Source organism: Acanthaster planci, linkage group LG16 (genome assembly GCF_054643075.1).
Source record: "Acanthaster planci isolate LZ-2023a linkage group LG16, COTS_SCS, whole genome shotgun sequence".
Taxonomy (NCBI): domain Eukaryota; kingdom Metazoa; phylum Echinodermata; class Asteroidea; order Valvatida; family Acanthasteridae; genus Acanthaster; species Acanthaster planci.
In genome coordinates, this window is record NC_141792.1 from 5,916,099 (window position 1) to 6,159,891 (window position 243,793).

Consider the following 243,793-nt stretch of genomic DNA (forward strand, 5'->3'; position numbering starts at 1 on the left):
GACCCAACCAACCCCGCCTATCACTGTCGTCCTCCCAGCTGAGCTGCTTCAACATCAAGGCCTCCATCCGATTGCCCCTCATCCCCCAGACCAGCAGGTAGCAGCTGACGGCAAAGTCCCAAGAAGTACAGCATGCTACAGGCGCCATGCTACTGAGGAGGCTGCTGCTGGAGCTCCTAAGAAGAAATTCAACCCGCGGACGAGGATCTCCAACTGCAGTCAGTGTGGGCAACCGAGGGATCCAGCAAGCCACACACAGTATTATGGCAGCTGGTACTGTGCTAACATGGCAGAGGAAACCTTCGAGGAGTGGAGGGCAAGGATGGAAGCAAGACGAAAGGAGCGTCGTTGGCCGAAGGAGAAAGGACAGTGGTAGTCGTGGTGGCTGGAGTGGTTGCTGAGGACCATGCGGGTGGTTCCACCAACCAAAAAAAAAAATTTGTTTTTAATGCTGCCGAATTCAAAGCAAAGATAGACACATTCATATGATGTGTGCACAAACAATGTGGAATAAAAACTCATTAACATTTATACGCATTAAAATATTGGAGCTGTGCAGAGACCTCCAACACTGACCGCGCCTGGTGAGCACCGTCCCTTCCAGTACAGGGTTCTGGAGGCACCGCAGGGAAGGGAACCCTGAAGGCGACGAGGACAACACCAACGCCCAGGCCAGTCCAACTCCAATGCCCGTGGCTTGACTTCGGCCACCCTCGACCCAACCAACCCCGCCTATCACTGTCGTCCTCCCAGCTGAGCTGCTTCAACATCAAGGCCTCCATCCGATTGCCCCTCATCCCCCAGACCAGCAGGTAGCAGCTGACGGCAAAGTCCCAAGAAGTACAGCATGCTACAGGCGCCATGCTACTGAGGAGGCTGCTGCTGGAGCTCCTAAGAAGAAATTCAACCCGCGGACGAGGATCTCCAACTGCAGTCAGTGTGGGCAACCGAGGGATCCAGCAAGCCACACACAGTATTATGGCAGCTGGTACTGTGCTAACATGGCAGAGGAAACCTTCGAGGAGTGGAGGGCAAGGATGGAAGCAAGACGAAAGGAGCGTCGTTGGCCGAAGGAGAAAGGACAGTGGTAGTCGTGGTGGCTGGAGTGGTTGCTGAGGACCATGCGGGTGGTTCCACCAACCAAAAAAAAAAATTTGTTTTTAATGCTGCCGAATTCAAAGCAAAGATAGACACATTCATATGATGTGTGCACAAACAATGTGGAATAAAAACTCATTAACATTTATACGCATTAAAATATTGGAGCTGTGCAGAGACCTCCAACACTGACCGCGCCTGGTGAGCACCGTCCCTTCCAGTACAGGGTTCTGGAGGCACCGCAGGGAAGGGAACCCTGAAGGCGACGAGGACAACACCAACGCCCAGGCCAGTCCAACTCCAATGCCCGTGGCTTGACTTCGGCCACCCTCGACCCAACCAACCCCGCCTATCACTGTCGTCCTCCCAGCTGAGCTGCTTCAACATCAAGGCCTCCATCCGATTGCCCCTCATCCCCCAGACCAGCAGGTAGCAGCTGACGGCAATGCCAAAGTCCCAAGAAGTACAGCATGCTACAGGCGCCATGCTACTGAGGAGGCTGCTGCTGGAGCTCCTAAGAAGAAATTCAACCCGCGGACGAGGATCTCCAACTGCAGTCAGTGTGGGCAACCGAGGGATCCAGCAAGCCACACACAGTATTATGGCAGCTGGTACTGTGCTAACATGGCAGAAGAAACCTTCAAGGAGTGGAGGGCAAGGATGGAAGCAAGACGAAAGGAGCGTCGTTGGCCGAAGGAGAAAGGACAGTGGTAGTCGTGGTGGCTGGAGTGGTTGCTGAGGACCATGCGGGTGGGTTCCACCAACCAAAAAAAAAAAAATTTGTTTTTAATGCTGCCGAATTCAAAGCAAAGATAGACACATTCATATGATGTGTGCACAAACAATGTGGAATAAAAACTCATTAACATTTATACGCATTAAAATATTGGAGCTGTGCAGAGACCTCCAACACTGACCGCGCCTGGTGAGCACCGTCCCTTCCAGTACAGGGTTTCTGAGGACACCGCGGGAAAGGGGACCCTGAAGGTGAAAGTTTTCAACATACATTAATACACGGTTATACCCTTGTACTTTGCTAAGGTTTGAATGCTTGTAAGTTGCATAACATGCTTATCTACTGCAGGAGGAGACTATGGGCTCGACAGCATGCCTAGCTATGAGATAGTCGAGAACCAGTGATTGAACAGTGAGTTAATGAAAAGGAATGAGGCTGAGAATTACATTCAAGAGAAGAATCTGACTAAACAAGACCAAAAGTAGTTCCATGTTGTATTCAGCAGTTTACAACGACTATGAGCCTGCTATGCAGTACATCTTGAAAACATGGTACTTATCCCTGCAACTTTTGGCACATGCACTGGAAGTTCTTTTAAAAGAGAACACTGGAAGTTCTTTTAAAAGAGAAAGTACTAGAGAATCAATCAAAGAGAATATAGTAGGGAACTATTACAGAAAGCCAAGCAAGCTACATCATAACATGTCAAGCAAAGGGAAAAGATTAAAGGAAAAGGTGCAAGAGCACATTGCCCCACCATCTACTTCAACTTCTTCACCGAGCAGGCAACAACAGAACTACAGTAGAAGTGGAGCAAATGCGAGGTAATTGAAGCTGAAACCAATGTAAAATGGGTTCTTCCATTTCATCAACAATCTCTCCTTGTGAGAGATTTGAAAACCATGCCAAATTGATTAGATTAGTTATTATTATTATTCAAGGAAAAGGTGCAAGAGCACATTGACCCACCATCTACTTCAACTTCTTCACCGAGCAGGCAACAACAGAACTTGAAGTGTAGCACATGCGAGGTAATTGAAGCTGAAACCAGTGTAAAATGGGTTCTTCCATTTCATCAACAATCTCTCCTTGTGAGAGATTTGAAAACCATGCCAAATTGATTAGATTAGTATGTTTTGTTCATCCCATCCATACATATTTTCTTAATTTCATCAGGATTTCTCACTTAATTATTTGAGATAAAACAAATGGAACAGCCCAGCCTTATTCTTGTGCTATTTTGTGTCTTAACGACCCATCTTGTGTTATTTCTGTGTATATTTAAACATATATTTATTTCCTTCATTTTGGTTGTTTTTAGAAACAAAAAAGCTAAAATATACAGTATTTAAGTAATTTTCCTTTTTGTGCATAGTTTGCCTTGATATTTGTTTTATTTCACAAACCTTGAGATTTTACTTTTCCAAACTAATTTGCATACATGCAATAATAAGCGAACCATCCAACTTAAAATTAAGCCACATCATTTAATGGGGTGCAGCTTATTCATGAATAGTTTACTTACATGTAACGTTTTACTTCATTTTTACAGGAGAATCAGAATACAGGATCGTCAGGCGATAGACCTTCACCAAGCTGTGGAAGCAGTCCACTCCAGTTATTTTGACAACCAAGCTGATGAGCGACTTTTGTTGGCAGTGCCAACAAAACAACAATGGGGTCTATTGCAAAGCCAATCTTTCAGGGGACAAGAAGCTCCAAAGCCTTTGATGCCAGGAGGAGCACCTGCGTCTGGTCACCATCGAGAGAAACCTAGAACATAACATAGTAGAAGAGGCCAAGGTAGTAGTTGATGTGAACGAGAAGCTTGGCCACATGTACCTGCAGCAGACCTGGTCAAATGCATTATGCATTTGACTTTGCACAGCAGGTACACTTCTGATTTAATTGAAGTACTGTACCCATGAAAATGCGAGCGAGTAAGTGGACTTATGAGCGTTAAAGTGTGTTTACGAGATCTCGTAACCGCTTGAGATGTCTCACAAATCCTCGCATTTTTTTGCCCTCACACGAACTCGCTTGATTATCCTCGCGCCCGCACGTAAAACGCACAACTGTAAAACGAGCGACTACGAGGGCCCATTGACCCGTGTAAACTTTGGCTGACTTCCCAAGCACGAACAAGCTTTCAGTATGTGACTGTGATCAGGTCAGGTTGCGGTTACGTCCGTAATTGTGGTCGACATGAGAATGGCTCGCTTCACCATGGTTTACCCATGCATTTTTTTCTGTTCAATTGCTTATACAATTTGAGTGGAAAGTGCGAAGATTAGACTATTCCTGTCTCCAAATTGACATTTACTGTAGTGACTGGATTGTGGAAGCATGATTTTCAACAAAAGGAACTGTCCTCGTGTTCGTTTGGGATCAAACTGTAATATATTTGTACAGTGTGTTTGCCTTTCATCGTTATCAACAAACGAGGGACTTTGCCCCTTGCGTTGTCCGTCAGGTCGTGTCGGCAAGTAAAATAACTAGTGTATATCTGCATTTGAAAGTTGGTATTCCGTACATATTTTCGTACATGCTGTGTTCTTTCCAGAAGGATTTTTCCATGCAGGCATTCGGTATTACCCAATCGACGATCTGTTTATATTAATACATGTCAGTTCCGTCAGGCATGTGGACTTAATTGTCTGGGAAGGGGTGGTGGGTAACTGACGTGGATTTTTAATTTTGTGATTACCTGAAGGTGGGCTTCCATTTTAATATATGTATGTACATGCTCCCTTAGCAAATTCACTAGAACAGTGCTCAGTTTTTAGCAGGCGGTGTTTCTGTTTGAAGGTCACGTCATCCGTCCCGGAAGAACCCAACCTTGATTTTAAGTCCGTGATGATGATCCAAATGTGTTGTAAAAAGAATTAAAATTAAGCAATTGGCCTATTAAAGATTGTATAAAACCTGTTGGCAAACCTTTTGTTAACGGATACATGGGCACTAATTATGTGTTATTGCTGGTGTTCGGGGTGATATACAAGTACATGTACAACGTGCTTGAGTGATGTACATGTACCTTTGATAACGATGAATTTAGTTGATGTACATGAATGTGTTTTAGCCTGAACAACTAAGCCTGAAGGTTGCAAAAAGGGTTTTTTTTTTTTTTTGCGAAAAATTAAATACTATTTTGATTTCTAGAATTTTCAATTTTTATGAGAAGGTTCAGGGTAGGCCCTGTAGGTCTACATAAAAAAGTGCTACATGTTGTTCAGAAATGTTTCGAACCAAAGCCATTTTCCCACCACTGAAATATTGTTCATCATATTTGGCATTCCAGTACATGTAGGCCAATGTGTCTGTTTTTGGAGGGGTTGGATCAAATTCTCTCTTTTTTTAATGAAACTATTGGTACGTAATACTGAAAACTAGTACGTCGAATTAACGCCTTTTCCCAACTTCTGAAACCTTTTTCAGAATTTCTAAAGATCTAATAATGGATTCAAATAATTGAGACAACAGACGCATATATTTCTCCCATTTAAACAAATCTGTGTTTGACCTCTCCAAGTTCGAAAGCAAGCATCCAATCTGAAATGACAGCTTTCCCAAACAGACATATTTTTTATAACCCCCTTGTGGTTATCTACCACGATCTTGCCCTTATAACCTCTCCTACATACCTAGGTAAAAAGTATTATGCAGGGATCTGCCGCTGCCGGTCGGCGCCGATCGGGCCCGACCGGCACGCAGAATTGCCGACCACCATAATCTGCCAAAACAACTTTTCCGACCGGCACGAATTCCCGATAAAAATCCAAATAAAAGAGACAACTTGCAAGCCACAGGTATTGAAATACGAACCTTCGTAGCGTGTGTGAATTATACTAACATTATTGAATCATATCATAGAGCAAGGAACACGACCAACGTAGCGGTGAAACGTGTAGGATACATGAACGTCACCGGCCGCGTGCTCCGCTGGTACCTTCTAGGCTGCGATCACGTAACTCACTAGAGTGACAACAATCTCACGATGTCGAGGCGCGCGCGTGTACGTGTGGAGTGAATTAGTCGTTTTCAAGTTTGCCATTTTTTGTCCTAAAATGTGTGAATTTGTTTTTGATGAGACATGTTAGGATTAAAGAAAGACTGCTATCCCCCCCCCCAAAAAAATAGTAAAGTGAGTATTGTGGTATTACAATGCCATTTTACGAGGTGTCGATCCACTTCGTGTTCTCAGTTTATTTTTTTCAGCGCCCACTGATTTCTACATTCGGTATTCTTTAGAAAACGGTATAATTATAAAATAATTTGCTTTTAACATTGTGTGGTTTGTGCATCCAACAACTTCACACGGCCTAAGCATTTTGAAGGCTGAAATTCGTTGAAGAATTGAAGTTTCGAACCGAAGAGTCCACTTGAAACGTGTGATGGGACCATACAAAACGTTACCGTCGATCACGTGCACATCCAGCGCGGTTTGTTTTCACTCCAGAGCATGGCTGCTGTACGGTTGCTATGCATATTTGACTTCGGTTCACGAAAGTGCCCGGATGTTCGACCGAAGTGCTTTAGGCTTGCGTGTGACAGCTGATTCAGCTCCAAGAGAGGGAGAGGAGAATATTTTTCTGGAAGTTGTTCGAGTGACTGTGTTGGCATAGTGTCGATAAGTCAAAGCGGATGAAGCTTGGAACGCTGGACAAGTTTTTCAGGTGAGACTAGGGACTGGTGAGAAAAATGTTTTCGTAGACTTTCTCCACCTATATCGACGATAATGGAGTAACGTTACATGATTCTCATGGACACGTACAGATCTTAGATAGAAGTTAAAGATCTGAACGTTGTGTTCAAATTTCTCAAAAACTGCTTCCCTGAAACCTCCTAAAATATCTACCAACTGTGATTACTTTTCCTTCGAGAAAATTTGCAGTAAAAATCTTTCTCATACACACGATATGCCCGGGCCGAGATTACCTCCAGAATTGTGGGGCCCAACGTGGCAGCGGAGTGGACGTCGGGCCCTACAGTTCTGGGGGTAGGCCGAGATTTCAGTCATACGCGTACGGTGTGGCACACACTATGAATGTCAACAGTGCATACGAACTTTCGTTCGTTGCTCGGTCGGTCTTTTTGTGAAGCTGTACACGTGACTTTGGCACGGTCCACTTTAGAAATGGGGAGGGGGTATAAAGAAAATAAGGAAAATATTTTGCCAAGATTTTTCATGTTTTGCCTTATTTTAAACACAAAAAAATGAAAAATAATGTGGAAAAGTATGGGCAACATAGAGATACGAATTAATTTAATATTTATGGGATTTACAGAATAGAATCAATTTATTTCATACATTTGTTTTTGTATGCACATGGATAAAGGTACCTCTTGAAATAATGTATACGATGCTTACAGATGAAGTGAATTCTGGCTCCAAAACTATCTCAAACAAAAACAGGAAATTTTAGCGATTCTATTGGGACAAAAAGAAACATTATTTTGGCAATAATACATGCATTGTTTAATGTTGACCAAATTTTATTACAAAATTTTCTTCAGATACTGGAATCAACATTATTAAAATGACGCAATGATTTGGTGAACTTTTGGGGGAGGATCAGCATTGTAGAGTACTAAAATAGCTGCAAACTAACACACACTCTGTGTTGATTTCACTACAGGAAATAGACATCCTCGGTTAGGGAGAACCACCCTGCAACTGGGGCTGCCCATGTTCCACAACCAGGACCATCTGCTAGGGATGGTGACACCAACACTGGGGATGATACACACCATCAGCCTAATCCTTTTTCCCTGGGAGATCCTGGTTCTGACTCCCCTGATCAGTCTACCCCATCAACGAGTGGAGTTAAAAAGACTAAGGGTAAACAGGCCAACTACTTCCACCCGGAATGGAAAAAAAAATCGACCTTGGCTGCACCATGAACCCGGTGTTGGAATGTTTTGTCTTTTATGCCAAAAGTACAAGAAGATGCCATATGGTCGACCAAAATGGAACACTGCCCCCTGTATTCGTATGAGAGAGGGCTCTGTGAAAGAGCATGAAGAGTGTGAATCCCATAAGGATGCAATGCAGAGGGATAGGGAGAACATGCTCATGCAAGATATCAGGGAGGCCTCTAACCCTGCCGTCTCCCTTTCGGCTATAAATAAGGCATTCACATCCTTGTACTTTCTGGTGCAGAGGCGGGTTGCACACATCACTAACTTTGAACCTTTACTTGATTTTCTATCATTCCTGGGACTAAAAGTGAAGGAGCAGATTCGTGTTGCAAAAAATGCCACATATACATCAGATAAAACGGTTCAAGAGATGTTGTATGTGCTATCTGAGGTCTTGGAAGATGACACTTTGAAAGAGCTCGCAACCTCAGATCACTTTGCCCTGATATTCGATGAGTCTAGCGATTGTACAAATATTGAACAATTGGCTCTCCATGCACGATACTTGAATTCTGATGGTGACCTTCAAGTGAAATTTCTGAAGATTGTTGATGTTTTGCTGCCTGAAATAGATGCCATATCCAGAGCTGCCAGGAGTGGTGATGGTTATCCTAATGAGGCAGGGATAATCTCTTTGAATGCTGAGGTCATCACAAAAAGGGTCAAGGAATACATTGAGAAAGCAGGTATTGATATGCAAAGAATGAGGGGGGTTGGAACAGATGGAGCTGCTGTGATGACTGGGAGGAAGTGTGGTGTAGTTAAGGGACTGAAAGACGACGTTCCCTGCCTAATTGGTGTACACTGCACTGCCCATCGTTTGAACCTTGCCTCTTCTCAAGCTGCAAAATGTATCAAAGATGTTGACCAGTTTGAAAATGTCCTTAGACATTTGTTTGACTTTTTTGATAATAGCAATGTAAGAACCGCAGGGTTTCTGGCTGTCCAAAACATCCTGCTGCCTCAGAAAGAAGGTGAAGGGAAAACTGATACCCCTGGTAAGCTTCTTGAGCCTTCTACAACCAGGTGGTTGTCAATTGGGAACAGTGAAGAGAGGGTGAAGAAAGCTTTCCCTGATCGGATTGTAACCCTGCAGAGGGAAGGCACTGAGAGGACAGATACAAGGGCTCTGGGGCTGAATAGGTTAGTCACAACATATAAATTCACTGCTACCATGCTCCTGCTGTGTGATGTCCTCCCACACATCAATGCTTTATCCAAAGCTTTCCAAAAGAAAGATTCAGATTACACTTTAGTACATGAACTTGTCACATCCACCATCACCACTCTGAAATCTTTGAAGGAAACAGATGGGGTTAATCTGGCAAGGCTTCCTGAATTCCTGGCCATTGCAAAACTAGGCCCTCAAAATCCATCTGATGAAACACATTTCAGGAATAATGTCAGGGGGAGGTACATTGATGCTCTTACTGAAAACCTCCAAGATCGATTCAATGGGGAGGATGTACAGGGTATGAGTTTGCTTCTCTCACTGTTCAAGCTTTCTGAGATTCATTTGACACCTACAAGCCAGTTGCCAGACTATGGCAAAAGTACTGTCACTGCTGCACATGGCTTCTTTGAAGCTTCTAATGTCTTAGGAACTCTTGATGAGTTGCAACAGGAGTGGATGTCTCTCAAGAATTACACCAAGCAGGTTTCTGAGATGTCAGACACAGACCTCATTCAGAGGCTGTGCACAAGGCAAGCATTGCAGGCTGTGTATCCTAACTTCAGTCAAAGATCCTTAGGGTCATTCCTACAAACACAGCTGATCCAGAGAGAACATTCTCACAATTGAAGCTGGTTAAAACTAAGGTCAGAAACAGAATGGTAGAACAGACACTTGATGCAATTCTTAGAGTTGTGATAGAAGGTCCTCCCTTGGAAAACTTCCCTTTCAGAGGAGCAGTGCAACTCTGGGCTAGGAGGAAAAATCGTAGACTCACACACTGCTAAGTGGTCAGAATTAGCAATCATTGCTGTGATTTATTAAAATATTGCATGAGGAAAAATCGTAGACTCACACACTGCTAAGTGGTCAGAATTAGCAATCATTGCTGTGATTTATTAAAATACTGTATGAATGAATGGAAGTGCATAATTCGTTATGATTCTAGTCTTTATTTAAGAGTGTTTCAGAGTGAATTCAACTGTCCATCTAGAATGATTACCTCATCCTATCTGACAAAAATTATAAATTTTCAAAGATTTTTTTCCTGATTACACAGCTGAAAACACTCAGAAAGTGCCGTTTTTGGCCATCTGGGGGGCTTTGAAATTCAAAAAATTTTCTTGTACGCTCCTCGCCAACCCATGGTGGCGCTCCGCTTAGATAGTCCTGCCGGCACTGAAACCATCCTGGGCAGAACCCTGATTATGACTTATCTTGGCATGGTCAGCGGTGGGGCAATAGGAAGTCAGTAGATTGATCATTTGTAGGAGGCATGGCATACTTTAATTCCCACATGTAGCATGTGGGGAGATTTTAAATGAGGGAAATTTGTAATGACATATCAAAAGATTTACGATTAAATATTTACTTTTAAAATTAAGCTACACAGTAGTATCACAGAGCCTCTACTCAACCTCAACAAAACACATTGTCAATTACCACTCCATAGAGGCTGCAGGAAGAGATGCGTCATGAAAGGGTCTTTGTTGGTACTCATGGCTTTATTGCCCAACGGTACAGGGTTAAACCTCCATCGTATGTTGCATGGTGGCTTTGATACGTGGAGATAAGAGCGATTGGGTGGGCATACAAGCGATAATGTGGGGTTGGGTGCATCAATGTGCTCGTCCATGAAGTTCACGCAAGCAGTGTTACTTCAGCCTTCAGGGAAGGCTTTGCACGTTTAACAACAAACTAATTTTTCAAGACCATTTTGCAAATGTAAATGCCATTGTTATTTTCGTTCTTTTATTTTTCTGTGTCTTGGTTTTTTAGTAAAAGTTCTCGGGGTAATCCAAATAACCAAAAAATTGAAAAGTGTTAAAAACGTTCGCACATGTAGTCCAGCTCACCTCTCTTAACATTTAGGACAGCCCGGATATTCACGCATTCATCCCAAAATAAATACTGTTAAATCAGTACCCCGATGTACAAACCTGTATGGGGCAAATATCTTGTTCCCGATTGGCAAAGTCAGGTTTTTGTGGCTGTGAAACTAACATAAAGGAAGCATCCATCCGGGGCAAATGTACCCCAGTTGTTTTGTATGATTTGGTTCTTTTTGTTTTTCATATTTTCTTGCTTGTTTTTCACAAAGAATACTTTATTGGTGAATGGGAAAGAAAGATGCTCAAGTCACTAGGTCACAGGCAATCAAGCCACAGCCACATGTACATGTACAGTGTTCAGTATAATACAAACACGTGTATATGTACATGTACATGTATGTACACGTACAGGTTTATGTACGTGTACAATGTATAAGAGTACGTTAGCACAAGCGCAAAGCGTGATTGTCATACGGCCGATGTGACTCGACAGTCGGAAACCAGTGTGTTAAAAAAACACTGGCACGCTGGTGTCCTTGTTCGCTCGCTGGTGTCCTTGTTCACTGTGTATATTGCGCTGGCCATTTCTCACCGGGGGGGAATTTATGCACGTGTAGCAAGTTTGTATGTTGTCGAAGGCGTTCGTATGTTGTCGAAGGCAGTCGTCCATTTTTTTGCATTAATTAGCAGGTTTTAGTTCAGGATATTTTCTTTCGCATCACCTGAACATGGATTTTTCACACATTTGACACAGCCAGATTCCGTAACATACTTCCACGTTATGTTCCGCCTGATACATGTAATCCGATCACAGGACGGAAACGGCATGGCACTAGCAACATTGAAGTTTGAAAAATCAAACCTGCGGCAGCCAGGTAGGCCTACGTTCCACTTGCACTGTCTGGTGTACATCAAACTACACCGCTTACGAATTATGTTGATCAGTTTATAGCAGAAATTATTTTGGCGCATTGTAATTTTCTTACTGTTTTCCGAACCTAATCGCTCGAAAAGGAAACCTCGCCTTTGTATTTCCGATTCATAGCCTATAGGCCTATTTTTAGAAAAAGTGCATTTTTGAAAGGATGCAAATTTCGTCTTGTACTATTTTTCCCAAAGATTTCTTCAAGAGGGATTTGGGCCGGATTTTCAAACACTTTGACATGATCGGTCGGTTTGGAAGAAACAGGGGTGGGAACACCACCAAAAATTCTTGGCATCATTCCCATCGATCCCAGTTCACAGTCATAGGGGATGATATCTGGCTTTGAATGTCTGTCGCATCCAAGTGACTTTCAAAGTCTCCTTTTTAAAAGCATTTACTGAAAGCAAACAAAGATCTACATTTATTTTTTGCTGCTGGTTTTGGATCACATGTACACACGTGCTGGACTTAATTCACTACTAGTGCATGCGTAACAAATTCGTATTTGACGGCATGGATTTGTTTGTTGGAAAATGAAAGAATCTTTACATTCTCCACTATGAAAAAGTAGGATGGCTCCATTACACAATTCCCTTGGTCAAAATATTACAAACTACAAGGAGACCGTGGTGTAGGCCTACACATTCCCGAATAACGATTCCTTTGTTATTGTTAGCAACGGTAGAAAGAAATTCCAAACCTTTCAAGTACTATAAAAACAGATTACTTGACATGAACGTTGTTCTTTCAGTTGCAGGTCCGTCGATTTATGGCCACGAATTTCCAGCATGTAACTGTCATGTAGGCCTAGAGGGCCTCTATAAATGCACATGTACATGTAGGCCTATAATGAAATTTAAAAAAATAGGTGTAGCCTGGGAAGGCTACACGAACGATGTCCTGGTCCTTTTCCAGTCTATTATGTCAAATCGGTGACGAATGCCGAATATACCCTACCATGCATGTAGGTAGAACTATAGCAGGAATGAAATGAGCAGCATGTGCAAAATACTGAAAAATATATAAAAAATAGAGGGTTCCGTAAGGATAAAAAACTTCGATTCTGGGGAAAAATCAATACCAAACAATGGTAGAAATTCGTAGCAAATCGAATGCACATGAAACATTCTCGTTAAGTCAAGTACACAGTCCACGTGTATAGCTTTCCAAAACTAAGCTTTCAAAATGAAAGGATGACCCAAGGTCATAAATACTCCACATAGCATAATAATACACTTCAAGAATAGGCCCCCCTTTATCTTGATGTACAGCTGAACATTGACAGTTACCCAAGTTGTACGTTTTAATTCAATGATGTCCCAAGATATGAATTGATTTTTCTCTAAATGAAGAAATTCTTCAATGAAAAATCAGCTTTTTTCATAAACAGATTTCCCTCATGTTTACTCTTTATTATACATGTAGCTGCCGTGGTGTGTGCATTCTTTGGTTTCATGCACTTCAAGTTATAAGAATCCGTGTTGCGTCTATCTCACATCGAGTTGGCAAATGGAGTTCCCCATTTATCAGCGCTGACTTCCTTCCCATACAGTGAAAATAACAAAACCGACTCCCCTCAAAGAATTCAACTACATGTAAATGTCACCAACAACCCGGATTTTTATCCATTAACAACCTTGCACGAGTATGTATCATGTCGTCCATCGGGCCTTGGCCCTCTCTTTTGCCCATTCATAGGTCTGTACTGAATGCATAGCAATTTCAAACTCGAACTTGAAGAAAACAGTGGCTTTCTGTAGAAAAGAAGAGCTCACTCATTTCGCACTGGGGCCGCCACAACTGCTTACGAATTGAGTTTTCAACCCATTGAGATGAAAGGATGGGGTATTGGCGGTCCGGAGTGGCGTTAACTTGAGTTGCCCGTGGTCACCATATAAAGGTTGAGTACCTGAGGCTTGACCTCAATATTCTTTCGGTCATTTATCCGTCTTCACGGTGCCAGAAGGGATCACTGGGGATTCAGTGTTAAGTTTTGGGGACGCAAGACCCCTCAAAAAAGTTCAGGACATTGAAAAAAATAATTGCATGGCTTTAATTTAACCCAAGGAAGGGTAAAATCTGGAACTACCCAAATACGGGCTGTGTTGACCCAATTTTAGGATGAGAATTACTTTGTGTTTCATATTTCAACCACCAAATGAGTGGATATCAACATTGTTTGTAAACCAGAAATCTATTTCAAACACCCATAATATTGGGTTGAAACAACCTAAAGTAATGAGTACTTGCAGTTTTCACCTTCCCTGGGGTTAAAATTTAACCCAGGCAATTTTTTATTGTCCTGGAAGTGCCTGTATATGACCCGACGAGATTGATTACAGGATATGAGAGGGCCTCTTGTGGTTCATTCAGGCACTAATGTGTCAAGTTGATTTCTTCTCAATACGACAGAGGCGTTATGTTTGTTCATAGCAGCAGAGAGCTTGACCCCCTAACATTCTTGCCCTTGTCCGAAATCCATCCCACCAGCATTTTACTTTGGGGCTAACCCCCAGGAGGCAATCGACAGGCATGGTAGAGCTGTCAACAAGTGGGCCCGCTCTTGTTTCCCAACATCTTTGTGTCTTTTTGATAAAGCACAACTAATTTCACAGGGCATTTTTCAACCTTTATAGGCCAGATGGCATCCATTTGTTTCTGGAAGAAAAGTATTTTCAGAGGAAATTATAGCAATTTTACTACCTGTTATGGAGTAAGGATTTCATGAATGGGTTTTTTCTTTCTTGGGCCGTGCATTGCGCGTGGGGCAATTTCTTTAAAGCGGATAAAACACCAACTTAATTTATGAACGATTCCTTACTGTTAACATTATAAAAATAATAGAGTAGATAAAATACTGTGCTGTGCATTGTATGACAAAGTCGAAGGAGTAGCTAGTGTCTAACAGTTGTTGCGACCATGTCTTCCCTTAAGTAAGTGCAACAGGGGAGTGCAAACAAAGAAAGTTAATTAAAGAACGGTGTCTGGAAACATGAGTTGACATTAGATATGTACATAGAATCATTTCAGTTTGGTGAAGTTTTGAATTGTTCTGGCACTGTCTTAACGAATTGTTGTTTCAACCTGGCGCTCTTTGGCCTCGGTGGAAGCCCAAACATTGATTTATGATGGCATTCCAAGTCAATGGTGCTTCAAACTATGGTAGTCTGCCTTTATGGGTGCTCAAAGATATGGGGCTCCAAGTCAAATGGTGCTTGGAACTTTTTTTTTCTTTTCTGGTCTTAGTGGGTGCCCAAACAATAAATATGTGTTGTGTGCAGGATTAGTCGGTTGTTCAAATTTTGGTACCCGACACACAATGATGAAGAAAGTAATTTTAATTTTTGATCTTTTTAATTTAATGTCATTAATACCGATTCCGACGATTTCTCTCTCTCTCCTCCCCTGTGATGTTCAATATCCCATAAAGTGGTCTCAAGATGATTTTTTTTGGATTTTCCCCTTTGTCTAACAAATTCTTGCTGCTATTTGCTAATTTTTTATTTAAGGGGGAAGGGGAAACGGCACAGTGATCGCATCACTCATGCTCAGTGATTGCATGCAGACACGTTGTACAGATACAAAAGTATAATTTTGTATGATTAATAAGACGGTCTTAACGTCGTGTAATTTCAACAATCTCAGTTTCTGTTCATTCCTCTTAAGCATCTTCATATTCTTTGAAATTCTAATATTGAAATCGGGATTTCCATGCAAAATGGCTGTGTTGCTGATACGTACAATGTATACTCAAATACTGTGCAAGGGTTTCGCAGACATGCGGGAAATTACGAGTGCCTGAGTGGACTTACGGGCGAGTGCGTGAAAAGGGAAAACGGGTGCATCTAACCCTAACTTAAGCAAAACCTAAATTCTGGTTCTCCAAAAAAAAATACATGTAGGTCTATATTGTTGGATGGGGAGTATATGTACATTATACTTACGCGGACGGACGGGTACACATATATTTTGTAAGGGTATTTTCACAGGCACACTTGAATTGAGTGAACATACATGTTTGAGTGCTAGGATGGACATACGGGCAAGTGCGTGAAATGCGGGAGGGCTAGGGATGTGTCTAGTTATAAAAATAGAGTATAGAGTGTATATGTACATTACTGTATTTGTATGCCTACTGTACAATGTACATGCCCGCACCCCAGTGACCAATCATGTTTCGTGGCTTTAAAGTCGCTAAGAGCTCAACCATCCCCCCCCCCGCAAAAAAGAGGACCTTTGAAAATGTAACATATTTGGACAGTCTGCAATGCATATATGGGAAGGACGAGCACAAGGTGATTGCCTCTGTTACCCAGGACTATGTGTTGTGTTCCGATGTCCCTACCTACGTTTGTCATTAATATTTTTTCCTCTTGACATGACTGGAAACGAATGTAAAGGAGGGTACAAGCCCATACCCATAACTATTATCAGCTATTATGATTTCAAGTCATATGGAAATGTATGCAATGGAAATTTTAATTGAGGGACAAATTGCCTATACCTCTTAATTGGAACTTTACACGTAAACTGGTGAGCGTTTGTTTAGGCTTATTTCTGGTAGATATTGTTGTCGTCTTTATTGAGGGGTTGAGGGGCTTTAGAAACGTATATGTCTTTCTGTTAATGATTTGGATCAATACGATCTTTGTAATTGAGAGTTGTCCCTTTCCTTTGTCCTTAGTTTATTAAGCATATATGGTTCCAGTTTGTAATGTTTGAGAATAGAAACCCATTTTTGATTTGTAAACAAATGAACTTAAGTGGTTTTTTGGCAATGGTCATAACTATTGTACATGTGTCTCATTGAGCTTAAGACCTTTGGACTTATCGCAAAAACTGTTCATATATTCCTTTTTTATTGAGGATTTTTGGAGGTTACTTTGGGGGGGGGTTCGATTTGAATGTGACAAATGTGACTGGGGACAAAGTGTGGCGGCTAGTAACCACAATCCTCATGTTATTTTAAAAGTGAGAAAATAAAAAGTTTATGTTAAGAAGTTAGTCAGGCTCAATTTATAAAAGAAGTATATCGAGTGGTTTCATGGATTCCTCGTTGCTCTCTAGGTTTTGAAATGTAACCCCAGAATAATCACGAATGACAAGAATTCTATTTCATTTTTGAAGGTGTGTTGGCTCTGAAAAGCGAGCCGGTTGGTTCTTTAGCTGATTCAAAATCCCGTTGCTCGCCCACTGCCTTCTATCACTGCGGGAATAACTTTTTTCAGGTGGTTGATGTACCGTGTGCAGGACTCTACTGTCATCTTGGTTCGCCAGAAGAGGTGAATTCCTTCGATGAGTTCATCTTTGCTCGCTAGTTTAACCTTGCGTCGAAGAAAGTGCTTGAGTTCGTGCCACAGACATTCTATGGGGTTAAGATCAGGCGATTCTACGGGTAAAGGAAACCAGTTGATCCCGGTCTGCTGCATAAATTCTTTAGTTTCTCGAGCTGTATGCTTGGGATCGTTGTCCTGCTGGAAGCGATGCCCACGTGGGAAGCGCTTCTGGATGAAAGGGAGAAGTGTTTTCTCCAGAATTTCCTCCCGGTAGAATTGACTGTCCATTATGTCTTGAAAGACAACGATGGGAGTCTTCCCCCACTTTGAAATGCCAGCCCAGACATGCAGCTTAACTGGGTGTTTGGCTTTTGGCTTGAGTTTCCTTGGACATCCTTTCTTTCGAAACGTTAACTTGCTGTGCCTGTCGAGCTGCACCGTACACTCATCTGTGAAAAAAACGTCGTCGAAGGTGTCACCATGACCTACAGCATCACGGCAGAAATCAAGGCGTGCTTGCTTGTTGGGGTCACGTATTAGTTGGCAGTAGGCCGGTCCACTCGCTACCCCACCTAACTTTAAACGATTCTGATTTAAGTTGATTCTGCCACCTCAAGACCAAATATGTTATACAAAATAAGGCTGACATCACGAGAAGTTAGCTCGTCGTCATTTTCGTACAAATCGTGAATTAGCTGATTTAGGGATGCTGGAAATTTTCGAGGACGCCCACACCCCGCTCTATTCACGAAAGATCCCGTTGTTTTAAATTTCTTTAAATAGCTGTACCGTTCGTCGAGTTACGACTATGCCGTCCTTCTTTAGGTCTTCGATGATCTGTTTTTGGCGAGCCCCGGAAGAATCTAGCAGACAGATGCGAGACTTCGCGTACAGAGAAAGTCTTCGGACCATGTTGCTCTCGCCAAGATAAACTCGAAATGGGAGCCTATAGTGGGAGTAAGGTTCACAACACTCAAAACGGGTTTTCACTTCTGGTAGACAGTTGCACACTTCGCAAAGGAAATGCCTCATGTATAGGTCTGCCCATGCACGCACTTCAGGCAGCTCACTCAGGATCTGGACTGGTTCCCGTCACGTAATTATGTACATGTATATTGTGTAGTCTTTGTACGTCATACAGGCGTCTGACTACTCTGTCGCAGTTTTTATGTAAATGAGCTGAGGCCCGCTCAAAGCACATTTAGGAGTTAATGGGATATTTCGCTTTACGTGTATTTATCTACAGTTCAACAAAATAAACACACATTTAAAATAAATTGCCCCAAATCAATTACTAATGACATTCGCTTAAAAAATAACACATGGTGATCAAGAGAGAATTAATGTATTTGTGTATTTTTCACTTAATATCGCTGTTGGCCTGCCAAAAAGTTGTATATTTAGCATCCAAGCAGCTAGCAACTGGTCCTTATCAATAAGCACCGGGATCAGTCCAATCCAGGATCTCGTATTTCCCCTCGCGACAAAAATCCAAGGTGTTAAAGATTATAATTATGACCGTGACGTGAAGTGTATACACATAATACGGGCCTTAGCCTGGCACACCAATTATTTCATACTTTAACAGTCCAGAAATATGTGGGAATTAACGCGCATGCACATTTATTTGGGGGGGGGAACACTCTTTTATTATTAGCAGTGAACTTCGGAAAATGCAAGCACAGCCGGCAAAAAATCAATTTTCTTACAATGCTTTAAAAAAAAAAAAATAAAAACCCTGACTTTAGATCTTTCTGTTGAATTCATTTCTGCAGATATTTGAAAAAAAAAATGTTCACCTGAAGATGACTGCGGCATGCAAACATATTGGCAAAAAAGGATGGGCTCATCAAGAAAATCAATAACAGTAATCAATTAACATTAACGCCGTCCTATGAATGTATCGTTTGTATCTACATGTACAGTACATGTATTTGCCACTTACGAACTTTAATTTTTGGCTATTTCTGAGTAAATGTGAATTTAGGCCAAAAATAAACACGCAAAAAAATGAAATCGAACTACATGTACACTTAGCTAAAGTACGGTTGTCATTACCTAAAATATAAATGCAGACTACTGAAATATCAAGGAAGAATTAAGTCACATTTGTTTACAATTAATGGAAACGATAGAGTCAGTATAGATAAGAGAATAATATACAGGCTTTTAGATTTTAAAATTAGCCATTATAAAACAATAAAAAATAACCACGTTTATAAAAACCATTTACTCACGAATTATCCAAATGCTTAACACGTGCATGGAAAGGGACCATGTCATCCAAGCTCGACTTAATAAAATCCCAAACTTATCTTTCCCCATCCCAAAAAAACACAAAGTATAGAAAGGAATTGAATATCACCTGATATACGGTAATTCGTCTTCCTTAACTTGATCGGGGCTGATGCTTGAAAGATTCACATGAGTCACGATCGCATTTTTCCAATGATGCGTGGTTTATTTCAGTATTGCACCACTTGCTTTGACCGGCTCCATTAATTTCCAAATGAACTCGGAAAAAATCATCCAAAGTTTGTTTCCACGTTCCACCCATTCTCATCGCCATGAGTTTTTGCTGCCTTTGTAGATCAACTTAATATGTCCCTCTCCTTCCCAATGAATGGCTTCTTTGCGAACCGTGTTGGTAACGCTGTAGTCTATCTACCGTCTATACTTTTGGAAAACAGCGATCGCTGACACACGCTGAACCGCGCAAGAATACTCTTCACACAGTGAATGTCATTGGTCCGTTTGCAATGTTACCATTTCTTGTCCATAAAAGAGCCAATGAAAACCGATGTCTCAAATTATATTTATCCTACCCAGGCATCAGGTCTGTGCGACGGCATTGTACGGAACCGGCCACGCCACGTGCGCTTTGCTCGTGCAACTGGTGCATCAGAATAATTACGCTGTACCTGTACAGTACAGTACTGTACAATGTACATATGTACATGTATGCGTGGGATACATGCTGAGCACTAGTACACGCACTATGTATGTGTACATGTACCACAGTCAGTGCGCAACGTACTCATTAATGAAGTACGCACCGATACTTTATTTGCAGCGTGTTCACGGTCTCGGACCGCTTGCAATTTTTCGAGATTTTGTGTGCGTTTGGTAGTAACCCTGGAAAAAAGGAGAGGGAACCCGTCAGTGGGCAGTGATGGGCCAACATGGAGTGGTAAGTGAATGTTGGAATTCTCAGCTGTATTTTGATATATAATTTTATACTTGGAAATGCGTGAAAAGTGGTTAACTTACCAATAAGAATGCAGTTATAATCCTTGACATTTTCGGGAAGGGCTTTTCTTTTTTGGTGCTCCTGACTGTTTCGAGAAACTTACGAGAAAACAGTGCTGTTTCAACACTGAATTCGCTAATGCAAGTTGTTTTATGACGTTTTAATTTGCTGTCAAACGTTATAAAAAAAACTTGATATTTCGTATGTTTGCCATTGGCCGATGACGTCACAACAGTGCACTGGGTTTTTTCGCATCGGTCGCAAGGTCCCGCGCCATGCGTTCTTCCAGTGTCGACAATAGGGCCTTTGGGCTGACTCGTGCACTTAAAATGCAGCTTGGCATGGTTGACAGCACAATCGAACATGATGTACCATTCATGTATGCATGGTCGGTCGTGAATAGGCCAAAATAATTTTTTTTTATAAATGGTAGTGGGATTATCTGTCAGTAGTTAGTCATGAACATGTAGGGCCTAGTACAGTAGTCAATTTGTGACAATTGGGCGAGTTTTTAAAATATGGCCTAGGCCTACATCATGTACCCACATGAATTTCACTTGTTTTAGGCTTATCTCGAATCCATGACAATAAATTTACCAATGTTTATGTCAGCAGAATTTTTTTTTGCTAAAACCCTTATTTGTTGTTCTTGAGATCTTCTTTTCAAACCGAACCATTTCCATCTCTGCAGATCCTGTATGCAAATATCTATTTTAATGCCACATTCTGATGAGAGTTTCAAAATTACACTGAGGGCCTGATTACACCCCATAATGTGTGATATCCATGACGTCAACAGCCTTTTTTTTATGTCAACGCGACACACATGCTTGTTTTGGGAGAGCTATTACATGATTAGGTGTTGCAGAAGCCCTTCGGTTGTAGACTTTCTATCAGGCAAAGTATTGTAGGCCTACATGTACATGTTGGCTCACCCTTTCGAGAGAGGGACAGTTATTGGACCTGGAATGGCCTAAGGAGACATAGACAAAATAGATTTTATGAGTAATTCATGTTTGTTTACAAAGGAGAGAAAAAATTGTATTGTTTTTTCCATCTTAGATAAGCCTATTTTTCATTTTTCATGTAGGCGTTCCTGTTGTATCAGCAGAGTACTTAAATTTTAAAAAATAATTGCCAAAAATACTCCTGTTATTTCTGTTATTTATTAAGGGCTTTTAAAAATTTTCTTAGATTGCAATAATAATTGGTCAAAGTGATACATGATTCAGATACATAATCTATTCCACAGAAATATGAGTACGGTAAACTGGTTCATCAATTGAACAAATATTTGTATGTTGTAGTATGAATACAGTTTGTCTTGTAATGTCTTCAACAACAACGTTTAACATTAATAATAGTAGCTTCTTTTACTCCTGTGCACACTTTCAGCTTGTTGGTGCATTGATCATCCTATAAACCACTTTAAAGCAATTTACGTCATTTTGTTCAGGGGATTAAAAGAATATGCATTGTTAGATCAAGCACCAACTCAAATGAATGAATTATTACTTTAAATTGACAAATAATTTTGATTGATGCCTTTGCTCATTATTCTGGCACTTGTGAAATTCCATTCTGTTATCTGTCGACACTTACAATTAATACCTCAGCATAACTCTTTAGTAATCACTATAACAATGGATCTTGTTCTTGTCACAATATTTTGACACGTACACTTATTTATTTTCATTTTCTGTGTCTGTATATTCTCTTTTCACAGGCCCAGCACACAGAGTCAGCTGCCCTGGTTTCGTGTCAAGATACTGGGTGATTCAATCACAAGATTCTTGCCTTATAACCTCGACAGTGATTGGTTTGTGCCAGAGGTTGTAACCAAGCCAGGGAGCACCACTTCATGGCTCTGTCAAACCTTGAGGGATTTATTTTGTCATGATGAATCTCAGTCTGCCCATGTTGTCGTTATACATGTAGGCACGAATGACTTGTGGAAAGAGTTTTTGCACCCCTTTCTGAAGCAGTACCAAAAACTGCTACAGATAGCCAGACATAAACACCCATCAGCTCATATTCTTGTGAGTGGGATTTTGCCCCGCCATGATAGTGAAGATTTTGCCCTGAAGGCTGACGTTTTCAATGGGCACTTGGCGAAATTGTGCTCAAGCATTGCTGGATGCAGATTTCTTAGTCACCATAACCACTTCCAACGTCATCATTTTGCACATGATGGAGTCCATCTGAATTGGTGTGGGAACCGCCTCTTTGGTGAAGTGTTGCAGACGGCAGTGGAAAACATGCTTGTTCGCACCATCCCAGGAAGCGCAACTGAATGCAAGATCCCCAAAGAGTTGAAGGTAATTTATCTTAATTTTAGAATTAGCCAGATCTGCGTAAACCACTGTACATGTATTTTGCACTGATCTTTTGAAAGATGATGCGTTAATGCTGTACGGTCAGGCTAAATAGAATGGTCAACCCTGATCAATCCTTTTCTACTAAATTCCTGAACTGACTGTCATCCACTGACGTTAAACTTGAATGCATGTAAAATTTTGTTTCATCTAAATGTTTCATCCAAAGCCTCATGCACATGTACATGAAGTTTTTCCAACAGTTTGTCCAATTAGACACAAGATGATCAGTTTTATTTTAAACAGATGAACAAATCAGGCTAAAAAATTGTAAAGAGGAGCAACACTATAAAAGTCAAGTAAGGTTTGCTACATGTTAACGAAATTTTTACAGCTGATGACCAGATGCAGACATTTGAGACGTCAGCAACTGGGACCCTCAGTCCCACCACCAGCACCAGGACCAACAGCCTTGCCGCCAGCACCGGGACCCACAGCCCCATGGCCAGCACCAGGACCCATAGCCCCACCGCCAGCACCGGGACCCACTGTCCCACCATCACCAGCTCTGGGACCCCAAGCCTCACCGCCAGAAGCACTGGGATCCCTATCCAAACCATCAGCCAGGAAAAAACTTCCATCAGCATGTTCTGTAAAGAAGAAACTGATGAGGATGAAAATTCAATGGGATAGGGAGGGTAATGAGGGGTTTGTGCAAATTGGCTTTTGCAAAAGACTTCTGCAGGCTGATCCAGTCATCACTCAGTATTCTCAGCCTTTGAATTTCATCTTCAACTCTGCCTCGGCAAAGCCTCGTGCTTCTCATTCTTCAGATGTCCGTGCCCCTCAAGCACCCACTCTGTATGTGAGAAGAAAGCAAGAGGGCAAAAGGAAGCGCCGGAAAATCAACAAAGTAAGACAACGAAGGAGGAGACACAACCGCAGAGCACAATCCTGGTTGGAACAGCACTCCAGTACACTGCAGGGGTAAACATGGGTAAGGGGGGGACCAAACGTACTAATGTGGCCCCTCCTTGTGGGAAAACCCAATGCGGTCCATGTTCACGTTGTGGAAGGAAAAGCTTTTCATATTTCCATTTGGGCACTTTACAGAACGAAAAGATTAGATACTGGTTTCGCACACAAGCAAATTTGTCAGAGACAGACTGCATTTGCAAGGCATGCAAAGTATCTGTAACAAAGAAACAATCAGATCCCAAATACACATCTGAAAAATCAAGAAAAAGGAAACGTTTGCCATGTGCCCTTAATGATTTTTATCAGTGCAAATTAAATGTACTTTCAACGCACAATATGGACTGTCCTGCAGAAACATTCAATGCTTGTTTTTCTGTTGAATGCAACATGGACACGTGTGTTTTTCCACTATGTAAACAACATTACAATATATTATGGAAATATAGATTTGAATATAAATGCAGTGCTTGCAAAGTTACAATACCAGCATCCAGCAAAAAATATTTGTGCTCATCATTGGAAATGGGGTTACCTGCTGCTTCAGAAATCTTAAAAACAATGTTTGGTGACACAGATATACATCTTGAAGGATATCTTTGTTTTTCGTGCTACACAATTGTGTCTGGGAAAGTATCATCTGTGAACTCTCTGTAGGAAATGAGAAGTTTGTTTCAAAATAGTTTGTCCAATGACATAACTAACGAAAATCAACTAGTTGAACAATGTCTGCTGAAAGTTTACATTCAGGTTATTGATGACTCGCTTGAAAATAATGCTCTGCTTTTAACAGACCTTTATGATTTTTATAAAGATAATGTTAGAACTCTTTTAAAAATCCATAAAGACCTGGATTTTGATGGGAATTATTAGGTACGCACAACACGTTGGCTTTTGTCCTCTATCATGAGCACATTTGGAGACCTGCTAACTGTGCATCGATTGGATGCAAGGAAACAGAGTACACTGATTATGTACTCACTCGTTGATTTGAAAAAGGCCTTGCACCAGGCTCTTGCTAAAAACCGGTCACTTAGACTGAAAGATCAGAAAGAAAGTGGAAGTTTGACAGAGACTTCATCATCTCAAAGTGGGAGATTTGATAGTTTAACATGTCAGTGCAGCACATTTTACCAGAAATGCGTGGAAGGTTAAAGTCTCAGTCAAAGAAAATAACAGAATTTTATAAACAAAATCAACTGTCTGTAGTAAACTTTCATTATGACGATTTACTGAAAATGATGGATCCTGTGCTCTTCAACTTTATAAGTTTCATGACCATGAGTGACCAAGAAAAGAAACGAGTATCAGAATTTCCATGCAATTCATATGTCTTCTCTGAAGCTGCAGAAGGCCATGCAAAGTTTCAGTTACACAGACGCATTAATGCCATTCTCATTTTGCAATTTATTCAAAGTGAGAGCAACACTTACCCTTTGCATGTAATAACCGCAAACTGCATTCGCCGCTTGTCCAATTCAACTAGACTTATGCAAATTTTTAACCAAGCTGGACTTTCAGTCTCCAGAGATACATTAGACAGGTTTCTTGAAGAGGTCAAAGAATGCAGATATGGCAAAAGTCCCTTTTCAAATTTACAGGAGTCAGCATTCACCATTTTGTCTGTTGATAACATAGATGTCCTTGCTTCTTATGAGGCTGTTACATCTAAAGGCCTTGAAAGAAGTTGGCATGGTACATCTATCATGGCTCAACAACCAAAGCCCTCTGAAACATGGTATCAGTATGAAAAATTGGCCAAGAGTCCTTCAGATTTTAATGTATTGCACATTCATGGAGATGGTGCATGTTTTTACCGTTGTCTTACAGTATATGGGGATGTACAATTGTTACAATGTGCAAGAGACTCTGTTGGGCTTCCATTGGAGGATAGGTATCTGAAACGGGAAAATGCCATCACTTCACTGATAAGAAACAGTGTATGTGACATACTAGAAAGTCATTTATCCATTTTGGATTTTCTGCCGGATGCAGAAAGGCAACATCTTCTGGAAATAGATCACAATAGGTCATACTTAGATTTTATATCGCGAATTGAAGATGATAGGAGGATGAGCACTTATGCAGGTCACCTTGAGATTTGTGCAGCATCTTTTATTGCAAAAACAGCAATAAGGCTATATCAAAAAACAAATAGTGGGCTCAAGGAAGTTGCAAGGTATCCTGTAAAACTTGTCTCTTCTGTCTGATGATTATCATGTTTGCTTATTGTACACACCAGGTAAAGTTGCTTTGTGTGGCCATTTTGATTTACTGATGAGCGACTGTTGTAGACCAAATAACATCACTCTCATCAGTGACGAAGCCATTGAATCTGGCAATATTTTTGCAGACTGGCATTTCCCTATTTTAAGAAACATAGGCATGTTAAGTCTCCTTCACTATTTTGAGAGCAGTGATATTAATGATGTTCTGACAACTCATGAATGTCCTGAAGCGGCGGAAGAATTCAGAGATGTCGCTGTGCAAATTATACCTCCCAGGCCAAAAAACCTAGTGTGCGGAGGAGAATTAACAAAGAATTTTCAGAAATAGTAACGCCTCAACCATCTGATCTCGATGCTCCAGTTTACAAAACTTTCATTTCCAGTCAGTTAAGTTTTGAATCTTTTGAGCTGAAGGAAAAAGAAAAAGAAGAGACTAGTAAGCTGAAGGAGGAGATTTTTGCCTACATTTTACAGCATTATCCAAGTATGCTGGAAATGATAAATAAAAGTATTCCAGGATTGAAATGTAAATTGGCCTTGAGCAGCACTGCAGAATGTGAAAAGTCTAATTTCAGTTATGTGTTGAATGAAAAGGCCGATTCTGCAGAAACTGAAAAAATGCTGGGGCTACTTTACACTTCATTTGGAGTAGCGAAGAAAATTAATCATCTTGTCATAGCAGGTGATGGAGCCACTGTCAAATTGTTGTCTGAAATACAATATGAATACGGGGAGTCACTTGGCTGGGTTATTCCATATCTTGGAGACTGGCACCTATTGAAAAATTTCCAAGAGATATTAATAAAAATATACTGGGATGCCGGGCTTAAGGATATTGCTAAAACAACTCATAAGCAAGGCACATTGCAACGCCTTCAGGCTTGTGGTAGTTTTAAAATGACGCACAGATTTTTCTTACAGGTGTATGAATCAGTGTATGCATATCAGTTTAAAACATTTCTTGACTACAGGGATCAACATCTTGACCTGGCTTTTGATGGACTCACTAATGAACAAATCCTAAGTATTCTTTGCAAACCTTTATTTCTGTCACAAAGTAGTGATTCTTCTGATGACATTGGTGTAAAAAAGCAGTGGTTCAAGCAGTTAACCCAGCAGATTTCGCAGTGGCCCTCTTCAAAGCTGATCAGGGAGGCTGAGTTGTACTGGATAAAACAAGCACAAAGAGACATCAACTTCCAGGATCCAAACGTCTTGAAGCTTGATCCGTTCTTCGACAAAGATGACCAGGTTTACCGTGTTGGTGGACGCCTGAGTAAAGCACCGTTATCCTATGATATCCGGCACCCATACCTACTACCCGGAAGGAGTCACGTGAGCCTGTTGATTGTTCGAGACAGACACGCTCAGGCCCTTCACATGGGCCACCGGAGGACAGCTGCTGAGGTTAGGAAGAAATACTGGATCGTTGGGGATATTCGCATCTCGAAGCACGTCGTGCACGAATGCATCACTTGTAGACGACACAGGGGAAAACCAATCCAGCAGAAGATGGCCGACCTGCCAGACTTCAGAGTCAGTCCCTGTTCACCCCCAGTCCGAACGACGTTGGTAGACTACCTCGGTCCAGTGAATGTGAAGATGAATCGCAACACTACTACCAAAGGCTACTGCGCTGTCTTCACATGTGCAGTAACTAGAGCTCTGCACCTAACATGCGTACAAGACCTGTCAACCCCAGCGTTTCTTCAGGCTTTGGAACGGTTCATAAGTATCAGGGGAGCCCCATCTCTGTTGGTCAGTGACAACGCTACCTGCTTCAGAGGAGCTGACAACACCATAAACAAGTTGAACTTAAAGTTGGACCAGACTCAACTGAGGGAACATTGTCAGCGCTACAACGCTCAGTGGAAGTTCGGCCCTCCAGGAGGACCCCACCATCAGGGAGCTGTGGAACGCAAGGTGCAGGAGGTAAAGAAAGGGATGAGACACTTGGTGAAGGCGGACCGTCTGACGTTCGTCGAGTGGGAGACTGTTTTCTGCCAGATATCCGCTCTCATCAATAGTCGACCTCTCACTGCTAAGTCATCCTCACCACTGGACCATCCACCGCTGACGCCAAATCATTTCCTGATTGGAAGAGGAGACTTGCCAAGCCCAGAAGTCCCGTGTGAGGATTACAAGGGAAATGCGCAGAAACGCAGGGAGCTCTGTAAAACTATGGTAGACGGTTTCTGGAAACGCTGGATGGAATACATCCACAAGCTCTCACCACGCCTGAAGTGGGAACAGTCGACACAATGCGTACAAGAGGGAGACGTTGTACATGTACTTGTCGTCAACGAAGACAATGGGCGAGGGTCTTGGAGGTTGGCCGAGGTTGTTGGTACTTACCCAGGAAAGGACGACCTTGTCCGAATAGTGGACATCAAGTTTGCCTGTGGCACCAGCGTTAAGAGGCCTGTGACGAAGCTTGTTCTCCTGATGAAGAAGTCCGAACGAACTGACCTTTAGTTTCTAGAGTTCATGTTGCTTAGCGGCACGGACTTTATCGGAGTCCTGAATCCCAAGTTTCAGTTGTACTGTTTGGACACAGTTTTCTTTTTGGACCTTTCAGCTAGAATAGTAGTTTAGACCAAGTTTGTATTTGCTAATCAGTTTGCTATAGTTAGTTTTGGCTTTGTGACATTCCGTCACGTCTAGGGGGTTGGGATGTCACGGCGCATTTGTTTTTCTTGTCAGTCCTAGTGAGGGCGCTCCGCTATACCCGTAGCTCTATTTCAGACTTGAGCGGAGTCCACTTTTTTCTTTGTCTAGCCCGAAAGTTCATTCACGTTGCAAAGTTCCATCAAGATTGTGATTTTTTAACTGATTTTCTTTGCCAAGGTATGTGAAATTTATTCCTTTGTTTCCACACTTGTTCCGTGATTCCTGTAATTAGGATTTTTTTCTATACAAGTCAGAATTAGCCTCACAGTGAGATTTTTCCTCGTGTGCTGAGGAGCTGACGTGGCACATGCCTGTTTATTGTAGTTTAGCAAAGTTTTTTCGATGCTGTGCATTCGATAAACTTTAACCCCTCGATTTCCTAAGCTGTAGTTCTAGAGATTGTGCATCAGTTTTTTACCTTTGGGAAATGTATTTCTTCCCTGTCTCATCTTTGTTGTCATACAATGGTTTAGATTTAGGCCCTATATTTTTACTCGCGAATTAGTCACTGTGATCTGTTAATTTACCCAGTTCCCCAATATTTTTTCCTCAATCTAGATTATATCTACATGTAATTTTCCTTTATTTTATTTTTCAGACCATCATCACACAGTTGTTGAATACTGAATTTCATTTGGCTACACTACTGTTGTCGTCCAAATAACAACATGACAATGGAGTTCAGCTCATTTGGATCAATTGCAACAACGTGTTCATTTCTTTGATTTCGTAACAGCCAGATTGGCTGCTCTGAAAAACATTGGCCCTCTTTTTCATGCATTTGATCGACAGAATTATTCACGTCTCATCCCACGGCATTTAAGCCAAATGTATGCTCTTCCTAAACCAGTTTTGGAGCACTTTGAGAGAGGAGCATTTGTTACGAGTATTAAGGGTTTCTCCTTTTCTAGTGTTGCTGTGGACGAAGCTCATGAGATGTTAATCAACAAAGATTGTAAAAATGCTCCTTCTCACAGCCTCCCAACTGACATGCATAAGGTTTCCCAAACATTGGAGTTTCAGTCGCAAGTCATAGCCAATTTTCAAAATCAGTTTGGCTCCGTTAAAAGTAATTTTCAGCGAGACTTGTCTGAAGCAGTTATTGCTAGTGAACTAGCAAATTCCAAAAGCTACTTTGTAAAACTGCAAGAGAGTGGTATTTTTGACACCGCTCAGTCTCCTTCCCTGTTTCAAGCTTTTTCAAGAAGAAGTGCATCAAAAGTACAGCAGCAAAACCTCCTCGCATATAGAGATATTGGCAGAGATTCTTTTCATCTTTTTATTAAATCAAACCTTTTGAAAGATGTAAGTGTGGAAAAACCAAGAATAAGGAGACATAATTTGCAAACTTTTGCCAAGAAAAAGATCACACGGCGAACAATCAACTATCTTGAAAAGGAGAAGCGTCTTATTACTATGTGTTATAAGCGCACCATTGCATATTCTGAAGAGAACCAGTTGCCTGTGGGGAAGTTGTGCCCATTTCTTGAGACACCAAGAGCAATATGCTTACCCAATGGCATGCCTTATCAAGGCTCAAAGTCTGTCATATATGACCTTTTTGCAAAATGGTATAATGAAATAATAACAAATTCCTTGGTGTTTTCCAAAAATGATTCTGTGGGTTTAATTGCAGAGGGCATGAATATTATCTACACTTTACCCCTTGGATATCAGAAAACATTTTCGGAATATGGAGAAATGTTGGCTTCTCGTTGGATTAAACAGTTTTTCAACAAGGGGTATACTGAAGTGAGAATTCTGTTTGATCAGGTTGATACACAAGGATTGTCTCCCAAGTTGCTTGAACGCACTCGGAGAGACGGTGATACTCAATGTGAAGACAAGCTTTATGACAGCATACAGGATGATACAAAGCTTCCAAGTACAAAATGGATTGAATTTCTTAAGAACAGAAGAAATAAGCAACTATTATGTAATTACTTGTTGTAATGCAATTAATTGTTTTGCCATGGCTTACTTCTCCAGAGCAGAAATTTGTTACTGCTGGTGGATTTCAATCCGATTGTGGATTCACTGGAATTGAGGTTACATTGGAAAAACAGTCGTATTGTGCACGAAACAACCACGAAGAGTCTGATACTCAGATTTGGATCCATGCAAATGAGTCTACGTGTTCAATTATTCACATTTATTCAATTGATCGTGACATTGCAATGATAGGCCTCCCATTGTCTATACCGAACAAAGAAATCATTATTCAGTATAGGGCCAAGCAAGGAGATGTCAAGTGCAAGTGTATTTGCAGAAATTAAAGAATTGTTTTGAGAGGGATCCAGATTTGGCAAGTACAGTTGAAGGAGGCTACAACTTGTTAAAAATTATTCAGGTCCTGTTTATCTGTAGTGGGTGTGACTTTGTGTCATATTTTGTTCACCTTGGAAAACGTTCATTTTTCAACACTTTCTTCCAATATTCCTCATTCATATGCGGGTTATTATTACATGATGGTATTGCAGGACAGTTGTCAAATACCAGCATCACTGAAGACATTGATTTGGGAATGTTATCATTTTACAGACTCATTGGTTGTGTTTACTTCTCCATCCACAGAAGTTGCCTAAATAAGTATACCTCACCTGTAGAGCTTTTTCAGTCTGTAGATTCATTGTCAATCCTTGAACATCACATTAATTTTTTAGATGTAATCAGAAAGGCTACGTGGAAGGGAACATATGAAGATGAGTTACTTCTGTCAGCTGAAGCACTGAAATTTCACTGGCTTAGGTCATGCTGGGTCAGTACAGTTTGGGGAAGAGCTCTTCAACATATATTCGAGTATCCTGATGTTTGTGACTATGGTTGGATTGTTGAAGAGTCTGACTCTTTGAAAGTCCTGTGGGAAACTGAGGAAAATGTAGAGAGGATCAGGACAAATGTTAGATTCCTTATAAGGGGATGTTCTTGTGCTAAAAGCCATTGTAAGACAAGGGTATACAAGTGCAAAAAAGAAGATCGGTTTTGTAGTCCAAGATGTTCATGTGAGGAATGTGAAAATGTACATGTAGCATCTGCACCTTCTGACTGTAGCCCAAACAGAACTGAGTATGTTGATATTTCTGACTGTGATGAAGAATCAGAAAATGATAGCAGCTCCATAGATGATTTTGAACGTGACTTATTAGGGAGTGATGGAGATGTTGGTGATGATATTGAGAAAAATTTGAACTCTTCAGTCCATGGGGTGTTTGAACAGTTTCCTTTTGCTCCATGTTTTGAAGGAAATGAGAAAGAAGAGGATAGTGACTATGAAGATTAACAAGTAGCTACATGTTATGTACATGTGTTCATTTAATTATTTTCTTGGCAATTTTGTGTAAGTTGCATGTCCATGGTCCAAGCAGAAAGTGAGAGCAGTTTCTATCAGGTGCATTTGTTTTACTTGTGTTACAGAAATACTGTACACGGTCATGTATGTCAAATATTTAATAGTGCACATATATTTATTCAGTTTACTTTTATTAATGATCTTGCCTTCGAAGATTTTGTTATATACTTTTTTCAGCATGTTCTGGTATTTGTTAAGATATGGTACATTCTCTTTGTTCTTGCCTAAATGCACATCAATTCAAACTTACTGTGCATGCCAAGGGTAAACAAATGTTAAATTTTAGTGTACTGGACATTCCTTTTGTATGTGAAACATAGTACTTGACTACATGCCTTGTTCGTTCATCTTCATCATTCAGGGTTCTTCAGTAGGAACATGAAACGGGCAAGTGCGATTCAAAACTTTTATTATGTGCCGTGGGCTACTCAAAGCCAAAAGTAATTTCTTGGTTTTCCTCCAATCCCCCACCCTATCTGTAACAACTCACATCTCAGGAATGATTTGAGGAAATTTGTGCTCAGGAATTACCTACTTTGTTAATGATAATTATTTTGTACACTTTTTACAACATGCAACTTTTGTTATAAGTAACAACGGGTTTCATAAAAGTTTTTCATTAAGTTATAAGCAGGTTTATTTTTTCAGTCTGCATCCACAATGCCAAAGTGTAATTTAAGTTTAATGCTCTATTTGCCAAGTGTGAATATGCTTATTCACTTTCAGGCATTGCCACTGATACGTACTTTAGTCAGATATTTTTATTTTTGGCAAGATTTTAGTGTCTGTAGAAATAGTAAGTTTATGTGTAGTTCTTTATTTTTAAAATGTGCAGTTTACAGGTTTTACGAAGCAAAATTTGCAGTATTAACATCAGATACATGTTCGTTCATCCAACAAATTGCAGCTGAATAAAATGGAAATGTGTACATAAATTTTAAGAAAATGAAGAACTACATTTGTCTTCCATTTGTTTCATGTTCTGCATTTATAACACAGTATGATATGGAGTTTTCGTGAACAGCAAAAGATTTTAAAATGCAATAACGCAATAATTCGTTGCAAAGTACATGAGGTCCTTAAAAAAGAGAACTACATTAAGTTGGAGCTTGCCTTAAAATAGCATTAGTTTATTGTACCGGACCATGCAACATTGCATGGCAAAGCCTAGTAGTAGTAGGTATCACAGGAAACTGCTTGAGTGTGTGTGTCCCAGTAGCACTTAGTGGCCAGTTGGGTTCGTTTTCAATAAATTATAAAATGTTCAAAACATCATCGTTTTTATTCAAATAAAGGCAAAAATGAAAGCCCTGTTCATTCTCTTCCTTTCTGTGTCTGTTTTTTGCCCATATTAGTGATATTTGTGACTCTACGAGCCTCCAAAAATGTCGGGTTTCACGCACCGCGATACGCGTTGAACGTAAATTTTTGGGGGACGGTTTCGGAGTGCTTCGTTTTTATGAATGGCGCATTCGCGCGGATGAATATACGAAAGCAGATTGAGTGTCAAAGGTTGAAGTAGTTTGAAAGCTTCATTTTCATGTCAAATTTATGGGGGTTCAGGGGTTTCGTTTTGGAAAAAATATCGAAATATTTCAAAGGCCCTTATTATGACGTTTTAGTGAACTAACCCCCCTGAAAAATATACCAAAATGAAGCGTATTTCATCGAGAATATAGTTCTGTCCTCGGTGCCTTTGCACCTATCACAGCAAACGTGCGCAAAGCCATCGAATGAAGCCGGTTTACACCGATTACTTCAGATATACTGCATAAAGATGCGACACCAAAAGTCGTGGACAGATGTTGTTGCATGGATGGGCAAGCTTTTTCCAGACTACCCATCTTCAAAATGCCGACATTTAGTAGAGACCACAGTCAACCGTGTCCTTCGTCATGAGTCAGCCAGTCGTCAGGATTTCTATAAGGAGCCAGTTGATCTCAACTTCATAGGTAATTGATCAAATGAAGCCTTTTTTATTTATTTATTTTTTAAAAATAGTTTTAACCCTCCTGCTTCTTAACAAGTTGAAAATCAATTTTTCAAAAAATTCTCATCACCAGTCCTTGCATGACTCTTTGCTTAAATGGTCCTTGCATAAACTGCTTCAAAATTAATATCACGGAAATATATCTTAAAGTGTTTAAGTCATTTGTACAATAGAATAAAGAGACACTAAATATCTTGTATTACAATTTACATTCATTTAATTGTGATTTCCCCTATTTTATTGTTTTTAAAGGGCCAATGTGTGCAGCAGCAGACATCACTCGTAAAACCTTCAACCAGCCACCAGTTTTGAGGAGCTCTCCGCTGACAAGAGGGATTCTGTTAGAGCTTGGGAGTTGCTACGGCGGAGATTGTTTTTCAGCCATCAGCCACATCTATGGAGGAAAGTACAACAGAAGGACAGTCAGTACAGAACTGAAAAGAACAAAAACAGTTTACACTAAACTTAACAAATCTAAATCTAGGAGTAATTCTGCACATACCTTCTTGAGTGAGGCAGTTAGTCCGGATATTGATGAGCAAGCTGGAACCAGTAGAAGTAGTAGTGGTACTAAAAGTAGCAGTAATAGTAGTGTACATGTAAGTAGTACTGAAAATGTAGTGAAAGAAAGTGTCAAACCAACTGCAACTACATGTAAACTTGAGAAACTAATGCGTAAGACAGACAGCAAGCTTAAAGATCAAAGTGCAGAGATTAAAACCTTGCAGGAAAAAGAAGCTGTTCTGACCGATCTTTGTAGGGAAAAATCTGAACATATCCGCCACTTAGAAAATCTGCAAGGTGCCCTCAAAAAGACTGTAGATCATAAATCTGCTAAAGTGGCCAAACTGGAGAACCAGATGGAGGTCCTGAAAACACAACTTCATGAGAAGAGTGAAATGATAACTCGGTTGAAATCCACAACTCTATATCAGAAACTGAGACGAAGGAACCATTACATCAGCCAGAAAGAGAAACGCATAAAACTAGAAGCCAAGAAAGAGGAAGACATGAGAAAGAAAGTGAAGAGACTACAACAGAAGTGCAGAGTCCAAAAAAAAAGATAGCAAGTATGAAAACTAGTAAAAGAGAAGTGTGCATGGAGCTGAAGTCAGTCAAAACTGAACTGGCAATATTGGAAGCTGACCACAGCATGATGATTTCAGAAAAACTAGAGCTGAGACAAGATGTGCCCGGTAGACCATATACTAATGATGTGGACAAGTGCATAATGGAACTATGCTGTGAACTAAATGTGCCTACAACAAAGGTTGGCGAAGTCATTGGTGCAGTATGTAGGCATATATTCAAAAAGGACAACATTGATAATCTGCCGTCTGCTTCCACAGCGAACAATATGGTAGACCAAGCACACGTTCTTAGTAAGCTCCAGATGGCTGAGGGCATCATCGGATCTGAGAGATGGGACCTTCATGGGGATGGCACTTCGAGAGATGGAAAGAAAATCCTTGGGCAACAAGTCACACTAAATTCTGGTAAAACTTTGTCAGGAGGGTTTTCAGCAGTGGCGGTAGAAGATGGGGTCACTCTTCTAGACAACATAATTGCTATGATGGAGGAACTTAGTGATTTGTATGGTGGTGAAGAAAAAGAGGAGGTCTATAAGGAAAGATGAAGAAAATGTTTGCAACAATGTCTGACAGGTCCAGTGTCAACAAGGCATTCAACAATCGACTGGAATCATACAGGGCATCACTACTTGGGGACAAATCTGTAGGGCTGCACTTTTTGTACTGCAATGCACATTTTTTGCTTGGTTTGTCAAAAAATTGTGAAGGTGTTTTAAAGGAGCTGCAGAAGGACCTTGTGAATGAGAAGGGTCAAGGAATCGGTAGAGATGCGGAGGTAAAATTTGGACGTTTCAGTTCATCAGGTGAATCAGCTGCAGCAAGGAACATCAGAACTGCATGTGATGTGTTGGGACCAAGGGGTGACCAGAAGAATGGTTGCAGGACTAAATGGGTGGCATTCTGTTCAGAAACCCTGGGAGTGAACTCTGAAGTGTCCAGTTTTCGGATGAATCTTTTCAATAATTTCTTTAAAGGAGCAGCAGGGTTATTCTTTCACAGGACCCAAATCCATGATTTTCTTCATAATTTTTGTGACTCCATTAACATGAAGCTTGAAAGTGTGAAGCTTGACTGTGACAGCAACAAAGTTCAAAGTCTTGTCAGAGCCCTTGGCATCGTGTACTACGTCATTACTGGTCCATTTTGGAATCTGTTGCAGCGTGATGTACACTACCTAGACCAGTACAAGTATGTCCAGGAGATGTTGAAGAAATTTAAAGGGTGGTCACATGACAGCAGCATGTTGTTGACTGATCCAGTGAGTGTTTTCCCTGATTTTGCAGTTCCATTTGACAAGATATGGAAATGTTTGCTGGATGGTAATGCGTCAGGTCGTACTTTGACCAGAACTGCATTGGAAAAGAGCATGGCAGGTTTTGTCAAGGTAACAAAGAAACAGCTGGCAGATTTCTTGCCAGAAGGGTTATATGGGACAGCTCCGGAAGGTGATCTTCGTGAGAAGATGATGCACTGCAAGCTCACTAATCTAGTGTCAGAATATGAATTTGGGGACCTTGATTTCAGCCAGTTCAGACGAAGACATGCATCACTGCACTATCATTCAAGCGTTCAGATGGTGAAAAGAAACAAGACTATCTCTGGCTGGCTGAAATCCAAGCCTGACAAGGAACAAGAAAGGTTGTTGGAGGTTGCTCGTAAAAAAAGTTCAGAGCTCAAACAGAAACACAGAGAGGCAGAGAGGGAAGTTGTTAGGAAGACAGAGGAGCGATTAATGGAGACAAACCGCAAGAAAAAAGAAAAAGAAGCACTAAACCTTGAACAAAAGAAAAAACTCATTGAAGTTGTGAAACAACATGGGGGCCCCTGTGTTAGGCCAAACGATGTAGATATTGCAGTACGAAAAAAGCAAAAACTTGATATAATTAAGGACGAGATCAGATATCTCAAAAGTGTACTTGGCATTGTAGATAAGCGTCTTGTTTTCGGAAACAAAAGTGCCAACAAACTAATGTCAGACCTAAAAGAAGTTCTGAAGATGTCACTGGCTGAAGATGGACCCACTTCAACCCACACCGATAGTAACTTTCATAACATTGGGGAAAAACGAAAACAATTGGATGATTCAGGTGACCTCACTTGTAGTAAAAAAGCAAAGTTATCTCAGGGGAGTGATGACAACACAGAATTTTCTTATAGTTTTAAATCACAGGGAGAGTGGGTAGCAGTGGCATATGAAACAGAGTGGTTTATTGGTAGTGTGTTAGAAGTAATTTCTTCAGAAAAAGCCATTATCCAGTTCATGAGCAGGGGCCATCAACACACATATCGCTGGCCGAGAGTTGATGACATTGACACAGTGGAGAGTAAATTTGTGTTTGCTAATGATTTTGATGTGTGTACTTCAAATGGCAGAACATGGTCAGTTCCTGAATGCGAATATCTGCAGGAGCTTTTCAAAAATTATTGCTCTTTATACTTTGTTGATCCTCTTATTGACTTATAAAATTTGTCCCCCCGCCAAAAAAAGAAATTCTAGGAGTGCAATTAAATGAATTATCAAGGTTATTCTGCCTATGTTGATTTCAAAGATTAAACTTAAACTGATTTCAACTTAAACTGTAACCTGTAACAGCAAATATGAAAAAAAAATGTTACATGTGCGATAATCCACTTTTTTAACCAAAAAGTGTGTTTTTTGGCTCATTTTTTAATTAATATTTGAGAAAATTTATTGTCCTGTTTCATTAATAATCATATTTTGAACTCCACACACTTCAAATGATCATTCCTGGAAATAAGAGCATCAGTGTAGTTGAAAAAACCTATAATGAAGATGACTTGATTGCAGTGAGATATGTGTAGTATAGTTTGTGTGCATTTTCACATGTGAAAAATGATGAAATTGCCATTTTTAGAAATTCATAACTAAATATATGAATTTTCAGCAATGTTGAAAAAAATAAAGAGCAAAGAAATGCCACATTTAAACAGCTTCAGAAAGTTTCAATTTTTTCAAGCATGTAGTTTTGAAGATGTGAGGTCTCAAAAATGGGGTATAACCATTTTGTGCTAATTTACATATTTTCGACTCATTATTGTATATATTGAAATTGCCATAACTTTAGAAGGGAACATCACACATTGACAAATGAGGTATCAAATTGCTTCTTTTCTTAAGTACTTTCGCCTTGGCCACAAAGGAACTGAGTTCTACACACTTCAAAAAATTCATTGTGATACCTACTAAATATTTCTCAAGCTGCATGAATGTCTGCATGGGAAACCAAGTTTTCCAACACAAGTCCAGTGAAAAGAGGGTCATCTGCCAAGATTCCAATTAAAGTTACTGGTGATGATGTCTTCAACAGATGTTCCTTTATATGTCCATATGGAATAAAAAAAGTCATCTTCTTGTTTGGTGAGCTCAAGTTGTACGTACACATGGTACCAGTTTCCTGTGTGCCATATTGACCTGGATGTGGTACATGTACCAGTATCTTCTCTTCTTGTTGGAGTGCCTTTATTTGTCAACATTAATTCTACCATTTGAACTTACATTCTTACAGTTGCAGCAAAAGTGTAATTACTCAAGGAAGAAAACAAAAAGCCCTCTGTGAAAACACCTCCATGATGGAGGTTGAGTGTGTCAGAAAGATGATGAAAGGGAGAAAGTTATGTGATGAATCCCAAGAAGCACTGCTATGGGGAAGAACAAAAGAGAGCCATCCAAAGTGCTAAAGGGATGAGATACCAGTACATGTGGCATCCTACCTTGATTATTTTGTACTACCCTCCCAAAATGAATCACTGTCGGCCAACAATCTGCTCCTCGACCATCCTAAATTCCCCCTGGCCATTGCAATACATTGGGGCCTACCCCTGCATAGCCAATAACCCCCCTTCCCCTGCTCCTGTGGACACACCCACCAGAGGAACATTTTTAAAGGGTGATGCGTAAAAAGAAAGCTAAGGGGCCAGATTGATAAACAGCAAGTACATGTAGGTTTGCAAGTAGGTTCATTTGTAAACAGAGTAGCATGAGGTTTACGCAGATGGCAAGGACATCACATGTACATGTACTTGAATCCTGGTAGAAGTGACAAACATACATTGTACATGTACACTGTACATGTAGGAAGGATTCAGGAGAGTAGACAGGTTCCACTCATAAAGCATTCCTAAACAGCTTGAAAAATGATGGATAACTGAACTAAAATAAATTGTTCCCAAATTGAAGACTTGGCATGAGCCCTTAAAAAATCCCACCAAAATAATGGCTTAAACATTGGAGTAAGATTTGTGATGAAGTGTATACATAAACATGTTATGTATTGGGAACATTATGATAAATTTCATGGCTTTGAAAATTTATGAGTACCTGTACATACGCTCAACTCTGGAAACATTTTTCTCTTAAATCTGTTGCTACATGTATGCCCGCAGTTGCAACCTTCAATTTCATGTGTTCATTCATGATGCAAACTGTTATTTGCGAAAGCTGTTGAATGAAAATCCTAGACATTATGCTGAAAATACTGTTTTTAACCAAAAGGATAACATGTTGAGTTAAATGCATTAAAATATACAGCAAAGAGCAGACAAGACCATGTTCAACATCATCTTAAGAATTCAAATTTCCACATACTTAAAATCTAAGAGGGAAATAATCAACTATGTTACTCATCACCATCTCAACACTTGATTTGGTGACCAGCAGTGGTGACAATGAACTTCAGATGGAGATTTTACAATTCAAAATGACACATAGAAAATTTGCACTTACATGTACATGTAAGTTTGAACGCATGCAAGAAGAAACTTTAAAAACTATATTTCAAATACTGTTCACAAAAAGTGCTTTTCCAACTGAAATTTGACACATTGTGGTAAGCACATTTCCACTTTGCATAAAACCTAAAAGAGCCAGGGGAATGAGCTAGAATCAACCCTTTGTCAACCTTTGCTCTGATACTTTCACAGTGCACTAAATCTCGATGCCGAGCCTTTGGCTGTTCTCCTAGTAATGTCTGGCGACAATGCTGATTTTTTTTAGAAAATGGGACAAGTCTTGTAAAACGCTCAAAAGACAAGTCTACCAAAACTGTTAACTTTTTCACTGATATGCTCAATTTACACAGGCTGATATCTTTAAAGCTGTGAACTCTAAGTGACCCTGACAACAAAATTCTATCTAGTGTTGAATCAAAATTTCACTGAAGTGCTAAAATGAATGTCTGGGTGAGGGTCTCAGAACCCTGGCTCTTTTATGATTATAATGTATAATGAAAAAAAAAAACAAATCAGCTGCTAGGTACCCATGGATGTGGACATGAACCTAACATTGCTGTGATTAGGCAGTACCAGCATAAAAAAACAACTTTAAAACTACAGGCTTCATTAAACATCAACAGTACACTGTACCTTGCAATGAGTACATGGACTGCAATGAGTGTTACAAGCATACATACATTTCATTTCGCCATCCTTGCACAGCTTCTCCTCGGACTGACAAGAAGGTTGTTATAACTTACATATTCATCTGTGATGTCAGCGTGGTCATAGTGTTGTACTCCAGGAAGAGTGGAGACACTCCCTCCTTTGCCTTGTCCAACAAGAAGGAATGTCACAGCATGAGGGGTGCTGATGACTGTTGTGGTACATGATGCGTTGTGAACTCCCACCAGAAGGGTCAACACAAGTTCCTTATGCAAGCTAGGAGGCACAGGTAGCATCAGCTACCAATGTTATGGGGAGTCTATTCCTCATCTGAAGTACAGATCGTTGAGTGAACTGCCACTCTTCAAGGGTGTGGATGGGTAGGTTCTAAAAATTGACGCAACAAATAAAGAGACATGTTATGTATAATGGTATTTTAAAATATAGTAGTTTAACCCTAACTGCCCAAAACCTGCCATACTCCAACAGCAGGTTTGGTACCGTACCTGAGGAACTTGTTGTTGAATTTTGTGAGACTTGGGATGAAAGGTCCAGGGAGATGGTGTTGGATTCTGTGTGAGTTGGGACACACACGGGTCACTGTGTGCTGTGTCTGGCTTGCTGTACCAATTGTTGGACTATGCTTGATTTTGTCAGGTTTGGTACTGTTCAGTGCAAGTCATCCTACACTGCATCGACCCATCCATACCATATCACTCAAACTCCAACGGGCTCATTCTGTTGGAGTTTATCAGGTTTGGTACACTAACCTGCATGTACAAGTACATAGACAAGTACATGAACCTGTTGGATTTTGTGAGGTTCAGTATGCTTTCTAGTGCAGGAGCCTAGGGGGTTAGGGTTAAAGCAGGAGGCTCCTGTAAAAACTCGCCCTTTTCTGATTACAAACCCAGTTGATTTCCTGTTTGGTTAGGGTCATTCCATGAAGTTGGAAAATGCCTGGTTATTTGCCCACAGTCTGAAGACTTTGGAGTACATCACATGGCTACTTTCCATCCATACACAAATAGTAGCGTTATGTCAGAAACAGGAGTTTGGTTTTTGGACCTGGAAAATAATTGCTAACTACATCACCAGGGTTTGAAAACTAAAACCCACATGTACTTTTTCCACACTCGGCATTCGCTGCTGTATTTCAGTTCAAAAGAAATAATTTGTTCTTGTCAGAATGCCAAACGTGGTTTCTGCAGCCATTCTGTTGCGTTTACAACCCTTGGTGTTTTGTAACAGGTGTTCTGTAATACGGAAGTGTTACGCTAAGGTCTGTCAATATTTCGATAATATCCAATATATCAATTTTGCTTTGATATCAATATGACCGATATCACTTTAAAATTGAAATCGATATATCGAAAGCACTGATATAATGAAAAAATTATAATAAATTAGTTGTCGTTACAGACAATGTGTCCGTTTTTTTGTGGCCAAGATTAGCAGTCTGCAAATTTACTTTTGATTTGCTTTTCCTCTTCACAAAAGCTTATAAATAGTGGTACATGTAAAAAGTAAACAGGTATGTGGTGTACAATGATTTTTTGCATCGTTACTCACTTGTTCATGTAAAAACTCGCGTGCATTTATAAGCATGATATACATTTAGCAGGGCAACCTTCAACACAAAGGCAGATACGTCCACAAATAAACTGTAAAATACAGTCAACTCTCGTTATTACAAAATCTGCGGGACCCAGAGAAAATGTTAGTTGTATCCGAAATTCGCTGTATGCGGAGCTCCATGCAATAGCTTCGAAGTACACGCACATGTATGAATAGTCCTATTATGTTACTGTACAAGTACATGTACACGTACATGCACCTGACATGCACACACGTGAACGACATGATGTCAACAAAGATCTCTCAGTTATAATAAATGAAACAAATGTACGTTGTGTGTTTAGAATAATAAAACTCAATGTTTTATATGAAAATGTATTTGATGTACAAGTGAGAGAAAATGGGAATAAAAGCATCGTGACAGGGATTTTTAAAGACTGTCGATCGTAACGGATGAGAACGATGCCAACGTAACAACAGCATACCTGCTTGAATTGAAGGCCTATCTACTGAAGCCCCATCCATGTAAGTAGTCTCTCCAGCACAAATTGTGTCTCCGAGAGACGTTTCTATGTTATTTTTCGTCTTTCTTTTTCAATACTGGCTGCATAATCACCATTGATCACGTCTTTGAGTTCACATTTTGCACCTATTCCTGCAGCGTGGCACAGCCGCGATCTGGCATTGTGATTGGATAGCTATGCATTGCAAAATACACGTCACATGAGCACAATTTCATTGGCAGGTGCGGCTGTTGTTTCACAGCAATATGAATAATTCAGTGTTGGGTGATCAGTCCTGTTGTGACATTTGAGCCTCGGGCTGTAGGCAATCTCCATGTACATTCGTCCCTAAAAAGAACACATTTATTTGGGTTGTACACTGCCTAATTTTTCTCGGAATCGGGAATAATTTTGTTTCTGGGGTTGCAATTGTTCTGTTCATGGGCCACTGCAGAGAGGTGACTGCATTTGGGCATACTTTATCGGAACTGGGAAGGGAGTGCATTTTGTTCTGGCCTTACGGGGGTTTGGATTTGTAATTTTGTTTGAATAAAAAATATATTTTATCGCCTGTTATGGCATATCTATCTCTTTTGAAAATGTGGTGGCTCTGAAAAGAGCCATGGGATTTTATTTATCTGGAAGTTACAGCTTGAAAAAAACTGTTATCTTCTGCTGTGCGAGGATTTAGATTTATAATTTTGTTTTATTAAAAAATATATTTTATTGCCTTATTCTTAATTGGGAGCAGGGAAGGGTTCTTTCCTTTTTCGGGGGGTGGGGGGTAAGGGGTTCTGGACCTTTATTTGACAGGAGCATATCTATCTCTTTTTGGAAAATGTGGTGGCTCTGATAAGAGCCGTGGGGTTTTATTTGTCTGGAAGTTACAGCTTGAAGAAATCTGTTATCTTCCGCACTGTGCAAACTTGTCTTGCTGCCTATGGGACAGGTATTGGAGGACTCTTGCTGCATGGCCATAGACTTCATCATCCATGTCAGGCTGGTTGCAGAGGAAGTGTCAAACATGCTGCATCGGTGCCAGACATTCGCTGACATTTCTTGGCCCTTGATCCTCAGAGGTCGGTGGCTACTCCTCTCCCTTATCTTCTGCTTCTCCTTTTGCCACTTCGCCAGATCTCTCAGCTGCCACAGTGTCAGCTTTCTCATTATGTGTGGGCTCATCTCTGCATTGAATACCGGCATCAGACTACAGGTACTGGTTGAAGGACTGGGGTAGCTGGATATGCTGGGCTAAACGGCTCCAGATGTTATCAGGCCAGTCTTGATCTTGTTCTTGACCTGGATCTTGAACTTCGTGATCTTGATCGGGACGGCCAGAGACGAAACCTACCTTGGCAAAACAGCGGACGATGCCATCGACCTTGACGTTTCTCCATACCAAGTCAGTCATCTCTATGGCTTCTTTCACATTGACAGGTTCGGGAGTGGCACCTGACTCATAGCTCTGGAGAATATGTTGGAGCAGCAGGCGATGGTAGTTGACTTTGAAGTTCACGATGACCCCCTGGTCCATAGGCTGTGGGTGCAACATGGTGTTTGGAGGAAGGAACTGCAGGGTGATGGCATCGAGGTTGGTGATGTGAGGATGTGCCGTGCAGTTGTCGACAAACATCAGGACTTTGCGCTTCTGTCTTGCAAAGCGATGGTCGAGGCGATGTATCCATTCGCTGAACAGGTCTGAGACCATCCAGGCTTTTCGGTTAGCACGGTACGTCACTGGAAGGTAGTTGACATTCTTGAAACATCTTGGGTTCTTGAACTTCCCGATGACCACCGGCTTCATCTTCTCAGACCCATCCATGTTAGCACAGAGGACAGTGACCCACTCCTTACTTTGCTTGCCGCTGTGGCATTGCTCGCCTTTTGAATGCCATCATCTTGTCAGAAGTCAAACGGAAGAATAGCCCTGTTTCATCCGCGTTGAAGATGTCCTTGGGCAGGAATCCACGAAGAAGACTCGGGAGGGTGTTCTTGATCCACTCGTCAATGAGGCCCTCATTGACACTGTTGCTCTCCCCACACACCCACTCAAACGTGATGCCGTGTCACTCCTTAAAACAGGAAAGCCAGCCAGAACTTGCAAAGAATGCCTCACGGCCCAAAAGCTTCGCTAACTGGTCTGCTGTCTCGCGGAGAAGAGGGTTGTTGATTGGTAAATTCCTGGAGCAGTTTCCTTACAACCAGCGGAGAAGGGCCTCCTTGACATCCCCATAGGCTGCGTTCTGGAATCGCTGTCTTGAGGGTTCAAACGTGGACAACTCGAATTTTGTCATGATGTCATGCTTGTTCTTCAGGACTGTGGACAATGTGCTTGGAACAATTCCAAACTCTCGTGCGATGTCAGCCTTCTTGGGCCCGGCTTCCGTTGCTTTGATGATTTCCATCTTGGTGGTGAGGAACAGTCCCTTACGTTTAATCTTGATAGAGGTCATGTTGACACAGTGGAAGTATGATAATTGTATGATCATTTGTCAAAATCTACAACCCTTAAATCCGAAACATGCCACTCTTGCCAAAAAGATTCCCATTTTGCTTATGAAAGCCTATAGTAATTAGAAGCTTGAAAGGCCTATTGTAAAAGGGCTGTCGTTAACTTTAAATGAATTACCCGGGGCTGTGAGTGCGTGACGCGGATGATTGGCACACGTCACAGGTGCACTTTGATGACAATCATTTTGATGTCTTCCGCGCATCGCCGGCACTCTTTAATGACTGTCTGTGGTTGGAAGCTGAAATGGCGATTAGCGACTGTGCAGTCCTACCAATTATCACCTCCCATGAACAGATTTTGAGTCGGCAAGATTAAACAACTGACACGAGAGACATGCACCTGTTTATGACTAACTCTGCTTTCAATTTCGCAATCCAGGATTTGTGAAATGCTCGTTATAAATGGATCATAAACAATGGTTTTTCAGGCAACGGGGTCAAAGAAACCCTTTGTTGTAAAAGGAATTTCGTACAATGCGATTTCGCTGTAATAGATTTTCTTCCCATAGAAATGTGCACATTATTTGTTATAACCAGAATTTCATTCTAGCTGATTTTGTAATAACGAGAGCCCACTGTACCCTTGTGTCTGGGTACCAAACTTCATTGGTTACTGCACCCATGCGCGCAGCGGAGCTTTGACAGTCAGAAGCTCGAAGATTGTTTTGCATGTGGCTGTGACTTCAACACTGGTGAATTTTGCCTGGTACTTGTGTGTGTACTTTTTGCATAGACACCAGGTGAAATCATTGCGTGGTTGAGAATTAGCTGTTGCCCGAACTTGTATGAATGATGCATACACACAACAGTGGGGGGTTAAGTATATTCATGTGGTATTGTGGTGAGCAATTTTATCAATGGTGATTAGTTGAGGGAGGAATGAGCAACTAAACCAGGGTTTGGGCAAGTGAAATTTATATTGAAATGAGGCATATCATCAATGAAGCCGATCGCTCAGATGGGACAAGCCTGGTAAAGATCAAAACAAATATTGCCATCCATGAAGCTGTATGTGGCCACAGAGTTTGCTAAGCCAACCACGCCGACCGAATATGGAAAACTGCTCAGCCCAACTGCACTGTAGCTAGTCTGAAAAATTCTACAAAAACGAGTACATGTACATACCCTGACATTCGTTCTTATGGTATATTCCCTTCTTTATTGTTTTATTTTTGTTGGGATACTTGCCATAACCATGATGACAAAAAAGTCTTTATAACATACTGCAACTTGGAGAATTCTTCACTGTGCACTGAAACTCTGTGATTTCCATGTTACATCCACAACCAGCTGCATGTCGCATAATACCCAAGTACATTGTACATGTACAGTATTTCCTTGTCTGCCTTAGTTGCTGCAGAAGTTAGTTATGAGAAACACAGTTGATAATGTGTCAAAACCTGGGGGAAAATGACACATAAGGGAATTTGAAATTTCAGCTCCTCTGTCACACTTTGTTATCCAACTTCATGGAATGACCCGTATACAGTTTTGTTTGCATCGTACAAATGCTCAAAATTCTAAATTTCAGATTTAACTCCAAAACATGTAAAATGGCTTCCCTAACAATGCACCAAGAAGTTTCTGTAAGACATGACCATACAGTAGAGGGAATGGAGTTCACTGCTTGAGCTCAGTGTATGTCCAACCATTCATTGGACACTTCCTTACGCTCAGACTCCAAAGTTAATACATAAAATCTGTGCAGAAAAGCATAGCAAAATCTGTAAACAAACTAGCACGTACATTTGTGATAGTTTGGGCAATTTCATGTTGGTCAAGATGTCAAGGTCCAATGTCGTTTATGTCAATGCAGGTGTCACTGATGCCCAGCTCTTTCATGTTGTTCCTGTTCTTTTATCATGCACGCATAATACTTTCACCACACCATGGGTCAATGCAAGTTGCTTTGTGGGAGGAAAAGGCAAGTTGCCCCCCCCCCGAGTTAAAACAATTCTATTATATGCACCCATGTGAGTGCAAATATTTCAAGTTGTGCAGGTACAATCCCAAGATTTTACCATAAAAGAGATCCTTTGTGGTTCTAGTACCTTGATTAACAAGTGCATCTTCCACTGAGAGGCCTCAGGTTTTCAGCTACTCTAGACTTCTTACAGGGGTAGAACTCCCTTCAGTGTACAGATGTAGAAACTGTAGATGAGATGTGTCGTGAATCCTGTCAAAGAAACCCCAAAGAATGCTACATAACATGAATTCCTTCATAGAATTGTTGCAAATTTTGGACATTCTACTCTACCAGTCACAGTTTAGATTGGAAGCTGAAGAATAAAATACAGTGTGAAAACTATCAAAGCTTTAACGATCACCATTGATGAGGGTTTACAGCCACTAAAGTTAGCTAAGTCATTTCAGATGGAACTATCCCGCATAAGAACTTATTCCTGGTGCAGTACTTTTCCAAGCCCAAAGAATGACTTCTTCCCTGGTGCGGTACTTTTCCGAGCCTAAAAAATGACTTCTTCCCTGGTGCCTTACTTTTCCAAGACCAAAGAATGACTTCTTCCCTGGTGCGGCACTCTTCCAAGCCCAAAGAAAGACTTCTTCAAATGACAAGATACCATCACAGTGATCACTTTTAGAGTTGGCCTTTAAAATGCCAACCCTTGGTGGTCACTTGTTAAAGATACTCGTACATGTATGTGTCATTTCTTTTTGGCACTGTCACTTTTCTGAAACTAAAAGACAGTGTCACAGAATGCAACCAGTATTTGGCATGTTCTTCATAAAATGGACAAAAATGGAACTCGAGATGTCATTTATGAAAACTTCTAAAAGAGGGACTTTGATCATGTAAAATACAAATTAGCACCTTAAGATTTATAAAAATGATTATTTGGGGATAAAAAGGCATAATGTGTACATCTGATGGACATTTGGTCAACTACCAGTTGCCGTTGCATTCATTTTAAGTTTTACATGTACGTCAAAGTGTTTGCACCAGAGGACTTGATTTCAAAACTTCTCTCAACACGGAAAATTCAGTATATTTTCCAACTGATGTACAAATGTATTTTAAAGCACCTCAGAAATAATTTTAACCACTTGCCCCCTGGAGCCTAGTTTTGGGAACATATTTATATGCGTAGCCAGGGTCTCCAAAATCAGAATCAAAAGACCGTACTCATAACAAAAGACCAGGCTGCTGGGGATTACCAACATTTTTTCACTCTCAATAGTGGAGAAAATCCAACATTTTTTTGAAACAGTATACCACAGTCTGGGGCATTCACAATGAGCGGATTACCACCAGGGACAAAACCACTAGCAGCGATGAGCCACACAGTAAAACTGCATGCTAACCTGGCCCCTATTGAAAAGAGGCCAGCAGCACACTGTGCCAGTTTCGTGAACAAAAAAAAATTACGTAACACTGCACAATCTGGGCTCTGTTTACAAGGCAGCAGGCCTGGCTGAAATACTCCAGGATCAATAGATGTTGTCTGTCAGATTAGAGTAAAAACCAGACAGTCCTTCGTGTGGGTGTTAAATGTCCAGTAAATGAAAATATGAATTTTTAAAGAATTTTGAAAACAGACAAAATATGAAAATTAACGATCCCAGCATCATCAACATACATAAATGCCCCTGGCGTAATATGGTTAAAAAAATATGAGCCATGAAAAAAGAGCACAAAATTGAATTGAGCACAAAAAGGTGAGATGTTTGGCTCTCTTCATTCTCTTGCCGTTTATAATCACTCTCACTATACCAGCATATATGCCAGGTCTTATACCTTTCAACCACCGAAAATTATGTTTAAGTTTGGCTGCATCAATAATGTATAATGAGTACAATATGCTCATTGCGAACGTCATATTTGACAGAATTTTGATGACATTCAAGAATTTTGACAAAGAATGCATGACGTTCAAGAATGCCGAAAACACTGTCACATGTAGTGCTTGAAAGTTCAATGCATAATGTTCACTTAGCTGTTTATTTTGGAGATATCCCTGCTGAAAATTACATTAAAATTATTAACTTTGCGCATTAGATTTTCATCATGAATCATGCCGGTATTTTTTGTCTTGGATGTCTTTCTTGTGGAACATCATTCAGTATGACCGATTTTCTTTCAAGAAACCTTGGCCTGAAGAGAAAAAACCCAGAGTGTCGCCATTCCATGGAGGGGCTCATGAACATCCAATGAAAAAGAAGGTGCACTATCTGGGTTGATGTCAAAGGTCAAACAGGCCAAGATGCAGCAAAACGTATTATCTTTTAATTTTGTGATTATGGTTTTAATATGTGTAAACATTATTACCTTTCACCACATATAAATCTCTGTAAAATAACCATGGGGATTATCAGTCCTAGGTAAAATTTAATGGCTAGGATTTCAACAGGTTGTTCACGTCCATCAAAAATGCTGACGTTCGAGACTTTGATTAATTAACTCCAAATAAGTTGAAAGATAGACTAAGTCATCATTGTTCCAAATATCAGCCATGACTTCCCTCATTACAGACATTGGGAATTAATTCATTGCTGTTCACTTCAGGGAAAATGAACCCCAAAGTTGAACATTATCTAATGGTCCATATTTTGAGGAACCTGCCATTTGCTACCAAGCCCCACTTACACTCTCGAACTCTACAGACAAGCTCAAATCTGTATGTGTGAATAAATTAATGGGTATGACTCAAGAGTGGAGACTCATACAGGTGCCATTTGCTACTGGCTATATGCTATTCCCCCTCCAAAAAAAATCTTGATCTTTGAACAGTTTTTAGATGCCATATCCTGGACAAGCAGAACTATTTTTATTATATTTTTAGCATGTTTAGGGGCCCCAAATATATGTAAAATATGGAAATTAAAGAGTTTCAAAAATTTTAAATTAACCCAAAATGGAATAAGCTCATATGTATGGGAGATGATGGGGTTATCAGAATATAAATACAGTACTGCAAACCTACATATGTACGGCTGGGACCTGAATCCAATTTTTTTGTAATCTAGTTTTGACTAAACTATCTGATTAAATTTTAGGATATAAAAACTGACTGCAAACTGCTTGCTACCCAGTGATCTAAAAAACATATCAAATAAGTACCGGTAGGAGGGACTGATGTTTCGATCCTAGCAGAGTCTTTCTTAAAAGGCAAAATAACTGGGTGTGCAGTGTTCAGCATGTACATGTACATAGAAGCCTTGGATTGAACAACCCCGGACAATACAACCCCATGGCCTGAACATCTAAGAGGCAAGTACCACATGTACTTAACACTCTTTTCTCTCCCTTACTTTTGTCTGCAGACAATCCCCCCCAAATTGGGGTCCACTACCTTCTCATGTTATTATTCTGTTATCTTTTCCTACCTCACCTCTCTTTGTTCCTGAATTAACCATGTGTTTTTACACAGCCCCCTTTACCTCCTGCCCTTTTATCGAGGCACTAGTTTTCTACCCCTTCCTGTTGTCCTGCATTCATCCATACGCAAAACATAATTTACTCAGATTTTTTCCCGAGAATTTATTGGCAAATACCATATTTTTCGGAACATAAGCCACCACTTCAACATTGATTCTCATGCTGAAAAATGTCTCTGCAGCTTATACGCCAGGCGACTTATATGGCAAACTCTGAAGGATAAAATCAGTCACAAAAGCCGCGGCCAGACCACATGCAACATGTGCCCATAGTGCAGTCATCTTTTTGTTGGTAGCTATTTACATCTGAAAATTTGAACTTCCGAGAATAAATAAAAATTTGAGTTGTCCAGATTTCGAATTATTAACAGAATTCCCTGAGTCCTGGAGTCACGGAAAACATTCATAAAATGAGTACGTAATCTTAAACTTTACTTGCTCTGCTGTGGCAACATTTCTGAGTGACTATTTTCCAACTTTTTATTAATTCTCATCATGTATTTTTTGCAAATGAATAAGCATTTTACTAGGACTTTCTTATGAATGTAACCTGAAGATTTTTCTACCACTAAATAAAAATCAACCGCTTCAATGGTGTACCTCTGTGTGACAGGTTTTGTCTTTGTGCCGGTTGTGTTCAGTGTGACATGCCACAGAATTTTGGGGTTTTTCGCTTGGGTTTCTGACGACAACACTTTCTGTGGTCACGTGGTTATCGGAAAGAGTCAGTCAGTGACTGGACTGTCCATGAACGGGTCTGCGGTAGCAGTCAGGCCAGCCTGAAAACAGGATCTGTGCTATCACGGTGGTAGGTGCTGAGTGTGTTTGCCATGCCACATGCAGCATGCATGAGCACAAGTGATTACAGGTCTTGTGGTGGATTTTTCATTTTTGAGGCGATCTGGAGGTGTATTTTTGATCAGCATCACAAAACCTCAAGATAACCAGATGCAGTGTCGTGGACATTTACAGAGGTATTTTTTATACAAAAGCCTATTCTTTTGGCAAGACATGGTCGCCCTACAAGATATAACAATCTTTCGATTTACCCAACTTCAAGTTACCAAGATTTGATTGTACGTCCCCGACGATGTTAACTTTTGCTGGCTGCTGGAAAAAAGGCAAGAGCTGGAGCATGGCTAGTGCAGGACCACCATGCAACCTGCAAAAAGTATTAAATTTGAAGACTTAAACTCACTTTTTATGGTGACACTCATTTGCATTTTGCTTACTTTTATTAGTATTGCACGTGTAGTGGAATCACTGACGTACTGTACATGCTGTATTGGCGCTTCAGAATGCAGCACGATGACCTTTGTGGTTGGATCGTCAGCGCAGTGGTGCAGCTTATACGCTGGTGGTGCGACTTACATGTACATGTATACGCCGACTTTAAATCTTAATTTGCCAATTTTTGCATGCTGTGGCTTATACACTGTACATGTACATCAGATGGCTTATAATCCGAAAATTACGGTAAGTAAGGAAGCAAAGGAAAAGGTTGCTTGCCTTTCGGAAATATTGTGTTTATGTTTACAGTGGCAGATTTGGGTACAAAAAAATCTACTAAATGGAACTGGGTACCTGTAATCAGCTGTTGGGTTGCGGGTACCTGGGTATTTTCATTTCAAGTACAGAATGTGGTAGATGTTTACGTACAAAACAACTGTACCTATTCACTACCAGCAGATGCCATTCGATGTCTGGCAAACCTCCTTGATGGCTTGAACTGGTGAAATGCAACTCGACTGAGGATGTTGGCAATGTCAGTGAATCTTGGGGCATAATTGGGGTGTCTTCAGTTTTTGCTGGTGTACCAGTAATTTTACATCCTGAAGTTGTTCAGACTTGGTCGCCTGGAAATGTACAAAAAATAAACAATAAACCGGCAAATAAGTATTCTATGACTTTAAATCAATTCAGTTTTAAAATTTGATAAGAAATGAGCCCTTTCCCATACCTGAAATTGTACAATGATTAGCTCTTACACATGTACTTGTATCTTGTCTATTGCCATCCTGTGATTTTTTGGATAATGCACTATTAAACGGAACAAATAATTAGGGCTTGCGTATGGGTCAATTGGTTGAGACCAAATGCTAAATGGGAAGTAACCAACATTATTCAATGCAGCCTGTGCCACAGTTCCAGGTCACTTCCATTAACCCAACAGAATCCAACAACCAAGGATAAGTTCAGACAGGGTGCCAAATTAGGAAGCGACTTAATACTAGCCCGTGAAACCTGGTGCGCTACTTTTTTTCAGTAGCTGGGGTGACAAATGATTCATGAAGAGGGGACAATGCAATACACCATTTAAGACATTTCAAAAACGCGAATCCATTACGTCGCTTCGATAGCTTAGTTAGTAGTGATTTGAACTACAGATCTATAGACCCTGGTTCGAATCCGACCCATTTATGCTATTCATTTTCCAATTTTATCATTGTGTTTGGGATTTCCTTTTTCAATTGATGCAGAAACAGAGTCCAAGCATGAACCCTCTAAGAGTCTTGAGAAAAATAGCAGACCAGGTTTCAGGGGTTAGTATCTAGTCATTTCCGCCAAATTACGGATGATCCAAAAATATTCAGATACCCCTCTGCTTGAAATAAGCATTAGTACATGTACATGTGCCTCCCCAGTGCACATGTAAGTGTGTGTTATCAGGAGCATACAAACATCTGTCATGATCACTGGCATCTGAAAAATGGAATCCTAAGTCTGCACACACCTCGAATTGACAAAGTTGATGTGTACATGTACATGAGTTTGCATGCGCATGTACATTAGGCCTAATGTGCAGGTATAGGTACCCAAGAAAGCTCGTGTTCCTAAATCATGACCACCAAGCTACAGTGTAATGTACATACACCTGTACATGTACCAACAACACTTCACATGCTCGAGGCCCTGTACACAAACCTGAGGCTAGTAAAGTAGTATGTAGGCCTACTACTTTACCTGCCTGAAGTGGAATTGGAAAAAACCTACGATAGCTAGGGCCTAATGTTTTCTATGTAAATGTTTCAGAACTTTCATGGCTAAATTTCACTTTTTATGACGTCATCACTTTCTAACGGCTGTTATAAATTAGTGTTGTCCATGTACATGTATGCAGCTCTTTCCATACCGAGTATTACGATCACCATGCTTGTTTGAAAATCGCGCTTTACACAAGGTGCGTGGCTGTAAACGGCAAATCTGAAACGGCCTTGTGAATGCCAGAACACGTACACTGTACATGTACATACATGTACGAAGCACGTGATGTAAGCCTGGCTCGAAGAACTCAACTCACCATGCTCACATAGCCTACCACTGTACCTGTGCACACTCGGCTGCTGAGTGAACGGTGGTTTGACTGCCTCGACCTGTTTCTACTCCAGCTCGCGCTCGAGGGCAGAGTTTTTGACTTCAAATGAATCCAAATGCATCCTAAGTTGGGTTTCCAAAACACGTCGCCAGCTCTGCAACCAGCCAGCTTCCACTTCAACGAAGCCAAAACAGGCCCAACACACATACACAGTGTAGGCGCTGCGAGACTTGTTCGTATGACATGTCATGTACTGTACATGTACAGCTAGCTATAGCTAGATATGTGCGTCAAGCTTGCTAGCCACGTGCGCCTGTGCCCAAGTACGGTGCGCGCGCAGCAGCTAGCGCGCTAGATCGACCCGGACCTGTGCCCTTTTCCAATATTCGACTTGGGCCTCGTCTCAGGCTTCATTCCCAAAACCAATCCCCGATTGTGGGCCTGAAGCGTTTAAATTAAATTAGACTACTGTAATTTCTGGCTCTCTTGCATCTTATTTGATGTTTTGTGGCACTATTAAACTAATTACTGCACTCACAGCTTCAACGTCAGCTAGTTAAAAAACAGTTGAAGCCTCAAACGGAGCCGAATTGAGTATTGGAAAACGGCCCTGGGCGCTGTTCAGACCATCTATTACATAAGGTTAAGTCCAGTATGCGCACCCCCCCCCACTTAATTATGTGGACACATTTACATTTGGGTAAGTTCAGTATGTGCACCCCCAATTGTACAGAAGGGGCCCACGTATTCACACTCGCGCCACTGTATGTGACGAGATGTGTGGCTATTCGTAAAAACGAAAATCTTATTTGACCATTGACCTACTTTTCTGCCCTTCCAGTCGATACGTTTTGTTCGCGTACGAGGGACAGTAAGATTTGTTTTTTCGTGAACACAAAATGCACCTAACGAGATTTTGGCCTGTAACATGAACGTGATTGAGATCGAGAAAATGCTACTTTTGACATGAGTGGCTCCTTGTGAAAACGGTGACGAATAGCATGCAACTATACTTAACCCCTGTGCAATAATGTTTCACTCCATGCACGCGTGGTACTTTGCTCTGGCTTCATTTGACAACGTACGAATTCTTTTCGCTTTTTAAAGCTTGATCTGACTTCATTTAACAACGTACACAGTCTTTTACCTTTTTAAAACTTTTTCATCGATTTTTGTCGCGCAGTTCGAATTCAACATTGTTCCCGGCAATGCTGGTTATGGTGTCGTCTGGACGGATGAGTGCCCACGCCACATCATGCACCTCATGGAGGCAGCGCGGTGCAAGTGCGCATGCGTACCGTAATAGCCTTTTGTTGTTAACGTACATATGAACAGGAGTGTTACATGCTGAGCAAATATTCCTGTTGTTAAGGCAGAATGTATGATTTTCTTTAGCATTTTGATCTTATAGTGGTGAAAACCTACGAAAGCCCATTGGTGCCATTGCAATATACATGTATGTGTTCATAATTCATTATTACGGATTATTAATTCGTCATTACGGAATATTAATTCGTTATCACGGATTATTTATTTCATCATTATGGATTGGTCAGGCGTTCCTGCAAGTGGCACGACGACAGCGTGAGCTGTTTATTCGACGCTACTTCCTCAGTTCTGAGTCTAGCTTACGAGGAAATTATTAATATCTCCCTGATTAATCACAACGTATTAATAGGTAAGCGAACGCTCTGTCGAAACTTGCAAAATCTTGGTCTCTTTTGTAGAAAAAAATCACAATGTGATAGATGTTGCCTGTTTTCTACAAGAACAGTCGCAAAAGCCTGCAAGCTTACACGGTTACCGATGGATGCACCTGAAGCGCATCCCAACTGGCTTGAACACAGATAAGAAACCACGCCGGTTGCTTGAAATTTTAGATCCAGATGGAGTCGAAACGAGGGCAAGGAAGAGATTGCAAAGACGACTATATCAAGTTCGTAGTCCAGATTATATGTGGCACGTTGACGCTTACGATAAGCTTAAACCTTATTACGGAATCTGCTTTAATGGATCATGTAGGCCCATTGATAATTCCTCGAGGCGTATTTTGTGGCTCGAAGCATACACAACGAGCAGTGACCCTGCTGTCATTGCGGGATATTACGTAAACACGATACGCTCTACCATAGGATGCCCAAGAATCATAAGAGCTGATCTTGAAACTGAAAACACTCACATCCGACAGATATAGCAGTTTCTTAGAAGGGTTCATGATGATTCATTTGCTGAAGACAAGAGTCATGCAGGGAACCAGTCATAATAACCAAAGGATTGAGTGTTGGTGGGGCATGCTTAGCTAACACTTCATTCAATTTTGGAGACCTCTTCTGCCAACTGAGAGATGAAGGCTATTTCAGTGGAGATCTCGAGACAAATAACTTCTGGAGCTTTGCTTACTGAATATGATCCAGTGGTGAGTTCCACATGAACTAGTCTTGGAAAGTTTGATTTATGCACAGCATTCAGGCTGGTGTATGAAGGTTATCAATATTATGTTATTATAACTTAAATTTAAATTTCACAAACTTTCAGGGAGAACTGGACACTGTTGTAAAGGAGTGGAATGCCCATCGTACATGTATAACCCCCTCAGGAAATCGCCATGGCCCATTTGGACGTCCATGCTAATGCCGCAATACCACAACTCTATCATGAGCAAATAACCTCCTGGTATGCAGCAGTGAGGGCGTCTACAGAGGTTGTTCGATGCCCTTGCGATAAATTCCTGTTCGAGCTCTGTACAATCCTGACAGAAGAGCGTCATGTGTCTGTGCCTGTTTCTGTTGAAGAAGGAATGAACTTGTGTACCAAAGCCTAAGAAAAATTATTCTGGATGAGGTAGACCACCATGCAGTGTTATCAAGGTATGTTAAACATACCTTGATGTATAACTGGTTATGTTCTCGCAACAAATATTTAGTTAATGGACATGTGATTTCAATTTTCAAAAGCCTTTTAAATGAATCACAATAATTACATGATTGGTAGATGGTGCATTTAGTAGGAAAGTAGGAATTCTAATTCAATGGTATAACTGGAACAATAAACAAAAAGGAAGTGAGATGTCAAATAAATTCTCTTTATTGTTACAACAGTTTTGTAAAAATGTAATATTTTGAAACATTTTGTAAAACTTGAAAATTATGCTCGAAGTATTTTTGTGATTCTGTAACAATGAACGGTTTGGGCAATTTTCCCTTCAATCTTAATGCGGCGAGTAATTAGTATATAGAATATTATAAACTCTATTTTACTGGATATTGTTTATGATGGAAAATGGACAAAATTTGAACAAATATATGCCTCAACTTACCGATTAGTATACAAAAGTCTTGAAAAATTCCTGAAGAACTGTAAAAAAAAGTTATTGTGAAAGATGTTAATAAAATTATGCAACCCGCATGTCACACATATCATTCATGTTACAAGGTCAGTTGAAGGTCCCTTGCAAACAACCAACATTTTTAATGTGATGTATGTAATTGAAGATTAAAATGTAAACCTACTGTGTGTTTTACTGACACGTTTGTTTGATGACAAAATGCCCACCCTTTTTTAAGCAAAGTGGTGATTACGAGTAGGATAAAACAGCCACATTGGTATTCTACCTTTCAGTAAGAATAAAATCTGTGTCTTTTCAGAAAGACTTTAAACACCAGGCACATCTTGAAGCCTACGTAGACTTCTACAACTTTCCTCTTTCCCTCAAATACATTTTGAATGGTAACAGTTATCATTATGATTAGCCGCTTTCCGCAATTTTACGATGAGTGCAGAGTATATGAGTAATCTATATTTCACAGATTTGGAATCTTTGAAACATGCCCTCATTTTATTTTGAGAAACCATTTACAGTAAACTGCTCCTTATATGATACTTAACTGTGATCATCAATGATTTTGGGATGCTACAGAAGAAAAAATACATCCATCTTTCAATGGTACGATAAAATTCAGTCTTTGATACCTTTGGGGTTAAATCCAAAGGACCAAGCTAACGATTAAAGCATGTAAAAACTTGGTAAACAGTGGTGAGCATAGTGTGGCGGTTTCTCCTCCGTAGTCAGTGAACCCTTGGCTCGCCCGGCCACTCAGCCCGGTCGCTGCGCCGCTCGCGCGTGATTTGGCCAGGTCCTGGATCCGTTTGGGTGGAAATATACCGCCAGTTGCAGTAAGGACAAGGGACGCTGAACGAAATGGCACGCCCGGCAAAGATACGTGTAATACCGCCTGCTTCTAGCTGGTTTATTCACTTCCACTCACTTCCTCAACGCGTGAGGTACCCTAACAAAATAATGCTGAACATTTACAAACGGCAAGGAGGGGGCATGAGGACCCATCGCGCACCCCCTCGCCCTGCCGAGATGCACTGTCATAAAATTAGTAAAGGTACAGTACTGGTTCATGTACTCACATGAATTAGTTACAAACGTCCCGTCAGTACCCAATCCTTGTGTACAATCCAAGATAAACTAACAATTCAGTCACAATCGTCTACACATTAACTAAATCCCGGTACCAAAGTTGTGTCAGTCGATCCAATCTGAACTCCTCGGCAGCTCGGCTTAGACTGACTAATTTTCCCAATTCTAACATTATTTAATTCCCTCCCCGGCCCTGTTTTCCACAGTCATGAAAACACCATCCTAGCACAAAAATGCAAAACAATGGTCCACAATACCCATTTCAACCTTTCTTCCACTTACTATTTGTTTTTTCGACCGACGGACTTTAATATCTCAAGTGGTAAAAGAAATGAGAACCACAGAATTTAATAAGGGCGCCCTAATGCATGTTGTCAGTGTGGTCACTTGTTTCTCGGTCAAATTCTTCCATTCCTGCTTCTAAAAAATGCAGGCTCCCCCTAAAAATCGAAGGAAAGAAATATCCATGTTATTTCAATTTGTATGTGGGAAAAGACGCCAAATATTCGTTTTTATGTTGAGCTTGACATTGCAGTTGTTTTAATACGGCTAAAAACTGTGTCTTTCTGTAGGTATAAACTAGATGCTGTTGGTTTGAAGTAATTGACCTTCATAAATTGTGCCTCCCTGACCGCCTGTGTCTTCTGTTTGCGCTCTGCAATATTCAGGAATGACTCTCTGGAGGTTTATGGTGCAGACTGGATTTCACCAAGTGGAGTCCTTTCTCGGGTGTACTTAATCACTGTGTCGAGGTCAGTGTGAAACTGTCAAGCTGCTGTCGGTACTGATGGATAAACAACCACAGTGCAGGCTGGCCCCAAAAGGTTTGAGTTTTTTTGGTAACTTTTTTGTCTGGTTTGTTTCAGTAAGCCATTAGTTTATTGGGTAGATGCTGGTTCCTTTGTTTACCAAAGCAGGTGGTGTCCATCTGTCCAAGTTTTATGACTTTCTTCCAGGTAGATGGATTAGTGTAGTAGGTGGAGTTAGCACCTTTTTAATCAGCCGTCTATTTCTTTTTTCCCCATCCCTGTTAAGTCAGACGTTTTATTTTTTTATGTTTAGAACTCACTGTTTAATTTCCAATGAAAATCTAAACCAATGAAAAAATTAAAATAATTTGAATCAATTTTAGTGATATGTCCCTTGCCAAACTTGTCAGATGGCATGCATGTCAGAGTTAACTGGGACAGAAAAATGTCCCACTTTGGACTCCATCAAGCTAATGTGTACATAATCTAGGGTAATCTTGAGGTAACGCGAGTCACATTGATTATTTGTGTTTTTTTCCTAAACTGGTTGGGAAATGCATATCATTTTAGTTGATGTAGAAATGGTATTGAGTTGTGAGTTTCTGATAACTATTCATTGTTTTCTCCAATTCATAGTTTGAGGAAAAATTTGATTTAAATCTAAGTCACGCTACAATTACAATGCAATAAAGGTGTTTTTATCTATTGTAAGTACCTACAGAGTAAAGGTTTACACGATACACGATATTGCGTGTGTGCGTGGAAGACACGCTCTTTATAACGTGTGTGCAAGAACGCAATACACGCAGTTGCGGTTAGCCCGGATAGACCTCTAAGCCCCAACCAACTCGAGCCAATTAAAGTCAACCACAATCTCCGCGTGCGTCGCCGAACACGATACACGAATAAGCAGTCGACAAACATTGTCAAATTCACATATTTAACAGCTCATATTCAGCGCGATACACGAAGAAACATGCAATGCCTTACGGACAATATTTCAGTGTCTTGTGTGAGATCAAAATTGTCCGTGATCGAAACAGAGATTCACAACCCCTAAAGGAAAGGATTGTCAGAAGCAGCCCAGCGGCTGGATGAACCCCCACACATTTATTTCAATTATTTGACAGGTAAAATTTAACAAAGCTATTTCCGTTGAAGTGGTCACTTCACGAAAAAAAGCTGACAGAATGTTTCCGTAAAATATAAATTTGTACGAGAAAAAGAATATACCCAATCCCCAAATATGATTTTGCAAACATTTTTAAATGATTATTTTTCCTAGCTGCACGATCACGCAAACGGATTTTTGGCAGAAAGCAAAGCCGTAATTTCTTTGAATTTATTGAAACCATTTCATGCTCGGCGGATTTAATGCAACTCGTGGGGTTGGTTGTCGTCACTGAAATCATTGGACAGGTAACCAACCACCCGATCGACCCTGTGGCTTCGATCGCCGAAAAATATTTTCTTTATGCAACCGACCCCGTCATTTTCCTTTAAAAAAATACGATAACCTTCAAAATTGTGTGAACAAGGACGTAATTTCTCACCAAAATTGTTTCTTACCCAACCGACCTAACCGGACGATAAACGACCAGGCGTTCGGCAAACTGGCGTTAAGTTCACTTATTTTCAGCCCATATTAGTGCAATCCACGAAAACACACAGCCTAAAAGGAAGTGTTTGGTGTCCTGAGTGGGACTGAGAACAAACATCTAGACTGTAAAACTGTCAGTGATCAAAGCAAATGAATTGACAACTATTTGCGTTGGAAGTATCCACTTCACGGAAAGCTGACAGAATGTTTCTGTAAATATAAACTTGTATGAGAACAAATATCATATCCCCAGCTACATATCTGTAAATGCAAACATCCTCAAGTACAGTTATACAAACGAATTTTTGGTGGACATAATGCGACACGTAATTTGATTGGCCGATTCAATATCAGCGTGAACAAATTTATCCACTGGGGATAGACGACCGGCCGACAACCTTCTGGCCTACGTTGAGAAAAAAAACATTCAGTGCTGCTGATTCTTCCTTGAAATTCCTGGAAGAAATGATAAACTACAGATTTCTGGGGACAAGGAAGCAATTGTTCACCCGTGTTTTTCCCCGATTGACCTCACCAGACGCGAAACACAAGCACGCGATGTTGAATTCAATTTATTTTTCGGCCCTGGTCCTGTGATCCAGCACGATACACGAGAAAACTAGCAGAAAATACTTCGACATCCTGCGTGAGAAAACACAACTGCAAAGTTATGAGCTAGCAACTTTGTTTGTACGAAAGGATTTCTTTTTAGAGCCCAGGTCCTACGAACTCCCAAACATTTCAGAAAAGCTGATAAAAATTCATGCAAACATGAAAAATTTACACAGATTTTCATGCATAGGATAAAATGTGAAGCGATGCAAACCTTGTCACTACTAGATCGGGCTTTGTTGCAGGATCTGGCCGAGTCTTCTGGATAACTGTTTTCGCAAACGATTGGCTTTCCCTGGTTTCTTGTCTGCCACGTATTCCGGCGAATTTCATGGAAATTGTAAACCTACTGTCTCGCTTCAATAGACGAAAAACTTTTTCCTTTTTTTTTTACATGTTTAATAGAACTAAATTCCTTACAATCCTTATGGGGCAAGGGAATCAAGAGTAGGTGTGCATAGCATGGTTTAGTTTGTGGTATTGAGCCCCTGCTAGTACGCTGTAAATGACTTGAGAAACTTCCATGTTCTGGGTATTGAAAGAATTTATAAAAGATGCCAGGTTCATACGTTCATAGTTCCATTTTTAAATTTCTAGTGATGAAAAGATATCAGAATTCATATATTTAATTCAAACCTGTCTCGTTGAAACAAGCACCTTTCACCTAATGATCCAGAGCCTATCACATGTGGGGTTTTTCCTTGTCGCCTGTATATTACACTTGACACGGCCGTGAGCTGGAATTAGCAGGAATGGAGAAGGGTCCTTTCGCGAATCACTCTTGGAAGTTTAGAGTTAAGCTGAGCGTTTACTGTGATAAATAAGAGCTGCACCATTTTTATGAAAGAACTGTTAGTGCTCAACTAATTTTTGTGTGCTCAAAATCAGAAATTTAGGCTAAAGGCCAATTGTAACTTTTAAGGTGCGGTTTTAAAAGATGTGGCAATAATATATATGCTGTCCTTTCTCTGACTTACCTTTTTTCATTTAGGATTATAAACCCTCGAACTCTTCCTGTGACACAGATGTTCAATAGAAATGCTGAAGAACCGGATGAAGCTGCTAGCCCTAGCTTTGGCTTTTATTTGGCAAAAATGCTTGTTCAATTTTAATGAAATAATTTAAGAGGGAAAAATATTGCAACCATTTTCAGAAGCCTTTTGTCACGATGAAATCTTGAACTTAGATTCAATGCTTTACAAAAAAGTACATACAAGTCAGTGACACAAACTTGCTGAAGAAATTGGTAATCAGATAAAAAATCTGATGGCCGCAAAAGCAACGATGAACCACTTTCTGAAAATTTAAAGGAAATACACGTAGGCTGAAACTCACTGAGTACGTCCACATGACTACACGTACATGCAACACGGTCTGAAAATAGTGTTTTTTAGCTGATCACAATAAATTTTTAAGTCACCGCCCACATCGACCCCTTTTCCCCATCCCCGATTTGTTTCTTATTTGATATTTTTTTATTTAAAGCACATCAATCCCACAATTTTTCATTTATCTGTCCTTAAACTTGTTTCAATAAACTTACTCAAGTAAAACCAACGCCACACAACATTTGTTCTCTTTTCAAAACAGAAAAATTCAGAAATTACAGAAAAGTCCATTTTAAGTGTTTCTTGACTTTGGTCCTATATTGTTTTGTCTATTAACTGCCCTGCGCCTCGGCAATCATCGAGGCTGCTTTTCCTCATGAGCCAGCTTGTCACCTAAATGGAAAAAAAGATGAACGGATTTGTAAAGAATTGCACATGCTAATTAAACTAATTTTAAAACATGAGCTCGATACATGCACACAAAAAACAATCAACTTACCTGCAGAACTATTGCCCAAGTTTCTTACATGTAGGCCTTGACAAGAGTTTTTATGTTCTGAATTAAAATGCATGGAAGTGATAAAAAAGTTTGTTACTGAAAGTCATGTTGAAAATAGTCAATATCTGTTATCAAATTAAAAGCAGCATTTTTTCCACCGTGGCGATGACTGAAAAGGCCAAACTTTCCAAAATACATTTACATTTATGGGCATCTTGCGCATGTACGGTAGATGACTATTCGCCTGGGAGTCACGCGGACGATCGCTCATTGAAGTTGTAGTCCAGAGCCACATGTCGCTTTGCAAAGGCTTTGTAGAAAGAATACAGATTGGTAGCTATTATGTCCCAAAATCGGCCCCGAGTATGCCCACTTAAGTATTGCAAACACAGTGGGATTGCCGCCGCGCAGTAAAAAATTGTTTATACACGCCGCCATGATGAATTGCAAGAGATTCAACTTGCTACAACTCTAGTTTTTACAGACTACATTCCCTGGAAATTCTTTTCAGATAGTTGATTATGAGAAGACTCCATAATGGCGAAACCCGTTCTTCAATTTTCACGCTAGGCCTAGACTACGCCCGTCGCAAAAGACAGTGAAAATCCAGCATTTTTTTCCAGTCGGAAACGTGATGCATTGCCTTTGGTGAGGGTGCCCAGGAAAATGTAGACTGAGGCGTTTCCTGGCCACTTTCCTCAGGCTCTTACAAACAAATCTACAAGATTTAAATTTATGGGAGGTGCATTTGGCTATCAGAAGTCAATTTTTGACGGGCATTATTTTTTTTATTTGATTCTTTTTTTAATTTATTTTTTGAGGCGAATATACATGTAGTACCGGTGAACAGCCCTGACGCGGCGCGGATTAGCATTTATCCAGAGGGAAAGGAAACTCGTATTTAAGGCAAAGCTGGCTCTCCATGCAACAAAGTGAATGAATATCGAATCAAATGGCTATAAGTTAAAAATGGTACTTTAATTTATCCTAAAGACTGACATTCTGGCCTTGTTAATGTTCGCAATACATATCGCCTATCCAGCTACACGGGCATAATCAATTTTGTGTGACGTCAGGGCTATGCGCGTACGTAATTGGTCAATCGGTGGTACAGTGGCTTGTTCTTACACTGTACCACTGATTATTCAGATGAAGGGCCGTGTTCATAGTTAAACCATCGTACATAATACTTGTGAATTTTTCAAAAATATACACACAATTGAGTTTTGTTTTAGAGTCTATAAAATTTCGTTAAACGACCAAAATTAAATGCTTTGCCAGGAAATCTGCTTTTGTTGGGTGGTTCTGACTGATAGGATTTCTCACTTTCTAGCTTGATTTTTTTGTCCGAACTTGCTGATCCAGATAATTATAAACCGATCCAGAAAATGTCAGCGGCGCTTTCGACAGTCCTGTATATCTCAAATTAAAAGCTTTAAATTTGAAAAATCTCCTTCACACAAGGTGGACGATTAAGTTGTGGATTGTCCGTTCGTAGTCGAAGTTTTGCGATCCGAAACTACGAAAATATTTTTTGTTTTTCATGGGACATACTGTTTTTTGTACGTTGCGTCCACATGTAGAGACGGTACTGCATAATTCCCAATATTAACGCCGACAAACTCCTTGTGTTCATTCCAACGTAGCGCAATAAACTACTTCGTACTTTGGAAACTTAGGACAGCAGAATGGGGGGAAATCCAGAGGATATAATCGGGGCGGTGAAAATTGTAGCAGAGCGGCGCAGGCATACAATTTTCGTCAGGGCGTCCCACAGCGGGCCCTGCATAAAAAAATACTCCAGTTGCCACGAGCGTTTTTTTTTTATTTACCTTGACCAACATTTTCTTGAAAAGAATGTTAATGCTTGATTTTTCTATCTGTGTGTTAGTTGGTTCGATCTGCTGAAGAAACGAATGCCCCAGTAGATTAACTTTGTCATTTTTCATGTACAGAGATGTACTGTACGATGACCCGTCAGGAAAGTGGCATTGGTATTCCTGATGATATCGTACAATCCAGATCATTTCGGGGCGGCAGAGATATCTTTTTCACAAAAGGTGGACCGTTAATCCCATTTCATGAGATTACGTGAATCAGTTGTGCCGAATCAAATCAAGCCAGCACTCTTCGTAAACAGACTGCTTGGTAGTGACAGTAATATCTGCACCACAGGTGCACCGATCGATGTCGAAAGCTCATTAATGCAGGTTAGACAACTCAGTGTAGTTCGTTGTGCATCGTGATCGGATTCTTAACATTGCGATCGTGAATTTAATAGGGGTTTAACGCGTACGCCACGATTTTAAAGACATGCCAACATGCATGTAATTGCAGTGAACGGAATGCAGTGCCCTTGTACAAGCGTTCGGCATTCCCCTTCTTCACGTTCACAGGTCAGTGACACTATTGCGGGTGCGGTTTACTCAATACACGTTTCCGCTGTCGGGCGAACCCTCTTTATTAGTGCGTATATTGAGGACACCCTGCACGGTATATCAGGAAGCGTGTATTGTGTTGACGTGTGTGTGATCAATGTATTGTGCCATCGCGTGAACCTTCACTCTTCCAGTAAGTGGAATTTTAACTGCTACATTGTAGTATGTGTGTGGTTATAAAAGTTTCAAAATGAACTAAAATGTAACGCAAGTCACCGTGAAAATGCCCTGACACAAAAAGTGACCACTCTGCTGTTTCAACCCAGTTGACCTTAGTGATTGAAAATGAACTGTGCATAATTTTTGGCGGAGTTGGAATTGTCATATGAACAGTTCGCTTGGCTTTCAGTATTCACTGTACAATTTCAATTTCAACCTTGTACAGGAGCAACCTTCAAGTGGCTAGTGGAAAATGACTTGGGCTACTGCGCCTATCTGGTGGCTACACTTGTGAATGAGCCCAAATCATCGTCCTTCTTGAGTGTAAACAAGTTTGCATTCAAGGAGTATTTGGAGGCTTTTCCTGAGGGAGTGGAGGCGGTGGAGATGAAAGCGGGAGAGGCCCCACGAAGATCTGGCCGTCTTGCGAGCAAGCCCCGTCCCACTTTCAAGGAAGAGGAACTCACCAACGAAGAACTGATGGAGGCCATGGAGGAATTTGACCCTGCCGATGCTATGGGACCAGGTTAGAACCATGCTCCTTGGACATTTTAAGTGAACATTAAATTTATAAAGCCCCTCTGCATGTTCTGAATGCTATCATTTTGCTTGTTTTATATGTTCCATGCATCCTCAGGTTTTCATTTCATTCAGGCGACAAGGCTTCTGGAGGTGGTGGAGGTACCACTAGTCGCAGACAGCCGCCATCTGCTAGCAGCAAGCCCCCACCCTCCTCCAGTAGAAGACCCCAAACATCCCCCGGATCTGAGAAGTACCTTGGTTGCACAGGCAGACAGGCAAGGTTGGTACAGTTTGGAGAAAAAAAAAGAGTACAACCACTAATGATACATTCATGATGTACAAAAACTAATGTGAATGTGTAGCACTAAAAAATGTCAAAGTGTTGTTCAAAAATGATCCTCATTACAGAGTGTGTTCTGACCGATGAATGGAGGTAGAGTCTCCCAGAAGTGGACCACCACTGGGTCTCCCAGGCAATCTTCAAGCTTTCCCAAAAGGGAAAGCCGGAGATCGACTACAGCAAAGTCAACCGCATGTGGTACGACCCTCCTTTGCCATGCTCCATCTATGGTCAGCCCCCAAACCGGTGTTTTTTTATACTCACCGGCTCTTCCTGTGGATACCTCATCGGCTTTGGGGGATACGGCTGGTCCGTCCGACTGACTCTTGCAGTGATCAAGAACTCCACTCAGCGGGCATGTATCCTCGTGTCCATCAGGTTGTGGACCTTGACGGGTTGTACAACCTGGCAGCTGAGTACCTGGAGTGCTCTCACTGCAAGAAGAAGTTCATTGGCTGGAGCCAGCCTATCCTGGAGCAGCTGGATGTGGGACACCGTGTCCAGTTCCCGGCAATCAAGCAGGCGTGTGACATCAAGGTTGTCCGACTCCTGCACACTAGAGGAGTGGGAAATGGTCCCCACCAGCTGCAGCGAAAACTACAGGAACAACACAGCGAGGCCTGGCTCCAGAGGACAGCCCAGTACCTGTCTGCATGCGACGCATTCATCAAAGCCAGTGAGAGACAGCTCATACAGAAGCCTACCTTTGACCCACCCCCAAAGATGACCCCTGTCCCCACCTACCAGTGGCTGCTGCAGGTCTGTTGCAACGATGTTCTGCAGCACATTGATGAAACCAAGGCAGCCATCACATCCACCTTGGCAGGATCTTAAAAATGGACTCCACCAAGAAGGTGAGAAAAGATTTTGTTTGGCACAGTCATCGATTCAGACACTGACCTGCTGTATTTGTATTTTTTTGTAATGGCAATCTCATGTGGAAACACTTCCACAATATATTTGTGTGTGTTTCTTTAAACTCCAGATCACCAGAAAACAAGCAGGACTCGCATAAGTTGTACCCCTTCTTCCTCCGAGAACTCTCGGCCTGCATCTTCTTGTGGAGTGCCGATGATGTCCAGAAGTTAAGGGAAGCCAAGCGGGTCCAGCTCCTTACAGCCAAGCATCACCAGCCATCTGAGGCAGTGGTCAACAACAGCCTCAGCAAGAGGGAGCTGACCCGCCATTGCAGAAGGATGACACGGGGAGAGGTGACGACCACCCGACTCATATAGGCTCTGCTCACCAACCTTGATGGGAAGCAGGGGTGTGACACCCTGGGAGTGCCACTTTTTGACTCGGCCTGCATGTGGGAGATCTGGTCATCCCAGAAACAGCACATCTCCTGTATTCAAGCCCCCCCCCGGTGTGCAGCTTTACACCCAGACTGGGGAGAGAGTTGTGGGTTACCCTACCATTCTACATATGTTCTTGTGGGTTGACGTTATTGGAGTCATTCCATCTGCATCTCAGCAACTTCATTCCTGGTAAGACACCAGTAATCTTGCATGTCATTATTGCAGTAACACTCCTTGGTCAGCAGTTCTTCGAGTGTGTTGTCTTTCATTTGTTATTGCAGAGACGCAAGCAAACGACGTGCACTTCCAGGCGTACCTGATGGAGGGGCTGGCGCAGTGGAATGCAGATCGTGCTGCAGAGGCCATAAACACCAAGGCACTCTGGCCATCTGCAATATTATGTGGATCAACTGGGGCAGCGTGTGCTCGGCAAGAGAATCAACCCAACACACACCACACCCCAGAAGTACACTGGTAGGGTATATCTTTGTTTTCACAGAAATGACTGAGCAGAGACTAAGTGGCCAAACAGATTCTACTAATACGGTGCATGTTAATTCTTACGTTTATATTTTGAACCATTTTTTCATGACCTGAAGAGCTCTTCGGGGTTAGTACTTGTACCAACGACCAATAAAGTGCTCGATGCATACATCCCTGATGATACTGGGGGTGACGAAGAGGACGAGGACGACTACCAGGAGGAGGAGACGGAGCTTGACCACACCATCCCCCAAGTCCATCACAGATGTTCCTGAAGCTCCCTCAATAGCCAAGCGATAAGCGTAAGTGAAATACAATGTACAAAGCAAACATACTGGTATTCTCTGCTAAGAACTACAATCTTAAATGATACTTTTTCCGTCACATTACAGTCACCTCACCCCCTCGTCTGCAGGCCTTCAAAAGAACACATGTGCCACTGACACGGCCTGGGTCATCATATTCTCCTCCTCCTCTGCCAGAGCCATCCTCTACATATAGCCCCACCAGTCCTCCAAGACACACCGATCCTTGCCGAACTAAGCCTGCCACGCTGTCCCGCAGACCGCCCACCCCTCCACCGGCGGACATGCCCCCTTTGTCTCCTATCCCTGACCCACCAGTCCTACAAGAGCAACTGGGCGTACCACCCCAGCCTACCCTTGATGATCCTGATGATGAAAAAGTAAGTAGCAAAGTTTCAAACCAAATATAACAGATGATGAACCGTTGCACTTTGTTCAGGTTTGAATGCTTCTAACTTACATACTTATGCTTATGTACTGCAGGACGAGACACTTGGACCTGATAGCATGCCCGGCTACGAGAGAGTGGAGGCTCTTGCAAGTTATTTGGACCATTTTTGTCAAGACAGGGGAGTAATCACAAACCAACAGGGCAACAGAATTATCGAGCTGTGGAATGCTCTACACCGTTCGGATAAGACTGTGAGGGTACCTCCCCATCATCAGCAAAAATTTACCAAGGGTAGGTTCAAGCATTTCAGGGGAATGACAGTGATTCCTGGCAATGACGGCACTTGTCGGTAAGTGAAAATTTCATATCACTTCCCCCCCCCCCAAAAGAAAAATCACTGATCTTTTCCTTGGCACACTGCCGATCATTGATTATTATTTTACAGGTGATTCTTGGGGGAAAATACTGGCCCAGCTGTACCTGGCCTGATGCCAACAGGTACACGGAGTGCATCATTGACAAGCTGTGCTCTAATGTACCCTGGCCAGGTTCGACATCGGGGCCACAGCATTCAGGGATGGTCACTCATCATGACAGCCTACAAGAACATCCGTGACAAAGTGCTGTCCTCCTCACCAGGCACACTCAGCTCCAGCTGATGGAGATCAACCAGAGGTCTCTCATTCAGTGGTAAATATTTATCTTCATTGCTGTGGATGCAGTGTGCTTTTTTGAACTTGTAACTTGATTGTTTTGTCTGTCTTGCATTTGATAACATTTACAGGTTCAATGCTAAATCAAAAAAAAGGAGAGGCAAGTCCTAAAGATAGGCACCTCGATGCCGCGGCCTCCAATGACCACTTCAGGGCCCCTCCCTGAGGCTGTGCAGAGACCTCCAACACTGACTGCACCTGGTGAGCGCCGTCCCTTCCAATACAGGGTTCCGGAGGTCACCGCAGGGAAGGGAACCCTGAAGGCGACGAGGACAACGCCAACGCCCCGGCCAGTCCCAACTCCAATGCCCGTGGCTGGGCTTTGGCCACCCTCGACCCAACCAACCCCACCTATCACTGTCGTCCTCCCAGCTGAGCTGCTTCATCATCAAGGCCTCCATCCAATTGCCCCTCATCCCGCAGACCAGCAGGTAGCAGCTGACGGCAAAGTCCCAAGAAGTACAGCATGCTACAGGCGCCATGCTACTGAGGAGGCTGCTGCTGGAGCTCCTAAGAAGAAATTCAACCCGCGGACGAGGATCTCCAACTGCAGTCAGTGTGGGCAACCGAGGGATCCAGCAAGCCACACACAGTATTATAGAAGCTGGTACTGTGCTAACATGGCAGAGGAAACCTTCGAGGAGTGGAGGGCAAGGATGGAAGCAAGAAGAAAGGAGCATCGTTGGCCGAAGGAGAAAGGACAGTGGTAGTCGTGGTGGCTGGAGTGGTTGTTGAGGACCATGCGGGTGGTTCCACCAACCAAAAAAAAAAAATTTGTTTTTAATGCTGCCGAATTCAAAGCAAAGATAGACACATTCGTATGATGTGTGCACAAACAATGTGGAATAAAAACTCATCAACATTTATACGCATTAAAATATTGGAACAAACAGGAAGTTTTTGCCTTAGATTTGATGGTCCCAAGCCCTTACTCAAAGCAGAGGGAAACCATTATCTGAAAAGGTAAACCAAAAGGTAAGAACCTCCAAGGTATAAATATTGTCATTTAGGACTTGATGAATTGGGAAGTTTAAATGCTGAAGGATACAAATATCATCCAGTTGCTTTGCTAAGATTTTTTTGAAAGTTTCAGGACAGTGACAAAAAAGGATAGTTCTTTTGACAAATTCTTATGTTTTCAGGCACTCAGCTTTATTTCCCACATGTGGTGAGAGTCTTATTATGGCGATTGCCAAATAAGACAAGCTTATGGGCCTTTCTCACAAGGGATGCATTGCAACAAAATCTTAAAGGAAAACTGTTAATTCTAGATACATGTATGAACCCATCATTATCATGAGGGCAAGCTTAGTTCTTTGCTGCATACACATAATGCCTCTCTTTTGAAGTTTATTTGAAAAGCTATCAGTAATGCTTAATGTGGATGACAATTTAAAACGATTCCATCAAGCAAAAGAAAACTGATTACCTTATTGGCCAAATTATTCGTAGCTTTAATATCGGCTCTCAAAATGAGATACCCATTCATGGGTTATATCCCATGCAATAATTTTGAATGGATACAAACTCTTGATATGTCATTTTTATTTGGAATGAAACATGTCAATGGATTTACATTCTAATATGCATTAATAAACAGAAATGTCAGTTAAACAAGCTGGAAATTTAAGGGTGGAGCATTTGGCTGTGGCTGACCTTAACATCAGTATCATTTTCCATGAACTTGAGGTTTCTCCGAAGCACACAAAAGGGGTAATGAATCTGGTACAAAAAAAATGCTAGAGAACAGTAGCCTATGAAACCTCTCTAAATGCCACGGTGCTTCTTGTAATCACTATCATGCTTGACTGCACACGACTCCCTGTCCAAGCTGAATAAAGAGACAAAAAACAACAGGAGGCAAATCAGAAATCCTGTTTTGGGTGGGGGTGGCAAAACTGAACAATCAACAATTGATGCCACCAATCAAAAATTTTATTTAAAAGCACTGACTTCCATTTGTTTTGGCTCATTAGTTTTTGCACTTGCACTTGTGTCTTTTTCTACCTCCTTTCTGGGCAAGTAAATACGTGTACAATCAAATACATGAAAACTCATAACAGTTGTGTACCCAAATGAACTTCAGTTTCCATGGTTTTCAAGTGCTTTCAATTTCTTTCATATCAGAGTATGTGAATTGTTTTGTCTAAAATAAATCCCTAGTCTGTGAAGAATGTGAATAAAGTTTGACAGTTTCCCATTCTTTGGTGAACCTGATAAATTTGCGTCCAAAAAAACATCTTTTCACTAATCTTCTCATTTGGTAGCTTTGCTAGTTCGCTTCATAAAAATGCAGTCGATAATGATGTGAGCACAGTCAACTGACATCACAGAGAACACTGCTAAAACAAATACAAGGAAATATTTCAAGAATCCACATTTCTTAATAGATGCTTTGCTATGTTTTTCCCAATTTTTTGTTATAATATAGTCATGCAGTAAACAAAGTAATATGCTGGATCTTACAAGAGTTGACTGTACTTTCTCCGAAAAATCTTGACTCTCTGCCATTTTAAATGGTTTTGAACAAAACAAACCTAAGGTCTTGAGAATTGCAATTTCCAAGCTCCTCTAAAACAATGAAGTTTTAGGATGTCAATAGAGTCCTCCATGACTTCATACACATTGCATCCATCACATTTGCAGATGCATTCTCTGAAAAGTGCACTCCTTACCTCTTTACCAATGGTTTTCCCTCTGCTTTTGTATAAGGGCTTGGGACCTTCAAATCCAAGGCAAAATGATACCAACAGAGTTTATTTTCAGAACTGACAGCGAGTGAAAACTGTTTTGGGTCACTAATTAGTGCCAAACCTGTGCTCGACCAGCACTTTAGTAAGATCACGACTTTTCCATTCATACTCTATTTTTATTATTGCATGTGGATTTGGCAGCATTACAAACCATGTCTTTAACCATGAGCTGAAGTTGATGGATAATTTCCGCCTTGCTATCCGGGAATTATTTTCCTACAACCTTGTTACTTTAGTTGCAGGGGTACACAACCCTCATCCCCTCTCCTACATGCACTTCCACCTGAAAAAAATTACTTCTCAGCATAAACAGTACATTAAAACATAAGAGAACTCATTACATAGTGTAGTTGCTCTTGCTCTAAGGGTAAGTTTAACATTTGGCTTGTTTGTAACCATCTTTCATTAACTCAAGTTTACACATAAATGGTTTTACGAGTAACAAGGATTTCCCATTTATTTTACCTTCAAAAAATGTGCTGGAATTGTTGAACTGTTGTTGAACAAAATATTCAGTTGTTTTCAGACATTGTCAAATAAAGAAAAGCTGAAAGATAAAAAAATTCAAAGGCCCTGGCCTATGCACACATGCAACAAATTCCCTCCCCCCCATGAAAATTATGTATGGAACAGACAAAAGTTGAACAAAACATTCGGTTGTGTTGATATATTGTACAAAAAAAGCAAGGGGAAAAATAAAGAAAACAAATCTTAGCCAAGTATCACAAGGAGTAACAAAAAACTAACATGTCATTTTATCACAAAACGAACCATTTGTGAACAGAACATCACTCCAAGGCCCAAAAGCATAACAATCAATTGCATCTGTTCCTTCAATGTCAGCATGGTATGCTAATGAAGGCCCAAATTCCAAAAGAGCAAAAGAAATCAATTCCTAAGTAGGCCCTGCGGAAGGAAAAAAGGAAAACAATTCTAAGTGGAATCTCACAAGCAGTAGGCCCAAGAAAAAATTTCATATTATTAACTAAACAGACGTTTATCATCCAGAACAAGAACTCCAACTTCCAAGGCTCAAAAGAATAAAAAAGAATTTTTTAAAATTCCTTCAACATCTGCATGTTGGCCCAAAAACCCAAAAGTAGGCCCTGCGGGGGGGGAATTCTAAGTGTAATTTCACAAGAAGTAAGAACCATTTTCATGATTGTCAGTTTATTAACAAAACTGATGTTCCAAGGCCCAATAAAAAATCAATTCCTTCGACATCAGCATGGTCTGTCATAGCCTCACTAGTGTGGCACAGACTCTCACTCCCGCTCCATCCTTAGCCACACATCTGTATGCGCAGTTTCGTGTCAGCGTTCTAAACATTTTCGCCGTACCTACTGATCATCGTGGGCGCAATTTCTTTTGCACACAGAGATGATCCTTTGCCTCTCCGCTCTCTTAGCGCCATTTATTGAATGATATCTTGACATGGAGCAGCCATCATATCTAATACACGCACTGAGCGATAAGATACATGTACCAATGGGCTCTTCCAAAACTTTGGCAGCAGTTTAGATGTTTTGACATGGAACAGCCGTCGAGACGATGAGGGGTCAAATGATGTAATGTTCAACGTCCTTATTTTAAAGATGGCGACTGTGAGAGCGAGTATGTGAGGTTGAATGGGTGAAGGCAAAATGACTGGAAAATACCAGAATGTGAGTGAAATTGTTCAATAAATGGCGCTAAGAAAGCAGACAGGCTAAGAATCATCTCTATGTGCTGGCCGACACGAAATTGCATATACGGATGTGTGGCTAAGGATGGAGTGGGAGTGGGAGTCCGTGCCACACTAGTGGGGCTAGGTCTATCATGTTTGTGAACGTAGTGGCCCTAATTCCGAAAGGACCCCAAAACAATTAGCAAGGGTCACTTGCCTACAAACTCACATTTGGTAATTTTTCCAACATCTTTAAGCATTGAATTAGATTCAATCTAACGGCCTCGATCTCAATGTCGCCATCTTTAAAATAAGGTTGTTGAACATTACGTAACTTGACCCCTTATCTTCTCGACGGCTGTTCCATGTCAAAACATCTAAACTTCTGCCAAAGTTTTGGAAGAGCCCATTGGTACATGTATCTTATCGCTCAGACCATGTACATGTATTATATGTCTCGACATGGAACAGCTGTCGAGAAAATAAGGGGTCAAGTGACATAATGTACAATGACCTTATTTTAAAAATGGCGACTGTGAGAGCGAGCCTGTTAGATTGAATGGATAAAGGCAAAAAGACTGGAAAATACCTGAATAACGTCAGAAAGCGGAAAGGTCAAGGAAAGGATCATGTCCGCGTGCAAAAGAAATTGCGCCCACGATACGTGGGTGCACCGAAAATGTTCAGTCCACCGACACGAAATTGCACATACGGATGTGTGGCTAAGGATGGATCGAGAGTGAAAGTCCGTGCCACACTAGTGGGGCTAATCGATCGAATCCAAGGCAGACATGTTCACTTCACATCTATCAACAATCAAGTATAATGTCTATTCGTTCAACGTAGGGTGGGCCACATTCCAGAGCTCAGAGAGCCCCATTTCCGACAGACAAAAACACACATTCCCGATGTCATTTGGGCCACACAATCTGACAAGAAACATTTCCAAACCTTCAGTCTGAAAAGCCACCACGTCTCTGCGAAAATCGCCGGCCGGATAGCCCAGGTTTCATCGAGGAAAATCGGGCGACAACGCGCGGACGGAGGGCCGCCATTTTTACGCACAGAAACATAGCCTGTTTTCCAATACTCAATTCGGCTCCGTCGCAGCCTTCACCTGTTTTATAACTAGCTGACTTTGAAGCCGAAGCCCAGTAATGAGTCTAATAGTGCCACAGAACATCAAATAAGATGCGAGAGAGCCAGAAATTCCAGTAATCCCATTTAATTGAAACGATTCAGGCCCACAATAGGGGATTGGTTTTGGGAACCATGTGGGAACGAAGCCACAGATGGAGCCCAAGTCGAATATTGGAAAAGGGCCATGGACTGCCCAAGCACATCCACGTACCCATTCGCTCACACAGTAGTCGGCCGCGGTAAAGTAGAACGGCCCCGAAATTATAAACAGAGAAGGAGGTTATGGTGCGCCAATCGTAACCATATAACCATGTACAAAATGTACATGTGCAAATAACCATGTGCAAAAAGCGGTGGTTCCAATTGTTCCAATTTTGGGAATGGCAGTTTGTGATTGGTCGAAGTGGTTCCAATTCTTGTTCCAATTCTTACTCAAAGGTCGGGGGAAATTAGGCGCAAGCCCCGGCCGCAAGTTTCCCTTTTTCGGGCAGAAGTTACATGAATTCCTATCGCGTTGCACACATGTTCACTTCGCTTCCATTCGTTCAACGTAGAGTGGGCCAAATTCCGGACAGCACAATCTTCAGCGGACAAAAAAGATACATTTCCCGGGTCGTTTTATCCAGAAAAGAGACAAGAAACATTTGAAAACTTTCAGTCTGAAAAGCCACCACGTATCTGCAAAAATCACCGGCCAAATAGCCCTACTTTCCTGGTTAAAAATCGGGCGACAACGCGCGGACGGCGGGCCGCCACGTTAACGCACTGAAGGGTGCAGACCACTAATTATAGTGAGAATTTCTGGCCAGCTCATTAGCATTAAAAGTGCCGCCCTCCCCAGTATCTTTTGAAAAAGGAGATTGTTTGGTCTCCAAAATGGTGAGATTGTGTAAATCCTTGCAAGGATCAACTCCCTGGGTCTTTGAGCTTTCATATGAGAGCAGAATGACTAAAAACTACGGTTGAAAAATGGTGCCCGAGAAAGTTGATGGTTGCCACTTGAAAAACAGCTGCAATCAGACTTCGGGAAAAATCACTTTTTCGGTGGTGATTTTGTTTTGTAGGAATAAATAAAAATGTAATTGATTAACGCACAAAAAATTGAAAAGAAATTAAAAGATAAGTGACCAGACAAGAATTTCATTTGAGTTTCAGAAATCTCAGGGATGTTGGCCTGCATGAAGTTGGGGCTTGAATTAGTGGACTGTACCCTGAAACAGACTGCCCAAGCACATCCAGATCCATTCGCTGCTCACTCGTCCCATCGGCCACGAAATTTAACAGGGAGAAGGAGATTATAGAGCGCCAATCGTACAAAACAGCATGTGCAAAAAGCGGTGGTTCCAATTGTTCCAATTTTGGGAATGGCGGTTTGTGATTGGTCGAAATGTTCCAATTCTTACTCGAAGATTGAGAATTGGAACCAGAATTGGAACCTTTCGACCAATCACAAACCGCCATTCCCAAAATTGGAACAATTGGAACCACCACTTTTTGCACATGCTTATTTGTCGAACGGCGCTCCATAACCTCCTTCTCCGTGTATAATTTCGGTAACGGTCTACTCCACCAACTACTGTGTAAGCGAATGGGTAAGTGGATGTGCTTGGGCAGTGCATGTTTCTGTGTGTGAAAATGGCTGCCCGACGTCCGCGCGTTGTGGCCTTTATGTGGCCTGTTTTTCCGCGATGAAACCTGGGCTATTTTGCCGTTGATTTTCGGAGGGACGTGGTGGTTTTTCAGATTGAAGGTTTGGAAATGTTTCTCGTCGTTTTTTGTGGCCCAAATGACGCCTGGAATGTGTGTTTTTGTCTGTCAAAAATGGGCCTGTCCGGAATCTGGCCCACCCTACGTTGAACGAACGAATGCGAAGTGAACATGTTTGCCTTGGATGTGACGGGAGTTCATGTAACTTCTGCCCGAAAAAGGGTACCTTAGGGGCGGGGAATTTCATAAAGACGTTCGAAAAATTACCAAATGTGAAGTTGTAGGCGAGTGACCCTTCCTATTTTTTGGGGGGGGGTCCTTTCTGAATTAGGGCCACTACGTTCACAGACCATGCTGTATGGTGAAGGAATTGAAAGATTTTTTTATTGGGCGTTGTAAAGTCTGTTTTGTTAATAAAGCGACACTGGTTGTTACTTCTTATGAAATTAGACTTTGTTTTTTTCCCTTTTTGGAGTTTGGGACAACATGCTGACGTTGAAGGAATGGGAAAAATTTTTTTTTTGAACCTTGGAGTTCTTGTTCTTAGGCCTAGGCCTACTTCTTTTGAGATGCGACTTGGAATTGTCTTCCTTTTATTTCCCCTCCTTTTTTTTCAGGGCCTACTTAAGAATTGATGTCTTCGGCCGTTTGGAGTTTGGGTTTACGTTTGCTCGACATGCTGACATTAAAGGAATGGATGCAATTTATTCTTTTTCTTTTTGGCCTTTGTTTTGAGTAATGTTCTGCTCAGAAATGGTCCATTTTGGGAAAAAATGACATGTTAGTTTTTTGTTAGTCCTGGCATACTTGGAATTTTTTTTTAATTTGTTATTGCTTTCTTTTGGTACAATCTATCAACCCAACTGAATGATTTCTTCAACTTTTGTCTGTTCCATACAGAATTTGTCTGTGGGGTCGGGGATAAATTTGTCGCATGTGTGCATAGTCAATGTCCTTCCTTTGAATTTGTTGTGTTTTTTTCTTATCTGTTCTGTATTTGACAATGTCTGAAAGCAATTGAATATTTTGTTCAACAGTTGGAATTTTTTGCACCTCTTTTGAAGGTAGAATAAATTGGAAATCCTTGTTACTTAGGACATGCTTTTTGTGTAAAATGTAGTAAAAATGAGAAATGGTTACAAACAAGCCAAACTTGAAACTTACTGTTGGAGCAAGAGCAACTACACTATATAATGAGTTCTTGTATGTTTAAGTACTGTTCATACTGAGAAGTCTGTGTTTTTGTTTTTTTTTCAGGTGGATTACATGGAGAGTTGCTTAGGGTTGTGTACAACTGCGACGAAAGTAACAAGGTCTGATGGCAAGGCGGAAATTATCCATCATGTTTGAGTCGTGGAAGAAGACATGGTTTTTAATGCTGCCAAATCCATGTGCAATGATAAAAACAAAGTATGAATGGAAAAATCATGTGATCTTTCTACAGTGCTGGTTGATCACAAGTTTGGCACTGATTTTTAACCCAAAAGTCTTTGCTCACGGTCAGCTCTGAGAGAATACTCTGTTTGTATCTTTTTGCCTGGATTTGAAGGTCCCAAGCCCTTAGACAAAAGCAGAGGGAAAACCATTGCTGCAGAGGTAAGGAGTGCAGTTTTTTGTTCAGCGAATGCATCTGCAAATGTGATGGATTGAATGTGTATGAAGTCATGGGGGAATCTATTGACATCATAAAATTCCAGTGTTTGTACAAAGGGTCTAGGTAAAAGCAACTCCCAAGACCTTTTTTTTTTCAAAACCATTCAAAAAGAGCCAAGAGTCTCCAATTTTTGAGAAAGTATTGTCAACTCTTGTAAGATTCAACATATTACTCTACTGCTCAATTGTAATAAAGAAATTGGGAAGAATAGAGCAAAGCTGCCAGTAACGAATGGGAATTCTTGAAAGATCTCCCAGTGTTATGTTTTAGCAGTGTTTTCTTTGATGTCAGTTGACTGTACTCACATCATTATCAACCAATTTTTTTAGCTACTAAAGGAAAAGATTGTTGAAAAGATGGATGGTTTATTTGGGCACCAATTTATCAGGTTTACCAAAGAAAGGGAAATTGTCAACTTTTATTCACATTCTCCACAGACTATGGCTGTATTTCGGACAAGGCAATTCACACACTCTCATATGAAATAATCGAAAGCACTTGAAAACCATGGAAACTGCAGTTCATTTGGGTACACAACGGTTCTGAGTTTTCATGTATTTGATTGTACATATATTTACTCGCCCAGAAAGGAGGTAGAAAAAGACACAAGTGCAAGTGCTAAAATTTATGACCACAAATAAAAGTAAGTCAGTGCTTATAAATGAAATATGTCATGTTGGCATGTATTGCTGATTGTTCAGTTTTGCCACCCCCACCCAACACAGGATTTCTGATTTGCCTCCTGTTGTTTTTTGTCTCTTTATTCAGCTTGGACAGGGAGTCGTGTGCAGTCAAGCATGATAGTGATTACAAGAAGCACTATGGCATTTAGAGAGGTTTCATAGCCTACCAGTTTTTTGTACCAGCTTCATTACCCCCGTTGTGCGCTTTGGAGAAATCTAATTTCATGAAAAATAACGCCTCTGTTTAAGGTCAGCCACAGCCAAATGATGCGCCCTTCAATTTCCGGCATTTTTTAACAGACATTTTAGTGTATTAATTGACGTAGGAATATAAATCCATTGAATTGTTTCATTCTAAATAGAAATAGCTTATGGAGAGTTTGTATTCATTACAAATGATTGCATGGTATATAGCCCATGAATGGGTATCTCATTTTGAGAGCAGATATTTTAGCAAGCTATGACAAATTTGGTCATTAAGTTAATAATATTTCTTTGCTTGTTTTCTTTTGCTTTGCAGAATACTGGTTCATTGTCATCAACATTAAGCATTCCGGATAGCTTTTCAAATAAATCTTCCCACGGAAGGCAGTGTGTGTATGCAACAAAGAACTAAGTTTGCCCCTCCTAAATATAAGTTCATATCTATAATGAACAGTTGAGCTTTAAGATTTTGTTCCAATGCATCACTGGTGAGTAAGGCATATTTGGCTAGTCTTTGTTCCATCATCGTATGTGAAAGTGACCACATGTGGGAAATAAAGCTGAGTGCCTGAAAACATAACAATTATTCCCAAGAATGCTTCTTTTTCTGTCATTGTCCTGAAACTTGTTCAAAATTATCAGCAAAGCAACTTGATGATATCAACGCACTCGATTCATAGAGTCCTAACAGACAATATATTTACCTTGGAGGTTCATACCTTTTGGTGTCCCTGTTCAGATAATGGCTTTCCCTCTGCTTTGTGTAAGGGCTTGGGACCTTCAAATCCAAGGCAAAGATGGACATAAAATGAAACTTTCTGTTGTTTAAGTATTTCAATGCGTGTAAATGTTGATTCTGTGTTTTTATCCCCCATCATACAATTGTGTCCATCTTTGCCCTGAATTCGGCAGCATTAAAAACCATTTTTTTTTTTTTTGGGTGGAACCACCAGCACGGCTCCTATCCTCAACAACCACTCCAGCCACCACGACTATCACTGTCCTTCCTCCTTTGGCCGACGGCGCTCCTTTCGTCTTGCTTCCATCCTTGCTCTCCACTCCTCGAAGGTTTCCTCTGCCATGTTAGCACAGTACCAGCTGCCATAATACTGTGTGTGGCTTGCTGGATCCCTCGGTTGCCCACACTGACTGCAGTTGGAGATCCTCGTCCGCGGGTTGAATTTCTTCTTAGGAGCTCCAGCAGCAGCCTCCTCAGTAGCATGGCGCCTGTAGCATGCTGTACTTCTTGGGACTTTGGCATTGCCGTCAGCTGCTACCTGCTGGTCTGCGGGATGCGGGGTAATCGGATGGAGGCCTAGATCTTGAATCCGCTCAGCTGGGAGGACGACAGTGATAGGTGGGGTTGGTTGGGTCGAGGGTGGCCGAAGCCCAGCCACGGGCATTGGAGTTGGACTGGCCGGGGCGTTGGTGTTGTCCTCGTCGCCTTCAGGGTTCCCTTCCCTGCAGTGTCCTCCGGAATGCTGTATTGGAAGGGATGGTCCTCACCAGGCACGGTCAATGTTTGAGGTCTCTGCACAGGCTCGGGGAGGGGCCCTGAAGTGGTCATTAGAGGGATGGGCAGCGAGATGCCCATCTCCAGGACCTGCCTCTCCTTTTTTTTTGGAGTTTGCATTGAACCTGTAAATGTTACCACATGCAAGAAAGACAAAACATTCAAGCAACAAGTTCAGAAAGCACACTGCATCTACAGCAATGAAGAGATATATTTACCACTGAATGAGAGACCTCTGGTTGATCTCCATCAGCTGGAGCTAAGTGTGCCTAGTGAGGAGGGCATTTGACAGCACCTTGTTCCGGATGTTTCTGTAGGCCGCCATCAACAGGAACCATCTTTGAACGTTGTGACCCCGCTGTCGAACCTGGCCTGGGTACATGGAGCACAACTTGTCAATGATGCACTCCATGTACCTGTTGGCATCAGGCCAGGTCGCTGGGCCTGTATTTTCCCCCAAGAAACATCTGGGAAAAAAAAAAAAAAACGGTGATTGGCAGTGTGCCAAGGGTAAGATAAGTGTTTTTTCCCTTTTTGGGGGGGGGGGAGTGATATTAAATTTTCACTTACCGACGGGTGCTGTCAGTGCCAGGAATCACAGTTATTCCCTTGAAACGCTTGAACCTACCCTTGGTCAATTGTTCCTGATGATGGGGAGGTCGCCTAACAGTCTTATCAGAAATGTGAAGAGCACTCCACAGCTTGATGATTCTGTCGGCCTGTTGGTTCGTTATAACCCCTTTGCCCTGACGAAAATGGACCAGATAGCTTGCAAGGGCCTCCACATTCTCATAGCCCGGCACACTATCTGGTCCAAGTGTCTGGTCCTGCGGTACATAAGCAGAGTATGAAAGTTAGAAGCATTCAAACCTGAACAAAGTGCAACGGTTCATCCTCTGTTATATTTGGCTTGAAACTTTGCTACTTACATTTTCATCATCAGGATCATCAAGGGTAGGCTCCGGCGTTTCGTCCAATTGCTCTGGTAGGACATGTCCACCGGTAGGGGGCATGTCCACCGGTGGAGGGGTGGGCGGTCTCCGGGACAGCGTGGCAGGCTTGGCTCAGCGAGGATCAGTGTGCCTGGGAGGACGGGTGGGGCTATACGAAGAGGACGGCTCAGGCAAAGGAGGAGGAGAATAAGACGACCCCGGCCGTGTCAGCGGCACAGGTGCTCTTTTGAACGCTCTCCGACGGGGGGGTAAGCTGGCTGTAATGTGACAGAAAAAGTGTCATTCAAGATTGTTGTTCTTTGCAGAGAATACCAATCTGTTCTCTTTGTACTTTTTTTTCACTTACGCTTAGCACCTGGCCCGTGAGGCACTGAGGAAGCTTGTGGAACTTCCGTAGTGGGCTTGGAATCCTCCACGGGGGGGATTGTGTTGTCCAGCTCTGTCTCCTCCTCCTGGTAGTCATCCTCGTCCTCTTCGTCGCCCTCAGCATCATCGGGGATGTACTCGTCGATCACTTTATTCGTTTGTTGGTACAAGTACTCAACCCCGATGCGCTCTCCTGGGCCATGAAAAAAATGGTTCACAATATGAATGTAAGACTTAACATCCACCATATTACTTGAATTTGATTGGCCACTTAGACTGTGATCAGTCATTTCTGTGAAAACAAAGACATATCCTACCTGTGTACTTCTGGGGTGTGATGTGTGATGGGTTGATCCTCTTGCCAAGCACACGCTGCCCCAGTTGATCCACAGAGTACTGCAGATGGCCGGAGTACACCCGATGTTCAGGTGCCTCGGTAGTGATGGCCTCTGCAGCACGATCTTCATTCCACCTCGCCAGCCCCTCCAGCAGGTATGCCTGAAAGTGCACGTCGTTCGCTTGCGTCCCTGAAAAAAAGATGGAAGACAACACACTCAAAGAACTGCTGACCAAGGAGTGTTACTGCAATAATGACATGCAAGATTACTGGTGTCTTACCAGGAATGAAGTTCCTGAGATGGAGATGGAACGACTCCAATGACGTCAACCCACGAGCACATCTGTAGAATGGTAGGGTGACTCCACCCACCACTCTCTCCCCAGTCTGGGTGTAAAGTTGCACACCAGGGGGGTCTTGAATACAGGAGATGTGTTGTTTCTGGGACTCCCAGATCTCCCAGATGCGGGCCGAGTCAAAAAGTGGCACTCCAAGGGTGTCACGCCCCTGCTCCCCATCAAGGGTGGTGATCAGGGCCTGCATTAGTTGGGTGGTCGTCACCTCTCCCCGTGTCATCCTTCTGCAATGGCGGGCCAGCTCCCTCTTGCTGATGCTGTTGTTTACCTCTGTCTCAGACGGCTGGTGATGCTTGGCCTCAAGGAGCTGGGTCCGTTTGGCCTCCCGTAACTTCTGGACATCATCGGCACTCCACGAGAAGATGCAGGCTGAGAGTTGTCGGAGAAAGAAGGGGTACAACTGATGAGAGTCAGTTGTACACCCTGTTGCAAACCTCCTCATGAAGTGCCAGATGTCAAGACGGACCTGCAGGTTGGGCCAGCCGGGGAAGAGGTGCGACTTACCCTTACAGCATTCCCTGTCTACATAGAGAAGTGCGGGAGGAGGCACGTTGGCAGCTTGGTAGCGTGCAACAAGGCCCTTGGTCATGTGGTCAAGGCCATGGCCTTCTGCAGCTGTCAGCACGCTCATCAAAACTTGCCCGTGCTCATTCCCGACGTTTGTTGCCCACGCTGCCGTCCCTCGGGTGGATCCTGCTAGTTTTCTGGTGATCTGGAGTTTAAAGAGACACACACAAATATATTGTGGAAGTGTTTCCACATGATTTACCACAACATACACATACAGTGGGTTTGTGGCTGAATCAACAACTGTGCCAAACAAAATCTTTTCTCACCTTCTTGGTGGAGTCCATTTTTAAGATCTTGCCAAAGGTGGATGTGATGGCTGCCTTGGTCTCATCGATGCGCTGCAGAACATCGTTGCAATAGACCTGCAGCAGCCACTGGTATGTGGGGACAGGGGTCATCTTTGGGGGTGGGTCAAAGGTAGGCTTCTGTATGAGCTGTCTCTCACTGGCTTTGATGAATGCGTCGCATGCAGACAGGTACTGGGCTGTCCTCTGGAGCCAGGCCTCGCTGTGTTGTTCCTGTAGTTTTCGCTGCAGCTGGTGGGGACCATTTCCCACTCCTCTCGTGCGCAGGAGTCGGACGACCTTGATGTCACACGCCTGCTTGTACGTCAAGATTGCAGGGAATTGGACACGGTGTCCCACATCCAGCTGCTCCAGGATAGGCTGGCTCCAGCCAATGAACTTCTTCTTGCAGTGAGAGCACTCCAGGTACTCAGCTGCCAGGTTGTAGAACCCGTCAAGGTCCACAACCTGACGGACATGAGGATACATGCCCGCTGAGTACAGTTCTCGATCACTGCAAGAGTCAGTCGGACAGACCAGTCGCATGCCCCAAAGCCGACGAGGCATCCACAGCAAGAGTCGGTGTGCATAAAACAACACCGGTTTGGGGGGTTGACCATGGACGGTACGTGGCGGAGGAGGGTCGTACCACAGGCGGTTGATTTTGCTGTAGTCGATCTCCGGCTTTCCCTTTTGGGAAAGCTTGAAGATTGCCCGGGAGACCCAGTGGTGGTCCACTTCTGGAAGACTCCGCCTCCATCCATCGGTAAGAACACACTCTGTAATGAGTATCATTTTGGAGAAACATTTGGACGTTTTTTTTAATGCTACACATGCACACTTGTACAACATGAATGTATCAATAGTCGTTGCACTCCTTTTTTTCCAAACTGTACCAACCTTGCCTGTCTGCCTGTGCAACCAAGGTAGTCTCAGATCTGGGGGATTTTTGGGGTCTACTACTGGAGGAGGGTGGGGGCTTGCTGCTGGCAGATGGTGGCCGTTTGCGACTCCTGGTGGGAGCATCTCCTCCACTTCCGGAAGCCTTGTTGCCTAAATTAAAGGAACGCCAGAATATGCATAGCGCATATAATAAAACAAAAGAAAACCCAAACAAAAATTTATAGAGCCCAGGGGCTCTATTGATTGTTACATTCACGTAAATTGTGTGTTCTAACCTGATCCCATAGCCTCAGCAGGGTCAAACTCCTCCATGGCCTCTATAAGTTCCTCGTCGGTGAGCTCTTCCTTGAAAGTGGGACGGGGCTTGCTCGCAAGACGGCCAGATCTTCGTGGGGCCTCTCCCGCCTTCATCTCCACCGCCTCCACTCCCTCAGGAAAAGCCTCCAAATACTCCTTGAATGCAAACTTGTTTACACTCAAGGGGGATGATGACTTGGGCTCATTCACAAGTGTAGCAACCAGATAGGCACAGTAGCCCAAGTCATTTTCCACTAGCCACTTGAAGGTTGCTCCTGTATAAAGTTACAATTTAGATTATTCAGTGAATATTAAAATCCAAGCAAACTCATCTGACAATCCCACCAACCCCTCTCCCCAAAATATACATATACCAGCCGAGGTGTAAGGTTTTGTTTCATATCTCCAGACCATTTGGAGACAGTACGAAATACATATGTGGCTTCATGCTAAATTTTTCTCCTCTTTTGCATGCAAATACTATAATATACTCATGATCTTGAGGAGCACACAATTTCCCCCTTGTGGGCTAATTTTTTAACAGGTTCAAGGAATATATACAAACGCCTGCCCGCAGTTTCTTTAAATGTGGCTACTCCTGATATTTTCCAAATGTAAAACCACCAATTCGAGCGCAAATGTTACACTACAACTGATTGCTATAACTACATGGAAGTAAACCTCAGTTTGGGTATATAATGGTGGATAATAAACATTGTTGTATTTAACAGTGTTGTCTTCATTAACCTGCAGGATTGGACAGTCTCTTAGTAGAAACAAAGTGGATTAGACATGGAAAAAAAATCAAGAGAATCATGCTTTCCCCTCATGCTAATTACATTAAATAAACATAAGTCCAATTTTTCGTTTGTGCACTTTGCTGTCGAGTAGCACTAGTTCTTACATGCATCACTTATTCCTTTTCCTTCTTCAAGAGTGCAACTATGCACCAAGCAGATGTATGTGTGTCATTCTATGAATTTGGGCTGGGTTCCAAAGTAGGAAATTTTTCTCTCCCAGTTACATCTGACATGGATGCCATTTCAAAAGTATGGCAAGGGATGTATCACTAAAATTGATTTCAAATGATTTATAATTCTTTTCGTTGGTTGAGATTTTCAGTGCAAACTAAACAGCGAGTTCTAAACAAAAATACAAAACATCTCACTTAACAGGGATCGTAAAAAAAGAAATGGCCCCCAATTCATTTCGTGACCCACATGTACTATACACAATATGTGTGTGTTGTTTCTGCATGCGGGGTATGTGACCTTGCTAGGGCCACATGCTTACTGTAGACTGTTTCTCTGTGTTTTCGAAGGTAAGAGCGTCAATGTTCATTGTCATCAGTCTGAGAATCAACCCAAGACGTTTAGATCTTTGTTTCTTTCTAAATGATGTCACTTCAACTAAATCCTTATGCAAGATAATGAGAACACTATCTTTCTGGACTCTTGCCATAAGAACAGATTGTTGAATTTGAGGTGTCAGGTCAACTCGCCCCCTGACCGACTCACCCCTTACCGACTCGCCCCCTGACCGACTCGCCTCCTGGCCAACTCGCCCCCTGACTGACTTGCCCCCTGGCCGACTCGCCCCCTCGGAACGTCAAGCAAATATGGCCGGCCCAATGTATTAAAAAAAAACAACAATGGTTCTAACCAACGACGCGACACGAACGACTCACGGACAATGATGGCTATTTAGACATCACCACTAATCACTTATTTATTCAAACGCTTCTACGTCCACTGTCTGATTAGGTTATTTGTACATCCAACATACCCTCAGGATCAACAACTTCGAACCCTCCGTCCCATTAATATTTGGGTATGTGACTGTATCTTCTTGAAGTGACCCGATATCCAGTTAGTTAGTTAGTTATAGTGTTCTTTTGCTAATTCACTCAACTGGGACCTGACATATACTGCGAAAATTGATTTAGGTTCTTGAATATACGCTTTTTGTGTGATGTATAAAGTCATAGTGGTACATTGTACACTAATGTCAATTTTTAACGCCCCATTATTAATTTTTTTATTTGCGTAATTTTTATTCCTGTTTTGGAATTGAATATCTCTGAGAGTGTTCTTAATTTGTTTACAAGTAACGGGCACCAGATCATGCTGGGATATAATTCAATATGGCCGATCAACAATGTGATCCTTGATGACTGTACTCACCAAATAAATCAGTATTTAGTATTAATTGTGAACTAATAAATGCATCCTGTGAAGTTATCGGAACCTGAAAGTGTGTAGCGACCGTTACACCCTTTGTCATAAATCATGTGTCCTTAACACTTCCGTAGGTTTGCGTCGCCGGGCATTATGCCTTATATGTACCATTTTTTTATCTGAAATAATTCGCAAAGTTAATTAATATGGTAGGGTGTTGGTGTTGTGGCGCACGAAATCCCATAGACAATACACAGGAAACGCTGCGCCATGACCCATACACACGATAATACTGAATTAGTTTTACCAATATAAAAAAAATATTGTTACCCCCAATTTCACACGAAGGGAATATCAACTAAGCTAAACAAACTCAACTTTGCGTGCCAGCTGCAAACCCCAGAACCTATTTTTAAGGGCAGCAATCACCGATTCCATCTCTGACTGATTGTATTTTTTTTAAATGGTGAATGGGCCGGCCATACGTGCTTGGCAAACTTAGGGGGCGAGTCGGTCAGGCGGCAAGTCGGTCAGGGGGCGAGTCGGTAAGGGGGCGAGTTGGCTAGGGGGCAAGTTGGTAAGGGGCGAGTCGGCTAGGGGGCGAGTCGGTCAGGGGACGAGTTGGTAAGGGGCGAGCTGGTAAGGGGCGAGTCGGCCAGGGGGCGAGTTGACCTACAATCGAATTTGACCACATATTTCCCCATCTCCTCCAGATTCATTACCCAGTTATGTGCGCTGTGGTGGGAATGATTGTCTGTTGTTCGAAGAATGATGAGAGGATGTCGCCCAATTTCTTCTCCTACATTTCATATTTAGGTTGGTGGTTTGCTAAGTTGAATTCCCCTACTTCTTTCTTTCCAATTTTTAAGAGCAACACATGTTCTTCTGTCGTGGCATGCATTTCATTTTAACATGCACATTTCAGGTGCCATGGGTAAATCTCAAAAGAGTGATGGGGCAAGTATTCTTGCATCCATTTCAGGTAAATCAAGTGATTAAAAAGCTTTCCAACTATGAACAGTGCTGGCAATTGGCATCTTCTTTCAACCAAAAAACAATTCACATGACAACGCAACATGTCTCTTCTCTTTCGTTACTGAACTTTTCCATTGATTAGTGTGCTCTTACATGAACATGTAATACTTGGCACAATACAGTCCTAATAGTACACATTTCTTTTTTATGTAAAAGGACTCTGATGCTGCACTTACCTTGATACTTGCCGAACTGTATTTCAGTGAATGCCAAAATTGTTAGTCGATGTTGGGTGTCCCCTCTTTCCCTCTTCACCCTTTTCACTGCCTCCTTCTTGACATCCTCTGGCAAGCAGCAGGGTCTTCTTTCCTTCCCCTGGTTGGCCAAGGCAAAGGAACAGGCCTCGCTAGTTGTACCCAGAGTCAAGATTCCATGGAAACGCTTGAACCGAGGGGCATACATGCTGGTAGGCTGCTGCGGTGGCTGGTGGTCTCAAATGCAAAAAAAAAAGAATTCAGGAAGACTGGCTTCAAGAGTTTGCAAGACCGTCTCACTCTTCTTAACATCAGAATCGGAGTGACACCAATCTCTGAAAATCTGCATCCTCGTGCCCAAACACCGTAAAACTTGCTCTGGCTTCAGCACATGGGAACCGAGACATGCTATTGGTCAGATGTGTATCCACAACGACCTTGCCAGCTGCTAATTGGCTAGGTCTGAATTGAAATCATGGGATGGGGCTGATTAAAAAGGTGCTAACTCCACCCACTACACTAATCCATCTACCTGGAAAAAGGTCATAAAACTTGGACTGATACACACCACCTGCTTTGGTAAACAAAGGAACCAGTATCCATCAAATAAACAGATGGCTTACTGCAACAACCTAGACAAAAAAGTTACAAAATAACTCAAACCTTTTGGGGCCAGCCTGCACTGTGGTTGTCTATCCCTCAATACCGACATCGGCTTGACCGTGCACAATGACCTCCACACAGTAATTAAGTACCCCCAAGAAAGGACTCCATTTGGTGACATCTGGACCATAAAACTCCAGAGAGTCATTTCCAAATACTGCAAAGCCCAAACTCAAGACACAAGCGGTCAGTGAGGCACAATTATGAAGGTCAATTACTTCAAACCAACAGCAACTAGTTTACACACACTGTTCAGAAAGACGCAACTTTTGGTCTTTTAAAATCAATTGCAAAGTCAAGCTCCACAAAATCCCACATTTGGTGTCTTTTCCCCTCATAAAAATTCAAATGACATGGTTTTTCTTTTTTTCGATTTTTTGATGGGGAAAGTGCAATTTCTCAAGTTCCGCTTGTTAGAAGCAGGAATGAAAATAGGCGACAGAGAAACACAGACCAAAAGGCATTATGCATAAAACAGTTTTGCTCACTCCCCCCCCCCGACCGTGAAGGGTGGGTGTCTCCCCAACTGAACCGGGAACACGTCACGATTGCCGGGGTGCGAGTTCCGAGGCTCCTTCCTATCCTGACCTTATTGGCCAACAATTATACAGGTCACGCATACGTCATCGCACCACCGCATCTGCATGGCCTGGGAGAGGACGGCAAAAACGTCTGAAAACGGCGTTTCCGTCAAAAACGGGCGGAAGATCCTCTGGCCCGGGGTGAGGGCCGAAAACTCCAGGAATGCAACGGAAAAAAGTTTCGGTGGAGCACTCAGGCGCTTTTGCGCAGCTTTGCGCTGCCCTTTTTCGTTTTTGCGCTACAGAGAAGAACGAACGGAATTTCGGGAGAAAATGTGAGCCAATCTTAACTTCTCTGTAGCGCAAAAACGAAAAAAAAACGGTGCAAACAGGGCGAAATGGGTTTACGGAGGCCCAAAATACACTAATTTGACTCAATTTGCCAAATCTTGACGTCTTCAAGTTTGTAGAGAAAAAAGAGGTACGTGTGCGAATTTCAAACGCGCTGTTTGGTCATTTTGGTCCTCTCTCAGTTTTTGTACGCGTTGCAATGGTTCTGTTGATTTTGTCGACCTTTGACTTTCCTTAGGTTTCTCTTCCAGATTGGAATGAACCGATGGCCAATAAGGGTACAGTCCACTAGTTCAAGCCCCCACCGTACGTAGTTTTTAGCCATTCTGCTCTCATATGAAAACTCAAAGACCCAAGGAGTTGATCCTGGTAAGGATTTACACAATCTCACCATTTTGGGGGCCAAACAATCTCCTTTTTCAAAAGATACTGCGGGGGGGGGGAACATTTAATGCTAATGGTTGGCCAGAAATGTTCACTTAAATTAGTGGTCTGCAGCCATAAAAGTCTATGCATATACTGGCGACAGCGCCCTCACTGAGGTCAAGCAAGCTTGTAATATTTTTTCCAGCGCGCCTGGCGCGGCCATTTAATTTCGTGGACACTCACTATTCAAATTATTAGTAGCCCTACCAGCGGGAGTCCGTGCTACACTAGTGAAGCTATATTCAAAGTTTTTTTTTGTTGGATTAGGCCTGTTAATTTTTGGTGTTCATCGTCATTCTCCATTAACCATTAATTACTGGAATGTGGAATACTGTTGCTGCGTGGTTGGCTGTTCCAGCCGAAGACGAGATAAGAGGGTCTGTCCATGGAGGAAAGAACATGGTCTGTCGTTCCACTGCATTCTGGTCGTGGTAAAATCTCAGGGCCGAGAAGTCGAAACATTATATTATTGACGGCTAGAAGATTGAAGTCGTTGAGCAACATCAAGCGACACGGATGGTCACCCTCCAAGTTTTCGGGAGTGTGTTCAGCACACTTTATCTCAGGTGAGCCAAATATTCATTAATTACTTGCCCTTGTTCGATGAAGTGAAAGCACAGGTTTTTACGATAAAGACTTGGCTTAACGGATAGAGTTCGATAAACATAGTGATACGAGTGGGACGACACTTTATCATGTGTTCAACGTTCGTGCGGAACTGGTCAAATAAAAAACTCGGGAAAGAAGCCGTTCCTTATACGGACATCACTTGACTCCCTGTGTTAAAACCCCGTTGGACTGGTCTGACCATGGTCTAACAAATTCGAAGTGCTTTCTTAGTAAATGCTTCAGTATTTTTCTTACTAAATTTGTCTTTTTACTTTTGGACATATTATCGGTCTCTGACAGCAGACATAGGCCTACCAGTACTGTTGTGAAAAATTAGTGATGTCTGTATATGCAACTCATGATAAACCTCATAGCCAGGTACAAGTCAAAGTGTCACACTCTTAAGGGATTTTCACCAACTGACCGGTGAAATATTTTTGGACTCCCTCATTGAAATTTTTTGATCAATTTTTTTTAACCAAGTAGAGATTAAGATTGGGAAAATTGTTCTCTCAGAATTAATTCAACAACACTGAAAAGCAGCAGTAAGGGGCTTGTAAATTGTTACTTTTGTGCAAAGCCGCTTGAAGACAATTCAGTAGCAAAACTGTTGGCTTCAAAGCATAAAATGAATTTAGACTGATATCAAATTCAGATGATACTGGTATGTTTATTTATTTATTTATTTATTTTATTACACTTTTCCACTGGCTATTGTAAAGACAAAAAATTAATACATTACAAACATATACATAAAACATTTGACATGACACAACAATCAGATGACAGGTATAAAAAACAACGTGCTAAAAAGCCAGTGAATGGCAAGATGGAACAGCACAGGTGACCAGCACCTCTACAGAGCTATCCTACCGCATGACGACCTCCTCCCCCCCAAGAAAAATAAGACAAGTGGGAATTTATTAATATTTACAGCCAGCACAGCGACAGTTAGACACCCAAGTACATATATTATCTGATTTAAAGCTAGAGCTGAACTTTGTTTCATAAAATTCCAAAATTTGGGTCTTGAAAGATGAAAATGAAGAATCTGATCTGGCTCCCAAGTAGTTAAAAATGTATGGTTTCTATCCGAACTTCACAAGAATATTAGGCCTATATTATTTTAATTATTTATTTTTTAATTTATTTAATTATTTTAAATGCCTACTGTCTGTACAGATATCAAGTCTCAAACTTGTATTTCCTCACGTGTATGGTCGCTCGGTGTCGACATACAAACGAATCACTCCACTTTACTTGTGGAATGACAGCCGGCGATACATCCAGGTCCTTGGCATCGAGATAATATGGATCTTTATCCAAGCCACTGCTTGCCAGTTTTTGTGCGTACCTGGCTTTTTCGGCCCCTGGAAGATCTTCTGCATACTTTGACAACCTAGTCATGATGTTAACGGTCCCTATAGCCCAACGAGCCAGCGATCATGGAGCTACTGCAACAGATCGCAAGCACGGTGCAAACGGTGCAAGCAAGTACTTGCCAAATATGTGGTCTGTCAGGTATCAAGAAAATGTAAACAAGTTGCACAACCTTTGCACGAGTGGCATGCAAGTGATTTGACCAGTTGACCTCAGTAATGGCGGCTCCGCGGTTTGTTGGGCTTTTGCTATCTTTGTGTGTTGCGCACGTGACGTCCGTGCATAGCCTGTATTGCGAAAAACTTTCAGCCAATGAGAGTGGCGGTTTACCGGCGAAAAGTATACATTTGAACTTGCCACGGTTAGGTAAGATATAGTGCCATATATCGTACAGCACCCGGAGGTAAGAAGAATAACTTGTAAGTTTTGGATGGATTTGAGCTATGCAATCACATGTATGAAGCCAAACCACGGTTCACAACCAAGCACAATGCATGACATCAAGATGCTCAACCAACCATAAAAACTTCACGTGTGAAATTAGGCTCCTATAACATTCAGGCTTTATTTTCCTTTAAAAAACCTCCCTGCCCACAATTTTGACCCGTGATTCGAAGCCACACCCCATGCATCACAAACCATTATGCTGTATGTAACCGCTTGTCTACCGCAATTCACAGAGGTTGGCGGTGTTTTTACTGTTGATATACCGATGAACGGCTGCAACCTGAGTCTAATACATATTGGGCATGCGCAATACAAACACAACAACCGTATGGTTGCATATATATCTCTGGCTTTGAAGTTTTTTTGACAATTCGCTTTAAGCCAAGCACTTGCAACCATTGGGGGATATCGCTGGCCTCAAAGACCTAAATGTGTGAAATGCTTTTACGCGAACTGTTTACTGGGAAGGACATTTCCCTCTAAAGAATTGACTAGACCTGGGGCCTAACAGCAGATGGTCTGTAACAAATGACAGTCCCATTCCTCCCCCAGCCAGGCTGAAGTAAACATGCAATTCCCTCCCCCTTCCATAATGGTGAACACATGGCTGGCTAGCTGACAAATCATGTAGCCTTCCCCCCACTCAGTGTTTAATATCTGAACCAGAGAGGTGCAAGATATGATTGTTGTGTTATAGCTCCATGGTCTGGCAGTCAGCTTTGACACAGGCATCATTGTTTTTGGACTGCCTGTTTCTTCTTTGTTTGTGCCCTTGTAAATATTGACTATACAGGAGAGTTTTATTTCCCATTTGTGGGTAGGAAGTTTAATGGGGTGACACCCCCCACCCCACTGCCCTTTCCACTGGCATGCCATAAATTGTCCTAGGTAAGCAGTTGTCCAATCCCAAAAAATGTGTGTGTGTGGCATTTCAGCTGTCTAATTTATTCAATGACAGTTGAGATTGTGCAGTTATTGTTTTCACAGCTGCAGTAACAGAAGTTCTTTCTTCAGGAATCCTTGATTTAGTTAAGTGCCACATCCTTGAGGCTTGAGGTAAATTAAAGCTATAGCCTATAGCTAAGGTGTATCGTCAGGGTGTTTTTTTTCCTTTTTCTTGTAAGGTTTGATTTTTTAGATGTTTCTTTCTGGTAGTGTTCATATTTACACTGTCAAATGCGGCTTCTCAACATGTTTACCGTCTCATGATTCCACCGCACAATTAGTGAGACTTATGTTCTAATATTTGTTTGACATTTTCTTCTTTTTGGTAGTGTTGTTAGTGCATACAGAAAAACTGGCATAGCATGTATACTTAGTTTGTGACAATTGCCTCATTGTACTTTTTTCCTTTCAGTGTTCTTTCTTCCCACAGGTCAACATAACCAGGTTGAAATGTTTGATTCGATGTCACTGTGCTTGAATTAGTCTTTCTTTCTCCACTTCTGGCCTCTGTTTGTAATTTTTTGTTAGTAGAGATCATGGAATTTCCATGATTTAGCAGGATAGGGAGCAGGATCAGCCTTGGTACAAGTCAGGAGGCCCAGAGTTTTTTGGCAGCTCACCAAGGCAAGTTGAAGCCCCACGGCATGGATCCGGAGCTTGTACGAAAGGATGCAGTCCGCCGTGTGAGGGAGCAGGGGGGCAATGTGGATAACAAGCTTGCCATTTTGGCCATGACCCAACTTCAGTTTACGTTGCAAAGTAAATTGCTAAAACAAAGAATGGAAATCTCACTTTGTTTTGGGCCAACTGTGTTAATTGCAAATACAATGTCATGTAAACCTATTGCCCAGAGTGTCTTTGTCTTGTTGCTTTATTTTCATCTTGACATATACACTTGAATTCCATTTGAAAAGGCTGACAAGTAAGTTTGACATGATCAGAGGGTTTATTCTAAATCCCCCGGCAACACATACTTGGCTCTGTCTGGAGGTATGTAATGCTCACTGCATTCATAAACTGTTACCTGTACATGCACTGATGTTGGCTTTCTTTGAAAGGGGGGATTTTTTTGTGTTGCTTTTTTTTTTCATGCAAAGGCCAATCCTTCCACTGAGCCGTGGAAAACGATCTAGGGTATTGTGCCTACTTGTGCTGATCAGTCAGCAAGGAAAAGCCTTGTGGATCCCCTATCAGCGCCAACAAATTTGCACTGAAGGAGTATGTCGAGTCATTTCCGGAAGGATGTGAGGCAGTTGAGATGAAAAGGAAGGAGAAACAGCCACGTCTTGGTGGTCCCAGCCGGCTGGCTTCTTCATCTATGCCGGCTGCTGCTTCAGTTGCCCCGGTAATTTGTACTCCATCTCCTTCGGTGCCCTCATCACCTGCTCGACCACGGTGAGGTATGTGTGTATTGTGTGCGTCCCTCTGTAGTTTATTGAGGTTTATGTGTGTTAATGCTTACACTTGTTGAAATGTTTCTTTGGTATTTGCTTTGTTTTCACAGAGGCTCGTCGTAAGGCTCATCCTGATGAGCTAACCGAGGATGAGCTGGCCCTTGCCCTCGAGCAGGTCGACCCCCTCATGACCCCTCCCACACCCCATGAAGCAGGGCAGGGTGAGTTCTTCCACACCACGTTCTATGTTTTCCGTTATATGGGATGAAATCCGCTTTGCTATTCCTGACTAACGAGGCCCCCCTTCCTTTTCCTTTGAGACATATATTTGTTCCATTTTTTTCCCCCTTTGTATGCACCGCTTTAGAGCTCAAGCCGTCAACTACTGGCCAAGCAGTTTCAGTGGGAGAGTCTAGCAGCGTGGCGAGTCAAGGTCAGTAAAAAAAAGAAGAAAATGGAAGTGACTTGTCTGGAAATGCATAAGTAACATTTTTATGATTTATCTATTTCATCGGAGAGTGTCTCTTGACAGAGGGATGGCGGCAGACACTGCCGCAGGAGGATCACCTATGGGTGTCCAGGGCCCTCTTCAAGTCATCGAAGAGGGGGACACCAGAGATTGACTACCAACGGGTGAATCGCCTCTGGTTCCATCCCCCCGAGCCTCGGCCCATCCATGGCCAGCCACCCAAGACTGCCCAGTTCTTTACCCACCGCCTCCTTGTTTGGATGCCCCGGAACTGTGGGCCTTGCGGCTCACCTGCCCATCCCCCTCTTGCAGTGATCAAGAGCTCTTCTCGGCAGGCATGTACCCGCACGTGCGTCAGGTTGTAGACATCGACAGATACTACAACCTGGCAGCCGAGTACCTTGAGTGCTCTCACTGCAAGAAAAAAGTCATCAGTTGGAGCCAAGCTGTCCTGGAGCAGCTGGACATCGGGCACCGAGTGCAGTTTCCTGCCATCTTGACCTACAGGCTAGCTTGTGACATCAAGGTGGTGCCCTCCTCCAGTCCCGAGGGCTGGGCAACAGCCCCTCCCAGCTGCAGAGGAAGCTGCATGAGCAACACAGTGAAGCCTGGCTCCATCGAACAGCACACTACCTTTCACAGTGCCAGGAGTTCACCAAGGCTAGTGAGCGGGGCCTTATTTCCCCCCCCCCAGCTTTGATAAGCCCCCCCCATGACACCCATCCCCACCTACATTTGGCTGCTGACAGTCTATGTCACTGATGTTCTGCAGCGCATCGGTGAAACGAAGGCAGCCATTACATCTACTTTTGGGCATGTGCTCAAAGTGGATTCCACCAAGAAGATGATAATGTGTTACTTTAAAAAAGCGTAGTAGTCCGCTTACATACTTAACCCAGCAATTGTTTCCTAAGTTTGTGAATGCTATATATTTTAAGTCGAGTTTGTAGCGTAGGTTCCTGTTTTGTATCGTTCTTCTTGAGGCTAATTTTCTCTTTAAATATTTAATGCAGGTCGCAAGGAAACTTGCTGGCCATTCTCGAGGTACCGCAGCATGGGCCACCAACGTTGGCAATGAACACGGCCAAGTCCTGATGAGCGTCTTGACAGCTGCAGAAGGCCAAGGTCTACGCAAGATAACCCGCGGCCTTGTCAAGCGGTACCAGGATGCCGGTGTGCCCCCCCCCCCCGGAGGTAGTTTACGTAGACAGAGACTGCTGCGGTACCAGGTGAGGCAGGCATGATTTGTGGTCAATTTTAGTAATGTCTTTCTCTTTCTTGGGAACCAAATATCACCAAACAATTTATGGAAAATGTAACAACAGAGTTATGGACTTATTTTGCCTACAAAGGACATCCGGACTCTTCAGTGGCTGGCCAAATCTGCAAGTCCGTCTTGACATCTGGCACTTCATGAGGAGATTTGCCTCCACCTGCTCAACGGAGTCCCATCAACTGTACCCGTTCTTCCTGTGGCGACTTTCTGCACGCATCTTCTCATGGAGTGCAGAGGATGTCAACCGTCTGAGAGAGGCAAAGATGAATCAGCTGATGGCCCGGAACATCAGCAGGCCCTCAGATGAAGACGTGACCAACAGTATGGGCAAGAGAGCCCTGGCCTGCTACTGCAGACGGACAACCCGTGGTGTAGAGGAGACTACTTGCCTCATCAAGGACCTCATCACTACCTTGGACGGCGAGCAGGGGCGCGACACCATGGGCATTCCTCTGTTTGACTCGGCCCGCATCTGGGACATCTGGGAGTCCCAGAAAAAGCACATCGTTTGCATCCAGGACCCACTTGGGGTGCAACTGTACACAAAGACAGGGAAGGCCTGCATAGGTTTTGTAGAACTCCCCACCTACCGAGGGTCCTTCCACAACCACCTTAACCGATTCATTCCTGGTAAAACTTCACTTGTTTTGTTTATAGAGATTTTTCACTACTGTACACAGCCATTCTAGGTTTTGCATTGGCATACAAGCAGGAACCCCAAGCTTTGATTAAATTTTGGACTTAAATTTGCAGGGACCACCGCCAACGACGTGCATTACCAAGCATATCTCATGGATGGACTAGTCCGTTGGAACACAGACCGAGCAGCAGACGCCATCGCCGCTGATGCCCCTGAACACCGGGTCTACAGCGGCTACCTGCAGCATGCTGTGGACCAACTGGGACAACGTTTGCTCGGCAAAGCCATCAACCCCACCCACAGCATCTCCCAGAAGTACACTGGTATGCAATAAAATTCCTAGTTCTTTGGACAACTCCATTTTGTAATGGCAGATTCTTGTATGTAGGTTCATTGTCTTCATGCAGACCAAATTAGCTGTGCATCTTCCGAAGAAAAAAACAAAAAACATCTTGCTTTTTCTCTGGACTTACGACAGCTCATTGGGGTTGAGTACCTCTACAATCAGACCAATACGGTCCTTGGAGAGTACTCCCCGATGACGCTGAGGTTGACTAGATTGATGGCGACGATGAGGCCTACCAGGAGGATGAGGCAGAGTTGGACCCCACCATCCCTCCACTGGATGAGGCAGTGGAGCCACCCCTAAAAGTGGTACCGCCAACAGCAAGTAAGTATCGTTTTTTTCTTTGTTCTTGTAACCACTGTAACAGTTTTCCTACAACACAAACAGTACTTGAAAAATTAAATGCCTGCCTCGTTTTTGGTTTTTTCTCCTGCAGTGCTGGGCCGTAGGATGTCATTTTAGAGACCTATTGGAACCAACTTCCCGGCCAGTTGTGCTGCCTATTGACAAGCTGGAGCAACCACTGCCAACTCCAAACCAGGGCCACCCAACAGACATTCATCCTCCTGGAGCAGGTGATGCAGCATCGTCATCAAGCAAGATCAATGCACCCAGGGCCTCATCAAGTCCACGCCGAGCCAAGCCAACCACGCTGTCTCAAAGACCACCAAGTCCATCAGATGCCGACCAACCAGTGACCACCCAGCCTCCCCTTGACTATGAACTTCTCCTTGTCCTTGTACCACCAGTCATCGAAGAAGCCGCGGAGCTTGAGGACCCACCTGATTACAAAGAAGAGCCTGTAAGTACAATGTAAAACAACTGAGTTCATGGACAGACCTTGAGCCATTATATTGTATGCAGAAATAGAAAATGTCACTACTGCTTCATGTTTTGTATCTGAAAATTCCACTTAATTCTTGTCTTTTTTGCAGGACGACAGCATTGATGTACACAACATTCCTGGGTACAACAGGGTGGAGGCTCTCACAGACTGCCTCTTTCAGTTCCGGCACGAAAGTGGTGTCATCAGCCAGAGCCTTTCGGACAACATTATCAAACTGTGGAATGCACTCCACAGTTTTGACAAGACTGTTCGCCGCAAACCCCACCACCAGCCTAAGCTCTCAAAGGGGAGGTTCAAACAGTCAAAAGGGACTTCTGTGATTGCTGGCATTGGCAACACTAGAAGGTATGGACGAGTCAACAAGTCATACATGTACCAATTCATAGTTGATTCTCTTCAATAAGAGGTCTTCAATAAGAGTTTCTTTGTCATGAATAAAAAACAAAGAATTTGGCCTACACAAACATCCGACAAAAAGTCCTGTTGATGGAAATCAACCAGCGAACCCTCATCCACTGGTGTGATTTGTTAATTCATTTTAATGTGGTGTGAGTCAATGCGAATAAAAGGAAAGGTTCCTAAGGCAGAGAGCACTGAAATGTTTGATCGGCCATCACTCCCCCCCCCACGCCAAAGGGGGACAAAAAAGATACACTGTCATTGGGTGAAAATAGGTTATTACATGCCAACCCTCATGCAATTTATCCAGAGATTGTGACATGCGGAAAAAAGGAAAAGTAACGATCTAATCCAAACATTCGGTTACGAAGTACAGTTTCTAATGTCAGGAGGGTACAAAGTTCAACAGAGTCTGTGCTAAATTGATAGCAAACAATCACCTATTCAAACCATATCATTTCTTTCTTCAATCAGGCACAACAAGAAATCAAAGGGGCAGGAGCAGGTGGTGCTCGAGATGGGCGTCAATCTGCCTCGGCCCCCCTCACATTGCCAGAGCCCCCACCAGCGGAGAGGCCCACCATCATCCTGCAACCCCCTATCAGGGAACCCCCACGTTTATCACATTCTACCAAACACAGCTGAGGAGGCAACACTCATGCCATTGAAAACTGGAAAACACTGTACAGAGTATTGTGAAGATTTTAATTTCCTCATTTTTGCCAAGTCCAAGTTTCATACCTGTTCAAAGAAAACTGGACTTTCATTTGGAACTTCATAATTAAGATTTCTTCCCAAATTTTCCAGGACGTTTACAGGTACAAAGAAAAATTCTTAGGACAAATTTTCATTTTTTTCAAGCACTCAGCTTTATTTCGTAACATGGGGTGACTGCTCGGGAATGGTAGCCTGTGGAACCTCTCTACATTCATGAAATCACTATCATGGTTGACTTCACACGACTGCCTGTCCAAGCTGATTTAAGAGAACATTAAGAGGCCAACCGGAACAGAAATCCTTTTTGGGTGGGGTGGAAAAACTGCAAACTCAACATTACAATCCACCAATGACAATTTCCAGTTGAAAACACTGCATTCCATCAGCAAATCAAATCAGAAAACATCAGAAAACTCAACAAAGTAGTGTACACATATGAACTTATGTAACCCATGACTCAAATGCTTTCAATTTCTTGCGTATAAGAATGTGACAAATGCTTCTTCTGAAATAAAAACCATGGTCTTTGAATGATGTGAACAACTGGTGAGAGTTTTGCTTTCTTTGGTGAACCGGTTACATTTCCAATTCGGTAGCTTTGCTAGTTCACTTCCACAAATTTGTTAATAATGGTGTGAATACAGTCAACTCACATCACACAAAAACAATGCTAAAACAAAATGCATGTACACGTACTACTTTGAATCCCCATTTTTTAATGGATGCTTTTCTACATTTTTCCAAGTTGTTTTTGATAGTCATGCAGTAAACAAAGTAATATGTCGAGAGTTGACTGTACTTTTTCAAAAAAAAGCTCTACTGTCTTTCATTTAAAGTGGTGTTGAACAAAAAAACCTTAGGAATTGCAATTTCCTACGTTTTTCAACAAACGGCTAGAATTTTACGATGTCAAGAGTCTTCCATGATTTCCAACACATTCAATCCATCACACTTGCAGGTGCATTCTCAGGAAAATAAAGTGCACTCCTTACTTCTGTAGCAATGGTTTTCCCTCTGCTTTTGTCTAAGGGCTTGGGACCTTCAAATCCAAGGCTAAATGATAACAGAGTATTCTTTCAGAGCTGACAGTGAGCTAAGACTATTTTGGGTTAGAAATCAGTGCCAAACTTGTGATCAACCAGTACTTTAGAAAGATCACATGATTTTTCCATTCATACTCTGTTTTTATCATTGCACATGGATCTGCCATGTCTTCAGCCACTTGTCGAGGTTGATGGATAAATTCAGGCTCGCCATCCAGGGTCTAACAATGGATGCTATCAGTGCCTCCAACAGTAGCACGGATTGCCCATTTATTCTGCCTTCAAAAAGGGCAGGAATTACAACACTTCAACACAACATTCACTTTAATATTTTCAACCACTGTTTAAACAAACAAAAATAATAATTTAAAGCCCCTATGCATACACACAAACATTTTTACCACTCTCCCCCCCCCCAAAAAAATGCATATGGGTCAAACAGTTGAACAAAACATTCGGTTGTGTTGATATATAATTTGTACCAAATAAAAGAAAGGAGACAAAAAATAAAAATTCTACGTCTCGTCTCATCTCACACAAGAACAAAGATTTTCATTTTAATAACAAAAACAAACATGAACTCCAAGGCCCAAAAGAATTTTTACAAACTTTATTTCAAGTCAACATTGGCAGGGTCTACAAACGTACATGTAGACCTTAATTACAAAAGGGCCACACGAATCACTTACGAAGTAGGCCTTGCCGATTTACTGTTTTCCGAGTACTTTAAAGTTTTTAAGGTAAGCACTGTAAAATGTTTGTATTGCCGAACTGTATGCACCGATCGTACTAATTAACGTCAACGCAACTCGACACACCGTCAACTCACCCAAAGCACCTTCTAAGTTAACAAATACTCAATTCGATAGCATTAGGCCTATTATGCCTAAAATACAATTTGGCCAACAACAGTAGGCGACATTGGGGGGGGGGGAGCCGTTTTATTTCACGAAAATAACACCCTCCGCACAACCACGAAAGACGGTGGCCGGTAGCCATGTTGCATCGATCAGACGGACCATATCATTACCCTACCGGGGGTCACCTTTATACAGTAAACCACGGTTCAGTCCAAATGCCGTGAGAAGGCAAGATGGCGGCGAACAGCGGCGCTGCCCAGAGACAATTTTTTGCGTGAAAAAAACCCCTTGAAATGTAGTAAAATGTAAACTTGATGAAATAGAAATTATTCCTGAGCGTATACATTACAGTTCGATACGTCTGGTTTCAATGCATTTTGTAAGTGTTGGTGGTGTGTTGACGTTACTATCAATGTGTTGACGTGTGTTGACGGTGTGTTGACGCTGATTAGTACGACTAGTATGCGCTTGTCCTACACCGTATATTGATACATAAATCGTGGGCCCGGGGCCCCGATTTCGAGGGGCCCTGTTTTCGCACTCTTACCTACTGTGTTGCGCCGCACGATGTAAGCTTTGAGTAAGGCAAAATACCACCAAACGTGCCGAAGAAGTCCTATTCTCCTCGCTCATCGAACTAAGTGGAAAGTTAAGGCCCTACCGACAAGTTGCACTCGTAATTATCTAAAGTTGATGTATTTAGGCCTGTAGTATCCAAGCTTCAAAAACATTTTACCTTGCGGGGCAATTAAAATATTCGTTAGTGTCACTAAAAGTTTCAGATTACTTTTCAAAAACGTTGTTCGTGTATTACTGAAGTCACGTGACTCAATTGACAACTAAGAATGCGGAGAAACATACGAAAAATACACATTCGTTACATCATTTTCTTAATGCTTGAAAAATTAATGCCTGAAAGGTTGTGCAATCACACATGGGATGAATTAACATATTGCAATATGCTTATATTTCCCATGAAAATAATTTTTAAAAAATATAAGCACATAGATGCTTAAGGCGTAGACTGATACATTTTAAAGAAAGGTAATTCACAATGGCTTTTGGCTTTCGTTGATTAGACAAAGTTATTGTAATTATAGTTAATTATTAGGGATTCAGCCCTTAGATCTTGCTCTCTTGATCCTATGCCAACAGCTTTAGTGGTTGATTGTATTGATGTCTTACTTCCAGCTATTACTAGAAATATCAATAGTTCGCTTACTTCTGGCACTTTTCCCACTGAGTGGAAGAAGTCCTTAGTTACATCTATTTTGAAAAAGCATCTTGAGCAGGTGTTAGAAAACTACCGGCCGGTTAGCAATCTTTCATTTGTGTCAAAATTGATTGAAAGGGCTGTTTTTAACCAAGTGCATTGTTGGACCCTGTTAGAATGCCACTTAAAGATGTTGGTTCCGACTAAGTGTCATTCCCACGGAAGTGTGTTGACCACAGCACACCCCTCTCCAAGAAGGCCGGACGGGAGAAACCATCTGCCTAATCTATGTGTTTCCACTTTTCCCGTGTTTTTTTCCTTTTCCGACTGACTATATGTTTTCTTGACCAATGCATCTAAGAAATGGGCGAATAACCTTAAACTGACTATAAAATTGAGACCACATCCTGGTACGTGATCTTTAGAAAGTCTTAATTACGAAAGACGAGATCATTCCTTATCCAAGAAAACTTAGTGACTAAAGACCATACTGCATCAATTGTTCCGAGCACATGGCCCACCCGTTATAGGAGGCCCAGGGCACCCTGTCCTCCTCAGAAGCGATCTCAGACCTGATGAGAAGGCTGTCTCCAAGTGCTGTCTGCACTTTGCTGGTTAGACAAAAGTTGTTGAAACTTTTCTCCCTTTCTCCTTCTCATCACTGACCTGTGTGCTCTGTTGGTGCAGGGTACTTACCCATAGGTCATGTCGCTTTGGGGAGCCGACCCGGTTTGTCTCTCTATCGTCTTCACTTTCCCCCTTTTCCCCATCATCATGCTGGATCGGTGAGTCTATTGACCTAGCGAAGGACTACCAAGGACTCGGAGCTTCACCCATGTCCACTGGTCAAGTTGGATCAAGCAAGATCAAGATCACAGCTAAGCCTGATTTAGTTTTTTTTTTTTATTTCTTGATTGTATAAGGGATTGCATTTTTTATGTAGAAGTCGTTTTGGTTCTATGACAACCGAGAGCCAACTTGTGACAGCATGATTAAACAACTGTTAATAAACTGTGTCCGCTACTTCAGTCTGCCTGTCGCAAAAATCACAGTACTGAAACGGCTCTCATCAAGGTTTACAATGACATTCTTATGAAAATGAGCAGTCAGCATGTCGTTATACTTACTTTACTACACTTAAAGTGCTGCGTTTGATACTGTTGATCACACTATAGGTCCAAATTTGGCATATGTGGTCTTGCACTGGATTGGTTCTCATCTTATCTAATCGGCAGAGGTCAACGTGTGGTGATACAGGGATCCGAGTTAGACAAGTTTGATCTTACCTGTGGTGTTCTACAAGATTCCTGTCTTGGAACTCCGTTGTTCGTCATGTACTCTCATCCTCAGGGTTATTTTATATCATTGACACTCATTTACCTGATGTGCATTGCTACGCGGATGATACACAATTGCATATCTTTTAAACCTGATAACTTAATTAATCAACAGGTTGCCGTCTGAGCAATGGAGAGTTGCCTCCGAGGTATTAGAGAGTGGATGCTGCATAACAGACTGATGTTAAATGACAGTATAAGACTGAGTTTATTGTCCTTGGTTCCAAACAACAATTGTCCGAAGTTAATGTTCCTTATATCACAGTTGGTAACACAAAGATCGTGCCCGTGAACATTCGGAGGAATCTTGGCTTCTTGTTTGACTTCAATTTATCTGTGTGTTCCCACATTACGAAAGTCTGTTCTACTAGCTTTTATCATCTCCATAGCATAAAACGCAAAATTCTCGTTATTTTAATTCATGCTTTCATCACTGGCAAGTTGGATTATTGTAATAGCCTGTTTTATGATTTGCCACATGTTCAACTTAACAAATTACAAAGAGTTCAAATTGCTGCGGCAAGACTAGTTGCTGTGGCAAGACTCGTTTTTAAATGTATTCACTCCTCAGCACCTAATTATCTGTGTGACCTCCTGGAACTATTCATCATCAGCGGTAACAAACACATCAGGCAAGTTGTTGATGAGAACGAGTCAGTTTGCAGCGCTGCAAGGTTGTTTGGTGTCCCAGAGACCACACTGCAGGATCACATTCAGGGGAAAGTTGATCCAGAAGTTACCAGGTCGGGACCAGCTCCTCTGTTCATCCTCGAGGAGAACAACCTGGTCAGTCACCTGAAGAAGATGACTCTACTGGGCTATGGATACAGCAGAGCTGAAGTCATTGACGTAGCCACAAATTATGCAGTCAGTCTTAATAACGGGGTGAAGATCATCGAATCAGCCTCAAGTGGTCCCGTGGCTTTATGTCAAGATGGCTTGAACTGAGGGTGAAGAAGCCACGAAGTCTTGATCTGTACAGAGCAAAGGCAACCTTTGAAAAAAAGGTGAAGGCATACTTCACTGGGCTTGAAGAGGTGATGACAGCATAAAAATTGGAGAATGCATCAGAGCGCATGTTCAATGTGGATGAGACGGGTGTCAAACAAGACCGTTCCCCACCTTTCATCGTTAATTGGCTCAGCCTCATCATCCAACCCACTTGCCATGACAAGTGGTAAAGGAATGACGGTTACCATCATCGGTGCAGGTAATGCTCTGGGACAGCAACTACCGCCATACTTTGTATTCCAAGGACAACGTATGAGACAGGAGCTACTTAACGGTTGCTTAGCTGGTACAGTTGGGACCGTAAGCGACAGTGGCTAGTCCACTTCCATCTTCATGATATGAGACTTCCATCTTCATGATATACCTCTCATCACACTTCTTGAAATACGTCTCAAGAAGCCGATGAAAAGACGAGCCAATATTCCTTTATGATGGCCATCGATCTCACATAAACGTAACACTGATGACTGGGCAAGAGACCGAAAGACTTTGCTGTTTGTCTTGCAGCCACTTGATCTGGCATGTTTTGATACCATTTGAGAGCATATATAATTCCCTCTGCCACCGACACATGCGGGCTAACTCAACAACAGGGATCGACCAATACTCAATCTGTGAGATTGTATACAATGCATACGCAGAGGCCCTTTCACCCCAGAACTTGAGGAGCTCCTTCAAGAAAGCTGGAATCTACCCATTGAATGGTGGTGTAGTTGATCATGCCATGTATGCACCAGCCAAAGCTCTCAACAAGTGTGCCACTTCTAACCCGGAAACAAAAGGGAAAAAAGGTGATGCCTCCCAGGTGGTTGGCCCCCAAGGTGACCGTGTATCTGCCGACCTTCCTGATTCAAGACCAGATCTGTGTGAGGAGAAGAAGTTTTTTTAAAATCCCAATCGCTGTTGTTAACAAGCCAAATTTGTTTTCTCTCGTCATTGAAAGATCCCGAAAAAGAGACGATGTCTGAGCTCGATTGTGTCGGGCAAGCTCATCACAGAAGATAACACGAGATATAAGATCTCAGAGTATTGGGCCAGCAACAAGACGTCATCCAAAGGGAAAACAAAATCAACCAAGCCCAGCACAGCTTCTCCTTTAAGCCTGGTCCAAGTCGTCCTTCTGTACGGGAACACATTGCTTCGGCTTTAGCACTACCAACGCCAACTGATGATGACAGCGACGTAAATGTTGATAACAGTGGCAAGGGGTGTATTTGCCGCCGATTTCGGCCAAATGAACATGCCTACTCCATCTACCTATTAAACGTCGTGGGGCCAGTGCATGTTTGAAAACTGCTTGCACTGGACACACATCAAGTACTGTTGCAGTGTCACCCGTCCACGTGCAAGGGATACATTTTATTGTCCTTGTCAAGGTCTCCCATGCCTCCAGCCCACAGAGGAGTAAAGTTTATGAATACAGTTTCATTTTTTCGTCAGATTTCCAAGGGAGAATTATAAGCACATAATCTCCATTGTCAGCGCTAAACCTTTCGTTTGTTTCGGTTTTAGAAATAAAAAAACGTGTGTCCAATTGAAAACATTTGTCATTTTATCACTTTCAATGGTTTCCCGTTCAATGAAAAAATAAACAGCGGCTTACAGGTGAAAAAAGTGGGAAGCTTTTGGAGTTAAAAGAAAGGAACACCTGCAATAGTGTTATCTTTTTATTTCTGATAAGAAATTTAAAATCATAATAATATTTTGCCAGGTAAAAAGAAGCTATTTTACGGAAAAAAGACTCCCCATAGTAAAGGATGAGCTGCCATTTTTTCCAGCCCTGCCGGAGACGTGCTCGTCCGGAGTAACTTTTCAACTATTTTCGGCAGTTTCGCTGTGTTTAGTAACCTGATTTGTGAAACTGGTTCTAGATGTCCATTTAGCCACGGTAGCCAGGCTGTGCCATTACTGGGGGATTTTTTGGAGATCATCTACGTTCTCCCTGTTATTGAACGGCACATTCAAAGAACCTCAAGATGAATGTCTCTCGTCGCATCATCAGTTTGATGCCCAGTCCTACCCCCTACGCCCCATCGCTTTAGATTTATGTCAGTTTTACAGCATTTAGTGTGTACAGTTTCCTGCTTTATGATATCAATTATAAATCTTATGTCATCCAGTTCGACTGCATCTGTTGTGAACTGCATCTGTTGTAGACTGTATCTGTTAACGAACTGCTGGTTGTTGCTGAACTGATGGACGGTGTATCTGATAAGTAAGTTTGAATCTTCTGTTCGATATGACACACGCATCGTAACGATCAGATTATTATTGTGAAGATCATAATGTTGTTTAAAAATTGAAATGACTTTGTTGCAACAAATTTACCAGAAATGGTTTATCCAGACGGCTCGGATTGATTTAACGCAATGTCACTCATAAGTATGTCCATTTTTGTTCTTTGCAGAATTAAATGATGATTTTGATGATTTATTCAAATGAATCTTCATACAACGTACTCTGTTCTTTATTCATTGTTTTTGAGCCCACTAAAACCCGACCGGCATCTGGCATGGACTTTTTACTTGGAAACAGAGAAGACAATGCACAGACAAAGGTTGATGCAGCTGCAGTAGCTCAAGCAGAGTTTGATGCATACATGTGCGGACCCTCTTTGAACAATGAAGCAGACCCCATTAACTGGTGGCGAGATAAGAGTATTCTCTTCTCTCATATGTCAAAGTTAGCACGGAAATTCCTCACTATCCCCCGACATCTCTTCCCTCAGAGTGTGTATTTTCGGCTGCTGGAAATATTGTCAACAGCAAAAGAAGCGTTTTGCTTCCGGCAAACGTCAACATGCTAATATTCTTTAATAAGTCAAAGAATGATACAAGAAGAGTGTCATCCTCACAAAATGACCAACCTTTGTAATTTTCATCCAATCTCAGCAATTTAGTAAACTGCACTTCCAATGCATCTAGTTTCACTTGGAGAAAGAAGAGCAGTGCCGATAATGCAATGTTGACTTTTAAGATCGGAATTAATTTCGCGCAGAGTCGTGGGGGCCAGTTGGAGATAAATGTAATCATTACCCAAGTTACTTTTTGTAGACTACTCAAGTTTGCAAAAGTGAAAAGAAACAGCAGGACACGTTTTTGTGCTTGTTTTATCGGTGGGGTGTTTTATGTGAGAAATAAACGTTTTTTTAACTTGAATATTATGTTCATGTGTTGCATTTAATTAATAGGCAGAGGCTCGTAGCAGAAATTTAGACTTTGCTTTTATACAAAACAGGTGACCTTGCGCCGCGTGAAAATCACTGTTGCTGCAAAACACGGACCAAAGGTAAAAATTCTTGGAGCTAGCCAGTCTAGCCTGAAAGTACCCTGCCCAAGGGAATTATCTCCGATGCTCTCACGAACGCGCCGTCCGTCGCTGACTGTGACATATTTTCGAGGGTTGAACAGAGGTACAGTGCCCAAGTGAAGCCATGCATGAAATAAATATTTCTTGTCGTGTGGCGCGTCTTGTGCGACTTCATCTTATCCTTTATAGTCGGAAGTCGTCTTTTCAAAATCAATTTTTTTTCTACTTACAAAACATTGAAATGATTCTGAATTTCAAATTAGAAATAAAGAGAAAATTATTGCAGGTGTTCCTTTGTTTTCAACTCTAAAATTTCCTGGGGTTTTTTCCCCACCTGTCCTGTTAATTTTCTCATTAAACATGAAATTAATAAATTGGCGAACGTTTTAAATTGAACAAACTTTCATTTACTTCTAAAACTTAAACAAACATGTTCTAGTGCTTACTGTGGAGATTTCATTGCCCATAATTTACTTGACAAAATAATAAAGATGCTTAAACTGAAAAAAACTCAAGGTTTACTTTTTGTAAACATTGAACAAAAATATTCAGCTGTTTTATCACTTAATGTCATGATTTTATCTGACTTGGATGCCAATACACCAAAAATACGTGGGGAGAACTGATTATTTTCAAGTGGCTCGGCAAGTCCCGATGAAAAAAACTTTCAAAAATAAATCCTTCCAAGCTCTGCAGAAAAGGAAACCTCCCAAGGAGTGACTGACAGCTCTATTGTTCCGTTAGACACAAAGGCCGAGTTCGGGCGGCTTGTTCCCGTTTGTTCACGAACAGTCGATTTGTTATTCGCGGGTCGGCCGCTCGAACGCCGGAAACAATTAACTGGTTATCGCTGGTAGTTAGTGACAAGCAACATTCAATATGGCGGCGTCCATGTAGGCTACGTTATTCGAGAGTTAATGTATTTTGGATGGGCTGAACTTTTTTCTATATAAACAGGAACATTCATTTCTGTGTTAAGGAAAATAATTAATGTTAAATTTTGCAAACACTTCCCATTTTCTATGGCTTTGGAAGCCATCTCTCTACTTTTGCAGCTGTTCAAAAATCAGAATCTCACGAGTTTTTCCGTGTGTTCCTGTAAAACCCTGACGAGGAGGTGGGTGTGTGATCCTATTCCAAGAACAGTGTTCTTGAGTCATGTTCCCGCCGTTTGAGCGCGAGAACAAGAAACCCGTGCCAAGAACAGGCCGCCCAAACTCGATCAATGTATATTTTTAAGTACTTGGGTCTGGGTCACATATCAGATGCTGCTATTTCTAGGAAGACTTGCTGGGCAGATGCATTGATCGTAAATCCTTATCCAATAAATAAGTTGATTCTTTGAAAGCAAAGCGGTCATTGGTGGCATTGTTTACTTTTAGGCAGTCCCAGAATTATGCCATTGTTGCCAAGAAACACTATTACCATGGAATATCAAGGGGCCCCCCGAACACGCTGCCTGACCGCTGCCTTTGCCGCTAGCCAGGATTTTTTTCAGCAGTGAGTGGATTACCATTTTGCTGTACAGCCCTAGATAAATGAAAAGGCATTAACAGAAATATTTTAATAAACTGCACCAAAACCCTAGAAATTGCACCTCCGGGTTTCAATTAACCTGATTTAAAATTTTTGTTTTGCAATTTTTTTTTTAGTTTTGATTTTTTTTATGCTAATTCATATTTGCATATCCATGAGCAACACTATGATGTCATCAGAGGCACTCATTTGTGCACAGAAAATTTCAAGATTTTTTTAAACACTACGATCGTAGATTTCATTTCCTTTTGCAATTTATAGTGTAAGTATATAGCAAGCAAGCAACCTTTGCACAGCCTTTTCAGATAGCAAATTTGGAGTTCACAATTTGAACATAAAAACATGCAAACTGAACCATGTCTTCCTTGATTTACATCATAGGAAAAAAGCCCTCGCTTGTTCAGAAATGCTTGGGTCATTTTGGAATGTTTAAAAAGTGCATTTTTCAGTTCACGTAACTCAAAAGAAGTCACGCGGTCTTCATATATTTAAGAAGAGTACAGAGACACACAAAAAGTGAGTCTGAGAAAACGTCATTTCATGGATCCTTTAATAATTCTTGAAACATTCTACTGAACAGGCCAAATGAATATATTCCTCCTACCTACACAGTGATAAATTGCATCCTCCGTTCTCTCTCTCTCTTTTTTTTTGTTGAAAGTCCTATGTCGTCAAAAATAGGGCATTGGCATACACTCGGACGACCACAAATGCCCATTGTTGTTGAGCTACATATCTGCATTAAAAAACCCAGGCGGAAACGGAGCTGACATCCGGCGGCCTTTATTGTTTGTTGGCCAAACGGTTAAATGGCAAATTGAAATGTTGCTAAACGTTTTGCAAATTCAACGTAAATTCTGACCCTTACTCGAACCCAGTAAAACCTACCTACTCCTCAGCACAAAAGGAAGTAACTTTTAGTGTGAACTGGTTCGATGACACTGGAGTTTTCTGGAACGGTTTCAATGCCTTAGGTGCGCAGAAAAGGAAAATCGAAGATACACCAATACACTGTCAAGTTGCACGTTGTTGAATAGGGAAACTGTCTGAGTTTATAAATGTCATTTGATGCTCTTGCTACCCGCCGGTGGAGCGCCCTGACCCGTGTCTTTAGTAAATGTAGAACACTGGGCGTGCTCGGGGAATTACTTCTATTTTGGGGTTCTATTGTTCGGGTTACGTGGGATTTGACAAAGTTCCAGGGCGGGGAAAATTATACGAAGTTATCCGCTCCGAGCAGGAACAAAAGAGGGCATGTTCTGAAATGAAACTTACAGTCTTTTGTTTGGTAGGCATTCACCGCACAGGCGCACGGGTTTATACGCGTTTGACCTGTAGAAATTTAATCTAGTGTGAATGGTCTTTGTGTGCACGCCGAACGCGTGCAAGAACCCGGTTGGAGAACTTAAGTCCCATCTGTCTTTCTTTTATAGGTGAGGGTGCACTTCAGCTCAGGGCGGATCACAGCTATCGTAACGCATAGACCGCCAGTCTTGAACATATAATAACCGTGATTTTAAAAAGTATGGGCAAACGGTGGGCTAAACGGTGGATGGCAGCGCGTTCAGTGCGCATTACGCGCAACGCACTTACATTGCTTGTATTTGTTTCCATGTGCTTCTGAATACGTTCCCTTTTTTTATTCTTCGGTACTGCTATCTCTTCTTCTTTTTTCATTGTTGCAACCGCATTGTTTCAAATCCCTATGGGAGAGAATGAGGATTTTTTTACAATCGAAAAATGGCATCATGGAATTTTATGGCTGGAATTCTTCGGCTGTGCGTAAATAGGGCAGCCTTGTCCAAGGCAGTTTAAGGACCAGGCAGGGCAAGGCACGCACGTGAGCAAGGTGAGAGTGCCGCAACTGCTTCAAGGTCACTCACAAAGCATAACGGCCCGAGTGCAATGTACCGTCCGTGTTAAAAGCAAACCTGCTGCAGCGAAGGGTATTGCGCAACATACCGTGCAGTGTTTTCGCCACGCACGTACAGCAGGGCTGACGGCCGGGGTTGTCAAAATCATCGCCAGTCTTTCAGGGCAAGAGCCCCGATAGTTCACGCTACAGTACGAAGTGAAATTGCGGCAAAAGGTGTTGGAACGTGGTGTACAATATCCATCTACTCAACGACGCTTTGCAAAACGTTATATCGGCCTACCGTTCAAGTAACCGTTTTCTTGAAGCCACACGTACATTTTCAAGAAAAGCTGGTTTTCTAGAAATCGCCCTAGAAGCTTCTTCTATTTCAAAAATGCAAAAGTACCGATATAGCACAAGTTAATGCAATAAAAAAACTCAATGATTTTCTGAGGTAAACTTTTGCCTGAACCAGCTAATTAAAATGAACACAAAGGTTAATTAGCCGAAATCAATTATCAAGATGCGCGTCTGATCGTGAAATCGAAAATCCATGTTTTCCTACTTTTTGGCTCATCTGTGTAATGTAATTTTCCATAGGGAACGGGGAAAAAGTAACCACTGTATATAACAAGATGTGTGGCTCTTCGTGAAAACGAAAATCTTATTTGACCTACTTTTCTGCCCTTCCAGTCAATACGTTCTGTTCGTTTACGAGGGGCAGTAACATTTGTCTCTTCGTGAAACACAAAATGCACTTAACGAGATTGTGGCCTGTAACATGAATGTAATCGAAATCGAGAAAATGCTACTTTTTACATGTCTGCCTCTTGGTGAAAACGGTAACGCATATCATGAAAATAAATTGAACCCCTGTGCAATAATGGTTCACTCCACGCATGCGTGGTACTTTGCTCTGGCTTCATTTGACAACGTACATAGTCTTTTCGCTTTTTAAAACCTTGATCTGACTTCCTTTAACAACGCACACAGTCTTTTTGCTTCTTAAAGCTTTTTCATCGATTTTTCACGCAGTTCGAATTCAACATTGTTCCCGGCAATGCTGGGTATGGTGTCGTTGTATTATTAGGTAACTGGACGGATGAGTACCCACGGCACCTCAAAAAGGCTACGCCGTGCGAGCGCGCATGCGTACCATAATAGCCTTTTGTTGTTAACGGTAGTGTTTAATGCTGAACAAATATTCCTGTTCTGAAGGCAGAATGTATGATTTTCTTTTAGCATTTTGATCTTATAGTAGTGAAAATCAATGTCTTCAACACAAAATATAAATCTCGAATGTATAATGTTGAATACAACAGTTAAAGGCTGATATGTACAATTTTACGTATCTTATCATACGGTACCGTGATCTAAAACGTAGTCTAATTTGTGGCAGATAAATTACAGGGTGATTAACACCTTAATTGTGCTAGCTCCGGCTGCACATATACTAAAATTGGAACGATACAGAGAAGATTAGCATGGCCCCTGCGCAAAGAATGGCCGCCAATCTTCTCTGTAGCGCAAAAAACGCGCAAAAAGGGTGCAAACATGTCGAAATGGGTTAATGGAGACCCCAAATACGCTAATTTGACAGAAATTTGATAAATCTGGACGTCGTTGCAGTGGAAAAAGAGGCATTTGTGCGCATTTCAAACTCGGTTTTCGGCCATTTTGGTGCTTTCTCGGTTTGTGTACGCGTTGCTATGGTTCTGTTGATCTCGTCGAACTTTGACCTTTTGTAGTTGTATCTCCCGATTAGAACCGATGGCCAACTGCGGGAAACTTTCAGCCAATGAGAGGCGGCGGCGAAAAGTATATATTTGAAGGCGGAAAGTATACATTTGAAGTTACAACGGTTAGGTAAGATACAGTGCCATATACCGTACAGCAACCGGAGGTAAGAAGACTATCTGCTCTTTATTTTTGAATTTTTTTTGGGGGGGAGGGGAGAATTTGGTTAAAGCGGGTTCACTTGCAAACCTTTGGGAATATGGCTCGCCCCAAAGACCTTAAAGCTTGGCATGTTTTTTGCGGAATTATTTACTGGGAAGGAAATTTCCCTCTAAGCAAGCATGGTCTAAGGAATCGACCAGACCTCGGCCTAACACCAGATGGTCTTTAACAAATGACAGCCCCTTTGCCTCCCCCAGCCCGGCTGAAGTAAACATGCAATTCCCTCCCTACCCATTCCATAATGGAGAACACATGTTTGTTCCTCTGGCCGATTGAGAAATCCTGCGGCCTTCACCCTACTCAGAGTTTCCAGATATCATTGGTGTGTTAGCTATATGGTCTGACAGTCAGCCTTGACACAGACATCACTGTGTGTGGACTGCCGTTTTATTCTTTGTTTGTGCCCTTGTAATTGCCGACTGTTCAGGAGAGTTTTTTTCCCATTTGTGGGTAGGAAGTTTAATGGGGTGACACCCCCCACCCCACTGCCCCTTCCACTGGCATGCCATAAATTGTCCTAGGTATGCAGTTGACCAATCCCAAGAAGTGTGTGTGTGTGCGTGGCATTTCAGCTGCCCTATTTATTAAATGAGAGTGGAGATAGTGCAGTTATTGTTCTTACAGCTGCAGTCACGGGAAGTTCTTTCTTCAGGAATCCTTGATTCAGTCAAGTGCCACATCCTTAAGGCTCGAGGTAAATTAAAGCTATAGCCTATAGGGAAGGTGTATCATCGGGTAAGTTTTTTCCTTTTTCTTGTAAGGTTGGATTGTTCAGATGTTTCTTTCTACATGTTCAGATGTTTCTTTTTTCCCTGTCAAATGCGGCTTCTCAACATGTTTACCATCTCAGGATTCCACTGCACAATGAGTGAAACTTATGTTCTAATATTTGTTTGACATTTTCTTCTTTTTGGTAGTGTTGTTAGTGCATACAGAAAAACTGGCATAGCATGTATACTTAGTTGGTGATAATTGCCTCATAGTACTTTTTTCCTTTCAGTGTTCCTTCTTCCCACAGGTCAACATAACCAAGTTGAAATGTTAGATTCGACATCACTGTGCTTGAATTATTGTTTCTTTCTCCACTTCTGGCCTCTGTTTGTATTTTTTTTGTCGGTAGAGATCATGGAGTTTCCACGATTTAGCAGGATAGGTGGTAGGATCAGCCTTGGTACAAGTCAGGAGGCCCGGAGTTTTTTGGCAGCTCAACAAGGCAAGTTGAAGCCCCACAGTATGGATCCGGAGCTAGCACGAAAGGATGCAATCCGCCGTGTGAGGGAGCAGGGGGGCAATGTGGATAACAAGCTTGCCATTTTGGCCATGACCCAACTTCAATTCGGGAAGTACCAAGGTAAGATTGCCAGCTGTGCGTACGTTGCAAAGTAAATTGCAAAAACAAAGAAAGGAAATCTCACTTTGTTTTGGGCCAACCTGTTGCCTAGATTGTCTTTGTCTTGTTGTTTTTTTTTTCATCTTGACATATACACTCGAATTTCATTTGAAAAGGCTGACGAGTAAGTTTGACATGATCAGAGGGTTTATTCTAAATCCCCCGGCAACACGTACTTGGCTCTGTCTGGAGGTATGTAATTTTAGTTTTTGTGTATGCTCACTGCATTCATAAACTGTTACCTGTACATGCACTGATGTTGGCTTTCTTTGAAAGGGGGGATTTTTTTGTGTTACATTTTTTTTTCATGCAAAGGCCAATCCTTTCACTGGGCCGTGGAAAACGATCTAGGGTATTGTGCCTACCTGTGCTGGTCGGTCAGCAAGGAGAAGCCTTGTGGATCCCCTATCAGCGCCAACAAATTTGCACTCAAGGAGTATGTCGAGTCATTTCCGGAGGGACGTGAGGCAGTTGAGATGAAGATGAAGGAGAAACAGCCACGTCTTGGTGGTCCCAGACGGCTGGCCTCTTCATCTATGCCGGCTGCTGCTTCAGTTGCCCCGGTAATTTGTACTCCATCTCCTTCGGTGCCCTCATCACCTGCTCGACCACCGCGAGGTATGTTTGTATTGTGTGCGTCCCTCTGTATTTTATTGAGGTTTATGTGTGTTAATGCTTACACTTGTTGAAATGTTTCTTTGGTATTTGCTTTGTTTTCACAGAGGCTCGTCATAAGGCTCATCCTGATGAGCTAACCGACGATGAGCTGGCCCTTGCCCTCGAGCAGGTCGACCCCCTCATGACCCCTCCCACACCCCATGAAGCAGGGCAGGGTGAGTTCTTCCACACCACGTTCTATGTTTTCCGTTATATAGGATTAAATCCGCTTTGCTATTCCTGACTAACGAGGCCCCCCCTTCCTTTTCCTTTCAAACGTATATTTGTTCAATTTTTTCCGCTTTAGAGCTCAAGCCGTCAACTACTGGCCAAGCAGTTTCCGTGGGAGAGTGTAGCGGTGTGGGGAGTCAAGGTCAGTGAAAAGGGATTTTTTTCCCAAGAAAATGGAAGTGACTTGTCTGGAAATGCATAAGTAACATTTTTATGGTTTATCTATTTCATTGTAGGGTGTCTCTTGACAGAGGGATGGCGGCAGACACTGCCGCAGGAGGATCACCTCTGGGTGTCCAGGGCCCTCTTCAAGTCATCGAAGAGGGGGACACCAGAGATAGACTACCAACGGGTGAATCGCCTCTGGTTCCATCCCCCCGAGCCTCGGCCCATCCATGGCCAGCCACCCAAGACTGCCCAGTTCTTTACCCACCGCCTCCTTGTTTGGATGCCCCGGAAGCTGTGGGCTTTGCGGCTCACCTGCCCATCCCCCTCTTGCAGTGATCGAGAGCTCTACTCGGCAGGCATGTACCCGCACGTGCGTCAGGTTGTAGACATCGACGGATACTACAACCTGGCAGCCGAGTACCTTGAGTGCTCTCACTGTAAGAGGAAAGTCATCAGTTGGAGCCAAGCTGTCCTGGAGCAGCTGGACATCGGGCACCGAGTGCAGTTTCCTGCCATCTTGACCTACAGGCTAGCTTGTGACATCAAGGTGGTGCGCCTCCTCCGGTCCCGAGGGCTGGGCAACAGCCCCTCCCAGCTGCAGAGGAAGCTGCATGAGCAACACAGTGAAGCTTGGCTTCATCGAACAGCACACTACCTTTCACAGTGCCAGGAGTTCACCAAGGCTAGTGAGCGGGGCCTTATTTCCCCCCCCAGCTTTGATAAGCCCCCCCCCATGACACCCATCCCAACCTACAGTTGGCTGCTGACAGTCTATGTCACTGATGTTCTGCAGCGCATCGGTGAAACGAAGGCAGCCATTACATCTACTTTTGGGCACGTGCTCAAAGTGGATTCCACCAAGAAGGTGATAATGTGTTACTTTAAAAAAGCGTAGTAGTTTGCTTATATACTTTACCCAGCAATTGTTTCCTAAGTTTGTGAATGCTATATATTTTAAGTCGAGTTTGTAGAGTAGGTTAATGTTTTGTATCGTTCTTCTTGAGGCTAACTTTCCCTTTAAATATTTTATGCAGGTCGCAAGGAAACTTGCTGGCCATTCTCGAGGTACTGCAGCATGGGCCACCAACGTTGGGAACGAGCACGGCCAAGTCCTGATGAGCGTCTTGACAGCTGCAGAAGGCCAAGGTCTACACAAGATGACCCACGGCCTTGTCAAGCGGTACCAGGATGCCGGTGTGGCCCCCCCGGAGCTAGTTTACGTAGACAGAGACTGCTGCGGTACCAGGTGAGGCAGGCATGATTTGTGGTCAATTGTTGTAATGTCTTTCTCTTTCTTGTGAACAAAATATCACCCCAAAAATTATGGAAAATGTAACAACAGAGTTATGGACTTATTTTGCCTACAAAGGACATCCGGACTCTTCAGTGGCTGGCCAAATCTGCAAGTCCGTCTTGACATCTGGCACTTCATGAGGAGATTTGCCTCCGCCTGCACAACGGAGTCCCACCAACTGTATCCGTTCTTCTTGCGGCGACTATCTGCATGCATCTTCTCATGGAGTGCAGAGGATGTCAACCGTCTGAGACAGGCAAAGACAAATCAGCTGATGGCCCAGAACATCAGCAGGCCCTCAGATGAAGACGTGACGGACAGCATGGGCAAGAGAGCCCTGGCCCGCTACTGCAGACGAACAACCCGTGGTGTAGAGGAGACTACTCGCCTCATCAAGGACCTCATAACTACCTTGGATGGCGAGCAGGGGCGCGACACCATGGGTGTTCCTCTGTTCGACTCGGCCCGCATCTGGGACATCTGGGAGTCCCAGAAAAAGCACATCATCTGCATCCAGGATCCACCTGGCATGCAATTGTACACAAAGACAGGGGAGGCCTGCATAGGTGGTGTAGAACTCCCCACCTACCGATGTGCTCGCGGGTCGACGTCGTTAGAGTCCTTCCACAATCACCTGAACCGATTCATTCCTGGTAAGACTTCACTTGTTTTGTTTATAAAGGTTTTCAATACAGTGCACAGACATTTTAGGTTGTGCATGGGCATACAAGTATGCATTAACCCCAAGCTTTGATCAACTTTTGGACTTAAATTTGCAGGGACCACCGCCAACGACGTGCATTTCCAAGCATATCTCTTGGATGGGCTCGTCCGTTGGAACACAGACCGAGCAGCAGACGCCGTTGCCGCTGATACCCCTGAACACCGGGTCTACAGCGGCTACTTGCAGCATGCAGTGGACCAGCTGGGACAACTTGTGCTCGGCAAAGCCATCAACCCCACCCACAGCATCCCCCAGAAGTACACTGGTATGCAATAACATTCCAAGCTCTTTAGACAACTCCATTTTGTGATGGCAGATTCTTGTATTTAGGTTCACAGTAATCTTCCCAACCATATTAGCTGTCCATCTTCCCAAGAAAACAACACAAAAAAAACATGTCTTGCTTTTTTCTTGACTTAGGAGAGCTCATCGGGGTTGAGTACCTCTATGATCAGACCAATACAGTCCTTGGAGAGTACTCCCCCGATGACGCTGAGGGTGACAGGGTTGATGGCGATGATGAGGCCTACCAGGAGGATGAGGCAGAGTTGGACCCCACCATCCCTCCACCGGATGAGGCAGTGGAGCTTCCCCCAAAAGTGGTACCGCCAACAGCAAGTAAGTACAAATTTTTTCTTAGTTCATGTAAAAAGTGTCAAATTTTTTTGCTACAACACAAACAATACTAAAAAACTGAAATGCCTTCCTCGGCTTTTTCCAGTTTCACCTGCAGTGCTGGGCCGTAGGAGGTCATTTAAGAGACCTCCCATGGAACCTACTGCCCGGCCAGTTGCGTTACCTATTGACAAGCTGGAGCAACCACTGCCAACTCCAAACCAGGGCCACCCAACAGACATTCATCCTCCTGGAGCAGGTGATGCAGTATCGTCACCGAGCAAGATCAACGCACCCAGGGCCTCATCAAGTCCCTGCCGAGGTAAGCCAGCCACGTTGTCACGAAGACCACCGAGTCCATCAGATGCCGGCCAACCAGTGACTACGCAGCCTCCCCTTGACTATAAACGTCCCCTTCTCCATGAACCACCATCCATCGAAGAAGGCGCAGAGCTTGAGGACCCACCTGATTACAAAGATGAGCCTGTAAGTACAGTGCAAAAACAACTGGGTTCATGGACAGACCTTGAGCTATTATATTGTATGCAGAGAGAGAAAATGTCACAACTGCATCATGTTCTGTATCTGGACATTCCACTTTATTTTCTGGTCTTTTTTTTGCAGGACGACAGCGTCGGTGTACACAACATTCCCGGGTATGACAGGGTGGAGGCTCTGGCAGACTACCTCTTTCAGTTCCGGCACGAAAGTGGTGTCGTCAGCCAGAGCCAGGCGGATAACATCACGAAACTGTGGAATGCACTCCACAGTTTCGACAAGACTGTCCGCCGCAAACACCACCACCAGCTCAAGCTCTCAAAGGGGAGGTTCAAGCAGTCCAAAGGGACTTCAGTGATTGCTGGTGTTGACAGCACTAGAAGGTATGAAGAAGTCATAGCAATTTACAGTTGATTCCCTTCCAGAAGAGGTCTTCACTAAGAGGTTCCTTGTCATGAATAAAAAACAAGGAGTTTGAAACTGAGGTTGTCTTTGTTTTAAAAAAAAAAAACGTTAATTTTCAGCGCTCCTATTTACAAATTTTGATTGTAATACGCGTTCCCACATTTGCCACACAGTGTAGGGGCATAATAGTTTTTATATCTTCATGTACTCAATTGTTTCCTTTTTCACTTTTGATGACATAGATGTTTTTTAGGCGAGAACACTGGTCCAGCCACATGGCCGGACAGTAACCGGTACATGGAGTGTCTAATCAACAAGCTGTGCTCCCACTTTCCGGGACCGGTCCGAGGGCGGGGTAGGACCACACAGCGATGGACACTCGTGACCAAAGCCTACGCGAACATCCGGCAAAAAGTCCTGACGAATGCCAAAGTTGTCAGAAACACCCAGATGCAGCTTATGGAAATAAACCAGCGAACCCTCATCCATTGGTATGAATTATTCGTTCAATTTACTGTTGAGTGAGTCTCCGCGAATACAAACAAAGGTTCCAAAGGCAGAGAGCACTGAAATGTTTGGTCAGCCACCCCCCCTCCCGCAAAGGGTGAAAAAATATGCTGTCATTGGGTGAACATAGGTTATTACATGCTAGACATCATGCAATTGATCCAGAGCTTGTGACATGTTGAAAAAAGGAAAAGTAAGGATCAAACCCAAGCTTTTGGTAAAAAATTAAAGTTTCTTATGTCAGGAGTGTACAAAGGTCAACGGAGTTGGTGCTAAATTCATAGTAAACAATCACCATATTGTTTCTTCTTCAATTAGGTACAACAAGAAATCAAAGGGGCAGGAGCGAGTGGTGCTGGAAATGGGCGTCAGCCTGCCTCGGCCCCCCCTCACATCAACAGAGCCCTTGCCCCCGCCAGTGGAGAGGCCCACCATCAGCCTGCAACCCCCTATCGTGGAACCCCACATCTATCACACTCCACCAAACACAGCCGGGGAGGCGACAAGAAGGGAGAGGGGTTCCACCCCATTAACATTCATTGTACCAGTTCCCCTTGTCCCTATGCAGACTTCCCCCTCCAACACAACAACCCCATCTCCTACCAGGCCAATTCCCAAAAGCACGGCATGCTACAGACGTAGAAAGGCAGCTGAAGATGCAGAGGCAGCCATTCCGAGAAAGAAATATGCTGCACGCAACACTATTTCTAGATGCGGCAAGTGTCATCAGCCGAGAGAACCAGATACCCACTCACAGTACTACGGCCGGTGGTACTGCGCTCGCACCGCAGAGGAGAGTCTGGAGGAGTGGAAGGCGAGGATGTCAACAGAGCGGCAGCAGAAACGTCAGCAGCAAGCGGGGCAACAGTAGACAAGCATTTTGAGGCGGTAGGCTGCGATGGGGCCACTGGCCAGCCCATGCTCAACGGATTATGGACGATGGTGCTTAACAACACATAAATCGACTGGGGGTTCAACAAAATGGTTTTTAATGCTGCCAAACCCACGAGCAATGCATAAAAAAAAGAGTACAATTGGAAAAACAGTTAAATCCACTTTCGCCTACATTCCCAAAAACATAAGCCAATCAATTTCAGGAACTATTTCGTCAGTGCTCTTTTTTATCTATTTGCTCTGGATTTGAAGGTCCCAAGCCCTTAGAAAAAGCAGAGGGAAAACCATTATCACTTAAAGTAAACCTCCAACAGGATTGCAACTTTTCATCAAATCAGCTGATTTCCTCAGTTTCTACTCCACACTCATGCCATTGACAACTGGAAAACACTGTACAGAGTATTGTGAACATTTGCATTTTTTGCAATAAGTCCACGTTTCATGCCTATTCTAAGAAAACAGGATTTTCATTTGGGAATTCATAAATGATTATTTCCCAAAATCGAGAAAACATTGGGATTTCTTCAAACACTTTCCATGACAGTCACAATTACAAAGAAAAAATATAAGGACAAATTCTCATTTTTTCAAGCGCTCGGGTATTTTTCGTAACATGGGGTGACTGCTCAGGAACGGCAGCCTGTGGAACCTCTCCACATGCCGCGTTGGTTCATAAAAGCACTATCGTGGTGGACTTCACACGACTCCCTTTCCAAGCTGATTACAGAGAAAAAACAATAAGAGGCCAACTCGGACAGAAATCCTATTTTGGGAGGGGGTGGCAAAACTTTCAACTCAGCACTACAAGCCCACAAAGACAAATTCTTCATGAAAACACTGCAGTCCATGTTGTTTTGTCTTTAATTTCTGCATTTCGATGAGAGTAAATACAAGCGTACACGTTATCACATCAGAAAACTCTAAAAGTAGTGTACCCGTACGAACTTTTGTACCCCACGCCTGTCAAATGCTTTCTATTTCTTTCGTATAAGAATATCAGGAATGGTTTCTATGAAATAAGTATCATGGTCTTTGAATAATGTGAACAACCGGTGAGAGTTTCTTTGGTGAACTGGTTACAATTCTAATTCGGTATATATGCCAGTTCACTTCCACAAATTTGTTGATAATGATGGAAATACAGTCGACTCACACCACACGATAACAATAACACGAAATGCATGTACATGAACATGTACTACTTTGAATCCCCATTTCTTGACGGATGTTTTTCTACATTTTTCAAATTTGTCTTGGCACGGTCATGCAGTAAACAAGGTTATAATGTGTCAAGAGTTCACTGTCCTTTTTTAAAAAAAATTTACTGTCTTTGAACAGGAGGTGTTGGACAAAAGAAACCTTCTGAGGAATTGCAATTTCCGACATGTCTCAACATATGGCTCGAATTTTATGATGTCAAGAGTGTTCTAAGATTTTCAACACGTTCACACTTGCAGATGCATTCCCTGTTCAATAACGTGTGCTCCTTACCTCTGTAGCAATGGTTTTCCCTCTGCTTTTATGTAAGGGCTTGGGACCTTCAAATCCAAGGCAAAATGATACAAACAGAGTATTCTTTTAGAGCTGACCGTGAGCAAAGACTTAAAAATCAGTGCCAAACTTGTGGTCAACCACCACCTTAGAAAGATCTCATGATTTTTCCAGTCATACTCTTTTTCTATATTTGCACATGGATTTGGCAGCATTAAAAACCATGTCTTCAGCCACTTGTCGAAGTTGATGGATAAATTCAGGCTCGCCATCCAAGGTCCAACAATGGATGCTATCAGTGCCTCCAACAGTAGCAAGGATTGCCCATTTATTCTACTTTCAATAAGGGCAGGAATTACAACAGTTGAACACAACATTCACTTCAATATTTTCAATCACTATAAAAAAAAAAGATTGAAAAAAAAAAAAAAAAATCAAGCACCTTGCATGTGCATACACCCAACATTTTTACCAACTTCCCCCACCCCCCCCAAAAAATGCATAGGCTACGGGTCAAAAAGTTGAACTAAACATTCCGGTGTGTACATATATAACTTGTTACAAATACAAACAACAAAAATAAAACAAAAAAATCCCAGTCTCATTTCGCACAAGAAGATAGATTTTCATTTTTCAATCTGATATTGAAAAAAAACACGACAGCCAGGCAGAAAAAAAAATTTTTACAAAATTTTTTTCAAGTCAACATTAGCAGGGTCTAAAAACGTACATGTAGACTATAATTACAAAAGGTCCACACAAATCACTTCCAAAGTAGGTCTTGTGGGGGAAAAAATATTCCAGTCTAATCTCAAAAGAATTTACTTTAATAACAAGGGACGTTTTCATTCCTAGCATTAACTACAAGGACCAAAAGAATAACATAAATAAACAAGCAATGTGATTGTGTACAAACATGACTGTTCGGACCGGGTTATATTGATCTTAAACTTGACAACCTGTATCGAAATTCTTGTCCAAGTACTTACAAATATAATATTGCATAAGTTGAAAAAATGCAATCGAATCGATACACATCGACATGATCTGTGAATGTACTACTATCTATAGCCTATAACGTAGTGGCCCGAATTTCGAAAGAGAAAAAAAAATTATCAAACACAAAACAATCTACCTCACACCAAACAAATTTGTTTCCTTAATCAGGAAGATATCCAACATCTGTAAGCGATGCCCCGGCCGCAAGTGTCCCTTTTTCGAGCAGAAGTTTCACGGATTCACATCGCATCGAGTCGCAGATATGTACACTTCGCTTCCATTCGTTCAACGAAGGGTGTGCCAGAATCCGGACAACGCGATCTTCCACGGACAAAAAAGACACATTCGCCGGGTGATTTGGTCCCCAAAAGAGACAAGAAACAATCGCAAACCTTCAATCTGAAAAGCTACCGCGTACCTGCAAAAAAAAAGGCGAAATGGCCCTGCTTTCCCGGCTCAATCACCGGGCGACAACGCGCGGACGGCGGGCCGCCATTTTCACGCACTAAAACATGGACTGCCCAAGCACATCCACGTACCCATTCGCTCACATAGGAGTGCTATCGGCCACGAAATTACAGGGAGAAGGAGGTTATGGAGCGCCAATCGTACAAAACAGCATGTGCAAAAAGCGGTGGTTCCAATTGTTCCAATTTTGGGAATGGCAGTTTGTGATTGGTCGAGAGGTTCCAATTCTGGTTCCAATTCTTACTCGAAGATCGGGGGAAATTGGGCGCAAGGATGACACGCAAAATCGTGAAGCGTTCCATATTTTTTTCCCCTATAATAAAGTAACAGAAACATCAGCGATAAAAGAACTGTATTTCTATGGGAGGCGCCAAAAGGTTATTTTTGGCCAACAGTCTTGTACTCCTTTCCAATGTCCCAGTCACTCTTGATCTAATTCGTCATCTCATTGTCCCCACTTAGCAATTGCACCACACTTTGGTAGCCATGGCCATCACCATAACCAACATATCATCTCCACACTCGGCAGTATCAGCATATCTCATCAACTTCACGCATCAGCCTGTATTAACGGCACAGCATAATCAGAGGTAGCTTGCAGCAGCCACTGCAATAAATCAGCATCACTCACAGCAGCATCAAAATTATGTCAGCATCATTTCATCATCACCATCATTTTCAGCATCAGCAGAAATGGCACCATAAGCAGCAGCAGCAGCATCAACATCAAAAGAGTCAATGAGACTTAACATCATCCTCGAGTCGACATCTGTTATCCTCAGCATCAACTATAAAAATAAAATAAAAAATAAAACAAAATATTAAAGAATAAGAACATTTTAAACAAAACATACCAGAAAGAAAAAAGAAAACCTTTAACTGGTCCTTGCCCTATTGGGTGAACATGATTTGAGATCAATCAATATAAGAAAATGAAAAGTAAAAGTATGTAAAATAAATAATAAAATAAATAAAAAATGAAACCTAAATTAAAAAATACAAAACTTAAGAACAAATTTAAATAAAATTTTACAGAAAAGAAAAAAAGAACAACAAAACAAAGTGAAATAAAAAAACAAAGTACAGTACAATAAAGTAAATTAAGAGTAAAACAAAAAATACAGTTCAATGAAAGGAAACGAAAATAAACACAAATCCCACCAACCCTGCCGCACCCATAACACCTCAGCCCAGCCCATCCAAACTAAACATAAGAAACAAAACAAACCAGTATAAACAAAAGACAACAAAAAGGAACAAAGAACACAACAAAAGAAAACAAAGGAAAAACAAAAAAGACAAAAGAAACAAAATCCAAACCAAAACAAATATCAAAAACAAAACTAAAATTAATCGTTATCAGTGTTCTCATTATTTGCACTAACAGCAGCATAAGCAATGGAAGCATCACTAACATCAGCCATATCATTAAAGATAACCAGCACTATATCAACATTATTATCAACTGATCATCAGCCTTTTCAACAAAGCAAGTGTACCAGGAATCATCTTGTTCCACATCACTGTAATCACCCTGATCAACAGCAGAAACAGCTTTGTCAAAACCAGTAGCAAACAAGACACAGACAACATCATCTCAATGAGCAGCAACAGCAACACCACCAGGCTCAAAGTAGCCAAATCACCCCCACATCCTCAGCATCATCACCACCAGCATAAACTGAAACCACCATCACCATCCTCAAATGGTGGTATTTCATTAGCATCAGCAGCATTTGGAATGCATCACCAACAAAAGCAGCATGACCAACTATATAAGCAGCATCATCATTACCAGCAATACAATTAGTACCTTCACTAGACGTCAGTGAAAATTCTATGTTTTAATCATATTTACAACTTGTTTTCTCTACTTTTGGCAAAAATTAGATAAAACTTGTTTATTCCAGATTTCATTCATGACACAACTATTATCTTATCGGTGGAAATGTTTGTGTGCTTTAATGATCTTAGGAGCTATACTGGTGGGAGTAACTAGTACACATAGAATGACAAGTATGTCGAAGCCAGACAGAAATTAGTCCCCTGGTAGGTTGGACGTTGAGCAATTAACTTGGAACTCATTCTTGTAAAAACCTGCCTTAACCATACTCTAAATGAAAGTAACAAACTAGGACCTGACATAGTGGCATGCCAGATACCTTAGGATAACATCAGGTTCTCTGAGGAACAGAGCTCGATGACGTCTGTGGGTCAAAGCTAGAGTGTCAAAGTGTGACATCATTTAAAAATGGGAAGGGCAGGAAGTACATGTACAATGAATGGAGTATGCGCATGCATTCACACGCTGGTTCCTGCGCTAATGGTTTTTACGCACATAGTTGTGCGGTTGTGATGTACTCGGTACTCAGTAAAGAAGCTTGTCAACCGACTGAGTCACTTACAAAGTCAACAAGTCTGAATATTGGTGTAGTGAATAAAGGTACTGAAGCGTGACTTGACTGGGCGTCAACTAAAGCTGCCCAATCGACGGGTCAGACTTGTGAATAGCACCATACAGTTACATAGAACACTTTGTCTTTATTGTATACATGTACTTGCTGTGATTCCAAGACTCAGACCGGCCACTTGTCGGGATCCCCGGTAAGATAGCCAAATACTACATAGGCGACGAGGAAAATCTGTTTTTCTTAGATGCAATAATCATATTTGTCTCGGCATACATTTACACTGAGAGAATCACTTTTTTGGGACGAGTAACTGACATCTCTTAGATTTCTGACACACAGTTGAGTCCTCAACATTGTAAAAAAAAAGCTACCCGTTGATTCAACTCAACATTTAGCGGAAAATATTTTTTTGGCCTTCATTGCTGAGAAGTCTTATATTTGATAATTTCTTGTTGTGTTGAAATGTTTCTCAGCATTCCTCCTAAATTTGACAAATAAGAAATTTATTAATGTCTCTTGATTTTTAACTTCTGCCGAGAGACATTTAACTCATCAGCATCTGAAAAAGCACATGTTTTTCTTTCGATTGATGTAAGTTTCATATCTATATTCCTTTTAGTTTGGGAAATATCCGCGTAAGAAGGCTCTGCTGCTCGTTATTTTTCTGGAATTTCAGCTTTGTGTGCACATTATTGATCCTGTTCCCACCCAAAACTGGTTCCATATATCGCACCATAAAAGACTTGACAATTCTTCAAATCTGGCAATCTTGGTGGCATCTGAAAGGTCGAATGTTTCTCTTTCCATTGATTTAAGTTTGATATCCATATTGGTTTTAGTTTGGGAAATATCCCTAAAAGAAGACAGAAGATCTGATCTTACTAATTGCTACTTTGAGTAATTTTCCATTTGTCTCCACATTACAGATCGTGTTCTGGGGCAACGATGCCTCCATATGATGCATCATAAAAGACCTGAAAATTCCTCAAATCTTGTAATCTTGTAAAAATTAACAGGGTGTAACTCTTTCCGAGTTACACCCTGTTATAAAGTCGTGTTTACAGCTTACATTTTGTAACAACATGTATAGCTTAATTGTACTATCGATATGATCATCTTCTTGTATTGTAAATGTGTTGTACATCAGAAGCTGTTATATCCACAAGCCTCCAGAATCTATGTTGCAGCTCAAAAACAAATTTTGTGCAAAAACGCTGCCTCAGAAAATTACTTGCTAAAAATTTGCGATACTGTCAGTCAGGTCAAACTCTTGGGGCATCACTCCCAACAGGGGCACATTGACAGTATTTCAGTGACTGTTGCTGTATTCACCATGTGAAAATAACAGCTTCTTATACTCTTATTGGTACTGCAATTACATCTCTAATAATCCCTTCCCCCCCCCATGATGCAACATGGCAATTAATTTAAGCAAAGCTTCACCGAAAGAACTCGCTACACCTCTGGAAATTGGGATTAAATTTGCTCAGATCATAACAAGTACTAGGGCCGGAATAGGCAATGTTACGCATTAGGCATTGCTGTTGTTAGGCATTGATGACTTCCATGAGACGCCACCCCTTCAATCAAAATTGCACAAACGAACAAAAAAAGGGCTCATAACCACTGCCTACACTGAAACGGCCCCTGAGCACCAGAATACGGAAAACGGTAAAGATAATGAAAACTTAAAAGAAACCCAGACTGACGCAAAGACTCTTTTAGCAGCACAAATAAGTATTGTTAACCACTTCGGACCGGGGCATTTTTCAACGTTGAGGATGCTGGGCCGGCATGACTATCATTTTTTCCATTTTCAAAATCCTTCAACAATTCATCATTCCATTTAACAGTTGTTTATAGCCGCACGGAGTAATCTTCAGGCACTACTCTAAGTTGACAGCTGACCTTTATTGACGCCCAAATATTTCAGCCAGGCCTGCAGCCTTGTAAACAGAGCCCAGATTGTGCAGTGTTATACAGCTGTCTTTTGTTCACGAACCTGGCTCAGTGCACTGCTGACCTCTTTTCAATAGGGGCCAGATTAGCATGCAGCGGTACTGGGATGTGTGGCTCATCGCTGTGGTGGTGGAGAGCTTTTGTCCCTGGTGGTAATCCGCTTGCTCTAAATACCCCAAACCCTGGTATACACTTTCTAAATAATGCTGGATTATCACCACTTTTGAGAGCAAAAAATGCCGGTCATGCCCAGCAGCCTGGTCTTTTGTTCGGAGTACGGTCTTTTGTTACAGGGCCCTGTTTCCTTTGTCCGAGTTCGGAGACCCCGGCCACACATATAAACCATACGGCTCTGATCCCGGAGTCCCCGGCTGGTAGTGGTTAATCAAGGCAGTAGAGGTGAATACACATTACGTTACTAAAATCCTTCCATGAACTGTGCAAGAGCAGTAAGAATTTTGAAACTAAGATTTGAGATTCTTTTGTGAGGAAAAAACAGCCGCCCCGGCAAAATCAGAAAAGCACACACTTAAGTTTTCAAAAACAAAAGCCCTAACAGGAGACGCAACCATTGACACAACTCAAAGAGTCATCGGAGACAAAGCTCCTCCTGTACCCACCCCCCCACACACACAATTTAAATAACTTGCATTACAACACCATTGATAAAGCTCATCCAGTACAAAATGCCACGGAATATGTGAACTCCCAGAAGGAACAAAAGCCATTCATAATCCATGGCCCGTCTATGCAGTCTCCCAGACAAAGGCCATTCACTACCACGGCACAAAATCACAGGGCTGCCCAAGAGAGTGTGTACCACTAATTAGCCCTCCTATGCAAAGATGCATTCATGACACAGTTGTCATAACAGTCAAAATCAGTCAAATGACTCAGTCAAATGACTCCAATATGCCGCTCCTGCAATGACTACCACCCAGCCTCATGGGCCATGCCCTCCAAACCTAGCAATATCAAAACTGACCCAATACTATGGCACAAGCGATTTTCATGCATTTATCACTAAATTTGAGGTAATTGCCGACTGTTGTCTTAAATGAGGACATCAAATTCTTACGTTTGGTGGGTGCTCTCACCAGTAAGGCTTTAGATAGCTATGCCTGGAAAAAACCTGAGATTAGGGGCTGCTACAATCACTCGAAAGACCAGCTCCTCAAAATATTTGAAAAAATGAAAGATCCCATCATCCAGAGATCGGAGCTTGCCTCGATTTGTCAAAAAGATGACGAATTGCTAGAGTAGTTTGGTCAGCGAGTCAAGAGCATAACCACTCATGCTTACTCATCGGCTATTTTTCTAACCGTGATGTTTTTGAAACCTTCACCAAAGAAGCATTTTTGAAGGGTTAAAATGATGTAGACGCCACTAAAGTGGCGCTATATCGTGACTCGCAAACACTCCATTGAGCCGTCCAATACACACAGACAGCAGCCATAAGTTACTATCCCATACGGGAAAGCAAAGAGTTAGGCATGTTTCGTTTAATGACCAAAATTTGTTAGTAGACATCCCAACAATCCAAAGGGTTCAGATTAATCAACTGGGGTGGACAAGGTTGATATCCATCTTGACTGGTCGGAGAAAATCAAAATCTTACCATTTTCTTACCTTATACCATGTATACATTAGTTAGTTCAGGGCCTGACCGACCTAATTCAACTATTAGTCCCAAGTAAGCCAAGTTATTATCATTTGCCTACACAATGATGGAAACAGGTACATACACTTGAACAAGGGCTATATAGTCGACAGAGCTGAGGAAGTTGGCGAAGTCACTCCTGAATCACTGAGACCCTCATCTGTCAGTTGAAGAACTAGACCAACATTCGCTGGGTAGTTCCCAACTGTCATGAAGCAATTCTGAGTAAGGAACCACAAGTATGTAGGGGAAGGTCGTGGTCAATTAAGGCGGAAACTGGGCTCATGAGAAGGTCGTAAAAATGAAATCTAAGGGACTGGAAGTGGTGGGGGCTGACCACACTATATCCTGGACTGACCACACTGACCTTCTGGAAGTGTACAGATGTTTTCTTAGAAATTAGATGGGAATAAGATGGGATATAAAGAGGAGGAGAGAGAGAGGAAGAGGGTCTTCGAGATTTTAACTTGCTTTGTATCACATCTGCTAGTGCTACTGTAGAAATAAATAAGTATACATGTAGGTTAGCAGAGAAGCGTGATCGTGTGAGTTTGTCAGAAGTACAACGGTTTCGTCATAAAGAAGATGAAACTACATTACATGGTGGCAGCGGTAAAGAGTCCGTCAGATAGTCACAGCTACCACAGAAGAGATGTTCAACCGGTTGTCTGAGCTAAGACAAGACTGAGAAATGGACAAATTCATAGCACTGTGTGGTGAACGAGTCTTTTGCAGTCTTCTGCTATAAACTTTGAGCACCGTACTCAGCCTGATGTCTGTGATGGTCGAACTGGTGATGGTGAAGTGCACAGCACGGACGTTACTGATGATGCCAGGGTTGTTCCGTTAGTGGACGCCAAGCCAGGGAGTGAGCCGTACGACGGGGGAGCTGTGGTTGAAGACGCAGACCAAGACGGCGGGGGATCTGCCAGCAGTGATGACAAGAATTGTGATGCTGCAGAATCTAAAGATGGGGTGCTGAGGAGGATGGATGACAGCCGAGCATGCTGAAGTTGACTACTGAGTTCTGATGTATTTGGGCGTGGTGAGTGCGATGTATTGAATATATGAGAACAAGTCTCCACAAATTTTGAGATACATGTGACATGTGTAAGTAATCTAATGTTGCGTATGAATGTAGTTAAGTATAGTTGCTTCTATCACAGTTGTTTCATAAATTTTAGTAGTGCAGTTCATGATCTTTAGCATGCCCCAGCTTCGTTCGTCCACCAAGGCACATACCATGGAAATGAATCAAAGTGAAATCCCCAGTGACCAACAACAACCTGGGGCGAGTTCAAGTCCAAGTAGTACAGAACAAGTTGAAAATGATCAGATTGTATTGAGTGGAATTACACCAGCTGGTATTCCAGATGGTCTCCCCCAGAAATGTGGCTGGAATATCTTCGTATACAGTCTCACGAACGTATTCAAATGAAGCAAATGGAATTGGCACATGCACAAGCTCAAATGCCACCAAACATTGGCACACCTGGGTTCCAGGGACATTGTAGCTCTGATAAGATTAGGGTCCCAAAATTGAGAGACTCTGACGACATTGATGTGTATCTCAAGGCATTTGAGAACCTTGTCCACATGAATGGCTGGCCTGATGCACAGTGGTCGGCGAGGTTGGTACCCGAATTAACTGGGAAAGCTAGAGAGGCATATGCAGCATTACCTGTAGATGAAGCAGTTGATTATCATGTCCTTAAGAAAGCTATTTTGGATAGATATGAGATCAAAGCCGAAACATATCGCACAAATTTCCGTCAGCGTGCGCGAAAGGGCACGGAAACTGTTCGTGACTGGGTCAATGAACTTTCCCATCAATTCACAAATTGGTTGAAATTCGCTGAGATCGATGGTTCCAACCCATTCGAAATTATTGATCTAATAGTCATGGAACAGGCACTCAACAAACTACCTTATGACCTTAGACTCTATCTTAGAGATAAAAACCCTAAAACTTGCAAGGAATTAGCAGGCATGGCGGATGCCTATGTAGCAAACAGGGGAGGTTCAGAATACTGGCGTAAAGCCGATTTGTCAAAAAGTACGTGGCGATCTAGAAATCACCATTCTGGTCACAAGAGTGACTTTGGAAGTAGTAAGAAGTCAAATTCTGGTGAGCAGCCAGGAATGACTTCAGTAGATGGCATAAAAGTTGGTGGTACTGATATTGATGGACCCAGTAACGACAAAAACAAAAGAGATTATATGCAAGGGAAGAATGGTCGTGCGGGATCCAAGTATATTCCACTTAGTGAGAGGCAGTATTATCACTGTCATGAATATGGACATATAAGTCCCCTTTGCCCTTTAAGGTCGCAGGCCAATCAGGGTAGTAGTAGTAGTCTGGTGCAAGTAGAAGAAACAGCATCCAGGACAGACAACCCTAAGTTTCGTCAAAACAAGTCACTGACTAAAGAGGCGAATACTAAGTCAGTTAACAGATGTGAAGTAAGTGTAGCTCCAGGGGTTCAAACTGTGGTAAATGACCCCGCGGAAATTCAACTTCAAAAGTGTATGCTTGACGGTACTGTTGAAGGCAAGCAGGTCCAAATATTGCGAGATTCGGCTTGCACACAAACAGCAGTTAAGGCGACGTTAGTACCAGCCAAGTGTTGTACGCCAGGTAGACATGTCACATGTGATTGCACCTTTGGCCTTAGTAGACCTGAAATGTTCAGTAGTTTCAGGAAAAGTAGTAGTTGTAGCTCTTGATGGGCTGGAGAAAGATGTCTTGTTAGGACACGATTTCGATGAAAGTTGTGGAGAAATCCTAGCTAAAGAAATGTGTGTTTTGACCAGAGCACAGGCTCAGACAGAGTTAGAAGTTTATGTGCCAGGAGAATATGAATTAATGTTCGGTGATATTGAAGTACAACAGATCGCTGGTGAAGTACACAGTACAGATAGTAATGATGAAGGTGATGTACAGGTAGATGAACTGGGTATGCATAGATTGTCTTCACGTACAAATAGTAAGAGTAAAACCTTGAATGGCGATGTAAACACATCAACAATTGAGTACAAAGATGACAAAACCTTAAAAAACTCTCTCCAGTTTGGCAGAACAGCCTTAATCAACTTGCAACACAGTGATGAGAGTTTGCAAGGCATTAGGGACAGGCTAGTTCCTATGAGTGAGGTGGAAAAACACAGGGTGTGCTTTTATGATAGGGATGGATTGATCATGCGCAAATGGGAGAGGAAATCTGATCCAAGTGATATTGTGCATCAGATAGTGCTTCCACAACAGTGTAGGCTAGAAGTACTTCAGCTGGCACATGATGCTATTCTAGCAGGCCATTTGGGGGTATCCAAAACTAAAGATAGGGTACTCTCACATTTTTACTGGCCAGGTATATTCAAACAAGTTGCCGACTACTGTCGCAACTGTCAAGTTTGCCAATTCACTGACAAGACAAAACGTCCTCGTAAACACCCACTGTGCAATCTGCCTATCATTCAGACTCCATTCAAGAGGATAGGAATTGACATTGTAGGTCCTTTCCCAAGATCCATAAAAAGGAATAGGTACCTGTTGACAATTTCTGATTATGCGACACGATATCCCGAGGCGATCCCTTTACCAAATATTCGGGCTGACACGGCAGCAAATGCCCTGATCCAAGTATTTTCAAGAGTGGGATTGCCAAAGGAAATTGTGCATGACCAAGGTACAAACTTCATGTCTCAGATCATGAAAAATATGTGCAAGAGTCTACGGATACAACAAATCCCCACAACACCGTACAATCCACAAACCAATGGTTTGACTGAACGATTCCATGGCACGTTAAAGAACATGATCAAAACCTTAGATGACAAACAAATGAAAAGATGGGATGGGATCCAAGATAGAGGAGGTTGTGTTTCTAGGGGAAATTATGTAGTCGTCATGGAATCTCCCTAACCCATGTACATGTAGTATTGCTGTTGACAAAAGATGGCCTAGACACCAATGTCTAGTAAAGAAGTAGAAAAGTTAACTACCACAGGGCTCATAAAAGAACTTTGCAAATTTAGCAGGGCCACTGTATGAAACAACCAGAAAGAATGCTAAATTCAAATGGCTAGAAGAACATGAAAAGGCATTTCAGCAACTAGTCATTCTCCTGGACATGGACACATCAGACGTCGCTTTTGGAGCAGAGTTAATCCAGATCCAAGATGGATGTAAAAAAGTGATAGGTTATGGTAGTTATATTCTATCACATTCGCAAATTAAATACTGTACTACACGTAAAGAACTGTTGACAGTAGTACGATTCACACACCAATACCGTCATCACTTGCCGAGACGTAGATTTGACATTAGGCCAGACCATAGTAGTCTAGCTTGGCTCATGCATTTTAAGCTTCTCTTTGGTATTTTGGCTAGGTGAATAAAAGAGCTAAACCAATACGATATGGTTAATCTTCACAGAAAAGGAACAAAACACATAAATGCAGACTCTCAGTTTCCTGGATCCCTTGCAAAGTTGATTTCTGTAATTGTTATTGGGCTGGTTGTGACATTGCTATAGTCTTCCTTGTGGCGGCTGCAAATACTGTTCCCGCATACATTCCCATTGGAGAAAATCTGAAGAGGACATACATGTAGAAAATGTTCCTCTTACGGTACATCAAATCATTTCTAGTCCTAGCAATTATAAAGGCACAAGTACATGCACGGCAAAAAGTGATGATCTATGTGACAGTGACAAGAGGTCCAACCTAGATTCAGGCATTCGCTGGATGACATAGAGAATCTCTCCACCACTGCATGTGACCAGGACAACACATTATGGAAAACAACCAGTCCGACTTTCCTCTCATATTGAATGGAAAGGAGGTAGATTTAGAGGATAACCAGAATGATTTGTCCTCGATATTTAGTGTAGAGAAAGATCCATCCTCCACAACAATTACATCAAGAAGTGGGAAGTGATCCGTTTTAAGGATTAACAGAAATAAACAGTAAACAGAAATAACGTTCAGCCTGATAATAATGAGTACAAATTATTTAAAACTACCAAGTTTTAAATAACGTGAGGAAGATTACCCTCCAGAGTACATTTTTTTAAACTGGCTAAGAAAAGTTTGCCTTTACTTCAATTTTTGGAACGTGTATGTTTCAGTTTATTATACCACAGATATGGATTAGGAGGCAAGCTTTGTACCCGACTAGAATGAAGAGGGACTGGATGAATCCCCTTCACACTCCTCCCTGTCGGCTGATGCAGCTCGGAAGAGGAGCACTCAGGTGTGTCCCCATCCCCACTGCGTATTCACAACAAACCAAGCACCACATCGTGCGATGACATATCTCAGAGAGAGGATGGTGTCAATTAGCTCCAACTACACTCTTTAGTGTGTAAGACTTTAATTTTCAACTTGTGGTTCTTGTTGGCATGCAACCTGTCCAGTGTAGAAAGAATGCAACTGAATAACAAATTCTCTTGGCATGTATACATAGAAAGAGAATTACTATCTCATTGTCAGGGCCCCTGAGAAGCTGGTTGATATGGTAAGTGTGTGCAGTGAAGTGGGAGCAGGGTGTGGCTACATAAGGCATTGGTATGCGGGAGAGTTTCATTCACAGTCACCACGCCACACTGTTCACTTTTTTCACAAAGATGGATAACATGAACATGTTTTAATGTCTTTAAGTGACATCCGTAAGAGTTAAATAAGGTAGCAGCCCTGGAGCCGGGTATGCTTGATCGCCATCAGGGTCGGACAGGAATTTCCTTGAGTTTTTCTCCTTAGAATCACAAGACAAAGTTTTATCTATGGGTTTTCGCCTGCCCTAGGGTATTGCTTAACCACTTCGTGCCGGGGCATTTTTCAACGTTGAGGATGCTGGGCCGGCATGACTATCATTTTTTCCGTTTTCAAAATCCTTCAACAATTCATCATTCCATTTAACAGTTGTTTATAGCCACACAGAGTAATCTTTAGGCACTACTCTAAGTTGACAGGTGACCTTCATTGATGCTCGAATATTTCAGCCAGGCCTGCAGCCTTATAAACAGAGCCCAGATTGTGCGGTGTTGTACAACTGTCTTTTGTTCACGAACCTGGCTCAGTGCACTGCTGACCTCTTTTCAATAGTGGCCAGATTAGCATGCAGCGGTGCTGTGTGGCTCATCGCTGCGGTGGTGGTGAGCTTTTGTCCCCGGTGGTAATCTGCTTGCTCTAAATGCCCCAAACCCTGGTATACGGTTTCAAAATAACACTGGATTATCACCACTTTTGAGAGTGAAAAATGCCAGTAATGCCCAGCAGCCTGGTCTTTTGTTCGGAGTACGGTCTTTTGTTACAGGGCCCTGTTTCCTTTGTCCGAGGTCGGAGACCCCGGCCACACATATAAACCATACGGCTCTGATTTCGGAGTCCCCGGCTGGTAGTGGTTAATATCAAAAAGGATTTGTATTTAGCAACAGGTTTAATTGAAGCAGGATGTATTTTTTCTTTACAAGTAACGAAACTTTTGTTAGAGTTGGTGACTGTTTGCCACAGCAAGAGTAAAACAGTTATACTACAAATTTATCACAAATTTCAATTGGTTTGAATAGTAAATTTGGACCTTTTCTTAGTTGGACCATTTCAAGCCAATTGACACCATTTGAATGCCAATTCACAATCTAACTGTAACCAAAGAACCAATTGAAACCATTTCAATACCAATTCAAACAAATTTAGTCCCAGTTGAAAAATCCATTTGAAGGGGAAAACAAGCTGAAAGCAAACCAATTGGAACCAGTTACGTCTCATTTGAATTGTCAATTGATTGAGGAAAACAAACAGAGAGAAAGCATACCAAATGGAACCATTTGATGCCCATTTGAAATTCCAATTGATTGGAGAAAATAAACAGCAAAGAAAAAACACCAATTGAAACCAACTGCGTCCCATTTGAAATCTCCAATTGATGGGGAAAAACAAATGGGAGGGAAAACATACCAACTGAAACCAATTGAACACCAATTAGACCCCATTTATTTCAATTACATGTAAATCCAATTCAAAATCAATTTGTTTGAATATTCCATATTTAGTAGGGTGGTATTTCTTTTTAGTTTCCTTTGTGAAATAGTGTGTGTAAAAGGCTTAGATCCAGATAAGTGCCACATTGACACGATGGAGAGTGCTTGATCATGTTCAGTGCAGTGATGTGGACCTGATGCTAGAGAGACAGCACTGAAGGCCAAGACTTTTCCCAATAAAGCCATTGGATTTAAACTTTTGATGGCGGTTTCTTTACCCTTTGCAGGCATGCTGGATCTGTTTGAAGTCGCAGATTGGAAGACACTGCCACCTTCACGGCCCTGTCGACCCTGACCAACATCTCTCTGAATGAAAAGCCTGGTCAAGGTGTTTATTGATCTTGTATCCCGGATTCTAAGCCTGTCTTCTGCAGATGAGCTTCTGCAATTGGTAACCATCCGAAATCTGAGTTATGACATCTTAACAAAAAACCTCAAAGAACTTGACATCTGGGATTTGTATGACCGTACCATTGGTCTTCCCCGATAGTTTTTCAGAACCCCACATACTCAAAAAGAGATATATTTGTGGTGCTACTGCAAGCCTATCTAGTTTACCTAACAATACAGTTTTCCGGTGCTCATCTTCGGAAAACAAACTTTGGATCCAGGGGGAGGAAGTATGGTTATTCCATCAGAGGCGCATTGCCGGAAGCGCACGTTTTTTACCCAATCAGGCAATAGAATGCAGCACAGCAGGGGGCTGGCGCGGGAAGGCCCGCATTGTGTCTCGCGGTTCCACCACCTCCGTTTCGTCTATCAAAAATCTCAGCAAGATTTCATCAAAGGGCGCTTTTTAAGGCTACCTTTCGGCATGGTTCCGGGCGAATCTTGGTCATCGCAATGCCAAGAGGTCGTGGGAAAAAACGATGTGCTCAAGAGATGGCCGTAGCGGACATTGGAGCCTCTTTTCCGACAGATGACAGCACCGAAGTTTCTCACCACACAAGTTCGCAAGCCCGCGCCATGCGAGCACTGCTCAACCCACAGGGGCTTGCCAGCGCCGCCGGAGGCCAGGCCAGCGGCGGTTTGCCAGAGCGCCCTCTGTTGACAGGTTCAACGTCTTCGGCTTCAACGCGGAGCTTGCCGCGACAGCAATCCTAACGGAGCCGACAACGGGCGGTGGAGCAGCTTTCTTCCAGCCGATCCCTGCCTTCCGGCAACGACACAACCCTTTCTGCCCACACTGCCCCCCTTCCGGCAACTCAGTCTCTGGTGTCGACAGCCAACTCAGCGGCGAGGAGCACTTCCAGTTCGGCTATGCCTGGGCCAATGTTAGTCATGCCCCTCTCACTAGCAATGCCACTGCTTTGCCAACAACATCGGACATGTTCGAGCCGCCTTGCCCGGCGATCCACGAGGCCCGATCGCCCGACATGCTCCCAGGAGATCATCTTGTGGCAACCCAGTCTTCATCTTCATGGCCTACTTCTCCCTCCTCCCAGTTGGCAGCAGGGGGTCTGGCAGTCAATCGAGGCCCGCCAGCGGGACCCACCGTTAGTCATCGCCCACTTGGTGAGTGTTTGGGCAGCATCCCGGACTCGGGCTGCTGGCCTGTTTGGAATTCCTTTTCAGACAGTTCAGGCCAAGCGGGGCTGTCCTTTGGTAGGCCTAATTTTTCAAGTTGTTCAGTCTTCCTACTCAAAGTAGCGTTCCTTTCGTAGCAACACCATCAACCGCAGCAGCGGCTTATACTTCGCATTCAACCGCATGGGATGCTCCAATGCACAGTGCAAATATGCCCACAAATGCTCAGGGTGTTTGTCAACTGACCATGGAGGGTCCTCCTGCAAAGCGCAGAGCAAGCCCAGCGGCCAACATCGTCCCCCCACACAATAGCTCACTCATTCCAACAGAGCCCTGCACCCGGGACAGTAAATGCCTTTGCTGTCCTGGTCACTCCCCAGTAAAATTGCATGTGTTGTTGCCTCTCCTTGACAAATACCCCAAAAAAGACGAGGCAGAATGTTTACGTAATGGTTTTTCTTTTGGTTTCAAGTTGGGATACTCGGGGCCTCAGGAAGGCACACAGGCCTTAAACCCAAAGTCAGTTAATCAAAATCTTGACATAGCTCGTGAAAAATTGATGGATGAGGTTAAGCTGGGCCGGATGGCAGGGCCATTTGAAAAGCTGCCAATTCAAAACCTCAGGGTTTCCCCCATAGGGCTAATTCCCAAATCTCTGCCTGGCACATTCAGACTCATTCACAACTTGTCCTACCCAGAGTTTGATTCTGTAAATGAGGGTATTGACAAGGAACTATGCGCCGTCCATTATACTAATTTTGATGATGCAATCCAGCTTGTAGTCAGGGCTGGGAAGGATGCATTGCTTGCCAAGGCAGATCTAAAATCTGCTTTCCGCCTCCTCCCTATTCATCCCGCAGATTTCTGTCTTTTGGGTATTCACATCGGTAGCCATTACTTTGTGGATAAGGCCTTACCCATGGGGGCTTTATGCGCACCCGCTTTGTTTGAGACATTTCCACCTTTCTGGAGTGGGTTGTTCGAATGCAGTCCGGTACAGAAAGCATCTGTCATTATGCTGATGATTTTTTGTTCATTGGGGGGAAGAATCCGGTAGGCAAGTCATGTAAAGAACTTTTGGATTGTTTCCAAGATGTGTGCAGGGAGTTAGCGGTTCCGCTCGCGGAAGACGAAACAATTGAGCCTACTACATGCCTTACATTCTTGGGACTTCAGATAGATTCAGCAAGGCAAATGGTGTCAGTTCCCGAACAAAAAAATTCGGGGCATCTCAGAAAAAATCTCAGCTGCTCTCAATACCCCTAAGATCTCATTGAAATCCCTTCAATCCCTCATTGGCTCACTCTCTTTCATATGCCGAGCCGTGGCAACCGGTCAGGCATTTTTGCGCCGTCTAATAGATTTAACAAAAGGGGTTACGAAGCCTTGGCATAAAATTCAGATAACCATGGGGGCAAGGGCAGACCTGAATCTATGGCAAGTAATCCTTCAAGGGTTCAATGGAAAAGCGATGATCCCTGACCAGTTTTGGGTATTAGACTATGACCTCTAGCTTTTCACAGACGCAAGTGCCAGCATTGGGTTTGGGGGCTATTTTCAGGGCCAGTGGTTCCAGGAAATTTGGCCTCCCAATATCTTGTCCAGTGCACACTCCATTGCATGGTTAGAATTTTTTCCTGTAGTGGTAGCCCTGACCCTCTGGGGTAAGTGTCTGTCAGGCAAACGTATTTGGATTCGGTCTGACAACAAGGCAGTCATGGCCATCATCAACAAACAAACCTCAAAATGTCCCCTAATAATGAAATTAGTTCGATACTTTGTACTCATATGTCTTCGTGACGATGTTACCATCAAAGCCAAGCACATCCCAGGTGTTCAGAATAACATTGCCGATGCACTGTCCCGCTCACAGATGGCTCGATTCAGACACCTTGCCCCCTCCGTGGGGCAGTCAGGCCTGACGGTACCCAGTTTCCTTTGGCAGCTCTAAGTGCTGAGGCTGCACGGCTCCTCGGGCATCTGTGGCCAGCAGTACTTGGGCAAGCTATGAAAAGGGATTGATCCAGTTCCAACAGTTTCGCAACGAGACCAGGTTACAGCCTTCCTGGCCTGCTCCCGGTTAGCATGTGGCTGCATTCATAGCATACTTATCATTTAAAGGAATGGCGCCTTCTACAATCAGCACCTACATTTCAGCAGTGGCCTTCTGTCATAAGTTAAATGGGTGGTCAGACCCATCCCAAAGCTTCATAGTTCAAAAGCTTAAGGAAGGCTGCCGCAGGGGTAATCGCAAATCTGACATTAGACGCCCCATCACTGTATAGTCAAGTCCGAGCATGAGGCAGTCTTATTTCGTTCTGCTTTTCTGTTAGCCTTCTTTGGGTTCTTCCGGGTGGGGGAAATAACTGCTGCCAGCAAATCAGCCGATTGCTCTCGGATTCTGGGGCTCTCTGACGTTAGGTTTGAAGGCCATGACCAATCAACCATGATTATCAAACTTTGGTTTTCTAAAACTGACCAACAAGGAAACTCTGTATCTTTGCGTTTTCGTCGTAACTCGAATTCCCAACTGTGCCCGTTGCGCTGCCTTTCTCAGTATTTGTCAATGCGGCCCTCAGTTGGAGATTGTTTGTTTGTGCATATTGATGGGTCCCCCCTAATGGCGTACCAATTTCGGCACATGCTAAAGAAGGGTCTTGAAGCATTTGGGGTTCCTACATTACGTTTCAGTGGTCACAGTTTTGCATAGGTGCAGCCACTTCCGCAGCATTGAATGGCCTGTCAATTCCTGTTGTACAGTCCTTGGGCCGTTGGAAATCTTCCGCAGTAAACTGGTACATTCGCCCAAATAAGGTCTGACCGATTCTATAGCTCAGACACTTGACAACGTGGGGGCTTCTTGATTCTTGAAAACATCCACACTGTTACTGTTATTGCCATACCCTGCTGGCCTTGCTTTTCTGTTCTTTTCTTTTGTCATTCAGGCACTACAAGGACGTGCGTAAGTGGTGTGTTTTGGGCTGGTCGGTCGGAGCCCCGCTGCACTTCTACTGGGTGTCTCAAATGGGTGGGAGTCCGGGGAGCCCGTCTCTCAGCCCTAACTTCAATCCTCCATCGTCATATCTCAAGACATCCAGTGCCACGTACTGTAATTGTTCACCTGGGGACCAACGACTTGTTCTCTATTCCACTAAAAGATATCCGCAGTAGCGTAGAGGGGGGCCTAAGTTGTATCCGCCATTTGCTGCCCAATACTACCATCATTTGGTCGGACATTCTGCACAGGTTGTTTTACTACGGGGAGAAAAAGCAGGGTGTGGGGAAAAAGTGTGTGCTTTCCTTGAACAAATAAACAAACTCTGTAGCAATTTGGGAAATGCCCATGCCATCGTGCATTCTCACAATATTAATCCTTCGCAACACTCTCTATATTACCGTGATGGCCTTCACCTGTCGTCGACCGGCAATGTGCTGTTCCAGGAGAACTTGCACAATGCCTTGGCATTCTTTGCTTTATACCCTGAGGCCCTCCTCTATCCATCAAATAGCTCTAAGTAAGCTCCTTCGCTCAAAGAAAAAAAGAAAGGGGAGGTTGAGTCAAGTTCCTGCATTAGGAACTTGTTTGGTGAGAGATCTCAGTAAAACGAGCAAAAAATTCCATTCTCAGGCCTTGGGACACCTTCCTGGGGTTGGTCTCGCGTATCTTGCGAGGAAAACAAAAAGGCAGGGCATCCCTGGGGGAACGACCCCTGTGGACTCCTCCATGGGCGGGGCTGGCGTTTCTTGCCACCGCGTACCCCAGGGTGCAAGGCTAGATATAAGTTCGATTAAAACCTTGATTATATAGGCTCTTTTACTTGTGTTTGTATAATCCCAGCAATAGATGTGGTGTGCCTTATACGGATTTTGTGGATAATTTTTGGCAAAATGATTTTGGCTTGTTTCCGACAGCTACCAGTAGTCTTCTTGTTTTAAGGATTTGACATGTAAGAAAACATGTGTTCTTTTAGTTCATGTAATTGTTCAGAAAGTTCCGAAAAGTAATAAAACTCGGCGGTGGTGGTGGCCAGTTGAGGGAACCTGCAAACAGGCGTCGGTGTACTTTCTTTCTCTGGAGCCAATTCTTGACAAGTTGACAACCATTACTGCCTAACGTCAAGAAAAGTACTTCATTAACTCACACTGCACACGTAGTAACGACTGAATGATGCAGATGGCTTCCTCTAAAGGGACTCTCACCAAGTTTCTCCACGAGCAGATTACACCCAACCTGGAGGGTTTCCTCAGCTGTGTTGACGTATTCAGTGATACTACCATCTACATGTACCTCCAGAAGAAAAAATGGTCACGAATGGTATCTAATCCTTTGGTTTATGCCATCACTGTGGATCTCCACCCAAAGCAGGTAGACTCTTTCTCAATGGGCATAAGGGAAATCCAGCATTTGCTGGAACACCAAAAGGTTGTGCCCTGGGAAAAATTGGACTTGACTATTCCGGGAACTTCTGCAAAACAAGGGAACTTCAAACCTCCATTCTTCAGGAGCTTTTGCAACTACATTTAGGAATTACTCAACACATGCCACTGGTAATCCACTGCAGACAAGCTGAGGAAGCCTGCCTCCAGATTCTCAATGAAATTGTGCTAAACGACTGGAAGATTAATCTCCACTGCTTCAAAGGGAACTGGAGAGAAGCTCAAATGTGGCTCAAGGTGTTCTGCTACCTATACATCGCTCACATCTGGTAGCTGAGACCTCCGTGAAACAAAGAATGTACCCCATAACCAACTTCTCTTACAAACAAATGCATAATACTTAGTGCCTAGGGCTATGCAATGCTCTACAAAGAGCAACAACCCAACATTGGCGAGAGAAGTTGCGAGGGACATTGCAATTATCCGTGCAATGGACGAACACTGTATCCGAGGACAATGCATACGAAACACAAAAGAAAAATATTCTACAAATCCTAGCTGTAATTGGCAGTAATACACGTCGCCTGTATACTGTAGAGCTTCCATTTCAATGTAAGATTTCAATTTGATCTCCGTCTGGTTAAATCTTAAATAACTCAATCACATGTAGATCAAAATCGTGGAACATCCACGAGAAAGATTACATAAGTAGAACAATAACAATAATACTAAAACATGGCTGGAGAAGGAAGTGTGGAAAACAGGAAAAGAATCATCTTAATGCGTAAGTAGCAGAAGACATTCCCACCGTGGAATAAGAAGAAAGCATCGCAAAGAAAAATTAGTTTCAGGTGAAAAAAGGTAGAATAGAAAATATGGAAAAAGTAATCATTGTGAAAACTACTTGACAAGGAAATACCAAAGTGTTCCATGTTCAGTTGATACTTCCTTATGTAAAACAAGTTTTCTTGCACTCAAGGAAAAAGAAACACACCACCTAAAAATTCTAATTTTTTTAGGAAGTTGGACCGGCATTGTAAAAATGGTGCATGGCCTAGATTTTCACGATTTCAGAACATTTCATTATCCCCGTTCAGTTGAGTGAATTGGGTGTGAATTGAGTGCCAAAAACTGTGTTTTTGCATTTTATGCTAATGGTTACACATGAGTAACTCCCAGATATGCATTTAACCATTTATGTCCTGAACACAACCCTTGCCTATAAAAAGACACCAAAATGAAAGCACTTGTATCCATGATGCCACGACTGTCACAACCTGAAAGAGACCTGGCCATTGGCATGCTCCAAGCTGGATGGAGCAGACGGGCAGTGGCCAGGCTGTTCAGGGTCCACCATTCAATGATTGTCCGTCTTGAAAAGCGATACAACACTACCAGCATCCCCCTCCCCCGCAGATCGTCCCCAAGCTGGCAGGCCACGGGTCACCACCGCTACATAAGACCATGCCAACCAGCTGTCCACCTCCGTGACAGGTTCTGACATGCTACCCGCACTGCCGCTGAAACCATAGGGACACGCCACAGGCAAGTGAGTGCTGGAACCATTAGAAATCATCTCCAGGCTGACAGGATCAAACAACATCGCCAGGCTTTGGTCCAGTGATGTACAGCACAGCGACGCTGGACACTGTGAAGATGGTCACAGGTGATCTTCAGTGAAAAGAAGAGGTTCCAGTGCTTCGGGGCCAATAGCAGGGAACGGGTGTACAAGAGACGCTACGAGCGGTATGCTGACACTTGTATTCACCAAGTCAACTGCTGGGGTGGCCCAAGCGTGATGGTTTTCGCTGGCATTTCGGCCAATCAATGTACTTACTTGGTTTTCATTGAAAGAAACCTAAATGCTGCCTGCTACCACGACAAGATCCTGGACCCTTACTGGAGCGAGTTTGGGGTCGTGCTGTGTTCCAGCAGGACAATGCCCGTCACCGTTGTCTGGATATAGGAGTTAATGCCTACAACTAAAAGTGTATGGCGCCCTCATCTGTTAAGTTGTGCTTGAATAGAAGTTGCTGGAATACATGTACATGATACTGTTGATCACACTATATTACTAGGTCGTCTCAGGTCCAGATTTGGCATACGTGGTCTTGCACTGGATTGGTTCTCATCTTATCTAACAGGAACAGTCAACATGTACTAATACTGGGATCCAAGTCAGACAAGTTTGATCTTACCTGTGGTGTTCCATAAGATTCCTGTCTTGGACCCCTGGTCTTTGTCATGTACTCCCATCCTCAGGGTTATTTGATATCATTGACACTCATTTACCTGATGTGCATTGCTATGCAGATGATACACAATTGTGTATCTTTTAAACCTGATAACTTAATTAATCAACAGGTTGCCGTCTCAGCAAAGGAGAGTTGCCTCCGAGGTATTAGAGAGTGGATGCTGCATAATAGACTGATGTTAAATGACAGTATAAGACTGAGTTTATTGTCCGTGGTCCCAAACAACAATTGTCCGAAGTTAATGTTCCTTATATCACAGTTGGTGGGACAAATATCATGCCAGTGACTACTGTGAGGAACCTTGGCTTCTTGTTTGACTTAAATTTGTCTGTGGGTTCCCACATTATGAAAGCCTGTTCCATCTCTATAACATAAAATGCATCATCAAATTTTTATCTCGTAATTCTCTTATTATTTTGATTCATGCCTTCATCACAAGCAAGTTGGATTATTGTAATAGCCTGTTTTATGATTTGCCACATGTTCAACTTGCCAAATTACAAAGAGTTCCAAATATGCTGTGGCAAGACTGGTTGCAAATGTAAATAGACGTCGTCACATTGCCCCTATACTTAGAAATTTACACTGGTTACATTTTTACTGTTAGAAACCAACATCGTTATAGTTTGAGGTCAACAGGTGCAATATTACTTTGAGTATCCTACGGGTAGAATGCTACATTCTTTTGATGATCGTGCTTTTGCTTCAGCTGCCCCAAAGTTGTGGTATGCTACCGCCTTCATCACGGGTGTTGAATCATTGCGTACTAAAAAACAACTGAAGACCCACTTCTTCAAAGAGGCATTTGGATCTAAAAATACTCAGTCTTATCCCATTTTTTAAAACTGTATTTCACGAGTGTCTACTTTGAGTTAATTTAGTTTTTTCGGTGTCCAGTTGAAGGATTCTCTTTATTGGAATTAGTTCTGGTCCATAATTTTGTTTGCTGTGTGATTTTAAACTTTCATGTGCACAGCGTGAACTCCCTCATTTCCTTAGTCCTATTTTCCTTACATCTTTTAGACTTCTTATGATTTTGTATTTAACTGTAATTGTAATGAATTCTTATTGTAATATTTATGTAACTTTGTAATTACGCCTGTGAACATTCCCAGATGGACAAGGCGAACAAGAAAGGTAATAAACAAATTACTTAATGACACATGCACACAGTCCTGTCTGGATGTTGCGTTTCGTTCTCAGCATGAGAACCCCATAACCCCCATGCGGCTCTTGTGTGCATCGACTTCCTAGAAAACGATGTCAAGGTGTTGCCATGGCACGGCCAGCTCTCAGTCCGGATTTGAACCCCATCAAGAATGTGTGGGACTTGCTCAGTTGTCACATCCAACAAGATCGTCCCCTAAAGACACAACAGCAGCTGAGGCCGGGCGGCACTGGAGGAAGAGTGGGCTGCTATCCCACAGGACCAGCTGCGACGTTACTGTCGATCCGTGACATGATGAATTACAGCAGTTCTTGATGCAAATGGAGGTTAGGTTCTGAACTGTAAATGCCACTTTTGTGAGCAGTGACGCTAACTTTTAATTTTGTTGTTAAAATGAAACAAAGATTACATTACTGAGCTAAAATGTGAAGGACCAATATGTGGGAATCTAGCACATACAGTTGATTTCACAAAATTCGGGCACACACAAAAGAAAGTCAGTGGTGCGTTTCTTTTTTCCTTGAGTGTAGATATACAAACAAAAGATAAAAATCTGTGTCACGAACCAGAGAATTTATTAATGGATGTATGCATATTTATATGATTCTTTCAACTGAAAAGATGAAGTGATGTCCCCCCCCCAAAAAATGATGGGGAGGAGCGTAATGAATAGACACTGAAGCATGACTTGACTGGGCATCAACGCAGGCTGCCCAGTCAACAAGCCCATCTTGTAAACAGCACCATACAGTGATCACCTTGTCTTTATTGTGTGCATGCACTTGCTGTGACTCCAAGACTCAGACTGGCCGCTTGTCAGGATCCCTGGTAAGATAGCCGAATACTGCATTGGTAACTGGAACATCAGTACTGTGACGTGACAGAGGGCGCTAGTCACTAGTCACGGTGCAAAGATATAGATGGCGCTCTGCCCAGGAACAGAGGCAGATGTTAGGCGTGCATAGCTGTGTGTTAAGCAAGCACGGCGCATAGGCTCTGCCTTGTGCATTGTGCGATTGGGCAGCGGAAGTCACTGCTTAGTCACGTGAGCGCGTGCGCGGGCGTGGTCAGAGCAGCGCGAAAGCTATAAAAGGCGCGCGTAGGCTAGGATTAGTCGTCCTGATAAAGGGCTGATCCTGAGGTAAGGGTCGAGAATCCTGTGCAAGGGTTAAAGTCACCTAGCCTAGTGTGACTGTGCCTAAGTCCGAGTGGTGCGTGTGCTGTTGAAGGGCTCGGTAGGTTGAGGGGCTAGTTGGTGGTGCGGTATAGTTCCTGATAGGAGCTTTCGGTCGATGCAAGGGTGGATTGCTATCTCGTGACGTGAGTTGCGTGTAGTGCAGCCCTGACAATAAGCCCTGTAGACTTGCTAAAGTCCCTGATTCGGCACTGGATGCCCACAATTAATTGTGGTGTTCACTGCTCTGGGTGCAGTCCAGTCACGTATAATCACGCAGTTTCCCCGTCAATAGCGCCCTCTACTGGTGTATTGGTTGAGTGTGTTGATGAATAAACCAGCCGCTTGTTAATTGTTGTATATAAGTCAGGAGTCCAGGCGAAGTTTATTTCAAGTCAGGTCTGTCCGGGTTACGTCATTAAGTTTCGACCAATCAGATCAACCATCATCTCGACGAAGACCAACTTTCTTGGGGGACAGTATACTTCGGTCCCAACGGACTCGTCCCTAGCCGCTCAGGGACTCTCCGGCGTGCCGTCCGACGCACCGCGCCTCGAGGAAGAGGGCGCCCTCGCCTTCGTTGGAGGGGCGCGGCGCCACAAATTGGTGTCAGAAGTGGGATCAACCTCGAAGGTTTGTCTACAGAGAGTTTTCACTTCCTGTTTCCTGTGATTCGATTGGTCAATGCAGCAGCTACTGTGGGCATCAATTGCGTTAGCTTTGGTTTGCATTGTGTTGGCGGTCATTTACTTTTGGTACGATTGGCTTGTTCATCGGAGAGATAGGAGGTACTTTCATTAGTTGAGGTCTGCAAGATTTGATCCGCCGGCTGAGTACGAGGTTGAAACAGCAGTATGAGTGGTAGCTCAAGTAAAGGGGACTTGCACAGGTCCCGGATGGAGGTTCAGTTGTTGCAGTGGGAAAAGGCTCAGCAATTGGACAGAATCCAGGGATCTGCCGCTGCTGGTCGGCGCCGGTCGGGCCCGACTGGCACGCAGAATTGCCGACTGCCACAATCTGCCAAATCAACTTTTCCGACCCGGCACGTATTCCCGATAAGAACCCAAATAAAATAGCATCTTGGTCGAGGGATCGATCGTGAAGATATGAAGATCGTGAAGAAATCGTAAAATTTCTTCGTAAATTTCACTTTGCACTGCCATGCATATCGTCCGCGCACCCACATACGTGCATATGCAACATATCTGGACCAAATATTAACATGAACCAATAGGAGGCTTTGTTACGCGCAATGCACGTGTACATAGTGCGTAACGAATCTTTCCATTGGTTGGAAGGCCACACATAGGCTTGCATATGCAACGCTCTTAGTGCGCGAAGCTCGGAAAACCTCCTCTCCATGATGTACAGCGTTGTTTGTCCAGTTCCGCATTTTACCCAGTTCCACAACTTGAAAAGAAAATTTGGCTTAACTTTCAGAAAGACAAAATTGCAAATGACCCCATTCACACTTCGTTTAAACACTTAAAAATCTGGCAGAAAAACAATTTTACATGTACTTGCAAAACTGACAATCGACCGTGACTGTTTTTCGCCGCGCCGACCACGGTTAGCAACATTCGGTGCATGTATTTTCTGCTCGATGTTGCATAAAACGATCATTGCGATCGTTTTTTAAACCAACGATCGCACCGCATTCATTAATTGTTGTTTATCCCACGTTGAAAATATTAACTCCGCAATTTTTTTCTTCAAAAGTAACAACATGATTTTGCCTTTTCAGTAAACAAGTTCCATATGGCAAGATAAATGCGCTCAGTATGCACGTGACACATGGCCAGATGTGTCAGAAAAGCAAATGGCCAATCTACATTATGTTCATGTAGACTTTAAAATGACTGTTCAGAAAATCCCTGCACACATTTATGAATGTCGTTATCCCATACGTATACTGTACGAACTTTCGTACCAAGAAAATAAGGAAAATATTCCGCCAAGATTTTGCATGTTTCGCCTTATTTTCAACACACACAAAAAAATGAAAAATGATTTGAATAGCAATGAAAAATTATGGGCATCATAGAGATAGAAATTAATTCAATATTTAAGGGATTTACAGAATAAAATCAATATTTATTTCTACTCTTTTTTTTCTAATTCAATTGCCCGTCTAAAATTATCACCTCATCCTAGTTGACCAAAATTACAAATTTTCAATTTTTTTATTAAATTTCAGAAATTTCAGACATGAGATCCCTAATTCTAGGCTGTGTATACACAGCTGAAAACACCCAGAAAGTGCTGTTTCCGGCCATCTGGGGGCTTTTAGATTCCAAAAATTTTCTGGTACGCTCCGCGCCAACCAATGGTGGCGCTCCGCTTAGATAGTCCTGCCGGTACTAAAACCACGTCAGGGTATGGGTCGTTCAGAGCACCAGCACTGACAGAGTTGAAGACGCCAGAAGTCCATTGCAAGGAAGACGATGGTGGGCGCAGTTTAATTGATTGGACACCTCCAAGGCAAAAGGCGGTGTCCAGTCCGATAGTCTCTGCGGTACATGGAAGGGGTGTGAACGAGAGTCCGTGTGTTCACATGCCAACTGCACCCGATGCAGAGAAGAAGCTCTACAGCGAACTGATGAGTTTTGCCACGCGTTCGCCAAGTGTTAAGACAGACAACGTGCGGGCTGATGAGAAGGATGGGGCGGGGCCTTGTCCAGTAAGAAGGGAGGAGAGAGTTGTTGGAGAAGATGAGTTGCCGGGAAGGCTTGGTCTGGTTCCCCGCCGACCAAGTATTGTTCCCGACCGCTACAGTGGCAAAGTGCCGTGGAACGAGTACTACAGGCACTTCAAGAGTTGTCGGTTGGTGAACCGATGGGACAATTTACAATCGGCCGAGTATTTGGCCGCGAACCTCCAAGGATACTCAATTCGCATTCTTGGAGAGGGCGCCCTCCAGGGCCGGAAGTTGAAGTATGAAGAGTTAGTTAAGTTGTTGGCTAGGAGGTTTGGGCCTGGCCAGCAGGCTGAGAGTTTTCTAGTGGAGTTACGTCATCGTCGGCAGAAGCCGAAGGAGTCTTTGCAAGAGTTGTGTCAGGCAGTACATGAGTTAGCAGTGAAGGCGTATCCGGAAATTCCCGAAGAGGCGAGAGAGCGATTGGAGAAAAATCATTTCATGGACGCTGTAGCCGATCAGTACGTCCGAGAAGGAATCTTCCGAGCAAGGCCGAAGAATTTGTCTGAGGCATTGCAGGCGGTGCTTGAGACTGAGAACTTCCATAAGGTAGAGGCACAAAGAAAAGTCGACGAGAGACCAGCCAAGTTTGTCAGAGGTATAGATAAAGACATTAAAGAAAGAATGCAGTCTGTCGAACGAGCCATAAAGGGTGTAGCCGACATGACGAAGCAGTTGGAGAAATTGATGGGGGCCATGTTGTCACAGCCAGTGACGTCACCAGCTACGTCAGACCAACAGGTGCCGGGTACCCCGCCTCCTCTACGGAGGCCGAAGGCTGAATTGAATTGTCATAATTGTTGTGTAAAGGGACACTTTGCTAGAGAATGTACACAGCTGAAAAGAAAACGTCCCCGTAACCAGGGAAACGAGAACCAGCCGACCGGAGGGTCCGCGGAAATGCTGAGGAATGCAGAGGACCCACAGAAGAAGGGCGACGGAGTTTGAAGAGAAAGAATGAAAATGAGGTTAGAGTCAGTACGGTAATGACTCCGGCAATGGGGCCACACCATGGCTTATTTGTTAAGGGGTTGATTAGATCAACCGAGTTTCGAATATTAATCGATACTGGCGCTACCGACACGTTAATTAACATGACAGTATATCACCAGCTACCGAAGGAACAGAGGCCGACTCTGCAAGAGTGTGATACCAGGGTTCGGCAGGTGGATGGTACCCCGTTGAAAGTATATGGACCGCATGGTTAGATTTACGAATTGGGAAGACTGTGCACCCGATTAAAGCCACCTTTGGAGAACTTGGAACACCAGCTATGTTGGGAATGGACTGGTTGTTGTCTACAGGAGGTAGTCTTGATTTCAGTAGACTTGAGTTATGTGTCAATGGCGAACGAATTAAGTGCACGAGTGCTGCCGGTGCGCCATTTGTCGGCAGAGTGGTAGTGACAAGGACTACGGAGATACCGGCTGGGCATGAGACCATTGTTCCCGGAACGGTTGTTTGTCAGTATGAGGAGTTGACTGGAAGTATGATCATGGAACCAGTTGAGTCAGGTGGCCGAATTGTGGAAAAGGGCCTTGTAATGGCCAAGTCTGTGGTTGATGTGCCAGCCGAAGTGGTGCCCATTCGAGTATTGAACCCAAATAAGGAGAAACGTGTCCTGCGTGCGGGAACGATAGCTGCAACAATAACACCAGCGGAGGTGGAAACTGCGCCCACGGCAGGCAAGGTTACGGGACACGAGGGGGCGCTACCCAACCATTTGACCGAATTATACGACCGAAGTCGAAGGAATTTGGCCCCACATGATTATGCAAAATTGAGAGGGTGTCTGATTGAGTATCGGGATGTATTTTCAAAAGGAGACGACGATATAAGCAGAACTGCCACCACCATCGCAAAGGACAGGCTTGCAGCAGACCCTGCCCTCAAGGACCCCACAGACCTCACTCCAGAACAGCTACACCACCTGCTTCTCACCTGTGTCAAGTCATCGAGCTTCCGCTGGCGGGACAAATTCTTCGAACAGTCAGCTGGAACCTCCATGGGATCTCCTATATCCCCGGTTCTGGCTGACATGTTCATGGAGGAATTTGAGCAGCTTGCCATCAATACATCAGACCACAGGCCCAAAGTTTGGCTCCGATATGTGGACGATACTTTCGTCATCTGGCAACACGGGCAGGACAACCTCCAACTCTTTCTGGAACACCTCAACGGGCTTCACAGCAGCATCCAATTCACCATGGAACAAGAACGTAATGGCAACATTTCGTTTCTTGATGTTGAAGTGACCAGAAAGGAGAACGGCAGCCTAGCACGCACTGTCTACCGCAAGCCCACCCACACGGACAGGTATCTCCACAATACTTCCTTCCACCACCCCAAAATAAAGGCATCCGTCAACCGGGCCCTGGTCCGCAGGGCATACAACATCTGCGACAAAGAATTCCTCGGTCAAGAACTCCACCACATCACTGCAGCGCTGCAACGTAACGGATACAAGCCAAGCCAAGTCAAGACCCAAGATCCCAGATCCACCCCCGGCCGAAGGGTCTCCTATACCCAAAGCCAACTAGTTAGGGCCCCTAGTTCCATTACCCTCCCCTACTTAGGCAACACCTCCCACCACATCCAGCGGATTCTCCACAAGCATGGTATTAAAGTTTTTCACACAGCCCCACTTCAGTTGCATCACCTGCTTACTTCGCACAAGGACCGACAGGACCCCCAGCGCAGACCGGGGGTGTACAGAATTCCTTGCCAATGCGGCAAAGTGTACATCGGCGAGACGGGCAGGGACCTCCCTACCCGAATCAACGAGCACAAAGCCCATGGTAGGAAGGGAGAGCTGGAAAAGTCATCAATAATTAAGCACTCCCACACTGAAGACCATCAAATCAACTGGAGCCAAGCTGAACTTATCACCAGCATCGAACGATGGTAACCCCGCCGCATTAGAGAAGCCATGGAAATCATCAAGCACGACACAGTTCCCCAAGACATCGGCTTCAACATCAGCGATATCTGGCGCCCCATCCTCACATCCCAGTCCAATGGGTCTCCTATACCCTAGGACTCCCTAGTTAGGTTTCCCCCTCAGTCAGCCTATGGGTCTTCTATACCCCTTGGCACCCAGCTATTCACTCTCCCACTGCCAACTCCAACTGACACGCTCCGGTAAACACACACACAGGGCATGCAGCCCCAGGATCCAGTGCAGCATCCATTGTTCCCGCCATCACTGTTCCCGCCTTAACGCCTCACCGCTCTCCCACAGCCAACTCCAACTGACACGCTCCGGTAAACACACACACAGGGCATGCAGCCCCAGGATCCAGTGCAGCATCCATTGTTCCCGCCATCACTGTTCCCGCCTTAACGCCTCACCGAGCTAATCCCTACATCTGGATCCCTCTCTACACCATATAAGCTCCACTCCCAGTTAGAATCCTGCAGTCTCCTGAAGACGGACAGAGTACACTGTTCGAAACGTTGAATTATTCCCCGGTTCTTCTCAGAACCACACATACTCAAAGAAGAGATAAATACATGGTGTTACAGCAATCTTTACTATAAATCTAGTTTCTTTCACCATGAAAACCTTTAAGTCTTATAAGAACTGATATAGTTAAGCACAGCATCGACACTGGTGGCGCTAGACCAGTTAAAACAAAAACCTAGGAAGCATCCCGTGATTAACCAACAGGAGATCAGTCGCCAAGTGGAAGACTTGAAGAGGCGTGGCTTGATTGAACCCTCAGATAGTCCGTGGGCGGCTAACGTTGTGTTGGTAAAGAAGACAGACGGGACGAAACGGTTGTGTATCGACTATAGAGGTCTGAATGTGGTGACAATAAAGGATGCCTATCCTGTGCCAAGAATTGATGAGACGTTGGATGCGTTAGAGGGCGCTCGATGATTTTCAACCCTCGACCTCGCCTCAGGGTACTGGCAGGTTGCGTTGGACGAGGATGCACAGCAGAAGTCAAGTTTTGTGGTACGGAATGGGCTGTATTGTTGGAAGGTGATGCCATTCGGGCTAGCCAACGCACCGGCTACGTTTGATCGACTAATGGAGAAAGTGTTGTCAGGGCTGCAGTGGGAAATCTTATTGGTGTATCTTGATGACGTCATTGTCTTTGGCAAAACAGTAGAAGAGGAGTTGGGACGACTCCGAACAGTCTTTGAACAGTTGAGAAGTGCTGGGCTTAAGTTAAAGCCAAGCAAGTGTAACCTGTTTCAGAGGTCAGTAACCTACCTTGGCCACATTGTGTCGACTGAGGGCGTAGCAACGGACCTGGCTAAGGATAAGGCAGTCGCTGATTGGCCGGTCCCGAAGAATGTAAAGGAGGTGAGGAGTTTCTTGGGCCTTGCCTCGTATTACCGAAGGTTCATCAAGGACTTTGCTAGCATCACCAGCCCACTGCATACCCTGACGTCAAAGTCAAAAGAATTCATTTGGAACAAGTCTTGTGATAAGGCATTCCACTGGTTGAAACAGTGTTTGCTAGGGGCTCCGGTATTGGCCTACCCGTTACCAAGTAGCGAGTACATCCTGGATACGGATGCAAGTTAAGAGGGCATCGGAGCCGTACTGTCTCAGGTGCATGATGGTGTCGAGAAAATTGTGGCTTTTGCAAGCCGGAAGTTGAGCAAAGCTGAGAGAAACTACTGCGTCACTCGAAGAGAGCTGCTCGCTGTGGTGACGTATTTAAAGTACTTCCGCCAGTACCTTTACGGTCAAAAGGTCAAAATACAAACAGACCATTGTTCTCTGGTATGGTTAAGGAACTCGAAGAACCCGGAAGGACAACTTGCATGATGGTTGGAGGTTGTATCAGAGTATGACGTCACAATCCAGCACCGTCCGGGTGCCAAGCATCAGAATGCTGATAGTCTGTCTAGATGACCTTGTAAACAATGCGACCATTGTAATGCACAAGATGATTCTGATGGTGACAATGCCGATATTGATGCAACTACTACTATGGAAGAAGATAAACAAAAGTCAACCTCGAGCCCGGGAGATGTAATGGGGGCCCGAGTTGCTGTGGTGGAGCCTGCTGTAAGCAGCAAAAGACTAAGAAATGCCCAAATGGCGGATGAGTCGACAAAATGGCTGTTAATTGCCAAGGGTGAGGGGAAAGAGCGCCCTCATTGGGATGAGGTAGTTCACAGGTCTCCGGCAAGTAAGACGTATTGGTCCTACTGGGATCAGTTGGTTGTAAGAGACGGTGTACTATACCAGCGATGGGAGTCGAATGATAGTGGTTCAGTCCAATGGAGGCTGCTGGTTCCTGAGATGTTCAGATGCGAGTTTGTAGAAGAACTGCATGGTGGGAAATTGGGAGGCCATCTTGGCCTGAAGAAAACCCTGGCCCGTGTGAAGCAGCGGTACTTCTGGTCAGGTATGAGTGCCGATGTAAGAGCATACATCCGGAAATGTGATCGATGTGCAAGGAAGAAGCCGCCCCCAAAGAAACGGAGGGTGCCCTTGCAACAGTATAATGTTGGAGGAGCTAAGATAGAGTTCCAATGCACCAGGTGCCCCAAGAAGTTCGGCCACCTAAGGGGCCTGTTACGACATAAGAAGAGCCATGGGCCAGCACCCTATTTCTCCTGCCAGCGGTGTGATTACACAGAGATGCGTCGAGATAATCTGCGGCGGCACTATAAAGTAGCTCAACCGGACAACGTAAGTGACATGGAGAGGATGACGCCCAGGCCAAGGCAAGACAAGGTCAGGAGGCCGATCAACCAGAAAAAGAAGCACGGAGGCTGGTGGTGGAAAAGACGGCAACTCTCCACAACTTCAGAGCCCCAAGAAGAGTAGCCCCGCCCCCGAGAAGAGAATCCAGATACCCTGGGAAAAGTTCTCACAGAAAACGAGACCCCTGTCCCCGTTGAAGGCATCACCAGAGAAGGAGGACACCCTGAGCAGCATCCCTCTACAGGAGGACAACAAGAGCGAGGACCAGCAGGAGTCTTCAAGGCCGGCAGCTACATCTCCACCTAGACGCGAAACAAGCGAAAGGGACCCCACGACAAAGTCTCGACCAAGGTTTGAGCAGAAAAGACCAAGAGTGCCAAGGGTAGCAACCATCGTAGAGGAGGTGTTAACCAGGACGTACGTGGACGTCGGGGAAATTCATCGCGAGACATGCCAACGGACCTACCTACAAGACATCCTTGTGGACTGTACTCTTGCCCTGCGCAAATGAACTTTGAGAAAAGGGGCGTTACAGTTAAATCAGATGATTTCAAGAGACATAGTGTGATCTCTCTTATTTTTATGTACCCTAGGAGGGTCAATTCTTTCGGATTAATCAGAACCTCCATTTTATGGTTTTTAAATCAAACTAATCAAAGCACTCTTTCCCTTAATGTTTACATTGTTGAGTAAACAAAACTTTTGGCAAGTAATGTGGTAATATGGTTTAAGTAAATTGTTCACAATTGTTTACAAATGTTCTTCCACTCTGTCACGTTGTTGAATACATGTGAATTGTTTGGCTTAATCTATATGAGGGCATTTAGGCCTGTCAGGAGGCTGTGTGACGTGACAGAGGGCGCTGGTCACTAGGCGCGGTGCAAAGATATAGATGGCGCTCTGCCCAGTAACAGAGGCAGATGTTAGGCGCGCATAGCTGTGTGTTAAGCAAGCGCAGCGCATAGGCTCCGCCTTGTGCATTGTGCGATTGGGCAGCGGAAGTCACTGCTTAGTCAAGTGAGCGCAGGCGTGGTCAGAGCAGCGCAAAAGCTATAAAAAGCACGCGTAGGCTAGGATTAGTCGTCCTGATAAAGGGCTGATCCTGAGGTAAGGGTCGAGAATCCTGTGCAAGGGTTAAAGTCACCTAGCCTAGTGTGACTGTGCCTAAGTCCGAGTGGTGCGTGTGCTGTTGAGGGGCTCGGTAGGTTGAGGGGCTGGTTGGTGGTGCGGTATAGTTCCTGATAGGAGCTTGCGGTCGATGCAAGGGTGGATTGCTATCTCGTGACGTGAGTTGCATGTAGCGCAGCCCTGACAATAAGCCCCGTAGACTTGCTAAAGTCCCTGATTCGGCACTGGATGCCCACAATTAATTGTGGTGTTCACTGCTCTGGGTGAAGTCCGGTCACGTATAATCACACAGTCTCCCCGTCAATAGTGCCCTCTGCTGGTATATTGGTTGAGTGTGTTGATGAATAAACCAGCCGCTTATTAATTGTTGTATATAAGTCAGGAGTCCAGGCGAAGTTTATTTCAAGTCAGGTCTGTCCGGGTTACGTCATTAAGTTTCGACCAATCAGATTAACCATCATCTCGACGAAGACCAACTTTCTTGGGGGACAGTATACTTCGGTCCCAACGGACTCGTCCCTAGCCGCTCAGGGACTCTCCGGCGTGCCGTCCGACGCACCGCGCCTCAAGGAAGAGGGCGCCCTCGCCTTCGTCGGAGGGGTGCGGCGCCACAGTACAATGCATATAACTGGGAAAAAGAGCTCAGATAGCAAAAGTCAGCACAAGATTGACATACTAGGCATCAGTGAATACAGATGGAATGGATTTGACAAAACGGAATTGAGTACAGGTGAAACTGTAATTTCCTCTGGCATAGATGGCAGATCAGAGTGGTGTAGCTGTAATGATGACTAGATTTAGCGAAAGGACACTCATACGGAATGAAGAATGATAGAATCATTACAGCCAGATTTTAATCCATATATTATATATTCATAAAACTGGCTATAATTCATGTTTACGCACAAACTAAGGATGCACCACATGCGGCAAAGGATAACCTCTATGAGCAACTACAGAAAAACAGTGCAAAGAGCAAATTACCACGATGGGGTGATTACAACTGGAGATAGATAAATGTATATTGAAACAATCACGAGGAAGCATGGAAATGGAGTAATTTACAGGAAGGGAGAAAGGCTAATTGACTTTTGTGGACTAAACATATTTGTGACAACAGGAATGCTCTTAAACTAGATAGGTTTGTGGTATGTATCACCAGGGATATATCTGTTTTTTAAGTATGCAGGCGTGCTCTCCCCACAAAAGAACATTAAAAAAATTAAATTGATCATGTTCTAATTAGTAAAAAGTACTGTCTTCATTTAGGGACTCGACAAATGACAGGTGATATGTTGCTTATGATCACCAACTAGTGAGATAACAAAGCTTGAAATTAAAAGAAAAGATAAGAAAGACTTTCATAGAATGAAATACAATGTAAGCAAACTGCAGAACCGGGCAAAAAAACTCAATTCTCAGCTGAACTTAAGAATACATTGGCAGTGCTTGAAGCAGTTCAGAAAAATTCATGTGGAGACAAAGTGTCTCAAAGTAAAATTTCAGCAACACATTTCACTAGATAGCTTACAAGATCTTGAAAATCAGAAAAAAGAATCAGAAGCCCAGTGTTGTAGTCGAGTACTTTCCTAGTACCAACATTCTCCACAAAATACTGAACTGGGTAAGAGGGAATAAAGGCAGAGTGCACAGGCATTTGATGGTAAATGTGCAAAGGTAAGATTACAAAATAACTGTTAGACTTCAGACACTCCCAATTGTGTAAAATTTAAGTTTTAAGGAGAAAAGAACTCTGCAAGTACTCGGCCGAGTACTTTCTGAGTACTTTTGTCCTAAAATTTTAATTTTAATCAAAAGTGATGGCCTGAAGTCATTATGTTGCTTTGTAATCTTACCTTTATGCATGTTCCATCAAATGTCGATGTACTTCAGCTTTGTTCCCTCCTAACTAGTTAAATATTTGGAAGAGAACTCGGTTTTCAAAAAGTACTCAACTTCATCACTGCAGAAGCCACGGACAAGTGCAGCATTGTGGAGAGATGTCTTACAAGAGAAAACATATCAAACAAAGTCAAAAGGCAAAATCTACCACAAACAATTACAGGAGGAATATACAACTAAAGACAATGAAGCGCAATCAAGCTTGAAATCCAAAGAGGAAAGTGGGTAGAGGGCATGGCCAATGATGCTCATACCACTGAGATAAAATGGACAAATGAAAACAATGTATGACAAAATTCAAACTACTTGTACAAACCAAGAAACAAAATGGCAGTAAAGGACAAATGAGGCAATGTCATTACAGATGACATGGGGAAAGGATAACAGAAGAAGCATTTTGAGAAAATCTTCAATAAAGATATCCCAGCCACTCTATACATGTACATTTCCAGAATTGGAAAACATTGATAGGTGCCTAGTTAACGAAAATATTGCAGGCAAACAAAGGGCTGAAGTATGGAATGACAGGAGAAACAGAAAAAATTTGAACTGTTAAAGAAGATAGAAAGACAGCAATTAACAAACTTCAGAATGAAATTGACATGAAGCACAGACCGGAAGGAGCAGGGTTTCGTAAGGGAAGAAGTTCGTACAATGGAACAGATGTTCACACTTAACAACACTGTGTTTATAACACTGTGTACAGTCCACTGAATGGCAATTTTCATGTTATAAACTTCACATAAACTTCACAGACGTTGACAAACCTAAGATTTGACACACCAGGGCAGATCATGGAAGATAATGAGACAGTGTCTAATTTCATGGAAAAAAACATTAGAACAGTAAAGTGAAATGATATAGACAATGAATGCACAATACTATAAGGAGAGGTAACTCTGTGGTTCCTAGTAACGATTGAGTGAAACACAGATGTGCAATGTACGGATATTTATCTGTTACCTGACCGAGTTATGAACAAGACAAAAAAGAAAACATCACACGAACCAGATGGCAAATGATGTCTAAACTCGAAGATGTGGGCTTTACAGAAGAAATACTGCCCTTTTTCATCCAATCACTACCAGAAACAAAGGAAAAACAACAACTCGTCTGACCTGGCAAAGGGGATAATGCTTACAAAATTAACAAATGGAAAACTAAGATTGTGACATTCAACAGTAGAAAGATGAATGCTCTACAACTTGAGGATAATGATATAGATGTTGTCTAACCTGGGAAAGTAAAGGAGGTGGAAAGACAGAGAGACACGAATAATGGAATACACAATGCAGCTGCACAGCTACGGTATTATAAACTCAACCGAGACAGCTTTCAAATGGAAGGGGCCAGGGGGTACAGCAAAGGCATGGGGGAGGGCATGTGCTCCCCTGTATTTATGCCACTGAATCTTACCCATTTTCAATGGAAGGACTTTGCTAAGCCCTGACTAATTCCCCTGCAATGTACAGGATTTCTTGCCAAACGGATGTATGGTGTCCAACACATTGGTGATCCATAGCGTACTGAAGATAATCCAGACACTCCTAATGTCTGGGTCTTCTCAGTGAGTGTATGGTATTTGAAGCAAGTCAGGTCTGGTAATGATTAAGAAAACGTTAAGTCTTCTTGGTCTGTAGGTGTACAGCACTATGTACCTACATGTACTGCAGTGTTTTTCTATGGTGGACATTTCGCTCCTTTCTTACGTGTCAGACAACTAAAAGGTACAGTTTACAAATTTAGCATAAAAAGGTCCCACAACTAGTATGTACCTCGTCTTGGTGTTGGGGAAGGAGTAGGTATGAGGCAATAGCAGGAGAAACACCAAGTTAAGGTACATGTAGCTGCTTTGAACCATGGGAAGAACATCGTTCTAACACCTTCACCTTCATTTCTACCTCTCTGGGAAGGAATGCACACATTCCTTCTTCAATGCAAACTTGTAATACTCAGAGGTTGAACAAGCTGGTTTCTTCCTCTGGGTTCTGACCAAGTATGTAAAATGGTAGATAATTCTCCATTGCATGTAAAAACGCCTGGCTATGATCATTCAGTGAACAAATAGATTAGAAAAGAAAAAGAAAAAAGAAATAAAGATAAAAATCTTAATTTTGCAATAATGGAAAGTCACTGCCTCATTTACAACTTTTGTTGAAAACTGATTACACAGCTATACATAAGTAAACAAACATGAAAGGTTTTGTTATTCTTACTCAAAGTTCAGCTGCTTAAAGATGGTCTGGCTCCATTTGATGGTTTCTTCTTACAGTGCCCTCTTGGTCTTTAGTCAGTCTGGTATCAATCATCAATACCTATAATGTCATGTGGATACATGCCAGCTGAGATGGAAATCCAGCTCACAGCAGCAGTAAGAGGGGCAGTTCAAACTTGATTCCGCATCCTTCCTGGCAACCAGAGTTTACGTCCAAGTGTGGAAAGCCCTGGAGAGAAGACAACGAATGTGGCGTGGTTTGCAAAAGGCAAGTACTATGGGTAGTTACCTCTGCTATCATTGATCTCTGCTTACCTCTTCTGTAACAGCCTGAAGACCACCGGTGAAGGCCACCAGTGATAGCCACTGATGGTCCACCTGTGATTATTTGTCCTCACCCACTTAGATAAGTCTTGAAGGTTTGCATGGTGAAGAGGTATAATAGAAAGTAGGTTTAATTGCGGTAGCACCATGGACGTATCTCTTTTGTGAGTATTTGTGGTTCTGAAAAGAACCAGTGGCACTCGACGTTTCAAGCAGTATGCTCTGCTCGTCATCAGGAGAATGCCGGATACTGAGTGGAAGTGGGGCTTAAGTAGTCTGGTGGAGGATTCTGGAGATAGGGATTAGTCCGATGATGCGTGAAGGCGGGAAGTCCACATCACATCAAGAACTCGGACCAGTTCGCCCAGTTCATCAACAGGTTGTCTCTACGCCCCACAGACATAATTGTCAGCTTCGATGTAGTCTCTCTCTTCACTAACGTACCCACATCCGAAGCATGCACCATCGCCAAGGACAGGTTACTTCAAGATCACTCACTCAGCGACCGGACCAACCTCACACCACATCAAATCCACGATCTCCCGATCAGCTGCGTATCATCTTCCTGCTTCCAGTGGAGAGACAAATTCTTCGAGCAGTCTTCCGGAACCTCCATGGGATCGCCTCTATCTCCGGTTCTGGCAGACCTGTTCATGGAAGAATTTGAGCAGACAGCCCTCTTCTCCGCGGACCTCAAGCCCAGCGTATGGATCCGGTATGTGGACGACACCTTCGTCGTCTGGCCACATAGCCCACAAGACCTCCAGCTGTTCCTTCAACATCTCAACAGCCAACACAACGACATCCAGTTCATTATGGAGAAGGAACAAGACGGACGCATTGCATTCTTGGATGTCGAGGTTTCAAGACTACCAGATGGCACCCTATCCCGCACAGTATATAGGAAGCCAACACACACCGACCGCTACCTGAACAACCGGTCATTCCACCACCCCAGCATCAAGGCCTCCATCAACAGAACCCTTGTACGTCGAGCATACAACATCTGCGACCAAGACCACCTGCAACCAGAACTCCATCACATCTCCACAGCACTATAGCGAAAGGGGTTCAAGTCAAGACACATCAAGACCCTAGACCCAAGACCCTAGACCCCCCCCAGACCAGCGGGTCTCCTATACCCAAGGTCAACCCATTAGGCACATTAGTTCTGTCACCCTCCCCTACATAGGCAATACCTCCCACCGGATCCAGCGCATCCTTCTACACCATGGCATCAAAGAAACGTCGAGTACCACTGGTTCTTTTCAGAACCACAAATACTCACAAAAGAGATACGTCCATAGTGCTACCGCAAACCTACTTTCTATTATACCTCACCCACTTGTTGTCTAAAATAAAAGAGTGATAGACATTTATTTCGTAAATATTTCTCTCCATAGTGTAATTAGAAATTTATGAACTACAACATTTCTAGTTCAAGGATGGAAGTGTTCGGAGGGAGGTGTGATAGGAGAAGAAACATTCGTTAGGATGAAGATGGGCCATGTACATGTACATACAACCCGTACACACCAAGTTTGTCTGTTAATGTTGAGCTAGGGTACTACATACAATGCAATCTCTGTCTTCTTCCACACAGTTGACTAGGTCATGGAGTTATCATACACAAGGAGTAAGCACATACAGAGATCAAGAGGGTCAATGATGGCCACCGCCAGCACTGCACATGCTGCAAGGACAAAAGTTATGTGCCACTTGCAGGCTATAAGGCATGCGTGGAGTTGCATTTGCAAAGGATTGTAGGTACCGGACATGCGTGTAAGTAAACTTCCGCACGTTCAACATGGCCACCATCAAGAGACTTAAATTTCGATAATTTTAGTGATTGTTCTGATATTCCAAAAATAAACAAAGCCTGGTTACATCTTTACACCCCCAAATCATCTCTCTTAACAATAAACAAAATTACTGACAAACATAAATTCTCTACAAATATGTGACAAGAAAACTGAATGGAGCTGGTCCAGAGCAAAATAAACAACACACAAAAATGGGAAGATACATTTTCCTTTATGTCACGGGCCACGACTGGCTCGGCATGAAACCTTGTCACATTGTCAAATGCTTTCCTACAATATGTTTCAACCTTCTTATAACCGTAGGAAACACTAGTATTACGACTTACATTAGAAATGTCGTAGTTCATATTTAGGTATTTGTTCTCTACCGCCAGAACAGCAAAATGTCATAACTGACTTATAAATATCCGACTTTTGCCAAATAACCGCCGCCGATTCAGAATTTTCGACCACATCTGCGGGGATCTCTCGCTGACTCTGGAGGACTACTGTAGAGAACTGCACGTCTTCTTTATGTATCTTTTCCACCATTTATTTACTCCAGTATGCCTCAGCCCTCAAACCCAAACCAAACCCATCCCTAAAAAAAAAGCACTTTTCACCCAAAAGAAACAAACATACCGGCCGAAAAAACTGGGATTCTCCCCACTAGCGCATCAGTGCACCCATTGGACAATGCACTGACCAATCACAATTCACAGTTTCTTTGCCATACTCCAGTGCACCCTCTGCCACGTTACACAAACAAAACGTTGTAAACACCCAATCTAGCCGTCCCACAACAGTTCAGACAACACTTCTAAACTCAGCAAGTCATCGGGCAAGAACAAGATCCAGGCCAGCCGTTGAGAACCACCGTTATCAATGCCCAGCTCTGTTTCAGACATCCTCTGCTAACAACAAGAAGCCCAAGATACCTCTAGTTACGACGATTCCCTTCTTCTGTCACTGGACCTGCAGTCCCGTGAACAACCATTAACCGACAAAGAACGAGTCATGCAACCACACCACCTATAACTGACACACAGTTCCAATGGGTTAGGAGTCTGACAAAGTCAACAGACTTGCATCTGTCAAAACTCACATCACCCTATAAACACACTCTCTGTCAAAGGCAATCGAGACTCAAACACCACCTAGTTACATCTACGTGTAGGCCTACATTAGGGTACGTCCACCTCAGCCACAACATTTGCTCAAATTCCAGAGCTCCTTTCTCGAACAGTGGAAGAAACTCCAAAATTGAACGGCACTACTCCTCACCAAGCCACAACTACACCACAGCCCGTAACTTCTTTGACTACTTCACTCTTCCGAAAACCCAACCAGAATTAATGAAGAAGAAGCACCCATACTAAGATAAGTCTCTTCAAACCAAACAGTCTTTTTCAAGACCACCACATCTCTAAAAGAGAATATTTCTAGTCACTGCTGTCTTATATAAATATAACCTTAATAATGGAGTATAACCACAACCTCACAAGTATTCCCTATACTTCCACTTCACACATATTGAATTGAGGAATACAACCATATACCCTGGACAATACTCCTTTATTACCACCTATCCAGAGTCAAAGCAATGGCCCAAATAAAACTAAATAAAGAAAAGAAGAGAACCCACAGTCAACAGAAAAAGAACTATTTCTCCACAACATGCCGAACTAAGACCAAGATCACCAAATCCAACCGGATGAGCCTACTAGCAGAACAATTTGAAACCTTCATAACCAACCTATCCAAATGTAAACAGAGTGGCAAGGCTACAAATATAAGTTGAAACAGTGACCCAAATCTTTCTTACGAAAGATAGAGAGATTTTTTCACTCCCTGTTGCAAGGGTTAATGCAGATTCACATTCTGTACAATAATTAGGTGCGACTGTATCAGGAAATAAACGACAGCCTTATATATGTCGGTCATCTGTGAGAGAAAAAAATAGAAAATCTACTTTAGCCTAATCTATTTTAGCCTTTCAGCCATCACATGCATCCATTCATGTACATCATTAATAGCATGGCATACATACAGTTCATTAAATACTAAGCTGTCAGTGCAGATACAGTAAAATCTTGATAAGTCGAAGCCTGTTAAGTCGAAACTCCGTTTACCTCGATATCTTTCTGTATTCCCAACAAAAGAATAGGCCTTTATGTACAATAAACTATCCGTAACTCGAAACGTCAATACCAGTAAAGCAGCTTATCTCGAAGTTTTGGTAGGCCAGTTAAAAAAAAATTGAAGAATGATGAATAAAAAGTGATGAAAGAACGCTTGCCTTCATTATGAGTCATTACTGTCAGGCACACGGCTTTTCTTTGATGAGCCGAGCGTGTTCACACGTGCTGCCATTGTCACTTCGACAAGCACTGGGTCATCTGCAACTGCAATCGTAAAGGCCGTGTCCGAAACAGGCTTTCAGGGCTACGGCTAGGTCTATTGTTCGTGTTCGACTCAGCTTGAGGCCAACTGCCGTAAGCCAGTAAGGTTGCATGCGCACTGAAGTGAGTAACTTTCGATAACTTCGGAGACCTCAAACTTTTCGTCCATTCCCCTGAGCTTCGACTTATCAAAATTTTAATGTATACGTACATGTAAAAGGCTATGCTACCGACCAAGTGTTCAACATTGGTGGAACACCGTGCACCATCTTTCACTTGTATACATGTACATGTATCGGTACCATAGTGTTAATGTCAACGGGTGCATTCCAGTGCAATTATCAGACTAAGGTCTCGCATTATCTATTTTACTCAGGTGCACCAATATTAATTTGGGTTTGGCGGGTGTACCTTTCCTGATGGTGGTCCTTTGTACTCCCTTTCATTTGGACCGGTGTACCAGTATTTATAGGGTCCGGTGTACCCTTCTTTGTTAAGGTCCAGTGTACCAGCATCAAGGTCCGATGCAGGCATGCATTTATCATCCGCTGTACCAACATGTGGGTGTAATTTTGTCGTGAGTCTGTGTATCAATGTATAATATAATAGAAGATGGGGAATAAGAAGTCTAACTATTTCAGAATGTACAGTGTATGAATTTACATGTACCAGATATTAGAGGATGGAGAACCAAAACTCTGTAACTTTTTCAGCATGTTTGTATTTACATGTCCAATGTATTCAAAGATGCGCAACAAAAACTATGTCTGTGTCAGTATTTCCACATGTTTGTATTTACCGCCTTTTACCAGATCGATAATGTGGGGTAAAAGATGTTATACACGGCGATTATATACATGCTTCCCGGGGTCGCGGCAGTATGTTTGATTGCACAAATTATGGGACATGTGACTCGGCCTGGATACGTTTTTGTTTATTTCAGCATTGAAGGAGGGTCACGTACATGTAGGTGTATTGCCGGATATGGTTTAATTAAGCATAGAGCGAAAGGGCGCATTCATGCAAATTTCTTTTCGGAAACTTTTAGCCAATCAGTGGTGGCTCTTCCATGTGGGACACGAGCACGAGCTCGCAGTGGAAACTGCAACACTTGGCACTCTGTCACAGCGTACAGAGCAAATTTTATTTTCTCTGGTCTACTTTTGGCTTTGCTGGATTATTTTGCCCCGTTGTTTCGCATCTCTTGGGATTTAGTTTGCAATTTTTCCTGTCGTCTCTTAGGAACTCTGTCCTCTTCTCCGTTCCCGTCTGACTGGATTTTTTGTTGCACTTTGCCGACGCTACCCAAGATGAACCACGGTGATTTGAAACGCACCAGATGTCGCCCTTTTCGCTTCTTGGACACCACCGTCAGATCGACACCGGCAAAGAGGGCAAAACCATCACAGCACAAGGCTGCAAGGCAATCGTGGGCAACAAGCTGCCAGGCTCCCACTCCGTTCCCTCTCCCCGAAGGAGTACCGCCTGCCAGCCTAGCGAACGGCCTGCTAGTCCTGCCTGCCACGCCTATTCCTGCTTTGTCCCCCTCAGCTTCAGCATCCAACACCGAGACAGCCTTTGTCCCGACTGCTCCCGTCTTTTTGGCGAGTGTCACCACGGGGCCGGGATCTGTTTCACCTCCGACCATTCCTGCTGTGCCAAGCTGGGATTCCTTGGCAGCTACTGGTGCTGCACTCGGTGGGTTTCCAGCAGTGTTGAGCTCCTCTTCTGCAGCGGGCTATCCCCCTGGTCCTACACCACAATCTTCGGCCACTTGGCATGCCCAGCAAGCCAGCTCCGTCTTGCAGCCAACTGGTCCAACGAACATGTACAGACAAATTCAACCTCACGCGACCAGTGGTTTGCCCATCATGTCATGGCCTAAGCCTACTCCTGTGTATGCTTTGTCAGTGCAGTGCTACAACCAGCCGGGCGCGGGACTCAGTTTTCCTTCCCTTCCAGTGATTGCCTCCTTTGCGATTCCAACATCAGCCGGAGGTGTCATCGTGGACCTGGATCAAATCAGCCCGACTTCTGGTGGACCCAGTCTCCAAGGTGGTGAGTCCATTTCAGTGTGGCACTTAACAACGTTTCCATGGCACCATTTCCCGGCTTGTCAGGGGAGCCGTTCGGCCGCCCTGAGTCATTCCTTTCCATTCACGCCCCATTAGGAGTTCATGTTCCCCAGTCCTTAAAAGAAAAAATTTGACGTAGCGAGTTCGTAGATTTCTCGCTTCTTTACAATTATGCGGCGAGCGCAGTGCTTACCAAGTCCTTTGAGGCGGGTTACATCAGTATGTCTTCTTAACGTTACTTTGGTGGTTAAGGGGGGAAGCATTGTAGTTCAGAAAAAAGGGTCCCAGCGAAAGCGTATTGATTCCTTTGACATGTGGCAGTCTGCACACTGTTGTTTGGGTAGTTCCACTCAAGGTTCTGAGGCAGCAGGACGGCCTCAACCTCGTATGCCAATTGTGCGCAATCCCGTTCCTACTAGTCATAACGGTGCCATCCGAAAGCAACAGCTATCTGCCCCTGCCTTCACACCAGCACAGTCAAAGCCTGCGCAGGGTCAAGGTGCCGGCGCAGCCCATTTTTCTTTTCGCCCTTCCAACTCCAATTAATATTTCGATTTTGAGGGAATGGCTTCATCATTACCCCAATGCTGAAGATGCACAGCTGTTGCTGAAAGGCTTTACAGAAGGGTTTTCTTTGGGTTACAATTGCCCACGTTCACCCCACAACTCTCATTGCTTGTCATCCACATCCGAACACCCTTATGTAGTTTGTGACAAATTAGCATCTGAAATTGCACAGGGCGGGATGGCCGGGCCATTTTCCACCGCCCCTTTCCCACTTTGCAATGCTCCCCAATTAGTTTAACGCCTAAGCATGAGCCACACACTTTTCGCCTTATTCACCACCTTTCCTTTCCCGCGGGGGAATCGGTTAATGACTTTATTGACCGGGACCTCTGTTCAGTCCAATATTCCTCATTCGATGTAGCTGTTGCCTCGGTGGCAAAGGCTGGTAAGGGCGCATAGCTCGCGAAAGCAGATATTGAATCGGCATTTCGTTTGCTCCTGGTATCTCCGCCTGACTATGACCTTTTAGAGTTTCAGTTTGAGGGTCTGTGTAGCCAACTACAGCTACAGAACCTTGACAATGAATGATTGGTGCAAGAGGAATGTAATTTGGTCCCGTAGTACAATGACACTTCCTTTATTCAGACTAATGAAGATTGTAGCAAAGAGCGAGGAACGATTGGAGGTACTAGCTGACTAGGAGTTTGGACGTATTAAAGACAGGAGATTATTATGACAGAAGGTTGAAGTCGGAAGTCAGAAGTCGGAAGGTTTTGCTGTAACAAATGAACAAAAACTCAAGCTATAAATATGCATGTATATATAAGTAATGACACAAAAGTAAACTGAAACAATAAGCTGTCTGAGCAATAAAACAATATCAAAATAATTAAATGTTGCCTAAGAAATCTATAAACTGTACTTACTAGGCTGGGGGTGTTGCCTAACAAAGATGATCGATTCAAAACTTGGAAACTTGGAGGAATGATGCATGAAAGAAAAAGAGGAACCTTACTCCATGGATGTGGGCAACAATATGATGGTCAATCTGGAAGGGAACTGTGGCCAAAGCACAGTCAGGGTCCTTGCAGGGGGAAGATTTATAGCCTAAGGGAACATGTGGTCTGGAGAGGGAGAGTGTTACTATGGGAACAGCCACCCAGGCCTGGCACAAAGGTATGCAGAATTCAAGGATCCAGAGATAAGGACCAGTGATGGTCAAGTAAAGTTGGGTAACTGGGTCTAGACTAGGTCTCTACAGTGGAATAAAATAAGCATACATGAATTTCTTAACATATAAGGAAAACATGTACATTAATCAAAATTAATGGTTAACCACTTCGGACCGGGGCATTATTCAACGTTAAAGATGCTGGGCCGGCATGACTATCATTTTTTCCGTTTTCAAAATCCTTCAACAATTCATCATTCCATTTAACAGTCGTTTATAGCCGCACGGAGTAATCTTCAGGCACTACTCTAAGTTGACAGGTGACCTTCATTGACGCCCAAATATTTCAGCCAGGCCTGCAGCCTTGTAAACAGAGCCCAGATTGTGCGGTGTTATACAGCTGTCTTTTGTTCACGAACCTGGCTCAGTGCACTGCTGACCTCTTTTCAATCGGGGCCAGATTAGCATGCAGCGGTGCTGTGTGGCTCATCGCTGCGGTGGTGGAGAGCTTTTGTCCCCGGTGGTAATCCGCTTGCTCTAAATACCCCAAACCGTGGTATACGGTTTCAAAATAACGCTGGATTATCACCACTTTTGAGAGTGAAAAATGCCGGTCATGCCCAGCAGCCTGGTCTTTTGTTTGGAGTACGGTCTTTTGTTACAGGGCCCTGTTTCCTTTGTCCGAGTTCGGAGACCCCGGCCACACATATAAACCATACGGCTCCGATCCCGGAGTCCCTGGCTGGTAGTGGTTAAACTTAAATCAAAACACAACGTCCGTTACAGTCTGTATTATTTTGACAAGTGCTTGCCCATGGGGTGTAGTATAGCTTGTGCCCTGTTTGAGAAATTTAGCTCATTTTTGGAATATCGGGTGAGCAATACCAGTTGGTCTGCGCTACTAACGCATTATTTGGATGATATTTTGTTTGTTGGGTCCTCTGGTGCCCGCTGTACGCATCTTCTTCGCTGCTTTCAGGCTGTTTGCAGTACAATGGGGTTCCCCTTAGCTGCTGAAAAAACAGTCTGTCCTGTGCAGGTAATCACATTTCTAGGGTTGGAGGTCAATACTGTGGATTGTACAGTTCGCGTTCCCTCTGACAAGGTTTTGGCCACATCTTGCCTTATCGAGCGAGCGTTACAGGGATGCAGGATATCACTCCGTAGCAATCAGAAGCAAGTCAGGTCGCTTAATTTCCTGTGCCGGGCAATTCCACCCAGGCGAGCCTTTTTACATCGCCTGATAGTGCTCACGCAAAGCTTGTCTCGCCCTCACCACAAAGAGCGCATATCTAAAGGAGTTTGGCTTGATCTGCTGACTTTGCTGGAATTCCAAGCTCACTTGATAATGGTGTGTCCATATTCGCTGGTGAGGAGTGGCAATCCAATGCTCACCTTCGCATCTTCACCAACGCTGCTGCTAGTGTAGGCTACGGTGTCTACTTTCAGGGCAAGTGGGTTCAGGGTGCTGGCCGGCTGAACTCCTTCGCCGTTCTCCGTCGAACACGTTTCTGGAATTTCTTTCGCTGTACATAGTCATGTTGTGTTGGGCAAAGCTTTTAGCTGGGCGCAAGGTCATATTTCATACGGACAATGCTGCTGTTGTGGAAATCATCAATAAGAAATCCTCTCGCTGTGCGCTCTTTATGCAATTAGTGCATCCATTTGTACAGCAATGCCTTCGTCACAATGTTTCCGTGAAGGAAGTTCATGTGCCCCGCAAACTTAATGATATTGCAGATGCTTTGTCCCGTTTTCAGATGGCCCACTTTTGGCAGGGTCGCGCCCACTGCGGACGCCGTAATGACTCCACACCCTCCTATGCCGGAAACCTGGTAAGGGATGAGGTAGAGTGCTTGCTCTCCGCTGCTCTGGCTGCCAACACTCACAAAACCAATGCAGCTGGCTGGAGGGCATTTAACCAATCCCGACAGCACGCCATCTCAAGCGAGGCTCCTGCTACAGTTGGCAACATTAGGCACTTTATCGCTTGGCTGTCCTTACAGAGCTTCTCCTCGTCTTCAATTTACACGTACCTCGCTGGCGTGAGTTACTTTCATAAGCTAAGGGGCTGGCCGATCCGACTGATGATTTTTTAGCATGTAAGTTCGGGGAAGGAGCACGCAGACTCCATCCAGCGAGGGATTCTCGGTTACCGATTTCCGTACCACTGCTCGCGTATTTAGTGGGGTCTCTCAATGCAGTTTGTTCCTCGGAGTTTGAGGCGGCATTGTTTCGGGCGGTTTTCCTTAATGCATATAAGGCTTCATGCGGGGTGACGAATTTGCTGTTGATTCCAGACACCGCGTGCAACGCTCTGTGCTCGGATTGCATGACGTACGTTTTCGCCAGCCTGGCATTGTATACGATGGCGGGTCTGTAGTAATTTCTTTCCGCACCGCCAAGAATAATCAACGTGGCCCCCCTCAAAGCATTTGCCAAGGCAGTTCACCTGGGACATCACCTGGCACATCACTCTGTCCCGTGCAGGCGCTGTGGAACTTTGCCAATCTCCGTCTGCCATGTTCAGGCCCATTCTTTTGTCACTTTGATGGGAGCCCCCTTACCTGCTATCAGTTTAATGCCATTATGCATAAAACTGTCAATTTTGTGGGCCTTGAGAGAGCCTCAATTAAGGGTCATTCATTTTGTATTGGAGCAGTGTCATCGGCGGCAAATTCCGGAGTGGCTCATGTAGAAATCCAGGCTATGGGGTGATGGCATTCTAAGGCTTTTTTGTCTTATATCCGGATATGATACCGGATACATACCGTTAAGCTAAATCTGAGTTACCGTGCTTACACACCACTGCATGATGTGCTTACCGTGTTTACTACCTCACATCTTCTTTACGTTTTCTTTTTCTTTATGACCTTGCATTAGATGAGGTGTGGATAGTTGGTGACTCCAGTGTTAGAAGGGCAGAGCGCTCCTTTCAAGTCTCTAAAAGTACTGAGGAAAGGGAAAGGTGGGGCTGGCATGGGGGACATCTGCTCTCTCCTGGCTGATATGAGTCAAACTAACCCCCCCCCCCGCCATTTTTGATACTTTTACATATTGGCACTAGTGACTTAGTCCGAGTTAATGAACATGCTCTTCGGATGAGGGTGGCCATCATGCTGAGCGACTGGGCGGCCATGTTCCCCCATGCAACTCTTGTTTGGTCAAATATACTGCCTCATGTTTTTTACCATGGTGCTCACTCACAGCCAGCTATGGTACGCAAGCGCCACACCATCAACAGGTGGGCCAGGGCGCATTGTGCAAAATTGCCAATGGCATTTTGCCTTCGCCACCCTCAGTTCTTTTGGTAGGAGTATTCCCTTTATTTACGTGATGGGGTGCATTTGAGCCCTGTCTGGTAACCGCGAGTTCACAGAACACCTGCACCAGTGCATTTTGTCACAGTTTGTGGGGTAGTGCGGGTCCCGTCCAGGACGGGTTCTGGCAGTCTTACTCCTGTGGGGCGTGAGTTGCGCATGTGGCAATTTTTGCGGACATAGACAGCCAGCAACCCATTTGTATGCTTTATTTAATTGTATTTATATGTTTTCTGGTTAAGCGTTTGATATGTAATTTGTAAAATAATTCAGTCCATTTACTCCTGAGTGTGCAACATCAGTGGGAGTGCTTGAGTCCAAGTAAAATGGGTTTTAAATGCAGTTTATATCGCACTTGCACTCTTGGGGTGAAACGTATTCCGACTGAATGTGCAACATCAGTGGAAAACCCGTACGTTTTATGTGTCTATGTAAATTTATTATCATCCGACCGAATGTTCTACATCGGTGGAGAATTTACTCATGTGTGCTTTGCCCATATGCTTTCTCTGGGCTTTTCACCTACATGTAGATTTGGGCCTGGTGTGCCCATGGTTCGGGTGTATGTAGCCATATATATGAAGCTGTCTGAGGGGGGTCAATGTCGAGTGGCTTGTGGTTATAAGGGATCCTTACTTTTGTTGTAAACCCTCTCTACTCTCCAGGCCAGGACCACCTTAAATCTTCTCGGTGGGTTGTGGCGGGCCCTGTGGATTAGGAGTGGAGTGCCCAATTTACATAACAGCAGTACTAATGTTGGGCACAATAGGCAGTTCTTAAGAGCTGCAGCCTGGATTTTGCACAGCACGGCACTGCATCCACTAGGAAGATCTGAGTTAGAAAACAAGCACCGTGGCGGGACCCTTATGAAATTACAGTCTTGCTTTCCGCCAAAAATCCGTTTGTATAATTATGAACGTAAAAATCTGTTTGTATAATTATGAATGTAAGTAAAATAATTATTTCAGAATATTTGCATTTACAATATAAATGTATTTGGGGATTGGGTATATATTTTTCGTCATAAAAGTTTGTTTTCCAGAAAATTATTTTGTCAGTGTTTCGTTAAGTGGATACTTCCGATGCAAACAGGAGGTATAGGGTTTGGAGAGGATGCACAACAATAGATGACAATTAAGAACAGTAAGGGTAGAATGCGGTGAAGTCTCAGTAATGTACGATAAAAAAAATGGAGTTATCGCATCAGACTCAGCACCAGTTGTTGTCTGATTTATGGTAACAGCTGTTGGATGGTTATTTCCAATGAGCAACTTTGAAAAAGTCTGATATGGAAACACCTTTAATGTATGCCCAAGATTTAATCTCATCTGGGGTGGTAGGCCAGTTTAATGTGTTAGCAAGTTTAATAGCTGAAACAACCCACCTGGCAACAGTGTCTGATAGATGGATGGTAGAGATGGGTAGTGGTCACCTGCAGTTGAGAAATGGAGCCTCTGATGTCTTTAGTTCTCTCAAGGTACCATTTAAGGGTTCACACTGGGCACCAAAGTCTGTCAGAAGAAGAGGCTAAGTGTGATTGGATAGAAGGACCGAAGATCCTGGAGGTTGGAAAGATGGAGTTTGATTCTAGGTGAGTAACCCTACAGCGGGAATAAAGCATACACTATGGGGATCCAAGGTGGTTCCGCATAGTATGTCCCCTAAGTTCCAGGATGGAATGTGGCACTTCACACGGAACCCACTGAGTACTTGGCGATGAACAACAATGCATTCATGTGATGGAGACAGGGGTTGATCACAGCTCACTATTAATAAGCCATCTTTGGTGACAGAGACAACGTGGAGGAAGCATTTGACATCCTTGATGTTAGTTAGTTTATTAGATGAGCGAGTGCCCTGGATGAGATGGGCACAGGTGCATCTGAGGTCGAGGCACTCAGACTGGAACTCCACCCAAGCTCTTCTACTAGTGAAAGGGAGTTTGGCATTGCCAGAAATCACATCCTCGGCTGATATGTGGAAGACCAGAGACTCTTCCTCATGTTTCACAAGAGCACAAATTTGGCAGGTAAGGTCATGGCAGGGAAGGGCATTACAGCTGGCGAAGTAAGAGGGGACATTTGCCGAACTGGCGAGGTGTCTGACTATAGCTTGGTAGCAGCTCACTGTGGAGAGGAAAGTAGAAATCTGCGGGCTTGCTGAAAATTCACCATGGCATATTTTCTCACAGGCTTGTAAGCATGGTTTGCTGTCAGTGAGGATGCAAGCATGATGCTTGGATTGAATGATTAAGGGGCTGAAATGCTTGGCGGATGCTGAGATGGAGAGCTCTTCCACTTCACAGGACAACCAGGTGGGCTTGCGACCTCGGAACTTGGCGCTATAAAACCAAGCAAGGCAGGGTTTGTTATTGTGAGTGATGCAGAGTGTGACACCAATGCTGTATTTTCTGACAGAGCCATCGTTGATTCCAACATCTTCAGTGGGAGCAAAGACTCCCTGCGTTTCAAGCTTGTCAAATTTGTATTGCAGTTCACGAAGCTTGTCTGAAGCATATTTTGGCAGGCAGCCTTTGCATTGTGGGGGTTGGACTGGGCCCATGTTAACAACAGCTTCAAAGGGGCTGGCAGCACCGTTGTAACCTGGAAACTTTGGGTTGAATACCTCGTCGTTCTCTTCTTGTACAGCATGAAATGAGAATCACGTCAGGAATTAGCAAATTGTTGGGATCCAGTGAATTGGGCTGAGATTGTTGAGGTTCTGCTGAGATCTGTGAGGCATTCAGCATGTATGAGTCATGATTGGTTGAGTCAGGATCATCCGACTAGGGCAGAAACACCAAGCGGACATGACAGAATTGGTCCATGCATTTGAGGACCTGGGGCTCATCTGTGAAGTTTGGTAAGCGAACTCTTTCTGCCACACTTGGAATGAGGGGGCCAGGGGATGTCAGTAGTGTTTGAGCAAGCGTCAGTGCATGGCTCTAATGCTAACTTGGTGTCATTAGGGCTGGTGGGCGGGAGGTCGAGCTTGATGAATTCTCCTGGCCACACAGTTGTGCGTGGAAGTGCACGTAAGATGTAAGCTCGGCACACTGTGTGCCAATCTTTGGATTCATTGGTAGATCTATACATGTATGTGATGTTAATCGCCCAAGATGACCTGACGCTTTGTTGGGCGGATTGCAATGTCATTTGTATCCATGAAAGGGGGTACCTGAGAGAATTTCCACATCAAGGTTTTCAAACACTAAACCCTCAAAGTGAAATTCCTTCCCATCACATGTCAGATTGAGGTTGGTTTCTCCAATAACCACTTATAAGAGGGAGGACTCACTGGCCTGATGGGCAGACTGTGAGCTCTTACGTGTAAAATGGATTCCAATCTTTTTGCTTTGGCCTCAAGGATCACATTGCCTGTTGCTTCACTGTCTATGGTGATATGGACAGTGTGGTGGTCATGAAACGTGTCAATATACGGGGATTATCGACCTGAGTACACAGGGTGGTTGATGACTCTGAGGCTGGGGAATCACCAGGATACTCATCAACGAGGGCACAAGTCTGATCAGTTGATTCATCATCAGACTCATCAAAAATGTTGGCAATTTGCCGTGCTCTTATGATGTATTTGTGGTCTCGCTCTGGTAAGGGGAGGGGGCATTTGCAGAAGAAATGGTGATTCTGGCAGGTATATAATTATTCTCATTAAAACTAAGAAGAAAGTCAGTGTCTAAAACAGCTGGGGCATAAGCTGGATAACTGCTCACCTGCATGTGAAAGATGCACATGATCAGGAGTCTGAAAATGGCATTCAAACCTGAAGGGGTTTGGGTGACAAAACTGTCCCATTATGAACTAAAGCAAGGCACAGAAACGTTTCTGATGCTGCCACCACACCACTTAGTAAGATGAAGGTACTCCCAGTCAATGAATCACTAAACATTGAACTTAAGGAACGAGGGCAACGACTTAAAGCAATAACAATACACGAGCAGGAAAAGATAGCGGAGTCTGAGGGAGTAGAACAAGAAGGCGCAAGAGGGTACCACAACACAACTGGCAGTTGTCAACAATAATGACAGAGCTACCTGTAGAGTCATTGGATTGACATATACACACAACTGGTTTATTCTGAATAATCATTTACATAATCCAAATTTACAGTAATCAACTTCTGTTACTAGTAAGATGATCTTGGATATGGAAACAACAATCAGAGCATATAAGACTTCCATATCTGAGCAGTTCACTCGGGAATGACTGATGAGTAATTCATGCCAGAGCTATACACTCAAGAATAGTCCATGGGGAGATGTTCCCAGAGAGCTGCTAGCTCAGGAATGACAAATGCTGACCATCGGCGCTGCTCCCTCTATATAGACTTTCAGGGCCACGTCTTAGCCTATGAACGCCTGGATTCGGGTGGTTATGAATAATTCATTCAAGTAGAAAGTATATGAAAGAAATCTCTATGGGGATTTTGTGTACACTTGGTCTCACTGACTTAGTTTCTGGATAGCCTTTATAAAGTCCAGGAAGTATGGGAATGGGATGGTGAAAGGCTGCTCGTGGGTGTGCTACAAGGGACTTGGTCAACAAGAAAAGGGAAGGGGTGAGCATTTCTCGGGGCACTGAGTTGTGTACAACACTTAGTCTCTGGATTGCTGGGACATCTACACACAATTGTTATGGGGTAAAACTGTGGGCGAGCGGAGGTAGTTGACCTTGCTGTACCATAACTGGACAAAAGCTTTCGGCACATGCTCAGCAGGACACATGTACATGTACATGTATATTGTCAAGTGGGGGTCTGTGCCAGTCAAATGTACAGGTAAAATGTGTGCCTGAAACTTTTCCTTCAAGGATGGCAAATTGGACCCAGACGGATGATGCAGACTCGTAGTCTGTAGCAGACTGTAGCATTTGTTGAACATGTGTCTGAAGTGCGGGCTTACAGTTGAGAATGATGACTGGAAGCCCTGGCAGAGTCATTGTCACTCATCAGGGCATAGGTACCAGATTGAATGTGCTGTGTAATTAGAGGAGGCCAAAAATGGCAGCACAGCAGTCCAGTGGCTCAGTACGGTGGGTGGATTTCAGCGGATGAAGGCCGAGTGGGTAGGTGCTGGAGATGCCAGAAGCTGGGGCTGGGAGGGTGGCAGTACATGGCATTGTATTTGGTATGGTAATTTTGTCGGGCGAGGCCATGGTAAGCAGGCCAGGATTGTGTTGTGTGGGCCTACCTGCAGATTATTAAGCAGATCAACCCAACTTGTGGGTAGTCACATTGGAGAGCTTGAGGGATGCTGTCCACTGTGCTAAAATGCACCTGCTTGGTCTTGTTTCTCGGCGTTGAGTATCAGCTCAATGGGTTCCACTGCACTGTGACAGGAGCATGAATGGGCGGCAAGCGTGCGGCACAAGCAGATGATAAGGCACAATACACTGCCAGTGGGGAGGGAGGGGTCTCGGGGCAATCCCGCTTACGATCCTAGAGTTGCAGCCCACACTGGAGCATACGAATGGTGGGTTCACCTGATCATGCCTCTCAACTGTGGGTGGCAACCCCGTTCACATCTGCCTGGCACACCAGAGAAGTGTGGACTAGCTTTGACGATGAGATCACACTGCCCGCACTATGGGCAACTACGATGGAGGCCAACAGTATACAAAGAGGGAATGGTAACCCACCGCACCATGTCCTAATCCTGGGTGATCATGATCAATAAGGGGAGCGATTAACCACCGTACTACCCTGCTCGCTAACGATCACTAGTAATCCCTTGCTCACACAGCAACATGGACTGGTCTTGATTGTTAGACCACACCACTTACATCGTGAACACAACTCTTTTGTGAAAATCTTCTGTGCGTTTCCAGATCCACTTGGGCTTCTTTTACAGAGGCAAATATGAAGCAGAGTTACAGTATAAAAGATTTGGAACATGTTTTAGAGAAAAGGAAGCCTTTTAAAAAAATCAAATGTATTTTATATCTAATACTATATCGAACAGAGCTTTGGGGGAAATTTCCAAATTTCTTACAACCAACTGACATCTTTCGGCACAAAACATTGTTTTCAGCTCGAATGAAATTTTACAGACCAACATGTTTTCAAGTTTCAAATGAAATATTATAAAACTAAAAGGCTGGAATTTGACCATGCAGATGCTTGTTGAACACTGTGGAAACATAAAAAAGAGGTTCAGAAGTTTGGATTACATCAAGCCACACATTGTCACTCTCTAAATTTGGCTGAAATGAGATTTGTTGGAAAGCATAGGCTGAAATCAAAACCTACAGCTGTTTGATGTCAGGGAAAATGCATTCAAAGCTTCAGAACATGCTAGATCTGTAAAACTTTATTCTATTCGCAAAAATATGTAGGGCTCTTAAAATTCCACCAGCTTCTTGAAAACATGTTAGGGTTGTGAATTTTTATTTGAACCTCGAAAGCATGTTAGGTTAGTAAACTTTCATTTGAATCTCAAAAGCATGTTAGGTCTTTTGAATTGACGTTGCAATTTTTCTCATATTAATGTACATATACATGTCAAAGAACTGTGATCATCTGTTTAACTGACAAAACAGTCTAACCCCTAAATGTCATATGACATGAAAGATGCTTTCATACTTGCTTTCTCCTATGACCTCCCATGGTGTTTGCTGCTTCGGTGGTGCCTCTAGTCAGGGGATTGTGGGGTCCACACCAGTCTGTTCCTGTCTTCTGACCTGTCTCCTGACAACTTTCATCTAGTACATGTAACATTAATGTGTCTGTTAATGTTTTCTGTGTAGGGCAAAGACGGGCGAAAAGAGATCATGTTGAGTGGGTCTGATCACTTTGCCAGAATCAAACATCAGAACAAATACAAAGGAGTAATAATAGAAGAAAAACAGAAGCAAGGCATTATATCAGTATGGCCATTACACCAAAACTTCATGAAAAACACCCCTTCTGAACTGGTTGCCAACTGCATTCACTGCATGTACCTCAAGGGGAACATAACTTCATAACCTTTTGCCCCTACCCACCAAAGCTTCTAGACAAGTCCATGGGGTTACATTCCACAGACTGGCCAGCTGGCTCCCTCTTTATGCAGCTGCTCACTCTCCACTGTATGCCTAATATAAATGTTTTACTCCAACTTCACTTGGTCAAGCCATGCTTCAGCTTACAAGTTACATGTACAGTACATGTACCTCTACTCAGGCACTGGGAACAATGGAAAGTTTGTGTGGCATCACATGTGACACATTCATCTTATTACTCTAGCACTACAAAGTACTAAAACATGCCTGGTCTCAGTTCGAGAAATTACTAAATTTTTAGTTATGAGACTTTGTAAATTTTTTCCACATATTCTTAAACTTCAAGGAACTTTTAAGGGACTTCCCACAAACAAATGGCATTTTAATGAGACAAAATATCATCTACAATCTATGTGAAAGTTTTTAAAACTGTTACAAAGATCAATCACGTCAGTAAATTCGTAACTTGGCAAGAAAATAATAACAGGACAAATTTCACAAAACTATTGAACCTCAGGATTAAGTCATTAAAGAGGATGTCGGCTGCTATTTTTCGGCTTTTATTTCTGGTCGCATTGGCTTGGCCTAACCCGGTGAAGTGATCCATAATTACAAGAATGAATTCAAATCTCCCTTGCAATGCTATAATAGTGAACAGAGTCAATGGACAGCTCAAAGCTCAAAGGGTTGGGAGGTGGTGATGTTTACAGGAAGTGCTGTTATGTGTAAGGTTGGTTTCTTATGGATGAGGCACGGGCCAACACACTTTGGTGATGTAGTGCTCTATCTTACATGACATACACGGCCAGTAGAATCTTTCTAGGTGGATCACTCTTTCAAGTGTTTAAACTTCTGTGGAAGGAATAGTTGGGTGTAACTTCCAGTCTTCTGCCAGACTATTATAGAGGAGTGTTATAACTTCCTTCAAGTCTCCTTTTCATTCCCTCCCAGTGGAAAACCTTCCTGAGTTCTTGTAGTGTAATACTCTCCTAAAAATGGGGTCATTTTCTGGGTCACCTTAATTTCCTGCCTACTGAACTGCTGAATGGGTGTTTAGGTTGAATTATCAATAGATAGCACCTTTACCAACACGTTAATAAAAGTAAATCAGAGGATTTTTTAAAATCATTAATATACACAGTAAATAGGAGTGGCCCTATGGATCCCTTAGGTATGCCAAATGAGATGTTACAATAGGAGGTGGTGGTATCATTAATCTTGACAAACTGTTTTCAATTACATAGGAAGCTCCTTAACCACCCCAGAAAAAAGTGACTGGGATCCTGGTGGGAATTCTGGCGCCATGACTGCCTGAAAATTGTCTGGTTCGGAGGGTAAACACACCATGTACAATTTTTTTCCTTGTAACTCAGTCAAAACCTGACTTAGTGATGCAGTCTGTTTCAGAGATCTGACACACTGTGAGTCTTGATTTGTTTTTAGTTTGTTTTTATTTGCAACAACCGTGTGACAAGCTAAACAAGCTTGCAATTGGGATTCCACCTTAACTGGGATTCAACCTCAACTGGGATCCCACCTCAACTGGGATCCCAGTACAATTCCACCTGGAAATGGGATCCCACTGGGATGGCAGTATCCTGGTGGGACAGACGTATCCCACCGGGATCTCACTGGGATCCCACTTTCATCCCAGTCACTTCTTTTCTGGGGCACTCCAAGGCAATTCCCCTGATGCCATAATAATGTAATTTAAAAGAACTATGTCATGGTCTATGGTGTCAAAAGCCTTGGAGAGGTCTAGAAATATGCCAATAGTAGAAAATGGTAAGTTCATATCATTTGTGATCTTGTCCAGTAACTTAATTATGCCATGTGAAGTTGAATAATTCTCTCAAAATCTGAATTCATTATTTGAAATTACGTTATTTTTGTGTAAGAAATCCAGTGTATATTTATAAATCCCCCATTCCAGGACCTTTGAAAAGGACGCAAGGATAGGAATTTGTCTATGATAATTATTAACAAAAAGAGGGTTACCATTATTGAAGACTGGGGTCTCCCTTGCAATCTTTATATCCTTAGGGACTACACCAGTGGAGCCAGATAAATTGATGACAAATATCAGTGGTTGAGAGACAGCATAAATCACAGTTTTCAACAATGCAAGCCTACAATCAATTTGATCAACTCCTGCACTTTTTCATTTGGTAATTTACTAAGTATATCAGTGATCTCTCCTTCTGTAGCTGGTGAAAAAAGGTACTCTTTGGATTGGGATTGGTTAGATAATCAGACAAAGTATGGTTATTGGGAGAAATTAATAGCAGAGATTTTTACCAACAGTACAAAAGGAGTTATGAAAGTGATTTGCTATAAATTCTACATTATTAACAGACTTTCCTTCAGTTTCAATTGATGCAATTGTGGGCTGCTGGTTGGTTTTAACCACTTGCTGCCGGGTGGATTTTTCTTGAGCAAGACAAGATGCCGGGTCCTTTTCCACATTTTCCGTTTTCAAAATTTTTCAAAAATTCATCATTTCATTTAATGGCTGTTTATACCCACATGAAGGACTCTTTGGGCTACTCTAAAGCTGACAGGTAACCTTCATTGACTGAATATTTCAGCCAGGCCTGCACTGTAAAAACTTGGGTGTTAAAATCAACACTTTTGGGTGTTATCAGATGACCACACCATAGGGTGTTACTTTAACACTTATGATGTTACTTTGCAACCCTACAAGTGTTACAGTGCACTAGAAGGTGTTAAAGTAACACCAAATAACACCAAAATTTTAACACCAGTGAAAAATGTTGGTATAGTCTTCTGATAACACAGCGGTTGTTAAATTTAACACCCCAGTTTTTGCAGCCTTCAAGTTGGAAAAAGAGCCCAGATTGTGCAGCGTTACGTAAGATTATTTTGTTCCCGAAACCGGCACAGTGCACTGCTGACGTCTTTTCAATAGGGGCCAGATTAGCTTGCAGCGGTGCTGTGTGGCTCATCGCTACGGTGGTGGAGAGCTTTTGTCCCTGGTGGTAATCTGCTCGCTCTAAATGCTTCAAACTGTGGTATGCTGTTTCAAAGCAAGGCTGGATTATCTCCACTATTGAGAACGAAAAATGTCGGTTATGCCCAGCAGCTCAGTGTTTTGTGCTGAGCACGGTCTTTTGTTATAAGGCCAAACTCTTTGGTTCTAGTTCCGGGCTCCCCAGCTCTGCATAAAAAGCCTATGTACTCAAAAATGGGTCGCCCGGAAGAAAGTGGTTAAGTAAGTTTTTTTAATATTAGCCTTTTATTTATTAAATTAGTTAGCATAGTAATTTTGTTTCGCATTACGAAGCACATTAGTCAAAATATTTTTATAATGTACATATTTAGAATGGTTTAGGGCAGTAGGGTTAGAGTTACAGTATATCTATGATAAAGCCTTTATTTGTGAGAGACGGATTTACATGTACATATGCTGATGGTGACCCAGGGTAGTTTAGCAATAAGTTTGCATTGAATTACCTTTTTTTATCTTAAATGGAACATACTTGTTAAGATTCCCATTAAAATATTCATGAAGTTAATGAAAGCCAAGTTGGCATCCTGTGCATTAAATCATTGTGTGCCTGGAAGAAGGTCGTAAGCACTTACAACCTTTTGCCCGGAAGCATAATTGTTGCAAAAAAAATTTCCTGGCAAAAGGACATATGTATGCAACTATTTTATTTTAACAAAATATAAAGATTTTTTTTGCAAATAGTTACAAATAAAATTACCAAGTCATTTGATAAGTTGTTCAGAGGTTGCTTTTTGCACAGCCTGTATTCATTTTGTGGTACATTTTATCCATTTTTACTAAATAAAGAGAGTGTATTACTTACAACCTTTTTTCTACTGTGATCATGCTTCCAGGCAAAAGGGCGTAAGCGCGCTTAGGACCTTTTCCGGGTACACAATGAAATACAGAACTGGAATCACTAGAATCTAGTCCTTCCTTTAAATTCTAGATTTTAAAGAGAATATTCTCTGACAAATTTATTACCAGGTGTTATGGTGTTTTTGTAAAATGTAAATGAAGTAAATATGGGAAAATGATCAGATAAATCTGATAGTACAATTGCTGACTTTGGAGCTGGTAATATGTTTGGCTGAAGTGTTGGTGACTCTAGTAGGTTGATTAAAGGTATGCAAAAAGAAGAATATGCAACATCTACAAATACCTGAGGTTTGCTACAGTCATTAGAGCTGAGCACATTTATACTAAAGTCACAAGCAACAAAAATGTTTTTTTGTTTCTTTTGATAATTGATAGAATAAAGTTTGAAAGCAAACAAGATCATTTTAAAAAAAATATCTGGTGCCTTATATACTAGTGTTGGGTGATTCCAACGTTTTTGGAATAGATTCCGATTCCGTCCAGGAATCGCGATTCCACTTGGACTCCACTCCAATTTTTACATACTTGTGCGAATGCCATGTTGAGCATGCCCGAGATTACATGCACATTGCACTTGTAAGTTGTTTCTCAAACACTTGAAAACGTCATTAAAAATCATACCTTTTTATTGCATCCGAAACATGAAAGATTTATCATCATTACAGATTTTTAAATTGGAAATTTCAACTAAATGGAAGCTCACCATTTATGGGAGATTATCAATCTACACAGCCCGCCAGCTTACACCATAGGGTGTTACTTTAACACTTATGATGTTACTTTGCACACCTACAAGTGTTACAGTGCACTAGAAGGTGTTAAAGTAACACCAAATAACACCAAAATTTTAACACCAGTGAAAAATGTTGGATAGTCTTCTGATAACACAGCGGTTGTTAAATTTAACACCCCAGTTTTTGCAGCCTTCAAGTTGGAAAAAGAGCCCAGATTGTGCAGCGTTACGTAAGATTATTTTGTTCCCGAAACCGGCACAGTGCACTGCTGACGTCTTTTCAATAGGGGCCAGATTAGCTTGCAGCGGTGCTGTGTGGCTCATCGCTACGGTGGTGGAGAGCTTTTGTCCCTGGTGGTAATCTGCTCGCTCTAAATGCTTCAAACTGTGGTATGCTGTTTCAAAGCAAGGCTGGATTATCTCCACTATTGAGAACGAAAAATGTCGGTTATGCCCAGCAGCTCAGTGTTTTGTGCTGAGCACGGTCTTTTGTTATAAGGCCAAACTCTTTGGTTCTAGTTCCGGGCTCCCCAGCTCTGCATAAAAAGCCTATGTACTCAAAAATGGGTCGCCCGGAAGAAAGTGGTTAAGTAAGTTTTTTTAATATTAGCCTTTTATTTATTAAATTAGTTAGCATAGTAATTTTGTTTCGCATTACGAAGCACATTAGTCAAAATATTTTTATAATGTACATATTTAGAATGGTTTAGGGCAGTAGGGTTAGAGTTACAGTATATCTATGATAAAGCCTTTATTTGTGAGAGACGGATTTACATGTACATATGCTGATGGTGACCCAGGGTAGTTTAGCAATAAGTTTGCATTGAATTACCTTTTTTTATCTTAAATGGAACATACTTGTTAAGATTCCCATTAAAATATTCATGAAGTTAATGAAAGCCAAGTTGGCATCCTGTGCATTAAATCATTGTGTGCCTGGAAGAAGGTCGTAAGCACTTACAACCTTTTGCCCGGAAGCATAATTGTTGCAAAAAAAATTTCCTGGCAAAAGGACATATGTATGCAACTATTTTATTTTAACAAAATATAAAGATTTTTTTTGCAAATAGTTACAAATAAAATTACCAAGTCATTTGATAAGTTGTTCAGAGGTTGCTTTTTGCACAGCCTGTATTCATTTTGTGGTACATTTTATCCATTTTTACTAAATAAAGAGAGTGTATTACTTACAACCTTTTTTCTACTGTGATCATGCTTCCAGGCAAAAGGGCGTAAGCGCGCTTAGGACCTTTTCCGGGTACACAATGAAATACAGAACTGGAATCACTAGAATCTAGTCCTTCCTTTAAATTCTAGATTTTAAAGAGAATATTCTCTGACAAATTTATTACCAGGTGTTATGGTGTTTTTGTAAAATGTAAATGAAGTAAATATGGGAAAATGATCAGATAAATCTGATAGTACAATTGCTGACTTTGGAGCTGGTAATATGTTTGGCTGAAGTGTTGGTGACTCTAGTAGGTTGATTAAAGGTATGCAAAAAGAAGAATATGCAACATCTACAAATACCTGAGGTTTGCTACAGTCATTAGAGCTGAGCACATTTATACTAAAGTCACAAGCAACAAAAATGTTTTTTTGTTTCTTTTGATAATTGATAGAATAAAGTTTGAAAGCAAACAAGATCATTTTAAAAAAAATATCTGGTGCCTTATATACTAGTGTTGGGTGATTCCAACGTTTTTGGAATAGATTCCGATTCCGTCCAGGAATCGCGATTCCACTTGGACTCCACTCCAATTTTTACATACTTGTGCGAATGCCATGTTGAGCATGCCCGAGATTACATGCACATTGCACTTGTAAGTTGTTTCTCAAACACTTGAAAACGTCATTAAAAATCATACCTTTTTATTGCATCCGAAACATGAAAGATTTATCATCATTACAGATTTTTAAATTGGAAATTTCAACTAAATGGAAGCTCACCATTTATGGGAGATTATCAATCTACACAGCCCGCCAGCTTACACCATAGGGTGTTACTTTAACACTTATGATGTTACTTTGCACACCTACAAGTGTTACAGTGCACTAGAAGGTGTTAAAGTAACACCAAATAACACCAAAATTTTAACACCAGTGAAAAATGTTGGATAGTCTTCTGATAACACAGCGGTTGTTAAATTTAACACCCCAGTTTTTGCAGCCTTCAAGTTGGAAAAAGAGCCCAGATTGTGCAGCGTTACGTAAGATTATTTTGTTCCCGAAACCGGCACAGTGCACTGCTGACGTCTTTTCAATAGGGGCCAGATTAGCTTGCAGCGGTGCTGTGTGGCTCATCGCTACGGTGGTGGAGAGCTTTTGTCCCTGGTGGTAATCTGCTCGCTCTAAATGCTTCAAACTGTGGTATGCTGTTTCAAAGCAAGGCTGGATTATCTCCACTATTGAGAACGAAAAATGTCGGTTATGCCCAGCAGCTCAGTGTTTTGTGCTGAGCACGGTCTTTTGTTATAAGGCCAAACTCTTTGGTTCTAGTTCCGGGCTCCCCAGCTCTGCATAAAAAGCCTATGTACTCAAAAATGGGTCGCCCGGAAGAAAGTGGTTAAGTAAGTTTTTTTAATATTAGCCTTTTATTTATTAAATTAGTTAGCATAGTAATTTTGTTTCGCATTACGAAGCACATTAGTCAAAATATTTTTATAATGTACATATTTAGAATGGTTTAGGGCAGTAGGGTTAGAGTTACAGTATATCTATGATAAAGCCTTTATTTGTGAGAGACGGATTTACATGTACATATGCTGATGGTGACCCAGGGTAGTTTAGCAATAAGTTTGCATTGAATTACCTTTTTTTATCTTAAATGGAACATACTTGTTAAGATTCCCATTAAAATATTCATGAAGTTAATGAAAGCCAAGTTGGCATCCTGTGCATTAAATCATTGTGTGCCTGGAAGAAGGTCGTAAGCACTTACAACCTTTTGCCCGGAAGCATAATTGTTGCAAAAAAAATTTCCTGGCAAAAGGACATATGTATGCAACTATTTTATTTTAACAAAATATACAGATTTTTTTTTGCAAATAGTTACAAATAAAATTACCAAGTCATTTGATAAGTTGTTCAGAGGTTGCTTTTTGCACAGCCTGTATTCATTTTGTGGTACATTTTATCCATTTTTACTAAATAAAGAGAGTGTATTACTTACAACCTTTTTTCTACTGTGATCATGCTTCCAGGCAAAAGGGCGTAAGCGCGCTTAGGACCTTTTCCGGGTACACAATGAAATACAGAACTGGAATCACTAGAATCTAGTCCTTCCTTTAAATTCTAGATTTTAAAGAGAATATTCTCTGACAAATTTATTACCAGGTGTTATGGTGTTTTTGTAAAATGTAAATGAAGTAAATATGGGAAAATGATCAGATAAATCTGATAGTACAATTGCTGACTTTGGAGCTGGTAATATGTTTGGCTGAAGTGTTGGTGACTCTAGTAGGTTGATTAAAGGTATGCAAAAAGAAGAATATGCAACATCTACAAATACCTGAGGTTTGCTACAGTCATTAGAGCTGAGCACATTTATACTAAAGTCACAAGCAACAAAAATGTTTTTTTGTTTCTTTTGATAATTGATAGAATAAAGTTTGAAAGCAAACAAGATCATTTTAAAAAAAATATCTGGTGCCTTATATACTAGTGTTGGGTGATTCCAACGTTTTTGGAATAGATTCCGATTCCGTCCAGGAATCGCGATTCCACTTGGACTCCACTCCAATTTTTACATACTTGTGCGAATGCCATGTTGAGCATGCCCGAGATTACATGCACATTGCACTTGTAAGTTGTTTCTCAAACACTTGAAAACGTCATTAAAAATCATACCTTTTTATTGCATCCGAAACATGAAAGATTTATCATCATTACAGATTTTTAAATTGGAAATTTCAACTAAATGGAAGCTCACCATTTATGGGAGATTATCAATCTACACAGCCCGCCAGCTTACACCATAGGGTGTTACTTTAACACTTATGATGTTACTTTGCACACCTACAAGTGTTACAGTGCACTAGAAGGTGTTAAAGTAACACCAAATAACACCAAAATTTTAACACCAGTGAAAAATGTTGGATAGTCTTCTGATAACACAGCGGTTGTTAAATTTAACACCCCAGTTTTTGCAGCCTTCAAGTTGGAAAAAGAGCCCAGATTGTGCAGCGTTACGTAAGATTATTTTGTTCCCGAAACCGGCACAGTGCACTGCTGACGTCTTTTCAATAGGGGCCAGATTAGCTTGCAGCGGTGCTGTGTGGCTCATCGCTACGGTGGTGGAGAGCTTTTGTCCCTGGTGGTAATCTGCTCGCTCTAAATGCTTCAAACTGTGGTATGCTGTTTCAAAGCAAGGCTGGATTATCTCCACTATTGAGAACGAAAAATGTCGGTTATGCCCAGCAGCTCAGTGTTTTGTGCTGAGCACGGTCTTTTGTTATAAGGCCAAACTCTTTGGTTCTAGTTCCGGGCTCCCCAGCTCTGCATAAAAAGCCTATGTACTCAAAAATGGGTCGCCCGGAAGAAAGTGGTTAAGTAAGTTTTTTTAATATTAGCCTTTTATTTATTAAATTAGTTAGCATAGTAATTTTGTTTCGCATTACGAAGCACATTAGTCAAAATATTTTTATAATGTACATATTTAGAATGGTTTAGGGCAGTAGGGTTAGAGTTACAGTATATCTATGATAAAGCCTTTATTTGTGAGAGACGGATTTACATGTACATATGCTGATGGTGACCCAGGGTAGTTTAGCAATAAGTTTGCATTGATTTACCTTTTTTTATCTTAAATGGAACATATTTGTTAAGATTCCCATTAAAATATTCATGAAGTTAATGAAAGCCAAGTTGGCATCCTGTGCATTAAATCATTGTGTGCCTGGAAGAAGGTCGTAAGCACTTACAACCTTTTGCCCGGAAGCATAATTGTTGCAAAAAAAAATTTCCAGGCAAAAGGACATATGTATGCAACTATTTTATTTTAACAAAATATACAGATTTTTTTTGCAAATAGTTACAAATAAAATTACCAAGTCATTTGATAAGTTGTTCAGAGGTTGCTTTTTGCACAGCCTTTATTCATTTTGTGGTACATTTTATCCATTTTTACTAAATAAAGAGAGTGTATTACTTACAACCTTTTTTCTACTGTGATCATGCTTCCAGGCAAAAGGGCGTAAGCGCACTTACGACCTTTTCCGGGTACACAATGAAATACAGAACTGGAATCACTAGAATCTAGTCCTTCTTTAAATTCTAGATTTTAAAGAGAATATTCTCTGACAAATTTATTACCAGGTGTTATGGTGTTTTTGTAAAATGTAAATTAAGTAAATATGGGAAAATGATCAGATAAATCTGATAGTACAATTGCTGACTTTGGAGCTGGTAATATGTTTGGCTGAAGTGTTGGTGACTCTAGTAGGTTGATTAAAGGTATGCAAAAAGAAGAATATGCAACATCTACAAATACCTGAGGTTTGCTACAGTCATTAGAGCTGAGCACATTTATACTAAAGTCACAAGCAACAAAAATGTTTTTTTGTTTCTTTTGATAATTGATAGAATAAAGTTTGAAAGCAAACAAGATCATTTAAAAAAAAATATCTGGTGCCTTACATGCTAGTGTTGGGTGATTCCAATGTTTTTGGAATAGATTCAGATTCCGTCCAGGAATCGCGATTCCACTCAGACTCCATTCCAATTTTTACATACTTGTGCGAATGCCATGTTGACCATGCCTGAGATTACATGCACATTGCACTTGTAAGTTGTTTCTCAAACACTCCAAAACGTCATTAAAAATTTTACCTTTTTATTGCATCCGAAACATGAAAGATTTATCATCATTACAGATTTTTAAATTGGAAATTTCAACTAAATGGAAGCTCACCATTTATGGGAGATTATCAATCTACACAGCCCGCCAGCTTTCAATTTTTCCTGTTTTTATAGAACTGACCATGAGTTCTAAAATTCGTATTTGACAGGAAAGAAACTTAATGTATGTACCTTTATATTCATGCTGCCAAAAACATACTGAAGAAATATTTATTTCCTTAAAGTCCCCCAAAATACCTTTATTCCACTGACACTGAACTATTATAGTTTTCTCATTTTGATCTTCAATTCACTCAACAGGTTGAGTATATTATCAAGATGTATTTTGCGTTGGGGAGATGTTAATTATATACAACGGGTTCGCGGTACCCACTGCTTCATTTGACTCGGACCGGCCAGCCGACCCCGGGAAGCTCAGTGGTCGAGTGGTTAAGACATCTGCACTAGTAAGCAGGAGGTCGTGGGTTCGAGTCCCACCCGAGTAAGCTTGTGAGGTTTTTTCGCAAGCTCTCGGACAAGCACTGAGCATACAGTGCTTCTAAATATACGTTGGGTAAGGGCGAACCCTTTGTATATAGGTTGAGTAGAATTTCTTTCCTTTATGGCAGAAATGAAGAGATGAAAAGTAGTCAATTTGTAGTAGTAGTAGTTGTAGTAGATTTGTGTTTGGCAGAGTAAATGATGGTAATTATGGTACATATCTCACAGACTCTAAGACGAAACATCCGTAAACAAACGCTTGCAGTCGGCCCACAACCACATGTTCGTACATATGTGCACCAACGGAGAGTGGTCAATGCAAGCATGACTATCACAAACATGCATGAACACCGATCTCCACCTGGGCCAATGTCATTGCCGATCTCGCCAGCTTCTCTTTCTTATGAATGCTTTAAGTTCCTATACTAACTACACCTATTTACCCTAAAAATGTTTTAACAGCCATTAGAAAGTCATAACGTCCGAACAAGTAAACTTCAGCTAGGAAAATTCTGAGGCATTTCCTTAAAAACACTTCGGTTTTTCCTGACAAGTCTCATAAGTTTGTGCACAAGAGCATCAAATGTTGTCCGTACACAGAACTCTTTCCCTTGTTTGTATTGTAACACATTGTCGGTGGTGACGAGATACTCATGGCATGACAAGATATAAAAAGGATGGGGAACAATATTCAGTTGCACCAAATTAAATTTAAAAACATATATTTACATTAGGAATGGATATTTTGGTAATACTATTGAACTCATTTACTTTTGCATTTTGCTATTAGATTGATTGCTTTCCTAATAGTTACAATTTTCAGAAATTTCCATTGTTTATCTCTATACAATTACCCATTCCTCCAGATCTATGACTATCAGGGCTTCATGCCACTTTGTTATCAAAACGGCATGTGTCAAGCATGCAGGAATGGTCATGGTTCATACAGCACATCCAAAATTTCAAAAGTTATGATAGATCTTAGATCAGGTCTCTGCGCATAAGTTACATTCAAGTTCATAAAAACAGCAGAGAAACTCTGTGAGTTTCCCCATTCTATGCCATAATTTTGAAACTACCAATTTTACCAAATGAAATGCTCCATAAACACACAGTTTGTAAAAATGCAACCCTGCCAAAGTTCATGCACATAACCATTTTTATGCAAAATAATGTAGGACAGTGTTGGCAAGTGAAGCCGTTGTCTGTAATTTTGTAAGTTTATTACTTCAGATAGCCACTTTCACCCAAACTAAATATTATAACGACGAACACTGGCCAAAAAAAATTGAAATCTGGCCATTTCGGGAATTTGTAGGGAAATGCACAAAGCACCCTCTTCCTGAGAGTCATCATAGGTGGCATGTGTGACTTTTCACACATATGGGCATGACTTGAGTTCAGTGTTACCCCCGCCCAGGTAGACAAAACCCATAATTACAGTACGTTCCATACCAATCTGTTTTGCCCTTGTGGGAGGATTTGCAATTTATTTATGTGCACCTGCATGGAAGATCCAAAACTCAGAAAAATATTAATTTTAGTCAGTGTTAAAAAAAAATTATATATATATATATATATTATAAAGTCATTGTTATGTAACCGGCACCAGGCGCAAGACTGTGTATGACCGTTGAATATAAACAATATTCACAATCGCCCAGCAAGTTTTTTGCCTACTGATTTGACTAGCGTAGGTTTTGAAAAACCGTTCGAAACTTTGGAAGCGCGATTCGGAAATCTGGCTGAAATGTGCACAAAATGCTTACAAAAAGCTTGCATTTAACTTTTCCCAACAGAAATTGTTTTAGAATGTGTTTTCTGAGGGTATATTTTCACCTCAAGCAACAAAGAAGTCAGAAAACTCTGGAACTATATTAGAGCAACGGTAGACATGTACGTGTATGTTTTGTCACAGCCTGTGCGGTTCCCCTCAATGCCCAATGTGTACATGTACATATGTAGCTTAGTCATGGCACCAAACCAGTGTTGGAGGTCTCGAGACCTGGTCTCGGTCTCGAGACCTGGTCTCGGTCTCGAGACCATCTCGAGACCTTTTTTTGAGGTCTCAGTCTTTGTCTCGGCCTACAAGAGTCTCGGTCTTGGGAGGGTTGGTCTCGGTCTCGGGAGGGCTGGTCTCGGTCTTGGTCTCGGGTCTCCCACCCGAGACCTGCCGAGACCATGACAGAAATGCAGAAAATGTGCGACGACAATTCACGCTCAGCCGCGACAACATCACGTACGCGGATCGTACCATACATACAGCACACATACTGTATGTATACAGCAGTGCTGCTTGCAGCGCAAATTTACCTCTGAACGAGTCTAGTTCTGAACTGCACGCAATTCCGCATGTATGCTTGGAACATGTATGGCATGGTATTCACGATAAAGAACAAAATCAAAGCTGGAATGGAGACTAATGCATATTCTCAGCCCGGAGCACTGGTACCCTGCGTGCAGTACCTCTTCCATTTCACTGGTACAAATACGTCAGTTGTGTGTGTGCATACATGTACATGTACAGTACATGTACACACTGTACTATGACACGCTGGGCTGCACGCACGCCACGCATAGCATATTACACGTGGCCGGCTGACAGAACTCGTTCTCATGCCAATTGTACAAATAGAGGAGAGTGCATTCATCTTAATGACCCTTTTACACAGTTGATGAGTCAGGTACCATCTGGATAGTACAATTCTTTGTTAGAAACTTAAATTGTGGTCGTCTTTTGTCTTTCTTCACTCTTGTCCCAAACAAAGTGTCAGGAAAGTATTCTTACGGTAGAATGTTTACACATCAGTGAGGAAACTTGGATTGGTAAAATCCTGATTTTTATATAGGCTACATGTACTTTTAATAGGGAACTGCCCACGATGTTGTGTGACCCTACTAACCTGTCCATTGATCATTACAGAGTATAACTCATAAACTGAACTCATGCACACCTTTTGGCATAGTCCGAGCAACTCAGACCCCACGTTTTACCTTTTTAAACATTTGGACATGGCCCGCCCACGTTAATTTTTCTATACATATGGAACACAAAAACTCTGTACATGTACATGTTTAATATACAATTATGCCGTATACTCTATACAAAATTCTATGGCTTCGGCAGTCCATGCCTTCATGGTCAAAATAACTGTGTGCTGGTTTTTCCCAGAGTTCAAATAAAACTCTTTCATGGAATATGGAATATGTTGAGTGCTTTACATGTAAAATCTGCACTTAATTTTGCTGTTTAATGCCAATTGTCCACCACGTTTACCATTAATGAACTACATGTAGGCCTATATACTGTATATGTTGTGCAAGGTCTCGGTCTTGGTCTCGAACTGCAAAAGTCTCGGTCTCAAAGTCCTGGTCTGGGTCTTGAAAGAGCTGGTCTCGGTTTTGGTCTCGAATGCCTTGGTCTCGGTCTCGGACATAAAGGTCTCGACTACAACACTGCACCAAACCGTGAAGAAAACAGTCAATGCACGCACGTGTCGCGTTCCTGTCACCACAATCAATAGAATACTAATACCAACTGTTCGGAACAACCGCCGACCACGAGCCTGATCTTAAAAACCTCGATACAATGGAGACTGCACTACACCAAGTCGAACAGTATTGCATGTCCAGGGAAATAGGGATAACCAAATAAGGATAAGTCTTCTTGTTACGACATAATGAAAATGCATTCTCAGAATGTCTAGCCAAAATAGGCCCCATTAATTCGGTAGGGGGTTACAAGTGTCTGGATGTAGTGAAATAAAATCACATAGTGCAAGAACACCTGCAAGCATTTTGGAAATAATGTTGGAAATCCCAGCTGTTGTAATGACCCTTACGGGTATGACTAAGAACAGCAGCAGCACCTATTGAATTATTCAGTGACGATTCAGAATCGTTAGGTGTAAGCAAAAAAGGAAATACATGTCTATAAATTGTGAGCGCTATGTGCAAAACATCATTGACGGTCGTGGGAGTGTGGTAAAGCATATTATGTTGCGACCTTCTTTTACATGAGTCCCTCATGCCATGCATGCATTCCACGATGTTATGAATTATTTTTAACGCTTAGAAATGAACAAAAAGAACAGTGCATGCATCTGCACTTGCGGCCTGAAATTCTTTATTCACTCACATCGAAATAAATGAGTAGACCATATTACTTTTAACCAGAATTTAAATCAACTCCCGGTCATTGGACTTCAAACATGAATCACAGTGCCCAAACACCAGTGTTTCATTGCTGAAATCGTTTGGACAATTGACTTGGCTTACACCAACTGTTGGGTTGATCAAACTCAACTAAACAGCAAACATACCCGGGTCCTTTGAGGATCCTCAGTATTGAACCTTTCAACCTGTTTCACCTATTGGGCTTCACTCCGGAACCACAACTGTCCCTACCTCTTGCCGGGTTTAATCTGAAATTGACCAGCCCCTAGCAACACAGAATTTCTTTAGAGTTTTGACAATACTAAATGCATACTGTAACACCTGTTGGCCAGTACAAACTGTTTCTATTCCCTGGCCTACACTGGCGTGGTAATTGTTCACTAATGCTTGGGGAATTACAGCCGTAATAAATTTTTGTCACCGAACATCTGTGGACAGGCCCAGACTCTTAAGAGCTTGCCACATGTGGCCCACAGCACAACTTCACAAGGGACAAAGGAAAGCCACCACGGGATGAACAGTCCAGTGAAATGAAATAATCAAGTTCTTGTAATACGTCAAATTGACAAGACTACTGATGGAAAATGCCTCACTACCGGATAGGTTAACTGCTGAATACTTTGGATGGATTTCGGCTGTTGCTTAGGAATCAAACCTGAGTGCAGGCGAGCACTGGAGACTTTGAAAGTGAAGAAATTTAAATCAACAGGAATATTGTTTATTATTGAGTTTTTGTTCAACTGTATCATAATTGAGAGACTTGGATGTAACTTTATACAGAGGATTCGTATTCAAGGCTTATTCTTTGTGTCGTAGAACAATCCTTTCCCGCTTGCTTTGTAAAACAGTTCAACTCAAAATGCAAGAAATTCACTCGATAGACAACAGATATAATCAAATGTAAATTTCAGACAACTAACAATTTTGCCAACGGGTTCATTCCTGTCACACCCCTAGAGTTGTCCTACCCTTAGGGACAGACCTTTGGTAGCTGAGACACGAATATATACACACCTGTTGCTGGAAATTTGTTTTGCACGTACAATATTTACATTTATTTACAGAAGTACACAAAATAAGGATTATTTCTTACATTAACATTGTTATTGATTATAATATAAATGAGGTGATGAGCACCTCAATGTCCCGCCACCATGTTGCTTCTGTTTCTTGCGTTGTAGTCGGCTTCTGTGGCCTGTGGCTGACTCGGCAAGTTTCTGTTTCCCGCCGCCATGGTCCAACCCTTCTGTCACCACCGGTCAACCGACTCCCTCTTCCTCTTAGCGTAAAACCCTGAAAATTGCCACCATATTCCCATGTTTCTGTTTTTTCTGGCCAAGTTACATTTAACACAAAATATTCATTATGAATTTGAAGAGTTATGAAGTGTGTCAACTGTTTCAGTGCTGCAACAACCTCAACTTAAATTACTTAAATCAATAAGGATTTTATGCAATATCTCGGCAAATCTCATTTTCACTGGCTCAAGATCTGGTTTTGCAAGGAATAAATGTATAAAATAAATATCCAATGTATCATATTTATACATGGCTAACTTACAGGAACTGGGTGTTTCCTGGCTTCCCATTTCTCAGAACAGTCTAAATGTACATGTAGTTTATTCTACTTCCATAATTAGAAGTCACTCATCTCAAGACTAACTCGACTCACGACTACAAGTCATCGAGGCTGGCCGCTGCCCTCTCCTCGGAATCCAGCAATGAACTGATCACATCACCCCATATCTTTCCTTTTAAACCCAAAGGAAAAATTCCAGCACTGCCACGCCTTATTCCAACGAACTCAAAATGTTTTGTGTACTATATCCCCTCATAAATATTCATTATTCAAATTAATGCATAAGTGGCTACATCTACCAATAACAACTCAACTGGCACTCAGCCCATCATTCTGGTAAGGTTGACTGACTTCAGGAATGTTTGGGTGTGGCGGCTCAGGAAAATAAAATCTTGTTTCACCACTAAATACCACGTTTATCTTTTCAACAATTAGGGCCAAAATTATACGGTATTATTAATCTAAAAGTAATTTCGTTTTAATATCACTCTGTGACAATTCCGTATTGTTAAACTACTAAGTACAATAACGTCTGCGAAGCCATTACTGTTGTTAGTTTGAATTTATAGATATGGCCAGAGGTTGGATGTACTGCTGTTGAGCACACTAGCTCTTACCATTTTGATACATGTACATGTATAACATAAGGACATTTATACCGATTACCGCTCTTGTCCACTCTTTACACTGTGTTATTGATGCTACAGTCTTCAATTTGTGTTCAGTACTCAGAGAAGGCATGTTTCTTGAGAATGATTTACGCAAAGGATCTTTTCAGTGCTGTCAGAAAGGAGCAAAGAAAGTAAAATGATAGTGTTCTTGTGCCAAACCCAACGTGAACAGGGTCAGCTTCCAACTTGACAGGAAGTTGTGCACTATATTGTGAGCCGCTTTACGTGAAGTTCCGGTGCAGGTGTAAATCGCTTCGCCGTAAAGGGACATCAGCCTTCCGAATGCTTGTCCCAACTCAGGCTAGATACGGCCTTCACTTCCTGCCCAGGCTGCCATTCTGATTCAGTATCTTCCAAAATTATTTTACGCCTGCAGCTATATCATGCCAGCAAGAATTCTTTTTTCTGTTCGAGTAAAGATTATTCACCTTATGGCGAATGGTTTGTCCTGCAGACGAATCCGCAGCCAGCTTATTGCTGAAGGACACAACAATTCAATTAAGGAACTTCTTAGATGCAACAAGGAAACTGGCGAAGTTAAGGATTGTCATCGTACAGGCAGAAAGACCATTCTTAAAGACGAAAACTTGGAGATCATCGAAAGAACTCTTCAAAATGACGACGAAGCGACATCAAACGATTTAAGAAACGTCTTAAGAGCAGAAACTGGCGACTGGTTTTCTGCTAGAACAGTATGGGGAGCAAGACGGAAACTTGGTTGGGTCAAGACTGGGGCAAAATACTGCCAGCTAATTCGTTTGGAGAACCAAATAAAATGACTGGAATAAGCCCTAAAGTGCATCAAAGACGACGATAAATTTCAAGACATTGTCTTCACGGACGAATCAACCGTCCAAATTGATCGTCATTCAAACTGTTCAAAGATAACATTCAGAAAAGTGTCTCAAGGTGGGAAGAGGATTTTGAAGCCGAGGGCAAAACATCCCACCAAGGTCCATGTTTGGGGTGGAATTTCATGGAAAAGGAGAACAAAGCTGATAATTTTCGATGGAATAATGGAACAAACATTTGTCATGGACACAATTCTACAAGATGGTTTGTAGCTGTTCCTCGATGAACATTATCAAAATGGTCACTGCTTAATGCAGGACAATGACCTGAAAGTAAGAGTCATTTTAAGCCTTAATAATAAAAGCTTGTTGTATGCTTGCATGTCTACTATAATTACGGGCGCCAAAATAACCTCACCGTTATTAGGCTTCACAGTATGAAGGCCAATAGGTAGGTACATGTAAATAAATAATGGCTTGATAGTTTCCCGAAACCCAACATGCATATTGCTGTGTTTAGCATAAAATTCTTTGTTATACATCTGTACCTTTCATTCGTGATGTTTATTCATCAACCTACAACCATGCATGCATTACTTCTTATGAATATGAATTTTTTAGTGAAATTGCTGGATTTTGTCACGGATATTATTTACATGTAAATATAAAAATGGACACTATATTACCGCTAGCTTGTCATTTCATATCCGGTGAATGCTGTGAACATCAATCGAATCTCCTTCACAGCTACCAGTACCATACATGTATATATTCAGTTGAAGGACATGGTCATGCGCTCTTGGAACTTGAACTGCACAGCAGTTAAATTATTATCATTCTTAATTCTAGCACACAAGTATTTATGCCCCCGCTTTCATGGAAACGAACATCAACTGGGTAAAGACTCCCCCCCAATCACCGGACATCAATCCAATAGAGAATGTTTGGAGTGAGATGAAATAGTTTCTCAGGAGGGTAAGAAAGAATTCATAAAATAAATTTTTAAACGCGAATAACAGCGTCTGAGGGTTATCACAGCAGAATAATCGAATCTTATTGTGCCCGATGCTATCACAATAGGAAAACTTAATCAATCTTAAATATGGGCAAGTTCTGCCCAACTGAGGTATTGTCTGTAATTACTGGTATAAAAAAGTATCAACAAACGTACCTCGCTCTTCTGAATGTACATGTGCGAGTACATATTCAGTTTTATTCAGTCTATACATATGTTATGTACAGATCTTAGCATGGACTAAAGATGTATGAATTAAACAACCTACATTTTCGAATGGTGTACATGTAAGGTTGGGGATCACCTCGCGTCTTTGCGGTAACGGAAAATCGGAGGCCAAGATCAGTATCTTTCCTCAATTGATGCCAAGGGAACAATATAACCCTTTACCTCTTATCAAATGTTGATAACATTTTTCCTGTAGATAATTCAAAAATGTGTTTTAATATCTCATCTTTTCTGCAGGTGCATAAGCGTAAGTGCAAGTGCATAAGCAAGAAGGGCCTAACTCGTTTCTGGACAACCAAGCTCACTCGCTCAAAATGCAGGAAGTATATTTCCCACTTGCCTTATTGCAGCAGTAATTGAATGCGAAGGTCGAGCCACTGGGTTTTTAAAGGGGCTCTTTGCAGGATACTAAGACTATACATTCTAGGCAACTTTCCACACTTTCCCTAAAGTCTTCATTGCATCTTTTATTCAAAGTTGAGCCCTTTTTCAATAGACAGGATATGTCCTAGTAACCCTAGTAATTAATGGCCATGCACTTCATGAAACCATGATGACATGTACCGAGTCACTGAAGGAGTGTTTACGCATGTAAATAGTAACTGTGGGCAGTGGGAGGTCGTGGGTTTGAATACAGCTTTTTAAAAGCTCTCATACAGCGTTTATAAATGTATATGTACGTCAGTGTAAGGACAAAACCCGCATATGAAATAAAATAGAAGTGTTGTGTTCATGGAATTCTGATGTCACCAGACCACAAGTGAGAATTTCTTTTATAGGATAAATTCCTGTACAGGCCGCAGTGGCCACCACAGTAATATTATTACACGTACTTCCATGTGGTCCTCTTCAATTTATAAAGGCTAACATTGCCCAGGCCACTCTGTAAGTGAAGTGATGTACTCATTCATTGTTCATAATGACCACATCATTGACGGAAACTACCTCAATTAAGGGGAAGCTCATTATTGATGTTTCGACATAAACTTCTCAAAACTGAGGATGTATCTCTGTTGATATTTAATGTGATAACCTTTGCAAATTTAATAAATCATGTCTTCGTCGCATGAAAGGTTTTGGAACCAGTATACATGTTCGTTTGCACGTGTTTCCAAAAGTTTTGTGCACCCAGGTTTTATTTGGGGAAAAATATAATGAGAAGAAAAATGCATAGCAACAATGTAATGCAGACAGGGAAGGGGAAGGTATGGGGATGATTTGCCCTAGCATAAAATTTGAGAGGAGTTGTACCATATCACCATATAGGTTGACGTTAATGATATTGATGTACATATTATGTAACATATATTAAGAATGCCATATTTATGGCTTCCTTTAATAATTATTGTTCCCCCCCATTCTCATTGATTTTGAGTACATTTTAGCGGTTAGAAGTCTGAAAAATTCTGCACACTCGGCTTTAAATTTCATTGTTGCTCACCATCAAAAGTGCGAGAAAGATTCAGCAGCCAACCTCTCCCCTGGATTAAGCTCATGCCATACTAACTGAGTTCGTCCAAAATTCGAAGAGATGTATTTTCACTCCAAGAGGCTCACCGAAAATGTTTCCAGTTTTCCACTAGTTACATCCACTGGTCCATGTCCAGATCACGGCTACGGTGGAGAACGGAGGTAGCAATAAGGACCATGGCACTTCAACCCCCCCCCAGCTTCCCCGTTGTTGTTGTTGTGAAAAAGAAAAAAAAAGGAAATTGGATTTCAGATCCAATTTTAGTTCCCATGCCCCTAAAGGCAAGAAATGAGTCCCCAAGTTAGCCTCACTCTCATAAAGCCATGAAAAGTAACATGACCAAACTTCCAATCTTTGTTTCACTGCCGAAAATTGGTTCTGATCTGTCCTCGTGTTGCATATGAGAGGCCAATGGATAGTTTAATTCAGATAATTTCCAACCTGGTCATCCCACACTCCATTTTTTCAGGGGAGTCAATGACTCCAATCTCCACAAAAAATGGAAATCGATAAGATATTAAACGGACAGGCATATTTTTGTTAAAGTTGTTAGGGATTGTCTCCAGTAGGAATCAAGTGGCTACTATATAGGCAAAAAAGTTATTTTCCTTTGGACTTGTTCAAACTGTTATCTTGGATAATTTTTATCTGTTATTGTGATGGTCTAGTCTGCAAAAAGAAATTTACAATCATCAATTATTACCAGGTTGCACACAGAATTGTTGTGGATGGATGCGTTATCGGCAGTGAAACCACTGTTCCTCGTATTATACTTGTGAAAGATATTTATTCCACATCTTAGTAATGTATTATTAATCTGTTAAGTAAACAATAGGCTTATATTGCGTCCTCAAGCTTTAGCTAAATCTTTGTTTCCGACATCCGCACTACCTTATGACCTGCAGATTCCCCTGTTGGTACAAGCGGAAGGGAATAAACAGACACACATTGCACTATACTATTAGGGAATACAGTATAAATTTCTAACTTGAACCAAATGGCAATCATTCCACTCAGTCTACCATGGATGTCAGATGTTTGGTGCAAATTATCGATCCCACCTGCGGGCTATGGTTGTACGGTACGCTTACGGCAAAAAACGAAAAAGAGTGTCGCATAAAATGGCGAGACTATCCAAAAGCTGATCAAGTTTGGGCCAAACATGAGCACGTCCGCGTTCCGGAAACACGCTGGCAACTCAAGCAGGAAGTTAATTTCCGCCAGTGGCCAAAACTTCGCAAACCCAAGAATCTTCAAAGAGGAGACTCAGTAGTCAATCTGAAAGCTGACGGGACACTGGGTGAAACTTTCGTCATCGAAGTAAATGACATGTTCAAATGTGAGGTACGTCAGGCCCTATCATGCCTATTCTATTTAAAACATCAATGCAACAATACCGGTAAATCATAAATCTTTTGAATGCGTAGCATTTGTCTAAACCAAACACCCCTCCACTTACCTAAAGTACATGTGTTGGTTCCACAGAACATTACATAATGTCTGACTCAGAAACAGAAATCTCTTTCTGAAAGTATGGAGGACAGAACAGACACGGGAAGCTGCCTAAGGTGCAATTGTCTGTACATTGCCAAGTTCAACATATAGGGCCTAGTTGTGTTTCTGTGCATTTTTCTTACGGTAAACTTCTACTCACCCTACCAAAATTAATTCTTTATCAATCTAGCTCCTTAACTTTCCCCTTGCCATTTAACACTAATTACGATTTGTGAAATAAATCGTCATATACTGAATTCATCATTTCACACTTCTGAAGAATGCGGAACTGAAGTTGATCTAATGTCATGGAACATCTGCCCCAGTTTTTGCTGGAATTTTGAATGCCTTCCACCTTTGGGAATTCGCAGAGCGAGTACATGTATTTGATATGAAACTGCAAAAGTGTATTCGTGTTGAAGCACATGTAATAATAACGAACTGCCAATTATACAAAGCACATTTCTGAGTCTTGTTGCATGGCGTTATACATGTAGTCGTTAACATATTGTGCTTTTTCAAAGGTTGTAACTGGAGGCAACAGAACTCTTCGTTATGAACACATAATCGAGGCAACAGAGGTACATGCAGTGGTGGCATCTCAGCCGTTACAGGAGACCCCTGTTCTTCCCCCTATACAGAACAAGTCGTTAGGTGCACTGTTCTAACATCGGGAATTTTCTGTCCATTTACTGTGGTCATGCTATTTGAACATCAACAAGGGTCAACATACACAACTAGCGTCAACAACTCTGAAGATTTAAAAGTGATTTTATCATATTTTAGAGACTTGAAGACCTGTCATTGTGTGTGAGAAATATCGAATTCGCTTCCAGATTCACGCAGAAAATGCTAAATAGCGTGACCCCATTTACTGAATTATTATATGCGCATCACCTGCATTGGCCACGTGCATGCCCCATCCATGTTATTGAAATGGGCTCATGCTACTTAGTGTCAACGAGCGTCAACAACATATTCAGGCATTTTTAGACAAATAATTGATATTTACAATGTTAGTGAGGTTCCTACGTAGTGTTGCGCACCCGCAAATCGTGGAATTCTAGCGCCCCCTAGTTTTACTCGTTCTCGGTCCTTGCATTTCTCAGGGTCTCTTATTTAGCTCAGCTACGCATTATGGACATGTAGCAGAGACGCTAATTTTGTATTAAGTTATTCATGCTGTACTCTGGCGTGATCGCGTGTTCCTTCACTCCTTTATCCTTGTGTTTTCTCTGCTCAGTTTTGGCATGTCGAAATTTCCCTCCATGTGGCCGCGTGGTTGGGCATGGTAAGGTTCCCTGAAATGCTACAGTTCAGAAACCTCAGACTTTGTAACTGTCAATCATTCGCCACAGATAACCGGGTAAGCACTTCTTATTCTGTACTTTTACCTTTTTACACACGACACTTAGATTCTTGCACACGACTCTAGCAGGAAGTCATGTGACCCTTTGAGATGGAAGATTTTCGTTGGTTGAGCTGTTCAGCAACGCTCATATTTTATTAATTCCTAAGCCTCTAGAATCCTATAAATAGAGCAGATTTTCCCTAGCTCGTCGGTCAGGTGCGGGGGACCAAACCCTGGTTGCGAGAGCGGAACCTAACGTAGTGCGGCAGTTGGACCCTTTCCGAGAGAAGTGCGATAGTAACCATTCTTATGGTGAAGAAATGTAACCATATGAATGGCCAGCTAGCTTAGCTTGGACCGATGCGAGAGCGGTATGAATTAGCCCAGGGTGCTAGTGAGAGTCGTAGTGGCCCGTCACCGCTACTTCCGACCCGATTGCCGGGCGAGATACCCCCGTGTCCCTCGCCACACTTGTCCTGCTAACTAGCCCAGTCTCTACACTAAGCCAATGGTACACAGTGTGGCGATCTTATCATTGCGCTCAAACCATTGCAGTCTGAACGGCAGTGTGGTGGGTACATACCGGCGCTGGCCCCGTCCAGCCCTTCCTAATCACCGTGGTGGTCCAGGACAGCTTCCACCACAGCCCGGCCTGATGAGTGTAGCCTAGCTGTGCGATGCTACACACACGTACCGTACCCAGTCTGTCCGACTTGCATTTCCAATGGTTCTGCCAAACAGTAGTTTAGTTACACTCGTATACAACTTCGCCTCTCTATAACTTTGCCTTTTGTGTGTTGTATTATGTTAAGCCACACCTTCTTCAAATCCATATTGAACTTTGATGAAGAGAAGTGAGAGCAATAAACCAACAATACAGTTTGACAGTCACCCAAACCCCTTGTTTCCCGTCCACCTTTTAATAAATTGTTGACCCCAAATATCACATCCCGTAGACACTAATTAAGTCCATGCAACAATCGACTTGATATTTAGGGAACGCAACAATATCGTAGTCGATGTATCACGCTATTGAAAATATTTAAGTGTGGAAATTTAAGTGACAAACTCGGTCCTGCTCGTGCAGCCCGACAGGCTGCTGGGACAGCAGAGTAAAGAAAGATGGCGGCGTCCATACAGCGCAAAAAAGTCACAAATCCGCGGGGAGGGGGGAAACAGTGGATGAAAGACATCGTATAGACAATAAAACTGCCCTTTTAATTAAAAAAATTCCCACCCCAAAAATTTAGAACCAAAACAAAGAATAAATAAATAAATAAATACCCACCTTTGCAATTTTTTTTATGTTATTGTGAGTAGAGCGATTTCTTTTTTTGGCCTAATCACTGCTACGAAAATCACTGCCATGTCCACAGAAAAACAAGCAAAATTGTTTGGAAACGATTTGCGAAAACCAGATTGGATATGTCTATTGCATTTTCTTTCGGAATATTTCGTCAGTGTTTCACTAAATCACAAAAAACAACTAATGGACATTCCCGAATGAAAGTGTTTGAAAATAACATGCGTTTCAAAACCTATCTTCGATCACTTTAATGTTACGGAGTGAGGTGTTTTTTTTTGCCAAGTCCAGAAATGTCAGAATCGGAAAATGCTCATCCATAGTTTGTTACAGATATATTATCTTCATCGCAGAATAATTCAGTACTGAAAACTAATTAATCTTTTTTCATCAATTTGTGAAAACAGAGAAAGACTGAGATCGAGCTCTTAAGTTAGCTGTTTGTTTACAGTTAATAGGAATTCAAGGTAAACAACATTTTCTTGTAGACTCTGCTAATTTGTTGTTTGGATAAGGAGGTAATGGTACATGTAAGAAAAGCTCCAAACCGGAACAATAGCCTATATTTTATGGGTTTTGTCAATTCCAGATAACACCGACAATTTAATACTCTTTTTCAATAATTTGCTTGAACTTGGTAGCAAATGAAGTTAAATTGAGCATACTTTCAGACAAGAACTTGAGATTAAATTTAGGGTTCTGTATCGATGACATCATCATGTGGCATATGACCGAGCCTAAATTGTAGCATACTTTCTTCGCATGCGATAAAGTAGTTCAATAGCTAATGTATTTGTACAACTGGACTGACAAATCATGTGCATATTTGTAATGTTACTGTACATCACCTGTAAATGAATGTTGTCGTTTTCAAAACTAATGTAAATCGATTTGTTTTCCCGCTTGTTCATTTTCAGAAGAAAAGTTGTCCACCAAAGACTGACAAGAGGAAAGCCACAGGGAAAAGCCAGAAGAAAAGCCAAAAAAAGGTGATTATTTCGCACCGGTGCATGTTATCGGGGAATATCTTTTCTTCATGGAAGGTTTAATCAACAGTAATAAAGATGCGCACATCCAGTCCATGAGACGGCATCAAGAAATTTGGTACACTTTCAATGAACACTTTCATAAGGCCAATTGCAATCCACCTATTCAATTGTACAAAATATAATTGAATATTTGATGCATCTACATGTATCACTTGTGTGGCCAAGCAACTCCCCTAAGGAGCCAAATTAGTGCAGGTAGAAAATGTTTGATTCTTTATGGAAGTACACTATTTGAAAATAAGAGCAGTGTTTCTCAGTGGTGCAACAAAAATCAGCCTTGTTGTAGCTAGGAGCGACATGTCCAACATAATTGTTCTTTTTGGAAACCAAAACTAAAAAATACATCAGCAAGGGTGTGTTGAATATCAAATGTTTGAGAAATCTCAAGTGAAATTATAATACATGTTTAACCTTTCCCAGAAATAATAAATGAAAGTCTTCATTTTCTAAAATCATCACAAATGATGAATTTGACACTGGGTCACTGGGTCAGCACCAAAGAAAACAGTTGACGATCTCCAAAAGAATGTGACTGAGACCATAGCCAAACTGAAACAGAAAATTGAAGTGCGGGATTGTCATAAAACAGACAAAAAAGGAAAGCAAAATGAAAACAGCAGTGCATTCATCCCACAAGTAGACTATAGCAAAGAAACCACTGACACGGGCTACTTGGACGACAGCGAGAGTGACATATCTCTAGATTATCCACCCCCAAGATCTCCAACCCTACCTCCAAGATCCCCAACCCCGCCGCAAAAGACCCCTACCCCGCCACCAAGGTACAATGCCCCTCCCACAACCATATCAAATACACTTAGGCCTATAAGCAACTCAAAGACCGCAGTAACATCAAACACCACAATGCCACTGTTTCAAGACAACTGGATTCACACAGGATCGAGCAGAACTCTGCCACCACTGAACTCCTTCTTCACCCCAACATCAAGCTCCAGCATTCCCCAAGCACCACCCAAGAGGGCCTCATCAGCATCTTCCTTCACGGCTCAACTGGGCCCCCTTCCAAGCACTCAAATGACCCACCACACCAGCTATCGGCAAGCACTGACAAGGGAGCCCGCATCATCACGCTTCCGAGAGCAGGTGACTCCCCACTCCAGCAAGCAGCCGGTACCGAACCAGGGTCCCTCAGCATCGTGCTTTAAAGACTACTCAAACACCCAGCCACCCCTAATTCCGAGGAGCTCAAGAACAACGGCAACAAGTTCTTGGGGCCAAATGACCAACTACCCAAGCACTAAGCCACCACCTGTCCAGAGACCCTCAACTGTTTCAAACTTCACTGACCAACTAACCCACCACTCATGGAATGAGCCATCCGCAAGGTCATCAAATGCATCAGATTCCCAGGACAAACCATCAGGTAGCTGCAGGTTTCAAGGGACCAGCTTCACGACTCTCCCAGCTCCAAACTTGGAAGTTCCGGCTACCCCTTCACTTCCACAGATACCAAGTGCAAGAAATAAATCTTGGAAATGTTCCTGCACCGGAACTTGTCGCTCTTGTCACGGTGACATGATGGAACGCATTGTTGAACTGGAGAAAAAGTTCATCAGCTAACTATACTTAACAGCCAAGCAGTGTCAAAAAGTAAATCGATGGAGGAGATCTGGAGTTACTTGGAAGAAACTGCCGATATTTATGGCAGACCACAATTGGTTGTGAGTCAGAAAGTAGTAGAGCAGGTGGCAGGTCTTGTGCCCAACTATAGAGAAATTGCCAGAAAGTTAGCTTCTCTTTTATTCTTGGACACGGAGAGAGTGATTGCAAATGTTCGCAGGGTAAGGGGAATGACAAAAATGGATGCAACGCGTATGAATGCAATAAAGGCAGTCATCTATAAGCTTTGCCCGGGGTCCGAGGATGAACGTGAGCGCATGTGGAAAACCTGCATTAAAACAATTGACAAGTACAATAGGAGTGCAAGGAGATCTCTATAAGCGCACATAGCAACACCACCCGTAAATGATAACTAGGTTGAGTGAAAAGTGTCCAAGTCTCTGCTAACACGCCACACTGTTATTACTGCAGGTTTTCGCGTGACAATATGGCATTTGCATCCCCATACAAATGGGCCACGAGTCCAAGAACGATTAGTTTGCAAAATTAAAAAAATACTCCACATTTTTGTTCCTCAAACAGTAACACATCCTTAGTCATGTCCCGATTCACAACCGAGCTCCAGTTTGGCAAAAAATTAATGCAAGAATAGCTGTTTGTAGCTTTCACGACAAAATTTTCTTGAAGTTGTTTTTGTCCTTGCTGCTTTGATGTGCCAATTGCATTAAGAATTTTCTGGTAAAGATTTTCACAATTTAATTTTCAAGCATTGCTCTGCAAAGACAAAATGAATGAAGTGTTCAGCACGGCTACATGCTTTTTCAATCAGTAAAACTTCACAGTTCTTTTGAAGTCTATTAATCAACATGTACGGAGGTTTACAAATTTTTAAGTTTGTTTAAACTAGAGGCAGACGTAAGCTTGTTTCGATTTTAATATCAAAGCAAGGTGGAACATATACATGTATGTAGTATTCTTCATGCCCGTGTATCATTGCCAGGCCCTCATGTACGAGTTCCTGCCATCTGTTCTACTAAAACTTGACAGAATAAAGTGAGGAAAAGACACATTCAGGTGCAACTGCATCTTTTCAAAGTGGGGATACATGTAGTGATTTCTGCTATGGGAAGCTCATTGCATATCTCAATTGTAACATCCATTTTCAGCTGGAACACAACACAATCGTACATTCTTTCAGAACTCAGAAAGATCCTTTTAATTTTTGGTTCCTTTACTTGTATTAGAGTGTTTAACCTAGTTTAGTATAACTATAAAATGTACATCTCCATTATAGGATTTCCTGTCTGTAAATACAACATGACTGAGTAATACTACCCGATCCATGGTCAGAAGATACTGGAATCACTCAATACAAAAAAATAATCAAAGTTGAGTAATAAAGCATTTGTAATGCCCAAACAAGCAAATACAAATATGATGTGCATATTTAGGTTGGGAATCAACAATTAATGAGCTGTCCCTTCTTATCACTGAAACATGTACATGTACCAGGATTTTTCACTGGCTTAAGATGTTTCTTAATACATGTATCTTACAAGCCCTCCGGCTGTACAGTCTTCACATTTTATATGAATTCTGTGGACCAATTACGGCAAACTGCAAATGAGTATATGTTGCATAACATTTTCTGAAGTGTAACAATGACAAATTTGAAGAGTGAGTTTTAATGATGCTGGACGCATCTCTTAATAAGTTATTTTGGCATGTCTGATCCATCGTTTCTTTTATTGGTTCATTTTGTTTATAAATGGATTCATGAAAAAAATCAAGAAATAAATGGAGAGAAAGAACTAAATGAAAAAAGAAACAAACAGGAAAAACCAAAGAAAGTCATTTAGGCCTTATTAACAAATTGTTCCAGGTACTTCATGGTACATTAAAAAGATAGTAGTAAAACGTACATGTAAATCATTTTTATCTGGTGTTGTGTGCATTGATTATCTGACCCCCATGAAAATGTTAATATTGGGCCTTTAGTTTGCAAAGATCGGTTAATTCACCTTTGACTTGCACCGTGATTTTTTTTTTATAAAAAGAAAATAGACTGAAGTGAACATCACAGGGGCCTTCCAGAGTTGATGTTTAATAGTCTTAATAGACATGTGAAACCTATAAACTGGGAGTAAAATATACATGTAAGTTAAATATCTCGAGTTCATATTTTGAGAGTTAGAAAATAGATGACCTAAACAAGGGAAAAGGAAATACTGTACATGTAAATGTGCATTACATGACCGCGTGTTGGCTAACAACCCTGAGGTTTTCACATTATAAAATGGTGGAGAGTGCTACAAGTACAAGTATAAAATTTGCAACTCGAACTTTTTGAATCAATGAACTGATTTCAGCGTAACATGTGCCATACATAATGAGGTCACAGTGACAGTCAAATGTCATATAACCAGAACAGATTGCTGGCCTCTGAACATTACCTTAATTAGCACTTCATGACCCTAGCAGCATTAAAATGTTGGGTCAGTCGTTGAGCAAAATAAACCCTTCGCGCCAACGATTTCCCTACTCTGTGACTTCATTGTACCATATACTTGTATGTACACGTACATATAATCTGTATTATACACAAGGAGTGGCACATGAATTGTCCGTTGATTAATGGTAGCAAGTTTTTGACAATCGCGCCCAGGCCAGCCCTGTGCAATCGTGCACTGATGGGAAATCAAGGGTTGGGGGTATTTATAGTGTGGATGTTTTTATTTTCACTACAGAAATTATATTTTAAAAATTGGAAACACTGCAGAGTATTTCCAATCAGTATTTTTGTTTGTTTTCTTTTTTTTCGGGGAGGCGGGATGTGGTTGAGCAGATGGTTTCTATGCATAGTTTAAAACTTGCTCTCCTATTTCATGCTTACGAAGGTATGAAACGGAATTTGAGTTTCTGAAGCGGAACTCTGGATTTGGTCACAACGGAAAATACCCATTTTTGAAACGGAAAATCAATGCGTCTTACCCTGTGTGTATGGAAAACGCTTCATGAGGGTAGGCCTACTAACTGGACCATTGTGAAGCGAACAGATCATAGGCGAGCAAAAAATAAATCACTGGTGCTGTCAAGTTCTCAGTTAACTACAGCGTGAAACAATAGTAGCAATGACAGACGTCCTCCAGACGTATAGGGACCAGTACAGTAGCAGGTAATGAATCCGGCAGCCTGAGATCCTGACAGTTCAATGCAAAAATCAAGAAGGAGCTGATGATAGCATGTTTTACCCTTTTCTTCACAGCTAATGTTATTGACGTTGCCCATTCCCAAAGTGTTGCAGTCATGCAAGCGGCTCGCATGACTCGGTTTCCAATACTTCGCATTTTGTTCTATTCATGAAAATCTGTAATATTTTCATACTGTTTGCATCGTCGGTACACATACATTTTAGGAGTAGATATATTTTCCCTTAAAAGTTTATTGTCATGGATCTTTATCCACTTTATTCAAATGTTTGGGGTTCATCGGACCTCTGGGCACTTAAAACAATTCAATTCTACAAAGTTTGTAATTCATAATTTTACAGTTGCATGTTCTTACACAGGACATCAAAGTAATTTCTGTTAGTTTTTCTCGTATATCTTGCTGGATCACAGGATCAGGGCCGATTAATAAGTAAATTCAACATCACTTGCTGCGTCCGGTTAGGTCACTCGGGGAAACAGGGTTGCACAATTGCTTCCTTGTCCCCAGAAATCTGTGGTTTATCACTTCTCCCAGGATTTTTCAAGAAAGAATCAGCAGCATTGAAGTTTTTCTTGATCTAGGCCAGAGGGTCGTTGGCCGGTCACTTATCTCCAGTGATTCATTGGAGTTGTTAATTCATTTACTTGGATCACTGACAGTTTTCAGGTTTTATTATTCTCAACCTCAAACAGGACACACAAGCACTAGGGTGAGACTGCATGTGTGTTTTCCTGGAAATAATTATTTCTGAATGTTGGCAAAATTATATTTTGGGATTGGGTATATTCTTTTTCTCGTACAAACGCTGTACGCTTACATCAGCGTAACATCGGCAATGTGGCATTAAAGAGACCAACCAATAGCCAATGTTGGCACAGAGTAGGCATGCCGATCAACGTCAACGTGCACACTGCTGGATGCTAACATCAGTGCACTGTCAGCAACATGACATCAAATATACATACCAATCGTCAAGACACCAATGTGAGTGGCAAAGCCAAGAGCCGAGTATGCATGGTGTATCAGTGCAATATAAGCCTTAATTAAAGATTACCCATGATTCACCCCAAGGTGCTGTGTGTCTATTCTGCATGCACCGAGTGCATTGGGTATGAATACAACACAGCACTATTGGTATCGTGTGAGCAGTGATGTCATGTACACAATTTATTCTCTCTCAACTCAGTGACAATAAAGGCAAAAGGCTAATCCTATTACCAGTAATGTTTTATATAAACTGACATTTTAAATTTTTATGGAGTAGGCTGATTTGTGTTGTTAGGAGTAGGCCTACATCCTGCTAAGGTTGCATCTTCAGTTACTGTCGGTAAAAATATCAGATCCGACTAAACCATCGGACATCGGATCAGCAGTTAAAACCTACATTTATTGATCCCTAATTGCAGTAGACCTTCAGCAGCCGACTGTGTGGGTGGGGATCTGAGACATCTGTGGGGCTGTCAAACAAGGAGCAGGAGATGAGGCCCTAGTCACTGGCCTTAGTGTGTGTACTCAAAGAACTAGAACAAGTACAGGTAATGGACAGCCTTCTATCTGAAGTCAGGCCTCGCTGTGCTGCTTGTGGGGTTTCCTCTGCACCAGGAAGGGGCCATTCACTAGCCCTTGGGACTTTATGCAGTAGGTGTTCCATGCTGACATCACAAGCTCGCTTGCAAAATGTCTGGCTGGTCCAGCATGGACTGTGTGTGTGTTTTTGTGTGTTTTTGCAGGTTTTCGAAGACTCAGTTTTTTCTTTTTTGCTGATTCATTGTTGTTTCAGTTCATATAGCAATAAACAAGCATCATTTCTCAGAAATGTTTTCAGAGGGTAATTCCGGGTTGAAAATTTGAACAGAAAGCCTATCCACTGAACTACAGGTATGAGTGATTTCAAAATGAATCGATTCAGCTTTGACTTTGGTTTCGCTAGTTCCAACCATTTTGAAGCAGAGAAACCACATGTTCAAGTTCTGACTGTGACCAAATCCACTCGTTTAAAAAATGCTCTACGTCTTCCTCGATGACTTCAAAGCAACAGCACTCTCAGTTTTTAATTGTTTTAAAAAGTGCACTTTTCAAAGCATTTAACCCAGTAGGAATGTAAAATAGTTGTCATATACACTGAATATAAAAAAAAGTCCAAGAAAAATTCACTGTGCTGACTTAAAATAAACCTTAATTGTTTTCCACACAGACAGACCATGGAAAATGCATGGTGGAGATTGTTTTCCACACAGACACACCATGGCAAATGCATGGTGGAGATTGTTTTCCACACAGACAGACCATGGCAAATGCATGGTGGAGATTGTTTTCCACACAGACAGACCCTGGCAAATGCATGGTGGAGATTGTTTTCCACACAGACAGACCCTGGCAAATGCATGGTGGAGGTTGAAGGCCTGGGACATGGTGGTTTGTTCTCTACTACCTGTGCATGTTCTTTAATATGTGTCAATAAGCCTTTTGCGAGTTAACTTTGACCCAAATCTGGTACACTGAGTTCTTTAAATTCACATGAACATAACAACTTGAATTCTCCTTACTAAAACCACTGTTGCTATACCTTGTGATTCGGGGCAAGTTTTTCCTTAGTTACATAAGAGACGTCTTGCAACAATACACTGTTCTCAATGATTAAGAAGGGCATAAACGAACCAGTCCATTCCAGAGATGGTGGTCGCTATGAGAAAGCTTGCCCCGAATCACGAGGTATAACAACAGTATCTTTAGTCTGGGGAATTCAAATTGTTATGTTTATGTGCAGTCAGATAACTCAGTGCACCAGATGTTATTCAAATTTAACTCCCAAATGGCTTATTAAACCAAGTAAAGGAGAAGTGCATTGTAACTTCACACATAGCCAACCTAATGGGTACACGTACATGTACATGTACATGTACATGCATCTCACTTCAGGGAGGCAGAGGTACACAGTACATGTAGGGAACATCAGTCAATTTGTCAAGGCAACTACAAACAGCAGGAGGGTGAAGGCCCCTGTTATAGGCAATGAAGTGTGTAGATTGTTTACAACATGAACTGGGTCTTGCAGTTAAGCCCATAAACAATTAAATGATTAGCTCAACTGTAACCACCTGTTCTAACACAGGGTGCACTACACTCATTCAGGCCCCCAATGAAAACAGTGAAAATGATCAATAGAGTATAGGGCTTGTATAACATGAAAGCCAACATTGCTGGGGTTTCTAAAACAAAAGTTTTCTTGCCCTTCTCTTTTCCTTTCCTTTTTCATTTGTGATTGGAAAATGGCATCCTTCAACTCCTTAAAGCACTTAAGACCACATTTCAACCACAATTTTATCAACTCTGCCCTCAGATGGAAGCCCCTCCCCCTGCACCAGGAAGTTGATCCTGGGCTTTACTTACACAGTCCCACCATTTTTTTCAGTCAAGCAGTCTTTTGTTTACAGAAATCCTGTGGAGGGAAGTTTTCATACTAAGGATGAGCTCAAGCAATGTGTGGTGGTGATTACAGGTGGTATGCATGCACCTCCATACTTCATGCCCATATTCTTGAACATGTGAAAAATCCCATGATTTGACCAAAAACAGGAAGTCAGCACAAGAGTATTACCAATTATTTTACACCTCTTCTTATCCTAGTCAGTGACAACTTTTGTGATTGTTATGGAAGGCTGGTTATAATTTGTTGAAAACTGATAACCAGGGACGTTGCCATTTTGGTCACATGTCCCACACAATGATGAAACATGCACAAACGCGACCATTACCAACACCAGACAAATTTAACCTTTTCTTTCCTTTTTTTCTTAAATAAACCTCAAATGCAAAGCAATTCATGTTCTTCAGGCCTTGAATATTTTGACAATTTATTTGACGGAGAGACCATTCTTCATCAATTAATTTTCCATGACACTTCAAAATAAAACAGGACATTCCAAATAATTATGCCCAGGCATACTTGTTTTAGGGTTTTTCAGTTTTTACGCTTTGTTCGATGAGTAATACCTTGCTATTATAGAGCATTCCAAAATGAATTGTTTTGAAATTTTGGTTTTTCCTGAACATTAGCCCAGCCATCCCTTCGACCCATTCACCCATAATGCCATTTAAAATGACTTACTGATTGACCCATATTTGGTTCCTGACCGTGATAAAATTTATATAATTTGGTGCAACCAACCTTATCTGCCAAGTCAGATATGGACAAAAAGGGAAAAAAGGGTTGATCGCCTCAAATTTTGCACAAGATGTTAACGATAATGTTCCACATTAGGGCATTCAAATTATTTACACGTATCCTTTGTATGTACGTGTACACCCTGGCACACAATGTATGAAGAATAACAGTGACTGTTCACAGTCCCCATTGTGAGAAAACATTGTGAGTCTTTTTCAGTAACTCCATTTGAAGTTACAAGGCATGTGAGGAATGACTACATACATTGTACATGTATCTGCCAACCAGAAACACCAGAAGTTTGATATCTTAAACCAATGTACTTCCTCAAAATGTGTATGTCATCCTCAATGCTGTACTCCTCCTGGATGTCGTCGGTTTCAGACATTTTTGCGGAGTTAGTTTCTTGCTGATTTACAATGGTGACAGCACGCCAGCACAGGTCCATGCTGCCAAAGGCCTCAAAAGTCTTCTTTTATTTTGAGCAAGACAACATTAGAAGTGCATTTTGTGAAAATAAGCAAAAGTTATTGCTAATTTGCGATTAAAATCAAAATTTTGACAACCATTTGAGTTGCAGCTTTAGAATGGTTTTATTTGTTATAAATGGAAATTGTATGTTTTAAAATGATATCCAGAATGAAAAAGTTATTGTTTTGATTAATAAATGGGAGAAACAAATGAACAAATTTTGGGTGAAACGACCCTGCTCCTCCCCTCCTGGTATCTCATTAACAGGGACAGGCAGTGGCAACACCTATAAAGATTGGATAAATCTGCAAAACTTTCCAACCAAAGTGAAATTTAGATGAATTTGGACATCAAAATCAGGCTAACTGGGGCAAATAGGACAGACAGAGAGCTCCAATCTGTGCAGTACGTGTTTCGAGTCACATTGTTTCTTGCGAACAGATACAACTCGTTTGCTGAAGTCAAACAACGTGCCCACTATCTGTGGGAAATTAAAGAAAAAATGCCTGTGAACAAAGACAAAGTAGAGCTTTCATGAAATGTACATGGACATGTACACGTCCATGTATATGTTTTTACTTTCGAACACTCCACGAACACATAAACTATGTGTCCAATGTCCATGTTCCTCTTGGGTCAACATATAGATGCACCAAAAGGGTGCTTGACTATAATCTGGGTTCTAAAATGTACGTCAGCCATAATGCCGTCATTTGTCAGTATTAAAACATTCATTTGAGGGTTCAATAAAAATTAACCACAATTTAGGGAATCGCATTCTATTTCTACATCCCTAAAATGTTATTGGCATACACATAGTAGTGAATATTTTTAACAATTAATCAACAATTTGTCCACGGAGGTTTTCATGGAGAGGGTGCAAATACATGTACTCACACCAGAAATCAGGTGAATTGAAACAACTCAAATAAACCAACATGTTTGTGCATCACAGCAGTGATAAAGGTGAAATATTTGTGCTTTACAAGTTCTACTATAAAAGTTATGAGTAGATCTCAGTGATCTGAATATTCAATAGAAATGGATTAAAATTTGGGTGTAATCACATGGCTATATAGGATGGTGTAACTGGGTTGAACCTTTTTTTTTTCATGTAACTTAGATCATATTTAACACTGATCATTTAGCCTTTTTACAATTTTCAGCAAAGGTTTTTGTTTTTGTTTGACAGGCCCTCCTCCCAGGTCCAAAAATATGACACCCAGATAAACAGGACACACTGTAATATGATGAAATCTGGTAGAACCATTTGTTTTCTTTCCTTTGCATGTAACTGCAAATTTAAAGCAGGGAGCTTTTAAACAGGACAGCTGCATGCAAAACCCTGGGTCTCATCTTCAATTTCTTGTTATGCTAATGCGCTTGTGTATAGACTACAATCTTGAACTTTTTTTGATTGTTTCAAAGTGGGGTGCTATTAGCTTTCATCATACCCTTTATCACTATCTGTAGGTTTCAGAATGGTATATACTTAATTCTTAACTATTTCTATGATTATGAAAATTGATAATAAGAATAACAAGTATAAGATTCTTCATACACTGGAGGTTTTCAAGGTCCACCCACCACCATCAAACAAACCACTGTTTCTAAATTCTATTCAACACTTTTCTCTATTCCCTTGCCACTCCCCAGGTCTGAGAAAACAAATCTCATTAAGACTGACATAAAACACACAGCCAATGCTTTACACAGGCAGATATAGGTTGGATTACAAGTACTTGACTGGTGGATGACTCATTGCCTAGAAATGCTGGTTTTTCAGTTTGCTCTAGATTTCAATCTATATGGCCAGTGCCCTTTACTACAGTAACAAACTGCGTGTTTATTATTGTCCTAAATCCCATTTGTATCATTTCTAACTTTCGATGTAAGAGTAAGTTTAAAAAAAGCTGTATCTCGTTTCCACCTGCTTTCTCTGTCTCCAGCTTCTTTCAAAATACATTACTTATTACTTTTTCATATTGATAAATTTGCCAATTCTCCCTTGACTATTTCAAAAATTAGTTTGTTATTAATGCAGTATTAAAACCTGTTCGATGATGAAAAATGGCATTTTCTTTGGACACAAGTTTAGAAAGAGACAGTAAAATCCACACTCCCTCTTTGGAAAAACTGTCGTCTTAAAAGATATAAATAAGCAATCCCTTCTAATAAGCCTTACTACAAATACTGCATGGGTGATTTTGCACAATGGTAGAATGGCATTGTGGGAAAGAAAAAGGGGGCAATGTTTGCTCTTTTCTCCTTCCCACAATGCCTTTCTACCACTGTGTAAAATAACCAATGCAGTATTTGCGATAAGGCTTATAAAACCACAGAGAAGAAGTTCTTTTTTCACTATGCCTACATGCTTTGTGACAAATCTTAAACTTTTTCAAGGATTTGCTTTGTAACAATCTTAACTTTTTTGAGGATTCTGTCGTGAGTACTAAGGCATTGTCAAGTCCTTTTCTGACCTTTTAGTTTTACACCTTCTTTCAAAACAAAAACAAATTTCTCATATTTGACAAGAAGTAACATGTTTGATTGCTTGTACCACTCTCATCACCGGTTAAGTTCATGTGCTCATTTATCATGATCCAAGAGAGCTTGTGATCAGTGGGTGATTAACAAACCAGACTAAAGTTGACATGTTTTTGAGTAACATACCGTCACTAACAAATCTGGAACACAAAACAGACATTCTGGTTTTCTCATTCCTTTTCTGAAAGGTTACACTCTAATCGAGTGATGATAATATGACTGAAAATAGGACAAGAATTTTTCTTACCTGCAGGTAAACTAACCAACGAACAGTTCGGCCCAAATTGTTCAGTCCGCAGTCCATGCGGTCGTAGCTGTACTGCAACTGTTTTGGCCAAAGGTGAATGTTTTAGGTTCTCCATGCTTTGATCATTAAGATTTGCTGCTATTTTGCTAGGTTGGTCATCTCGATGTGCACAGATAGTGAGGTGTACATGTAGACATGCTGTACAACTTGTTCTTTCAATTTAGGCCAACGCAATGTTGTGTTCAAAATTGATTACACTGCACTTTAAAGTTATGGAACAGAGATCACCATCTTCGACGCTTTGATGAACTCAGTGTACATATGTGGGTGTACATGTACATGTATGTGACAGCAAAGAACTTCCAGACGACAGGAACACGCGGTCTTGTTTACTAGACTTCATTCAAGTCGTTACGCATTTTCCTATTTCTAAACAGTGCCTTTTCTGTATTAATTCCTTCAAGTTCAACTCCATATACCCGAAAAAATAGTCACTTTTATCTAACGTGAAAAATATCGTCCCACATCACTTCAGAAAAATGAAAGATTTAGATCATCTGTTGGAATTTCTTTTCTGCGTAACTGCTGCGGCGCATGGACCCAGAACGACTTGACGAACAAGTTGTACGCAGAAGTCAATCGCCCGGATTAAGTGTGCAACATCCACGGCTGTGAGTGGGGCAGGCTTGCTCCACCTTAAAACGATCACGTGGCAATCTAGTTTTAGTGCACTGTTGAAGGCGGTAATGAGCTTTCGGCCAACTTTCGATCAGACTTGCTGCATGATGGAGAACTACGAAGGTCCCTCTATGATCATCCATGCATGGATCCACTTGCTCGAAACCAAGATGACACGACTAACCTTTAGATAGGATAAGGGTCATCATGATACCTGTAGAAATTAAATACTTCACCACACCTTGTGTGCAAAGATGTACAACAATTTCAATCGTACTGGTCCATGTTGGAAAACTGGACCTGAATGAGCGATTACGCTGCTGATTTACGTGGAGGATTAAACTTTAAGCACCTAACAACCGGAAAGTTACTGACTTCTCTGTTTTACTTCAAATACACTTGTTTTGATTTTTTTATGAACTTGATTATGTAAAAGCGGACATATATAGGGTGCTTCTCAGCCTGATTAGGCATATGCCAAACGTAACCTGTTGACACGGAATGTAAGCGGTTGGAACCGTCAAAAATACAATTATGATTATGATTCAGAGTTTGCCCCTCCAAGGAATTTGGTACAAGATGTGGTTTAAAAGGAGAGTGAGCGCGTTTAAGCCTAATATATTAAATTAAGACCAATCAGGATTTTTGACGGACTATTTGTTCTGATTTTTTTAACGCAAACGTCAGGAGTAGGACATTTTTAGAGGGGAGTGGGGGGGGGTAACCTTCACGAATTTGTCAGCCCATCCGGGCACACCATGAAAATTGAAATGAACCTGCGCAACGATTTGTCCAGCCGAGCCACGTCCAACGTACTGGACGGAAGCCAGGCAAGAGAGGCAGACTGTGGTTGAAGCTACGCCACCGCAATTGTAAATCTCTGGTTCCAAGTATCATTTTGACAAATGTTCAGATATTAGACCTACACAATGAAATGGATAAATATACTGTAAGGATTGCATTAGTTTAGTTTAGTTTAGTTTAGTTTAGTTTAGTTTAGTTTAGTTCAGTTCAGTTCAGTTCAGTTCAGTTCAGTTCAGTTCAGTTCAGTTCAGTTCGTTCCGTTCCGTCCTTTTTTTTCAGAACCTGAAATCCTCACAACCAGACTCGTATGTAGGCCTACAACTGCCTGGATTCACGATAATTTACAGACAAGATTGAGACTCCTTTTTTTCATAACTAAAAGAAAGAGGAAGGGGAGGAGTATGTTTTCTCATTAATAACAACTGATTTACAAATGACCATCAATAATCAAGTGAAAGCCTTTTTATTTACCCTGATGAGTATGCAGACACATCACAGAACCGTCTGTATGAAATCGTGCTTACAGACAAGACTGTGATTCACAATAGCCCAACAATTACACTGTAGTCTAACACGCAAATCAGAATGCTGCTTGTTGCGGAGGATGAAGCCTAGAGGTCAAAAACATCAACCCTGAAAAATTCCAGATCACTAAATCAGGTTGAGAATGGGAAAATTAAGAGAAGCTAAAACGTCCTCCAAGAGAAAATCCGAGGGCAAATTTCCAGGGAACTTTGGGCGAACATACATTATGTAAATATCATCACTAATTACAAGGGTCCCATGAAGTCAGCTGCTTCGGAAGATGATTTTTAGAGTCGCTTTGACGGCGGGGATACAAGTCTATACTGCAACAGACAATGACGAGGTGAGAATCATCATGATAAGGATGTTCAAACAATGCCTGATTGTCTCACTTCAGTGAAAGTATGGAGTGGTTTTTATTCCTTCATGGTGAAAGCGGCACGCCCAGACGGAGTTAGTCCATGCCTGCCGAAATGGTGTGCTACCGGTACTAAACTGGCGGGAGTCTTTGCCGGGACTTTTAACTTGTCTCTCACACAAACTCGCCTTCCTGTTTTAAGAAATCTAGGCTACATAATACCAGTTCCCCCTAAGAATGGTTTTCTTGCCATAATACAACCATTACATGCCAGTTGCATTAACTTCGATCCCCGTAAATGTTTTTGAGAGATTTGTTGCCTTTGAAATTGATTCTCCGTCCAGATTTGGACTGTTACCAGTTTGCCGATAGATCGAATCAGTATAAAGCTCTGCTTTTTTGTCTGTATTTTTAACTTATTGATGGCCTCACACTTCCTGTACAATATCGGGATGTTGTAAAGCTTGGCAGAATGTGTTCCACATTCTCTTGTATTGTACACTTGTACCCTTCAAAGTTGATGCGTTGTAACCATTGTGATACTTTGTATACACTTATACGACCATGGAGCGTCAAAAGTGGACAACCCCATTTTCTCATTTTCTGCTAGTAGATTTTCGGGATTTTGGACTTTGCCTAAAGCATTTTCAAAACACGCAATTTTCCGCTATAGGAGAAATTTGGATTTTACTTTAACAACTCTCGTGGCGCGTCAAAAGTGCACAACTAAAAACTTCAAATTCCCACTGGCAAAATTACTGTCATGCTTCAAAAGTGTACAACCCCATTTTCTCATTTTTTGCTAGTAGATTTTCGGGTTTGGGGAATTTGCGTAAAGCATTTTCAACAACTTAATTTCCTGCTAGCAAAAATTGGGAATTTACTTAAAGAAGTCTTCGTGGCGCGTCAAAAGGGGACAACTAAAAACTTCAAACTTCCTGAAAATCTACGAGCAGAAAATGCAGTGTGGTTTGTCCACCTTTGGTCCTCCATTGTCACACTTCGTCTTTTCGTTGCCTTCCTTTTCAACACCCTCTAAATACTCCTCTACCTGGAAATCCCACTTTTCAAAACTTTCTTCCTCCGTGTATACCCTCTCCCACCGTGTATCCACTTCTTAATTATCGCCTATAGAATAGAATTGTCGAATTCATTAAACCGGTGAAAAGTTTACAAAATAATTAAGTTCTCCTGTTTCACGTATACAAATAATAAATAATACTTACTTATAAAAACGGAAATTCAGGCATAAAGACAAGTATACTAAAATCCATTATTTACATAAACTGCAGAACTTGAAGAATTTGGTTTTTACTTTGGACTTTTGACATACTTTTGCTCTGTTGTCTTTAGCCCCCCCCCCAACATTACAACCTATTCCTCCATCGGAGAACATTCTAAGGGGAACTTGGAACAAAGAGGAAGAAAAAAGATTTAGACTGGGTCAAAAATAGTCTCTGCAACCCCTCTAAAAAAAGCCAATTTTATTTGAGGATCTCAACTTCTTAAGATTATGATTGTACCGACATTTTGGAACAAAATACTACATTTGCTCAAAAGATTTGTAAAAAGCAAAGTTTGACCCTTGCTCTGGTATGGTTTTACCATGGAGGTGATTCTACCTCCATGGTTTTACTATAAGAAAGAAACCTTAAAACCCGGCAAGTTCCACGAAATACAGCAAGGTCCCAGGCCAGCCCTGTTCTGGAGCGGATTGTCGGCCGACCTCACTGATATGCTGCAGCTGCAGATAATGTGTCGACAGACAAGGCGTCTAAATTCTTAACGGTAAACAAATCTTGAGTTACTTGATATCTGGCAATGCTTGGCAGATTTACCAGGGACCGTGGCGCAAGCCTGAAAATGGCGTCAGGCAGTTGCCACAGGTTGACTACAGGGTGATATTTCCACGAAATTTCAGGGAGAGTGTCAGACCCCCCCCCAGGGATCGTCCTTAATCTACCCAGATATTCCATTTTCTATTGGTAACCTTTATCTCGTGTTTTTAGAAGTCGTAACACTCCTTTACAAGCAGCTCGATTATGGTGGCAGGAAACTTAGATTTGTTTTTCGAAACGTGGTCAATCCAATTTTCCTGTTTCTGTAAGAGCAAATTTCAGCTTTTCTGAAATCACACCACTTGTAAAAAATGTCAATTTTTTGAGGCAAAAAAGTGGATTTTATTTTCACGACTTCCTCCGTACCCCAAAAGCGATCATCCTTTGTTGCAACCGCTATACTCCTGACTTCGGAGCCAGAAAGTTAAAGCCCGCGCCCTTACATTTCCTTTAGCCTGCACTATACTACTGCTTGTCACATCAACTTCCATTCGGTGCAACATAGAATTATAATTGGCTTTTTGCAAGTTTATAGTTCGGTCGCTTCACCACAATTTCTGGAAAGGGTTCAACCTGAACATTTTCAAGAAAACAGAAAAGAAAAATGGCGGTAGAAGGCATGTCTCTGTTCAGGCATGAAGGTTCGGGGTTCAGGGGATATAACATTTTGCGGGCCGAAAAGGAGAAAATTGGCCAAGGTTGACCACTTATGAAATATAAATTTCTATAGTGGCCCACTTCAACCTTTCCTTCCACAAACATCTTTGAAAAACTTCAATTTCATTCAGTTTTTCATACTAGTATACTCTACCTTCATCCTTCATAATGCATGCTGTGGAATTCCCCAGTTAAATCAGGGGAATTATGTGACCTTTGCACCGTGTGCACGTCTTCAAGGTATTCAGGCCCACGCGCACACTTACATGTCGGCCTGAAGTGGCATACAATGTTATACTTTTTGGCGGGGCTGAAGAAGTTTGGTGGGCTTCCAAGGTTTTTTTCGGGAGTGCTGCGCCAGACAACTGGGTTGGGTAGCCTACCCAACGTGGTGACGTGGTGATAGCACCACTGGGAATCATGTAGATTGCACCACCTTACACGTATAATTGTCTAAGCAGTTTTCATTATTTAGTGAAGACGAAATAAGGAATCCAGCTTTATAAATCATACATTTTTCTCATATCAACTGTTGTGTATGTATTTACTCCAAGAGAAGTTAGTCTTTTGGGCCAGTTATTTAACAGATTTACAAAATAATGTTTTAGGAACAACCAAAATTAAGGACAAGAAACCATCAGGTTCATTAAAAACCTTTTAGTATGTACATTATTGGGAATGGTCGTTACAAGTTTTTGAATCGCGTGTACTCTACGTCACGGTGTTAAATTGAATGAAGTGCTTTTCAAGACTTGTCTCAAAAGGGGCGTTTTCTTTTAAAATAAAAATAGCAAGGAAACCTGTTTGTGTGAGCTAAGTTTAAAGAATAATCAATTGACTTTATTTTTACAATGGGTTTCAGGATTATTCCAAGAAGGTTGCTGTTGTAAATGAGCTTTGTCATCAGCGTCAACATGGCTACTTTTACTACTTTCAGAGCACTGGTGGTGGTACCTATGTATGTGCATATTGAGCTTCCTCGAAAGTGTAGGCTATGTCAAGCTTTCATTAGATTTTAGTGCTATGGAGTCGTAACGATTTTTTGCAAGGCCGCTCACTCACTGGCCAACACAATTGAACACATAACTTACCCGCAGGCCCATTTCCTAGTGCAAAAAGCCGGAGTTTCAAAACTTGCATCTGACGTTCGACGTCGCTCGTGCAACAAGCCATCTCTTACATTCCTGTGCTATGTTTATGCACCAAGATATTCATTTTCGCTGCCGGATGTGGTAAAAAGTACTATGAATATTAATGAGCTGAAAGGATCACCTTAATTAAATCCTTTTTGAGAGGCACTGTGTTAATGAATATTTATAGAATACGGCTTATTAAAAAAACACACAAAATTGGCCTTTTAATTGTCAGTACGTTCGGCCATTTTGGTTGCCGGATACGCGTGAGAAGAGTGTCTAAAAGTTAACGTCTGTTTGTGATTGATCGACGATCACGTGATTTTTGACCGTTGTTAAAGCCTCAAAAGCATTGCTCCTAGAGTTTTGCCAGTCTAGGCTTGACATTCAGCGTGAAGAATGGACCTTTTACAATGTATTTGCGCTCTGTGAACTGTGCAAACCTAACGGTACGCATTTGCAAGGCATTACACGACACGCTGATTTTTGCATTGATACACTACATCTTGGAGGAATATCCACGAGAGCTCTACGTGCGTGATGGTTTCATGGGCGCCCTCACCGTGAAGGAGTTGCTGCGAAGTACATGCCGTCAGGTACCTATCTTCAAATAGCATTTTTTTTGACAAGTTTGACAAAGATAAACATATACACGACAAATATGCCTGTGTATTTACTCCATTGCACAGTACATGTACGTTCATTTATAAATACGTCAGTTTTTGGTTTATCGATCATGTTATTATTATTTGCAAACTATGCTTACAACATAGCTAAGGCTATGCATGCCTCTACACATCAAAAGTTGCTGCATGGTTTAGAATATCTCTTAATATCTTCTCATCAACAGGTGCTGAACTTTGTGGATTACTGCAGTCATGTCTTTCTGCATTTTTTAGCCAACTGCTTTGGTTGCATTTATTGCACTTGACCCTCCCATTCATGAGGATATTCACAAAGTAGTGCTTGGCAGCTGCAGGTTGGATATGCAGAAGGCTGATTTGCTTCTTACATACTGGGCAAAGAATTGTTGAAGATGACGATTTGGAAAACAGCTCTTCTAGGCATTCCAAGCAAACAATGTGTTCACACTGTGTTTCAGTAGGTCTGTTGAAGATTTTGCAGCAGTACTTGCAAATGAAAGAACTATCATCTGACTGAAAATCCTGCCCCATTGTCGGAGTCGTTGTTTGCCTAAGCCACTCAAAGTTCCTCTGCACAGTTGCCTCTTCCCTGTCAAGAGTCATAAGACGAGCATGTTTCCCTTTCGAAGGACGACCACCTCTTTTGGAAATGTTCACCTTATCACAAATAAAGCAGGGGCCTGTTGGAGGGGGGCAATCATTTGGCACAGGATGTGTCTTTGCAAGATAAAGATTTGAACTGCAAAGATGGCACATGAAGGGAGGGTGGCAATGTGGCTCATCGGTTTCTACATTATTTTTATACTTTGCTTGTATCTTCTCTTGATTTTCTGAGCAAGGCTTAGGTTGCCTGTTATGGATTTTCCATGGATTTACTCTCTCAGCACATATTCTCCATAATCAAAGAGCCACTTTCCAATAGTCTGTCAATTAAAAGTAATAAATTTACATGCTTGTATCCTTGAGACTTTTGTCAAGAGTAGCTTTGTTCTTTCCTTTTTGATTGGTATGTAGTTCCAGAACTATTTTTTTATTTAAGGTATTAAAAAGTGACAAATTAAAACAAACGGTTTCAGTGTAAGAAAACAATTTCAAATTTTCTTTCAAAGCCTTTTAAGTAAAAATGATTCACATGTTATGTAGTTTTTGAAAGTACATGTACATGTAATCTGAAAAACGGACTATTTCATTTATCAACCTCTGAGGATGTTATTTAAAATACCAGTCATTTAAAAGTTTTGACAATACCGCACCCAACCTGTTTATATATCAGAAAGTGGAGGTTATTTTGCACTGCTGGGAGGTCATAATTTACCAAAGAATATCGAGTTAAAGTGCTTGTCGCCCCGCATTTTTTTTCTAGTCAGGCGGGTATGCAGTAGTCAGTCGGGCAGATCGCCCGCGCGTGATATACATGTACATGTAGTCTGGCACCGGTACCGCGCTTACGCGGGCTACCGAAATGGCGGTTCAGGCTGAAAATATCACCCATGTAAAGTCCACATTTCTCGAAAACCTTGGGGTTTGCACAGAATAGAAAATACAATTTGTAAGATGAAGAGTTGTTTTGTGATACTATGTGTTGTTTTAGGCTAGGAAAACTCTAGGTCATATAGAATTTTCATCTGTAAATCTTACCTCGCCAGAAACACAAAATCGGAGCAGCTCAGTTTAGCTTTAAATTTCGCGCTTAAGAAATCCATTTCAGTTCGCTTCTCCTGTTGCACTTGTCAAAAGTGTAAACGTGTGGGAGTGGTCGAAAATATTCATCAAAATCGTGAATATACAGTATTATCAAGACTTTTAGGCAGTGTTTACAAAATGGGTCAAGATTCATGAATTATGCAACTTGCCCGTACTCGTCAAAAACTGACGCATGCGCACAACCGGTGTTCCCCGTTTAACACAGACGGAAACAGCGGTGAAAAAGATACATTACCGTGGTTGTACCAAGGACATGTTTTTATCATATAAACCGGCACTTTAGACGATGTTTAAATTAAGCATTGCCATTGGCTAACCAAAAAAAAAATTGACATAACGCTTCCCTGAGAGGAAGTGTTATATAGCCTTGCGGTTGGAGGTCGTACACAAAGTAGCCAATCACAGTGCAAAGCCATCAACCCCTCCTCCACCACCACCCTTTGAGCGCTGGACGACGAGCGAACTAAAATACGCAGTGGTCTCGTACACAGACGAACGGTTATGAAATCCTATTGTAAAGTAGTCTTTTGATTCTGCATTTACGACAGATTTTAAAGTTTAATCTAATCGACGGCGTCATGGCAACTCGACTGGATCTGAAACCCATCGACTGCAACGTTGTACAACTCGTTTCACGGAAGCTTATGAAGCGAAAACAAAGTTCGTGCGTGAACAAAGAGACGGGAAAAAATATTGTCGGAAGTAAAGGGTTGGCAATGAGTTTCGTTTGTTACCAATTTCACTTTTCCAAAATATTACCAAAGGAACGCAAAGAAAAAAAAAAACTCCGACATCAGTGTTTCGATCTTAGGATGGTTTCATTAGGAATTTATCCAAAAATTGTCGAACGTGATAGGACGACCCTAAAATCCCATAGGCGGACCCGGCGCGCGAGGATTCCAGACGCTCGCTGCAGTGCGTGAGCTTTTACAACATTTCAGGCCCCGAGTCACTAAATTTTGTGATTGAGTCGAATCATTCTAGTGTAGTTATTTGAGTCGAGTTAAGTCACTGGTATAGAAATCGAGTCGAGTATAGTCAATTGGAGTAAATACAGTAAATAAACACAAGACTGGATTTCATTCCCCACATTCCCAAGACCAGTTTATAGGCTGGCTCGCAGATCATACAAGAACTGATTTGGTTTGGTTTGGTTTGGTTTGGTTTATTTCACATCTTCGCTAACATTGCAGGTAGATGAACAATAAAAGAAATTCAGAGTAACAAAGATACACAATGTTATTACACTATTAATTCATACACTGTAAACGAAGATGTATAGATGCTGGATGGAAAGTCGACGCTTTATACGAAACCCAGCATCCCGTTTTGCGATGAACATTCCATTCTACACGTTTTTAACAAAATATAACTTACATTAAATTGTCTCAATACAGTGTACAGATACATCTAGCTGGTTTATGATTACGGCATTTAAGGATTACGAATGAGGTCTTCGGTAATAAATGTAAATAGTACCATGAATATGTATGAGTTGAGATCACTGTTAAGTAAGAAACTCTTAAGATTTTTCTTGAATTGTTAAAACGGTACGTGTTGAGGGTAGGCAGTTGAAACTTCTATTGGTGTCTTACAGTTGATTTGGAGAAATTTGTTCGCGCACTAAGGATGTGAAATTTGGATGACAATCTTGTATTATAATTATGGATTGAACTGTTTCAAGTTAACATAGTTTGTATGGCCGTTGGAAGGATTTAGCGCTCAAAAGTATACATCAAAACGCGCAAGTGATATTTGTAGATATTTAAGACAGTGTGATCTATAACCTGAGTTACCGGGTATTCATTAGTCTTAAAAGTTTCTTTTGAACAATATTAATATAGATTTTCTTTAAGTATGCATGATAAGTTTTGCTCCAAGCTAAATACACCATAGTGTAAATAAGGTTCAATTAAAATGTGGGGTAATTTCAGTTTTCTAAGAACACCAAGATTTCTAGAGATGGACGTGTGTACATTTTGGCAGTGGTGTTTCCAAGAAACCTTATCGTCAATGATAAGAATTTTACGCTGCGTACTTTTTGTGTTATTGAATCATTAATATAAATATTTGATTGAAATGTCCTTATTTGTTTTAGTAAAGTACATACAAGCAGTTTTGTTTAAATTTATGGATAAACTGTTACTGATTAACCATGTGGAAATGTTTTGTAGTTCTCTGTTCACAGTTCTCAAACCTACTTGCAAATTGTCTCAACTGTAGAAAATATTAGTGTCATCGGCAAATAAAATTGCATAAACCATTTATATATAAGAGAAACAAAATGGGACCTGATATTGAGCCTTGGGGGACACCACATTTAAGTGTTTGGAATGTTGATCTTTGATGCTCCCAATCGACAAATTGCATTCTATCAAAAAGATACCTTCGAAACCAGTCCAGGGCAATCCCTCTAACCCCATACTTCGACGGTTAATTCAGTAGTATATCATGATCAATGTGTCAAATGCTTTGGACAAATCAAGAAAGACACCAATAGTATTTTGTGACTTATCGAGTGACTGGGTGATTTTATCTATAAGGTCAATAACAGTCATTTGTGTAGACTAATTTGCTCGGAAGCCATACTGAGAATTGCTGAGGATGTCAAATACTTGAAGGAATGGGTTTAGGCGAACGGCAGCTTATAAACGTTCCAGAATTTAGTTGAGTCTAGATTTTTTGCGTGCACAATATACAAGTCTGCTTCTGATAAGTTGAATGTTGACCTGCGTATATGTCCATTTGTTTTGAAATAGCATGATGATTTTTGTGTGTGTTGAAATCAGGACGTAAAATTACCCGGCCTCCAACCATCAATGACAGAAATACAAATCACCTGAACAATTTTTAAAACCACTAATGTAGAATTACATTTCGGATCTGGTTCTGAGAAAGTAAACCATTGCAAATATTTTTTAGCAAAGAGATATATTTTTATTTTAGGACTCGGGTCATATTAGCTTTCACTCGAGTCAAGTCTTCCGATTGAGAGATCAGTGGAATGATTTACTCAGTGCGAGAGTTGAGTCATTTACCCGTTGGGACACGAGTCGAATTGTCAAACATTGTGACTCAAGTCAAATCACTGATGACGCAAGTCATTACAGCTCTAACTAGTCAATATACCCAGCAAGACATGGGACCGAGGGGTACCCCCAACATGTCCCTGTATACACTCCAGACTATTAATTGTTACCTGAACATCCCCCTAGATGTCTGAAGAGAACTGCTGAAATTCCAATCAAACAATCACCCTAACCTTACATATCTTTCGTGGACTTGTGAACAAAAGATGTCCACACGATGCAAGAATTAGGAAGACGTTCTGTGGACTTACATACGTCCCGCACAGGACGTTTTCCTTTCTCTGAAAAAGGAGTTTAGAGGCATTTTGAGGGAGGGGCATCGTCGTAAAAGGAAGGGGAATAGTCAAGGAAACCTTATACAAAAAGCCAGCTGAAAATCGTATTCCCAGTTCAAGAAAAATGAGTATTTTCCACTGAGGTGGGTGTATGTGTTTGGGTGTGTGTGCGGGGGGGACACTCTCTGTCCCATTGTCTTCCAAAGTGTTCCACGTCTAGAGGTGCACTCAACCAATTCAAGCTCCACTGAAAATAGTGTAAAATCAACCAAGTTTGGAGCCCCATGGCAGGCAACTGAAGTCCCTGAGGCCTCTCAAACAAAAACAATATGCTGTTTGATCCTTCAGATTTTATTTAATTTTCAATTTTTAGTTGGCTAACCAATGATTTTTTATTTATCCGCCCAAAACGAACTCACCCCGCAAAAGTGAATGTCCCCAAGTCTTCTCAGCAGCTTTTTTTCAAATGAGCCCTCACCTTTCGCGGGCTCTTCTGACAATTTTCAGTCACATTTTTGTCTGCTTTGCCCCCAGATGGGTGCCCCTGAATCTCCCCCCTGAGATGATTCTGGGTCAAACTTACACAATCCCACAATATCTTGGCCCAAACAGATCCCTCTCTTCGAAAGAATCTGTCAGGGGTATTTTTTAACCGCCTCCGCCGCCTGGCAGAGAATGTTCCTTCAATTTGGACACTGCAGCCTTTGGGGGCCGCGCAAGGGTATATCAACAAAAGTAAGCCCCAACATGCTGAGGCCTGGTAAAACCCAAATTTCTGCTTACAGGAAAATAAAAAAAAAATAATAATAACAATAAAAAAATTGCCAGCAGAAACTGGGAAAGTTGGGCTTATCCACTGTTTGGGGTTCCATATTCTTTTATTTGAAGCTTAGTTTATTATTTTGGAAGTACCTCATGCATCTCATTCACAGACATAAAACGTCCGTGACTAAATTTCTGTCCTATTTCTTGTTTAATTTGTTTGGCGCCCTCACGAGACCCAAAGTTTTTACACACATTATGCGTCGTGGACCCACTTGCGGTCTAACGTCTAGAACGTAAAAGTTAACTCAAGCCAAGAAACGCATGGCTGATATCAACCCATCACCCACTCCGGAGCGAGCAATCTACGGATTCGTTCTTTATCTTAGCTCCATCTTCGGTTTTAGTAAGTCTGTGACAGTGTGTGAGATACATGTACAGTATGTTGGGTGCAGTTGTAGGCGTACTGTAGACGGAATCAGCTAGGTCAAGGCTCCATGGGTCAACTCACCCCCTCGCCGACTCGCCCCTTACTAGACTTGCCTCTTACTAGACTTGCCCACTTGCCCCCTGACAATCTCACCCTTACCATCTCGCCCCTTTGCCCCCCAGACGAGTCGCCCCCCAGCCGAGTCTGCCCCTTGCCAACACACCCCCTGGCAAACTCACCTCCTGATCAAGGCGCCCCGTCAAAGGAGATAGTGCTGGTATAGTTTTGACCATTAGGGCTAATCGTTTATCTAAGTGCCCTTTCCAGAGGCGGATAATAATTATAAATTACATGTATTATGAAAATAATAATGATAGTCATAACTTGGTTATAATAAAAACAAGACGAACACAGCTTAAAGTTGAGAGCAAACCACAAGTTTACACAAAATTAGTTGCACAGAACAATTTAAATAGCAATAGGTTGAGGTACATGTAATGATGTGTGCTAGACAATGAATTCTGATACGCTTAACGTGCTTTACAAACAGTCTGTCAACTGAATGCAAGTTTATTGAATAATTCTCAATCTCTTAAGGTGAATTCTTCAATATAGTGCCTTCTGCCAGGACACTTACATGTAGGCCTACTTTGGAAATGTAGTTAATCGTCCAAACCAGCAGACTCTCCCCTGAGTGGGTGACTTGGTCAGGAGGTGAGTTTGCCGGGGGTCGAGTTAGTAAGGGGGGTGAGTCGGCTAGGGGGCGAGTTGTTTGGGGGTGGGATAGTAAGGGGCAAGTCGGTAAAGGGGCGAGTTGGCAAGGGGATGAGTCAGTAAGGGGTGAGTCGGTAACTGGCAAGTCAGCCAGGGGGCGAGTTGACCTACAATCCCACAGAATAGTCCGAGTAGCGTACAATGGTACATGTAGCTAGTCCGAGTAACTTGGACCCTACAAATTGCCCTTTTTAACATTAATTTGTTGCCCAAATGTTAACCCTAACCGCCAAGCATATTGTCTGGCTTACACTACACAGTACTACAAAATACTAAGTAATAGTCTGAGCCTGAAGGACCTAGCGGTACAAATTACTATTTCTGGCTAGATTACTTCCATTGTTACTTGTACAGAGAACAATAAAGCCATGCATTCATAGTGCCACAGCACTGTATGTTACATTGTCTTATCTATTATATCTTATGGCTTCACAGAACAATAAAGTCATGTCCTCTTACAAGCGACAGCGGACAGTACTACATTTTACTACAAGTAGTAATTTGTAGTATTATGTAGGGCTAGGGTTAAAAAAGGCAATTTGTTGGGTCCAAATGTTATAAAAGGCGATTTGTAGGGCCCGAGTTACTCGGACTAGGCCTACCAGTAATTGTATGATTGCGCTACTTAAACTGTCATGAGACCTGCTCTACGCTATGTGACTTCGCAGTCTAGCATGTCTAGTTCCGCATGTAGGCCTACTTGAAGTCATGGAAGTTGAACGATTGCCTGAAAGTAGCACCCACCGTGTGTACATGTAATCTCCAGGTTGACTTCCCCATTTTGAAACAGTCTTTCACAGTTATGAATTAGAAAAGGCCATCGGTAGCTCGTAGACTCATGGAAATTTCACAGTGTTCAATTATTTTTCACAAAATGGATAAGAACTTCATATGCATTCAAATGATAGGGGAAAGAGTTCCATGTTAGGACGCCACTTGACACCCTGTGCACAAACCCTATGGGACTAGTCTGAAAAACTCTTTGTTTTCTAAGTAAACAACTTTTTTCCCCAAAATTGAACTTTTCTGGACATGTTTCTGCTTTCTGATGGCTATTAAGTCACTGAAGAGAAGGATTACCTGCGTCTGTATATGGAACTCTTCCCACAATAGGCCTCCCACCTCCATACAACTAGAAGAGAAGTTATGATAAAATACAATGTACATGTATATGTGCACAAAAAATACGTCAATATGCATAATAGGCTAAATACTTGACCCATGTGAAGTGAGTTCCTCATTTGACTTTTAACATTCAATGTTGAACAAGTAACTGATATTCAGCAGTAACCGTTTGACTTTCAGGGATGAAAGGATGCACATCCCTGGAAATGAAGTTATCTTTAGAATACGTATAGGTATTGACAAAAATAATTTTGTTTACATGAACTGTCGTTTTGACCAAAGATTATATAGCGCTGTGTAGCGGCACAAGATGGGCAATTCGGCCATAAAAGTGTTATGACCATGGGCGCCATTTGAGTGTGAACGTTAATGTGTGTGCGTGCCTGTCGCGGCGCCTGCGCCTGTGTATTAACATGCACTGCGCAGGCGTAGTCCAACCAGAATGGCGCCCATGTGATAACAACGTTTTACGCGCATTCATGGTGAAGTTCCCCATCTTGCGGCGCTATACAATCTTTGGTTTTGACCGTGCTGTGTCAAATTTTATGGCCCTGGTTTCTCTGGTGTCTGTTGTGTGTTGCATCGCAGTGAGCTGTAAATTTTGTCTGTGTGGTCGTGCAGATTTGATGTTTTTGTGACTGTGTTTGCTTCATCATGCTGCTAAATATTGCTCGCAATCCACATGTTCAGAAAGGTTAGAACATTTTGTTCTATGCTTTTCTGCAACTTTTATTCAGACTTTAATTTTAGAGGACCTAAATTTAATTTTGAGAAACAATCTTGGGCTGTACAAGTTACATGTAAAACATTTTAGTCTTAAAAGGATTTATGCTAAAAATTGAAGGTTTAAAAACATGAAGCATTTTTTTGTTTTGACTCCAAGTCAAATAATTACCACCAATTCAGGCTAACAAATGTTGAAAAAAAGTAAGTTCAGTTGGTCTACAGTAAGTTTATCACTGCAAAATAATAGACTCTAACACTGAGGAAGATTTTTTGCTTTTGGGAGGGTGTACATTTGTTTGCAACACCATTTGCCAAAGCATTGCAGAACAACTTTTAAAATTTTGAATTAAGGTTCATTATACATGTAGTTTTACTTTTGTAATGTTTCTGCGTGATTTTCTTGCTCATCTAGATTGGCAGGCCAAGTTATTTTTATCTTCCTGAACTAGCAGAATAGTGTTACATGGTGTTGGTATGCATGTACAATGTAAGTGTTGGTCCCCATGGTACACTGTGCAAATGTACATGTAATGCAGTGGCAAGGGGGGCTGTTCAGGGGTACCTGTGGATGCTGAATTTTTACCGGAAGGCCACTGAAATTTAAGCCCACTGTTTACCTTGGTTAATACAAACACTGTTAATCTCATTAGTTTTCAGTTATTGCTTTTGACTTGTTAGTTTAAAGGACTACACTATGTACATGTACATTGTATAATTGACTATTTGTAACAATTTGACTGAGGCACACAGCTCCAATAACATGCACTTCTTGTGAAGCTGGTTTATACTTTTGCCATATTATCGGTACGGTTTTTACCCACACCAACTTGGTTCAACGTGGTATCAATTTTAAAACTTGTGGAGAATGTTGACATGAAAATACCAAATGTACTTGCCATCTGAAATTGCTAGATTTCTTATTTATAATAGGCTTCATCAAATTACTTTCTAAAAACTTAACAATGTTACAACATTTCTTATTTTACGGAAAGTAGCAAAGAAAAGGCCCCCCTGTACTACTTTCAGCTCAGCTTCACAGCATAAAATCAAAAATAAGTACTCCGAGGGCTTCTTGAAGGCTCCAAGCGGAGCTGCAAGAGTTGCTCTTCATCAGGTAGTCCATGAAAATATTCCATTGAAGAGTGCAGCAAGGCAGAATTCCTTGTCTTATGGCATTCCTCACAGAATAATAACTTGTGATGTAGAGGTTGGGAACAGATAGATGTGTAGTCCTGACACAACATTCAGTGTAGAAGAAGAGCATCCACTGTCCAAGTGGCTCTCTGAAATGGCCAAGATGGGCATGGGGCTTTCCCTGAGAAACTTTGCAAGGAAGGAGAAAAGTTCAAGAGTTGCTGGTCAAGTTACATCTGGTACTACTCATTCATGTCCAGAAACTGACGTGGTTGAAAAGAAAGAAGTTCTTATGGAATCCTCCAGAATAATAGTAACACAATCCAAGCTAAATAATTGGTTCAAAAGTTACCATTAGTTTGTCCAGTCTATAAATGTTGGACAAGCCGCAAAGAATCTGGAATGCAGATGAGACAGGATTTCAGATGAGAAGCAACTCGGGGCACATTATTGGACTTAGCAGATCTAAGTATTCAGGCTCACTGCCACATCTGTCTGTGGGATTCACAAAGCAGAGGCTGACGTTGATGTTTTGTGGCAATGCAGAAGGGGAACTTATCTGAACATTCTTTGTTCTCTCCTAAACCATGTCCCAAAACATACATGGGTCAACTGGGGGATCAATCATGACTTATACGCAATATATCTGTGGAATAAATTCACAAATTTGTGCTTATTTTGATTGAAAAATAAACTCTAAACTTGTGCTTATCAGAAGGAGAATTTTGCCACAAGAACTGGCATGTTAAGTTGAATAAGCATTACAAATGTCACTGTCACAGATGTTAATTTTTAAACATGTTAGAAAGCTACGCTTACTGTGCACACTCAGTGACTTGCACTGTGACCTGAGAATTATCACATGCTTGATACTTCTTAATGAACTCATTAGTAGTGTTTGCATGCCTGATGCAGGCAGCTTGCAAAAGTCGTTCTTGTAAATTTTCGTTATCCGTAACCCTTCTCCAAGCTCGCTTTAAGTACCATGCTCAGTCCAACAATATCCAACGACTTGAAAAGTATGAATATTGCTCAATCCAACAAGGTCCAACACTTGAAACTGTTCCGATACTGCTCAATCCAACAGCAGAGTCATTCCAGCATTCTTGAAAACCCTGCTGAGTTCAACAAGATCCAACAAGAATATGCCACTCACATCTACTGCTCAATCCAACAGGATCCAACAGATACATGTATTTACACCTGTTGGATATTGATGTGTTCAGCAGGGTTAGGGTTAGAGGCCTACATGCGCGCCTTGTTAACTTTTTGGACCAAATTTGGCAGTAAAAAGATTTCATATTTGCAGTTTAGCTGGAAAATAGTCCTGCTACATTTTACAAGATACATGGTTACAATATAAACATATTTTTCCAGCCTGATCAGTCATGTGTAGATCTGCACATTTACTTCTGTCTGACAAACAATGTATTTTCAGGAAAATTAATGGCTGACGTCTACCTTATTTTCATCATTGATAATCTTTTTACAGCCTCTTCTTAATCTTTTTTTATCTCTCTTGACAGCACTGTATGTTGTATGGGCATTTGTACCTGAGAAATGGCTTCACAGCATTGGACTGACGTATTGGCCTCAGAAGTAAGTCTGTGACGTGCATACACAACATAAGTTTTGTATTTTGAAGGTGAAAACAACCCTCAGTGGGGGTTGAGAACATACATGTGCACGGACTACATGTAAATATTTTGCATGTGAAGTATTTGTTGATATTATTAATGACCTTGATACATGTATTGTAGTTGTATGTATTTATAGCTTCTGCCCTTCCCTTAACATGTTCTTGATAAAGCCATCTATCATGTCCATTACACTTTATTTCCTGACAGAAAAAATTCATTAAGATTTTAACAGTATTTGATTGAAGAATGTGTGTGTTTTAAAATTAATGTAGTCACCAGAATTGAAAGCCATCACTATAGTTTGACCGTGCTCACTTGCAGGTGGCATGTCATGCAAACAGTCCTTTTTAACCAATCTGCTCCCAGTGGGAACAAGAAATAACTGTCTTGATGTACAATGTACATGTACGTGTAATACTTGTGTATACTGGTTCAGATGCATTGGACGCAAAACATGCTGAGTACACCTAACTAGTTTTTGTGTGAATTACATGTTTTGTCTTTGTGTGTATGCTGGGCACGTGCAAAGCTCGGTTGAAAAACTTCCCACTAGCCAGTCTGACAGCAGAGGCTGTCTACACTGTACTAGTTAGGGTGCATTGTAAATTGGCTTTAAATAAGCTTTATGCTGATTGTTTACAATAACAAAGATTACATGTAGGCCAGTCCTTGCCTTCGAGAAGAAATTCTGTTAGTTTTTGTTTCATTCTGGATGATATAGTGAGCATGCAGTGCAAGCCCAAAACGATTATATGTCAACCTCGTCCCCATGGACTACGTCATGCGAGAGTGGGTGCAATATGGTGAGGTTGATGACATGTACTGTATGATCGATTGCTGGTGAACAAGTACGGCTCCCCGTATTTATTTTGTTACAAGTTCAAACATTTCAAAGAGAGATTGTTGATGACCGTTACTCCCATTACAAGCACCCTGCATACTTGTGGAGTAAGCAATGCTGATCAAGATTATTCATATCAAATACCGGTACATGTACATGTACAGTGCAGCAAGTTGTTTTGAAAATTTATCTTTATAAACCCAAATGTAAAGCTGAACAAAAGTACATTTTTAGTGGTACCAATAGCAGGTTACTGGTCAGTCTGAAGCCCTCATCCCGACAAAAATGGACCTGGATTTTTTATATAGGCATGTTGGGTAGCTGGGTACCAGGCATGGCCTCTGTGTAGCAGGCATGGAACAGTCCTTCATTGGAAATAGTGCATGCGCATTGCGCACACGCAGCTTGGATTTCTGTACATGCACTGTAAGACTCGAGAACGAATGAATTACATATACAACTGAAAAATGGAGCATTGTCTCTGAGGTTATTTTCCTTGATTTTGCAGTTCAGGTTCTTTCTGGAATTCCTTAACCCGGGCCAGATAGATAAGGACATAAAGAACATATAAATGTGAAACTGTTTTGCTTTTTTCAACCAGATAAACCAAGAACTAGTCAGTATTAACGTTTTGGTCATATTAAGAAGTCTCAAAACCTGGATGTCAGTCGTAATGTAGTGAAGACTACATGTAGATGTCCAACCTGGGCTTCCAGTGCTATGGCTATGTCTGTTGCTACCGTTGTGTGTCCCTATGTTTTGCCAATGGACAGTGTTCTGGATATTGTTCAGATTGTGAGAAAAACAAGCATTATCTTTGAGTTTTCTGAAATGTAGGCACATGATAACAAGGATTGTCCATATTAGTAATTTAACTTGCTGGTTTATGTATATGAACAGCTTGCTTGCAGTTTACAAAGAAAGCATGTACATGTACCAAGTACATGTACATGTATAATGTATTTCATGTATACGTATTACCCGAGTTTCTTCTGACCTGTTTGCAGATACTGGGCTCTTGCCATTCCTACCTACATCAGTGTGTGCTTCGTGTTTGTTCTGGTCTTTTTTGTGGCATTCAATCTCATCACTGCGCCTTCACTTGATTCAGTCAAAACTGTCACAGGTAACAGGCTTAGTACTAGGCATGTGCCTAGCTTTCATGGCCTCACATTTTTCTTTACTGTGGTGTAGCTACATGCGCATGTAAATGTATCTTTAAAAAATCTGTAGCCAGTACTCGTACGTCGTATTTCTTCTTGATTAGTGTGTCTGTTTATGTGACGTGTACATGCACTCGTATGTCTTTGTTTAATGTGATGCATGTATCTGTAGGAGGAGTTTTTAACTTCTGGCCTCAAGTTAATTCTGTCTTGGCTTCTTGTTTGGACAGCAGTCAGTTATGACTGTAAGTTAATTACATGTACATGTATAGCCGTAAGCTGTTCAGTATTATCCCAGATATAAGAAGTTGTATGCCATGGTCAATTAGTTGTACTGTAGTCCATGTAAGTCCTGGCAGAAACATATCCATGTCAAAGAAAGAGAGATACAGAGTTCAAGAAAGAAATGGACCACCATGAATGATATCGTTCATGTATGTCCATCAATGATAAAGACAGAAAGTGAGTGTGGGCTGCCATGTAAGATAATACACCATGACAAGAGAAAAACTAAGTTTATGCACTCCCTGTAACAGGAAATTGTCTAAAAAGTAACATTCTAGGAATTTCTGTTGACAACAGTGAGTGATGTGTATAAATTAATTTGGCGACCAGAATTAGAAGCTGTAATACTGTGGTATTAGTGCATTCATCTGGAGAAAGGTGGTATGTGCTTCAACTAACACGGTGGTGTGACTTGCCCAATGTACTGACATGGTTGCGTGAGATGTACCAGTATAAAGCTAGTTATGTGCAGTGGAAAAATCATGCATTTTCATTTTGTTTATGGATATTCTATTCCAGGTGACCTGACAAGACCAGTTGGTCCCGATAATGCTCTTCAGCCCAAGGCAGTTCCTGCACTGAGTGACATACCAATCAGTGAAGTCAACCGCCGTCTGTACCTGAAAAGATGACCGTGGTCACACCTGGGGAGAATCTCATGTCTGATGTGATGGCATGCTCGAGCAAAGAGGATCAAGTTCAAGACAGTTCCTCAATGTTGCTTGGTGTGAGAGGTGTGGGCTTCAAGACACTGCAGATGACTGCTTGGAATGGCATGGTAAAACTAACCTCTTGAGGTGATTCACTGAGGGTTATATTTTCACTGAATATTTATAACACCTCTCCCATAGAGTTTGTGTAATGTAACAGAGATGTTACTCACTCAAACAAAAGCCAATACAAATGTATCCCAATTTCCAATTCATTGAACAATCATGCAAGTAATTGCTTTAAATGCTTATTAAGAATACAGTGTATGTGCTTTTCAGAGTGAAGGCACCATGGGTACATGCAGCTTTTTGAGTGCACAGTACAATAGCACAGTTGATGCCACAAGGTGTACTCGTAGTCAAGTCAGAAACAGTGGATAGGGTGTTTTAAGAAGCAATATTGCACCTGTTGTTAAAATGGGCATGTACATGTATGTATGCAGATGAGTGATTGTCGGTAGAGAAGAAAATGTATGTTACGTGAAATGTCTGCTGAAGTATGCAACTGTATAAATTATATGAGAATTCTTCCAAATTCATGGCTGTCAACGTTCCAGAGCCACCAGTTATGACTTGTACAAGTGTATTCATGTACATGTACATGTATTACTTGTTTATGGATTTATTTTGAACATATTTAATAACTACATACATGCACCTATGTGGGTTTCTGCACTGACATGTATATGTACATGTATCTTGCATATCACATTCAAAGGAGTGAGGGAATGAACTGTTGAGAGCATTGGCCCCGACTAAACAACTTAAAGGACCAACTAATCATTGATTTGAGAACAGAAACTAAAACTAAATCTTAACAATTCTTCATTGTCGTTTCATTGTGAGGGCCCTAAAGGATCAGCTTTCACTGAACGGGTTACGGTACCATAATTAAAGATGCCTCTAACTCAATAAACAAAAAATGAAATGGTTCAATGCGAACAATGTCTGTACCTGGTTGGTGCCAGAGGTTGAAGGGGTGATGACTTTCATTTGGAGCTCTGTATATGTATGTGTTTGGTTTGATTCCCTTCAGGAGACTTATCCAGTAACCAGAATGAGAAGCCAGTATGGCATTGCTACCATGTTCACCTGCAGGTAGTACTTGTACAGTATATGGTCAGGTTACCTTCCCCTTCAACCAGTGGTTTGTTGTGAAATACAGACAGGAATGTGCTCCCACTGCAGTAATGGTATCTACTTAGATTCAACTACAGATTGACACTGAAGTCTTCAGAGTATAAATGATGAACTTTGACCATGGGGACTTGCCAAAGTACATGTACTAGTACTGAGGGGCCATCTCAAGCCGGCCTTGTCTTTCCTCAGTTGCATGTTGACACTCTACAGTCTGTACAGCTCAATAAGGGATAGTGAAAATGTCCAGCATGACACTTGCTTCTCTGTCATGACGTCATGTTGACATTCTACAATCTGTACTGCTCAATAAGGGATAGTGAAAATGTCCAGCATGACACTTGCTTCTCTGTCATGACGTCATGTTGACATTCTACAATCTGTACTGCTCAATAAGGGATGGTGAAAATGTCCAGCATGACACTTGCTTCTCTATCATGACAAAGTCATGTTGACATTCTACAATCTGTACTGCTCAATAAGGGATAGTAAAAATGTCCAGCATGACACTTGCTTCTCTATCATGACAAAGTCATGTTGACATTCTACAATCTGTACTGCTCAATAAGGGATGGTGAAAATGTCCAGCATGACACTTGCTTCTCTATCATGACAAAGTCATGTTGACATTCTACAATCTGTACTGCTCAATAAGGGATAGGGAAAGTGTCATTCTCCTTGAAATTTTCTTTTGTGGATCTACATACAAATGGAACAAGAATAAAATCCAAGATCATATGATTACGTGTACATTGTATGGACAAATTCTTTCAAAGTTTGAAGCAACCACCTTAGGCAGGTTACAATATCTGTCAGTTCAGTGTTATTCTAGCTCAACTTATTTTAACTCAAACTCACAGAATTTACTATAAGGTAAAATAGACTAGCAGACTTGAGTAAGTTGAACTGACAGTAGCTATAATTTACTCATTGATAAATGAGGATGACAGCACAGAACCTGCCTGTGTTGCGAGCATGGGCATAAATCGGGGGGGGGGGATGGGGGACGTGTCCCCCTACTTTTTGAGGTGGGGTGGGCTACTGAATCATACCCCCAAATTTTTGTGATGAGCCAAAAAAAATTAAGGTCGATTTTGAAGGATTTCCCAATGACCAAAATGTTAACAATATCACTAAAAAGGAAAGCTGTTTTAAAAAGCCATAAATATACCTCTATATCTATTATAATATAAATATCTATTCACATTATAGATGTACATCTTTTTCATGAACATCCCACTGAATATGGTACCATAGTGTATAATGTACATATATATATGCCATTTTTGTGACTAAACAAGAGAAGTCTCTACTGAGGATTTCTTCCTCAAAAAACAGTTGTCTGCAATAACTTTGCCTCTTTAACACTGGAGTACAACTTATAGCCATGATTTTTCTTGAAGTAGAAAGTCCCAAATCAGATCTGAGTCAGTCTTTAACTGCTGTATTTTTCTTTGCCTTCCATTATCCTGAACATGCATCTCCCCACCTTTACATTACATTAATTTGGAATCAGTTATTGACCAAGTTTTGCTCATATCAAACTGTTCCTCTTTATGGCAATGACACCACAAACATGCCGATTTACTTTCAAACCCCACTATCCCCATAACCTGATTTAGAAATTTCAGATCTCTGCCAATGTATTTATCGACCTCGATCATGTTACCATTGACGATTATGGAGGACAAGTTCTCAAACTCCTGAATCAGATCACCAAGAGCAGCTTTAATTGAAGCATTGTCTTCGTGGCACTTCACAATTGCCAGGAGATACATGTAATTACCATGTTTAGACATGCACGTGCTTTCATACACAAGTGTATATGATAAGTTCACAAAAATTCTGCTTGCATGTGATTCTAGTACCATCTCCACTTAATTTGTGTGTACCTTGCCATCCTTGATCACATTGGTTCTTTTTGGGGTCAGACAGTTTTGAAATTAATGAGTCAGTGAGGGAGATGTACCCACCTGGCAATTGGCATTTTTCAGTTCAATACCTGTATTAAGTGCATAGCGCCTTTTTATAACTTTGCAAGATGTTTTGGCTTGGGCAAGTTCACGATAGCCTCAGTCAGGGATATTGTACTGGTCCAAGATGAAAATCAATTCATCAATGTCATCATCACAAAACTCTTCTTTCCGTACCATCTTCGAGGCAAACAACAACTTCCTCATCAAATTCATCTCTAAATGTGACACTTGTCTGTTTCCATCCTCCCATTGAAAAATCCTGCAGAGATAATTTTGACTCTTTTGGGGGGTTTTTGTGATGTTTTGTGATGTCTTTTTTGCTTATCACAATAACTGAGGTTACCTTTGGTCTTACCTTGCTCACCACTTTTGTGCTTCTTTTGATTTGTCAACTGGTGTATCTTTTTTGAAAGTTCTTTGTTTTCTTCTTGAGCTTGATCAAGTGCTTGTTTTGTGTCATTGAGTTCATGCTCAACACTAGCCAGGTCGCGCACTGCTTTTTCTAGTTTCATTTGAGTCGGTGATCCAGTGCAATGGGGCAATGCAAAATTGTACAACGTTTTTTTCCATTTTTTTAGCAAAGCTTGCTTTTAGACCGTGATCCTTTTGCACTTCTCCAATGACGCAGCAGAAATTTAAATTTGGCCAGAAGAGGTTTCAGTACACGCATAACATTCACTTGATCCTGATTGATGTGATACTTGGTAAGTGTAGCAAGTGTAAGTGTACTCCCAGAACGCTGCACAGAACTCGTGCGATCCAGGTATTCATCCAGTGCCCTGACTACACAAAGCTTCCTGTTAGTAGGGTACTTAGGGAGAACAATTTCTCTACTTGGCCCCTGCACTGAAGCACATTTGGCTAACTTTTGTAGACAGAACACACAAGTCATGTCCGCTATGGCATTCTGTGACCCCGGAAGATGCTCTGCCGAAATCACTATGCCCCGACGAAGACACCAAACTCAAATCTGTACCGCCAGACGTGATAACTGTTGGTTGTGTGTTCCTCCCTTGTGAGAAATATATGCCACTGTCGAAGTGCTATCTGTGTGCACCAGACCGTGTTTGTTGCTGCAGCAGGCCAGAAGTGACTTGAGTGCATACCACACTGCCTGAAGTTCCAAATAATTGATGTGACTGAACTGTTTTGGCACGTCCAGCGACCTCCCGTTTAGGTCTCGCCGAGGCACGCACCCCATCCCACCAGCGATTCATCT

General features: G+C 42.0%; 14 protein-coding genes, 2 long non-coding RNA genes, 1 other non-coding gene and 4 pseudogenes across 26 annotated transcripts; 17 read left to right on the plus strand and 4 right to left on the minus strand.

Moving 5' to 3' along the window:
- Positions 1 to 7,457: 7,457 nt before the first annotated feature.
- On the plus strand, positions 7,458 to 9,689 carry LOC110988055 (zinc finger protein 862-like). Its single transcript, XM_022251275.2, has one exon. The coding sequence runs from the start codon at positions 7,524 to 7,526 to the stop codon at positions 9,555 to 9,557; it is 2,034 nt and encodes a 677-aa protein (XP_022106967.2). The 5' UTR covers positions 7,458 to 7,523; the 3' UTR covers positions 9,558 to 9,689.
- A 12,605-nt stretch (positions 9,690 to 22,294) lies between these two features.
- On the plus strand, positions 22,295 to 23,623 carry LOC147796427 (uncharacterized). Its single transcript, XM_087147012.1, has 2 exons — positions 22,295 to 22,528; positions 22,920 to 23,623. The coding sequence occupies exons 1-2, from the start codon at positions 22,504 to 22,506 to the stop codon at positions 23,216 to 23,218; spliced, it is 324 nt and encodes a 107-aa protein (XP_087003138.1). The 5' UTR covers positions 22,295 to 22,503; the 3' UTR covers positions 23,219 to 23,623.
- Positions 23,624 to 25,206: 1,583 nt separating this feature from the next.
- Positions 25,207 to 28,203, plus strand: LOC147796428 (uncharacterized). Its single transcript, XM_087147588.1, has 2 exons — positions 25,207 to 25,238; positions 26,787 to 28,203. The coding sequence occupies exons 1-2, from the start codon at positions 25,207 to 25,209 to the stop codon at positions 28,201 to 28,203; spliced, it is 1,449 nt and encodes a 482-aa protein (XP_087003714.1).
- Positions 28,204 to 30,194: 1,991 nt separating this feature from the next.
- On the plus strand, positions 30,195 to 32,680 carry LOC147796429 (uncharacterized; annotated as a pseudogene).
- A 246-nt stretch (positions 32,681 to 32,926) lies between these two features.
- On the plus strand, positions 32,927 to 37,777 carry LOC110989820 (uncharacterized). Its single transcript, XM_022254471.2, has 2 exons — positions 32,927 to 33,699; positions 33,990 to 37,777. The coding sequence occupies exon 2, from the start codon at positions 35,370 to 35,372 to the stop codon at positions 37,290 to 37,292; it is 1,923 nt and encodes a 640-aa protein (XP_022110163.2). The 5' UTR covers positions 32,927 to 33,699; positions 33,990 to 35,369; the 3' UTR covers positions 37,293 to 37,777.
- A 16,601-nt stretch (positions 37,778 to 54,378) lies between these two features.
- On the plus strand, positions 54,379 to 56,844 carry LOC147796430 (uncharacterized). Its single transcript, XM_087147589.1, has 3 exons — positions 54,379 to 55,679; positions 55,762 to 55,811; positions 56,011 to 56,844. Exons 1-3 carry the CDS (start codon positions 55,338 to 55,340, stop codon positions 56,156 to 56,158), a joined length of 540 nt encoding a protein of 179 aa, XP_087003715.1. The 5' UTR covers positions 54,379 to 55,337; the 3' UTR covers positions 56,159 to 56,844.
- Positions 56,845 to 64,710: 7,866 nt separating this feature from the next.
- On the plus strand, positions 64,711 to 66,596 carry LOC110989813 (uncharacterized). Its single transcript, XM_022254451.2, has 4 exons — positions 64,711 to 64,735; positions 65,565 to 65,864; positions 65,976 to 66,140; positions 66,269 to 66,596. Exons 1-4 carry the CDS (start codon positions 64,711 to 64,713, stop codon positions 66,295 to 66,297), a joined length of 519 nt encoding a protein of 172 aa, XP_022110143.2. The 3' UTR covers positions 66,298 to 66,596.
- Positions 66,597 to 66,728: 132 nt separating this feature from the next.
- On the plus strand, positions 66,729 to 69,936 carry LOC110989812 (uncharacterized). Of its 4 annotated transcripts, none has more exons than XM_087147008.1 (6): positions 66,729 to 67,168; positions 67,205 to 67,687; positions 67,780 to 67,972; positions 68,098 to 68,283; positions 68,374 to 68,666; positions 68,770 to 69,057. In XM_087147008.1, exons 5-6 carry the CDS (start codon positions 68,571 to 68,573, stop codon positions 69,028 to 69,030), a joined length of 357 nt encoding a protein of 118 aa, XP_087003134.1. In that variant the 5' UTR covers positions 66,729 to 67,168; positions 67,205 to 67,687; positions 67,780 to 67,972; positions 68,098 to 68,283; positions 68,374 to 68,570; the 3' UTR covers positions 69,031 to 69,057. The 4 variants fall into 3 exon arrangements, 3 of the variants coding, with proteins under 3 accessions (XP_087003134.1, XP_087003135.1, XP_087003136.1); XR_015427921.1 differs by adding an exon at positions 69,462 to 69,936 and having other exon boundaries at positions 66,729 to 67,687; positions 68,770 to 69,367; XM_087147010.1 differs by having other exon boundaries at positions 68,397 to 68,666.
- Positions 69,937 to 70,636: 700 nt separating this feature from the next.
- Positions 70,637 to 74,763, minus strand: LOC147796431 (uncharacterized). Its single transcript, XR_015427922.1, has 3 exons — positions 72,915 to 74,763; positions 72,066 to 72,112; positions 70,637 to 71,221 (listed from the first exon to the last, which is right to left on the minus strand). It is a non-coding gene; the product is annotated as an uncharacterized LOC147796431 (long non-coding RNA).
- Positions 74,764 to 76,570: 1,807 nt separating this feature from the next.
- Positions 76,571 to 79,658, plus strand: LOC110989818 (uncharacterized). Of its 2 annotated transcripts, none has more exons than XR_015428010.1 (4): positions 76,571 to 76,699; positions 77,274 to 78,252; positions 79,079 to 79,242; positions 79,514 to 79,658. It is a non-coding gene; the product is annotated as an uncharacterized LOC110989818 (long non-coding RNA). The 2 variants fall into 2 exon arrangements; XR_015428011.1 differs by having other exon boundaries at positions 77,914 to 78,252.
- Positions 79,659 to 80,695: 1,037 nt separating this feature from the next.
- On the minus strand, positions 80,696 to 81,751 carry LOC147796432 (uncharacterized). The gene is made up of 4 exons (XM_087147308.1): positions 81,640 to 81,751; positions 81,281 to 81,537; positions 80,929 to 81,177; positions 80,696 to 80,835 (listed from the first exon to the last, which is right to left on the minus strand). The coding sequence occupies exons 1-3, from the start codon at positions 81,721 to 81,723 to the stop codon at positions 80,970 to 80,972; spliced, it is 549 nt and encodes a 182-aa protein (XP_087003434.1). The 5' UTR covers positions 81,724 to 81,751; the 3' UTR covers positions 80,696 to 80,835; positions 80,929 to 80,969.
- Positions 81,752 to 81,774: 23 nt separating this feature from the next.
- On the minus strand, positions 81,775 to 90,302 carry LOC147796433 (uncharacterized). Its single transcript, XM_087147305.1, has 8 exons — positions 88,165 to 90,302; positions 84,755 to 85,051; positions 84,477 to 84,629; positions 83,559 to 84,355; positions 82,648 to 83,434; positions 82,347 to 82,556; positions 82,010 to 82,222; positions 81,775 to 81,920 (listed from the first exon to the last, which is right to left on the minus strand). Exons 1-8 carry the CDS (start codon positions 88,388 to 88,390, stop codon positions 81,775 to 81,777), a joined length of 2,829 nt encoding a protein of 942 aa, XP_087003431.1. The 5' UTR covers positions 88,391 to 90,302.
- Positions 90,303 to 90,306: 4 nt separating this feature from the next.
- LOC147796434 (uncharacterized) lies at positions 90,307 to 95,887 on the plus strand. Its single transcript, XM_087147307.1, has 4 exons — positions 90,307 to 90,709; positions 95,029 to 95,139; positions 95,286 to 95,351; positions 95,451 to 95,887. The coding sequence occupies exons 1-4, from the start codon at positions 90,529 to 90,531 to the stop codon at positions 95,750 to 95,752; spliced, it is 660 nt and encodes a 219-aa protein (XP_087003433.1). The 5' UTR covers positions 90,307 to 90,528; the 3' UTR covers positions 95,753 to 95,887.
- Positions 95,888 to 95,906: 19 nt separating this feature from the next.
- LOC110989819 (uncharacterized) lies at positions 95,907 to 98,226 on the plus strand. Its single transcript, XM_087147306.1, has 6 exons — positions 95,907 to 96,047; positions 96,401 to 96,616; positions 96,740 to 97,293; positions 97,417 to 97,626; positions 97,782 to 97,973; positions 98,086 to 98,226. The coding sequence occupies exons 2-5, from the start codon at positions 96,555 to 96,557 to the stop codon at positions 97,793 to 97,795; spliced, it is 840 nt and encodes a 279-aa protein (XP_087003432.1). The 5' UTR covers positions 95,907 to 96,047; positions 96,401 to 96,554; the 3' UTR covers positions 97,796 to 97,973; positions 98,086 to 98,226.
- LOC147796435 (uncharacterized) lies at positions 97,842 to 100,155 on the plus strand. Its single transcript, XM_087147590.1, has 4 exons — positions 97,842 to 97,868; positions 98,086 to 98,451; positions 98,585 to 98,841; positions 99,370 to 100,155. Exons 1-4 carry the CDS (start codon positions 97,842 to 97,844, stop codon positions 99,674 to 99,676), a joined length of 957 nt encoding a protein of 318 aa, XP_087003716.1. The 3' UTR covers positions 99,677 to 100,155.
- A 3,278-nt stretch (positions 100,156 to 103,433) lies between these two features.
- On the plus strand, positions 103,434 to 106,040 carry LOC147796436 (uncharacterized; annotated as a pseudogene).
- Positions 106,041 to 113,205: 7,165 nt separating this feature from the next.
- LOC147796437 (U6 spliceosomal RNA) lies at positions 113,206 to 113,315 on the plus strand. The gene has a single exon (XR_015428105.1). It is a non-coding gene; the product is annotated as a U6 spliceosomal RNA (small nuclear RNA).
- Positions 113,316 to 122,007: 8,692 nt separating this feature from the next.
- On the minus strand, positions 122,008 to 224,377 carry LOC110989822 (uncharacterized). 6 transcript variants are annotated; one of them, XR_015428040.1, is made up of 6 exons: positions 218,167 to 218,648; positions 179,460 to 179,578; positions 174,247 to 174,373; positions 173,499 to 173,569; positions 161,263 to 161,490; positions 122,009 to 124,864 (listed from the first exon to the last, which is right to left on the minus strand). XR_015428040.1 is itself a non-coding variant. In XM_087147482.1 (3 exons), exons 1-3 carry the CDS (start codon positions 224,197 to 224,199, stop codon positions 124,721 to 124,723), a joined length of 345 nt encoding a protein of 114 aa, XP_087003608.1. In that variant the 5' UTR covers positions 224,200 to 224,377; the 3' UTR covers positions 122,008 to 124,720. The 6 variants fall into 6 exon arrangements, 2 of the variants coding, with proteins under 2 accessions (XP_087003608.1, XP_087003607.1); XR_002599697.2 differs by lacking the exon at positions 173,499 to 173,569 and having other exon boundaries at positions 218,167 to 218,644; XR_002599696.2 differs by lacking the exons at positions 173,499 to 173,569; positions 174,247 to 174,373 and having other exon boundaries at positions 122,010 to 124,864; positions 218,167 to 218,629.
- On the plus strand, positions 130,171 to 141,493 carry LOC147796438 (uncharacterized; annotated as a pseudogene).
- A 6,491-nt stretch (positions 224,378 to 230,868) lies between the features above and the next one.
- On the plus strand, positions 230,869 to 241,050 carry LOC110989824 (phosphatidylinositol N-acetylglucosaminyltransferase subunit P-like). Its single transcript, XM_022254473.2, has 4 exons — positions 230,869 to 231,039; positions 236,349 to 236,421; positions 238,311 to 238,429; positions 239,271 to 241,050. Exons 1-4 carry the CDS (start codon positions 230,958 to 230,960, stop codon positions 239,381 to 239,383), a joined length of 387 nt encoding a protein of 128 aa, XP_022110165.1. The 5' UTR covers positions 230,869 to 230,957; the 3' UTR covers positions 239,384 to 241,050.
- LOC147796439 (uncharacterized) lies at positions 234,644 to 235,918 on the plus strand (annotated as a pseudogene).
- Positions 241,051 to 243,793: the final 2,743 nt, after the last annotated feature.

What these genes read in the sequence shown, in the direction of transcription:
- LOC110988055 (XM_022251275.2), top strand. Translation starts at nt 7,524, where the DNA reads ATGTTCCACAACCAGGACCATCTGCTAGGGATGGTGACACCAACACTG.
- LOC147796427 (XM_087147012.1), top strand. Translation starts at nt 22,504, where the DNA reads ATGCAAGATCCCCAAAGAGTTGAAG. An exon ending in AGATCCCCAAAGAGTTGAAG is followed by an intron (nt 22,529 to 22,919) that starts GTAATTTATCTT and finishes AAATTTTTACAG; the next exon opens with CTGATGACCAGATGCAGACA.
- LOC147796428 (XM_087147588.1), top strand. Translation starts at nt 25,207, where the DNA reads ATGGCTCAACAACCAAAGCCCTCTGAAACATG. An exon ending in CCAAAGCCCTCTGAAACATG is followed by an intron (nt 25,239 to 26,786) that starts GTATCAGTATGA and finishes TCTGTCACAAAG; the next exon opens with TAGTGATTCTTCTGATGACA.
- LOC110989820 (XM_022254471.2), top strand. Translation starts at nt 35,370, where the DNA reads ATGAAGAAAATGTTTGCAACAATGTCTGACAGGTCCAGTGTCAACAAG.
- LOC147796430 (XM_087147589.1), top strand. Translation starts at nt 55,338, where the DNA reads ATGCACCTGAAGCGCATCCCAACTGGCTTGAACACAGATAAGAAACCA. An exon ending in GATGCCCAAGAATCATAAGA is followed by an intron (nt 55,680 to 55,761) that starts GCTGATCTTGAA and finishes CATTTGCTGAAG; the next exon opens with ACAAGAGTCATGCAGGGAAC. An exon ending in AACCAAAGGATTGAGTGTTG is followed by an intron (nt 55,812 to 56,010) that starts GTGGGGCATGCT and finishes TGGTGTATGAAG; the next exon opens with GTTATCAATATTATGTTATT.
- LOC110989813 (XM_022254451.2), top strand. Translation starts at nt 64,711, where the DNA reads ATGACCCGTCAGGAAAGTGGCATTG. An exon ending in CCGTCAGGAAAGTGGCATTG is followed by an intron (nt 64,736 to 65,564) that starts GTATTCCTGATG and finishes AACCTTGTACAG; the next exon opens with GAGCAACCTTCAAGTGGCTA. An exon ending in TGCACAGGCAGACAGGCAAG is followed by an intron (nt 66,141 to 66,268) that starts GTTGGTACAGTT and finishes TCCTCATTACAG; the next exon opens with AGTGTGTTCTGACCGATGAA.
- LOC110989812 (XM_087147008.1), top strand. Translation starts at nt 68,571, where the DNA reads ATGCCCCCTTTGTCTCCTATCCCTGACCCACCAGTCCTACAAGAGCAA. An exon ending in ATGATCCTGATGATGAAAAA is followed by an intron (nt 68,667 to 68,769) that starts GTAAGTAGCAAA and finishes TATGTACTGCAG; the next exon opens with GACGAGACACTTGGACCTGA.
- LOC147796432 (XM_087147308.1), bottom strand. Translation starts at nt 81,723, where the DNA reads ATGCCCCCTACCGGTGGACATGTCCTACCAGAGCAATTGGACGAAACG. An exon ending in ATGATCCTGATGATGAAAAT is followed by an intron (nt 81,538 to 81,639) that starts GTAAGTAGCAAA and finishes TATGTACCGCAG; the next exon opens with GACCAGACACTTGGACCAGA. An exon ending in GGCACTGACAGCACCCGTCG is followed by an intron (nt 81,178 to 81,280) that starts GTAAGTGAAAAT and finishes TTTTTTTCCCAG; the next exon opens with ATGTTTCTTGGGGGAAAATA.
- LOC147796433 (XM_087147305.1), bottom strand. Translation starts at nt 88,390, where the DNA reads ATGTATGCCCCTCGGTTCAAGCGTTTCCATGGAATCTTGACTCTGGGT. An exon ending in CACACCCCAGAAGTACACAG is followed by an intron (nt 82,223 to 82,346) that starts GTAGGATATGTC and finishes TTCATGGCCCAG; the next exon opens with GAGAGCGCATCGGGGTTGAG. An exon ending in TCACGGGCCAGGTGCTAAGC is followed by an intron (nt 81,921 to 82,009) that starts GTAAGTGAAAAA and finishes GTCACATTACAG; the next exon opens with CCAGCTTACCCCCCCGTCGG.
- LOC147796434 (XM_087147307.1), top strand. Translation starts at nt 90,529, where the DNA reads ATGGAGGAAAGAACATGGTCTGTCGTTCCACTGCATTCTGGTCGTGGT. An exon ending in TTCAGCACACTTTATCTCAG is followed by an intron (nt 90,710 to 95,028) that starts GTGAGCCAAATA and finishes TTGTTTTCACAG; the next exon opens with AGGCTCGTCGTAAGGCTCAT. An exon ending in TAGCAGCGTGGCGAGTCAAG is followed by an intron (nt 95,352 to 95,450) that starts GTCAGTAAAAAA and finishes GTCTCTTGACAG; the next exon opens with AGGGATGGCGGCAGACACTG.
- LOC110989819 (XM_087147306.1), top strand. Translation starts at nt 96,555, where the DNA reads ATGCCGGTGTGCCCCCCCCCCCCGGAGGTAGTTTACGTAGACAGAGAC. An exon ending in AGAGACTGCTGCGGTACCAG is followed by an intron (nt 96,617 to 96,739) that starts GTGAGGCAGGCA and finishes TTGCCTACAAAG; the next exon opens with GACATCCGGACTCTTCAGTG. An exon ending in CCTTAACCGATTCATTCCTG is followed by an intron (nt 97,294 to 97,416) that starts GTAAAACTTCAC and finishes TTAAATTTGCAG; the next exon opens with GGACCACCGCCAACGACGTG.
- LOC147796435 (XM_087147590.1), top strand. Translation starts at nt 97,842, where the DNA reads ATGACGCTGAGGTTGACTAGATTGATG. An exon ending in TGAGGTTGACTAGATTGATG is followed by an intron (nt 97,869 to 98,085) that starts GCGACGATGAGG and finishes TTTCTCCTGCAG; the next exon opens with TGCTGGGCCGTAGGATGTCA. An exon ending in GGCATTGGCAACACTAGAAG is followed by an intron (nt 98,842 to 99,369) that starts GTATGGACGAGT and finishes TTCTTCAATCAG; the next exon opens with GCACAACAAGAAATCAAAGG.
- LOC110989822 (XM_087147481.1), bottom strand. Translation starts at nt 218,281, where the DNA reads ATGGAGAACCTAAAACATTCACCTTTGGCCAAAACAGTTGCAGTACAG. An exon ending in GTTGGTTAGTTTACCTGCAG is followed by an intron (nt 179,579 to 218,166) that starts GTAAGAAAAATT and finishes TACATGTACTAG; the next exon opens with ATGAAAGTTGTCAGGAGACA. An exon ending in GAGGTCATAGGAGAAAGCAA is followed by an intron (nt 124,865 to 179,459) that starts GTATGAAAGCAT and finishes TTATTTTTATAG; the next exon opens with TTGATGCTGAGGATAACAGA.
- LOC110989824 (XM_022254473.2), top strand. Translation starts at nt 230,958, where the DNA reads ATGGCTGATATCAACCCATCACCCACTCCGGAGCGAGCAATCTACGGA. An exon ending in TAGCTCCATCTTCGGTTTTA is followed by an intron (nt 231,040 to 236,348) that starts GTAAGTCTGTGA and finishes CTCTCTTGACAG; the next exon opens with CACTGTATGTTGTATGGGCA. An exon ending in TTCAGTCAAAACTGTCACAG is followed by an intron (nt 238,430 to 239,270) that starts GTAACAGGCTTA and finishes ATTCTATTCCAG; the next exon opens with GTGACCTGACAAGACCAGTT.